This window comes from Eublepharis macularius, chromosome 1 (genome assembly GCF_028583425.1).
Source record: "Eublepharis macularius isolate TG4126 chromosome 1, MPM_Emac_v1.0, whole genome shotgun sequence".
NCBI classification, from domain to species: domain Eukaryota; kingdom Metazoa; phylum Chordata; class Lepidosauria; order Squamata; family Eublepharidae; genus Eublepharis; species Eublepharis macularius.
The window spans coordinates 254816554-255101811 of NC_072790.1; the positions used below are offsets into that span (position 1 = coordinate 254816554).

The 285258-nt window shown below is 50.4% G+C and overlaps 3 protein-coding genes across 5 annotated transcripts; 1 reads left to right on the forward strand and 2 right to left on the reverse strand.

Moving 5' to 3' along the window:
• Positions 1–13799: 13799 nt before the first annotated feature.
• INSRR (insulin receptor related receptor) lies at positions 13800–88433 on the forward strand. Its single transcript, XM_054973791.1, has 22 exons — positions 13800–14346; positions 43060–43372; positions 56140–56282; positions 58524–58668; positions 61269–61483; positions 61938–62064; positions 62983–63221; positions 64496–64663; positions 64776–64959; positions 67251–67292; positions 68854–69152; positions 70176–70312; positions 70406–70571; positions 72060–72168; positions 76787–76857; positions 78028–78257; positions 78776–78886; positions 79408–79567; positions 85111–85240; positions 86931–87065; positions 87265–87510; positions 87755–88433. Exons 1-22 carry the CDS (start codon positions 13800–13802, stop codon positions 87912–87914), a joined length of 4077 nt encoding a protein of 1358 aa, XP_054829766.1. The 3' UTR covers positions 87915–88433.
• Positions 88434–89830: 1397 nt separating this feature from the next.
• Positions 89831–175788, reverse strand: PEAR1 (platelet endothelial aggregation receptor 1). 2 transcript variants are annotated; one of them, XM_054999439.1, is made up of 22 exons: positions 175777–175788; positions 122441–122536; positions 119784–119888; positions 119075–119175; positions 118273–118365; positions 112632–112878; positions 110566–110689; positions 110010–110146; positions 107421–107633; positions 105982–106156; positions 105405–105528; positions 105096–105259; positions 104483–104585; positions 103439–103585; positions 102388–102516; positions 100294–100422; positions 99522–99746; positions 98695–98807; positions 95126–95267; positions 94524–94586; positions 93560–93766; positions 89831–91049 (listed from the first exon to the last, which is right to left on the reverse strand). In XM_054999439.1, exons 2-22 carry the CDS (start codon positions 122533–122535, stop codon positions 90889–90891), a joined length of 2997 nt encoding a protein of 998 aa, XP_054855414.1. In that variant the 5' UTR covers position 122536; positions 175777–175788; the 3' UTR covers positions 89831–90888. The 2 variants fall into 2 exon arrangements, with proteins under 2 accessions (XP_054855414.1, XP_054855405.1); XM_054999430.1 differs by lacking the exon at positions 175777–175788 and adding an exon at positions 175268–175499.
• A 28065-nt stretch (positions 175789–203853) lies between these two features.
• Positions 203854–237303, reverse strand: NTRK1 (neurotrophic receptor tyrosine kinase 1). Of its 2 annotated transcripts, none has more exons than XM_054999467.1 (17): positions 237013–237303; positions 230744–230818; positions 229903–229974; positions 227989–228057; positions 224939–225093; positions 223825–223973; positions 223405–223531; positions 222308–222640; positions 221713–221730; positions 221321–221379; positions 220491–220593; positions 215199–215339; positions 214597–214727; positions 214030–214202; positions 212171–212411; positions 205871–206029; positions 203854–204783 (listed from the first exon to the last, which is right to left on the reverse strand). In XM_054999467.1, the coding sequence occupies exons 1-17, from the start codon at positions 237186–237188 to the stop codon at positions 204598–204600; spliced, it is 2367 nt and encodes a 788-aa protein (XP_054855442.1). In that variant the 5' UTR covers positions 237189–237303; the 3' UTR covers positions 203854–204597. The 2 variants fall into 2 exon arrangements, with proteins under 2 accessions (XP_054855442.1, XP_054855434.1); XM_054999459.1 differs by having other exon boundaries at positions 203855–204783; positions 215193–215339; positions 237013–237302.
• Between the last annotated feature and the right edge of the window lie 47955 nt (positions 237304–285258).

The following is a 285258-nucleotide window of genomic DNA, read 5'->3' on the forward strand; positions in this document are numbered from 1 at the left end:
GGTGGAGCCAGGAGGGCTGGGAGCTTCAACCAAGGAGGACAGTTCTAAGGCTGGCCTTGCTGGCTCTGTCATGGTTTGTGGTTAAGTGGCTGGGCTGTGAATCAGCACCAGTGCGCCCCTCCTCTTGGCCCCAGCCCCCCAGCTGTATTTTGGGATAATGAGAACACCCGACTGTGTTCACTGCTCTGACTGGGACACTACTCTGTCTAGAACAGCAGGGTGTGAAAGCACAGTTGTTAATAGTTGCCAGGAGCTCAGCAGGGGGCCTTGGGTCAGCCACCCCTCTCGGCTCCAACTGCCCTGGGTGGTGTAATCATAACACTGACTTTGTTCGCTGCTCTGAGTGGGCACTGATCTGTCTAGAAGAGCAGCGGGCAGGGTCGGTGTGGTGGGCAGTGGGCAGGGCCAGAGAACCCCAGCTGTGTCCACCGCTCTGACTGGGACTCTAATCTGCCTAGAAGAACAGTGTATAAGCACAACTGTTACTGTCGCCATCATTATTACTGCCGTGGGTTCAGCGGGTGGCCTTGGGTCGGCCCCTCCTCTCAGCCCAGCTCCCCTCCTGCGTTGTGGGCAAAAGGACTCTTGACTTGCTGCACGGCTCTGACCAGGGCACTCGTCTGTCCAGAAGAGCCGTTGTAGGAACGCCGTTGTTACGATTTCTAAATGTTGCTCCTCAGGGCAGATATTTTGGTGTCCTGGAAATCCAGACAAGAAACTGGGGAACAGGCCCAGGAGCCCCCGGGAGTGACGGGAGGTGGTACGGGCCTGCTCTGGAGCTGGCGTAGGTGAGGTGGCCCCAGAGAGGAGGAGGCTGCTGTTAGCCACATGCAGGCATCGTTCCCGTGACTCCCGAGTAAGTGTGGCCCAGCTCAACGCAAGGTAGCCAGCACTGGGGCTTTAGTCATTTGGAGATTCACCCCTGATGTGGTGGGATGTCCGGGGGAGGGAGGCCTTCCTCCGAGGCTTTACGAAATAAGGCAACTGCACGCGATTCCCTTTCTGGGTCAAGTGGGGCAGAAGGTGCTGGGCCCTCAGGCCCTCTTCACACAGTGGCATTCCTCCCACCCCCCACCCCCTTTGCCTGCCTTTCCCTGCCATGGGCTAGACTTGAGGCCGCCCCTCACAATGCTGCCTGAGGTCTGAGGCCGACCGTCAGCCTCCCTCTTTCCTGCAAGCTCCGGTCTCGTTGCTGAGTCCCAACTGCAGGACCGGACACTTGGCGGTCCTTCTGTCTTGTAAAACAGTAAAGAGTCCAGTAGCACCTTTAAGACTATCCAACTTTATTGTAGCTTAAGCTTTCGAGAACCACAGCTCTCTCTGTCAGATGCATGCATGAAGAGAGCTGCGGCTCCTGAAAGCTTATGCCTCAATAAAGTTGGTTAGTCTTAAAGGTGCTACTGGACTCTTTACTATTTTGCAAGGACAGACTAACCTGGCTAACTCCTCCGGATCTTTCTGTCTTGTAGGCTCCCTTAGAAGCACACCAAGATTTTTCTCGGCCCCCTCCCCCCTCCCTTATTTCCCCAACAAGGAATGAAGCCAGTTCCTCCAGCTGACCCCGTCTTGTTTCAGTTGTCAGGCTAAATATTTTGAATGTAACATTTGTCAACAGTGGCAGGCACCAGTCCAGCTCCCCAGCCCTCGAGGAGGGAGCCCCGTGGCACCTTTTCTCCCCCCCCCCCGTGCCGCTTTTTATCTGTGGCAGGGGTGGCGGGACTGTTGGCTCCACCCCTGAGTTCCTGCTCCACCTGGGGCCAGGACAGACACAGGCAGGGGGTGTCTGTGCGCTCTCCTTCACCTGCACAGGTGCCCTGCTCCAGGGAGGCCAGGGGCTGCTAGCTGAGGATGGCCACTGGCAGGATGCAAGCGGGGAGGCTGCAGCTCTGATCACCTGCCCCACAGAGGACCCCTTTTTCTGACCTGGCAATGAGAAAGGAGCCCTGGGGGGGGCTTCTGGCTGAGCACAGCAACCACCAGCCCCCTCCCCACGCCTGATCACTGGAGGTTTTCTGCCCGGGGCGCTCTCCCCTTCTCCGGATAATCTGCCCTCATGGAGCTGAAAGGGCAGCTGGGCCCCTCGGCCTCGGGCTTCCTGCGCCTTCGGCAAGCTCTCCTGATCCTCACCATCTTCTGCCTGGCCCTGGCACCGCTGGCCGCACCAGAAAGTAAGTCTCCCCCGATGCAAGGGGCTGGGCTGGGGATCCCACCGGCCTTTGTGCCTGGGAAGGGGTGGAGTGGCTCAGGGACCCGCCTCGCCACAACGGCACCCCAGTGTCTGTCTGGGCCAACAAAGACTCCAGCCCTGGCAGAAAATAGAGGCCTAGCCTGGTGCGGGTCCCAAGTCCTTGCTGCCTAGGCCAGCATTTCGATCTCCAAGGATGCCTCGGAAGAGACCCTGGGGGCCAAAGGGGGTAGCAGCAGTCAGCAGAAGCATGACACGAGAGGCCATGAAAAGACAGCCAAGCCCTTGAGCCACGGAAAGTAGCAGGAAAAGACTAGGATGGGAGAGAAGGGGTGGGTGGGTGGGAATTCCTCTGCTCAGTTTGGGCGGCACATGCCAATGCCTTCCCTATTTGCAGCATGCCAACGAGGGGCACTTCGGGGCTAGAAAGGGCTGTTCCGAGGCCCTGAGCTCCCCTTGAGAAGCAGGAAGGCAGCAGCCGACATGCAGACCTGGCTAGAGCTTCCAGGTGGAAACCAAGACCACTGCCCCCGAGAGAGACCGATGAGAATATGGGGGGCGGGAGGGGGCTTGAAACTCACTGGGGGAACGGGCCACAAAGGAGGAGCCTCTGGTGGTGGTGGTGGTGGTGGTTTTAAAGAGAAGGCGATGTCCAAATGGGTCCAGGGATACGCTCCTCTGCTGATTCATTCCCCGCTTGTTACGTGTGAGTCAGGAATGGGTGATCTGGAGGTATCTGTTGATGCTTGCAGTGACTTATGACCGGCCCTTGAATCGTTAGTTGTGTGTTCTTTTTCTTTTTCTTTGGAAAATGCCCTTGCCAGGGCAGCTGGTCTGTGGGAGAGAGCGCTTGTTGCAGCGTGTGTGTGTGTGTGTGTGTTGCTTTCTTGCTGCAGAATTTGGGCACCTGCCTGCTTGTTGCTGCTGCAGGGACCTTGCTAGCATATGGGGGGGGGAAACAAACTCTAGGGTTCCCCCCGCACCTGTGCACCTTTCCTCTGCCTGCTGTTGAGCTCTCCCACTGCCCACGGGCACAGCTGCCTGCAAGCCCCTTCCTCGGTGGCCCTGGGCGGTGTGTGCAGCTGGGAGTGCGGCTGCTGTGACTGACCAGACTGCCATTTGCACCTCCGCACACTCTTCCCTGGTGGTGCTGAGTAGCCAGGGGCACAAAAGGCAGAGTGCTTGCATGCAAGTGGGCAAGAGGACTGTGTGAAGGCAGGTAGCAGAGGAAGTGGGTGTGTGAGGGTCAGTTGGCCAGTGGACCCTGGCAGAAGCCCCCCCCCCCACCGGTCTGCTGTTGCTGGCTATGCGTGAGTGCGCCCTGCTCTCTTTCCCTGGCAAAGCTCTACGTTTGGCTGCAAACATGTCACGAGCAGCTATTGTGAGTATTGATGTGGTGGTGAGGGACACACAACACACACACACGCCCTCCTTTTTACACAGCTGAGAAAGCTCAGCCCGGTCCTGAAGAGCATCCTCTAAGATCCCACCAAGGCCAGGGGCCCCCAGGCACATTTACTTGGAAGCGCAAAGTCAGTTCCACTGGGCTGGGGCAGGGGGTGGTTCTGAAGAGGGGCATCCCTGGGCAAAAGCTGGCTGCCAAAGCAGAAAGGCGCGCTGAGGAGGCCTCTTCCCTGAGCAGAGGGGCTGCTACCCTATGCAAGGGCTTTGGCTGGCCCATGGGGGGTAGGGTTGCCAGCCTCCAGGTGATGGCTGGAGATCTCCTGGAATGACAGCTGGTCCCCAGGCCGTAGAGATCTGTTCCCCTGGAGAAAACGGCTGCTTTGGAGGGAGGACTCTATGGAATTATTTCACACTGGGGTCTTGTCCTTCCCAAAGCCTGCCTTATCCAGGCCTTATCCCTCACGTGACCAGGAATTTCCTAACCTGGAGCTGGCAACCGGGGGGAGGCAGATGGGCACGGCCGTGGGGAGCCCTCGCTGCAGGTCCCTTTTCTGCCCGGCTCACTGGCTCGCCGAGGTGGCCCCTCCTGCTGGGCTCCTTCGCCTGCCTGCTGCCTGCGCTGGGAGGACTTTGCCTGCTGTGAGGTGGAGTGTTTGGGGTTCACACTCGGTTTACAGAGCTTATCCGTGGTGTTTATAGTAAATGGCACTTTGGGCCTCAGGCAGGCCTACAAATTGCTCTCCAGCTGATAATTTGGCTTCAGGTTTCAGTCCCGTGTGCCACGAGAGAGGAACGTGAACAGGACCAGCCAGCAAATGCGCTCTGTGTGTGTGTGTGTGTGTGTGTGTGTGTGTGTGTGTGTGTGTGTGTGTGTCGGGGGGGGGGTGCGGAAGAGCTGCTTAACTTCCAGGAAGATGGATGGAGCCAGATTGCTTGTGACAGTTTCACAAGGGAACACGCAGTGCCATTCAGTTGCAGTGGCTTGGATTTTAGGCGGGGTGATGATCTCAGAATAGGAATCTCCTGTCCTTTCGGCGAGCTGTTTGAGGAGCAGGTTATCTCTGGGCACGTGCTAAGTGCCTGTCCATTTCCACTTGAAAAGCACAGCTGCCACCATCCTTGGCCTTTGTGCTTAGGGCTTCTAGACCCACATCAGGCACATTAAGCCCCGAAGTAGTAGAGCTTGTGCTGCCCATGGATCAGGGTGCCAGTTTATGGGGAGGGGGTGCTCCTGGCTGCGATCCTTGTGGATGTCCTATCCCTTGCTGCCCCCCCTCTCTTTGGGCAATGTCCCAGGAGGATTTGGGTTTTACAGAGAGGAGCCCACCAGGTCTAGACTCGACCCCTGCCCATCATGCCTGTTGGTCTCAAGCCAGGCTGGGTCGGTTGAGGGACTCCAGGAGGTAAGAAAAGGCCTCTCTGAGGGAGGGGGGCGTTCTGTTGCCCGTGAAAGGGGCGGAGATGGCGTCCCTGGCCCCAGAGACCTGAGCAGCTTCTGCCCAGGGATCAGCGTTGCTGTTTGGGCAAGGTGCTTGAGCGTGCAGAGGCTGTGCAGCTGCAGGCAGTCTGGGAGGAGGTGGATCACCGAGACCCGTTTCCATCCGGAATCAGGCCTGGGCAGGGGTGGAAAGAGCCTTGGATGGCCTGGCTGGTGATCTTTGCGGGGAGACTGACGGCGAGGGCGCCCCTGTGGTTGCTCCTGGACCTTGGTGGCTTTCTGTACCATCAACCACAGCATCCTTCGGACGAGGCTGGCTGGGTTGGGTTGGGTTGGGCTGGCTGGATTTTTAAGAAGATAAACAAGTAGGGGGTACCATGCCACAGGGGTTCTGCCCCACAGCTGCTCGGCCTGGTGGCATGTCTGCTGTGGCCTCCAGCGCTTCTCCATCTTGTCCCCCCCCCCCCGGTGTTTAGTGAAACCTCTGGGAGGGCTCAGCCGGGGATTTGGAGCGAGGCATCGCCACTGTGTGGATGGCACTCAGCTCGTTTTCTTCTCATCAGCTGAGTTAGGTGTGTCTGTGGAACTCCCAAACACATGCCTGGAGAAGGTAATGAAACGGATGAGGGCCAATAAACTGATGCTCCGTCCAGACAGGGCTGAGGTGCCGTTGGGCAGGGGGAGGCTTCTTGGGGACAGAGCAGTTAGAGGAGCCTGCCCTGGGGGGGGAGGGTGGCACTCCCCCCTCTGAAGGAGCAGGTCATAGGTGGGAAGTGCTGCCGGATCCCGGCGCACAAGTACAACAAGGGAACAAGTCCACGGGAAGCAAACTGCAGTACTCAGCAATAAATTTACAAAAGGTATATTCAAAGTGCAAGTGCTATAAATAGTGAAAATTCATACACATTGTGAATTCATACCCATACATTCATTCCATAGTCATCACAGATTTACAAGGGAAAATACATCCATACACATTGAACAGTAGGGCTATAACTCCATAGGTCTTTTCATGAATTCTTATATGAGGTATTGTACAAAGACAAACAGGCCTGAGTCCTTCCAGATCAATTAGGAGCGACACAGTTGGAAATGTAAGGCAAAGTTCCAAACCACGCCCAATCTGGGGCCGGCTCCAGGACACAGCACATCTGACGGCGGCCGCATCTGTAATTACCCGTGCGGATATACGGTACAGAGACTCCATGTCAGAACTACCGCAGGGTAATTACAGATGCGGCCGCTGTCAGATGTGCTGTGTCCTTTGGGAGGGTAGAGAAATAGTACTGAGAGGACAGAGTTTGCGCTTTACCCACTTTGCCACCTGTCAGAATGCTGCAGTGATTTACGCTATTGAGTGTCCCTGTTCACTCCTGTATATAGGATGTACAATAAGACCTATTAAGGTGCGTATCATGGAGCATATATCCCGCATTCGGAATTGTGTTCAGGATGCGCCCAACACAACATTTTAATGATAAAGCACATAAGGAGAATGCCATTAGGGTGATCGTACTGGAAGTTTTACACAGACAGAATCATGCCAACACTCAAACATTACTGCTCCGTTGAGAGGCTTATTGGATCCACAAGCTGGACACTGTCCATCCAGGTGGACTTAATCATGACCTCTCCCTCGGGTGTTTCCTTTGAAATTAGCTTTAGAGATAGGGTTAAGGGGACTGCTGAGCCCTCAGTAAAAGTGACTGTGTTGAGAATCTGGGTGAGTGAGCAGGGTTAGGGTTAGGGTTAGGGGTTGTGTGGTGTCAGCCAGGATAGTGTGTAATGGGTAATTGTTGAATGGTTTGGCTGCGCAAGAGAACAAGCACAGCCGCCGTGTTATGGGCTTTCAAGAGTGTTGGTGATGAAATAACGTTGGATTGTGCTCTGTCCTGACCTGATGGAGGTATATTTTTATTTTGTTATAATCCGTGGCACAAGAATAATTATTCTGGATATGAAAGCAGTTTTGAACTTTGTATTTTAGTGAACTGCACGCTCCTGACGAAGGAATTACGAAATCTGCAGCGTGAAGCCGGCCCCAGATTGGGCGTGGTTTGGAACTTTGCCTTACATTTCCAACTGTGTCGCTCCTAATTGATCTGGAAGGACTCAGGCCTGTTGTCTTTGTACAATACCTCATATAAGAATTCATGAAAAGACCTATGGAGTTATAGCCCTACTGTTCAATGTGTATGGATGTATTTTCCCTTGTAAATCTGTGATGACTATGGAATGAATGTATGGGTATGAATTCACAATGTGTATGAATTTTCACTATTTATAGCACTTGCACTTTGAATATACCTTTTGTAAATTTATTGCTGAGTATTGCAGTTTGCTTCCTGTGGACTTGTTCCCTTGTTGTACTTGTAATTGTAGGGGAGTAGCCATCTGTTTTTCCTTTGCAACTTCTTTATGGATCCCGGCCCACAGCTCATGTGTTCTGTGTGGCACCCCATGTTTTTTATCACTTTCAGCGGATACGCTAGCTTCCGGCCACCATAATCCTCGCTCTGATTGCATCTAGGTTAGATTACTGCCATGTGCTCTGCATGGGGCTGCCTTTGGAAACAGTTTGGAAACTTCAGCTCGTCCACAGTGCAGCAGCGTCGTGTCACCCTCTCCCCAGAGATCTGCAACAACTGCCTTTTTGTTTCAGGGCACAATCCAAAGTGCTGTTTTTTGCCCCGAGGCCCTAAACACCTGGGGGCCCAAGGGCTCGCCTCCTCCCAGCTGTTCAGGCTTCTGGTTAACATCTGCCTCTCCAGCCCTGCTCTCCCTGCCCCTGCCCCTGCCTTCAGAGAGTTGAGGTGGGTGGCAACCAGAGGCAAGGCTTTTCCCAGCAGTGGCACCTCACCCATGCAGTGCCCTTCCCCTTGAGTCTTGCCTGGCACCTTCGCTGCTCTCTTTTAGGTGCCAGTCCGAAACGTTATATTTACCCAGGCCTTCAATTAGCTGGCTTATCTTTTAACACCATTTTTATAGTTTGCTTGTAGCCTGAAAAGGGCTACATTAATTTTAGGCTGCTCAATGATTAATTTTTGTAAATGCTGGCTTTTAATTAACAACTTTTAAAAGTTTATTTTGTAAGCCACTGTGGGCAGGCTCCCTGGAGAGTTGTCATAGAAATGCTCTAAATAAATAATAGAGAGGCGGACAGTTCCAGGGGAAGAAGACGACTCTCAGGGCACAGCCAGTGTGTCGGGGGAGGCAAGAGCACCCCTGGGGTGGGAGTTGTGCAGCCGGCCTGAAGCTCTGCAGTCCTGGGTGCATGCGTGAGACAGAGCAAGCCAGCACCGGCATGGTGCTGCTGAACTGCTCCTTCTCTCTCGAGGTCCGTCTTTCCAAGCCCGGGGGGAGGGCACCCCCCGTTTCCTTTGCTGCTGCAGCAGGTGACCGGGCAGGATCCTCCTCCTCCTCCTCCTCCCGTGCACCTGCTTGTTGAACTTAGCAAACACTGAGCTATAAAAGCCCTGAGCAAATATTTCCCGCGACCATGCAGATCACAGGAACAGACCTGGCACTGTTTAAACAGGTGGCCCAGCAGCCCTTTTCTCTGGCCTCGCTGGCTGGCGCAGCGGGTTTCGCTCCAGCCTGGGGGGTTCGGCTCCCTGAAGAGAGTCCCAGGTCTGCTCTGGAGAAGAGAGCGCTGTTGGAGTGGGGGGGGGGGCTCCTCTTGCACCTTCCCCAGGCTAGTTGCCTTTGATCCTTCTAGATTTAAACACAAAAGCAGATTCCAGCAGTCATCTCTGCTAATATTTATTTATTTATTTGATTTATACCTCGCCCTCCCCACAGATGGGCTCAGGGTGGCTAACAACATTCAGAAAATACATTAAAAGTCACAAAAACATAAAATCAATAATTTTTAAAAAGTCATTAAAATAGTCCAGGGACAGGCTATTGAAACAAATATTGGGAGTCCATATACGGGCATAGCAGATGGCCGAGGGCAGCCCCAGGAGAAGTGGTGGTCTTAGATGGAAGAAGGAGGACACCCGCTGGCACTCAGCCAAAATTCATAATATTTATGAAGGGAGGTTTTTTTTGTTACAGATAGAATCCTAGAGCTGGAAGGGGCCTTTGAGGCCGTCTAGTCCAACCTCCTATGCCCATGCAAGAAACCCAGACCTTGCGCAATCCCTGGCAAATGGCTGTGGAGCCTCCATTTGGAGACTTCTGGGGAGGGAGCGCCCTCCGCCCCCCCCCCAGCAAGGGGCTCCATGACCACAGTGCTCAGAAGGACGGGAAGCTCCTCCTGCTGTTCAACCCCAGCCTAATTTCTACTCATTTGATCAACCAAATAATAATAATAACAACATTCAATGTATATACCGCCCTTCAGGATGACTTAACACCCACTCAGAGTGGTTTACAAAGTATGTCATTATTATCCCCACAATAACAATCACCCTGTGAGGTGGGTGGGGCTGAGAGCGCTATGAGGGAGCTGTGACTGACCCAAGGTCACCCAGCTGGCTTCAAGTGGAGAAGGGGGAATCAAACCCAGTTCTCCAGATTAGAGTCAGGGCAGGCGTGCTCATTGAGGCCAGGTAGGCGGTGGCTTCAGGGCACGGGATGCCGGAGGGGGCGCCGGAGGAGGTGTGGGGGATGTCATCACGCAGGCTGGCATGTGTGTGCGTGCGTGCAGGCGCCCGGCCCGCTGGCTGGCCGTGGGCACCAAAAACCCTGGCGCCACTGCTGATTAGAGTCCTGCACTCTTAACCACGACACCAAACTGAATCTTGCCCACTGGAGCAGTTGAGAGGGAGTCGTCATGGCCCTCTTCCATGTGTCAGCCCTTCAGGTGGCTGAAGAATGCCCTGTGTCCTGTGGGCTACTGCCTTAAAATAACCACAAGTCTCTCCCCTCCCACAGCGTATAGTGAGCCATGGAAGCAGGCCAGGCCTGACACAGAGAAGAGAGGCCAAGACAGCAATCTTGGCAGCAGAAACAAGAGGGGGGAGAACGAGGAGGAGATACGTGAGGTCTGCCTTCCCTTTGGGCTGGGGGGCCTGGCTTCTCCACCCCCTCCACAGTGCATACGCTGTGCTCTCTGAGAAGCCACAGTTTGCAGCCCGCTGTGTCCCCAAGTTGCTTTGCTGTCCCCCAGCACCGCAGGGATTGCAATGGGAACTACCTCCCACCACCTGTGTCAATTCCAGCCTCCTGGGCGAAGGATTAGAGATGGGCGGGCAGGACTGCTGAGCTGCTGCCAGGTGGAGCCTTCAGACCCATTCTGTGGAAAGGACGGCAGGTGCCGCGGCTGAGTGTGCAGAGAACGGAAAGGCCAAGGCTCGGCCGTTTGCTCTCTTTCCCATAAGCCTCAGGGAACAGCTGGGCTCCCCACACAACAGACTCCCCCCCCCAGCTCTCAGCCAGCCTCTCTGGCGGTAACTGCCCCAAGCCCTGCTGGGGAGAAAATGGGGTGCTGGGATGGAAGGGGGCAAGAGCAGAACACCGGCAAAACCATGCGTGGTGCCTCCAGTTCCCACTAATTCCTCAGTTTCCTAAAAGGATCTGGGGAGCTCTAGTCAGTCGCTGGGGGGGGGGGTGTCCCCAGAACCAGCAATCTGGCCTAAACGGAGCTTAATTTGTACTGGGGTGGGGGAGAGGGGGGCTTTAATGCTAGAATTCATTCCTGGATGATTTCAGGTAAGAATAGATGAAAACGGGCTCCCTCCGAGCAGTACCCACCCACCGCAGGAGTTAATGCACAGCGGTCTTTCAGGCCAGAGGGAGGCATTGCCTGGCAGAACCGAACCGCTGAGTCCCCTTTCCTGGAAATGAGCCCCCTGAGAACAGACGAGGAGCCCTGCAGGATGAGGCCAGTACAGGTGCAGCCTCCTGCTCCCCACCCCCAGTTACTCCAGAGGTCACAGAGGCCGAGGCCCTCCCTAATGACGCCCCCCCCTCCCCACTTGCTCACTTTGACATTTACAGTCTGCCTTTCTCACTGAGACTCAAGGTGGATTATGAAGGCCTGGGAAGTCCAGGGAACAATGGGATAGCACTGGGAACAGCAGAGTAATTTGAGAAACAAGCATAAATCTGACTGAGAGCTAAAACAATGTTGAAGCAAAGCATAAGCAATTTAACATGCCATACTGCATGACGCAGAATTACCTAGCAGAAGCACGCTTACAGCAACACAGAGCACGCAGCAGTACGGCCTACAGTCCCTGTCACTTTACCAGCGCATCTGCATGGACATTTCCTTACAGCACAGCCCTCTGGCCTGGGTAAGAAAGACCTCCTGAATAATTTAGTTTGGCACAGTTTGTGGAAAGCCAGGAGAGCTTTCCTGACCTCCTCAGGCAGATCGTTCCATAGGGCTGGGGCCACCACAGAGATCGCTCGTGTATGGGCAGCCATTGCTCTGGCCCATGTGCAAAGGTGGCCCCTGCAGAAGGCCCTGCTCAGATGAGCGAAGCTGCCACACAGGAGTATAGGGAGACAAGCAGTCCCACAGATACAGGGGGAGGGGGGGCCAAGGCCATGAAGGCCAAGATCTTAAATTGAGCCAGGTAACTGATGGGGGCCGCCAGGGGAGTGGCTGCAGAAGGGGAGTGAGATGCAGTGCTGGCTCCTGATAACAGCCACGTTGAGGCGTCCTGCATCAACTGGAGCCTCTGAGGTGACTTCGCGGGAAGACCTATGCAGAGTGCATGGCAGTAGTCTAGTCTCGATGTTGCCATGGCAAGGATCCCGCTGACTAGATCAGCAGCGTCAAGGCAGAGAAGCATCTTCCAGCTACACTGAGTTGGAAGAAGCCCATTTTTGCAACTGCATCAGCTTGCTTCTCTAGGAGAAGTATTGGATCCAGAATAGCCCCCAGGCTCTGAACCAAGTCGGTAAGACTCAATTTAACCCCATCAGAAATGGGGAGCATGACGTCACGCAGGAGTTCCCCTCTAGGCCAGCTTGCCCTGTGTGAGGAAACGGACTCGCAAGCCCCATTCCGTCAGGCCCCAGGAGCTTGAAGAAGCCCAGTAGTTGTCCCAGGCCCTTGTCTGGTGCTGCCATGCCTCTCCTCTACTTCTGGGGGGTCACCAGCATCCCTCTGGGTGGTAACCATGGCACCAACAAATCTGAAGAAGTTTCTCCTGCTGGGCAGATACTTTGAGCTCGCTTATCAGCATTGCCATTTGATGGCTTTGGCTTGGAGTTGCCGTGCCTCTCCCTTCACTCCTCCTAGCTAGTGTGTGGATGATTTATCATAGATGCAGAGAAGTTAGCCGTGTTAGTCTGTGGTAGCAAAATCAAAAAGAGTCCAGTAGCACCTTTAAGACTAACCAATTTTATTTTAGCATAAGCTTTCGAGAATCAAGTTCTCTTCATCAGATGCCTGATACAGAGACCTGATACAGAGTCTCTGTATCAGGCATCTGATGAAGAGAACTTGATTCTCGAAAGCTTATGCTAAAATAAAATTGGTTAGTCTTAAAGGTGCTACTGGACTCTTGATGATTTATCAGACTTTCATGCTTTAGGGGTGGAGATCTCTTCTCCGTTGCCATTCCTTGGAAAGGTGTGGTGTTTACTAAGCTCAGGCATCAAGCATTCAAAACATACATTTACTAAACAAAAGTAGAGAATACAAGGCCTGTTCAAGCACCAGGCTGAGCAAGAACACAAAGAAAAGGTGAAAGGTACAACCCCGACGTGGCAATGGGCGGCTTCAGGAGCTTGGTCCTGTTTCTGGCAATTCCTGCGGCCACCAACTGTCACTTCTGGGTTGTGCCCGGAAGGGACCAAGTGATGCCGCTGACGGGCCAAGGGAGGCCTTCAGGAGCTGAAGGTACAGTGCAGCGGACTGGAGCAGAAATTAGTGCCTGTAGTGAGATAGGAATCCCAAATCTCTGTTCAGCCCCATTGTGCTGAATTGGCGAGTAAACTCCGTTTCAGCAATCTCACGTGGTGCTCTCCCCTTGAAGTTTCTCTGTTTGAGGGCAGCCATTTTGGGCTTCATCCAAGCACTCAGAACAAAACCTTCTGCCAGCAGAAGGGGACTTTCCTCTGGAGCAGGGCTCCTGGTGTGCCACCCCGGGCTGGGCAGAGCGGCCGGCTGCAACTCCTAAAGGTGAACGCGGCCTGCTTTTGAAAGCGGAGGGAAAAGGAGGGCCTGGGAACGGCAGGGCAGTGTTGCAGTGGCTGGTCTGAAAGCCGACAGAGAGAAAGGCCTCCTCCTCCTCCTCCTCCTCCTCCTCCTCCTCCTCCTGGCTACGGGAGAAAGAAGCCGCAGTGGTTCCCCCGTTGTGCCTGACACTCACTAAACTCTGACAGATCAAGTGGGTTGGGGGCCAATACCGGGATGAAGAAAGTGATTGGATGGGAGCAAACCTTGTCTGGATTGTAACAATAACCGAGTGAACTAAGCATTACGATACTCTGTGTGTGGGGGGGTGGGGGGTGGGGGGGTCGGGGTGGGGGGAGGTAATTCTCTCATCAGCGGTCCTGCTACTTTCATTTGGAGATTTTTCTGGAGGGGCTACTGGGAGAGGCACCCCTCCCCCAAACCAAATGCACGAGGGTGCAACCCTTTCCCCACAGAAAGGCGTGGTGGGTCTTGCCTGTGCGGAGGATCCCCCATGGGAAAGGGGGCACCCACTCTGCTTCGGGGAGGGGGAATTCGCATGAACAGCCAGGGCAGGAGGTGTGGGGGTGTGTGTGGGGGGGCTTTTCTTCACTCCTCTTCTTTTGGGACCATCAACAGACCCCCCTGACTCATCTTTCCAACTCTTTCCGATGCCTGCAGTCTGCGAGAGCATGGACATCCGCATGGACGTCTCCCAGCTGCAGAAGCTGGAGAACTGCACCATCATCGAGGGCAACCTGCAGCTCCTTCTCATGTTCACCACCAGTGGCGAGCACTTCCGGCGCCTCCGTTTCCCCCGCCTGGTCATGATCACCGAGTACCTGCTGCTCTTCCGGGTCTATGGGCTCGAGAGCTTGCGCGACCTGTTCCCCAACCTCTCCGTCATCCGTGGGACCAGCCTCTTCTTCAACTATGCCCTGGTGATCTTCGAAATGCCGCACCTGCGTGACATTGGCCTCCACAGCCTGACAGACATCTTGAATGGGTCTGTGCGCATCGAACGCAACCAGGAGCTCTGCCACATCTCCACCATCGACTGGGGGCTGCTGCAGCCGCATTCGTTGGAGCAGAACATCATCTTGCACAACAAACCTGTGGAGGAATGCGCCGACGTCTGCCCGGGGATTCTGGACGTGGAGAAGCCCTGCGTCCAGACCCAGACGAGCCTCAGCGGCCGGATGGAGTACCGCTGTTGGACGTCCAGCAACTGCCAGAAAGGTCAGTTGTGAGTCCTGCAGCTATTACTTTGTTCACATGGGAAGGGGCGTTTTCAGATGCGTTTGAATGCTGGTGTGTTGCAAAGGGAATTCCTGGCGAATCCTCTCTCTCTCTCACACACACACACACACACACCTTGCTGCATGCCGGTTGCAGCGGACAGTGGCTCCAGGGTCCTCCTTGTGTGGGCAGGCATGTTCCAATCTCATCCCTGGGATCCTTACCCAAGTGCCCTCCCTGCCCCCATCAGGGTCTCCTCTGCCTGCCGTGCCTTGGATTCCATGGGGGGGGGGGGGTCCGGTTCTGGCTTCAGAAGAGGGCGCCTCCTTTCTCTGCTCATCTCAGAGTGGCATCTCTGGCCCGCTGTGACGGAAGCATATTCCACAATGTGGCCAGTGAAGGGGGAGGCGGATGGAAGGGAAACTGGGGACTTGGGCAGCTGAGGGGGGAAATCCGCTTAGCCTCAATATGGGTTTGAACAGGCGATTTGAAAGCAAAGGAGGTGTTCATTCTTCTGGTTAAGGATATATCGGAAGAAAGAATAATTGTGCTGAAGTTCAGAGTCCCCTTAAAGACTAATACAATTCAGTACAGCATACACGTCTCTGAGTAGCAGCTCACTTCATCTGATGCACGGAGTATACCTCTGGAGCACATAAATATATAGTTCAAGCTATTGATAGATGAACAGATAGGAGTAACGTAAAGGTAAGCAGATACAGATAAGGAAAATAAAACATGGTAGAGGCTGTGTGTGTTACTTATAGCAACCTTATGAATGAATGACTTCCAAAATGTCCTGTCATTGATAGCTTTGCACACGTCTTGTAAACCGATGGCCAACAATCCTTATGGACTAACAACATTTATGTCAATATGAGCTTTCTTGGGTCATAGCCCCTAGTCAGCCTAGGGCAGGAGTCACTGGGGGGAATTGGGGGGAGGAGTGTGAATTTCCTGCCTTGTGCAGGGGGTTGGACTGGATGACCCTAGGAGTTCCTTCCAGTTCTATGTTTCTAGATATGTGAAGGCAAATGGTATTGAGGATTTTTTATGGAATGGGCTGTGGTGGTGGGGAGACACACTGCGTGTTATGACAGAGGTCTTTCAAGAGTAAATCTCAATGTAAGGGGAAGAAGGAAGAGTTGGCGTAGAGAAGCTAGATGTGAGTCCCGTCAGAATTAGGCCAAAGTAGACATGAATTAGGCGTCCGCGTAGCTGCCATTTTGAAGTCATTTTAAAATGCTCTGAGGGATTGAGGCGTTCTTGTCCCCCCGGCCCCACACCTTATCAGGTACTGAAATGGTCCTCCCTCATGGCTATTTCAGTGCTTTAAGATGGGTGGGGGAAAAAGAGTGCCCCACGTTGGGCATGACAGGATCAGACCTTCCCTGCATTTTAAGGTTAATATTAAATGGCAGGGGCATCCTTCTGGCAGCCACAAGCACGCAGGTCGTAACTAGTTTGGCCCTTGGAAAAGAGCCAGAGTCCAGCAGCACCTACAAGACTCACAGAATTTGTGGTAGGTGGTGAGCTTTTGTGAGCCACAGCTCACTTCTTCAGTAGGAAAGAGCAAGAGTCCAGGAGCCCCTGTAAGACTAACAACATTTGTGGTAGATGAGCTTTCGTGAGCCACAGCTCACTTCTTCAGATACAGCTTGAATGTGAGTCCATCTGTCCTTATATCCTGGGAGTAACTTCAGATGCTGAATGATAGTAGCTGATGAATGACAAAGGCAGGCGTGATTAAATAGTGTGGGGTATGCAAAGGGGTAATGGGGGGTGAAGAAACCAGTATTGGTAATGAGACAGGAAGCCTTTGTCTCAATTCAGTCCAGGGGGACGCATTGTCTTGAGCTTCATTCTCAGTTGCAATTCAGCAGTCTCTCTTTCTAATCCCCCTTTGAAATTCCTCTGCAGGAGAACTGCTACTTGGCCTTTAGCAGTTACACATACTGATGGTGAACATCAGCATTTCAAACAGATAAGCAAATAATTTAAGCAAAAATTCCAGGGCTTTTTTTGAGGGGGAATGCTCTGGAACGCTGTTCCGGAAGCTCTAGAATCTGCCCACGTGATTCCTTCCTCCTTCAGCCCTGCAGGCTTCTGCAGAGGACGCTTAGCTGCTTTGAATTCATTCTGCCTTTTCCCCACTCCTCTGTGAGAGAGAGAGAGTGAGAGAGCAAGCTGGGGCCTGGCAGGGCTCTGCAGAGGAGGGTAAGCTGCTTTGAGTTCATTCTGCTTTTTTCTTTCGTGAGTGAGAGAGAGAGAGTATAAGCAGAGCTGCTGGGTGTCAGGATCTAATATGTTCTGTGGTTCCTTGGTCAGAGTTACGCCATGTTTAATACTGTAGTCGTTAGCCTTTCTCTCCCTCCAGGTCCAGGTGTTATTTTGACCGCGCTTTCCATGGGAGAGGATACTCTTATCTGTTTCTACAGCCAACGACCTTGACAGGCTGAGCCTTCCCACAGCAAAGTTCTCATTGCTATGGAAGATGGGGGGGAGGCTGGGAGTGAAAGATCAGATGTACCACATGTTGTGCTTCCCTTTTTCATTCTCAACAATGACTGTGTTCAGCCAAGATCCTTTCTAGGCCTTGGAATATGAATACTTGTGTCAGAGCCTAGTCTTGCAATAAACCTTTTGAAACCAAGAATTTGTGCTTCTTGCAGAAGGGGGGAGACGAACTCTAGATAACAGGGATTCCATAGTCTGACATTTTGTTGAGAATCCTACTTTTACTCCCCCGACCCCTCACCCAGGGAGGATGGATACCAGCGGGAACCTGACTGATCCGTCTGTGCCTGGACAGGAGGGTGCCGGGACTACAGAACTGTCTGCCGGTGGTACCGGGCAGGACCGAGCGACTCTTGAGGGAGCTCGACCTAGAATGAGCGGGATTCGTGGACATGAACAGCTGATATCGTTACCAACTCCTTGGCAGTGGGGCTCCAGACCCCAGGAAACCAGGGAGAGGTGAGCTGGCACCATGTTTTCCCGCTCGATGATCGATCTAAGTCGGACCGTCGGGTCGATGGAGCAGGGAGCAACGGGAGGACCTGTTTGGGAAACGGGTCGCCTATCCACGCTTTTGGCGGGCGCTACTCGGACCAGCCCCCAACAGTGGTTTAAATGGGATGCGGAGGCCAGGTGCCTGGTGGAGGATGTCCAACGGGGGGAGGCCAGTGGGCCTCAGAACTGGGAGACTGCGCGTAATGAACTTTTAAGTTGGGATTACACCGATGTGGGCTGAACTGGAACTTGGGACACTGGCGCAGGAGCCCCAGCCGCAGACCCACGTTGGAACCGATTACAACATCAAGCTCATGTGGTGCAGTATGGAATACTGGCCGTTACGGGAATGGCAAAGGGCTGGATGGCTAGTGCTGCGGAAGAGCAGGAATGCCCAAGGGAAACCTCGGAGGTGACCTCAGCCGGTGAAGATTGGGTACCGGGGATTTCAGGTGACGCTGTGGAAGAAGCGGATAGACAGCAGCGCGACTGGGAAGAGACCCTGCTCCGGCTGGATCAGACTGTGCCAGCCGAGGGGGAGGAGGTGGATTACGGCACTCCTGCCCATTACCGGCGGCTGGAAGGCCACCTGGATGCTATGGAAGGAGACCTGGCGCAAGCTGTCTATCTAATCGGCCTGCTGATGAAGGGTGAGGGCTCCACCCGGCCGGTTTCTCAAGCCCGGGAGGCAGGAGGGGCGCACGCTCGAGCTCAGCCACCCCCTGCGCTGCCTGCTCCAGGACCCCAGTCACCGGTTCAAGCCCAGCCTGGGCCTCAACAACCGGTGCCGCCACCAGCTACTCAAGTTCTGCAACCACAGCAACTGCCGCCACCACCTCCGGCCCTGATCCCGCAACCACTGCCTTAGTAGCTGCCGGTGCAACCTGCGCCAGCCCCTCAACCTTTGCTGCTGCCGCCGCTGGTGCAACCCGTGCCAGCCCCACTACCTGTGCCGCCACCACCACCGGTGCAACCCGCGCCAGCCCCGCAGCCTCTGCCGCTGCCACAGTTACCCGCCCCGGGCCCACTACTGCAACCGCCAGCAGGACAAGTAGGGCCTCCAAGTAGACTGGCTAGACCAGGCGGGCAGGCGCCGGGGGGACCAGCGGGACCAGCACCTAGACCTCAGCAGGTCCCAGGTCGAGTGCCGGCTCCCCTCTGACCACAGCCGCAACAACCGCCGCAGTTTGGCCCTCCACCACTAGCCCAGGGACGGCAAGGTGGTGCGGAGTTACCTATGGGGTGGATTAAGTTGGAGGCCATCTTTGACGGAGATACCCACAAACTGGGATTTTTCGTGGTATAAGCCCTCCAGTTTTTCAATCAATGGGGCTATCTGTTCCCGGACGAGGAGAGCCGGGTCACCCATTTAGCGTCCAGACCAAAAGGCAGAGCAGCAGAATGGTACATGACTCGGGGGCTCCGGAACTGAACACCTTACAGGACTTTATTGCCGCACTTAGAGTCCAATATGAAGATCCCTTAGAGGAGGAGAGAGCACGTACCGAGCTGCAAACCCTCAGACAAGGGTCTCAACCCGCAAGAGAATATGCAGCCAAGTTTCGTCAACTTGCAGAAGGGGGAGATGAACTCTAGATAACAGGGATTCCATAGTCTGACACTGGGGTGGGTTTTGCAGAGGAGGCTTTAGCTGCTTTGAGTTCATTCTGCTTTTTTCATTCATGAGTGAGAGAGAGAACGAGAGAGAGAACAAGTGTAAGCAGAACTGCTGGGGTCGGCTTTGCAGAGGAGGCTTTAGCTGCTTTAAGTTCATTCTGCTTTTTTCATTCGTGTGTGTGTGAGAGAGAGAGAGTGTAAGCAGAGCTGCTGGGGTCGGCTTTGCAGAGGAGGTTTAGCTGCTTTAAGTTCATTCTGCTTTTTTCATTCGTGAGTGAGAGAGAGAGAGTGTAAGCAGAGCTGCTGGGGTCGGCTTTGCAGAGGAGGTTTAGCTGCTTTGAATTCATTCTGCTTTCCATTTCATTCAGGGGTTTCTGTGTGTGTGTGTGCTGCTTTGAGTTCATTCTGCTTTCTTTTCTTGGGGGTGTGTGAGGATGTGTGTGCTGCTTTCATTTTTTTTTTTTAAAGAATTTTTATTGGATGGGTCAATATATATAAATCACCATACATACTTCTTAACAACCATCACATTATACTATTCCCACCCATTTCCCGCCCCCTTTTCAGTTGACTTCCAACAGTTTTCCATTCCCTTCATTTATACTATATTATCATTTATACTAAATCACTATCTCCTACTATGTAAACTTAATATTTTTACATAATAATATATACTATATAATATAACATAACCTAACCTCTAATATAATATAACCATAGTATACTCATCTCTATCTATCATATTCCAAATATATCTCTAATATTTATTTCAATATTACTGTATTCTTCTTAACATATACTACCATATTTCCATCACTAATTACAAACCAGTAAAGATCTATTCTCCCCTTCTAACAATTATCCAAAGACCACATTTTTCCTTTCATGTCCCACTTTTTTTACACATAATTCCTAAATTTCTCCCAATTTGTAACATAGTCCAAAGTATCTTGTTCTTTTACCTTCCTTGTTAACTTGTCCATTTCTGCCATATTCATTACTTTCAAAATCCAGTCTTCCACTGATGGTATTTCCTGAGTCTTCCATAGTTGTGCATAACACATTCTAGCTGCAGTAGTCATATAGAACACCATTATTCTGTCCATCTTATCAAATTCTTCTAGGTTCATACACAATAGCATCAATTCTGGGGATTTATTCACAACTTTCTGTAAAATATCTGACATAACTTCTATTATTTCTCCCCAGAACTGTTTCGCTTTCTCACACATGTCCACCACATATGGTAAAATGAACCTTCATATTTCTTACATTTCCAACATTTATCTGACATTTGATTATTTCCGTTGGCTAGCTTCTTTGGTGTTAAATACCATCTATACATCATTTTATATACATTCTCTCTTACAGTGGTACATGCTGAAATTTTGACTGTATTTTTCCATGACTTCTCCCAAGCTTCCATTGGTATATCTTTGTTACAATTTATTGCCCATTTTACCATTTGAACTTTAACAACTTCCTCTTCTGTAAACCATTTCAACAAAATCTTATATACTTTAGATATCATTCCCCCCCCCCCGGAGTAAACATTCTTCTAATTCCGAATTTACCATCCTAAAACCTACTTTTCTACGATCTACATCATACAAATCTTTTATTTGTCTATATTGAAACCAACCATACTGAAATGGCAATTCTTCATTATTTTAAAGAGTATATACATTCTGATTAACCTCTAAAATTTCTTTATACATCAGCCACTCCTCCCCAGCACATTCCATCTTTGGATTTACAGCTTCTGCAGGTATAATCCACCTTGGTGTTTTCTCTTCCAGGTATTTCTTATATTTTGTCCATACCATGAATAAACTTCGTCTTACAAAATGATGCAAAAACATGGCATCTGCTTTCACCTTATCATACCATAAATAAGCATGCCATCCAAAAAGCTTGTTATATCCCTCTAGAGCCAAAAGCTTATAGTTTTTCAGCACCATCCATTCCTTCAACCAGACCAAACATATAGCTTCGTGATATAATTTTAAGTTTGGTAATTGTAATCCACCTCTTTCTTTAGCATCATATAGTACCTTCATTTTCACTCTAGCTTTTTTCCCGGCCCACACAAACTTCAAAATCTTTCTTTGCCATTTTTCAAATTGCTTATTATCTTTAACAACTGGTATTGTTTGTAGTAGAAACATTATCCTTGGAAGTATATTCATCTTAATTACTGCAATACGCCCTAACCATGAAAGATTCAACTTATTCCATTTCACCATGTCTTTATCTATTTGTTGCCATAATTTATCATAGTTACTCTTAAATATATCAATATTTTTAGCTGTCAGTTCAATACCTAAATATTTAACTTTGTGGACCACTTCACACTTTGTCTTCTCCATCAATTCTTGCTGTTGTTATTTTGTCTTATTTTTACATAGTATCTTGGATTTATCTTTATTTATATAAAATCCTGCTAGATCTCCAAATTCTTTTATTTTTTCCATTAATTTTAACATAATCTGAGTTGGATCTTCTACTATAACCATCACATTGTCTGCAAAAGCTCTCACTTTATATGAAAATCCTCCCGTCTTCAATCCTTTTATCATATCCTCTTCTTGTATTTGTCTAAGTAGAACTTCCAAAACCATTACAAATAATAGTGGGGAGAGTGGACATCCCTGTCTCGTTCCTTTTCTTATTTCCAATTTTTTCGTTGTCTCAGAATTAACAACTATCGTTGCAAATTGATTTTTATATATTGCTTTAATTACTTGCATAAATTTCTCTCCCATCTTCATTCTTTCCATCGTAGCAAACATGAAACCCCAATTCAAATTATCAAACGCTTTTTTGGCATCTACAAAGAAAAAACCAACCTGTTTACCTGGATTCTTATCATAATATTCAATGGCATTAAGTACTATTCTCAAATTGTCTTTTATTTGTCTATCAGGTAAAAAGCCAGCTTGTTTGTCTGCTATAAATTCCATCAACCACACTCTGAGTCTTTCCGCTAATATCTTTGCAAAAATCTTATAGTCATTATTGGTTAATGATATCGGTCTGTAATTTTTTACATTACTTAAATCTAAAACTTCTTTTGGTAACAATGTAATATTTGCTTCATTCCATGTTTCCGGTATCTCCTGTCTTTCCAATATTGCATTCATTACTTTCTGCATCAATTGTTTTAAATCTTTAGCCATTACCTTGTAAAATTTAGCTGTAAGTCCATCTGGTCCTGGCGCCTTTCCCACCTTTGTGGTCTGTATCGCTTCCAAAATTTCCATTGTTGTAATTTCAGCATTTAATTTCTCGTTCAATTTTATAGACACAGCTGGCATATTCAATTTGTCAAAGTACTCTTTTATTGATTTATGTGTGAGGATGTGTGTGTTGCTTTCATTCTTTTGTTGACTGAAGATGACATTGTTATGGTTCCCACAGCTTTTGAAAGCAGATTGGTTCTATGTTAGTTAAATATGTCAGTTATGGTTATTTGTATTAGTTAAAATATCAGTTATGGTTATTCCAGTTTTATGCTAGGAATGGATAGCTGTGTCCAAGTCACAGAAGGCTTTCATCAGTATATTCATCGGCATATAGGTGTTCTTATGTCTTAATAGCTGTAACTCAAATGGTTCTCCCCACCCTCAGCTGATTAACATCACTGAAATTGCAGTTGACATACGGGTGTTAAGGAAGTTTTTATGAATATTGTTTGTCTGGGACATTGGAATATTTATGATCATTTCACAATGTCACAACAGCTTAGCCATTGGTAAGATAGAGTTGGCAGGCAACCAAAAAAAAGCCATTTTAAACTAAGTACAACTCTAATGCAGCTAAAGTTGAGTATCTAATTTTGAATTGCTCCAGTAAAGCAAAACCCTCCCTGAAAAATTGAAAATTCAATATTCATTAGATTAGGAATTTCAGACTCTGTGAAATTTTGAGAAAGAATTTTGGATTTTTTTTCTATGCTGGCAGAGAGAATCTGTTAGAATTCAGATTTGTGAGATGAGGTTTGGATTTTTAGAGGCCCCCTTCTTCTTGCATATTTTAAAATATGATTCCAAAGAAATGAAATGTTTGGGAAAGGGAATGGAAGATTTCACTTTTTGTAGAGGATACAGAAAAGAAAAGCCCCTACCTATCTCATAATAGTGTAATTTTCCAAGCCTCACTAACATTTATCTTGTCATAATGCATTGTGCTGGGTTCCAGGAAGTGACAGCACTTCCGGGAGTGATGTCACTTCCAGGAGTGACATCATCATGCATTTCTGGGAGTGCGCACGTGCTTTGCGCGCGCACATGTGATAATAGAGAATTCCACCACCTCTTTTCCCAGAAAAAAAGCCCTGAAAAATTCTATTGGTATACCATGTTCTAATCTAATAAAACATGTTAAGAACAAACAACTAAAATGACTAAGACGTGGGCCCTGTAGAACTGAAAAGATTGCCGTGACAGAGGAAAGCGAACTCTCTGTTTAAGCCTAGGTGACATGTATTGTTGAATATTTTCATAATTCTAATTCAACATGTTAATGGTGTTTAGCCCTTTGGAAGATTTTTTGATAGAACAATAGCTCTTAGATCCGTTATGGTATGTCCAGAGAGATTAAAAATATTCCCCTCTGGTCTCTGAATGTTGTGGTTTCATAGGTCTGACTTGTGTTCATTGATTCCCTCAGACAGACATGTTTGTCCCATGTAGACAGCAGGAGGGCATCGCTGGCATGTAACGGCGTCTATTAAATTGGATAATGTGTGACTGGGTGAGCCCCGGATGGTGCCACTGATGTTATTAGTTGGCATCCAGGCCTGTTGCAGGGTTTGTGTCTCTGTGGAGTGGTCTGTGGTTGTTGATGAGAAGCTGTTTTATGTTGGGGGGATGCTCGTAAGCCAGGCATCGCTTGCTGCCCAGGCCAGGGGAAGGGAAATATCCTTCTCCAGGAGCAGCTGTAGGCCATTGATTATGCACTGAAGTGGCTTAAGTTGTGAGTTGTGGGTGACAACCAGGGTTGTTGTTCTCCTGCTGCTTTCTTGGGGTCTGTCTTGCAGCCGGCGGGCTCTGGGCACCACTCTGGCTTGGTCGATCTCCTTTACTTTACTGGGTGTGCACTGTCAACTAAAAACAGGTTTTGCAGATCTTCCATGTGAGATCCGCTGTCTGAGGGATCGGAACAAAAGTGGTTGCTGCTTAACTGGAGACTCTGGATTGTTTGTGCCTTGGATGGCAGCAGGAGGAGTGAAGCTGTGTGTGTGACGGCCAGTGGATTTTCCATATGTGTGGTGCACAGCCCCAAAGAGGTCTCCAGAGTCTATATATAGTCGAGTGGGCAGAGTGTCAGACTAGGATGGAAAATAGTAAAGAGTCCAGTAGCACCTTTAAGACTAACCAACGTTATTGTAGCATAAGCTTTTGAGAGCCACAGCTCTCTTCGTCAGGTGCATAAAACTCGGATGGGGGGATCCAGATTCGAATCCCCGCTCTGCCATGGAAGCTCACTGGGTGACCTGGGACCAGTCACACTCTCTTAGCCTAGCCTACCTCACAGGGTTGTTTTTGTGAGGATAAAATGGAGGAGAACAATGTAAGCCAGTTTGGGTCCCCATGGAGAAGAAAAGTGGGGCATATCTGATGTAAACAAAATAAATAAATAAAAGTGGTGCCCAGGAAATATTCTTGTTTGTGTGGACTGTAGTTGTGTGGTCCTAAGGGGAAGACGTTCGTTCTAGGCAGAATTGGGTTATCATGTCCTGTGGTGCTCAAACTGAGGAATGGGTGGGGGTGCACCCGTAAGGATTTACCTTCATGAGCATAAGCAAGTGCTCTGGAGCACATGGGAGCACAGTGCGGGGCTCCTGGGCCCATTCCCTGTGCCTTCCCCCCCCCCCTCCGGCCAGACTGGGAGCGGGGGATCTCCCACTTCCACTGGGGGAATGGGATCTCTAAGACAGAACGCTGAAGGACAGGGACCATCCGAGCAAGGCCTTCTGCAGATCCCACCCTGCAAAGGGGCAGCATCAACAGCCACCCGCACATGGGCCTTCTCTGTGGTGGCCCCTGCCTTATGGAACAGCCTGCCTGAGGAGGCCAGGGGGCTCCCTAACCATAAACTGTGCAAAACTGAAGCATTCAGGAGAGCTTTATAACTCAGGCCGTAGGGCCGTGCTGGAAGGCAATGGCGCAGTGAAATGCTTTGGTAAAGGGACAGGGATTGCAGACTGTACTTCTGGGTACTGGCTGTAGATATAATTCTACTGGATAGTTTCTACATTAAATTTGAATTTTATGGTTCTTTCCCAATTTCTGCTATGCATATCCTATTCTGTCATATTCCTGAATTTGAATTTTATGGTTTTCTCCAAATTTCTGCAAACCATACATTAGTATTATTTATTGAATATCCCAGCTGTTGATCATGTGGACATAGACTGTGTAATCCACCCTGAGTCTCAGTGAGAAAGGTGGACTATAAATATAATAAATAAGTCAGTAATAAAGCTGCTACCTAGGAATCATAGAAACATAAAGCTGGCAGGTACCCCAAAGCTGGAAGGTACCACAGGGCAGGAATTCACAGCTACCTCCCCCCCGGCCCCTCTCCCAGTGACACCCCTCTCTGCTCAATGCCCAGAGACAGGCAACCCCCGCCCCCCAGGACCCCTGGCCAACCTGGCCTGGAGGAACATTCCTTCCTGACCCCAAAGTGGCCATCGGCATCATCCTGGGTGTGTAAGAAAGGGCCCCGAGAGCCCAGCACTGGCTCTTTCCTTCCTGCCCTCCTGCTCACGATCTGCCCCAATTCATACTGATTCAGAGAATCATCATATCTGTCAGACGGCCATCTTGCTTCTTCTTAAAAACCTCCAAGGAAGGAGAGCCCACCACCTCCCGAGGAAGCCTGTTCCACTGAGGGACCGCTCTCAGTGTCAGGAAGTTCTTCCTAATGTTTAGCTGAAAACTCTTTTGCCTTAATTTAAACCCGTTGTTTCTGGTCCAACCAGCTGGGGCAACAGAAAACAACCCCATCTTCTATGTGACAGCCCTTCACATCCTTGAAGAGGGCTCTCATATCCCCTCTCAGTCGCCTCCTCTTCAGGCTAAACATACCCAGTGCCCTTCAACCTTTCCTCAGAGGACTTGGGTCCAGAGACCCCTCACTATATTCAGTGCCCCAAACTGAACACATCACTCTTGGTGAGGTCTAACCAGAGCGGAGTAGAGCAATGCCATCACTTCTCGTGATCTGGACACTGTGCTTCGGTTGATACAGCCCCAAACCACACTTGCCTTTTTAGCTACCACATCACACGGCTGACTCATGTTCAATGTATGTTCTACTAAGGCCCCGAGATCGTTTTCACACATAACTGCTGCCAAGACAAATCTCCCCCACCCTATAATTATGCGTTTGATTTTTCTTACACCTGCCGATGTTAATTAGTTCAGGTCTACACCTGTAATATTCTAATTGGATCTGCTGTTTGTGTTTCATCCTGTATCTTCCTAGATCCAATTTTACGTTAATCTTCCTTCGCCTCTCAAGTGCTGGGACAGGCTCTTACCACTTTGGGTGTGTGTGTGTGTGGGGGGGTGCCCTGGCGACTCTTTTCACGGGGTCTTCCTTTCAGTGGGCCTCTCGGTGTAACATCTCTTCTGTGCCCCTGACCTTTCTGCTGCTTGCGACCTTTCCAGATGTGTGCTTCCTTCGTATATAGGGTTGCGGCTGAGCCCTGGGTGAGTTTCCGGCTGGTCTCCTGCCGGGGGGGGTGTGTGTGTGTGTGAAACCCCCACTCTGGTTTTCCATTGGTGACCCACTGCTGTTTTTCACCTCCCACCCTGTGGAAATGTTTTACTGGGGCTGGGGGAAATGGGCTGCCATCTAGAATCGTTTTCATGACTGACCTATTACTTACTGTGGTTTTAATGTTACAATTTTAATGTAAATGTCATTTTTGATGTTATCTGCTCTGAGCCCGTTTGTGGGGAGAGCGGGCTTCAAATGTAATTAATCAGTCAAAAGTCAATCAATCAATCTGATGAAGCGATCTCTGACTCATGCGTTGCTTATGCTGGAATGAATGTTGCTGGTCTTTACGTAGCCGCTGGACTCCTGATTTATTTTGCTGCTATAGACTAACACAGCAGCCCACCTGGAACGACCAGATACTGCTAAGAAGTTGCTGATCTTTTCTTTCCCAGCGCTGGAAGGAAGCTCCCTCAGGCAGCTGGGAAGAGGCTGTCCCTGGCTTTCGGTCTGCTGCCTTCCATCAGCTGGCAAGCAAAAAGGGTCTTTTAGTGTAACTTGTGGAAAGACCCACCTTGGGGGGGGGGGGTGAGGCTAGCTTGCAGCAGAGCAGCTGTCCAAATTAGCGTGCCCCCACCAAAAGAACTGCTACCCTGCACTCAGTTTTTCTAACTTTCCTGCCTCTACATCCCTATGTGTCATTCAGACAACTGAAGGGAAAAGTAGAGTGGGACCCCCCCCTTTTCTTCCCATTCACTGCGTCTGTTCTTGACAGTTTCCTGGAGGAAATGCTCCCATGGGCGTGTCCTGTGGGCAGGTGATGGCCTTCCTCGGTCAGATGGGGTGGGCAGGGAGAAGTGAGGTCTGTGTGGGGTGAATGTCAGATCTGTGGCTAAATAATAATTGTAATCCAGACTACTGTCTGCAATCAGACAAGAGTCCGTTGTTTTCAAAAGATTTACTGAAAAAAGCAACCATTATAGTCCACTGGCCCAGATGCAATATCTGGGCTGGTACACGTGTATTGTTACGAATGATAGTCAAAGAACAAGGTACAGAGTATCAAACCCCAGCAGGCCCAACTGCCCCCCATAGTTCTCAAAACAAGCTGCTTGAAGCTGAGAAAGCGAAAGTTTCCCAAGGCTGGAAAAGCTGTAGTCAAAACATTCCTCTTCTGTGAGATAGCTGCTAGGGAACGTCTTGGCACCTGTGAATAAAGCACTTAGAATACTAAAGAATTAAAATGGAGTCTCTTTGGTTATACATAGAGAGAAACATTCTGAACCTGACATTTCTGCCCCCTCTAAAATGCTCCTCCCCCTGGTTTATGCGGATAACGGGTATGGAATGTTTTAACTAATCTAGGAGCATGAACATGTACAGAGTGCACCCACTCATCAAACCCAGAGTCAAAGTCCTTCCACCTGATAAGATAAAATAGCTGATTTCTTTTAAGTTTAGAGTCCAAAATCTGTTGCACTTCATAATGGGTCTGATCATCAATCAAAGTTGGGATAGGAGGGGCATGGGTGTGCCATTGATTTGCTGGGGGAACTTTTTTCAAGAGGCTGACATGGAATGTATCATGTATATGGCGCAGATTTTTTGGTAAATCCAGGGCTACAGTCACTTTATTGATCACTTTACGAACAGGAAAAGGTCCTAGAAATTTCAATGCCAATTTTCGGCTGGTTTGAGTAACTTTCAAATTTTTGTAGATAGATAAACGAGGTCTCCAGGTGTCCTATTCGGCCACACGATGGCGATCAGCGTATTTTTTGTAATCCTGTTTGGCTTTGTTGAGATGTTTTTTAATTAAAGTCTACTGTTGAGCTGCTTCCCCCCACCATTCTGAAACATCTCTGGAGGCTGAAGTAGGAGGGGGGAGCGCTTCAAACGGGAAGGGTTTAAAGTGGAAGCCATATACTACTTTGAAGGGGGTTTCTCCAGTGGAGTCATGCACGCTGTTATTATACGAGAATTCCGCTAAGGGTAGTAAATCAATCCAGTTGTCTTGTTGAAAGTTGATATAACAGCGGAGGAATTGTTCTAATATTTGATTAGTTTTTTCGGACTGCCCGTCGGTTTGAGGATGATGACTGGAACTTAAACCTTGCTCAATTCCCATAATTTGTAGAAGCTCCCGCCAGAAGTTGGCAACAAATTGTCCGCTGCAGTCCGAAATCACCTTTGACGGAAAAGAATGCAGTTTAACAATGTGTTTTAGGAAGATATCTGCTAGTTTTCGGGCCGAAGGTATAGTGGTGCAGGGTATGAAATGAGCTTGTTTGGAGAACAGATCCACTACGACCAGAATGCAAGTGTGGCCCTTGGAGGGGGGAAGGTCTGTGATAAAATCCATGGATATGGTTTCCCATGGTCTGCTTGGCGTTTCTAAAGGTTGTAAAAGTCTGGGTGGCTTGCCGTTGCGTGACTTGGCACTAAGACAAATGGGGCATGACACTATATATTGTGAAATGTCCTTGCGCATGCCTGGCCACCAAAACTGCCGTTGCACTAGATGGAGTGTTTTTAAGTACCCGTAGTGGCCAGCCGTGGGGGCGTCATGACAACGTTGTAACACTTCTTTTCTTAAACTGTTGGGTACATAAAAGCGGTCCCCCCAAAGCCACTCTCCTTGTTCGGATTGTTGCAATTTTTCCTTGGGTACATTCCCCCCCTCCTTTTCCACTTCAGCTTTTAGTTTTAGTCTCCACCCTTGGTCTGGTTGAGGAGGTTGGGCTGCGCGACTGCGCATTGTAACCACTCCCCCCAATTGCGTAGGTGAAAAGACAGTGTCTATTGTCTCCTCCCGTTTGCTTTTATGTTGAGGCATGCGCGATAGAGCGTCGGCAAGGAAGTTAGTTTTGCCGGGCAAAAAGTTTAAAGTGAAATTGAATTTAGAAAAGTATTCTGCCCATCGAAGCTGTTTGGCATTCAACCTTCTGGGGCTGCGTAAAGCTTCTAAATTTTTGTGATCCGTCCATACTTCAAACGGATGGTGGGCTCCCTCTAACCAATGTCTCCAGGTGGAGAGTGCCGCCTTTACAGCAAAAGCCTCCTTTTCCCAAACGTTCCAATTTCTTCCCGGCTCAGAAAATTTTCGGGACAGGAAGGCATAGGGTTTAAGCACACCGTCCTCCGCACGTTGCAAGAGGACGCCTCCAATCACAGTATCGCTGGCGTCCACTTGTACTACAAATGGGCGATTTTCGTCAGGGTGTTGCAGTACTGGTTCTGAAATAAATTGGTTTTTAGGTTGATCGAATGCTGCTTGGCACTGGGGCGTCCATGACAATTTAGCGCTTGGTTTTTTAGCTTGTTCCCCTTTGTCTTTGGTTTTTAACAGTTCAGTCAGGGGAAGTGTTATTTGAGCAAAGTTCGCTATAAATTCTCTATAAAAGTTGGCAAACCCCAGAAAGGATTGTAGCTCTTTACGAGTAGTGGGCATTTGCCATTCATGAACAGCTTGCACTTTGCCCGGGTCCATTTTTAAGCCATCTTTGGAGATGCAATATCCTAAATAAGTGAGTTCTGTCTTATGAAATTCACATTTACAGTTTAATGGGCAGTTTGTTACACATCAGAGTAGTTAAGACTTTTTTCACAAGATCTATGTGTTCCTCCTCAGATTCTGAGTAAATTAGGACATCATCCAGATACACCACTACTCCTTTGTACAAAAAGTCATGCAATACTTCATTGATCATGGACATGAAAACTGAAGGTGCCCCGGCCAGGCCAAAAGGCATAACTAAGTATTCGTACTGGCCGAGGGGCGTATTGAATGCAGTTTTCCATTCATCGCCTTCCCTTATACGAACGTGGAAGTAAGCATCTTTTAAATCCAATTTTGTAAAGATCTTACCTTGTGCCACGACGTTGAGTAGATCCCGGATGAGTGGGATGGGGTAGGCGTTGCTGGAGGAGACTGCATTGAGTCCTCTAAAGTCTGTGCAGAGTCTCAATCCCCCATCCTTTTTTTTGACAAATAACACTGGAGCAGCATGCGGGCTATTTGCGGGTCGGATTAATCCTCTTTGAAGATTAGTGTCAATGAATTTGCGGAGCTCCTCCCGTTCGTTTGGGCTCATGGGATACAGTCTGCCCTTGGGTAAAGATGAACCCAGTAAAATTTCCACGGCACAGTCCGTCCTCCGGTGGGGAGGTAAGGAGTTGGCTTCTTCTTCGGTGAAGGCTTGGACATAGGCTCTGTACTGTTTAGGTATTTGGTTAAGTTCCTCTTGAGTTAACAGGGCTTGCTCAACGAGGGTAGGGTTGTTACCCCAATTCTGGTTCCAACGATGATTTTTACATTTATCATGGGAAAAGGTAATGCTTCCTACCGTTCAGTCTATATATGGGTTGTGATCCCACAACCATCTGCTTCCCAAGATTAACGGGTATTTGGCTGTAGTACTAATTACGAACGATCTCGTCTCCCAATGTTGTCCCATACCTGTGATGACAGGCATCGTTTCGGTAGTGACTGGATTCATATTGGTACCATCCATTTGTTCAAAAATGACTGGAGTTTCCAGTTCTTTTATAGGGAGTACTAATCCATTCACTAGGGCTGGTGCTATAATGTCTCCAGAGCACCCAGAGTCTATGAGGGCTTGCACCCGGATATGTGTTTTTCTTTCTGGATTGACTAACGTTACTGGTATGAATAGTATGGACCTATGAGGTCTTTCCGGAATTGGAACTGACTGATTTTTGATCTGCCGCTTGGGTCCTTTTACGACAGATCCATCTCGTTTCCCGAGGCAGGACTTTCAGGGTTTTCCTCACTGATTAGAGCTGTTGAATCATAGTCCATAATTTCTTCTAGCTCTAAGCCTTTCTCGGGAGGATTTCTGCGGAAGGTCCCTCTGCCTCTCGTCGCTCTGGGAGCGGGTGTTGGGCGGGCTGGCATGGGCTGAGAGGTGGGGGCTGGACGCCTTGGTAGGAACGGATTTCTTTGCACAGGCCGGAACGGACATTGTGCCGCAAAGTGACCACCTTGGCCACACTGTAGACACAATCCTTGTTGCCATCTAGCATCTCTCACTCCTCTAGTTGCATATCCAGCACCCCTGCTCCCTCTCACAAGTACAGATGAGTGCCGGTGCCCAGCGGTTTGTTGCTGTTCGACCAAGCGTACTTCTTGCATACGATTTTCCACTTCACAAGCTAATTGAATACACCCCAAAAGTGTGTGTGGGGGGGTTATCTTGCATAAGGGCCGTGTCCAATAGTCTGGGATTCATGCCCTGTTTGAACAGAATTATTTTGGTGGACTCCTCACACCTTGGACATGATTCGTAACAAAATGTCAGACCTGTGGCTAAATAATAATTGTAATCCAGACTACCTTCTGCAATCAGACAAGAGTCCGTTGTTTTCAAAAGATTTACTGAAAAAAGCAATCATTATAGTCCACTGGCCCAGATGCAATATCTGAGCTGGTACACGTGTATTGTTACGAATGAGAGGCAAAGAATACAGTACAAAGTATCAAGACTCAGTAGGCCCAGCCTCCCCCCACAATTCTCAAAACAATCCCTTTGAAGCTGAGACAGTGAAAGTTTCCCAGGACTGGAAAGGCTGTAGCCAAAACATTCCTCTTCTGAGAGATAGCTGCTCGGGAACATCTTGGCACCTGTGAAGAAAGCACTTAGAATACTAAAGAATTAAAATGGAGTCTCTTTGGTTATAACATAAAGGAAAGCATTCTGAACCTGACAGTGGGATGCCTTGTGCCTGGCTACACAGCAGATGGAAGACCCAGAGAGCAAGAGAGAGACTCTGTGGCCCCTAGAAGAGGAGCTGGGTCCAGAATCAGCTCGGGGATCCTGGTTGCAGGGAAGAAGAGGGTCTCTTTTGTATCGTTCTTAGAGGAGGGAAGCCCCTGCCCCCGTAACGGTATCCTTCCTGGCTGCCTCTCACTCTTCCGAAATGCTCATAAATGCATGTGGGTCCCTCCTGGCCTCGTTTGCTGTAGACAGGAGGAGGCCTGCTAAAGAAATATACACTGCAAACATGCAGATCCTTATCGCAAGTGCCCCCCCCCACAAACTTTGTTCCCAGACTGGTCATCTATCTACTGCACACTGGGCCGGGTGACCCGTTGACCTTAACAGTTGCATAGCCGGGTACCTTTTCTCACTCCCGCACAGCAACCTGCCAAGATTTCATTTTCTATGCCACTGTGCGAATGCAGAAGTGCCTGGTCTCCACAGCCCCAGGTGTTCCCACGCAGATGCTCCTGCAGGATGGAGCCACACCGGCATTTGTCTCGGTGCTGCCGTCCCCCCAGTCGTGGCAGAGGATCCTCCACTGTCAGCTTCTTGCTGCTGCTTGGCTGGCTGGCGGGGGTGGGGGGGAGGTGGAAGGCTCGCAGGGGGGGGAGGACAGGTGGCATCTCGATGCACTGGTGGGACTCCTCGCTGTGTGCCCGGAAGGGATGTCAGCGCGTTGCTGGCAAGCAAGAGCCTCCCCTGATTGCCAGGCCTTGACCAGTCACTTTAATATATCTCTGCCTTGTGGGGCGTGGCCTTGGCATCATGTCTGGCAGGAGAACGAGGAGCAGGGGCCGAGGGAACGAAGTTGTACCAACAGTGTGACATGAGGGCGATTATCCAGTAGTGACACCACCGCACCAGTGTAACACTTTAGGACACACACCTCCTCTGGTTTTACCTAGATTTTTTGGGTGAATCCTATAACGGCGAACTTATATCGTGATGTCACTTCCAGGTTTTCTCTGGAAATGATATTACACCATTGGCAGGACGATGTGGTCCCTTCCCATTTTACCCCCCTCACCCTGCCAAGTGGCCGTGTGGACAGTGGGCAGATCGTGGGAGACCCACTAAGCCTGGCTCCATGTGTGCTCCATGGGGCTCTATGCTTGCAAGGCAAGGAATGTTCTGTGTGTTTGGGTGGCAGTGTTGTGAGATCATGGACCTTTGCCTGCCCTCTGGGCTCCCACACATGTTGGGGGGTGGGGGGCTCAGCATCCTGGGATATGGTTGGGGGTTGACACTGGGGTCCCCTGGGGCATGGTAGCCGCAGCCTGCATGGGCTAGGGGGCTTTTTTGTCCATTTTTTGGTCCAGTGTGCTGGACTGGGGGGTGGCCTGGGCGGGGCTTCTGTACAAAGCTTTGCTAGGCAAATGGGATGGCCATGTTTGTTCTCAGCTGCCTGTGCTATGTAGACCGCCCCACGTAGTGATGGGGTTGCTAGACGGGGTCCAGAGGAATATCAGATCCCGAGACGAGTGGGGGGGGCACTCACCTTTTTTTTAAAAAAGAGCAACATGCATGCAAAAAGCACCTGAGCTCCCGCCCCTGGCGTGCCGATGTCACCACCAGAGGGGCCTCCTCAGGCTGCTCCCTCCCGAGGTGTGAGAGACTTGATCTCTGCTGCGTAAGACAGATTGGCAAAGCACCTGAGCTCAGTGTCCAGGCTGGGGTTTATGTGGGGCAGAGGGGACCGGGGTTAGGTCTGGGGTGACTGCTGGGACCGGTTCCTTTAGTTGGCCAACCCAAGCAACGCTGGTTGGGGACTTTGTTTTTCTAATTGCATAGGTCTCGGATTTCGGTCTCATAAGGTTTCAGTGGCACTGTGGGGGGACCCACCACATTTGGAGACCTGGAAGTGGTCCAGCTTCCGCCAGGCTCCCAGTATATGCCGCAGCTCTGCCTGCTTCTCCGTTGCCATAACATCTCTCCTGGCAGCATCACTTGGGACGCAGCATCGTAGCGTGGTCCGCTTATTTTGCACTTTTACCTTGGCCCTTAGAACACTGGTATCCAGATATGGAGGACAGGCCTGTCAGTTTTTGGAGAAGAGACCATCAGTGGCTACTAGACGTGGTGATTAAGGGGAGCCTTCATATCCAGAGGCAGCCAACCTCTGAAAACCTGTGCGGGGAGGGGGGCAGCATGGGGGAAGCCCTGGGCCTCTGTGCCCTGTTTGTTTGTGCCTCCAGGGCGCACCTGGCTGGCTGCTACATGCAACAAAATGCTGGACTAGATGGGCCCTCTCTGGCCTGATCCCGCAGGGCTGGCGTTCCCAGGTGTCCGTCCCCCCCCCCCCCCGTGGTGGTTTGTCCTTTTGGCCGGCAGTTGCTGGCAATCTCAGGGAGGTGACAAACCGCCCCGCAATTGCCCGCCACTCTCAGGCCTGCTGGATCAGCCTAACCAGGGCCTATGAGGGCCCCAAACACTTCTGAAAGTGTCAGTCAGTCAATACCTTTATTGGCATAAAACATAATTAAACAAATCTGTATTTAAATCTACAAAATACAAGCGGAACTCATATCCTGTAGTCCCTAATTCTCATAGTCAATCATATTTGGATATAATATTTGTGTTGGAGCAAAATAGGAACAATTGATTCTGCCATCGTGTGTCAGCCAGGAGCACGTGCGTGCGCGGGGGGAAACACATGGCGAGCCCTGTCCCCCTCCTGCGGGCTGCCAGGGTCAGCCCAAGTCGCAGGGCTCTTTTGTTTTTGTTCTCAAATCCCTTATGCATGTTGCTAAGGTATGACCATTTCTGTACAAACAATACACTTCCTTTTCTTTGCTATGTTTCCCCCCTAATTTCAACTTCTATTTTCCTCTACATCTCAGACGGCAGAAGCTGAGATATATACGCTACAGAATCATGGGATGCAGCAATTTGCAGCTCTCTCTCAAGTACATTTGTAATTTTGCATGTAGAAAAGTGAGGCAATTCCACAAATGTGCCAATTAATTATGCCAACTAAGTTATAAATAATGCATTTTATGTTGGTAAAAAAGTAAATAGGCTCTGAGCAGCACTGGGAGAAAAATAAATAAAAGTAGGGCTTTACAAAAATAAGACTTTGGCACGGCAGCCCTAGATAACAAAGTACATATAGCACGTATTTCTAATTTTCCCCAAATTTTCTTTCCCCAGCCTGGAAAAAAAAACCAGAAATTTCCCCTCTGTGACTTCAAAGTGGCTAGAATTTTTTCATCTGTAATCTTGCCCCCATAAATTTGTCTAACCCACACAATGAATTTGTCTAGGGGTCACCGATACCTTGTGCTGCAGTGAATTCCACTTGTTAACTACTCTTTGAAAGAGTTCTAGCATTACAGAAGGGAAGAAAAAAGTCCTCTCTGCCCATCTGCTCCGCCCCAGGCATAGTTTCATAAGCGCCTGTCGTGTGCTCCCCTTAGTCGTCTTTTTCTGAACTTAAATGCCCCAAACTCAATCACCTTTCTCCACAGGGAACGTGCTTTGCCCTTTTCTAGCACTGCAATATCCACCGTGAGAAGCGGTGTCCACCACAACTGCTTGCTGCCTCAGCATTGGGCAAGACAGAGGATTAGCCGGCCAGACTTCTGGTATTCAGTCCCTTTCCGACTAATCCCTAGCATAGATTTTTTCCACTGCTACTGCACATTGAGTTGACAGTTTCATTGAGCTCTCTACTGCCATGACTATTCCCTGGACTTCAGCGTATATGTAAAATTGATATTCTGTGCTGCAACGTGTATCACTTTACCATTATTCACAACTAGCAAGAAAACCCGTTGTGAGAAAAAATTCAATGGACTCTAGAAAACTGGGGCTGGGGGGGGCTGTCAGATGGGGTGGAGGGCATGGAAGGGCTGGCAGGCAGGGTGGCATGGAAGGGCTGACTGGCAGAGGGGGCATGGAAGGTCTGGCAGACAGAGGGGGCATGGAAGGGCTGGCAGGCAGGGGGGGCTTGGAAGGGCTGGAAGACAGAGGGGGCATGGAAGGGCTGGAAGACAGAGGGGGCATGGAAGGGCTGGCAGGCAGGGGGGGCTTGGAAGGGCTGGAAGACAGAGGGGCCATGGAAGGGCTGGCAGGCAGGGTGGCATGGAAGGGCTGACTGGCAGAGGGGGCATAGAAGGGCTGGCAGGCAGAGGGGGCATGGAAGGGCTGGCAGGCAGGGTGGCATGGAAGGGCTGGCAGGCAGAGGGGGCATAGAAGGGCTGGCAGGCAGAGGGAGCATGGAAGGGCTGGCAGGCAGAGGGGGCATAGAAGGGCTGGCAGGCAGAGGGGGCATAGAAGGGCTGGCAGGCAGGGTGGCATGGAAGGGCTGGCAGGCAGAGGGGGCATAGAAGGGCTGGCAGGCAGGGTGGCATGGAAGGGCTGGCAGGCAGAGGGGGCATGGAAGGCAGAGGGGGCATGGAAGGGCTGCCAGGCAGGGGGGCTGGGGAAAGCTGGCAGGAGGGCATGAAAGGGCTGACAGGCAGAAGGGCCATGGAAGGGCTGGCAGGCAGGGTGGCATGGAAGGGCTGGCTGGCAGAGGGGGCATAGAAGGGCTGGCAGGCAGGGTGGCATGGAAGGGCTGGCTGGCAGAGGGGGCATAGAAGGGCTGGCAGGCAGAGGGGGCATGGAAGGGCTGGCAGGCAGAGGGGGCATGGAAGGGCTGGCTGGCAGAGGGAGCATGGGAGGGCTGGCAGGCAGGGTGGCATGGAAGGGCTGGCTGGCAGAGGGGGCATAGAAGGGCTGGCAGGTAGGGTGGCATGGAAGGGCTGGCAGGCAGAGGGGGCATGGAAGGCAGAGGGGGCATGGAAGGGCTGCCAGGCAGGGGGGCTGGGGAAAGCTGGCAGGAGGGCATGAAAGGGCTGACAGGCAGAAGGGCCATGGAAGGGCTGGCAGGCAGGGTGGCATGGAAGGGCTGGCTGGCAGAGGGGGCATGGAAGGGCTGGCAGGCAGAGGGGGCATGGAAGGGCTGGCAGGCAGAGGGGGCTTGGAAGGGCTGGCAGGCAGGGTGGCATGGAAGGGCTGGCAGGCAGAGGGGGCATGGAAGGGCTGGCAGGCAGAGGGGGCATGGAAGGGCTGGCAGGCAGAGGGGGCTTGGAAGGGCTGGCAGGCAGAGGGGGCATAGAAGGGCTGGCAGGCAGAGGGGGCATGGAAGGGCTGGCAGGCAGAGGGGGCATGGAAGGGCTGGCAGGCAGAGGGGGCATGGAAGGGCTGGCTGGCAGAGGGGGCATGGAAGGGCTGGCAGGCAGAGGGGGCATGGAAGGGCTGGCAGGCAGAGGGGGCATGGAAGGGCTGGCTGGCAGAGGGGGCATGGAAGGGCTGGCTGGCAGAGGGGGCATGGAAGGGCTGGCAGGCAGAGGGGGCATGGAAGGGCTGGCAGGCAGAGGGGGCATGGAAGGGCTGGCAGGCAGAGGGGGCATGGAAGGGCTGGCTGGCAGAGGGAGCATGGGAGGGCTGGCAGGCAGGGTGGCATGGAAGGGCTGGCTGGCAGAGGGGGCATAGAAGGGCTGGCTGGCAGAGGGGGCATGGAAGGGCTGGCAGGCAGGGTGGCATGGAAGGGCTGGCAGGCAGGATGGCATGGAAGGGCTGGCAGGCAGGGGGGCATGGAAGGGCTGGCAGGCAGGGTGGCATGGAAGGGCTGGCAGGCAGAGGGGGCATGGAAGGGCTGACAGGCAGAAGGGCCATGGAAGGGCTGGCAGGCAGGGTGGCATGGAAGGGCTGGCTGGCAGAGGGGGCATGGAAGGGCTGCCAGACAGAGGGGCTGGGGAAAGCTGGCAGGAGGGCTCACCTGCCTTCTCCTTTCCCTGGCTCAAACAGGGCTTTGGAGGACAGCGGGCGGCTCGCCCTTGCCTCTCTGGCCCCAGCTCAAGCGGGGCTTGGGAGGATTGGCAGGTGGAGGGGCAAGGGGGGGTCTGAGGAGGGCTGAAACGCAGGGGGCGACGTGCCTGTAACTCTCTCAGCCCCGCTGGAGTCGGCAGGGCTCAGAGGGCAATGGGCACTTTGCCGCCCCCCCCGGCCCCTGGCTCCGTGGAGAGTAGCGTGCCTGGCTCCAGCAGGGCCCAGAGGGCAGCAGGCGCTTTGACCCCCACCCCCGCCCCACCGGCACTTGCAGGCACGCCGCTCTCCTCCTCCTCCCGCTGGGTAGAGCCTGGGCAACGGGGCAGGGGGATGAAGTGCCCTGCGAGTTCCGCCGGAGCTGGGCCGCATTGCTCCCATCACCCCGGCTCCGCGGAGTGCGGCTCAGCTCCGCCCCAGCCCTGTCTCCCTGGCTCTGTGAAAGTGGCGTGGCTCGGTTCTGGGGGGGGGGGTTGGAGAGTGGTGGGTGCTTTGCCCCTGCCCCACCGGGGCTTGCAGGCCCGCCGCCTGCCGCCCTCCTCCTCCTCCAACTGGGCTAAATAGGCGGCGTTCCATGGCTCCCTTTTTATCCTGGTGCACCCGCGCAGGTGCACCAGGATCAATGTGCATCGTCAGAAAGACGCTAAGGGAATTATTTAGTAGGATGAACCCTGTATGCTATTCCTGTTTGCTCCCACTCACTGCTTCCTCTTGTGTCACCGCTTCCTAATCCACAAACAAAATAGTAAAGAGTAGACATGGGCACGAACAGAAAAGAAACCGAACATGGTGTTCATTGTTCATTGCCATCCATGAACAACGAACAACGAACATTGACGAACATGACCTGTTCACGAACATGTTCGTTTTTCGTTGTTCGTGTGGGCCAGCAGGCTCTCCTCCAGCCATCAAGATCCCTACCACACCACTCCCAGAAACCTTACCTGAGCAGGCAGCAGGAAATGTACCAATAATAAATAATAGGCCCCAGAGCCTGGCAGCAGCCCTGGAACTTGAAGACGTAGATCCCTATCTCACCACACACAAAGAAAATTGAAGCTCCAATGCACTCTCCCTCTCTCTCTCAAAATGCCAACAGCAACTGTCTCTCCCTCACTGTCTGCAAAACCAGAGCTGGGAGCCCCACTCACCCCTGCTTTTTGCTTCCTTGTAACAAATTTGGAGCTCCAGCTTTATCTGTTGTTGGACGGACGGCCTGGATTGACCCCTGATGTCGTGGAGCGTGTTTTTGAGGCTGTGGCTGGTTGGTTGAGGCAAAGTCGGCTGAAATTGAATCCTACGAAGATGGAGATCCTGTACTTGAGCCGTGGGGAGATGGCTTCGGGACCCCGGCTTCCTACACTTGATGGGGCAGTACTTACACTGGCCCCGAGAGTTAGGAGTCTGGGAGTGATTCTGGATTCCTCCTTGAAGATGGAGGACAAGATCGCTGCAGTTGCCAGGTCTTCCTTTTATTATCTTCGGCAGACCAGGCAGCTTGCCCCTTATTTGTCCCCCCCGCGACCTGACTACAGTGGTCCAAGCAATGGTCACCTCTAGGCTGGACTACTGTAACACGCTCTACGCTGGGCTTCCCACTGGCCTGATCCAGCGGTTACAGCTGGTACAGAATGCAGCAGCGCGGGTTATTACTGGAGCACCTGTGTGGGAGCATATGACGCCGGTGTTACGCCAGCTGCATTGGTTACCAGTGGAGTACCGAATCAGGTTCAAGGTTTTGGTGTTAACCTATAAAGCCCTACGCGGACTGGGACCGACGTATCTGTTGGACCATCTCTCACCGTATGAGCCCCAGAGGACTCTTCGATCAGGTGGAAAACATCTTTTAAGGGTCCCTGGCCCTAGGGAGGCCCGCCTGGCGTCGACCAGGGCCAGGGCCTTTTCAGTCCTGGCCCCGGCCTGGTGGAATGCTCTGCCTTACGAGATTAGGGCCCAGCAAGATTTTCTTGCATTCCGCCAGGCCTGTAAGACGGAGCTATTCCGCCAGGCATATGGCTGAAGCTGGGCAGTGCATTCCCCCCCACAGTGGAGGGGGGTTAATCCATTGCCCCTATGTGAATTCAGATGCTGTTGCCCACACCTACTCTGCACTACTACATGTATTTGCTCTGGAAGAACCGCTGTGTAGAATATCAAATTTATATTATGTGTTGCTTTTAATTATTTATATGTAAGTATATGATATTTTTATATTTGCATAGTTGTAAGTTAATTGATTAGATGTAGTGTTTTTAAATGTTTTAAATGGTATGTGATGTTTGTATTTCTGTTATCCGCCCTGAACCTGCGAAAGAGGGGAGAGCGGAATACAAATGTAATAAATTAAATTAAATAAAATCCACACTTGAAGGGAAGACCTGCCTATCAAGCTAAATTGAGCTTAGATTGGGGTATCCAGAACAACAGCAGGAGTTCAGACAGAGTTCAGGCAGTCCCTGCCTCTGGTTGCCAAGGGAATTGATTGCAGGTGCCAGATTGTCTGGCTTGATGAGGCTTGCAATGACCATCTGTTTGTTTAGAAGGGGGCCTCAGGAACAGCTTGTTCGCAAACAGCTGATTGGGCTGTTCCTGGCTTTTTTTAGTTCGTATTGCTGTTCGTGCCCATCTCTAGTAAAGAGTCCAGTAGCACCTTTAAGACTAATCAACTTTACTGTAGCATAAGCTTTCGAGAACCACAGCTCTCTTTGTCAGATGCATCTGATGAAGAGAACTGTGGTTCTTAAAAGCTTATGCTATGGTAAAGTTGGTTATTCTTAAAGGTGCTACTGGACTTTTTACTATTTTCCTACTGCAGACTAACACGGCTAACTCCTCTGGATCTAATCCACAAGAGCACCCATCCTCCCATCCCCTGACTTACTAAGTTTATGCTGGGCTTTTGGTGAGGCATTTTGTTAAAAAGCTTTGGGGGAGTTCAAGTACATAACGTCTACCGGAGAACCCTGGTCCCTGGCGAGATCTGCCCAGGCAGCCTTGTCAGATAAGGATCGAGGAGATCCCAAGTTCACATTTCCAGTCTGTTCCGGGAGACATTGAGCCACAGACCCTCTGGCCTGGAGCCCACCCTGGACGTGCGTCGCTGTGGCAAGGCCCAGAGAATGCCCGCCCCACCCATGCTGCCCCTGTTGTGCCCCCAGTGCTGGTGCTGCCAAGGGCAGGAGCAGCCTCCTGCAATCCCCCTCCCATCCACGCCGCCCTGCCCGTTCAGGGAAGACCAGACTCTCTCTCTCTCTCTCTCTCTCTCTCTCTCTCTCTCTCTCTCTCTCACACACACACACACACACACACACATTTTCCTCCCCTCTCCCTGTCATGGCTGCAGGGGCACACAGCTGTCTATAGAACTCTGTCACTGACTTGGGTGAAACCAGACTGTCGAAAAGCAGAATGTGGGTGTTTAGGGCCACCTGCAGGCTGATTGAGTGGAATGAGGACGGGAGAGAGAAAGAGCACCCAAAACTAGGGCTCCGCTTGGGCTGCGTGAGAAGAGGCACGTGTGAAATGCCGCTGATTCCACCAAATGGAACTGGTTGAAGAACCTGTTGAAAAGGGTGGAGCTGCTCATAAATAGATTAATTGCGTGATGAAAAATTGGCTCCCTATTTGAGACCGATGGACAGAATGTGAGCCAAACTGGTGGAACTACAAAGCACCCCTGCTTTTGTCTATTTCCTCCTCTCCACGGGGACTCTGAAAGTACCCCTGTGCCCCCAGCAATCAGAATGGGACGGAGCTTTCCAGCAATGGCCAGAGTCCCTCTCCAGTTATAGCCAGAAGAAAGGATCCTAGCCAGCCAGCCATCCTCCAGGAAGCCAGAGGTCCATAAGTGCAAGAGTGCTGCTTTCTTGGCCGTGAGCCAGTCCCCTTCTCATTATTAAAAGAAAAACAATACAATAAAATCATAAAAAGGACAACATAAGATGAACAACAAAATATTCAGCAGTCTGAAATGATATTCCAAAACAGTTATCTGGCTAGAAACTAGCCACCCACCCGCCTCCAGCTTAAAAAACACTTAGATAAGATAAATATTTTGGCCTGGCACCAAAAGGAGAGTAAAGCACATGCCAGGCGCACCTCAAGGGGAAGTCTGGTCCAGTGATGACGTGCCAACACTGGAAAAAACCCTGTCTCTGGTTGCCACCTTCTTCACTCCTGCAGGCTGGGCACAGAGAGCAGAGCTTGAGAAGAGGGTCTTAACTGGCAGGCGGACAGTACAGGGGGGGGGGCTTTAAATACTCCCGCCTGGAGCTGTCCAGGGCCTTCAAGGCTTCCTCTGGGCGTAGAGCAGGGGGTCACCTGCCGCCTCTTGCTTGTACCTGCACTAGGGAAAAAGGCAGCCTTGGCAAAGCTCCCCCTGGAATTGATCTTTAGCTGCCAACAGTAACTGAGCAAGTGGCAATTCACTGGCGGCATTTGCACAGAAAAGCTCGGCTTAGGATTGACACCCCGGTGCCCCTAGAGCCAAGAGCGTGACTTTCTAGGTCACTGTATGCCAAGGGGTGTTGGCTCTCCAGCCGGGGGACGGCTTGGTGGGAAGGGCCCTGCCTCCCAACGTACGAGGACTCGCGTGCCTTTTCCTGCAGGGAGCAAAATGGGGCCACCCAAGAGCAGCCAGCGGTAGTGATTCTGCACGTGTGAATGCCTGCTTGGGGGCGGGGAGGTGACAACTGCCACCTGGTGGCCCCGGGGGAGGCCTCTTTCACCCACCGTCTCCTCCTTCCCTCTTCTCTAGTGTGCCCCTGCAAAGGAGCAGCCGCCTGCACCAGCTCCGGGGAGTGCTGCCACCCAGAGTGCCTGGGTGGCTGCAGCCGTCCCTGGGACAACCAGGCCTGCGTCGCCTGCCGCCACTTCTACTTCAACGGGCTTTGCCTGCGCTCCTGCCCAGACCTCACCTACCAGTACGAAGGGTGGCGCTGCGTGACTGCCGAGCACTGTGCCAGCCTGCGCAAGGTGTCGGAGAATCCACGGGAAGCCTCCAAGTTTGTCATCCACCAGAAGCAATGCTTGTCGGAGTGCCCCTTTGGTTACCAGAGGAATGAGAGCAGGTAAGCACCCTACCTGCCTCGTGGCGTGGAGCAGTGTAAGCCCGCCAGTCGCCACTGCCCTTGACCACACCTTCCAGAGCATTCCAAGAGCCCATTTTGTGCATCTTGGAAAATACAGTCCCTCGTCCCTCCCCCATGCCTTATCTCAGGTTTCATAGAATCCTAGGGTTGGAAGGGACTTCTACGGTCATCTAGTCCAACCCCCCCCCCCGCACAATGCAGGAAATTCACAACTACAGGTGCGTATTTTCACCTGTTGTGAGTGCCTTTTGGATACCTTGCCACACAACCCGAGATGAACTTTCAAACAGTCCCCCCAAACCTACATGATTGTATGAACATACATTTTCTTTCCAGATGTGGGAGGGGCATCCCCCAGGCCAAGAATGGCATTTCATCCCCCTCCCCCCTGCAAAACTTCATTTGGAGTCTTTCCGAGTGCTGCCTTGTGAATTCTCCTAGTTGGGGGCGGGGGGGGGGGGGGAGAGAAGGAATTAGCTGGTCTTAGCACAAGGAAGCTGAGCTTGAATCTCACAGGAGGGTTTTAATTCTCTTTTTAGTCAAACATGGATGTGTGTGTGGGGGGGGGATAAAAATGACTGCAGCGGCCATTGAAGGGTTTGGGGGGAGGACCTGAAGAGAATCCTGGCAATGTGAAACGAGAGGAAAGGACTGATGGTTGATGCTCCAGCGCAAAGCGCCCTCAGGCACGCCCCCTCCCTCGGCTCCCCCCCCAAGGAAATCTCCTGCAGCCCAGGGCTTGTGAATCTGGCAGAGAAGCTCTTTGGCTCCCTTGACCGGCATTCTCAGCATATTCAAGACAATCTTCCATGGCCAGGTGAGCTCGAGAAATGTGACTGGCAACCTTTTAGCCAACCGGTGACAGTGGTTTTAGGTGAACCTCAGTGCATGAACAGAGTGCAGTTCAAACATTTAGATTTCAAAGTTGAAATTTCTACACAGATGACTGTGGGTGGAGAGTCATTTCCCCACGTAGGTAATTTAAGACTTTTTAGAGAAGAATCAGCACTCCGAATTGTGCCAGACAAAAACGGGCAGCAGCTGAGAAGCACCAGTGCAAGATCCGCCTCCCATCTATGCTGGCAGGCAGTTTTGCTTTCCAGGTTTTACGCAAAGCGGAGGGTCTTCTAAGCCAAGTCCCCCCTCCCCCCCATCCCTTGGGAAGGGGCAAATTCAGTGGAGGAGTGCAGATGGATGGCGGCGGCGTACCAGTGACATTTGCCACCTGCCTTGGAGAGCTTCTCCCAGCGTTTTCCCATAGATGCCGAACAGCACGTGCTCTGTGGCACCCACAACAAGCAAAGATGCCCAGCAGCTCAACAAGACAAGAAGGACCTGGAGGACCTGCAGCCGTGAGTGCAAATCCTGACATTCCTAACTGCTGTCTCGGAAACCTTGCTGGAGCGGTGGCTGCAAGAGCAACATGGCAGGGCCTGTTTCCAGTGCCAGAGAGACCCTGGTGGGGAGGTAGCGGAAAGCCCTCTGTGTCTTTTCAAGGCTGCCAGATGCACGTTTTTAAGAAATGCTGAGTGCTTCTGACGCAGAACTTCCTCCAGCTCTTTAGCAATCTGAGAGCCAAGCTACAAGTGACGATTAAGGACACCTGCCTGGCAAGTGAACAGACTCACCTGCATTCCTCCCTGTTCACTTGCCATTCACTTGCACTTCACCTTGATCAAGTGGAGAGAAAGCGAATGGCGAGTGAACAGGGAGGGATGCACGTGAGTGTGTTCACTTGCCAGGCGGGTGTCCTTAATCGTCACTTGTAGCCTGGCTCTCAGGACCTGCAAATCCGGAAGCGTCACTTCGAAGCGGGCTGTACGGACAGCAAGGCTCTGAATGCCCAAGGACAGGCTCCCAAGGCAGCCACAGCCTTCCCAGTGCCGAAGGAGCACGTGAGCAGCAGCAACTGAACAGCCTTCCGGACTTCAGGCCTCAGTGGAAAGAAGTTCAGGAAGGAACAAGACGAAGCAGAGACCATCACAGGCAGCCACTCAAAGAGGCCAATCTCCAGGCGGGGCCTGGAGTTCTTTCAGAATGACAACTGGTCTGCAGACGACAAAGATCAGTTCCTCTGGAGGAAACCGCACTTCATCTGTGCTGAGCTCCCTCTCCTCCCCAACCCCTCCTCCCCCCAGGCACTGCCCACCTTCCTCATTTCCCTCTAGCACACGGAAGGAAAAGGCATCACAAGGAGCTCAGAAACCTGCCTGGGCAGGCACCAGTTTCCAAAGCAAGGAGGAATGAAAGGATGTGGGCGGGGGGGGGGGCTGCATCTGGTGCTGTTGAGATCCCAGAGATTCAGCTGCCTTTGAGAGCAGCAGCTGCTTCTGAATCCAATCCCCAGGTCCTTCCAGCAGACAGAAGCTTCTCGTGCAAGCAAGGGACTTCTGGGCTGTCCCTGAGGCTCGTCCCTCCAAGCTCTCTAAGGCAGCTGAATATCTGGGACCCCCAAGCCGGGTTCTATGCAAGCACGGCAACTGCTGGATCCTACTTGAAGAAACTTGCACAGACCTAAAAAGACACAAAGTGGGAGCTTCTGCCTTGACTCAGCTGGCCATGTGGATCCACACTCTGGTTAGACTATTGTAATGCACTCCACATGGGTCTTCCCTTGAAGGCAATTCAGAAACTCCAGCTGTTACAGAATGCTGCAACCCAGTTACTATCAGAATCTAGATGGAGCACGCCTGTCAGACCCATACTGCAGTGACTCCGTTGGCTACCCATCAGTTACTGGGTTTAAATTCAAAGTTCTAGCTCCCCCCTTCATAGACTTTCATGGCCTTGTGCACCCCATGCCTGCCGGACTGCCGCTCCTGCTATGCTCTGGCACGGCAGCTTCCCTTATCTGAGCAAAGCCTTCTGAAGGGGCCATCCTGCACATGGGTAAGACCTACAGTGGCCCATGGGTCCACCTTCTCAGTGGCGGCTCCCGCCTTGTTGAATAGGAGGTGAGGAAGGCCCCCACACCTCTGTCGTTCTGTGCAATGAACAAAGCAGAAATGCTCAGGAGGACATTTTAAAAAGGGGATTGGGCTGTAGTGAAATGGAAGAGCCCAAGAGAGTCCTGTAGAAAAGAAGAGGATTGTAATGTGCTGCAACGATTGTTCTAGGCGTCACCTGGCTTTTACTGCATTGTCTTCACCTTGTAATCACTGCTGGCGCCAGGGTCTCTGGCGCCTGTGGCAACCCACCCCACGTGCCGCGCACTGAACGCGCGCGCCACGGACTGCACGATGACGTCATCGTGCGATGATGTCATCGTGCAGCGCAAGCTGGGGCATTTGCCGGCGGATGGCTGGGGTGGCGGGCGGAGGCTGCTCCACGCTCTGCACACCAGCCCGGCAGTGGCTCATGGCTGCTGCGCCCAGCTGGGGGCATGTGGCGGTGGCGGCGGTGGCAGCGGCAGCGGCACGGGGCTGGCTGGCTGCAGCAGCTGCGGGCCAGCCACGCCAGCTCCGGAGCACGCCTCCGCCCCCGACACCCCCTCTGGCGCCTCTCCAGGGCTCTCGCGCCTGAGGCCACCGCCTACCTGGCCTCTATGGGCGCACCGGCCCTGCTTGTAATGCTCCTTCGGTATGGTTAATAGTAGACCTTTGCCTTACCTAGGTTACTGTCTGCCTAGTTTTCTAATTCTGTACACTTAGTCCTGTCACGTTGTCCGTTGGCTGTTTGATGCTGTCCGATCGCACTGTTTTATGTTTGGCAGCATAAAGATGCTGATGGCTGACTTAGAGCCAAGCTTCCTCACCTCCTGCCCGTTAACACGGGTCCTGTGCTTAAGAGTTATGGATGACCTTTTCATCATTGGGACGCGTGAAAAGAAAGCTCTCCAAAAATCCCACCAGGACGTCAACCATTTTCACCCAACATCAGCCTCAGCAGAGCCTAGGCTACACAGGTCCCTTTCCTGAAACAACGGCAAGGTGATGGATGCAGGAACGCCCCCTTGTGTCAACCACCCACCTCCCACTTACCACTTAGACCCCCTTCAGCACATCATCAGTGACCCACAGCTCCCCTCCCACATAAGGCCCTTGCACTTCTTTTACTGGGTGAAAAGCCTTGGGTGGCTGGCTTTTCCTCACTTACAGGAGCCCCCCCCCCAGTCTTGGTTAAGAGCCTAGGGGTTATACTGGATCCAGCACTACTACTAGAAAAACAAGTTAAGGCAGCTGCAAAAAGTGCTTACTAGAATCTCACTCTAGCCTGGAAGATGGCTTCTTACCTCGACACGGCCAACCTGGCCACCTGGATCCATGCTATGGTAACATCAAGGCTTGACTATTGTAATGCTCTATACATCGGTCTCCCATCTAAGTTAACTAGGAGGCTCCAATTGGTGCAAAATGCTGCGGCTGGACTATTATCAGGAGCGAGCAGGAGCTTGAACATCACTCCCATCCTACAGTCACTCCATTGGCTGCCTATCAGCTACTGTGCTCAATTGAAGGTACTGGTTATTACATACAAAGCCCTTCATGGCGTTGGCCCGACATACCTACAGGACTGCCTCCCTCCCTATGTCCCTCCATGGCAGCTTCACTCATCTGAACAGGGTCTCTTGCAGGTGCCAGCCTGCACATGGGCGAAATCAGCAGCAGCCCGTACAGGGGGTTTCTCTGTGGTGGCCCCTACCCTATGGAACAGCGTGCCTGAGGAGGTCAGGGGAGCCCCCACCCTCCTGGCTTTCTACAAATGGTGCAAACCCAAATTATTCACAAAGACTTTTTCTCAGATAGGAGGGTGGTATTGTAGGAAAGGGATCCCAGATGTTTCACTAATGAGTTAGAAACCATAGATTTCACCATTATGTTGCCTGACATATTATCTGTTGCTTTAAATACGTACTCCTGTATACCACCTGTACTTCATGTTGTTTAATGTAAATCCTAGCATTGATTATGTTCTGTTTCAGCAGTTCTTCAACCCCGTATTGGATCCCTGCTAAACTTGTATTCACTTACCTTATGACATTATTTTATGGAAATGTCCTTGACAGTGTATGGAAATGCCTGCCCTTGTCCTTGCTACTGATTGTACTGATCTCACACTATGTAATTCGCCTTGAGTCTCAGTGAGAAAGGCAGACCATAAATGACATAAATAAGTAAACAAACAAACAAACAAACAAACAAACAAACAAACAAACAAAACAACTTCTGAGTAACAGCCACAGACCACCCAACAAAGAGACATAAGAACATAAGAACATAAGCAAAGCCATGTTGGATCAGGCCAGTGGCCCATCCAGTCCAACATTCTGTCACACACAGTGGCTAGAAATCCAGCGCCATCTAAAGGACTGTCAGTGAGGCCAGGACACCAGAAGCCCTCCCACTGCCTTCCTTCCAGCACCAAGACAACAGAGCACCACCTCCCCACAAAGAGAATACCATCTATCTCCTGTGGCTAATAGCCACTGATGGACCTCTGCTCCATATATTTGTCCAGTCCCCTCTTGAAGCTGGCAATGCTTGTAGCTGCCACCACCTCCTGTGGCAACGAATTCCATGTGTTTATCACCCTTTGTGTAAAGTAGTATTTTCTTCTATCTGTTCTAACCCGACTGCTCAATAATTTCATAGAGTGCCCACGAGTTCTTGTATTGTGAGAAAGGGAGAAAAACACATCTTTCTCTACCTTCTCTAACCCGTGCATTATCTTGTAAACCTCTATCATGTCTCCCCTCAGTCGTCTTTTCTCCAGGCTAAAGAGCCCCAAGCGCCTCAATCTTTCCTCATAGGGAAAGTGTTCCAACCCTTTAATCATTTTAGTTGCCCTTCTCTGTACTTTTTCCAGTGCTATGATATCTTTTTTAAGGTGTGGCGACCAGAACTGTACACAGTACTCCAAATGAGGCCTCACCATCGATTTATACAGAGGCATTATGATACCGGCTGATTTGTTTTCAATCCCTTTCCTAATAACCCCTAGCATAGCATTAGCTTTTTTTATGGCAGTCGCACACTGTGCTGACGTTTTTAGTGAGTTATCTATCATGACTCCAAGATCTCTCTCTTGGTCAGTCTCCGCCAGTTCAGACCCCATCAACTTGTATTTATATTTTGGATTTTTGGTTCCAATGTGCATTACTTTGCACTTGGCTACATTGAACCTCATTTGCCACATGGATGCCCACTCTTCTAGCCTCGACAGATCCCTTTGGAGTGCCTCACAATCCTCTCTGGCTTTCACCACCCTGAACAATTTCGTGTCATCTGCAAATTTAGCCACTTCACTGCTTAATCCCAATTCCAAATCATTAATAAACAAGTTAAAAAGCATTGGACCCAATACCGACCCCTGTGGCACCCCACTGCTCACCACCCTCCACTGTGAGAAGTGCCCGTTTATACTCACTCTCTGTTTCCTATTAATTAGCCAGTTTTCGATCCACAAGAGGACTTGGCCCTTTATCCCATAGCTACTGAGCTTACTTAGGAGCCTTTGATGAGGAACTTTGTCAAAAGCTTTCTGGAAGTCAAGATAAACAATATCTATCGGGTCTCCCTTGTCCACTTGTTTGTTCACTCCCTCAAAGAACTCTAACAGATTGGTGAGACAAGATCTCCCCTTACAGAACCCATGCTGAGTTTTCCTCATCAGCTTTTGGTCATCAATGTGCCCACTAATTTTATTTTTGATAATAGTTTCCACCAACTTACCCGGTATTGACGTCAGGCTGACTGGCCTGTAATTTCCCGGATCTCCCCTGGAACCTTTTTTAAAGATGGGGACAACATTAGCTACCTTCCAGTCCTCAGGAACAGATGCAGAGTTTAATGACAGATTACATATTTTTGTGAGGAGATCTACAAGTTCACACTTGAGTTCTTTCAGAACTCTTGGATGTATGCCATCTGGGCCCGGTGATTTATCAGTTTTTAAATTATCTAGCAGTCGCATAACCTCCTCTCTCGTCACCTCAATGTGACTCAGGTCTTTCAAAACCCCTCCCAAAGTCAGTGCTTCCGGAGTGGGCATGCACTTCTTATCTTCCACAGTGAAGACCGAAGCAAAGAACGCATTCAGCTTCTCGGCCATTTCCCTATCACCCTTTAGTAATCCTTTTACGCCTTGGTCATCCAAGGGCCCCACTGCCTCCCTAGCTGGTTTCCTACTTCTAATATATTTAAAGAATTGTTTATTGTTTTTCTTTATGTTCTTTGCAATATGCTCCTCATATTCCCTTTTTGCCTGTCTGATCACAGACTTGCACTTTTTTTGCCACAGCTTATGCTCCTTTTTATCAACCTCACTCCGACTAGTTTTCCACTGCCTAAAAGAATCCTTTTTACCTTTTACAGCTTCTATTACATTGCTTGTTAACCATGCTGGCCTTTTCCTAAACCTATTTGTGCCTTTCCTAACCAGCGGTATATATTTAATTTGAGCTTCCAGGATTGTAGTTTTAAATAGTCTCCAAGATTCCCCAAGTGTTTTGACCTTTTTTACTTTCCCTTTCAGTTTCTTCTTCACGTACCCCCTCATCTCAGAAAAGTTACCCCTTTTGAAGTTAAACATGGCTGTGTTGGTCTTATTTGGCAATTTCCTATTTATACATATGTTGTACTCAATAACATTATGGTCACTGTTCCCAAGTGGTGCAATCACATTTACATCTCTCACCAGGTCTTCAGCATTACTGAGGACCAAATCCAGGATCACCTCTCCCCTAGTAGGTTCTGTAACCATCTGTTCCATAGCACAGTCATTGAGACAGTCTAGAAACTCACTTTCTCTCCCCCGATTCGAACAACCATTGGCCCAGTCAATGGGTGGGTAGTTAAAATCACCCATTACAACACAGTTTTTTTGTTTAGCAGCCATCTTTAATCCTGTCATCATTTTATAATCCTCCTCTATTTTCTGATCTGGAGGGCGATAACAAACTCCCACAGTTAAGTTTCCATTTGGGCCCGTAATTTCAACCCATAGCATTTCCAGAAGCGAATCTAATTCAGTTACCTTCTCAATCTTACTGGAATGTATACCTTCTCTGACATATAGAGCCACCCCACCACCAACCCTTCCCTCCCTATCCTTCCGATATAATTTATATCCAGGAATCACCGTGTCCCACTGATTTTCCTCATCCCACCAAGTTTCTGTTATGCCCACAATGTCTATGGATTCGCCCAACACTAAACATTCCAGCTCCCCAATTTTACCTCGGACACTTCTAGCATTTGTATATAAACACCTGTAACTTCCCCGGCACACTTTGCCTCGAGACGTAGTTAGGTCATCTGCACTGTTTGTCTCCATCTCAGTTGACAACTCTAATCTATCTCCCTGTAGAAGTGTTATACCTAGCCCTTCATCTCTCTGAGATGAACCATCCTGAACCAGAGACACTTTATCTCTTGTCGGCTTTCCCCTAGCATTTAGTTTAAAAACTGCTCTGCCACCTTTTTGATTTTAAGTGCCAGCAGCCGGGTTCCTTCTCGGGACAAGTGGAGACCGTCTCTCTTGTACAGCTCCCGCTTGTCCCAAAAAGAATCCCAGTGCCTAACAAACTTGAACCCTTCCTCCCTACACCATCGTCTCATCCACGCATTGAGACTCCTGATCTGCGTTTGTCTCTCTGGCCCTGCGCGTGGAACAGGTAGCACTTCTGAGAAGGCTACCTTGGAGGTCCTGGCCTTGAGTCTCCTGCCTAACAGCCTAAATTTTTGTTCCAAGACCTCACGACTGCATTTCCCAACATCGTTGGTTCCAACATGGACCACGACCGCTGACTCTTCCCCAGCACTATCTACCAGCCTATCTATAACACGCGTAATGTCCGCTACCTTCGCACCAGGCAGGCAAGTCACCATACGGTCAGAACGCGGTTGTGCCACCCAGCTATCTACTTGTCTAAGGATCGAATCACCAACTACCAAGAGCCTCCCTCCCGCCCCACCCAGGGATGGTTCCTTGATGCGGAAGGAAACCTGCTCACCAACTGAAGAAGAGGTCCCTTCTGAGGGCATGTTCCCCTTATCCTCAGTACGGTGCCCTGATTCCACAAGATCCTCATTCTCCTTGACAACAAGAACGCTGCCATTTTTAGAGTGGGACACATCTATCCTGTCCCTGAGAATCTTGTCCTCGTGCCTATCTAACTGTCTCCGCTTCTCCAGGTCAGCCACCTTGGCCTCAAGGGTACGTACTCGTTCCCTGAGAACCAGGAGCTCCTTGCAGCGAGCACACATCCAGGACTTCTGACCAGAAGGCAGATAGTCATACATGTGACACTCAGTGCAATACACTGGAAAGCCCCCAACCCCCTGCTGGCATTCTGACTTCATTATTCTGTTTTAGGAATAACACACTAAGAGGAAAGAAAACGGCTATGATCCCCCGGCCAAGAGCCCTTTAGCTCTCACCCTTCGGCTCGCGCCAAAGGCTCGCGCCCCTGCCCAGCAGTTGCCTTTTCAATGCAAAAGGTCACTTCCTGCTAAGCACAGGAGGTGAGCACAAAGGGGGTGTGTGGCGTGTACTCCAGCAACCCCCAGCAGCCTTACAAACACACTCACCCTCAAACACAATCAAGCCCAAACACACTCAGCCTCAAAACTACACTCAAATCAACACAAAACTACACACAAAAAGCCCCAAAGCTAGAGAGGACCACCCTTAGCTTCTCAGCTTAACCCACCACAGCCAAGAAAGGCAAAAAGCCCTTACCTCCTCTAGCAGCTGCAGACCATGTGCTCCTGAGCCCAGGTGACTCTGCTCTGCCCTGCCCCTGCCCAGCAGTTGCCTTTTTCCTCACAACAATCACCCTGTGAGGTGGGTGGGGCTGAGAGAGCTCCGAGAGAGCTGTGACTGACCCAAGGTCACCCAGCTGGCTTCAAGCGGAGGGTGGGGAATCAAATCCGGCTCTCCAGATTAGAGTCCCGGCACTCTTAACCATTATAACCAAACTGGTTAGATGTTACAGTCTGAGACCCAAGGTGGGTGACATCAAGAAACATTGTACAAAGCATAAATCTTAAAAACAGAAAAATTAAAATTAGACTGAGACCACCAACAGTTAAACAAAACCTAAGAGTAATGACCTTGTAGACAGGCTCTCTGAAAGTCCAAGGGAGTCAACTCCTCTAGTCCCCTTGGCTTTTATAACTAACTTCTGTGACATGGGATGGATTCCCTGGATACGTTGCATAATTCTTACGGAACATGCAACATTTTCCACAATGGTAAACAGTTTCCTGCCACACACTTGTGTGGTACGTGACAAGGATCAGAACCAGAAGGAAAATACAACAGCCAGAGTGGAAGGTCTCCGGAGAGGCAGCGTGTAAACTTCCAACATACATGAATGTGCCTCTCCTTTGGCCCAGCCAAACTGATCCTGGCTGAGGTCCTTTATGGAATTCTGTGAGAAGGCAAATTTAAGGGGCCAAACTAAATCTTTCTCAGATAGGTTCAAATCTATTCACATAAATCAAATGGATGCTTTGGGGATTTACATTCCAAACAACATCAGTTTAAAAGCCAAAAGAAAGAACGGAAGGGTTTTTTTTTTTTAAAGTACCAACTAAACATTCCTGGAAGATTACCATACCAACCCCTGGCCCTCCAGCTAGACATATGAAGGTTGGGGGAGGGGGGGGGGATAATGCTTTTTCTTCCAAATAATACCGTTTTAACTAAGTTTTAAAAGATGCATTTGATGCTGTTAAAGCAATAAAATTAGGTTTGATAGGGAGGTACTGCTTAGATTTCAGTTTTTGCAAAATTTGTTTTCCCCCATGGCTTTGACATTTCCAGGAATTCTCCATCTCTACCCCAAGCAGCCACCTGGGTGATCAGAAAGGGGGCTCACGCTGGCGGCCTCCAGCTCCTGTTCCAACCTGCCCAAGCCACGATGAGCCGGGAGCTGGGCTGCTCGCCTCTTCTGCCTGTGTTTTAGGGTTGCCGAATCCACCCGGTAATTCTGAGTTGCTTAAAAACAAATACTTTACTTCCTTTACTTCCACGAAGCTATAGAAACAAAAGAGGCCGTCGCAGGAGGAATGGTGTTTTCAGTTTCTTTACAAAGTAACAGCATCCTAGGGCTGCAGGATCATGGTAAAGAAAGAAAGAAAACAATTTCCCGTTCCAGGAGAAAGTCGTTCAGAGCCTGGACCCAGCTGGTCAACTCAGTCCCAGCTGCCCTGGCTTCCCAGCCCCAACTAGCCAAAGCTCCTGGAGCGGCTTACAGGCGCAGCGCATTGGCAGACGGACGCCTGATCCGACGCAGGCAGCAGCGCTGCTCCAAGCCCGCTGGTTTCGCGGTCCGCGCGGTCCGACCGGAGCTTACCTGATTCAAACCGGGAGTCCCGCCAAGAGCCCTCCGCCGCCCGGGAATGTGTCCCACCAGCTCTTCCAGGTGCTTCTCGCACGAGAAGGGAGAACGCGCTTGACCAGGGCAGGGCAGCGAAGTGCAAGGGAGAGAAAACGGGCCCCAAGGGCCGGCTCTGCGCGCCTCTCCAGAATTAAGGGGGCGAAATGCCGTCCCCGGCGTCCTCCGGCGCAGACCCTCGTCTTCCCAGTTTCGGCTGGGAGGCTGCGGCTGAAGCGGGGGCCAGAGACAATTAAGCGTGAGATATGAGGAGAGGAAGGAGGGGGAGGCAGGAAGGGGCCGGGACCTGCGGATGGCCCTCGGGAAGTTCGGACGCAGAAACTTTGCAGAGCCCTTTCAGGCATCTAGACAAACCAAGGGACCAAACCCTGCGACGGACTGAGATGCCAACCGACCTCCACTGAGGCAAAACTGTCACAGGACCTAATTACCTCAGCAATACCATCTCGGGCTCATGCGCCCGCACACCATCCGATTTAATGTAGGCCTTCGTGTGCCAGCGATGCCCTTCTACTGTCTACATTGCATAAATGTGAGGGAATCAAACACAAGAAGTCTTGTCACCCCGGGCCTCCCTCTGCTCCGACCCCTCTTCTCCCACCCCATGGTTTTCTTATAAAAATCTCCAAAATGGTTTCCTTCCCATGGTATCTGAAGAAGTGAGCCATCCCTTGGGGGAGCTCAAGCCGGGCCAAATGTGGGCCTTTAAGATGCCACCAGACTACTTGTCTGTTTTATTTTGCCTGAAAGAGGCAGATTTGCCTGTACAGCTGGTTTGTGTGATCAAAAGCCTCTGAATTAATTAGCAGGGCTGTCTGACCGAGATGCCCCTGAGAGGCTGTCCCACTGCCGCAGAGCACAGCCCGTGGGACTCGGGCCTCCGGGGGTCAATAGCGCTGCGATCACAAGGCAGCGCAGCAGCCTCGCTGTTCTTCTGAAGCAGGGAATGAGGTCAGGCTGGCGAGGCAGCTGCAAAAGAGCCCTTTGCCCCACGGAAGCTCTGATGGATGGGGGCAGCCTCTGCCCCCCCCACCCCCCCGCAACCCTCTAGCATTGCCGAGCCAGACTGGGGAGACCGCAGGGGCTACTTTATAATCGCTGGTGCTGGAAAGGCCTGCTTCAGTGCCACTGGCCTGGCTCTTAGAGGACTGACTGGGTAGACAGGTTGCTTTGGACACACACTTGAGCCTCTACATCAGGGTGCCTCCCCGAGGCCCAAATGACTCACTCCACAGCTGCCCACCAGCGAGCCTGTTACTAGTCTGACCCCAAATCCACGTTCTGCTGTGAGTCGTATTGTGGTCTGAAAAGTCCATCTGCACGGGCCCCCCCTGGCTTGCCCCCTCTCCCAGTCCGCCGAGCTCCTCATTCTCTCCCCCACCCCTCTCTCCCTCGTCTTCAGCATCATCTGCCACGAGTGCGAGGGCCTGTGTCCAAAGGAGTGCAAAGTTGGCACCAAGACGGTGGACTCTGTGAGGGCAGCGAAGGACTTATCCGGCTGCACGCTGATCGAAGGCAACCTGATCATTAACATCCGCCGGGGCGGTGAGTCTCTCGACCACAGGCTGGTGCCCACCATGTCCCCTTCTCACAAGGGCCGCTTTTTGATGTGCCGGTGTAGCTTAAGGAAGGTCGGCTTGCTTTCTTTCCTCACCTGACACAAGCCACAGCCTACTAAAATCCTAGGCTGGGGTAAAAGGGCCCCTCAGTCTCTTTGTCTTTACCGTGCAGAGTGAGGGAGATCCTCAGCAGGCCGCGGCCCCTTCCAGCCATTCCCTTTGCCCTCTGCTGCCCCCAGCAGGCCATTAATAGAACTGCTGTCATCAGATCCCCCGTGGGGTCCCCAACCTCTTTCAGCCTGTGGGCGCCTTTGGAATTCGGATGCCGGGTGGTGGGCGCAACAACAATGGCCGCTGCAGAGGCAGAGCCAGCCAGAGAATGCCAGGGAGTGAGGTCGCGCATAACTCTCATAGTCATAACGCTTTGACATTTCAGGCAGAAGCTCTGTTTAACAGAATGCCTTTTGAAATGAACATATTTTCCTGCATGCACAAAGCTCACCTTCTGTCACACAGGCAAGATCCCTGTGTGGTGGTGGCAGCTGCTGCCTAAACATCTTTGGAAAAATCTCCAACCCAATGGCCAATGAGAAGCCCTGCTGGGCAGAAGCTCAGCCTGCTCCCTCGTCCACTTTCTAAAAACACTTGGCGAGTGCCAGGAAAGGAGCTGGTGGGCACCCTAATCCAGTCAATGTGGAGGCAGGGGGAGATTCTTGCCAACCCCCTTGTCAGAGAGATTCTTAACTAAGCAGGTTTCCCTGCCTGCCTTATACTTTTATAAAAAGGAGCCGAGCCATGAGGCGTTTTTAGGCATACAGAAACCAAATGACGTTCATTGCTGAAAAAGAAGCATTTATTTATAAGCATAAAAGCGATCCATAGAACTGAAGACTTTTTCGTTTTGTTTGGCATACCCCCAGTAAACTCTTATTGGCCCTACTCCTTAGTTGTGTGTGTGTTGGTTGTTTATGTGTCTACATTTTTGTTGTATTTATATATGCATTTTAAATATTATTTTAATGTTTTCAGCCATTGTTCACTGCCTTGGGGACCCTATTTTGGGTGGAAAGGCAGCATATAAATGATTTAAATAAATAGATAAAAACAAAAGTAAAAGAGTACAGCTGAATCAAAAAGAGTCCAGTAGCACCTTTAAGACTAACCAATTTTATTGTAGCATAAGCTTTCGAGAATCAAGTTCTCTTCGTCAGATGCATAGTACAGAAACTGGTCAAATATAGAAGAGGAGGGGAGGAGAGAGACGATGCAGTTAGGGGGAGAGAGAGGGAGGGTGCAACCAAAACATTCCTTTGCTAGTAAATGTAAACATCTCCTTTTGGTGTCCTTTTGGGGTCAGTTGGCTTGGGTGAGGCTTCAAGGGAGTTTGCCCTGTTAGTTTTCAGCAAACTGTTAGTTTGCCCTGTTAGTTTACTGCTGCATCTGACGAAGAGAACTTGATTCTCGAAAGCTTATGCTACAATAAAATAGGTTAGTCTTAAAGGTGCTACTGGACTCTTTTTGATTTTGCTACTACAGACTAACACGGCTCACTCCTCTGGATCTATAGAGTACAGCTGAACAGCAACTACAACTTCTAAGCAACAAAAAATCAAATAAGGGTAAACGCACAATCCTCGTTCCTTAAATATAAATATAACTCTGTGATGTTAAGGAGACAGGTAGACACTTGAGCGTAGCTCCTGAGAATCCACAGAGTGTAAGCACAGTGGAAAATCCCTACACAGATTCCTGGGCAAAGAGTCGGTCCATCACAGGCCTCCCATCAGCTCTGCTCACAAGCATCAGCCATACAGTGAGAACGAGAGCTTACCCTCCCTTTAATAATCTCTCTCCCCCTTTAGAGGTGCACGGCAGCAAGGTCCTTCAGAGCCAAACTACAAGTGACGTCTTACACAGGTTGGACACTAGTCGGCTTCCCTCAAGTTTTGATGGGAAATGTAGGCATCCTGGTCTTGCAGCTGTAATGGAGAGCCAAGCTGCAAGACCAGGACACCTACATTTCCCGTCAAAACTTGAGGGAAGCTGACTAGTGTCCAACCTGTGTCAGGCATCACTTGTAGTTTGGCTCAAAGTGTGTCAAAGAGAATTGCCTTCGTATTCCCCTCGCCCAGGTGGCCGTGGCACACGTGTCCTGGTAGCTGGCAAGAGCATGTCCAATACTCTCGCTGTTCAGCTAGGCTCACGGGCTGCTCCTCCCTTCTTGCAGATAACCTGGCCTCTGAACTGCCGGGCAGCCTAGGACTCATCGAAACCATCACGGGCTTCCTGAAGATCAAGCACTCCTTTGCCCTCATCTCCTTGTCATTCTTCAAGAACCTCAAGCTGATCCGGGGGGACTCCATGGTGGACGGGTGAGACGGCCGCAAGAAGGCTAGGCGGGCGGGGGAAGGAGGGCCACTGATGTGCCCTCTTTGGCCAGCGGGTCGAGAGGAACCGGCAGTGGTGAAGGAGGTGGGAAAAGCTATCTGTGTTGCCCTTGCCGTAGGGTCCGGTTGGATTTCGCAACACAACAGAGTCAAAGCCTAGACCTTGGCCGTGCGAGTTTTGCGCGACGTCACACGACGTCACGCAAAACTCGTGTGAGAAAACGCGATATTTCGCGTTTCCCCCGCAACATGGCGCGACGTTCCGGAGGCAGGTAAGCCGTCTGGAAACGGCCCTTGTAAGTACGAAAGGCAGAATAACCAGAAACCATATTTGGACTATGTAACACCACGGAATGATGAGATACATTATACGAGTGTAAAATTAGCCAAGTATACTTTCAAAAGCAAGACGTGCTATCCACTGACAATATGAACAGTACAAAATAACAAGTGGTACAATCAGTAATTCCACAACTGAAAATACACATAAAGAACACGCAGACCATATTCATACAGTCCTAATTTGAAAACCGATTTCCTCATGGTAACTCCGGAAAGTAGAGAAACTAGCAAGTAAGTCATAATAGTCCTGGATAGGAAAGAAGTATATGGATCTGAAATATCCATTATAATAACATTACAAAAATTATAATTTATTGTAATAAAAACCAGCTATAAAGACATTCATTTCCTTTACGCTGAAAGTCTGGAAGTAGACAGCAGTAAGTAAGACATGAAAATGTCAGCACGGTTCCATCTTCCGATTGTGAATGCGTTCTGCCACCCAAGGACAAGAAAATAAAACTACGGGCTTGGTGAGACTCCTTGGGAAACACACGTGCGAAGCAGGCAGGTCTGGAACCAGATTCTCCCAGCACGTTGATGCAGTTAAGAGACTGTGCTGAAGTCCCAACTGGATCAGGGCGGGGGGTGGGGGGGGAGAAGGGGAGGCTAACGAGTGGAACAGACCTTCCAGCCCTTTGCTGTTAGCCCTCAAAAAAAGAAGAAGAAGAAGAAATGCCCACCTGCCCTTTCCCCACAACGACAGTCTCTGCCCCTCGGCATGCATGCGCCTGCCGCAGATGGCTCCCGGCATCTCAGACTTTCCCAGATGGGACCCACTTCTGAACTTGCTCCATATTTTGGGACCCAGTGCTGCAGACTGTGGGCAGCCAACATGTGTCCGAGAAGCTTCGAGCACCCTTCTGGGCAGAACAGTGCCCCACGCAGAATGGGGGCACAAAGCCTTTGTCACTATTGCCCCCACAGTGCAGCTGGGGCTGCGAGGAGGGGCTGAGCCACAGCCACCTGCTGAGCTCAGGGCAGGGGCGGGAGTCGAACCAGTGGAATGCCCAGCCACTTAACCGCTGAGCTCCAGCAGCGCTCCCGTCCTGCCTGCTAAGCAGTGGTGTAAGCTACACCCGGTTCTGATGCCTGGGAGCAAGCTCAGCCTCTGGGACTGAATGGGGCACTGAGCAGAGGAGGGCAGAAGGGGTGGGGGGCCCTGCCTTCTCTTCCTTGCCCCGGCCTCTGGGAGGAGGGGCCAAGCATGGCCAGAGTGCCAAGGCTGGAGTTCCCAGCTTCTCCCAAAGAGCCCTTCTCCAGCCAGCAGGAGGAGGGATTCTGAGAGGGACAGCGGTGTAAAGGGAAGGCGTTTGTCCCTCCCACATTCTCTGGTCCGAAAGGACCTGGGCCAGGGGTGGGGTGCTGTTGGCCCGGCTGGGACATTCCCTGGGGTACAGTTGTCTCTACCCAAAGGGTCTTGAGGCCAGGAAAATGGTAGGACGGAAGACGTAAATTGGAATCTGGGCTCTGCTTGTCAGATCATCATTCATCATTCCCTGGGGACGGATGGCGGTTTCCCACAGGCTGGTTTGGCTAGGGATCCTGGGGGTGTTGCACCATCTTCAGGGCATGGAGCAGGGGTCCCTGGGGCAGTTGTGAATGTCCTGCGTTGTGCAGGGGGGTGGGCTAGATGACCCTGGAGGTCCCTTCCAACCCTAGGATTCTCTGGTTCCAAATGGCAGAACTCCCAGGGTCCCGCTGTCTGGCCTTGAGCCTTATGCCTGTGGTTGCACCCCTCACCTGGCAGCCCCAAGGACCAGAAGGGACATCACTCTGGTATGAGATGCTGGGATTTCCCTGAGAGTTATGCTCCAAGAAACAACGTGGTGACTTCACGGGGATGCCATTCTGGGCCCCACACTTTCCCTGCAAGGGCAGGCAATGGGGGGGGGGCAGGAGTTCTCCCACCTCCAGGGGGTAAATGGCAACCCTGCTCATGACCCACCAGTGCGAGGATCCTATGCTGCTCTAGAGTGAGGAACCAGAGTTTGGCAGCAGTGTCATAGAGCATAATACATAGACGTGTGTCCCAAAGTCAGACCTCATTGTGATCTGCAGGACAACTGGGCTACCCGGTGCTTACTAAAAGAACCCCAGGGGAGCTTGGTCTGCACAGCTGGGCGTGACGTTCCTCCAGTCTCCTCCTTGGGTCTCTCCTCTGGGTTTGCCCTCGGAATCTGGCCTCATCCTGTTCCTCTCTGCGGAGAAGTGGTGACGTTTCCCCTCGGCTTTGTTCCCAGGAATTACACTCTCTACGTTCTGGACAACCCCAATCTGCAGCAGTTGTGGGACTGGAACCACCACACCCTCTTCATCCCTGTGGGCAAGATGTACTTTGCTTTCAACCCCAAGCTCTGCCTCTCAGAAATTTATCGCATGGAAGAGATCACAGGGACGAAGGGCCGGCAGAACAAAGCGGAGATCAATCCCCGGACCAATGGCGACCGGGCATCCTGTGAGTTCCAAGGGAGCCAGCCCCCCTTCCCCAATCTGTAGCTGGCTTAGCAGGGACCTTGCCGGGGTCTCCAGTGCTTGCTAGGAGTAACTGAACCCCTCTCCAGACTGGAGTTTCTTTCTGGGGATTGCCCTGAGAGCAGCGGCACCACCTATGCCACAGAGCAGAGGCCGGAAGAGATGGCCCACAGCTCTGCAGATTTATTCAAATGGGCCTCAGTTTGCTCAGCAAAACTTAAACCAGTTAAAAGAGGAGCGACTATAACATACCATGTCCTTCCAAAGTCTTCTCCTCTCACTGAACATGTTCTTGTATGTATTTTGAGCTCTCATAAAAATGGCAAGGACAATTCTTTCCCCCCCGTGTCCTCTGCAGCTGCTGTCTCTTCCCTAGTTCCCCGCCCCCCCCCCCCATGTCTGGTTTTGACACCGCTGTCCTCCTCCACCTCTTCCAGGTAAAACCCAAATGCTGCGCTTCGTGTCCAACATCACTGAGTCAGACCGCATCATCCTAAAATGGGAGCGATACCAGCCCCCGGAGTACCGAGATCTCCTGAGCTTCATCGTTTACTACAAGGAATCGTAAGTCCTCGGACGTCTTCTCAGAGGAGCAGAAGGCTGTCTCAGCCCCCCCCTCCCCACCATCACTGTTCTTTGGGGTGCCCGTCTTGACAGGGGCAATACTTATTTCGTTTTCACTTAAGATGCTTTTATGCCGTTTTCCCTGCAAACTCGAAGTGGCACCTCCATATACAGAGGCAGCGAACCTCCAAATCTCAGTGTTGGGAAGCAGAGTCAGGGGAGAGTCTCAGCCTCTGGGCCTCATTTGTTTGGCCTCCAGGGCAACAGTTTAGCCCAAGGGTGGGGTTGGCAGCAGCAGCTGCCACGCCGGCTGGAGAATTTGGGAAGCAGGGACAAGATCTTCAGCATTGCACCAGCGCTCAATGCCACTTCCAGTGCAAAACTGTAACAGACACCATGGCATCAGGGGATGCTCTAGGATTCACCCAAAACTCTATGGTTAAACTCTAGGGTTCTCAGTGGAAGTGACGTTGCATGTTAGTGCAACACTGAAGAGCCCTCCCTTCCACTGGCTTGTTGAGCAGCAGTAGGGAACGGGGGGCATAGGCCAGAAGGGGTCCCGCTATAGCAAGCCCCTTTACCCCTGCATAAAACAGGGTCCTGGACTAGATGGTCCATTGGACTGATCCAGCAGGCTGCATTTATGTTCTTAAGTGGTGTACAAATAAAATCAATCCAGCACTTGAACCCAGAGCAGCACCAAACGCTAATCCAAAACCAGGGCTTCTAGCCCTCTTTGCCATTCCTCAGCAGTGGGTCTGTCACAGAGAAAGCCCTGGGTGGGCTGAAACTGTCCACCCCTCCTTCAAGGAAAGGACAGACAGCAAACGGGCGCAAGCTCAGTCTCTCGGGTTGCTGTGCTCTAGGCAGCTAAGAAAGTGAGCCTGACCTCCAAGCCAGGTCCCTTTTTCCAACTAGGCCTTTCCAGAACGTGACAGAATACGTTGGGCAAGAGGCCTGCGGGGCCAACAGCTGGAACGTGGTGGACGTCGACCTTCCGCTGAACAATGACCAAGAGCCAGGGGTGGTGCTGCAGAATCTCAAGCCCTGGACTCAGTATGCCGCCTTTGTGCGGGCCATCACCCTCACCACAGCCGAGGAGGGGCGCAACTACGGGGCACAGAGCGAGGTGGTGTACATACGCACCATGCCTGCAGGTAGTGTGGGTGGCCAGTGTGCCCCATAGCCCTGGGCTCCCCAAGCACTTGCGTGAGGCAGTCTAATGGCGGGAGAGGCAGCCGGCTATGGTGCCTGAAGGGGAAAGCAGTCAGACCTCCCCCCCCCCAGGCAGACTTAGCAATGCCGCGACCCCAGGACCCCTCCAGCTCCTGCAAGGATGCCTGTTGGGAACGGAGTGGGCTTCCCTCTCGCCCCTTTCCTGCCTGCTTGTTCATGGCTCCAGTTGTGCTTTTTCCTCGTGTGCCTTTGCTCTTCCAAGGCCCTTGAGATTGGCCAGGGGGCATTTGGGCAGCAAAAACATGACAGTGACTGTCCAGGGTGCCCAGAAGAAAAGAAGGCTCCTGGGTGTGCGTGTGCCTGTGTGGGGTGGGCTATCACAGCTGCGCACAGTAGCTGTATCTACCTATGAAAATTATTGGACGATAATATCAGTGTGCTTATATCCTGCTCTTCAAGAGGGATTGGTGCCCCCCTCAGAGCGGTCGGTATTATTATCCCCACGAACTGGCAGAGTGCTGATTCTCAGCCCAGCCTCTTAAACCCTGTGCTGCAGCCTGCAGAAGTTCTTCTGTACACCCCACCTCTCCTGCGCCCTCTTTCTCCCGCTCCCTCCCTCGGGGACAGCGAGTTCCCTCTTAGCCAGGGGAGAAGGTGCTTCAGCCGAGAAGAGCGAGGGAGCTGCGGCCAGCAGAAGTGCCAACAGAATAAAATCCAGCTAGCAACAGTTAACGTAAGACGCCAGCCAAAGAATCGCAAAACAACTCAGAGCAGCACAAAAGAATGCTAAGGAATAAAATAACACCTTAGCCATAAAGATTTCCACAAACACAAGGCCACAAAACCACAACCAACCCCAAATTATATCTAGGCCTCAAACAGCCGGTACTCCACAATGGCTAAATCATGAAAGAGCAGAACTCCATTAAAATCCTGGGCAAGCAAAATGTCTTCCCCGGCTGCCAGGCAACGAAAAGGTCCCAGGGCGGGGGGGGGGGGGGGAGAGAACAATCCACAGGCGGGGTGCCTCTGTGTGTGTGGGGGGGGGGCGGGCACGGGGTCCAGCTGGGGAAGAAGATCGTAGCTGGCGGGCAGGATGATAAGGAGGGGCTGGTTCTCCTGTGGTGACCGTCACCCAGGCAAGGCGCTTGATGGAGGAAAACTATTTTGGGGAGGCTGGAAGTCTGGAAGGAGGATGGGTGCGGCGTCTGCTGATTCTCTCCCTTTCCCCCTGTGTCTGTCCGCCACTTGCCAGCCCCAACTGTGCCACGGCACGTCATCTCCATGTCCAACTCATCTTCTCACCTCATTGTGCGGTGGAAGCCGCCCACCCAGCCCAACGGCAACATCACTTACTACCTCGTTTTGTGGCAGCAGTTGGCAGAAGACGCAGAGCTGTACATCAACGACTATTGCCACAAGGGTAAGGGTGCCTCCTCGGGAGTCTTCGGGGCCTCCCTCCTGGAGGCCGGACTGGAGGCTCAGACTGGAGCTGGCCCACTCTCAGGCTCTTTCTCCCCCCTGCCCCGGCACAGGCCTCCGGTTGCCTACCAGCAGCGCCGATACCCGCTTTGACACGGCCGACGGTGAGGGCCTCGAGGACTCTGAAGAAGAGCACTGCTGCCCCTGCCACAGCCCTGTCGGGCAGCCCCCCCTGAGGCCGGAGTCCTTCCAGAAGAGGTTTGAGAACTTCCTGCACAACTCCATCATCATGCCCAGGTAAGAGGGCTTGGGGCGGGTTTGGCTGAGGGGCCGGGGAGAAGAGCTGAGCTCTTGTTCGAAAGGTCAGCCATGATACAGTCTTGTGCCCACGCCGGCTCTTTTTAGAGGAGATCCCCACCCGACTGGCCAAACCCAAACCAGAACTTATCCATCCACGGGATCGTCACTGGAGGCCCCTCTCTGCCTGTTTGGAAATGCTTCCGCTTGGGGATACGCCACTTGCAAAAACCAGCTCAATTCTTGGCGTAAAATTAAAAGAACTGATACTTTTAACTGTATGAACACAGGAAAGGTTTTAATTTAAGCCAAGGCTTGTCCCAGGACAAATGTTTAATGCTGGGGCCAATCCCAGAACCCCAAAGGAATTAAGTCCGAGGCTGTGCTGAGTGCAAAGTGACCACAGAAGAATATCTGAAGGGCCTTGTTGGGTCAGAGCAAGGTGGGTCGGTCCATCCGGCTCTGCATTGTGGATCCCACAGGGGTATGCTCCCTGACCAAGTCATGGTGGTACGTAGCCTCTGTATATGGAGGCTCTAGTCATATCAATCGAACCCAACCACCCTCCATAAATCAGGGATCGGGGGAGTCAGTCACTGTGCCAGCCAGCCAGTCTCAGAGAGGCGGGGCCCTTCGGGCCCCTCCTGCGCCCGACAGTTTCGGGGTGAGGGTCACTGCAGTTAAGGAGCCACCCTGCCTCTGCCTTTTTTCTTCAGCTCCGCTCCACTCAGTGCTGCAAGCAAACAAGCCCCCCTTGCAAAGACAGAGGCAGAGCACCCCCCCCCCACGTTAAGCCAGGCACGCCCACACCAAAAGGGGTATGCGGAGGCCAGGGAGACCTGGCTGCCAGTTGTGTGTGTGATGTGTTGTCAAGTTGCCTCCAACCTCTGGCGATCCTATGAATGAAAGACCTCCAGAACGTCCTATCATTAACAGACTTGCTCAGATCCTGCCAACTGGAGGACGTGGCTTCTTTTATGGAGTCCGGCCATCTCATTTTGGGTCTTCCTGTTTTCCTGCTGCTTTCCACTTTTCCTAGCATTATTGACTTTTCTAGAGAATCTTGTCTTCTCATGATGTGACCAAAGTGCGATAGCTTTAGTCTTGTTATTTCAGCTTCTAAGGAGAATTCAGGCTTGCTTTGATCTAGTACCCACTTATTTGTCTTTTTGGCTGTCCAGGGTATCCGCAAAACTCTCCTCCAGCCCCACATTTCAAATAAATTTTCTTCCTGTCAGCTTTCTTCACTGTCCCGCTTTCACATCCATACATAGTAATGGGGAATACCATAGTTTGCATCGTCTTGATCTTGGTCCCCAGAGAGACATTTTTATCTTCAAGGATCTTCTCTAGCTCCCTCACAGCTGCTCTTCCAAGTCTCAATCTTAATAACAATAATAACAACAACATTCGATTTATATACCGCCCTTCAGGAGGACTTTAACACCCGCTCAGAGCAGTTTACAAAGTATGTCATTATTATCTCCACAACAAAACACCCTGTGGGGTGGGTGGGGCTGTGAGAGCTCTGAGAGAGCTGTGACTGACTCAAGGCCACCCAGCTGGCTTCAAGCAGAGGAGTGGGGAATCAAACCCGGCTCTCCAGATTAGAGTCCCGCCACTCTTAACCACGACACCAAACTGGCTCTCCTTCTCCACCCAAACTGGCTCTCCTTCTGATGTCTTCATTGCAGCCTCCCTTTTGTGTCTGCCCGCTTTAGAAAAGCCCTGGCAAATCCTTCTCGAAACACACATTCAGGAAAGGCAGGTGTGATTGAGCACGCAGGGTGGTTGGCATCCTCTTGGCAAGCAGCGGTGGCGATCGGGCAGGTGGGGCTGGCTCGCTTTGTCTAGGGCTTATTGTAATCTGGCAAGACCCACCCCACCAACCAGGCACGGAGAACCTGTATGCCTCACCACCCCCATCGCCACCTGTGCTAGGGAAGGTGGAGCCCCTCCCCAGAAGGAGGCTTCTTCGAGGAAGCTTAAACACAAGCCCTTTGACTCAGTAAATCCCATGAACTATGTGAGGCCGACGTGCCTGTCAGTAAACGACTGCAGCTTTACGGAGCAATTGGCAAGAATGCTGTTGGCACATTTTTGCTGGTATGTAATGATGAGGGCCAGAGGGTGCCTTTTCAAATAAAATGACCGCTGATATCCTGGGCAAGGAGACTGGACCCCACCAGGCCTCATCAGTAGCTGTGGAGGCTCAGGTGAGGAGGTGGGGTCTGGAGGCAAGGCTCGGCAGGAGGAGGAGCAGAACTTTAACCTGTCCCGTCTTTCCCCAGGCCTCCCTGGAAAGTGACCTCTGTGAATAAGATCTCTTACAGGTAAGCTGCTCTTGCAACCTGCTGCAGGTGAGGGGCCGTCTGCAGCATCCCTCCACTCCATCTGGCACCTGAGCCTCAGTTCCTACATCCCAAGCCTTTTATTTCTACTCCTCTTTCTAGCCAGAGGACTAGAAACCTGCGTATCACTAGGGCCAAAAATGCTCTTGGCAGGGCAGGCTGCTCATCCTTTGGATACTGAAGCCTCCCCCACACTGCCCAAGCTGTTTCTCCAGGAATAGGAACCATAGGGGTGAGCACAAGCCCTCAAAGGAGGAGGGTTGACTGGGCTGAGAGCAGTGGGTAGGAAGGCTTCTCTGCTGTAGCTCCCCCAGTTAAAAAATGACCAGGAGACGTGACACTTCAAAGGCAAACGTGTTTTCATCCACAGGGGAGGGGGAGGGGGGGAGAAGGTCCCAAGGGGCCAGATCTGCTTCCTGGGTGCATGAGGGGCACCTTCAGTTCAGTATCTCGTTAGCCAATCCTTCCGACTCAGCACTCTCGATGCTGAACTGTTGCTTCACAAGGACGATCTGGGTGATTCTGGGGCTCTCGGTGAAGGTCCAGGATGGGGCCCTGGATTCAGTGCCACTTTCCCCCACAAAGGGGCCACCCAACAAGCCCCCCAGGATCAAGCAAGCCCCAGAGGGGGGTGAGAGTGTTGCCCAAATGGAGGGGCTTCCTTGTGAGTCGGAGGGGATTAGCATACAAGGAGAAGCAGTGGAAGGAGGGGTAACTAAGGATCTTCTCCACATGACCAAGCAGGGGTTTAAAGAACGGTTTTTATTAAAAGGGCATCAAAAGCAATCATGCAAGAACATAATACCAGACATACACAGAGTTTCCTAGGAAAAGCAGCAAGGAGGTTGGATAGAGTTTCATGGTTCTGGGTTTGTAGCTATCAGTCTAGAAGGGGAGCAGCTCCTGCACCCAGCACTTCATGGCAAGAAGAGAGGGGGGCTCAGACATGCAGTCCGAGGGTGCATGGGTGGGAGGTCCCAGGACACACCCAGCACGTGGCAGGACAGCTTAATTATAGAGCAAAACGTATCCTGGGGCAAAACTGACATCTTGCTCCCAAAGACAATAGCTTGATGGGTGTCTCTAGAGGTGAGACAAAGAACTGGAAAGCTATTTCTGGGGTGAGACAAAGAAACTAAGAAGGCCTGATTAAGCCTTGCTGGGAATTACTAAAGTTATCAGTGATGATTGATGATCCATGATGGCTGGACAAAGACAAGCAGGGAGGGGTCATGAGATTAATTCAGGAACTCCTGGAAGACCCCATTTTCTTAGGTTTTGCCATCTTCTGGGCATGGAGCGCGGGGGGGGGGGTCCACTGGGGGTGTAGGGGGGAGGTAGTTGTGAGCTTCCTGCCTTATACAGGGGTTTGGACTAGATAACCCTGGAGGTCCCTTCCAGCTCTAGGATTCTATGATGATTATCCCTAAACTTGTTTTCCAGCTTTGGAAATATAAAGAGCAAACTTGGCCCCCGACCACGCTTCTGCTCGGTTGTTTTGACCTCACTGCCCTTCTTCCTTTCTTCAACCTGGCCTGTACAGGATCCCAAAGAGGCGCAGGGACACCTTGGCAGTGGCATTCACCACTGGTCATGTCTTCACCAACACGTCCTCTCCAGAGACTGTCGGGAACGCGGCCAGCCTGAACCGCACGGGGACCGACTCTAAAGCTGAGATGGATTTTCGCATCTTTGAAGATAAAGTGGTCCGGGATCGGACAGTCATTTCTCACCTGCGCCATTTCACAGAGTACCGCATTGATATCCATGCCTGCAACCATGCTGCGCAGACCGTGGGCTGCAGCGCCGCAACCTTTGTCTTTGCCAGGACCATGCCAGAACGTAAGCACCAGTGGCCAGAGGCTTGGGCAGCCTGCCATTTCTCCCAAAGCTGTTGAGATGATCCCCCCCTACACACACACACAATCCTTGGGGCGCATCATTAGGGCTTTGCCCCAGAAATAATAGTGCGGCCCCTCCCACCTCCACTAGTGAACAAGCAGCCTTGGGGGGTTCCTTGTGGTGGAATCACAGGGCTGCCCAGCAACCAAGTAGCCCCGCCCCCGCAGCAGCCCATCTTCCCTGCAGAACTGTGCTGCTCTGCCTCAAGAGCAGAGGCAGGAGGCCGTGCCCACTGCTTCCCTGCCCAGCTGGGCTCCTCGGAGCAAGGACTTCTGCAGGCGCCACCCTGCGAAGGACACTGCCTGTGCGTGCACGGTCTCTGTGGTGGCTCCCGCATTATGGAACAGCCCGCCTGAGGCTGTTAGGGAGACCCCCAATGCTTGTATCCTTTTCCAAAATGTGCAGCAAAACAGAGTTGTCCAGGAGGGCATTCTTGGCCAGGGAGCAGAGCTGCGGCGTACAGGATTTCCTACCTGTAAGAGAGAACGAGCCATGCAGCATGCAGGTTACAGCAGTTTGCCGCTCCCTCTCAAGCACTGTGCACTTGCCATTGGCTTTTAGAAAGCTTAAGATATTTGTAATTTTAAATTTCATAAATATGCCAAACAATGCAGTTTTATATGCCAAGTTATAAATTAAGCATTTTTGTTAAAGCAGTAAAATAAGTTTAGGACTGACAAGACAGCAGGTCGTGCAATTTTTGCATATAGGGCAATTTTTCCCAAATGGGGAGGGAGGGACCTATTTTGTTCCTCAATGTCTTCAAAATTTCTGGAAATTTTACATTTCTAGTTTATTTTATTATTTATAAATTAAAACATTTTTGCCTTGCCTTTCCTGCTGGCGCAAGTCCAGAGGAACGTGGTGTAGGTGTCTGCCCTGCCTCGAGCGGACCCTGAAATGGAGGCCCTTCGGAATCCTACGTGAGCCGCGCTGAAACCCCCTCCTCTTTGCTGTCCACAGCTCAAGCAGACAATATTCCAGGCAACATGACCTGGGAGCCAGCCAGCAAGAACAGCATCCACCTGAGATGGGAGGAACCCAAGAACCCCAATGGCCTCATCCTGAAATATGAGATCAAATACAGCCGAGAGAACGAGGTGAGAACACTCCGGAGGTGCGGCGTGAAAACGGGAGAGCTTCTTTCACCTACAAAGTCATTAGCCCAGGTCCCCCTCCTCGTCTTCATGCAGGACGTCACCACGGTCGTGTGCGTCTCCCGCCACCGCTATTCAAGATACGGAGGCTACCACCTTGCTCTGCTCCAGCCAGGGAACTATTCTGCCAAGGTCCGAGCCACTTCCTTGGCGGGGAACGGCTCGTGGACTGGACTCATCAAGTTTTACATTCCTGGCCCAGGTAGGTGCTTGTAAAGAGGTGGCTCAGCCAGTGGGGTTAGAAGATCTCACTCTGCTCAGGATGAGGCTGTTAAACTCCTAAGAAAAGCCCTTCTGGGTCCAGCCGTCCAGTCCAGCTCCCCGCCTCACACAGCGGCTAACAGTCCGGGCACAGACGCCAAGGCCTTCCCTTGATGCTGCCCTGCAACTCCAGTTCGAGGTATTCCTGTATGGAGCCTGTGGGGGGTGGGTGGGGGGGCGGCATCTGGGGAGGGATGGGAGGCCACAGAGTCCACAGCCCTCCAGAGCTGCCATGTCCTCCCGGAGGACGGGGTAGCTGGGAGATCAGCTGTAACTCCAGGAGAGCGTTGGGCCCCACTCCCAGGTTGGTAGCCCGAACTGGGGGTTTTGCACAGAAGGGATGGGACAGCAGGAGTTAAAATAGGCGGCAGCTGGGGAGGCCCTGTGGCACCCCCATAGATTTGTTTGGGTGCAGGAGACAGAGCCTCGCTGGGTAGCCATTTATATTTGAGGTCAGAGAGAGCTATTTTTAAAAGGTGGGGAAATGCCCAAGGTGAGCAGAAGAAGAGCAGGTGTGTGAGGCTTCTTTGTCCACACACATGGGCAGGAGAGAACAGAAGTGTTGTAAGAGAGATCATACTTCCTATAGAGAGGAGGCAACAAAAATGTAGGTGAACATTAAGTGAGCAGAAATAAGAAAACAGCCACAGGACAGCTTTGGCAGACTGCACAGATATGCTAAGAAACAACGTTAAACTACAAAGAGGGATGAAACAAGGAAAGAAATGCCATGAAAACACATGAAAACTTCTGAGAGTTTCGCCGAACTTAAAAAACCAAGTTGTGAGAAAGCACATATGGGTGGAGAGAGATAGTTGAGGCTATTTCCCCCAACTTACATCCTTCCCCATAAGGATATGAGAGCTGGTGTGATGCAGTGGTTAGGGTGTTGGGCTAGAATCTGGGAGATCCAGGTTCGAATCCCACCTTTACTCTAGAAGCTTGCCATGTGGCCCTGGGCCCTTCACCATCTCTCAGCGTAACCGACTTTAAAAGGTTGTTATTGTGAGGATTATGTGGGAAGAAGGATGTGAAAAGAGGCTTTGGGTAAAAAAATAAATGAATATAAATAAAAGGAAAACATCAATAAAAATAAAAAGGAATATAAATAAATCAGACCTTATCTAGCTCTGAGCGGGACCCTCCCCGTAGGCATCTTTTGCTTTTAACTGGTGCTCAGCGGCCCTCCAGATTCCGCGTCTCTCAGGGGCTAAGGAGGTGTGTAGTCCTGAACCGCAATCCAGGGCAAAGTGACTGAAATGTGCGGGGAAAGTAAAACTGTGTGAGACGGACAATGTCTACCATCGGCTGAAGTGATTTGCCCGAGAACTCGGGACCCTGGACTGAGGGGAGCAGCGGAGAGACCGCCGGGGGCTTCTGCCTCGGCGCCGTGATGGGTTATGCCTTCCTTTCTCCCCCCTGCAAGTAGAGGAAGAGGAACCAGGCAACTTCTACGTCCTCCTGACCCTCATGCCCGTCATGTTGATGGTAGCCATTACCTGCCTGGCCGTCTTTGTCTTCCTGTACAACAAGAAAAGGTAAGGGGTCTCCTGACGCGGCGGCTGGTGGGAATGGGGAGGGGGGTGCAGACTCTGTTAACTTCATAGAAACTGGCAGAAAATAACATTTCTATCACCTTCATGTTAAGATCTGGCCACTGGCAATTGATCCTTTGAGCTGGCAAAACAAATTGAGGAAGGGAAGCCAAAGCTTTGCCCCCCACCCACATCCCATAAGAAGAGCTCTCATAGAATCATAGAATCACAGAGTGGGAAGGGGCCATACAGACCATCTAGTCCAACCCCCTGCCCAGTGCAGGATCAGCCTAAAGCATCTCTGACAAATATTCATCCAGCCTCTTCTTGAAAACTGCCAGTGAGGGGGAGCTCACCACCTCCCTAGGCAGCTGATTCCACCTTTAAACTACTCTGACCGTGAAAATATTCTTCCTAATATCCAGCCGGTACCTTTGTGCATGTAGTTTTAGCCCATTGTTTTGGGTTGTACCCTCTGCTGCCAACTGAAATAGCTCCCTGCCATCCTCCAAATGACAGCCTTTCAAACATTTAAAGAGAGCAATCATGTCCCCCCTCAACCTCCTCTTCTCCAAACTAAACATTCCCAAGGCCCTCAGCCTTTCCACGTAGGGCTCAGTCTCCAGACCCCTGATCATCCTCATCTCTCTCTTCTGCACCCTCCTGATTTTGGCCACATCCTTTTTGAAGTGAGGCCTCCAGAACTGCACACAATACTCCAGAAGGCAGTATAGAGAGGGGCTATGACTTTCTGCGATTTCAAGTTTGGCCCCTTTGATACAACCCAAAATTGAATTTTGCCACCGCATCACACTGACTGCTCATATTTAGTTTACAGTCCACTCTTACCCCAAGATCCCTTTCACATATACTACTGCCCAGAAGTGTATCCCCCATCCAGTATTTGTGCTTCCCATTTTTGTGGCCCAGATGTAATACTGTGCACTTGTCTTTGTTGAATTGCATCCTATTCACAGCTGCCCACTTCTCCAGAGTATTCAGGTCTTGTTGAATTTTAATTCTATCTCCTTGGGTGTTTGCCACTCCTCCCAATTTGGTATCATGAGCAAATTTAATGAGCAGCCCTTCCACTCCTTCATCCAGATAATTGATAAAAATATTGAAAAGTACCGGGCCCAAAACCAAGCCCGGCGGCACCCCACTGGACACCTCCCTCCAATCTGATGAAACACCATTGACCACCACTCTTTGGTTGTGGTCCTCTAACCAGTTCCCTATCCACCGAACTGTCCTATAGCCCAGTCTACAGTCTTCCAGTTTACCCATTAGAATGTCACGGGGGACCTTATCAAAAGCTTTACTGAAATCCAAGTAAATCACGTCGACAAAGTTCCCACGATCCAGTAAGCTCATCACACGATCAAAGAAGGAAACTAGGTTGGTCTGTCAAGATCTGTTGCGGACAAAACCATGTTGACTTCCCCGGATCACTAAGTGGTCCTTCAGATGCTTACAGATCGATCCCTTTAAAATCTGCTCTAGTATCTTCCCAGAAGTCAGACTGACCGGCCTGTAGTTTCCCGGGTCATCCTTCTTCCCTTTCTCAAAGATTGGGATAACATTCGCTCTTCTCCAATCTTGTGGCACATCCCCAGTCCTTCAGGAGGCCTTGAAGATGATGGACAGGGGTTCTGCAAGTTCTCTAGAAGGTTCTTTCAGCACTCTTGGGTGCACCTCATCTGGCCCAGGGGATTTGTATTCATCCAGTGCAGCCAGGTGCCTCTCCACAACCTCTCTGTCAATGTCAATTAGCCACTCAGGTGTCCTGCCACATTTTCTACTATCTCTAGATGTGCCTGAGTTCTTCAGGGAGAAAACAGAGGCAAAAAAGTCATTAAGCCTGTCTGCTGTTTCTCTATCCTTCATCAGAGTTTTTCCTTCCAACAGTGGTCCAATTGCCTCTTTTACCTTGCGTTTGCTTCTCACATATCTGTAGAAGTTTTTCTTATTGTAGCGAGCCCTCCTGGCCAGACCCAGCTCATACTGAGCTTTGGCCTCTCTGATGGCTGATCTGCGGTGCCTAGTAACCCTCATATACTCCTCTTTAGAGGTCTGTCCTTCTCTCCATTTCCTGAAAATTTCCTTTTTCTCCCTTAGCTTATTCTGGAGCTCTCTGTTCATCTACATTGGTTTCTTGGAGCTGTCTTGCTGGAATAGTGAGGGCTTGAGCTTGTAAAAGCTCGTGTTTGAGAAGAGCCCACCCTTCATTCGCTCCTTTCCCTTCCAGCACACTCCCCCACGGAATGACTCTCATCAAGCCTCTTGAGTTCATTGAAGTCAGCCCTACAAAAATCTAACCTAGGAGTCTGGCTAGAACTTCCTTGCCCCCCACAGCAACTAGAATTCAAGGAGGACATGGGCACGTCCCTTTAACTCCAGGGGGTTTGCATCCTTGCCCGCTGATCTGGCAGCGATCCACTGGAGGTGGCAAGCAAAGGTCCCACATGCCAGTGCGTCTCCTTCAAAGTCTTCATGAAGCATGTCTCTGTGTGTCTCGAGCATGGCTTCCCCACATCCAAGAATGGCTGCCCCTCTCCTGTCCTTCCCACAAGTCCTCAAAACCACCCCCCTCTAAATCCCCCAGGGAAGGAAGGGCAGCATTTGGTCCCTGGGAGACTGGAAGGCTCCCATGGCTTCTCAAGAGCAGGCCTGGGCTGCTGTGTGGAATTCAGAAGGAAGTGAAAGGTGGGAGGGCAGTTCTTTCTTTTGACAAAACTTCCTGCCAGGACCATTTTTGAGTGCAGAAGGGTTAATCCTAGAGTGTAAATTCCACATTCACAAAGCAAAGTGGAAAATTTTGACATCGATACTTGGGTGAAGCACCCTTAGCATCACACAGGACATTTTATCACCAGATAGTTGGCAATCTTAGTTGTGGCACCCATTAGCACAGAAGCATAGGGTTGGAAGGTTCCTCAAGGGTCATCTAGTCCAACCCCCTGCACAATGCAGGAAATTCACAACTACCTCCCCCCTGACTGCCCCAGTGACCCCTGCTCCATGCCCAGAAGATGGCAAAATAGCTCCAGGATCCCTAGCCAAACTGGCCTCTGGAAAATTGCTACCTGACCCCAAGGTGGCAATTGGCCTTATCCTGGGCATGTAAGAAGGGGCCACGAGAAGTTCTTCCTAATGTTTAGCCGAAAGCCCTTTTGATTTAATTTCAAACTGTTGGTTCTGGTCTGACCTTCCGGGGCAGCGGAAAACAACTCTGCACCATCCTCTATATATGACAGCCCTTCAAGTACTTGGAGATGGTTATCCTATCACCTCTCGGTCGTCTCCTCTCTAGGCTAAACATTCTGAGCTCCTTCAACCTTTCCTCGTAGGACTTGGTCTCTATACCCCTCCCCATCTTCATGGCCCTCCTCTGGACACCTTCCAGCTTCTCTATATCCTTCTCAAATTGTGGTGCCCCAAACTGAACACAATACTCTAGGTGAGATCTAACTAGAGCAAAGTGGAGCGATACCATCACTTCTCGTGTTGATACAGCCCAAAACCGCATTTGCCTTTTTGGCTATCACATCACACTGCTGGCTCATGTTCAGTGCACGGTCTACTGAGACCCCGAGATCCTTTTCGCACATACTGTTGCCAAGACAAGTCTCCCCCATCCTATAATTATGCATTTGATTTTTCCTTCCGAAATGCAGAACTTTGCATTTATCTCTGTTGAAATCCATTTTATTTGTTTTAGTCCAGTTTTCCAGCCTGTCAAGATCATGCTGTATCCTGACTCTGTCTTCGGCCGTAATTGCCACCCCTCCCAATTTAGTGTCATCTGCAAATTTAATAAGCATTCCCTCTGTTCCTTCATCCAAATCATTTATAAAAATGTTGAACAGAACAGCTCCCAGGACTGATCCCTGAGGAACTCCACTTGTCACTCTTCTCCCAGAGGATCGAGGAACTATTAACTAGCACTCTTGAGGTGCCATCTGTCAACCAGTTACAGATCCACCTAATAGTAATAGGATCCAAACCACATTTTACCAACTTGTCGTCAAGGATATTACGTGGGACCTCATCAAAAGCCTCACTGAAATCGAGATAAACTATGTCCACAGCATTCCCCTGATCCAGCAAGGGAGTAACTTTCTCAAACCGCCCCCCCCCCCTCTGCCAAGGCGTTATAATCCCTTGCAATGAAGGAACCGGCAGGATGTTCTTCTTTTTTGAAAGCGCAAGTGCAAGGGAAGCAGACGGCCAAGGGCCGGGCCGGGGTGCAGGTCAGTTGCTGGCAGTCCTGTGCCTTGGATCTGCTGGGCCTCGCCCTTTGTGATCAGGGACACCGGCACGGCCACGCTCACGTTTAACTCCTCAGTCCAGCCCACTTTCTCTCCGCCCATTCACACAAATGGTTTATCCCTCCTAGCTGGGAAGCGCCACAAACTAAGTTCTGAGCTGTGCAACCCTTTTGGGCCTGTGGCTCCTCCAGCCTCCTTTGGGCTGCAACCCATGGCTCAGATCAACAATGAAGTCCAGCCCACTTTCACTGTCCCTCGTCGTCCCACCAAGATCTAACCTCGGACCGCTGCGAGAGAAGCACAGGCTGTAAGTGAGCACTGCAGGACTGCCTTCTTGACTTCCCTTCCAGGGGCAGTGAGGGGTACCCCAGCGGCACGCTGTACGCCTCAGTCAATCCCGAGTACTTCAGCACCTCAAACAGTGAGTGTTAAAAAGAGCCTGTTTTCTAACTGGTTTTGCCTTCAGGACACCACCCGGTGGGCGTGGCCGGGCCTGCTCAGGTGGTGTAAGAACACCAGGAGATCCCTGCTGCGTCAGGCCAGGGAGGGTCCGTCTAGTCCAGCCTTCTATCTCACAGTTTCCCGGAGGGCCAAACAAAAAGGGCGCAGAGGCCAGGTCCCTTTCCTGATGACGCCTGCTGGCCCTGGTATCCAGATAAGGCGCGTGCCTCGGAAGACGGAGGTTCCCTTGACTCTCCCTGCCTGGTAGCAAGGGAGGGGCATCTCCAGGAGTCTGCCTGAGGCTTTGTGGGGGGTAGAGACTCAGCTGTGGCTGGCATGTTCATTGTTGTGTGTTGTGCTCCTGAGGATGAGGGAATCCCAGTGTCAGCCACGGCAGGCCTGCTCTGTGCCCTCCCCCCCCCCATATCAGGTGAGTGGCTACCTGAGCCAGGGCTTTCTCGGGGGTGGCACCTCACTTACGGAACACCCCCTCCACAGAAGTTCACTTTTCCTTTTGGCACTAGGCAAGAACATCTGTTTGCCTGGGCTTTTTGTTAGCATTGAAAATTTTGTTACAGACTTCGTTAGGAAATCTTTTTAACACAGATGCTGCGTTATACCCTGTTGTGCACATTTACAAGACCTGCTGCTCTGTGTTATGAATTGATGCTGATATTTTATGCTACTTCTTACTTACAGTTCTATATTTTTACACTGCGGCTGCTATACACAGATGGTATTCTATTTTATGCTACTTTTGATTTGTGGTGTGTTAGTCATCATGTTATCTGTTTTATTGATACTTATTGTGAGCTGCTTCCAAGGGGAGAAGTGGCCAATGAAGCATTTAAATAAATGAAAATGCTTCAGCAGTCAGTCCTCGCTGTCTAGGGGCCCAGGCAGGGCGTTCTTCTGGCTCTCTGGAGCTGGGCCACATGGCTAGGCTCTGGCAGGGCTCCTGTCCACGTTGGTGGGATTTGCACAGAAGACCTCCCTCTGGGGCGGGGCTCCCCTCTGGTGGCACCCATCCAGCTCACTCATTGCCGCTCTCAATAGTGCCCCACGCCCGCCGCCTCCAGCTAGGCTGCTACGCGGAGAGGGCCGCCCCCGAGTGCCATGCCCCTCTTTCCCTGTGGCTTTCCTTTGCTAGTGTACATTCCAGATGAATGGGAGGTGCCCCGGGAGAAGATCGTGGTGCTGCGGGAGCTGGGCCAGGGGTCCTTCGGGATGGTCTACGAAGGGATCGCCAAGGACATTGAGCAAGAGGGCGAGGAGACCAGAGTCGCTCTGAAGACCGTCAATGAACTGGCATCTCTGAGGGAGCGCATCGAGTTCCTCAACGAGGCATCCGTCATGAAGGCGTTCAGGTGCCACCATGTGGTGCGTATGAAGAGGTTTGGGGGTCTTGTGGGGAGTGTGGGGTTTCAACCACCAGTACACCTGAGAAGAAAACAGGGCTGGGAATGGGGGGTTTTGTAAAAAAATCTGTAAAAAACAAAGAACTGTCAGCCAATCACCTGTCAGTGCAGAATGGGTCTGGAAACTCCCGAGTTCAAGAAGGCTTCAGACGAGCCCTAGCAGCCCCCCTCCCGGTGAGGACAGAAGGGGCCTGCCAGACAGGACTGGTGTCTGGGACACAGAGATGCAGTGTATGGAGCTAGAGCCATGGTGGGGGGGGGGGCGTGTGGTTGGGGTCAGGCTGGCATTGTGATTTGCTTCCCCTTGGGGCGTGGGTTGGGTCTGGATGGGATCCGCCCAGGGCATCTTTGAGTGGGGGCTCCAAATGGCCTGTGGCAGCCCTGGGAGTCTGTCTTGAGGCACGCTGAAGAAGTCTGTGTATGCCAAGTACGGGCTTTGCTCTCCGTGGTGATGTTTTCGGTGCCCTGGCTGTTTCTCAGGTCCGTCTCCTCGGCGTGGTGTCCCAAGGGCAGCCAGCGCTGGTCATCATGGAACTGATGACACGGGGAGATTTGAAGAGTTACCTCCGTTCTCTCCGGCCAGAAGCAGAGGTGGGTGACTCGCCTGGGATTTCCCCCACACCTCAAGGGAAGATTTGGGGACTAAATCCAGCATTTCGGGAGACTTGAAATCTGTTGTTTGTTATTGTAGCTGTTCCTTTGTTTTTAAACTCCTCTTTTAAAACAAAAATATGAATAATGGATACATTCCAACCTGAAGATTACTTCTTCTACAGTCTCTACCACATCCCATCCCAGGTGGGCGGGCGGGCGGGTGGGCGGGGTGTGCCAGCAGTTTCAAGCCGCTTGAGGCCTCTGCCCTCTCCCAACCAGCTATCTGGGCCAGCCCTGAGACTTTCTCCTGGAATGGCTGAGACCCTCCTTTTGGGAAACGGCTCTGGAGCAGCCTTGCCCCAGGGGAGGCAGCGAACCTGCCAGCTGCAGACACTGAGAAATGTGGGGCCCTTGGCCGTGGCCTTGTTCTGTGGCAGGTCACACGGCCTTTTCTAAGACGCCTCACGCTTGGTGCTGATGGTGGGCCCCCTCTTTCCTCCCCGCCTATTTTCTGCTAGAATAACCCCGGCCTGCCTCCCCCGTCACTGAAGGACACGATCCAGATGGCCGGTGAGATCGCTGATGGCATGGCCTACCTGAACGCCAAGAAGTTCGTTCACCGGGACCTTGCTGCCCGCAACTGCATGGTGTCTGAGGACTTCACTGTGAAGATCGGAGGTGGGATATGGGGAGGAGTGGGAAGAAGCCCACAGGATCAGTGGCGTCGTGGTCTAAGAAGCTGTAGAAGGGGCTCCAAGCATCTCCCATTAGCTGAGAGGCCAGCCCCAGCCACAGATGCAGCAGCCCTCACAGCTGTGCAAATTTATCCTCCAGTTGTGATCACTTACGTAATACGAACGAGGGTCCCGGAGGAAACTCTGAGACACAAAGGGTTGCTGGATGAGGCCATTTTCTGCTCTCTTGAGGGTTTCTTTCAGCCCATTCTCCTGGGCCCACAAAGCAGGCGGATGCCCAGAGAGCGGGAGGGAAAAACTGCCGTCTCCGTACTGTGAACAGTTTTGCAGTTTATTTATTGAGAAAAACGTTATGCTGCCTCTGTAGGGTACCTGCCTGAGGCAGTTTACAGAATCAAACAGAATAAATACATTAAAAAGCTATTAATTAAAATTCCGAAGGGCATATCAATGAAAGAGATTTTAGTATTTTAAAGGTATATTCCAAATAATAATTATTATAAATATATAAGGTGCATTTTGCTACAAAGTCGTAAATAAGACCGTGTACAATAGTTTCAATATCCTTCTAAATATGAATATAAAAGATACCAGAATACAAAATATTCAAGAAACAGCGGCTATCATACAGTACAATTACAATCTGCTATAATTTTCCATTGCAGGTGCCGTTGTAAATCAAAGAAAGATGACGGGACATTAACATTTCAATAATATAGGTAAGTATTTAAGAATTATAAATCTTCAGTTATCTAAATATGTTCTTTTTCTTTCCACAGGTGCTATTTTTGGGGTTACAAGAAACCCGCGACTCTACAAGGAGCCAGCTAATAACTTGTTTCGTTAATCCTTCCTCAGGAGTTGCACCAGCAAGTGATAACTCAGCATTTTGCCCCACAGGTTTTAAAGTCTTTAAACGACGAATCCAGAACAATTCCTTACGAGCAAGTTCTTTGCGCCTCCTTTCAGGATCTTTCTCTTGAGACGCGTGTAAGACAGAGAAGTGAAACTGTCTCTCCTTGGAATGATGGTGACAAAAATGTTCAATTAAAGGAGCCTCCATAACGTGGTTGCGTATTTGCGACATATGTTCTAAAATATGAACTCGTAGGCGTCGACAGGTGTTGCCAACATACATCTTATTACAATAACAAATAATAATATAGACAACACCCTAAGTTTTACATGGTGAAAAGGCATTCAGGGAAACAGTCAAACCTCCATTTTCCAAAACAATTTCTGTGCTGAGTTATCGCTTGCGTGTTTCCTGCAATGTGTAGTTATAACCTTTTTCATCTGACTGCCAGTTTAACTTTTTAGGGTTTGTTATATACGTTTGGGGTAGTGTTGCTTTAAGACTGACTTTTCTATTCACTGTTCCTGATGGGCATCTTTTGCGGTGTGTGATGTACCACCAGAGAGTTTCAAGGTGGTCTTCTCTTTGTAAGTGGTTATATATGCTTTATTTGAACTTGTGATGTAAGGCAAGAAGAAATACTATTGTTCATTTGTATTTTTATTTCTTATTTTTTTAGCATAGGTGTAATTGTTGGTGCGACTCCTAAGGAAGGATTAATGAAATAAGTTATTAGCTGGCTCCTTGTAGAGTCGCGGGTTTCTTGTAACCCCAAAAATAGCACCTGTGGAAAGAAAAAGAACATATTTAGATAACTGAATATTTATAATTCTTAAATACTTACCTATATTGTTGAAATGTTGATGTCCCGTCATCTTTCTTTGATTTACAACGGCACCTGCAATGGAAAATTATAGCAGATTGTAATTGTACTGTATGATAGCCACTGTTTCTTGAATATTTTGTATTCTGGTATCATTTATATTCATATTTAGAAGGATATTGAAACTATTGTACACTTTGTAGCAAAATGCACCTTATATATTTATAATAATGATTATTTGGAATATAAATACTAAATCTCTTTCTTTGGTATTCCCCTCTGCATATTGCTTCTTCGGTTTTCCTATTTGAGGGCTGCTCCTTTTGTTGTTATATTAATTAAAATTCAGCATTAAAAACCCAGGCCAGCATAAAAAGCAGAGACCTTAAAAACATTCACCACTGAGCAGGCTGAAAGGACAGTTTTCAGACTAGAAGCACATTAAAAAGGTGTTAAAAGGTGGTCAAATCCTTTCCCTATCATTTTTGTCCTTTCCAGTGACGCTTTTCTTCTCATGATGTGACTGCAGTGTGTAGCCTCAGTTTTGTCAGTTAAGTTTTGCAGGGAGAACTCAGGCTTGGTGTAATCTAGAACCCGCTTATCTGTTGTTTTAATAGTCCAGAGTAGCCGTAAAACTCTCCTCCGTCACCACGTATCAAATGAATCAATTTTCTTCTTGCCATCTTTCTTCATCTTCCAACTTTCACATCTATACACAGTAATGGGGGATACCATGGTATTAATTTTTAAATTTTATTTACATCATGTATAGTCCACCTTTCTCACCGAGATTCAAGGCAGATTGCACAGAGGAAGCCAATACAATCAGTTGCCAGGACTTCCAATAAACCACGCAATAGTGTCTGGACTGCGGAAATGGAGAACAAGCAGAAGTCAGACACAGGATTTCTTGATCTTGGTCCCAGTGACACACTTAAGGATCTTTTCTGAGTCCTTCATGGCTGCCCTTCTAAGCTTCCATCTCCTTCAGATTTCTCAGTTGCCGTCTCTGTCAGTCTATGGAAAGCAGGATGCTCTGATTTCATCTCCCACCCCTCGCAGCAAGAAATCCAAGGTCTCTTGAGTCAAAGGTTGTTTATTGAGAGAATATATATATTCAGAAAGTACAAGTGTCCATAGGTAATCCAAAGGCTAAAAGAAGCTTTGGCTGTACACAGATCTCTTGTTGAGAATGACGTGTTGAATGCTTGCAACAGTACATCAAACCCTGTAGGCCAGCCCCCCACCCTCGGTGTCTACCCGGTTAGTACGGAAGGTGGGAAAGCGAAAGGAGTTGTCTCTCAAGGTCTCTGTGGTGAGCCATCCTAGGTAAGGCTGTCTCGGGAACCAGGCTGCTCCTGTGAACATAAACGGTACTGGAAAAATACATCAGGCAAGCAATATGGAAGAGCTGTGGGTAACAGACCTGATAGTCTCCCTTTTTGTTTGACAATTGAGCCAACAAATAGAAAATCTGTAACAATTTCTGTTTCTTGTGACATTCCTCAATGGTCTTTTGCCTTCTTGATGTTTAGCTGTCATCCTGCTTTGGCACTTTCTCTTTTAACCTCTTCAGTAATTTCAAGGCTTCACTATATTCTGCCAGTAACGTGGTGTCATCTGCATTTTTCAGTTTGCTAAAGTTCCTTCCACCAATTTTCATTCCACCTTCTTCTAGATCTAATCCAGCTTTCCTTATGAAATGTTCTGCTTATAGAACAGATAGGGAGATAATATGCATCCTTGTGTGACACCTCTGCCAATTGGAATCCACTCTGTTTCCCCATGTTCTGTCCTGACAGTAGCCTCTTGTCCAGAGTACAGGTTGCATATTAACACAATCTAATGTTGTGGCACACCCATTTCTTTTAAAAGTGTCCATAGCTTTTCATAGTCCACACAACTGAAAGCTTTGCTGTAATCTCCAAAACTCAGACTAACTTCCTTATGAAATTCTCAGATATGCTCCAGTTTCCAGCCTGAAATTGCAATAGTTCTCCTGAAACGAGTACTTACCCGATCTGCCTAACTTCATACTGAATCATAGAATCAGCGTTGCTGTCAGGCCCCAGGAAATGTTTGGAGAACTCACACACCTACTAGTTCCTGTAAGATGATGCCCGAGGAATTCCAGTAGTTTCTTTGATGAGGTTCTGGCACCCCATAGCAGAAATGGGGGGCAAGACTGTCCACCAGTAATAGGGCTCTAGATGAAGAGCTGCAGTCCAGGAGCAGCTGCGACACTGGCGGCTTGCGACTAGGCAGGCTGCTGCTAGCGGAAAGGCCACGGGAGAGGCAGAGGTGTCTGAGCCAGAGAAAATCTAAGGGTAGCGTACAGAAGACAGAGTCAGGACACAGGATGATCTGGACAGGCTGGAAAACTGGGCTAAAACTAATAAAATGAATTTCAACAGAGATAAATGCAAAGTTCTGCTTTTAGGAAGGAAAAATCAAATGCATAATTATTGGACAGGGAGACTTGCCTTGGCAGTACTATGTGTGAAAAGGATCTCGGGGTCTTAGTAGACCATACACTGAACATGAGTCAGCAGTGTGATGTGGCAGCTAGAAAGGCAAATGCGGTTTTGGGCTGCATCAACAGAAGCATAGTGTCCAGATCACGAGAAGTGATGGTATTGCTCTACTCTGCTCTGGTTAGACCTCACCTAGAGTATTGTGTTCAGCTTTGGGCACCACAATTTAAGAAGGGGTCTGGAGAACAAGCCCTATGAGGAAAGGCTGAAGGAGCTCGGTATGTTTAGCCTGGAGAGGAGACAACTGAGAGGTGATAGGATAACCATCTCCAAGTATTTGAAGGGCTGCTATATAGAGGATGGCACAGAGTTGTTTTCCGCTGCCCCAGAAGGTCGGACCAGAACCAACGGGTTGAAATTAAATCAAAAGGGCTTTCGGCCAAACATTAGGAAGGACTTCCTGGCAGTGAGAGCGGTCCCTGAGTGGTGGGACAGGCCTCCTCGGGGAGGTGGTGGGCTCGCCTTCCTTGGAGGTACTTAAGAAGAGGCTAGAGGGCCACCTGACAGCAGTGCTGATTCTCTGACTTAATATGAATGTACACAATTCAGGAGAGGGAGGGCAGGAAGGGACGAGCCAGTGCTTGGCTTTTGTGGCCCTTTCTGGTATGCCTGGAATAATGCCAATTCCTGACTCTGGAGTCAGGAAGGAGTTTTCCTGCCAGCTAGATTGGCCAGGGATCCTGGAGGTTTTTTGCCTTCCTCTGGGCATTGAGCAGCGGTCGCTGGGGGCAGTCGCGGGGGGGGGGGGGAGGTAGCTGTGGATTTCCTGCATTGTGCAAGGGGTTGGTCTAGATGACTACTGGGGTTCCTTCCCGTTCTATGATTCTAAGTCAAGCCCAGAGTCTTGATCCTGAGCGAAGTGGTCACAAGGCACCTGTGATTAGTCCCTTCTCTGTGTGTGTGTGTGTGTGTGTGTGTGTGCCACCCAGCATCATTTGCCCAGTCACCAGCCTGGCACCAAACTCACACCTCTGGCATGGATTTCAGCCAAGGAAGCCCAGAATGATTCCTTGCTCTGTGGGGAGAGCGGACGGCTGAGCCCCTCCCGCTCTTCCTCTGGCGAGCAATCCCTTGCCACGTGAGGCCCACGCTCAAGGGCTGCATCCCAGGAGAGCAGCCATGAAAACGGCCAAGATCGCCGTGGCACCCCAAAGGCTCGCATGTCCTATTCGAAGGCTTCTACCCCCAGATCCTGTGTTGCTCAGGTGTTCATAAGCTAGTGAGTAGAGCACCCACTTCCCATCTGGCTGTCAAGGGAGTCTTCCTCCTGCCCGCCACGTAACCCTTTTCTTCTTGGTGCTTCCTTTTGAAAGATTTTGGCATGACCAGAGACATCTACGAGACAGACTATTACCGCAAAGGTGGGAAGGGTTTGCTGCCTGTCCGCTGGATGTCCCCCGAGTCCCTGAAGGATGGGATCTTCAACACACACTCAGACATCTGGTAGGTGTTTTGGAGTGGAAGGAGCGGGCTGGCCTGCTTATGTCCTTCCACACACACTCAGACATCTGGTAGGTGTTTTGGAGTGGAAGGAGCGGGCTGGCCGGCTTATGTCCTTCAACACACACTCAGACATCTGGTAGGTGTTTTGGAGTGGAAGGAGCGGGCTGGCCTGCTTATGTCCTTCAACACACACTCAGACATCTGGTAGGTGTTTTGGAGTGGAAGGAGCGGGCTGGCCGGCTTATGTCCTTCAACACACACTCAGACATCTGGTAGGTGTTTTGGAGTGGAAGGAGCGGGCTGGCCTGCTTATGTCCTTCCACACAGGAAGCACCAGCGTAGGTGGCCCGTCTGCTCCCCCAGGGAGAAGCCAGTTCCAGCGTACCTCTGGCCTCCATGCTAGCAATTTCATGTCACTTTCACTCCAGGAACAGCATGACGATGGAACTGGTCACCCATCTGATCTTTCAAAGGGTGAAGAAGATGTGCACATGATGCCATTCCTGAGCCCATACCTTCCCTTAAAAAATCCATGGGGGTGGGCAGCCCTGGCCAGAAGGCTGCATGGGAAAAGTTGGGAAGCTGTGGATGTCTTGGTGGTCCAATCTTTGCCTTTTTGTCTTCCCCACAACCCCATATTGTGCGCAAGATTAGAGCCTCCTTGTGTACACAGGGTTACCGAGAAGTCCGGGAGGAAGGGGAAGCCAAATAGAACCCTTCCTGGCAAAAAAATCCCACTCTGCTGTGTTGGCGGCTATTTCTCTTCCTTTTAGCCAGTGGGGAAGAGTGTGTGTGCACGTGCACATGCCTGGGGGGTATGCTACCCTGTGAAGCTTGAGTCTGGAGTGCTATAACAGAGAATATTGGCTCACACTCAAAGCACTCCACAGGCTGCCAGGACTCAAGTCCACAGTGTTAGGTCTTGAACTGGCAGCTGCGTGGCTGTTTGGTGGACATTCAGAACTCATACAAAGTCTCCAAGCCAGACACGCGGACTGCCAACTTGTGTGGTCTGGGAGTTCCATGCTGAGAACTCAGTGCCCAGGGGCCCCGCTGAGATCCCGTGACATGCAGGAAGAAGAGAATCCACCTCCTGCCCCCCCCCCCTGCTGGTTTTCTCACCTGGAAGGACCCCACTGGGAAAAACTTGTAAGTAGCCATTAGGGCAGGTCAGTTTCCCCAACGAGGCCACTCACAGCTCCCTGATGCTGCTGCAGATTGGGAAGCGGGGAATCACGACCCGCTCCCGCTGTGTGTTGTGGTCCTTACCCGAATGGGATCCCTGTGTGCCTGGGAATGGATCGTGAGTGCTCATGGTGGCCCCATGTCCGTCGTGCAGACTTTGAATGCGTGAATCTGCACTCGGTGTGCACCAACATCCAGCTTAGCGAACAGAGGCCGAGGCAGGCACGCCTCCCCTCGGGCTGCTCCCCCACTTGCCGGCGAAGCTTCTTCGTAGCTCTGCACAACCAGCAAAGTTGTGCCTGCTGGCTGCAACTGATCTAGGGAGAGTCTGGGTAGGGCAGGCACCCCCCCCCCAAACAAAACCCCAGACGAGCCACACCCGAGTTTCAAACAGCTCCATGGAACTGGGAAAAGCCCCGGCTGCAAACTGGCTCCCCAGCTGATCAGGTGACCTCTGAACTGAGAGAGACCCTGACAAGTGAGCAGGATGCCCACTCTCTTGCAGGTCATTCGGGGTGGTGCTGTGGGAGATTGCCACGCTTGCAGAGCAGCCATACCAGGGCATGTCCAACGAGCAAGTGCTGCGCTTCGTGATGGACACGGGTGTGCTGGAAAAACCAGAGAACTGTCCCGAGAAACTGTGAGTAGCTCCCTCCTTCCTGCCCTCCCTGAATTGGCAATACCAGGGGCAAGGGGGGGGGCTAGCACCCGGGGCAGCATGGCTGTGCTGTGGTCCTTCCCAGGTCAGCCAGAGTGGCTGAAGTGATGGCCAAGGCAGAACTGCTCGAGGCCCCCACGTCCCCTCCAGTCACAGGGCTGTTCCTTCCCTTTGCTTCCAGCCACGAGCTCATGACTTGGTGCTGGCAGCAGAACCCCCGCCTCCGCCCATCCTTCACCCAGATCCTGGAGCGCATCAAGGATGACATGAGCACCAGCTTCCACAAGCACGCCTTCTTCTACAGCGTGGAGAACAAACGCCGCGGCTCCTGGGAGACTTCAGAGACTGAGACGGAGCGGCTGCTGGAGGCAGAGCTGCTGCCACCCCTAGACTCCCTCCCCATGGGTAGCCCCCCACTCGCTCTTGGGCCCTGCAGAGAACAGGGACAGCCTACAAACTGCTGCCACACCCTCGGAATGCCCCCCCTCTGAAGCTGGGCTCTTGCCCTGTCCAACACCACAGGGTGATGCTTTTCCCCGTCTCAGGTCCACTCACAGGGCGTCAGGGTAGCTCCAGGATGCCCCCCACCCTTTTGCCCCCCTTCTGCTCCTTTGGCATACTGGCAGCTGTCTCCTCCCCACCCACCCCCCAACCCTCACGTGCTGGAACAGGAAAAGGACTCGTCTCAACAGGCAGATCAGCAGGAAAATGTCTCTTGAGGCCAGGGACTGTTTCAGGCTCCACGGAGCTCGGCACCTCTTCCACCGGCTGCTGCCCTCTGGGCCAGGCCAGATGATTTGGGCACTGACAGCTACTCGGACCATACAGTAGGGGGCCTGTGGGGAAAAGGCAGCAGGCGCACCAGGAGAAAGCCTGCTGTGTCCAGCAGCAGCCAGGGGGGTTGTCTGAGTGCCTTATGGGTGGAGAAGCCCCTTCCCTTCTGCTGGCCCGCCCCCAAGTCCACCCCCCCTCCAGCCCACCACTGGCAATGAAGCTCTAGGGTGCCCCTGCTTCAAAGGATGGCAAACAGCCTGTCGACAGCAGGACCACAACTGCTGCAGGGAGCCCAATCCTGGGGAGGTTCTTGCACACAAGAAGTCCCACTGAAATCAAGAGAGAGCAAGTGAGACTCAACTCACCTCGGTGCCATTGAAGGGAGGGGGATGCGACCTGCCTGCCTGCCTGACCCTGGGAATGCAGCAGAGAAGTGGACAGTCAAAGTCCTCTCGCTTGCCTCTTCCAGAGTCATAGGTGCCGCTCTACACAGCCTGTTTCCTTTGGAAGGATTTGGCAGGAGCCTCTTGTGGGTCATGCACAGCCACTGAGTGTCTGAGAGCTAAACCACATGAGATGAATCACACGAGGACACTCAAGTGAAGGAAGACGCAATGTTAGCCGGCAATTGTGGTTTGAGTTTCACCTCTCTTTGCCTCTCCGAAGGCTCTGTCAGTTATTAACAAACCCTCTGAGGAACGATTTTTGCGGCTCTGGAGAAAGAGGTGAAATTCAAACTACGATTCTTGGCTAACATTGCGGCATCTCCCTTCACTTGAGCGCCCTCGTGTGGTTCGTTTCGTGTGGTTTGGCTCTGAGGTATAAGAAGGAGCTGGACAGCAACCGTCCTTGGGGAGGGTTCTCTCACCGGGATCTTTTGCAAGGGTGATTTTTATGGCCAGCAACTGTCTTTCTTCCATTGAGCCCAGGAAGCCAGAGCCAAGCAACCGCAAGCTTTGCAGCAAGGTTCCTGTGATGACAGAGGCCTACATCGCAGGGGAGCTGGCAGCTCTGCTTCGGCAGCTTGGGCCAGATGGGGTGGGGTGCTACAGACAGCACAGGCACGGCTCTTCCCCTGCTTCGGTGGTGGTGGGGCGGGGGGGCTGGATCTGGAAGCTCTGGTGTTTGTGGCCAATTGCGCATGTCCAAATGTGCAATACAGTGACCAGTGAGCGCTGCAAATGCTCAGGAATCGTGACTCAACTTCCAGACCCGCTAAAATTGACTTTTGGGATTAGTGCCAAAACGCCTCTGTCCACAGGCTGCCCTCCAATGCCAGTCCTGGAATGTGGCTCTGTTTGGACTTTGTGCAGCTGAGAATTCTAGACCAGAGACTTGTACAGTGGCAGTGGGAAGTGCCACTCAAAGCTCAGGTGCTGTCTCCTCGAAATGCCCCCGGGCCTGCCTTCCCATCGGCAGGCAGGAGCTCTCCCCCCACATCCAGTGCTTTTGTAGGCTAAGAAAATAGCAAGAAAAGTATGTTTGGGGGGTGGGGGGGGTACTAACAGCATGCTCTGTCTCGTGCAGCACGAAGAGCAGATGAAATTCTGTTGTCAGGGCTCTTAACCCAACTTGCACCATTACTGAAGACAGACCACGGCCCTACCTGTATAGCTCTGTGGTTGCAGCTTGCACAAGTGCAGATGGGAGAGAGCCCTGGACCGCCCTCCTCTTTTAATGTAAGAATGGAGTCCTCTGCACACAGAATAAATGTATAATTCTCCTCTCCTGTTTTGGTTTCTCACAAGAGTGCCGACTTTGGCCAAGTTTAAGTTTTGATGAGGACAGAGGTGAACAGCCAATGCCGGGTGCAAAGACGGCTTTTTACAAGCCTGCATTTGTCTTTTAGTCGTTTCAACAGACAACGCAACATGTGTGCTTCATACCTCTTTTCCCTCCTCCCCATACTGTGAAGGCCGTTTCTATCCAAGAGGCTTAGAAGAGTTAGAGGCACAGAATCAACAGCACTGATCTTTACTTGCGTAGCTGCAGTTTCCAGAAATCAAGCAAGGCACAGACGCAGCCAGAATACCACCAAGGACTGGGACATCTGGTCACATTGCAAAATGCCCACTACTGATGCCCACAAGCTAAAGACCCAGTCCCATTTTGGGAAGGTAAACTGCAAGTTGGCTCTGCTATAGCTGGCAAGCACTGGCAGGCAGCAGGGGAAAGATTCTGGGCATACACAGCAGTGCGGGCAGGGGGAGGCACGGCTCAGTTACAGACACAAAGCAGGACCTGCTTTGCTGGCCAACGTTCAGTCCCAACATCTCCTGGCAAAAGCGGCAGGCAGGAGGTGATCTGAAAGGCTGTTCTCTGCCTGTGACCAAATCAGAGTAGACTGGACAGGCCTTCACAGCAGCAGCCCAACCCCGTCTAAGGCAGCTTCCAGTTCCCTCTGTTCTCGATGAAAGGAGAACCTTTCTTCCACATCGATTGTGTAATGGTCCAGATATCTCAAGGGACCTGTTAAACGTCCTCGGAAAGAAGGTGCAAGACAGGGAAATGGCCCCCTTGTTAGCGTGGAAGAACCATTTCTGGATGTGGCGCACCCCTGCCTAACACCGGCACTCCACTGCTGGCAGCTCCTCCCTGAGGCAGAAGAGCCCGAGAAGCCGTGGCCAGCGCAAGGCCCCCCTCCACCTGTGACACGGGATTGCCCTACAGCTGTCGGCCGGCTGTCTTGGCACAGAAGCACTTTGAAGTTCCAGCTTCGGTTTTGAAACCAGGTGTCTCCCTCTTGAGTCGAAGAGGAGATTCCCAAAGGCGCAGGGCTGGACTTGTGCAGGGAGTGTGTGCGAGGGTGTCAGCGACAGGGAAGTCATGGCTAATTGCCACATTCGCCGTGACTGTGAGGAGGAAAGCAGGCGCCCGGGAGAGAGGCTGCTGCACGTCACTTGCTCCGACGTTGTAAACGAGGTGCACAGCCCCCGCGGCCCATGGAGCGCAGCACCTTTTCCTGTCCCTGTGTGGGGGGTGACAAGTCCTTCCCTGAGCAGGGCAGTGGCCTGCAGCCCCGGGGCCGGCCTCATCTGTCTTGCCTCCGGCGTGGCGGTGAAGGTGAATAGTGGCGAACGGGCGGCACGTCGTAGTGGCTGGGGATGTGGCTGTTCTTCGGGGAATCGTAGTGATTTGGGGGAATGGCAGGAGTTGCCTGCGCGATGCCTTCTGCCCCGTGCAAGCAGTTTTCTGGAAAGGATAGAACAGAAGGAAGAGGAGGATAAGCACATGCCCTGGAGCACGGCCACAGCAAGCTCATCGGGACGCAAGGCAGCGTCCAGCTGTGGCTTCTTGAGGGTCATGTGGAAAGCGGCCACTTTCTTCCCCTGCCTATTTTGTGGTGCTGTCCAGAAGAACCTCTGCACGAACTGCCCTGCTGTCTGGCTTCGTGAGCCAGGATACAGCCAGCAGCCACGCCTACGACGGGGAGACTGGAGAAATGCTCCAGGGCTAGCAGGCGTGGCCGCTGGTCCCTGCTGACTGCATGCGTCGTGGCCTTGTTAGCTATGGAAATGCTTGCGGGGTCAGCGCTGGATTGCCCATCTCTGCCATCTTGCAGAGCCTATGCCGAACAGCCCTTCCCCATTGTCTGCAATGGCCTTGGGGGCAGCCCCCCCCTCAGTTCTGCCTACTTAGCTGCCTTCCTCTGCTGGGCTCTCCTGAGAGGTGGGGGCTTGCCCGAGCCCTGCGGGGGAGGGGGAGGAGAAAATCTCTGGAAAGGAAGGAAGAGCGTCCTTGCAGGAAGTGCTCCTTTGAATCTTCCCGGTGGCTGCCGTCTTCCATCCTGATCCTATGCCCGTTCCCCTGCCATTGAAGCTCGCTGATGTCAACAGTGTGAATTGGAGGCCATCCTTACAGTTCAAGCCTAGCGGGCAAGCCAAGGTGGGGTGTGAGTAGGGGCTGGCAGATCCAGGTTGGGAAATTCTTGGGAGATTTGGGGGATGGAGCCTGGAGAGGGTGGGGTTTGGAGAGGGGAGGGGCCTCAGCTGGGTCTCATGCCATAGACGCCCCCCTCCAATGTAGCCATGTCCTCCAAGGGAACAGATCTCTATACAGCCTGGAGATCAGTTGTAATTCCGGGAGATCTCCAGCTACCCCCTGGAGATCAGCAACCCTAGCTGTGAAGTGCTCTAAGGGAATTTCTCTAATTTAGGTGAGCAGGCAACCATATGGCAAAGAAGTTCAGTGTAGGTAAGTGCAAGGTGATGCCGACTGGAATGGAAAACTCCTAACTTTAAACATATGCAAGTCTTGTCTGAACTGGCTGAGAATGAGGGTGACCTTGGGGCTGTAGTGGAAAACTCGATGAAATGTTGACTTGGTGTGTGGCAGTAGTGAGAAAGACAACCTCCATGCTAGGAATTATTAGGCAAGGGACTGAAAATAAAACAGCCAGCATTATAATGCCCCTGTATAGAGCTATGGCGTGGCCTTGCTTGGGATAACGTGCACCTCTCAAAGAGTGGAGAAGAGGGCACCCGGGGTGACCCAGTGGGTGGGGCACCTTTCCTCTGAGGAAAGGCTGAAGGGAGGGGCCGGGGCTTTTCCGTTTATGAAAAAGACAGCTAACAGGGGACAGGGCAGAGGTTTTACACACCTGTGCAGGGGGCGCGGGGGGTGGTGGTGGTGGTGGAGAGAGGGCTTTTTCTCCATCTCCCATAATTTAAGAACTCAGGGACATCCAATGAAGTTGATGGGTGGTAATAGGTTCAGGACAGACTCAAGAGAGTACTGCTTTACTCAATCAGTAATTCAACGGTGGGACTCATTGCCACCGCATGCAGTGACACCACAAGCATAGATGGCTTTAAGAGAGGATTAAAGAGATTGCTGGAGAAATGGTTCGTGAGTGGCTTCGAGTCACGGTGGAACCTCTGAACCCCCGTGCCAGGAGGCAGCCTCAGGGAAGGCCTGGCCCTCTGCGCCTCCTTGTTGGCCCTCCCGGGCAGCTGGTCGGCTACTGCGGGAAACAGGATCGCGGCATGTGAGCAAGAACCAGCAGCTGCCCCCCTTGTCTGCCAGAGCGCCGGCAACAAAGTCAGGGGTTGCCTTTGCAAATCTGGACGGGCCTTCCTGAATGCCTCGTATCTCTGCTTGCACCTTACTGGGAAAGTTGTGCTGCACCTTGTCTCTGTCCCCAACACCACAATTATGGTCTAGTAAAGCAGACATGATTAATAAAGTTGAGTGGCATCCACAAAAAATAAAAATAAAGTATGTGTCTTGTGGCTCTCAAAAATCTGCAGATTACCACCTGTGGCTCAGTGGCTTTGGCCACCCTGGAGATAACGCCTTGCCTAATTTACTCCTTTGAAAGCACAACACAGGACCCCATGAAGAAAAACTACTAACAGTACAGTGTAGTGGTTAGTGCTGGACTAGGCTCTGGGAGACCAGGTTCAACTCCTCCTCCTGCCATGATGTTTCAGCTAGCCACTCCCACATAGTCTAATTGTGCTCACGAGACTGTTGTGAGGATCACACAGGGAAGAGAGAGCCACGTGCCCCGCTCTGAGCTGCTCAGAGGAAGGGCAGGATAAAGAAGCACCAGGCAGAGAGAGAGAGAGAGGAGAGAAAAGTGTCACACTCTCTCTGGCTCCCTCTGGGCAGTAGTGAGGTACAGAACTCTGAAGGTCGGAAATTTTAAAAACTTTGTGGCCTAAAGTCAGGGACCCCAAAATTCCAGGCAACCCGAGTACCTTCTTCCTCTTCCAGGCTCCGGGCTGATTCTCCGAAGAGACCTATCTCTGCGTAGGACGTCTCCCGCGTTGCCGGAGACCTCATCTCCATGTAGCTGCCCTCGGACGGCTTGCCGGCCAGGACGGGCAAGTCCTTGATGGTGGCATAAGGGCTCTCGCTGCTCAGAGAGCTGTCACTGCGGCACACGGGCTCTTCCTTGGCACGGCCTGCAGGAGGAGGAGGGCAGCAGGGCAGCAACCAGGTTGCGGGAGGGTGTGGGCAGCAGGCAGCACCACGCTTTCAAGGCCACGGGCAGCAAAAGGCTGCAACCACCGCCCCACTGAAGACCCCACGGCAACTGCCCCCCACACCCCACACTGTTGCATGTTGCAAGGTGTTGCATGCACACCTGTAGGGAGTTAATCAACCTGCAGTTCTGCTTCTTTAAGTGAACAGAAAGTTGTCCATCTGGCTGGCTGGGATAACCTGAGGTCCTGGGAGGTGGGGGAGGTAAGGGCCAGAGATCCTCCTCCTCTCTCTCTCTCTCTCGGTAGGGCCAGAGGCCAGAGGGAAGCAGGGCAAGAAGGCGCCCTTTCAAAATTTCCCATCGCTCAAGGCTGCATGCTGTGGGGGGAGGGGGAGGGGGAGGGGGACTAAGGAAGATGGTCAGGAGAGAAGAGGAGCCACAGGAAGCTGCTGCTTGGTTGAGACCCTGCCCGGGGAATCGTGTGCCAGCTGCACGGCTTGGATTCTCTACTGCAGACATTGCAACTTGGCATCCCCACTGGACAATGAACAACAAAAAGCAGGGTGTGTGTGTGTGTGTGTGCGTGTGTGAGCATACTGATTCAAGTTCCCTCCCCCATGGTTCAGCACCACAGGAGGCCAAGAGGAGAAGCTGGAATCCAATTTCCGCTTGGCCAAGGGCAACTGGTCAAGACTCAGGGGGAAGGGAGGGGCAGTTTGTTCGTCCCCCCCAATTACCTTGGTGCGGGTACTTTCCTAGTCCATTGGTATAGCTGTAGCTGCGATCCATCTGGCTTCCTCCTATGGAAAAGGAAGCAGGCAATCTGATGGTTAAATAGTTTGGCTACGAATCAGCGCTCTGCTGGTTCGACTCCCACTCCTGCCGTGAGCTCAGCCTTGGGTCAGCCACTCCTCTCAGCCCAGCTCCCCAGCTGTATTGTGGGTATAATAGTAACACTAACTTGTTCACCGCTCTGGGTGAGGCACTAATCTGTCTACAAAAGCAGTATAGTTGTTATTTAAGAGCATCCCACGCCTTTCACACGTGAGCAGCAGAAATCATGAAGGGCCCCCCTGTGAGGGGTTTCCCTTCCCACCACAAGTCACAAGGACTAGTAGAGCGGAGCTGGTTTGTGCGCTCTGGAAGCAGAAGAGTCTGAGCACCTCTACCCCCCCCCCACTCACCCCCAAGGCTCCCAGCCAGCCTGCCATTAAGAAGAGAAAATGTGCCTTTTGGCTGTCCCGATGTCGCTCGCCTTGAGCAACCGATGCCAGGCTCCAAACTGCGCACATTGAATACTTCCTTTACAGACTCCACGCTAGGAAGTCCGGGCCCTGACCTTGCCTCCGGTGGCCCAACGCTGGGCTGCTCCCCTGGTGCCTCCAGTCCGCAGGGAGGGTGGCGTTCAAGTCTGCCCCGTAGACCCCTGACCGATCCCGCTCTGTGCTCTTGCTGCTGCAGAAATGCTGGCTGCTGGTCAGCTGAAGTGAAACAGGACGGGAGGGTGGAAACAGAGACTGTCAATCCGCAAGAGCCCCGGCATCCTTCAGGGTTTTGAGGGTCCCACAGAGCCCATGCTAGGAAGCGTCTCCTCCATCTGGGCAACAAAGGAATACAAAATTCTGCAGGTGTTCAGGACAAAAACCTCTGGATGCAGCTTTTGTGTACCTCATTACTGCTACAACGGTAATTAATCACAATCCACAGGGAAATGCCTGCGCACTCTCTCTTGATTAAAACTACCTGGGATCTTTATGAAGGTTATAGAATCAGAGGAACTGCTAGGCAGCTGTCAGGTCAAACGCCTCTAACAAGCGGGGTGGAGTGTGTGTAGGAGACATGGGTGCTCATGTTATTTATTTACTTCATTTCTGGTTGCAGGGACTCAAGGTGGATGGCAGAGTTATAAAAGACAAGGCAAAACCAATGTACTTCACTGAACAAACCAATAAAACTAGTGAATGATTAAGTAATGACATTATAATACATCCCACAAAGATTGCAGTGTAATTTTTATATTATTATTAACCCCATTACAAAAACGTAGAAATGTTAAAGATCTTGAACAAATTTGGTATCCTTTAATTACGTGGATAGACACAAATCTTGTTTAAAGCTTAATGTAAAGGATTATTTAAATTTTCTGGTGTTAATACATTGTAAAGTTCAAGTTAATGAAAATAAAATTTAAAAGAATAAATAAACAAGTTAACAAACGTACACTGAAGTATACAGGAACTGGGGGGGGGGCGGGGAGAGCAACCACCTAAAAATTTCACAGGCAATCCAAACCTTATTTCCTACCTGTATAGAAATGTCCCTTTCCTGCAGAATCCCATTTTACTACATGGTTACTCCCTTTATGAAAATTCCCTCTCGAGCAGTCCTGTTTTCCATACTTGGAACATTTTGAGATAAGTGGCTCCTAGGCCAGGAAGGGTTTTGTAGGGAATGACCAGCACCTTGGGAATCAAGTGATAACCAGTGGAGCACCTGAAGAAGGGTGCAATCGGCAGAGCCCACCTTGCTCCCAACGTCTTACCTGACTGAAAGAGAAATGGTGACAGGAGGGAAGAGTGGATATGATGCGAACCGAGGCAGATCATGAGAGGAAGTGCATGCCCAGGGTAAGGCCGATTGTCACAGTGGGGTCAGGAAACAATTTGGCTAGGGATCCTGACGGTGTTGTGCCATCTTCTGGGCATGGAGCAGGGGGTCACTGGGGCAGTTGGGGGGGGAAGTATTTGTGAATTTCCTGCATTGTGCAGGGGGTTGGACTAGATGACCCTAGAGGTTCCTTCCAAACCTATGATTCTATAGGTTTGCAAGGTGCAAAACAGAAAAGGGGCACCGAAAGTTATTATTACTACTGAAGAAGCACGTTAAAGCAGCTCCAAGAAATGCTCTCTCCCATCTTGATTTAGCCCAGAAGAAAGCTCTCTGCCTTAGCACAGCCAATAAAAACTTAAGTGGAGCCTGCTGCATGAGACCAGTGGTCCATCTAGTCAGGCACGCAGCTTTTCAAGGGGCGGGGCGGGTAACCAGTTGCCCTGGAAGGCCAAACCGATGGCCCCCCAAAGCCAAAGCCCTCCCCAGATGCTGCCCCATAGCCTTGCTGCCCCGAGGCTTGCTGCCTCGGCCCCCTTTACACCCCACGGATGGACTGATCCTCCATGAATCTGTCGCTGCCCCGTGAAGAAATGGACTCGCAAGCCCTGCTCTCTCGGGTGCCAGCGGACGTCAGTCCCTTGTCTCAGCTTGATGTCCCCCAACCCCATTTGGCCATCATAGCTAATGGCCACACATGGACCTGCCCACCTCCATGCATCCATCTAATCCCTCTTTAAAGTCTTCCAAACCAGTGGATGTTACCTCGAATAGCAGTTTAGTCGATGCACTGATAAACAAATGTATATTCTTTTTTGTAAGTATCAAAGCAGCTTACCCAAGAAACTCGGTTGCTGCTTGTAACTGGGGACAGAGGACACTTTCAAGCGATGTTGTGTCCTCCTGCAATTCAAGTATTTCTTCTGCTTGGAGGATTGTTTGGATTAGCCAAATGGGGGCCCGTCTTGCTCTCCGCCTGAGCAGAAGCCTTTGGAGTGATGCTCTGCCCTCCCATTCTTATGGGCCACCCATCCCTCTTTCCCCCAGTGGGAGCTGCAGCAGCATAGTGCTTAAGTGGTTGGGCTGCAAATCAGCACTCTAACAACAACAACAACAACATTCAATTTATATCCCGCCCTTCAGGACAACTTAACACCCACTCAGAGCGGTTTACAAAGTGTGTTATTATTATCCCCACCACAATCACCCTGTGAGGTGGGTGGGGCTGAGAGGGCTCTGAGAGAGCTGTGACTGACCCAAGATCACCCAGCTGGCTTCAAGTGGAGGAGTGGGGAGTCCTGTTGCTCTTAACCACTACACCAAACTGGGGCCGTTTCCACACAGCTTACCTTTTGCCGGAACACAGCGTGTTCTCGTGCGAAATCATGCAATAACAGCGTGATAACAGCGTCTTCCTGGCGTGATTTTGCGCATGAAGACGCTGTGTTCTGGCAAAGGGTAAGCCATGTGGAAACGGCCTGGCTCTCTGCTGGTTCAACTCTCACCCCTGCCATGAGCTCCAGAGGCAGCCTTGGGTAAGCCCCTACTCTCAGCGCTGGCAGCATTGTGGGGATAATAAAGACACTGACGTTGTTCACTGCTTTGTGTGTGGCTCTAATCTGTCCAGAAGGGTGATATATAAAAACACAGTTGTTATTATTATTATTTATAACCCAGTTCAGTACCAGCTCATCTGCCAGGTCACGAAGTTGCGATAAAGATTTAGGGGGGGGTCGTCTTTCACTGGGTGTTTAGTTCCCCGAAGAGGTGGAAATAAAATTGATTCCGCTCATCCAATTCCTCAAGCTTCTTAAAGGAATCGATTTCCGCTCTCTCCAACCATTTGTTACGATTAGACTCCAACTTGGCCCCGAACTCTTGGTAAGATTTCCCCTGCTGAGGCCAGGTGGATTTCTGTTGCTTGCGATAGCGGGCAGGGGCCAGCCAGCCCAGAACCTTCCAAGGAAGGTCTCTGAAACTGACGCAGTGTGCGCTGCTTTGCTTGTATTCCATTGCTCTCTCATTCTGAAATCCGGTGTCATTGTGTATATTATGGTGTTTGTATTCCACTAAGCTTAAGCAGGTAAGGACGGCTATAAATGAAGTCAATAAATAATAAAGAAAGAGGGCATGCCTGCTGAATGCGACGGCCGGCACCTCCAGCCCCCTTCTGTAAGGGGGTTGCCCACCCCAGGCACAGACTCTGCTCTTCGCAAAGCTTCCTTGTTGGAGGGGGAACAAGTTGCAGAGGGAGCGAAAGAATGGCTGAGGAGCCGAGTAACTCGTTCATGGTGGTCTTACCTTGCTCGGAGCAGGCTGCTCTGGGACACTAGGTGGGGGAAGACTTGGAGAGCACGGCGACAGGGTGTGGTAACTCGGGTTGGAGTAGTAATGGGCGTAACTGGGAGGGATGTCTAGGCAGGGGGGGAAAGAGAGAGAAAGAGAGGGAGAGCAACCTTGGTGTGTTGCCCTTGAGGGGGCTCCCAACAACCAGTTTCATTAAAAAAGATAATTAACAAACAGCAAAACATCAGTGCTGCCACCAGCTAAAAGACCCACTGCATTCATCTACACTACAGCAGCAGTAAGAACTCACAGCCAGTGCCAGGAAGAAAGAAGGAGCCGTGCAAAAGAGATGGGGCAGGGGCAGGCGGGTCAACAAAAGACATCTTTCACCTGCAGTAGGCATGCCCAGGAGTGCCAGGTGCTCTGACGTGCCACAGGAGTCCCGCCCCCTCTTGCCTCAGTGACGTGGTCCTGTCCCAATTGCCCACCACCTCACACAGCACAGTCCAGCCTTTTGCAGCCGCTGAGTCTTTCGACTAATCTTTGAAGACAGCCTGACCCAGCGGGCCCTGCAAGAATCCAGCACAGGTGTGACCCCATGCACCGGTGGCCAACTCAGTCCTCTCCACTGTCTTTGAGGAAACAAAATAATCCCATTTGCTGCCAACAGAGAGGGGAAATCTGGATGGGGGCCGAATGCTTGCGTGGGGGGGGGGTGCTGAGGCAGGGGCCATGCCTTCCCACTGTGCGTTGGGTCTTTTCCTGCTCCTAGACTGCTACAACCCGCTTATGGGAGTCTGCAGATGTTGGTGGCACAAACAGCCCCCCCACAGTCATCTCACCTGGCACAGCATACTCCGAACTATCTGTCCGCCCTGTGGTGTAGGCCACAGATAGGTGCCGGTTCTCCTTGCCCTTCTGCCAGTGCCGGTAATAGAGGAAGAGTGCCAACAAGACCACCAGCAAGACAGCCATAACGATGATGCCAATCACAGTGCCCAGGCTGCTGCTGTGGCCAGCGGGCATCGCAGGAACCACAGCAAAAGGACGGTCAGAGTTTTCGACTCCTTGGGGAAGAAAAAGGCATTACAGCATCCAGCCAGGAACAGGACCAACCCCTCGAAGCGGGACAAAGATGGGAGCATTCGGGGCTTCTCCGACCAGCTTTGCAGAAGCACGTGATCCCGCCCCGCTCCCACAGCTCACCCCCCCGCCCCCGCACACCTTATGCATTGGAGAGTGATGCCGCTACGTGGTTTAGCAGAGGCCACACGTCCCCCGTCGCGCCTATGGCAAGGGAATGTGTGTGCGTAGTAAGGGCTGTGTGCATGTGTGTGTGAGTGTGTGGACACGTTCTGTTCTGCGGGAACTTTAAACCATGCCGGGAGGAAGAAGGAGACATGGACGACGTCTTAATCCTGCCCTGGTTTGTACCCAGGCCTGAGTCAGCCACGCCACTGCACCCAGCAGCTCTTGCACCCAGGTTCTGCTCACAGCCGGGGTCTGAACCATAGATTTCTGTCAGGGGAGGGGATTTGAGCCTCCCTGCTTGGGATCGTATCAAAGAAAAATCATCAAGGGAGGGAGAGAAACTGGGACACCTGGGATACTTACTGGTTTCACAGTGGGCACCGGTGAAGCCCGAGGGACACAAGCACCGCCCTGTTTCTGGATGGCACAAGGCTTCATTCCAGCACTGGCACAGGTGGGTACAGTTCTCTCCAAAGAACCCGGCCGGGCAGCCTGGACAGAAACCAGCTGGGTAAGCTTTGAGATGGCGAAGCCTCCCCCAGGCACGGGCAGTCCTCCTGCAGGGTCACGGCTGCCACCGCCCGCCTGGCCAAAGGGGTCAGAGAGCACAGCCTGCCCACAAGCCCACCCTGCCAGTCCTCTGGGCGCCAGCAGGGCCAACCGTCACCTCTGAGTCTCCCACTGTGGGCACGCCCAGTCCTAATGTCCCCTGGCAACACTGCAAGTGTGTTTGTGAGAGTGTGCATCCTGGGACTCAAACCAAGGGAGGCTTCGGCCACGCTTGTACACTGAACTGAGGAGAGACGCAGGAAAGCGCGCCTGCGTTATACAGATGCTTCTTTTTGTTTCATCTCCTCTGGCCAGATACGGCGAGAGGAACTCTCCAAACTCATTCAGGCACTACCTGGACAAACACCCTTGAACCACCGGGAAACGGAGCTCCTTTCGAGCATTGAGCTAAACTGTGCTGGAGAAAGAGATTCGGGGCTGGCTGACTCCCAGCCCTCTTTCAGCGCCAGCCCCCTCCCACCTAGGAACCCGGCACAAAATTGGGGCCAGGCGGGCAGGGTGGGGATTGTGGGGCGTGGCTCCCTCAGACCCTTCTTCAGACCTCCTCAGCCAGGACGCCTGCAAGGAAATCTTGGGCTAGCCGGCCTCCCGCAGTAGAACCCGCCTTGCAAGGTGGTTGCGAGGACAAGGGACGTGATAGGGGAAAGGAGATCCCCGGGCGCCACCCTGAGCTCCCTGGAGAAGGGGTGGGATAGAAACATGACAGGTGGCGCATGGGGAGCATGGAAAGGCTGCCATTGTGGGGGCAGAAGAGGAGAACCGCAACAAGGAAGGGATTCGGGCACCTTTCCTGTGAGGACAAGCTAAAGAGTCTGGGACTTTTCAGCTGAGGAGAAAACAAAGACAACAGCTAAGGGGGGCATGAGAGAGGTTTAGAAAATTGTGCATTAAGCAGAACCAGCAGACAAGCTTTTCCTCTCCGCCCTATAATGCCAGAACTCGGGGGCATCCAATGGCGTTGAGGGGCAACAGAGGAACGGGGAAACCTCTTTACTCAAAGAGCAATTCAGCCGGGGCTCTAGTGGTGGCCGTCAGCAGAGATGGCTTTGGAAGGAAGATTCATGCAGGTCACCAGACATGGCGAGTAAAGGGAACCTCCCCGTGCAGAGGCAGTCAACCCCTGAACCCCACTGCCCGGAGGCAGCCACGGAGGAGAGGCCTCAGCCGCTGGGCCTCCTTTGTTTGGCCCTCCCGACTACCTGGTCGGCCACTGTGTGAGGCAGGATGCTGGGCTAGATGGACCGTCGGTCGGATCCAGCCAGGCTCTTCTGTGGTGCTGAGCTGCAACGGCTGCGGCCTGTAACTCTCATCCTGACTGGGGCAAAGTGACACCCTCCTGGATTGCCTCCACTGAAGCCCCAGAGGGACTGCCAGGGCTTGGCTCATGTTGTGTCCACCCCCAGAGGGCTTTTCCGGGTGGGGGTGGGGGTTACAGAAACAGCCCGGAGAGGGAAGCGAGCGCTTCACCAGCTGCTCCTTCCATAAACGGCAGTTTATGCCCGCCACGGTGTATCCTGATGTCTGAAGGCAACCGGCCTCTATAATCCGACCGTGGTTTCTACCGCCAGCTCCTCTCCAATCGGCACAGGGGACTCCTGGCACGCCCCCTGAAGGAGCACCGCCACTTGCGTCTCAGAGCGTCACAGGTCTCCATTCAGCAGAAGCCCAAGAGCTCCAGCTCATTCATTCTCTGCGCTGCCCCCTTCCCCGCCCCCAGCTGCTTTCGTTCCAAACTTTTATTCTATTCCAGGGATTCCTCAGATAACTTGGGACTGAATAATTATAAAGTCAAAGTTTTTAGGATATTTCCTTAGGAATGGCACATCAAGTTAGGGAACCCCCTGCCCCCCTGCCCCCCCCAGTCATCTGTAGTGGTGTAAAACTCACGCCTGGAGCAGTCACTGCCTGTCCACCCCGGAGAACAATCGCAGGAGCCATCCACGGGGTGGCAAATGGAATGGTTGGCACACTTGCACGGCATAGAGCACTTCTTGCCGTAACGCCCCAGCTGGCAGGCTGCAGAGGATGGGAAGGGAAAGAAGCTGGAGAGCTCAGGAAGGAACGGGTGGCCTTCTTCAATCGGACGTTCTTATTCTCTTGGAACATACACAAGGTTGTTACTCTGCCACGGCAATACTGAGTAGCCCAGTAGAATGTGTAAATGCAAACAGAGAGATCTATTACACTTTTTGTACAGTGATCTATCATTAGTATTAAGTATCTTTACATAATCAATAAAATTACTCATGGCAGTTTTGGACATACCAGTTTTAGCATGTCCTCTTTTGCTACTTTGTCGTCTATGCAGGTGTGAGATTCCTGTTGTAAGGCCACAAATATATTAAAAGCATATTGTTTAAAATGTTGCTGTTTTAAAATGGATTCCTGCCCCAGAGTCTTTATATATGAAAGGGAGGCTGCCTCTCTTGTTTATCGTATCAACTTTAATAGAAAATGGGAGGGGGATTTCTCCAGGGAAAACAGCACCGATTCTTTTTTTAATGAAAAATTCACAGAAATCTCATCAAGAGAGGCTGGCCAGCTGCTGAGACGTTTCTGTGTGTGCCTGTGAATGATACCGGCTGGCACTCGGGGGGCGTGGCAGAGGCTGCCCCCTGCAGGTGGCACGAGGCAAGCCAGGCTTCCATTTCCTCTGCTCCCTCATTGATCATACGCCAGGGTATACAGGGAAAAGATTTGCCCTGATGCCTCGCAGGCCCAAAAGGAGAGCCACTGCACGTGTAGAAAATCAGACCACCCCACCCCCCACCCCCAGGCCTGGAAACCAAATGCCAGAAGAACCAAAGAAGGTTTGCTAATATGACCAACTGTGGTTCTGTTTCCAACTGAGATCATAGTGAAAATCAAGGAGTCTTTGGTTTTGATGAGGCAGACTTCATCCCTGCCACACCCCTCGCAGGTCTGGAAGTTCACTTACGGCGCTGGCAGGTGGGACCCCGGAAGCCTGGGGTGCAATCACAGCTCCCATCCACAGCTGAACAGGCGGCACCATTCTTGCAGGCACAAGACTGGCGGCACTGCTGCCCCCACAGGCCGGCGGCACACGCGTGGCTGCAAGAGAGGCCTGCGGGAAACAGGAAGTGAGAGGCAGGAGCTCAAGAAACCTGCTCAGCTGAATGGCAGGGTCACAGGTCATTGTCCCACAACAGGCGGCTTTGGTCAGGCCCCACCTGGCTTACTGTGTGCTGTTCTGGTGGCCCCACTTCAAAAGGGATGCGGACAAACTGGCCCGGGAGCAGAGGAGAGCAGCCAGGAGGATCAGGGGGGGGGGCCGGGGGGCCAAGCCCTAGGCGGGAAGTGCTGAGGGACTTGGTAGTGTTCGGTTTGGAGAAGAGGAGGCGGACGGGAGACGTGGTGGCTCTCGTGAAGTATTTGAAAGGCTGTCCCTTAGAGGAGGGGAGGGAGCTGTCGCTGCAGGCAGCAGAGGACAGGACTCCAAACAGTGGATTTAAACTGCAGGAGGGGAGGCGCCGGCTGGAGATCTGGAAGAACTTCGAGTTAAGAGTAATCCAGCAGTAGAATTGGCTGCCTGCGGGTGTGAAGGCTTCCCTCTCACTGGCCGTCTTCAAGGAGCAGCTGGATGAATATTTGTTGGGAATGCTTTAAGTTGCTCCCGCTTTGGGCAGGGGGTTGGACTAGATGGTCTGTAAGGCCCCTCCCAACTCTGTGATTCTTTGATAATATTTTCTAATGATATTCTTATGAATCCCTTTGAAGAAGTGGCTGCAAAATGGATAGGGGCAGTATATCTGAATGAAACAAACTCCTTTCCCCATTGTCCCTTCTTTTTTTGTTCTTTGGTCTTACAGAGGTGGCCTGGGCTGGCACATCCACCACAGCAAATGTTGCAGGGCTGGCCTGCCTGGAAACCCCATTGGCTCCAAAGATGGGGCCCTGGGCAGCCCTGGGCAGCCCTGGGCGCGGTGCTCTCTCCACTACTGACCGGTTGCCATCCCCTTACCTGTCCATCCAGGTAGGCAACGGCACTGCCCTGTCACAGGATCACAGCTGTCTGCATTTGGGCAGGTGCACTTTCTGCTACAACCGACGCCATAGAACCAATTCTGAGGGGGTAAAAAGGTAGAAAGTTCTTTGATCAGCAGCAATGACAATGCTAGGAAGAAACGTTCTGTAACCTTCGTGTTAATAAGAAAACCAACAATCCACTCCCCACCCCCCACCCTGCCGCTTTCTAGTCCCTCCAGTTGCCAAGGCTGGAGATCACCCAGCCGGATTCTGCCGAGAGGTGCTGTGCACTCTGGCCATGTGACCAGGCCATGCGGGGACCGCCCTGCTCTTCATTTCCATAGGAGAGCCAAAAGGTAGCCCGAGGGGTCTGCCTGCACGGCCACTCTGTTGCCCCCTGGGAAGTTCTCACCAGGCCCATGTTCAAAGACGGACTGTTGCGTATTATTCTCTCTCCATGACCTGAGGAGTGTGCACAGCACATGGAAAGAGGAGAGCAAACAGAAGCCTGTCGACAGTTCTTTAACTGAAATGGAATCCGGTCGCTCGGGAGCATGCCTAGAAGGAGTTCAGTGCTTTTTAATCTTTCTTTTTAACCAGCAACTTACCGGGCACGGTTCCTCACACCGGCTGCCATGCCATCCTGAGGCGCATGAGCACACCCCACTGACAGGGCTGCAGGCAGCACCGTTGGCACACCGGCAGGTCCCATTGCACCCAGCGCCCCAGGTGCCCGTGGGGCAGGGGACAGAACAGTCCACTCCATGCCACCCTGGAGGAGGAGGAGGAGGAGGAGGAGGCACAGATCAGCAGGGAAGGGGCATTCCAATTAACACCCAGCATCCAGTTTTTGGGACACAGTATCATGTCCCAGCATGCGCTCTGTACCCAAAGACCACCGCGGCATTATCTTCTACCTTCTTTGCAGACACAGGTCCCATCGATGGGGGAGCAGGCAAAGGCATGTTTCTGGCAGGTGCATCGCATGGAACAGTTCGCACCATAAGTATGGGTCGGGCACTGGCTGGAGCAGTGGTCACCCTGTGAAGCAGAGCAAGGCAGGAGATGAGGAGGAGCTGCAGCTCAGGCCCAGCCGGGGAGGTGGTTCTCTTGGGAGGAGGTGGTAAAGCAGTCCCCCGAGAATTCTCCCAAGCAGGGGGCATCCATCTCACTGAGGCAGGACTGACCAAGCCTGCACAGAAATCCTGTCGCACACTTTCTACCTGCTCTATCTTGTACGGACGCAGCAGCGGCAACGAGGGGACAGAATAATGGCTCCCTGAGCCAATTCTGCTTGCCGAAAGTTGCCACACATGCAACACAGGGAAATCCAAGAGCAGTGTGGGGTGCAGCTCCCCTTCCGAGGCAGCCAGCTCCCAGCATGTGGAACGTGTATCTCTAGCCACAAGGCCGGCACTCCCCCAACAGGTATGTGTCCTAACGTTGTGACAGAGGGGCCCCAAGGAACATCCAGAGCCCTGAGCATTGACATACCACGTAGCCTGCTGCACAAACGCACAGCCCAGTCTCGCTGTCACATGTCCCCCCATTCAGACACAAACAGGGATCCCGGCAACTGACTCCGTGATATCCGTGGGGGCAGGTCTCGTTGCACGAAAGCCCGGCCCAGCCTGGTTTGCAGGTGCATTCTCCCGTTAGCGGGTGGCAGCTGGAGAGGGGAGCAAAGAGACACACCACAAGCTGCTTAGGATGGCTCTCACAGACCACTGGACGGAGGCCTGCCAAGAGGCTGCTGCTGCCCAAGGCAAAGGGCAAAACCAAATCAAGCCAAGCTCCTTCGTGTTTTGCCGGCGGCTGCTCTTCTCGATGCGCCACCTCTTCTTCACAGCACCTGCCAATGCTCCAGCCTTTGAAAGGTGAGGCCCCATCCAGTCGCATCACCAGTTTCCTCCGTGCCTCTGATGAAGCGGACGCCAGCCCACCACACTTGCCCGGTAACTGGGACACAGCAGTTCCTGCAAACAGCCTTTCCCCACAAGTGGCCCAAGGCTATTGACAAGTCATGCTGCATTACGGACATTAAAAACTTGCAGTTACAGTCAGATGTGAGGTGGAACATGCCTGTCACATCCGGTCTACAGTCATCACTCCATCAGTTACCTGTGAGCTCCCAGCTTCAGTCCAAGGCTCCTGTTTATCACCCACAAAGCCCTTCATGGCCTTGGACCCCCTAACCCACGTGGCCACTTTTTCTGCTGTGCTGGAACGTCCTGCCTGAGGAAGGACACTTGCAGATTGTGCAAAACAGACATGTTCAGGAGGCAGGGATCCCAGGTCCCCCGATGGGGGTGGGGGATCCCCTGCTCGCACCTTCCACCCTCACCCCCACTCACCTGGCCAGTGCAGGTGGGGGGTAAGGTGGGGGAAACTGGCCTCCGGGCACGATCCTGAGGATGCGCAACAACAGCACTCCCGGGAGTGACGTCATCGTGCAGGGTCCGAAAGCGCTCCTGTGCTTTGCGGTGGGCCGATTTGGGCCCTAAATCAGCCCACTGCAAAGCACCTTGCGCAGCGGCATCACGTCGTGGAAGAATAAGCTGAGTGCTGGGTCCCCTCCTCCTGCCCTGTCAGGCAGGCCTTCTGTCTAACGTGAGTGAGGCTACAGCAGAGTGGAGCAGGTCAGGAAGACTCTTTTTGAAAACAACTGGACTGCAATCCATTGCAATGTTTACTGTATGCACCTCATTGCTTTCTCTGCACATCTTCTGCCTTCGCCACCTACTTTCCTCATTATGGTACTCTGTATCTTAGACAGTTTTTTATATGCATGGTTTCCAGTTCTGCAATCCTGGGCCTATTGCATTGGATACTGAATGCCTTGTGCTACTTGACTGAATTGAGTTCTACAGTTTGTTTCTTTGTAGATGGGCTACAAAGACAGTCAATAAAAGAAGACGCCCAGGCCGACCCACCTCTGTGTGTGCTGAGGATCACAGAGGCACGGCAAATTGCAAGCAAGGCCATAGAGGCCTGCCAAGCACTTGCGCTCCTCGCAGCGGCTGCCGTAGTAACCGGCTTCACACAGACAGGCGCCGTTGATGTGGAAGCAGTGGCCGCCATTAGTGCAGTCACAGGTCTGGCTGCAATCCTGCCCGTACTTGCCAATGGGACACTCCTCGCGGCATCTTTGTGGGTAGAGAGGGAAGAAAGAAGTAAAAGCCGATGAGACTGGATCGATAAGATTTGGGTTTCAGCAGCAATGGCTGTTTCTTAAAAAAAAAACAGCCATAAAAGGAAAGGTGGATTTAATCCTGTGGAGAAATGCCCTCCTCCCCGGAACAGCCTTTGGCTCGGCCTCCTGCCATTTTGGGTTGGTGCTCACCACCCCATCTCAAAACCCCAAAGGGGCCCCAGGCTGAATGAGGTTGAAGATGGCTGCTCTTGGTTATGCTCCTGAGTTTGGCGAAGTAGGATGTTGGCTACCTACCCCCCAGCCTGCTGCCAGCTCGCCCCCAAAAGGGACAGAAGCTGCTAAGAGCTGCAGGGCTAGAAAGTAAACTCTTCCTTTGGGGGCAGGAAGATCTAAATAACCTTCTAGGTGGGGTGGACTCCCCAAGGTAGATTATAAATTTTCAGGACCCAAGGATAAAGCTCTCTTCCGTTTGGGGGAAGCCCTCTGGGTGGGCACACACCATGGTGGGCTAAGCATTTACCCAGGGGCTCCATGCTGTTCACCCAGCAAGGACGATAGAGAGAAGTCCCAACCAGCAGATAATGATGAACTTTCAGCCGCCGGAGCTCCAGGTAAAGCTAGCCTGTCCTCTTTAAACCTCATTAGGCATAGAACCACTGTAGGGTAGGGAAGGGGAATTGAGCATTTTCTCTTTTTCTTTGTAAACTTGTAAACTTGTTTATGTTTTGAACTAGAGGTTGCCAGCCCTGTGCCTCGCCACATTTGTGATATTTAACAGTAGTACGAAGACTGAATGAGCAGTCCTGCCTCCAGCCAAGAGCTGCTGCAAGAGCAAGGGCAGCCACCCCTCTTTGACAACCTGCAGCCAAAATTAGGTTTCTAACAAATGTCACACCCAGCCTTTTCCTCCAGCCTTCTGAAGCGGGTCTCCCCGGGAGGGGGTGTAGCTGGCCCAAGGTCACCGTGGCAGAGGTTGGGTTTCACCTGGGCCTGCAAGAGCTAGACAGACACTGTAACCACTACGCCCACTAGCTGCGATAGCTCAGGGAGGTCCTTAAATCCCCCTCGTTTTGGAAAGAAGGGGACACGTGCCACCCTCTCTTTGTGCTGCCTTTGTCTGCAATAGGAACCACAGAGTGGTGCACAGCCTTCTCCTCTCCTCCACAACAACCCTGTGAGATGGGCCTGGCCCACTTCCTTTGTTTCTTCAGCTGGGGCTCCTCCTGAACATCTTTTATGGCATTTATGTGACCCAGGAGCAGAGATCTGGGTAAGAGAACTCCCTCCGGCATAGTTAGGAGGAGGGAGACACGGAGAGCCCATAGGGGTACCCAGTGACCCGGCTGGGGACTGAACCAGGGATCTTCTGCGTGCAGCAGAGCTCCAGAATTTCTAGGCTGGCTTCTCCCAGATGGTATCATCACCGTCATCATCAATATATCTAATTCTCAACGTGGCCAAAGCTGAGGATACTTAGATCAGGCAATAGGAGCCATGAATGGACAGGACAGATCTTCATGAAGACCTGAAAAAAGCTCAAATCTAAAATCTAAACATGTTTTTTTGAGGAAAGGGGGAGGGGCAGGGCCCTTTCCAGGGCTGTTTTGGCCTTTGAGTGAGGACTCTTCGGGACGAGGCCCAGCCAGCAGCAGCCACTGGATGACCATGTGGCCATGTGGGTAGAGGGTCCAAGGCCACTTGCAGGCCCGAGTGGGGCAAATGCTGTTCGACAGCGGTTTCCCCACAAACGCCAGTGTGGTGCAGTGGAGAGAGGTCCAGACCAGGCTCTGGGGACCCCACTCTGCCATGAAGGCTCACTGGTGATGGGTGACCTTGGGCCAGTTATACACCCTCGGCCTAACTGACCTCACAAGCAGGGGCAGACTGGCCAATAAGAGCACTGGGGGGCCTTCCGGAGAGCCAGCGGCCTCCCTCCACCCTGCGAAGGTCTTGATTGGCAAATCCTTCCAGTTAGAGGGGGGGGTGTTGCTCTCTCAATCTGTTCATCCATATTCGAAGCAAACGACCAACCGCCTTGGGGAGAAGGCTCTGATGTGGGCTTGCCGGGAAGAGGCCGTGGGGGGTCACTCAGTGGTACGGTAATCCGCCGGTGGCAGAAGGTGGGAATCAGCCGGGCCAGGAGATGCTTGTGAGGCTTCTGTCCATTCTCAGAAGTGGCTGGATCCAACCCTCTCTCCTCCCGGGAGCCTCCCTCTCGCCTCTGTGCTGGAGGAGGCCTTCTTAGGACGAAGAGACCCTTTCAGCTCTGCTGGGTGGGTGGAGGAAGGCTTCCAAATGGACAACGGGGCACACTTCTCCAGCAGCTCGCCCAACGAGACCACCCCCCTTTCCCATGGCTTCTACTCACCGTTCTCCAATGTAGCCTGGTGCGCACTGGCACTGCCCGCTGACGGGGTCACATCGGCCCCCATTGTGGCAGTGGCACTCCCCTTGGCAGCTAGAGCCAAAGTGCCTTGCAGGGCATGGGATGGAGCAGATGGCACCCTGTGGGCAAAAGGAAGACACGCAGGGCTTTCCGGGGCCTGTCACCCAAATCCCAGTCAGAATCCTGCCCCACTCCACGACCATCTTTCATACCCACTTTTCCACTCCACCTTAGACAACCCTTTTAAATTCAGTGGACTTCCCCAGCCTTAGACAAATGGAAATGGGCCCAGGAGGGGCCAATTTGCAGATGAACACAGCTGCAGAACTGATTCTGGGAGGCTGGACTTTTTCTGGGAGCTTAAAAACTTCAGGAATCCCGCAGTGCACGCCATCATGCAATAGCCGTCCCGCTGTTGACCTGAAGACACCAGCAGGCCATGGAATGCCCTTGGGGTGTAGATTGAGGTGTGTGTGTGAGTGCGTGCGAGTGGCCCTAGAGTCTGCAGCGGGGGGGGGGATTTGGGCACCAAACGTACCATCCATCCAGGAGGGCAGGCACAGCTGCTGGAGTTTGGGGGGTGGCAGATGCCCCCATTCTGGCAAAGGCAGTGAGCTGGGCACTGAAATCCACCAGTGTCATTGAGGCAAGGAACTTCACAACTGGAAGAGATGGGAAATGGACCATCAGTTGTCGCGCACCGAGACAAGGACAGGCTCAAGCCCCGCTGCCCCATTCCATCGCTCGGTGTGAGCTTCCTTCCCTGAAGGATGACCCCTCACCAATCCAAGGCCCAAAGCAGGATCAAATAAGGCATCCTGCATCGAGGGGCCTTCGGAAACCCAGGCTGAAACTGGCACCCGGGATTTATCGAGCCCTGCTCTCGCAAGCTAGAGTTTCAAGGCTTCCTCTGCACCGGCACCTCTGTACGGCTTGAAGCAGATGCCCGCCACTTAACTCGAGTGAAGTTCCTTCAAAAGACAAGGGAAGTCTGGGTCCAGGTGCCCGTGCTGGGGCGACAGCAGGATCGCTCTCTCTCGCACACTCAACCCCGCCCTTCCTCCAAGGATGCCCGATGTGGCACACATAGAGCTCCCTTTTCCATTTCTCTCAGCAGATCAGCCAGGGAGATTATAACTGGCTCCTTCACACGCAGCAAGTTCTGAGGCAGAGTGGGAAGCTGAACCTTGGCCTCCGGATCTAAGTCCAACACTGTAACCACTATCCCCCTCAGGCACACACGGTCAAGAGCATCCCTCTCGTGACAACACCTGTGCCCGGGGGGGGGGGGTTCTGGGGAAAGAGGTGGCGGAACTCTCAAGAGGGAAGAAACACACGGGACTCTTTGAAATAATATTATTTTCACGCACTACTGCTGAGTATTTTCAAGAGGTGCCAGAACTCTGTTCCACTGCATTCCCGCTGAAAAAAAAAAGCCCGGCATGTGCCTGACGGGACCTATCTGGGTTCCACAGGAAACGCAAGACGGAATTGTTTCAACAGGTTTTTAACCAGCCCTGATATATCATGGAATCTTTGCCACCTGGTTGTAGTTGCAGGACCCCTTAATTGTAGTGTTTGTTTTTAATTAATATATAATATTTATTGTTATTTAAAATTGTTTTTAATGTTGTAAACTGCTTCGGGCTTCATTTGAGGGTATAAATGAAGTAAATAAATAAAATGAAACACTAAATACTTCAAAAGGAACAGAACGAATGCCAAGTATGGATCATAAAAGGTACATTTGACTTTCAGGGTCTGCTTTTCAGTCATTTTGTTAGTTTTTGAAAATGCTGGAGAAATGGAGAAACAACCGCATTTGTCCCCTCCACGGGAACCTGATTTTATAAACATTCTATAGGAACTTGATGGTTCTGAACCCAAGACAATCCAGCCTTTTCCATCTGCAGTGGAAGTGCTCACCTACCCCAAAGTTTTGGGAAATGACGGCTAATATAAAGTTCAGGCATACATCTGCTGTACACACTAGAAGTATTTCTCCTTCATTATATATTAGAGTTCCAAATGGTTTGGGGGTTCTTCTATTGAACGTTCGCCTGCAGCTTGTTTGATCTTTGCCAGCACCCTCACTCTCCAGAGAGGGAACGGATTGATAACGCAACTGAACCGCACAAATTCACCAGGCTTATGGCTTTTCAGAAATTTAAGGGTATGTATCAAATAGATGAACGTTGGAACTCTATGATTCAACATATGGAATGTTGTATGAAAATTTGTTTCTTTAATATGTCTGTTATGATTGCATTTATTTATTACATTTTTTAAAAAAACCGGTACGTTCCATTGACTTGTTACTACTATGTACACCCTCCAAATCAGCCTGTTTTTCCCAGCCTGGATCAGAATCAGCATAGATCCCTAAGAAGAAAAAGTCTTGTGTTGTGCCCAATTTCGGCCTCAGTTGAATGAAGCCACATGATACAGTGGGCTGGTACCAGATGGCGACCACCTGGAATCCCCACAGGTGCCCCTTTGAGATTTTGGAGGAATGCCAGAAAGCCCCCCCCTCCAGAGAAGCCAGTCCCCTGCCCCCCAAATGCCCCCTTCCCAATGGCTTTGTTCACCCTTTCCTCTACTCACTGCGGCCCAGTGAATCCCAGGGGGCACAGGCAGGCCCCTGTAATCCGGTCGCAGGATGCAGAATTCTCACAGTGGCAGCCTAGCGAGCAGGCTTGGCCGTATGTTCCGGGGGCACAGGCTTCTTGGCACAGAGGGTCCCTGTACCCTGGTGGGCAAATGCAGGCTCCAGTCACAGGGTCACAAGTGCCTCCATTCACACATGCACAGGAGTTCTTGCAATCAGGCCCCCAAAAGAGGTTATTACACTCTGGATATATGAGAGAGAGAACATGAACGCGCAGAGGTTAGAAAGCGCAGGATGCCTGTAGCATCTGCTTGTCATAGCAGCACTAGCGACTCCCATGGAGGTGGGAACTTTTGAGCTGTTGCATATCACAGGTTTTAATATGGGGCAGGGGTACCCTTGTCAGGGCCATTTCCCTGCAGCTGCCACTGCTGAGATTCTGGTTCTGCTCCGAGCTCCGAAAGGCGATGGCTTCAGCCACATGACTGCCCAGGGGAGGCAGCTCAGGGACTCAGCTGCTGCCCAATGCGAAGCAGTTGGCCAGAGACCCGGCCTGCACACTCCCCCTCCGAGTGCGTTCTGCGTCAGGCTGCAGGCACACAGCAGACAGCGGTTGGGCAAGGGACTGTTGGAAGGGCGCGCCCAGGTTACTGCCTTGCTATGACACTTCACCTAAGTTAGCTATGCAAGAGTTTTCCAATTTGCGTGGTGAATATTGGGTTTTACACTCTGTGAATACTGGTAGCCTGCTCAAAAGGGAGGCAGTTTCCCTTTTGAATCAGAATCAAAGACTACATACTATACTCTTAATCAAGCTCAACTATATAGTTCTACTTATTTCTAAAAAGACCCTTAATTCTAAGTATATGAGCCACATAGAGTTCTTTATAACACAACAGTGCTATAAAAACATGGGTCAAATCTAAATATAAGACAATATTTCTTAAATATCTAAATATAAGACAATATTTCTAAATATATTTCAGTCTGTTAGACTTCAGGTTTCGAGCTTGCATGCCTGAAAATCTCCACATAAGAAACTGCCATGACCCTCGTCGTCATGTGGCGATGGTCTGGGCAGAAACCCCAGAGATTCCAGAATGCTTCTTGACAGCCCAAGCAGGGATCCCGGGGTGCTGTGACCGGGGGGGGGGGGGAGGCAGTGGACGACTTACCTTTTGTGCACGTGCAAAGTACGCATTGTTTGCACACCCTCTTGTCACGTTGTAAGACAACATCATTTTCCAGCATGACGGGAGAGCAGTGGGTTGCCCTAAAACCCAATTCATTTAAAAATCATCTCCAAACGGATGACTGTTAATGAATTGGGCCTCAGCATGACCCAGAGCGTTCCTGTTGTGCCAGAAAATAATGTCACTTTCCTGATGGATGTGTGTGTGTGTCTCACATGTGGGGACAGAGGAACCCCTGCCTTAGATAGGGGGCTGGCAAGCCTAGTTCTGACAGTCAGAAGACAGAGAACAACAACTAAAACAGCATAGTAGACCACACACTGAACATGAGTCAGCAGTGTGATGTGGTAGCTAAAAAGGCAAATGCGGTTTGGGGCTGTATCAACAGAAGCATGGTGTCCACCTCATGAGAAGTGATGGTATCGCTCTACTCTGCTCTGGTTAGACCTCACCTAGAGTATTGTGTTCATTTTTGGGCACCACAATTTCAGAAGGCTATAGAGAAGCTGGAACGTGTCCAGAGGAGGGCAACGAAGATGGGGAGGGGTCTGGAGACCAAGTCCTATGAGGAAAGGCTGAAGGAGCTGGGTATGTTTAGCCTGAAGGAGCTGGGTATGTCTAGCTTGGAAAGGAGGCAACTGAGGGGCAATATGATAGCCCTCTTCAACTATCTGAAGGGATGGACAGTAGGATTTGAGTCCTGTGGACCCTGAGAGACCAACTAGATTTTCAGAGTGTAAGCTTTTGAGAGTCAGAGCTCCCTTCTTTCGACTTCAACTCTGAAAACCTTGTTGGTCTCTAAGGTGCCCCGGGACTCAAGTCCTGCTGTTCTACTACAGACCAACATGGCTCCCACCTACACTGTCCTCATAGAGGATGGGGCGGAGTTGTTTTCCGTTGCTTCAGAGATGTTTTCTGTTGCTTTAACCAATGGGTTAAAATTAAATCAAAAGAGTTTTTGGCTAAACATTAGGAGGAATTCCTGAATAGACTGCTTCCTCAGTGGACAGGCTTCCTTGGGAGGTGGTGGGGGGTCTCCTTTGGAGGTTTCTAAGCAGAGGCCGGAGGGTCACCTGACAGCAAGGCTGATTCTGTGACTCAGTATGACCCTAGGCAGATCATGAAGGATGAGCTCGGGCTTGCCTCTCACAGCCCTTTCTTTGTGCCCAGGGTAAAGCCAATGACCACTTTGGGGTCAGGAAGGAATTTTCCTCCTAGCCAGATTGGCCAGAGATCCTGGAGGTTTTTGGCCTTCCTCTGGGCACAGAACAGGAGTCATCGAAGCGGGGATAGGTGTGAATTTTTTGCATTGTGCAGGGGCCGGACTAGATGACCCGTGGGGTCCTTCCAGCTCTGTTTCTATTTGAAACCCTTTTATGGATGCTTATGTGTGGATTTCTCAAAACTGTTGTTATATTTTTATTTCTCTTTTGTATAAGGCTTGGTTTAATTTTTTCTCCTTTTTTCCTTTTCAAATTAAGAAAAGTTAAAAGCCCCTCAGTGTGTGCAAGAGCTCTTTCCCTCAGCGTGCAGCGTGGCCTGTCCTCTCCTGCTTCTGTCCTGGACTGAGGGTGAGTGACCCCCCCTGCCCCCTCCTTCCCAGCAGCAATGACGGGGGGGGGCTGAAGTTTTCCCAGGCACCACCACTTAGTCGGCGGGGGTGGGGGGTGGGGCGGGGGGGAGCTGAGTCTTCTTTAAAGGGACTTCTCTGCCATCGGTTTTCTGTCCCCGTTTGAGCTTCGCTTTCCACTGCTGGCTGCCAAGTCCTTCAGCTCTGCTGCTCGCTCCCCTTTGGACTGCTCTTTCCCATCCCTCCCATCAGGCCCCTTCGCCCTTTGGCTCTTCACAGCAACGTTTCTGTTGGTGTATAGGGATGAGAGAACGCATAACTGTCACAGGACAGCGCTGGAGCTACTATCAGGCAAACTAAAAATAAACACTTTTGCAGTTGCTCATCCAACTTCCTGCTGCTTGCATTCCACTTCTTAGTAGCCAGGAAAGCAGACCCCACTCTTCTCTCCCAATCCCACTTGAATGGCTTAAATTAGGAGGGATTCCCACCGTTCAGCAGCCCCCAGCGACAGCTCTTGCAAGAATGCTCTTGAGTGGCTCCCGGGTGGTCTTGGGCTCCACAAAACAGATGAACTTAGAAGGCCTCCCATCTTCCCGGCATCCCCCTTTTGGGTACTCAGACGAAATAAGCTTCTTTGCAGCCCAGCTGAGGCAGCCGGCCCTCTGCCCCCGGAAGTGCTTCTTCCCAGCTAGCGACCCTCCTGCCTGGGTGGGAGGGTGTGAAAACCTGACACCTCCTCCTGACCTTGTGAACTGGGGAGGAGGGAGGAGGGGGGTCGGCCAGGGGCATGAAACCTGCCAGATCTCTCAGTGGCCCCAGGGAAAGCCAAAGGAGTGACCAGGCAGTCAGCAAACTGAACCCTGGTGGAGGCGTCCTCCATTCTGCTCCAAGCAAATGGAGCAGAAAGGCTGGGAAAGCCCCCCCCCCCGAAACCAAGGAAGCCGCAGTCTTACAGCTCTCACACCAGGCCTGTTTGCAGGGTGGAGCATTTGGAGTCATTTGTGGAACCAAACTAGTGCCAGTATGGTGAGGGAGAGAGAGACTGAGGTCGGGGAGACGCACGTGCCGATCCCCATGCAGCCATGAGGCCCGGTGGGCGATCCTGGACTGTCACTCTTTCTCAGGCACCTCACAGGGTTGTTGTGGAGGGCAAAACAAAGGAGAGCACCCAAACTGAAGGGTGGGAGGAAACTGGGATAGACGGAGCGCGGAGGGTCAGAGCACACGAGACAAACTCCACATGAAGGGCACCCGACTGGTCCCGCAATCATTGCTGGGAATGGTAGTCCCACAACACCCCCCACCCCACCCCAGCGAAGTGGATTTTCTTGCCAAGAACAGCCGCTCAACTGAAGAGATTGTCTTTCAAAGAGATTCTCCCAAAGAGGGACTGGTTCCCTTTCAAAAACCCAGTCATCTGGTTTCCCTTCAGCTCAGAGACGGAGGTGTGGGGTGGGGTGGGGAATCCGAGCTGCGATTTCCTGCTGGGAGAATAAGAATGGGAGGGAGGGACTGGATTTCTCTCGCGCTCGCAAAACATCTCGGCTTTTTTCCTGTCTCTTGTTACATCGTTCCCCATCCCCCCACCCCAATCCCAAGTTTTTGAAAGAGAAAGAGTGTGTGCGTGTGTGTGAAACTCCCCCTTCCCTCACCAGCTGAGAATCACGTTGAGCGGATGGTTGTTTTTTTAACTACAATTCCCAGGGATGATTGCAGGATCTGACACTTGTCCTTGCATCTCATGTGGGCAAAACGAGTTCTAAGTTCAGCAGCCTCAACCCTGGAACAGGGTTAGGGTCTTTGCAAACCCTCAGAGCCCCTCCGTCAACCCCGCAGGGTTCTCGAAAGGAGTCCCGAGGCAACTAAGAACAGAAGCAGCAGCCTCAAAACAGCTGCAGTGGGTTCATTTTACAGCTTCCTTTGGGGGTCAGTTGTGGGAAGGAATACAACATAACGCAGCGGGAGGACTGGAGGAGGAATGGTCGGGGGGGAGGGGTCTTCTCCGCCCTGGAATATGCTGCCCTCGTGGATGCTGAGCTGGGTAAGAGGCAGCATCCATGCCGACAAAACTGCTTCTTTCTTTTTCATGCAAGGCTCGGATCTCTGCCGTGTTTTAGAAGAAAACGTGTGCCCCTCCATGCTCACAAAGTCACCCAAGCAGATCCTGCCCCTCCCCTCCCCCCATTTATGGCATATCTGGAGGCATCTCTCATTGCTTGCAGTGCCTGTACAGCTGGATCTGCCAGGTCAGTCCTGCCTGTGGGGCACGGTTGCCAGGTCCCCAACCCCCTGGGTGGGAGGTCGGAGGCCTGACACTTACTGTGTGTTGTGTCTGTCATGCGCACATGTGCTCCCCGGCCTGTGCAATGACGGCTCTTCTGGGAAGTGATGTCATCGCGCAGGGCACATGCCGCTCTAGGAGCATCCCTGCACTCTGCTGGATTTTACCATTCCACCCCCCCCCTTTGTGTCATATCTGGAGGCATCTCTCATTGCTTGCAGCACCAGTACAGCCGGATCTGCCAGGTCAGTCCTGCCTGTGGCCGTGGGGCCTTCTGGCTTTGCCCTTGCAGACTCCGGGGGGACTGGATGATTCCCTGATAGGCGGCAGGGCGACGTCAGGCAGCAGTTGTATGGGAGATTCTCCTACTGCAAAGGCCCTTGGAAGCTGTGACCATTTTCTTTATCAGGAGGTGATGATGAGTTCATGCACTTTACATGGGGGGGAGGGGCACAGGTGAGGCTACTGATATTTCCATACATACATACACAAAGAAAAGTAGAATGAGCTCTTTCGGGTGCGACAGAAGACTATCATGCAGTCTCTCAGAGCATGCGCACCAAAGCCGAGGCGAGAGACGAGGAACTCACCGCTGGAGCAATCTGCACCTCTCCACCCTTGCTCACATTGGCACTGGTCTGGGGCCACACACCTCCCGTGCACGCACTCCTGGGTACAGCGAGCTGGAGGCCAGAGAGGAAGAAGGGGAGAAGACGTCACAGGACAGCTGAGAAATCCTCTGGGCGGCACCTGCTTCCCAAAGAGCAGCCCGAGAAAGGCAGGCAGGCAGACAGGCAGGCAGCAGAGCAGCCCTCCCTTGGATCACAAAGTCTTCTGGAGGTGTTGAGGGGGCACGTGGCCAAGGAGGAACCGAGTGGGCTCCAGTCAGCTTTACAAAAGTTCATGAGAGCTAAGGAGAGGTCTGGAAATAATGAGTGGAGTCTGGGAGCGGCACAAAGCAAGTGGCTGAAAGGGGGAGGCCCACGGCCCTCGGAGGTATCAGGGGAACCAGAGCTAAGAAGACGTAAAAGTGGTGGCTGCTGCCTCGGGCTCATGGCACCCTCCTTCGCCAGCCCCTTCTCCATGAAGCCACCAGCAGAGCCCAAGTTTGGGTCCTTTCCTGATCTCGTGGTGCTGGAGTGCTGGCCATCCTCCAAGTCGCCTCCCCTCGCCCCCGGCTTCTGCTGGCCTCCTCACTTATCGCTGAGGGCTTTCTCAGAGGGTTGTGTGGCATCACCCTCCCTTCACATCAGTCTTTTCTCATGGAACAGGCAGGCCCACAAGCGGGGGGGGGGGAGGGATCGGGCCCACAAACTCCTGCAGCCCAAGTGCTGCTTCCTACAAGGGCAGCCCAGAGCTGGCCGGCCCTTGGTGCCCCAGGGGCGGACTTACGGACACAGACGTCGGCGCTCTCGTAATAGCCTCGGCAGCAGCGGTGCCTTCTCCGGTACTCAACCTTCACGCCTTGGCGATAGGCAGCTTTGTAGAGGATCCTGAGGGAAAGCAAAGGGAAACGTGAAGCAGGCAGGGCGTTGCCATCAGGGCAGCGGGGCGAGGCATCTGCCAGCTGCCCAGAGGATTCTGCTTAAGGCACATTTGTGGGCCGGGTCACACAGCCACGAAATGGATTAAAGCCAGAAACATCCTGATGCTAACCTGGGCCTCGGGGGCGGGCATGGCGGAGTTGTGCCAAACGCCCTGTAGAAAAAGGCTGTTGCGGCTGAACGGGGGTCAGGGAGGGGGGAAGTCATTGGGGAAGTAGTTGAGCTAGGAGCTCACACCTCCATCTCCCAAGGGTGCCTCAGACAAAGCCCCAGGGGAATGGGGCGGGGGGGGGGGAGAGCCCTGGACCAACAGGGCCCCCCAGGCTCCTCCTTAGCGGCTTCTGCATTGGAGTCCAGAGTCCTTTCAGCTGGGCCAAGACAGCCGCCGCCCCAGAACACTTAGTAATTATTTGAAATATTTATGTTCCACCTTATTTCCTTAGACTCAAGGCAGCTCGGTGGTGCTCCAAGTGTTTGTAATGCTGCTGAGAGGTCTAGGCTGTTCAATGGCTCAGGCCCAGTTTGCCATCTTCTTTGGTTTAAAGCATGCCTCTTACCGGTGCTGAGTGCAGATCTTGGCAAAGGGCCACGTCCCCTCGCAGGGTTCCACGAAGACCTGGGCAATCGGCTGTATATACGACTCTTTGGAAGGTGTTGTAAAACTGGCAAAGATCAAACTCGTTTGTATTACTCTTACATCATAATTACTGTATATCATAATTACTATATCTAATTCCCAACATAGCTCGAGCTGTGGATCCCTAAATCCATGGATCAGGGCCATGTACAGAGAAAGGAGATTTTCTACACATATCAGGGGTGTTTAAAAACCCTAAATCAGGTAAGTGATATTTGCACTTGTGCAGAAATTGCAACTCAAACAGGCTTCAATTGGCACAAGCCAGCTTGGCGTTCTCTCTCCCTGGCACAAGCCAGCTTGGCGTTCTCTCTCCCTGGCACATGGCAGCGACCGCAGGAGTGGCAAGGAAGGGCGGAGAGACAGAGAGGTGGCACATCCGAGGCTGGGCTGCAGATGCTGCCTTGGGCCTTTGAATGGCCCCATTTGGCACTAGCCCAGCAGCAGCGGGAGGGGGGAGGCAACCAGCTGAGGCTGCCGAAGGGAAGGGACGGGTGAGAAGGCTGGGCCCCACACTCTAGGCCTCATGCAGGCATCGCTCCCCCACCACCTGAGAGGGTAAACTCCACCACGGCCAGGCTGGCTGGCATCACGACGAGGCACCTGCTGGCTCTCTTCCCTTCCCCACCAGCCAGTCCGTCTGCAGATGCACAGCAGAGGGGGCGAGGGGGAGAGCAGGTGCTGCCCCTGCCCCCCCTTCCTGGTCACATTAGCCAGGTGGGCAGAAGCAGCAGTGCTGCAGGTGGACAGGAGAGGGCGAGACCGGGAGCTGCTGCCCACCACCCCTGGAGCAGCCAGGGCCGGCTGGCAAGAAAGTGGACAGCCCAGGGGAACAGAGAGGGGGATCCAGAAGGGATGCGATTCCACCCACCCACCCACTCACCCACCTCGGGAGAGCTGAGGGTCCCCTGCTTGTTTTCTTTAATAGAGAACTGCTTGGCTTGTGCAAATGATAAGAGCAGCAAAACCAGGCCGCCGGCCAAGAAGGTCAGAGTTCCTGTTTACTGGGGGGGGGGGGGGATGTTCAATTATGTAGGGAAAAGATTACTTTCTGAAGGAACCACAAAGGGGACCAGCCCAGATGGGCTGATGAGGACTGAAGGGTCTGGAAAGCACAGGATTGTGTTTTCCACACAGGGAGAGGCCCGTCTCTTTCCCCCGTTTCCACTCTGCGTGTTGATACTCCACAGAGGCAATGGGGCTTCCACACAGCAGGCTTCCGCCAGCTTCCCTGCTCTGGTCCCCGGGCAGCAGCCCCCCCCCCCCACCACCACAGGTTTTACAAAGTTGTTTTTTACTAATCCGCAATTTCATATCATTATATTAATATATCATTATAACAATCTGTGCAACAGGTTCTCTGAATACCCAGCTTTCATTTTTAAAACTCTGCAGATATATGCCTTTCCCCTTATACCTCTGCAACGGAAGGGGCTAGAGCCTTTAAAAAAACAAACCCTGGGAATTCAGAAAACCTCTTAACATACATTGTTCTAGTGTTATATCGCTATTATGATATTCAATTGCCAGCTTTTTAAAAAGCCCTTGATGGGGGTGGGGGGTGGGGACAACTGCTGTGGAGAAAGTGGCTGACAGGTGGACGGGACTGAAAAAATCCAAACTTTCCTGCCCACAGAGCAGCCATCTAGGCTTCGCTGTGATCTTCCCAAACCTTTGTAGCAAAGCTAGTTTGGGAAAGTTCAGGAGAAAGCCAGGGAAACCCCAGAAGGTGCATGAATTCATAGAATCATAGAGTTGGAAGGGGCCATACAGACCATCTAGTCCAACCCCCTGGCATCAGTATGGTGTTGAGTAGCAGGAACCACCCCCCTCTTTCTAAGAACATTGAACCCAGGGCAAAGAACTTGTGTGGAAACGGCAGCTGAGAGGCATTGGGGGTGGGGGGCAAACTGGCCTGCTGAAGCAAAGGGTTTATAGCATCCCAGGAAAGGAAATTTGGGTTACTAGGTAAGCGGGAATTTCTAGACAGCTTCTCGTCCCCTGGCCTCATTGGCCCCAGCTTGGTTGCTGCAGTTCACCAAGAACTCCGAGAGTGCGCAGGAACACGTAATACAGGATCTCAGGCAAAACTGTATCTCTTGATCATATGGCACAAAACAGCAAACATGCACACACCAAAACCTCTGACTCTTTTGGAGAGGGAAATATCACCCCCAGCTGGCTGAAGATGGAGCTAGAAGAGGAACTGCAACAATTAAGGCCACGGGAAGCAAAATTAATTCTAGGCCAGGCTATCTCCACCTTCAGTGGGCTTTGGTGAAACTGACTACCGTCCTGTAGGCAGGTAAGATGGTTTCTTTGATGGGCCATTTATAACTGGGCTTAAGAAGTTCTCCACTTCAGAAGATGGTTTCAGGTTACGTACCCTGAGTCTCGAGATTCATGCCCTGCTGGAAATCTAATTGGTCTCCTAGGTGCTACTGGACCCAAATCTTGCTCTTCCTTTTCACAAGCATACACCAGATGTTTGAAAAGGCAATATTTTGGCTACAACGATCCTCTTCAACCTACCTCTGCTTCAGACCTGTCATTGGTCATCTCCCCCCAGCCTCTTACCTCTCCCAATAGCTGCAGACATTGGGGTCGTTGGGACTGAGCGACGCACCCCAGTCCAGCTGCATCCACAGCAAGAGAATTGCGCACCTGTTCATCCTGGTGAGAAGAAGAAGGCCGTGTTGACCGTAAGGCAGGAGATGCAGAGGAGGAGGAGGAGAGGGCTCGGCGCTGATTGCAATCACCATGGCTACATTTGGCTGAGAAAACCCGTGTCCTAGACACGTGGGCATGTGTGAATGGAGACCACTTTCCAAGGCAAAAACCCTTCTACCTCTCATTCCTATTTATCTCTAATTCAATATTTGTGTGTGTTATGTTCCGTTAAGTCATCTGAGACATGTGGAGATCCTATTATTGAAAGACCTCCAAAACATCCTATCACTAACAGACTTAGATTCTGCAAGAGTTTGGATCTTCCTCTTTTCCGACTACCGCTTTTCCTAGTATTATCCACTTTTCCTGAGAGTCTTGTCTTCTCATGATGTGATCAAAGTATTTATAAACCTGCCTTTCTCCTGATAATTCGGGGCCCTGAGGGATGATAGACATAATTGTAAGTAAGGGATAATTTGGCAACGTAACAAGGGTCTTAAACACATCTGGAAGAAGCACTAAGATCTAAAATGTGACAAAATCAGAGAACGCTTTAATGCAAAGAATAGCTCACACTTTTAAACAGTCATGACAATATCAAACACACAGTAATGATTCTCAGCACTAGAATGTCCATGTTAAACAGCAATGTTTGTGAGTGCACTTGCACACACACACACACAGAGTGTAACATGTATTGCTCCAGAAGTGGAGACAAGAGGCCAAAGAAATAAAGCCACAGGGGAAACCAAAGATTTCTAGTTGAGCAGACTTTTGCACACCAATCCCAAATCCTTGGATGGGGTCTGGTGAACCAGCAAGCCAAGGGGAAGGCAAGATCCGCACGAGGCCACGGGCGGGGGGGATTAAGTCGCGGCACCAACTGTGGTGGGTTTCGAGCACATCTTAGCTGACAAGTCTTGGGTCATATGAGGGAAACTAATGAGAAAAGCTTAAATCAGACAAGATAATGTGTGGCTAGCACTTTTGTTGGATATTTAGCAGAGTAAATAAAACTCAGCTGAATAATGCAGCACAGACATGTGCGTGTTTAATTTCTAAGGAAAGGTTTACTTCAAAAATGAGGGAAAAGATTACATGAAAAGAAAACAACAGTCTAACTTATCTTTCTAGTTCTGATACACTCCATCTCGCCTCTTTGCTCCCTCTTTCTTTCTGCGTATGTGCAGAATAGCATGAACTATCCCCAATATATTGATCAGCCAATAGTCAATCTTAGGGTCACTTCACTGAGAATAAAGCCTCCCCCTTTCCGGCCAGAAGAGTCTCCTCTACACCTAATTGGCTCTGTGTGCTAAACTTGCTATCACCAGTTTACAGAAACTTCAGCTTTACCCTTTCTTGACGGAAGGGGTGGCACTTGCAAAACCCAACAAGTTTTTACAAGGCTTGAGTGGTGTGGTGATCACATCCTTTATACTAAACGTACAGCTGAGTGGGGGGGGGGGTTCTGATTTATTATTAACTTCAAATGTGGCCAGGCAATTGGCAGAAGTGACAATTCAAACAAAGGCAGAACTAAATATAGGGAAACTTCCCGCCCTCCCGGGTCCGTTGGCATTCTGGCGCGAAAACCCAAAGAGGTTGTGTGGGAACTGATTAGTTTAGTCTAAATGAAGTACAAAGGAAAATATCCCAGTCTCTGGGAACAGGTACAATGTTCCCTGCTAGCAGCTCGCTTTCAAGGACACGTGCTGGAAAAGTGCATATTTTCAACAGATAATGGAGAGGCCCCACTGGCTCTCCTGCATTTTATTTATTTATTTATTTTATTTTTTCAATTTATATACCGCCCATCCCCAGGGGCTCTGGGCGGTGAACAGTTAAAATCGATAAAAACAAGAACTAAAATCAATATACAAATAATAAAACAAATTAACAAAGTGCAGTGGTGGGGAGAATCCTCCCCCACCCCAAAGGTGGGAGGCCGACATGGCACCGCCCCCTTCAATCACCGAACGCCTGGCGGAACAGCTCTGTCTTACAGGCCCGGCGGAACGATAATATGTCCCGCTGGGCCCGGGTTTCCATTGACAGAGCGTTCCACCAGGCTGGGGCCAGGACTGAAAAGGCCCTGGCCCTGGTTGAAGCGAGGCGGGCTTCCTTAGGGCCGGGGACCACAAGTAAATATTTATTCGCTGATCGAAGCGATCTCCAGGGAACGTACAGGGAGAGGCGGTCCCGAAAATATGCCGGTCCCAACCCGCTCAGGGCTTGAAAGGTAAGAACCAACACCTTGAACCTGATTCGGAATTCAACCGGAAGCCAGTGCAGCTGGTGCAGGACAGGTGTGATGTGTGACTGGTAAGGTATACCAGTCAGGACCCGTGCCACCGCATTCTGGACCAGTTGTAGTTTCCGGATCAGGCCCAGGGGTAGCCCAGCATAGAGTGAGTTACAGTAATCTAGCCTGGAGGTGACCATTGCATGGATCACTGTAGCCAGGTCCTGGGGCGTCAGGTAGGGGGTAAGTTGCCTGATCTGACGAAGATGGAAAAATGCAGACTTTGCAACCGCCGTGACCTGGGCCTCCATCGATAGGGAGTCATCCAGGAGCACGCCCAGACTCTTCAGCACTGGCAAGGTTGCCAGTGGTGTCCCATCCAGGGAAGGGAGCTGGGTCCCACCGTCTGGCAGCCCCCTGTCCCAGCTGCAGGACCTCCGTCTTCACCGGGTTCAGTTTCAGCCTGCTCTGTTTCAACCATGCCGTCACAGCCTCCAAAGCTCTGGCCAGATTGTCTGGGGCCGTGTCTGGCTGGCCGTCCATCAACAGAAAAAGTTGGGTGTCATCCACGTATTGATGACAACCCAGCCCAAACCTCTGCACCAACTGGGTGAGGAGGCGCATATAGATGTTAAATAACATCGGGGAGAGTATCGCCCCTTGGGGAACCCCGCACACCAAAGGGTGACGGGGCGATAGATCTCCCCCGAGCGCCACCCTCTGTCCCTGACCCTGGAGAAAGGAGACCAGCCACTGTAAGGCTGTCCCCCTAATCCCCACGTCGGCAAGGCGGCTGGCCAACAAATCATAGTCAACCGTGTCAAACGCTGCTGTGAGATCAAGTAACACAAGCAGCGCTGACCCGCCTCGATCCAGATGCCTGCGAAGGTCGTCTTTGAGGGCAACCAACGCTGTCTCCGTCCCATGGCCAGGACAGAAGCCAGACTGGAATGGGTCCAGGACTAGAGCATCATTCAGGAATTCCTGCAGTTGTACCGCCACCGCCCGCTCAATCACCTTGCCCAGGAATGGGAGGTTCGACACTGGGCAGTAACTGGACAGGTTGGTGGGGTCCAAAGATGGTTTTTTCAGGAGGGACCGCACTACCGCCTCCTTTAACGCTCCTGGAAAATCCCCAGAGCTCAGGGAGATGTTAACAATGGCCTCCAAATGGTCCCGTAGCCCCTCTGAGCTGGCCTTCACCAGCCAGGATGGGCAGGGGTCCAGAGGACAGGTGGTTGGCCTCATCCCCTGCAGGATCCTGTCAACATCGTCCTGAGAGAGCAGCCTGAAATGGTCTAATACGGACCCAGAAGATGGCCAAGGGGTCTCCAGTTCCCTTACTGTATCAACAGTGGGTGGCAGGCCACGGCGAAGGGACAAGATTTTACCCGCAAAATAGCTCGCAAAAGCCTCGCAGCTGATAGTCGAATTAAGAATTTGGTGGCCTCCCTGAGAGAGGGAGACCAAGGACCGAACTGTTCGAAATAATTAAGCCAGGCGTGAGCTAGCGGACGCAATGGAAGCAGCAAAGAAATCCCTCTTTGCTGCTTTCACTGCCACCTCATAGGCTTTCATAAACGTCCTATAAGATGTTCTTGCCTCTTTGTCATGCCCCTGCCTCCACACTCGCTCTAGTCGTCTCAGAGACCGCTTCATCTGGCGAAGCTCCTCGGTAAACCAAGGAGCTACCCGTTTGCGGGCTCGGAGAGGACGGCAGGGGGCAATAGCATCGATGGCTTCGGAAAGACGGCCATGCCAATCATGGTACATATTTTCAACAGATAATGGAGAGGCCCCACTGGCTCTCCTGCATTTTATGTTAGCAGTTAAGACACTCTCAGATGAGTTATACAGTAAACAGAATATAACTTTGGCAAACAATAGCGACCAGTACAAAATACAGAATGCAATCATGGGAGGTATGCTGGCACACATGGCAGGTTGATTGCCTCTGTAAGGGTCTGCCAGGTGACCCTCAAAAAGACTTCACTGCATGGGTTAAAGAACTTTATTGATAAGCTACCAGGCTCTTACCCCGTTTTTCACAGAAATGACGTTTCTCTACAGGCACAGAACATATATAGGATTCTATATGTGGGTGAATTCCCAAATCCTCACCCCCTTAAGGTAACGGTCAGCTAAGTTCAAAGGGAAGTACCTAGGCGGGGGGAAACAGAGTTATTATAGGCAAAGTCTCAAGGCCGTGCGTGTCCGGGCAAGCATCTCTCCCCAGACTAAGGAGAGAGGAGTTTAGGAGGCATACAGATAACAGCAGATACAGCCCCTCCCCTTGCATACTTTCACATAGGAGTCAGAAATTAGCTTCAGCCGTATTATTAGAGCACAAACATTACACAGGATTTCGTTGGGAATGACAGGCGAGGCACCACAGGTGATGCACCTGATAGACCTGTTCTCTATGACTCGGTCTGGTCCCCTTTTAAAACTGTTTATGCCTTTGGCCATCACTACATCCAGCTCTTGTTGGGTGAAGAAGTCTTTCCTCTTGCTGTCCTGAATCTACTGCACCTCACTTTCTTAGGATGCCCCCGAGTGCTAGTATTTGGGGAGAGGGAGAAAGAGACCTGTCTGCCGACCCTCTCTACCCCACGCATATTTTGATAAACCTCCATCACATCCCCCCTTAGGCATGTCTTTACTAAACTGAGAAGTCCCAGGCTCTTCAGCCTTTCCTTAAAGGAAATGTTCCCCAATCTCTTAATCGTGCCCAGGGTAATGCCGATCTCCACTTTGGGGCCAGGGAGGAATTTTCCTCCAGGCCAAATGGGGTTTTTACCTTCCTCCGGGCATAGAGCAGGGGTCGGGGGGGAGAGGATGGGGAAGGGGGCAATAGCTGTGAATGTCCTGCATTGCATTGTGTAGGGGGCTGCACTAGATGAACCTTGGGTCCCTTCCAGTTCTAAGTTTCTACACTTCATCATGGTTGCCTTCTTCTGTACTTTTTCCAGCTTTGCAATGTCTTTTTTGTGATATGGGGACAAGAACTGCACACAGCATTCCAAATGAGGATAAACCACACAGGGGCAGTATAATATTGGCCGTTTTCTTTTCCTTTCTTAATAATCCCTGGCACCGAGTCTCCCCTTTTTACCACTGCCTCACGTTGTGTTGACATTTTCATTGAGCTGTCTCAGGGACCCCCAGGCCTCTTTCCCTCTCAGTCTCAGCAAGTTCAGACCCCGTTAGCGTATCCTTGAAGCTGGGTTTTTTTTGTTCCAGTCTGCATCGTCTTGCACTTGCCGCTTCATTTGCCCCCCTGCCAACCACCCACGTGGGCAGATCAGCCAAATCAAGGCAGGGGACCCACTTGCAAGCTAAGTGAAGTGAACAGAATGCTTTATCTGCAGCTGCATCACTTGTCTCTCCAGTAATAAAGCTGAATGTAGCGTCACCTCTAGGCTCTTGTCAGCTGGACCCCATCAAATGCAGGAAGTGCTTCGGCCGTCAGGATCTCGGCCTTCCCAGCCAACATTACCTCCATCTTGCCAGGATTCCATGTACAGAGCTCAGCCTTAAGCATCTTGCAGTTGCACACCGGAAACCAGACCTTACCAAGATTCAGTTTCAGCTTGTTTACCCTTAGCCCACCCACGGGGAGAGGGGACTATAAATCTAATAAATAACAACAACAACAACGTTCGATTTATATACCGCCCTTCAGGATGACTTAATACTCACTCAGAGTGGTTTACAAAGTATGTTGTTATTATCCCCACAACAATAATCACCCTGTGAGGTGGGTGGGGCTGAGCTGTGCCAAACCCAAAGTCAACCAGCTGGCTTCAAGCGGAGGAGTGGGGAATCAGACCTGGTTCTCCAGATTAGAGTCCCGCACTCTTAACCACTACACCAAACTTCCACTTAAATAGCCACTTAACTACAGCTAGGAAAACAAAGAAAACTACACCGCGATTAACTTACTAAGAATACTATATTAAGTGCCTCTACTAGGTATATTTTGTACAGAATAAACGATTTCAACAGAAAGTGTGTTAATTTCTCATGAAACATACAGAACCATACAATTTAAAGGTAACTGGTCTAAAGGAAGATAGGCAAATAGGTACTTCAAAAATATCAGTACATATGATCCGTACAAGAACAATATAATTGTAAAGTAACAAGTGCTTGTAAATAATTTCTCAAGATTCTAAAGTGCTAATAATGCCTGTTAAAGTGATTGCGCTACACAAATAGAGAAACCAGGTGAACGCGATTCAATACAATTCCATAGACCATTCAAATTACAACACAACCTTCAGTAGCATATAATTATAAACAGAGCACAGGAAGTCGTGTCTTCACCAGAATTCCAAAAGCCAAGGCCATTCTAACTGCAACGCACGAGGCAGCCGAGAGCCTCTCTCGTTTCAGAACAACTCCTTCCTCGTGGCAGTTACAGGAAAAATTCACAACAGTTCCTACAAAATCGCAGCGTTCTCCAGCCACTCATTCTGGGCGTGTGGTGGGGCCAGCTTGTGTGTGATCTCAGGAAAGCCAGGAAAGCAAAGGCTCTCGCCAAGACCTGCTGGGCCTTATCAGAAAGGGCATGTGGACTCACAGGAGAACAGCCTCTTCTTGCGGTTGGTTGATCTCCCGGCACACAGACAGGGCGGACCCAGCCGGAGCGGCCTGTCATGGTCATCCTGACACATCAATATGCTGGTTGATCTCATCCTGCAGCCACAAGCAAACTCTAAATGGCCCCGGCAACAATGCACCCACGCAGCAGGGTGGCGGTCAGCCCCTGCCAGGCAGATCCCCGGGTACTTCACTGTAGACACGCCAAGAGTCCAGTTAAAGTTTTCTTTTATTAGAGATCCATCAGTACCAGTGCAGCCAGACAGCAGCATTGGCAGAAGTGACGAAAAGGGGGAAAGCAACATCAGTTATAGGGCAAGGTTCCCGCCCTGGGGTAAGGACCGTTAGAATTTAGGCACGCAGGGCCTAGAAGACTGGATGGAGTAGGGGGGATAGGAAGAGGAGGATGAGCTCATTCCATGTTTCAGGGAGATACGGCTCCAACCGGCACTTCGAGGACACTTTCCCATGCCAGCCAAGAAAGTGAAAGTAGCCACCTGCAAGATAAGCGATTCACAGCTACACAGTTACCCAACTACACAGATACTCCCACACATTCTCAGAGGCCCAGAGTATAACACAGAGTGCAATAGACATACATGGCAAATAAGCAGGGCGCATCTGGCAGTGGCTTAGCATGTCCGATGGAAACTGCTCACACCTCTTGACCAAAGCCATTTGTCACAGAGCTGGCGGCTCTGGAGTGGGAAGAATCAGGCACAGAGGCCCCGCCTTTGGCAGCGTGTGCCCCCAGCCCCTGTCTGCTTCCTTCCCACCTGCCCTGCTCTACCCTCAGGAAGGTGGGAATTTAGTTACCCACTGCGACCCAGCAGGTTTTGGCCTGTGTTTAAGAGGTGCCTGGGTCACCTCTCCTCCCCCCTTGAATTCTGCTGGCTGTGTCCATTTCTTGCAAGGAAGAGTTGCCTGGATCAGCTTCCAAGTCTGAGATGCACAAGATACCCCAGCAAGGTTTTTAAAAAGGTTTCATTAAAATATTTCATTCAGAAGAGGAAACGTCAAAAGGTACAAGAAGCTGCTAGAGACTTTTCTCATGAAAAGTTTGTTTGACCCTTGCAGACCCTTGCGAGGGACCAGCTTGCTGGATCGGGGGAACTCTGTCGACGTGATTTATCTGGATTTCAGTAAAGCTTTTGATAAGGTCCCCCATGACATTCTGATGGGCAAACTGGAAGACTGTGGAGTGGACTACAGGACAGTTCGGTGGATAGGGAACTGGTTGGAGGACCGCACCCAAAGAGTGGTGGCCGACGGCGTTTCATCAGATTGGAGGGAGGTGTCCAGTGGGGTGCCGCAGGGCTCGGTTTTGGGCCCGGTACTTTTCAGTATTTTTATCAATGATCTGGATGAAGGAGTGGAGGGGCTGCTCATTAAATTTGCTGATGATACCAAATTGGGAGGGGTAGCAAACACCCAAGAAGATAGAATTAAAATTCAACAAGACCTGAATACTCCGGAGAAGTGGGCAGCTGTGAATAGGATGCAATTCAACAAAGACAAGTGCACAGTATTACATCTGGGCCACAAAAATTGGAAGCACAAATACTGGGTGGGGGATACACTTCTGGGCAGTAGTATATGTGAAAGGGATCTTGGGGTAGAGTGGACTGTAAACTGAATATGAGCAGTCAGTGTGATGCGGTGGCAAAAAAGGCTAATTCAATCCTGGGTTGTATCAAAGGGTCCATAGCGTCGAAATCGCAGGAGGTCATAGCCCCTCTCTATACTGCCTTGGTCAGGCCACACCTGGAGTATTGTGTGCAGTTCTGGAGGCCTGACTTCAAAAGGATGTGGCCAAAATCGAGAGGGTGCAGAGGAGAGTGATGAGGATGATCAGGCGTCTGGAGACTGAGCCCTATGTGGAAAGGCTGAGGGCCTTGGGAAAGTTTAGTTTGGAGAAGAGGAGGTTGAGGGGGGACATGATTGCTCTCTTTAAATGTTTGAAAGGCTGTCATTTGGAGGAGGGCAAAGAGCTGTTCCAGTTGGCAGCAGAGGGTAGGACGCGAAGCAATGGGCTAAAACTACATGCACAAAGGTACCGACTGGATATTAGGAAAAACTTTTTCACCGTCAGAGTAGTTCAAAAGTGGAATCAGCTGCCTAGGGAGGTGGTGAGCTCCCCCTCACTGGCAGTTTTCAAGAAGAGGCTGGAGGAATCTTTGTCAGGGCTGCTTTAGGCTGATCCTGCACTGGGCAGGGGGTTGGACTAGATGGTCTGTATGGCCCCTTCCAACTCTATGATTCTATGACTCCTTAAGAGCCTAGGGGTTATACTGGATCCAGCTCTACTGCTAGAAAAGCAAGTTAAGGCAGATCCAAAACCTCACTCTAGCCTGGAAGGCGGTACCTACCTCAACACGGCTAATCTGGCCACCTGGATCCACGCCATGGTGACGTCGAGACTAGACGACTCTAATGCATTGTCCATCGGTCTTCCTTCTAAGTTAACTCGTAGACTCCAGTTGGTGCAGAATGGGGCAGGTCATTTATTATCAGGAGCTAAGAGGAGCATGACTATGACCCCCATTCCGCAGTCATTCCACCGGCTGCCTCTCAGCTACTGGGCCCAATTCAAGGTATTGGATGTCACGTACAAAGCAATTTGTGGCCCTGGTCCGGCATCTCTATGGGACCACCTGTCCACCTATGTTCTGCCATGGCAGCTTCGCTCACCTGAGCAGGGCCTTCTGCAAATGGACAAAATCAACAGCTGCCCGAACACGGGCCTTCTCTGTGGTGGCCCCCACCTTATGGAACGGCCTGCCTGAGGAGGTCAGGAAAGCTCCAGCTCTCCCGGCCTTCTGCAACCAACGCTACACTGAATTATTCAGAGGGCTTTTTTCTCAGACAGGAGGGCTGCGCTGTAAGGAAGTGGTCTCAGAAGGATGTGTCAGCAGAGGGACGTGGGCCACGGCATTACTCCTGTGTGCTCCCTGTTGCCTTGGGCACGCTCCTCCTACCAGGTAGTTCTGTGTTGCTTGATGTCATTTTGTGTGTCAGGCTTAGAATTTCTGGTGCTCGGTTTCAGCAGTTCTTCAACTAAGCCCCCACTCCCCTGGCTGTCTGCAAACTATGCAAGGCTGAATTATTCAGGAGGGCCTTCGACTCAGATGGCAGGATTGTGTCACAAGATACAGCTCAAAGAGATACCTTGATAAGGGACAGGGACTATAGACTAGGTTACTGGGTACAGTCTGAGGATGTAGATACAATCCTACCGGGTAGTTTGCCATTGCTAAAGATGTCATGTTAATAAATTATATTTTAAATCAGAAAAGTTTCACCTCTGTGTTCAGCTTAATGCTGGTTTTCAAATTTGCTGCTACCATTATTATTATTATTATTATTATTATTATTATTATTATTATTATTATTATTTAGATTTATAGTCTGCCCTCCCTGCGAACGGGGGGACCATATGCTGTTGTATCTGTTTTCCACTGAGGCCCCTTTCGCACTTACAGTTTAAAGCACCATTTCTCAGCAGTCATGGTGATCGCAGTGGCTTCCCAGCAGTTTCTATTTGGCCTCTTGTGATTCCTTTCAGACCTGCCTCGAAGCCACTGTTCAGTTTCGGGCTTTGGGGGCATTGCAGTGCACGTCACTATTTTTTAAAAAAATTTTCAGCATGTGTAGTAACGTTTCTAGGTTACTACATCTTCTGACTGACAAGGCACCCCTCCATGCCCACCATTCAACCACCCACCCCCGCCCCACTGTTCTCGGGGGTAAGGCAGGACTTCCCTCCCCATGGGGTAAGGCATGGTTGTGGGGAGCAGACTCGTACCCACCCCCAGCTCAGATGAGACCTGCTGAGCTGCGGCTTGGCTGAGGCACCTGCTCTCCTGCTCTGCAGCCAGGCTGCAGCACAGGAGAGTGGGTGCCCAGCCAAGCCATGGCTCAGTGCGCCTCATCTGAGCATGCAGCGAGCTGGGGCTTGGCTGGGGCGGCTCTCCTGCTCGCAGCTAGGCTGCAGACTGGGAGAGCAGGCGCCCCAGCTGAGCTGCTGTGAGCCTGCTCTGCTTGCATGGGAGGGCTGCAGAGTGGCCAAAAAAAATGGCGGAAAAGGGGTTCAGAGAGCTGACTTTGGTAGGTGTGGTTAATTCCATACAAACCAATCAGCTCCCAGAAAAAAGGAGGCAGAGAAGCGCTGCAGAATGTTGACACTGGCATTAATTGGATGAGCCCCGACTGGGCAGCTGATTAAAAATTAACTTCGCCATATGTCCGCAGGGAGAAAAATCAGGGAAATGGGGGGAAAGAGCGGCACCGCGTCCCATGACTAGCTTGCAAGTGTGAAACCCCTGCAAACATGGGACACAGAACAGGTACGGACACACTTTAAAATCCGGATGTGAAAAGTACCTGAACGTGCCAACTGTTGATCACATTCAATTTTGCTCAGTGGATGCCCCAGCTATCAATTATATTGTATTCACTTGCAGTGTGTAATCCACTCTAGATCTCAGCGAGGAAGGCGGCCAATAAATGAATCTGCTGGCTTCACATCTTTGCAGATTTGCATTCATACACCTTATTAAGTTGTTTATTGGAGTGTCCTTGAAACCGACTGTACTATCTAGTACTATCTAACCCATCTCAAGTCACAGTAATGTAAATACATACATACATAAGAAAGGCATCCCAAATGGGAGGTTTTGTTGAAAAAGCATGCACACGCCTAAGCATTCTTAAAAGTTCAGTATTGCCAGGCAAAGAAAAGTTCCCTAATGCATCAGAACAGGGCTTATTCCCTGATGCAGCTCACATGCTGCTTAGTCCTTCTCTAAAACGGAAGGCCCGGCTTTGTCAACATGAGGCCATGCACCCCGTGGGCACCAATCACCCTGCCCAGGGATCCCAGAGAAATGCAGTCAGAGCTTCGGAAAGGGAGGGGTTTTATCAACTCCCCCCCACTCAGTATTGGTTACCATTTCTCCTCCAAAACAGGTACTAGCCAGTCCTAAAATCCTTGGACCTCTACACAGAATCCTAGGGTTGGAAGGGACCTCCAGGGTCATCTAGTCCAACCCCCTGCACAATGCAGGAAATTCAAAAATGCCTCCCCCCCACACCCCCAGTGACCCCTGCTTCATGCCCAGAAGATGGCAAAACACCTCCAGGATCCCTGGCCAAACTGGGGAAGAGAAGGAAGAGAAGTAATAGTTCCTCCCATCATTGGCAAAATTCCTCTGTGAGAACCATGCTCTAAGCAAGTACTGAAAAAGGCCATCCCGAGGGCTAGTAAGGAGCAGGAAACCTAACAAAACAGGGGAAAGGATCGTGGCCAGGTGGCCTCTAACCCCACTGTTCATTCTAGCACAGAACTGCTCCTCCAGAGAGAACCTCTGTAGGCTTCACAGGGTTCCGTAAGTGCAGATCGACTGTATCAAAGCCAGCTGAAAGGTCCCACAGAATCACCTGCCTCTGTAGCCCCCGAGTGTCCCTTAGTGTGATGAACGCCAACTCCATCCCCATAACCAGGTCTGGAGCTCGAACGAAGTGAGCAGATGGGTCATTCAGAAATAGCTGGGGTTGTTCTTGTGACCACCTGCTCGATCATCTTGTCCCCAAACTTTGCTTTCCGTGCAAATAAGGAGTGCTATTTGAAGGGTGAGAGAGCGATTGGGAGAGAGGTCGGGTGGTATTCAATGAAGTCAGCTCTGGCAAAAGGTGCCTCTGACAGAACTCTGAACTCTTTACGCCACACAGCTTTTGGAATATCCTCCCAGCCTGCATCTTATCAGAGTTTTTTGTAAGTGTTCGGACTCCAAGCTTTTAATCCCACCTGACAGTGGAAAGCTCTCCCTACCCCCACCCCCCATCCCCGCTGCAAGATATCTTTCCAGCTAGGACAGAAAAACAGGAAACTCTGTGTGAACAAAGGAAGTCAGCTGAGCAGAGAAGGCTTTCCTGCTTCATCCCAGGTGGTGGCTTCTCCAGACAGCCCAGCAGCAAAGCGAGCTCTGGACAAAAGGCAGCAGAACAGATCCACTCCGCGCCTTGCCTGAGCCACTCCCACCCCCAGCCAGCCATACAAGGGTCCCCCCAGGATGCAAAAAAGGGCGAGACCAAACAGCTCTTGCTCAGAATGACAAATAAATCGTATGTCGGCCCCAGAAACCTAATTAAAGCATTCCATGTTTGGGCCATTAGCAGAGTTTATCGTTTAGCAGAGGAAGCGTGATTATAGGTGGTTGTGTGTGCTGGCTGGTGTGTGTGCAGGAGAGACAATCACAAAGCACACACCTGCTTATACTGAGAAAGGAAATAAGAGTTTCTCTGTCTTTCTAACTCTTTGGTTTGTCCCCCTCTGAAGCCTGAGGAAAGGGACGGCGCTGAATCTTCCTTTTCCAACACAGAAAATGACATTCTGAATCCCCGGGCATTTCTTCAGCAAAGGCCCTCAGGCGGTGGGAGTCACTCTGGGGGTCACCGAGAGGCATGCTGGCAACCCCCCCCCCCAACCCAAAGAGCCACATGACTGCTGTACGCCAACCGCCCCAAGTGTTCAGCCGCAGCACGCTGCATTCCAGCACCGCATTCAGCTGCACACGGCCCAGCCTCATGCACAGAACCCTCTGATACAATCGCCATGGACAAGTTGTGCTACGTTGAGAAGAAAAATTGTGTTCTTATACAGGCACATCCACTCCCACGTAAACTGCAGAACTCCCCCATTCAGACAGAACTTCAAATGTACATCTTTGAGTTCGTTGACCTTTTCAAAAAAACATTTGTCACGTTGTTGAAAATTGTAGTCCTCACAAATGAACTCCAAATTAGCATAATGCACCCATCCCTTCATGCTAAGAGTTTCCCATCTACACCGTGTTTCTGATAAGAACGATGATCTGTAGCATACATGACCAAACCTTCAGCCATTTGTATCCCTAATGGTATTATGGGGTACACATGACATAATGTTCAGTTCGATATACTGTGAGAACAAATGCTACCACTTCAGATTGAAAAGGATTGTATGAAAAATTCACCAGCTTCTACCAATCAACTAAACCACTTTCTTCTGGAGTTACATTGTTCCAAAGCAAGGATTTAATTTCCATAGGCAAGTTCCCCAATAACCCTTCCCGAATAATTTGCATCACTACCAATTGGCTGAGATCCTGGGCTTGTGGACACGCCGACGCCAAGGCGCTACTGACCTGTAACGAAGCAATGCCTTCCACCACGGCTTCTTCATCCCCTTGTTCCACTTTCTGCCAAAAGGGCAGGATACTAGCTATCACCCTTTGCCCAGCTCCCACTTGAGCTAATGCTGAAGTTATTGGGGCTCCCATTTTCTGAATGTCTGCAGTAGTGTAGCTAATTTTATTAGCTAGCACCTCTACACTCATTGCATTCAATGCTCCAGTAGCCAAACCTGATGCCCCTCGTATGGTATCCAACCCTCTGGCAAATCGATTCTTTGCCAACTGAGCTCTATACCATAAACCCACCCAACTTTTCCATCCCTCATGACTAGTAGTAACATACAGTGCACATTCAGATACCGCTTGTGACACTTTCTCCTTTAATGAAAGCGGAGGTCTCGTGAAACTGTCTCTAAGAAACAGCTAAAATCCTCAAGATAAAATCACAGGAGTTACGAACACTATAATTTCTCAGACCAAATAGTAATGATGAAATTATTCCAGTTTCTAAAGAAATGGTCCCCATGTGGCATGTCAAAGAAGCACATGTGCCTCCTGTGTCACTGAGTGAGTATCTCTGTTTTAAGGCCAACTACAGCGATTTTACATTTATTTATTTACAACTTTTATATGCCAGCTTTCCACCCAGGGCCGTGACCAATCACCACAGAAATAGAAAAGAGAGTCGGATTAAGTCTTCAGCCACTGGTGGAATGATCGAGCAGGGCAAACAAACCTCTCTGGGGAGGGAATCCCGTCATTTGGGGGACACCACTGAAAATGCCCCTTCTCAGGTTGCCACCTATCTAGCCTCAGACATCAAGGGCACCCAAAGAAGGGCCTCGGACCAAAGTAGTTGGGTGGGTTGGTACAGGAGTTGGTGGTCCCTAGGGCATGCTAGTCCCGAGCTCTCTAGGGCTTTAAAGGCCAATACCAGCACCTTGAATTGGGCTTGGAATCCGACTGGGAGCCAGTATAAGTGGAACAACACTGGGGTGGTATGGGTCCTACAGACCACTGCAGTCTGCATTCCGGCTGTGGCATTCTGTACTGGATGTAGCATTTTCAAGCGCAGCTCTATGCTCAGCACATTGCTGCAGTTTAATGGAACATGCACCTCAGATCTTTTTTTGCCAAGTCGAGGCTGCCGATGGCTCACCAGCTGACACTGTGCCTTTGATATCGTCCACCACGGCATCTTTCTGAACTGCCTTTCAGGGCTGGACTGGGAGGCCGTGTCCTGCGGTGGTCTTTCCTGCCTCTAAGGCGGATCTCAGAGTGAGGTACGGGGGGGGGGGGGACTCCTGCTCCACTCCAGGGCCTTTGGCTCACAAAGTCCCACAAGGTTCCATCTTGTCCCACATGCTTTTCAACATGCATGTAAAGTTGGTGGGAGTGGTCGTCCAGAGATCTGGGCTTGCTTGTCACCAATCGGCAGATGGCGCTCAACTCTATCTTGCACTTCCTTTTTTTTTTTTTTTTTTTTTTGAAAAATTTTTATTGGGTTAGAATCCATTATTTCCACATTTACATTCAATTTTCCCCAATTTTTTCATCTCTAACCCCCTCCCTTTCCCCCCCTTTTTGTTGACTTCCAACAGCTTTCCAACCCTTTGTCCCCTTTCCCTTACTTTTATTAGCTTCCTCTATCTAAAACAAATATATATTCTCCATTATTCTAAGCAGTACATCCTTAACTATTTTTAACATTATATGCCCAAACTGTAAGCCTTTGTTTCCATCTTAGATAAACAATTTATCCCAATTTTTCAATTTCAGGTATTTCTATATATCATAAACCATATAGATCATACATTCGTTTATATCAAACAATTTGACTTATTCTCTATATATATTACTCATTCTATCTTTTTATAATAGTTCTATATATCTCTCCTCACGTAGTCAATCAATTTGACCCATCTATATCTTCAGACATTCAGTTTGGTACAAAACTTGTCAGAAAAAAAAAGAAAATATTGTTAGTTAATCGCTCCTTATATTTAGTCCTTATAATTAATTATTTTCTCTATGTTCTGTTTGTTAACCTATATATATCTATATATATGTCAATCTATTAATCTGACTGCTTATTAATTCACATTTATCTCTTCTCCCCCCGGTAAAGTCTCCCCCCTCTACTTCAATACTTCAGTAGTTCTCAAACTGCCACAGTTTTCCTCCCACCTCCCATTTCTTCTCCAGGTATTGTTTCAGCTTCTCCCAGTCTGTGTTGAACTGCCCTGAGTCCAGATCTCTCAATTTTCTTGTCATCTTGTCCATTTCAGCCATATACAGCAATTTATAAGTCCAATCTTCAATAGTTGGCACTTCTTGTACTTTCCATTTTTGCGCATACAAAAGTCTAGCTGCTGCTGTCATATAAAATATCAACGTCCTGTGTTGGGCTGGAATTCCCTCCATTCCCAAGTTCAGTAGCAGGAGTTCTGGGTTCTTATTAATTTGAAATTGTAAAATTTCACTCATTTCTCTTATTATTTCCCCCCAGTACTGCCTGGCTACCTCACACGACCACCACATATGATAGAGGGAGCCCTCATGCTTCTTACATTTCCAGCATTTATTAGAAGTATTCGAATTCCCTAGCGCAATCTTCTTTGGTGTCATGTACCAACGATAGATCATTTTATAAATGTTCTCTTTGATATTAATACATGTCGTTGTCTTCATTGTAGTTTTCCACAAGTATTCCCATGCCTCCATTGTTATTTCTTTATTAAAGTTTATAGCCCATTTCACCATTTGTGTTTTAACTATCTCATCCTCGGTATACCACTTCAACAGTACTTGGTATACCTTGGATATTCTTTTCTTATCTTCTTTAAGAAGGGTCTGCTCTAGTTCCGAATTCTCTATTCGTATACCTCCCTTTACAGAGTCCGAATTATATAAGTCTCTGATCTGTCTATACTGGAACCAATCGTAGTTAGGTGATAGTTCCTCTTGTGTCTTTATTCTAAGTTTGGATGCTTCAGTTTTAGTTATTTCTTTATACGTTAAACATTGTTGTTCATTATCAACAGCTCTCGGGTCTATCACCTCATATGGAACCACCCACAAAGGGGTTCCTTCTTGTAGATAAATTCTGTACTTCTTCCAGATTATGTATAGACTTCTCCGAACAAAGTGATGCAGGAACATCGAGTTGACCTTTACTTTGTCATGCCATAAATATGCGTGCCATCCAAATATTTTTTTATATCCCTCCAGGGCTAATAGTTTCTTGTTCTTTAATGTCATCCATTCTTTCAACCAAACTAGGCAGATTGCATCATGATAAAGTCTCAGATTGGGCAGTTGCATTCCGCCTCTTTCCTTTGCATCTTGTAAAACTTTCACTTTCACTCGAGGCTTCTTGCCTGCCCAAACAAAATCTGATATTTTCCTCTGCCATTTTTCAAATTGTTTGGAGTCTCTGATGATTGGTATTGTCTGTAGCAAAAACATTACTCTTGGTAACACATTCATCTTAACTGCTGCAATCCTGCCCAACCATGACAAATTCAATCTATTCCATTTAATCAAGTCTCTCTCTATCTGAGTCCATAGTTTTTCATAATTGTTTTTGAATAGATCTATGTTCTTTGCAGTTAATTCGACTCCCAAATATTTCACTTTACTTGTTACTTCACAATCCGTTGTTTCCATTAACAATTGTTGTTTCTGCTTAGTCATATTTTTGCATAATATCTTTGACTTCTTTTTGTTAATGAAGAAACCTGCCAAGTCTCCAAACTCCTTGATCTTATCTATCACTCTTGGCATGTTCTCCAATGGGTCCTCTACAATTAACATTATGTCATCCGCAAATGCTCTGACCTTGTATGAATAGTCCTTTATTTTTATTCCACGAATTTCATCATCTTGACGTATTTGTATCATCAGAATCTCCAATACTAAAATGAACAACAATGGAGATAACGGGCAACCTTGTCTTGTTCCTTTACTTATCGTCAATTTCTTGGTCAATTCATCATTCACCACAATTGCTGCAGTCTGGTCTCTATAAATTTCCTTAATTGCTCTGATGAATCTTTCTCCCAATTGTAGCTTTTCCATAGTGGCAAACATAAAGTCCCAGTTTAAATTGTCAAACGCTTTTTCAGCGTCAACAAAGAAGAAACCAACCTCTTTGTCACAACGCTTGTCATAATATTCAATAGCATTGATCACTATCCTTAAGTTGTCTCTTATTTGTCTGTCTGGCAAAAAGCCTGCTTGTTCCTCCTCTATGACTTCCGAGAGCCACCCCTTCAATCTCTCCGCCAATATCTTCGCAAAAATTTTGTAGTCATTGTTGAGTAGCGATATAGGTCTATAATTTTTCACATTAGTCAGGTCTTGGCCCTCTTTTGGGATCAATGATATATTCGCTTCACTCCAAGTTTCTGGAATCCTTTGATCCCTTAAAACCCCATTCATCACCTCTTTTAGGAATGGTGCCAGTTCATTAGCCATTGTCTTATAGAATTTAGCCGTAAGTCCATCTGGCCCTGGCGCCTTTCCTAGATTTGCAGATTGTATTGCCTTACTTATTTCCTCGTCAGTTACTTCACTATTCAACTTATTTCTCCAAGCTTCCGAGATTTCTGGAAGTTTGGTTTTCTCCAAATATGACGCTATTGATTCTTTGTTTACTTCTTTTTTATTATACAGCTTAGCGTAAAATTTATAAAAGGCTCTACTAATGGTAGCCTGCTCCAAATACGTTTTGTTATCTTCGCAAATTTTATTTATTATCTTCTTTTCCCTTTTCTTCTTCAATTGCCATGCCAGGTACTTCCCAGGTTTATTAGCACCCTCAAACGCTTTTTGATTCAGTCTTTTGAGATTCCACTCCAATTCTTTATTGCTCATTGCTGTTAGCTGTTCTTGAAGTATTTTAATTTCCTGATATACCTTCTTTTTCCCTGGTCTCTTTTTTAGCTGTATTTCTTTGGCTTTTATTTTCTCCTCAATCTCTTGTCTTTTCTCCTCTTTCTTCTTTCTTGCTCTACCATTTAAGTCCATTAGTATGCCCCTTACAACCGCCTTGTAAGCATCCCAAACTTTATTGGTTGGTACTTCTTTATTCACGTTGTATTGTATAAAAAACTTTGTCTCTCTTCTCAGTATTTCCATATTCTCTCTTTCCTGTAACAAGTCCTCATTTATTCTCCATGCTTTCCTTTTTCTCTTTTTTCCAAATTTCCACATAATTGGGTTGTGATCTGAGCCTACCATAGGCATTATTTCTACCTCCTTAGTCCATAATGCTAAGTCTTTTGAGGCCCAGATCATATCAATTCTTGATAATGTAGAATGCCTTGCAGAATAAAAGGTAAACTGTCTGCTTTTAGGATATTCTCTCCTCCATACATCTTCAAAAGTCTCTTGTTGAATCAACTCAAAAAAAAGCTTTGGTAATAGTCCTCTTTTCTTTTGTGCCGTTGTAGTCTTTTTGTCTAGTTCCAAGTCTGTCACTCCATTGAAGTCTCCAGCAAGAATTATCTGGTCGTATGCAAGATCGTCTAAATGCTTCCTTAAATCCTCAAAGAAGCTTTCTTTTGCACCGTTAGGTGCATAAAGTCCGACTACCAACACTCTCTTTAAATTCCAAATACATTCCACTGCTACAAATCTAGCTTCCACATCTCTCATAACAAATTTTGGCTGTAGCTCCTCTTTTATGTACAACACCACTCCTCTTTTTTTCTTGTTGGAGGCCGCTACATATTCTTTGCCCAATTTTCCAGATTTTAAATATTTTACATCCTGCTTTCTGATATGGGTCTCTTGCAAACAAACAATATCACATTTTTGTTTTAGTAGCCAGTGAAAAGTATTTTTCCTCTTATTCGGTGAGTTTAGTCCATTTACATTCCAAGATAATACTTTACACTCCATACTCATGATCTTGTTGGTAAGTCTTTTTCATTGTCCTTAATAAATCGCTCCATCTCTCGCTCAGATCTGATGCGTTTTTTGGCCCCTCCAAACTCAAAGGACACTCCTTCCGGTAACTCCCATCTGTACCTGATTTTCATGTCCTTCAAAATCTGAATTAGCACTTTATATTTTTTCCGGTCCAGTAACACTGATCTGGGCAGTTCCTTCATTATAATAATCGTCTTGCCATCAATCTCCAATGGATCTTGAAACTGTTTTGTCACAATCCTCTCTTTCATATTTCGTGTTGTAAACTGCACAATCACATCTCTTGGTAGTTTCCTCTGGGTTGCTATTCTCGAATTCACACGGTATGCCACATCTAGGATAGCCACAACTTCCTCCTCCTCCTTCCCCAGGTACTCAGCCAACACCTCAGTCATCTGTTCTTGCGCTGACTTTCCTTCCACTTCTGGCAAGCCACGAAAACGTAGCTGCTTCTCCATATGTTTAGTTTCTGCAACTGACATTCTCCCCTTCACCAATCTCATCTCTGTTTGTTGCGTGTCTGCTAAATTCTCCATCGCGTCTTCTACTGTTTTAACTCTCTGCTGCGTTCCTTGTAATTCATTTCGTATTGTTTCCATACCTTTTTTCACTTCTGACAGCTCCGATTTTACTGTCTGTGTAACCTCTTTAACCTCTTTTATCAGCTCCAATTTCGTGTCCTTAAGTTCTTTAATCATATCTAAAAGTTTTTTGTCCAGGTTTTTATCCAGGTTTTCTATTGCCGATTGCCACTCTTTTTTTGACATCGTGGGGCTTGCTTTAGCTCGCTCCCACGAATCCGCTCTCTTCCTTAACTCCGTGGCGTAAAATTTAACGTTTTTCTATTTTAAATGTCCCGGTCTTCTTATAGAAATTAAGTTTTAAAGAGTCCAAAATGTCGGGCGTCTTTTCTCTATGGTTTCTCTATGATTTTGTAATCCAAGATGGCCTACTTCCTCTTCCGCTGAAGCCGCGACCCTTCCCCTTTCAAAAATGGCGATTCCCTACTTCCTGCCCTCCAGCAAGGGCCGCTTCTCTCCAGCCACTCTATTGTTATTACGCACTTCCTGTCTCCCGTCTTCCCACAGCAGATCTCGCGATGGTGTCTTTTTCTCACAGCTCCAAAGCCACAGGTATTCAAAACAATAGTCCCATTTCTTTAATAACTTCTTTAAACTTAGTCTCTTTTTAAATTCGATTCCTGCCGAGTCTTCCCCTCCTTTTCACTAGTCTGTTGCAGTTTAAAAATCTACTTTTTTTCCTCTCTGTTTTTATCAATCTGTCCCGTCTCAGAAGATAATGATCTTTACCTTCTCTTCACTTTTCTCGGGTTGTAATCGCTGTTTCGATTTTAAGTTCTCCTCTCAGCTTCTTCCCCCAATCGATGCTTGGGTATGTAGGTCTTATGCCAGCCGAATTGGCCCCAAAACTGCCGCAGAGATTATAGCCGACCCGTCGCAAGGTGGGACCTCAAGGATCGGGGGGAGACTCGTTGTGTAAAGCCCCCCCTCGTCCGAGATCTAGCTCACCCTAGGGTCTTGAGCGTTCTTTGCCTGCTCCCCGCCTGAGAGCAGTCGGCCGTGGGCTATTTTCACCCCGCCGGCCGGTTAAAACGGCAGTCCGGTCAGCTCCGCAAGTGGAGCTGCGTTAGACCTCCATGGATCCCAAACAGGAAGTCTCTATCTTGCACTTCCAACTGATCCCAGGGAGGCTGTGGAAACCACGAACACGGAAGCAGTTTCGGAATGCATGAGGGCTAAGAAACTGAAACTGAATCCCAACAAAACGGAGGCGCTAGTGTTGGGGAAAAGGTTTGACCCAGGAAACGGACTAGCTCCTGTTCCAGATGGGGCTGCACTCTCTCTAAAGGAGCAGGCTTGTAGCCTGGGGGTGCTGCTGGACCCAGGCCTCCGGCTGGGTAAACCGATGCCAGCGGTGGTTTTCCGTTAGCTTCTGGGGCCAATTCAAGGTGTTGGTACTGACCTTTAAAGCACGGTATGGCGTGGGGCTAGCATACCTTAAGGGCAGCCTTCTCCCATATGAACTTACCCATCCACTCCGGTCATCTTGAAGGGCTGTCATATAAAGGATGGTGTGGAGTTTGGTATGTTTAGCCTGAAGAGGAAACGACTGAGAGGTGATATGATAACCATCTTCCAGTACTTGAAGGGCTGCCATATGGAGGATGGCACAGAGTTGTTTTCTGCTGCCCCAGAAAGTTGGACCAGAACCAACGGGTTGAAATTAAGAGGAAAGAGTTTTCAGCTAAACATTAGGAAGAACTTCCTGACAGAGCAGCTCCTCAGTGGAACAGGCTTCCTCGGGAGGTGGTGGGCTCTCCTTCTTTGGAAGTTTATAAGCAGAGGCCAGATGGCCACCTGACAGCAATGCTGATTCTGTGAACCTGGGCAGATCATGAGAGGGAGGGCAGGAAGGGTTAAGTCTGTGCTTAGATCTCGTGGCCCCTTCTTACACGCCCAGGGTAAGGCCGATCGCCACTTTCAGCTCAGGAAGTAATTTTCCCCAGACCAGTTTGGCTAGAGATCCTGACAGTGTTTTACAAGGGGTTGGGCTAGATGACTCTGGAGGTCCCTTCCAACACTATGATTCGATGTTCTTAGGAGGCCGTACTTTGGGTGTTGCCACCCTATGAGGACAGATGGATGGCAAAACCTGAGAAAGGGCCTTCTCGGTCCTGGTACTGAAACTTTGGACCTTCATCCCCAGGGACATGGGTCTTTCTCTAGAACTGTCTTCCACCAGGGGGTGAAAGTATTTTTTAAAGTTTGGCATACCCTCAATGACTTGATATTGGCCCTCCTCCCTGGTTTTGATGTTGTGAGTTTATGTGTTTATATTCTTTTACTGAATTATTTTATATATTATTTTAAATCCTGTTTTAATGTTCATTTAAAAATATTTTTATGTTCACTGCCCTATTTGGGAGGAAAGGCAACATAAAAATGTTTTACGTTTCCTGGGCCATTTCCTGGGCCAATCCTTTTGCCCATTAGTACCACCTCAGTTTTTTCCGGATTAAGTTTTAGCTAATGTTGCCAACTCTGTGCTGGGAAATCCCTGGAGATCTGGGGGTGGAGCCTGGGGGAAGGCGTATCATGACACAGAGTCCAACCTACAAAGCAGCCATTGTCTCCAGGAAAACTGACCCCCCTGTGTGGAGGTTCCCTGTAATTCTAGGAGATCTCCAGGCCCTAACTGGAGGATATTGTCACAAGCTTTTTACTTTCAAGGAAGTTTTAAAGCAAATATTGTAATCGACTTTGTGGTCCCAGCCAGCAACCGTGACTGCATAGCCAGGGAGAATCAGGCTGCATATCCCTTGACCATACATTCACACTGTATCTGAGGCTTATTTAAATATGCTTTCAAGGGGAGAGGCTGCACATTTCATGATGAATGTGTTCTACAGCCAAACATTTGATTGTCCCAAACATGGGGTGAGCTGATCCCCCGAACTGTTCAGCTCCCAAAGAACAACTTGAATGGCTGCTGAACAGAAACTGCCCCCAGACTTCTTGCTGACTCCACTAATTACAGGGACCTCGGGAGCAGTCCGTAGGTGGCGATCAAAAGCCAACTCTCAGCTGAGCTCAGTCTGTTCTCCACCACCCAAGCAAGGCTGAAACACAAGGAGAAGCTCGGGGTGGGGGGAGCAGGAGAGGGGGAGACCGGCTTCTTTTCCTATCCACAAACTGTCATCTTGGATTGCCGAGAAGAGGGGCAGAGTGTTGCTCTTGTTCTCTGCTGCTCAAGTAGTTTCTGATAGCAAAGCAAGTGCTCAGTATACAGTTTAGTTATTTTGGAACTAACATTGCTGGGTATACAGTTAAACATCCCAGCTACACGCATGGTGGGAGGAAGGAGAAAAGAGAAGGGTAAGAAGCAGGAAGTAACAACAACAACAACAACGTTCGATTTATATACCACCCTTCAGGGCAACTTAACGCCCACTCAGAGCATTTACAAAGTATGTTATTATTATCCCCATAACAATAATCACCCTGTGAGGTGGGTGGGACTGAGAGAGCTCCAGAGAGCCGTGGCTAGAGATGGGCACGAACAGGGGGGGGAAACAAACATGATGTTCGTCGTTCATTGCCATCCACAAACAGGGACTCACGACCAACCACGAACATGGCCCTGTTCATGAACATGTTCATGGTTGGTTGTTCGTGGGGGCCAGCAGGCTCTCCTCCAGCCATCATCCAAGTCAAGATCCCTACTGCACCACTCCCAGAAACCTGACCTGAGCAGGCACCAGGAAAAGTACCAATAATCAGGGGTCATTTCCTAGAAAAAGAACTGCAGGAACTCATTAGCATAACTCATTAGCACATCTCATTAACATATGCCACACACCCTGACATCACCGGAAGTGTGTCAGAAGGCACCATCCACCCCTCAGGCCCCTTTCCGCAAAAATCTCCAGGTATTTCCTTAAAGCAGAATGAACTCAAAGCAGCTTACCTTCCTCTGGAGAGCCAGCCCTGCTTGCACCCACACACTCACTCTCTCTCACAAGTCACAAATGAAAATAAAGCAGCATGAATTCCAAGCAGCTTATGTTCCTTTGGAGCCCAGCACCACTCGGCTTGCACCCATTCACTCATTTTCTCTCTCTCTCTACCCCCCCCCCCACGAGTCACAAATGAAAGTAAAGCAGCAGAGCAGAATGAATCCAAGCAGCTTACGTTCCTTTGGAGCCCAGCCCCACTCGGCTTGCACCCATTCACTCATTTTCTCTCTCTCTCTACCCCCCCCCCACGAGTCACAAATGAAAGTAAAGCAGCAGAGCAGAATGAATCCAAGCAGCTTACGTTCCTTTGGAGCCCAGCACCATTCGGCTTGTGCTCGGAGGAAAAGGAATCATGTGGGCAGGGCCAAAACCCACGTGACCTCTTTTCAGATCTACCGGAACGCCGTTCCTGTGCGTTCCGCCTACAAATGAGTCCTGCCAATAATAAATAATAGCTTGGCCCCAGAGCCTGGCAGCAGCCCTGGATCTTAACGGGGTAGATCCCTATCCCACCACACACAAAGAAAATTCAAGCTCCAACACACACTCTCTATCAAAATGCCAACAGCAACTGTCTCTCCACTGTCTGCAAAGTCAGAACTGGGAGCCCTCTTCCCCCCTGGTCTTTGCTCCCTTGTTGTAACAGATTTGGAGCTCCACACTTGAAAGGAAGACCTGCCTGTCAAGCTAAATTGGGCTTAGATTGGGGTTTCCAGGGCCAACAGCAGGAGTTCAGACAGAGTTCAGACAATCCCTGCCTAAGTTGCCAAGGGAATTGATTGCAGGTGCCAGGCTGTCTGGCTTGACGAACAGCAACGAATGAGGCTTGCAACGACCACCTGTTCGTTTAGAATGTGGCCTCACGAACAGCTTGTTCACAAACAGCAGATTGGGCTGTTAGTGGCTTTTTTTTTTGTTCGTATTGCTGTTTGTGCCCATCTCTAGCCATGACTAGCCCAAGGTCACCCAGCTGGCTTCAAGTGGAGGAGTGGGGAATCAAACCCGGCTCTCCAGATTAGAGTCCTGCGCTCTTAACCACTACACCAATCTGGCTCTCAAGCTCTCCAGGAAGCCTAAGAGTTGCATTCTAGGGACAAACAAGGAAACAACCTTTAGCAGAGGGAAGAAGGTCATGAGAAGAAGACCGGGGCCCCCAGCTGACTGGATCTTCTTACATGCTGTTCCCTGAAGGAGCTCTTCCCTTTGAGCACTAGACATTGCATAGCTCAACTGTTTCTCATTTTGTAGCGGGGGAAAGAAACAGTTTCTCCCCACAACAAGCTGCTAGCTGGGGCTTCACAAAATGAGTCAGCAGTGAGATGTGGTAGCTAAAAAGGCAAATGTGGTTTTGGGCTGTATCAACAGAAGTATTGTGTCCAGATCACGGGAAGTGATGGCATCGCTCTACTTTGTTCTGGCTAGACCTCACCTAGAGTATTGGAACATGTCCAGAGGAGGGCAACAAAGATGGTGAGGGGTTTGGAGATCGCCCTGTGAAGAAAGGTTAAAGGAGTTTGGTATGTTTAGCCTGGAGAGGAGGCAACTGAGAGGTGATAGGATAACCATCTTCCAGTACTTGAAGGGCTGTCATGTAGAGGATGGTGTGGAGTTGTTTTCCGCTGCCCCAGAAGGTCAGGCCAGAACCAACAGCTTGAAATTAAATTAAAAGAGTTTTCGGCTAAACATTAGGAAGAACTTCATGACAGTTCGAGCAATCCCTCAGTGGGACAGGCTTCCTCGGGAGGTGGTGGGCTCTCCTTCTTTGGAGGTTTTTAAGCAGAGGCTAGAAGTCCATTTGACAGCAATGCTGATTCTGTGAACCTGGGCAGATCATGAGAGGGAAAGGGCAGGAAGGGCTGCATCAGTACTTAGTTCTTGTGGCCCCTTCTTACACGCCCAAGATAAGGCTGATTGCCACCTTGGGGTCAGGTAGCAATTTCCCCCAGGCCAGTTTGGCTAGGGATTCTGATGGTGTTTTGCCATCTTTTGGGTATGGAGCAGGGGTCACTGGGTGTGTGTGGAGGGGAGATAGTTATGAATTTCCTGCATTGTACAGGTGGTCGGACTAGATGACCGTAGAGGTCCCTTCCAACCCTATGATTCTCTGATTCTATGAAAATAGGAGCATATCACTCCAGTTCTCTTCCGCCATTCTGCCAGGTTTGGGTGGAGAGAACAAAGCAATTTCATTTCCGCTCCAAACTGGCAGAATGAGCTGACAGGCCTGGACTGCAGGGTAACAGGAGCAAACTGCTTCTGTCCTCTGCCACACAAGTTGACAGATACAGGTGAGGGGAGAGAAGCTATTCCCCCTCCCCCCCCAAAAAAATCTGGGGTCTGGGGTTGCAGAGAATGGGAAAGTGGATAGAAGGAGCTTTTTCTCTCACTCTTGTAATACTAGAACTTGGGGGCATTCAGTGAAATTGTTGAGCAATAGGTTCCGGACAGCAGGATTTGAGTCCTGTGGCACCTTAGAGACAAACAAGAGTTTCAGAGTTCCAGAGGAGTTGGCCGTGTTAGTCTGTAGTAGCAAAATCGAAAAGAGTCCAGTAGTACCTTTAAGAACTCCCTTCTTCAGACACAAGGATGGATTTCCACTCCATGTGGATCATGTCTGAAGAAGGGAGCTGTCACTCTTGAAAGCTTACATCCTGAAACTCCTGTGGGTCTCGAAGGTGCCACAGGACTCAAATCCTACTGTTCCGCTGCAGACCAAGAAAAGGTTCTCTCTGTCCGCTGTGTGCATCTTTACCCTTTCTTCCCGCCCAACTAAGTTCAGGACAGACAACAGAAATACTTTTTTACTTGAGGAGCGAGTAAGCTGGAGAGTTCCTGTCCAGACGATGTATTGATGGCCATGAGCACAGATGGCTTGAAGAGGGGGCTGGACAGACGGAGGAGAGCTTCGTGGCAGGTGGCTGAAGGGAGACACCATGACATGAGCCCTCGACGAAGCTCTCCTCCATGAATCTGTCCGGCCCCCTCTTCAAGCTTCGTTGAGGGCTACTAGGCAGGTGGCTGAAGGGAGACGCCACATTCAGAGGCAAGAAACCTCTCGGTCTCACTGCTAGGAGGCAACCACGGGGGAACGCCTCGGCCTCTGGGCCCAGTTTATTTGGCTCTCTGCAGCAACTAACTGGCCGCTGTGTGAGGCAGGATGCTGGGCTAGATGGCCCCTGACTAGTCTGATCCAGCTGCTGGGCTCTTGTGATGTTGTCATAGGAGCCAGAAGGCAGGAATGCTGCAAACATCCCCGGTGGGGAGACCCTTCGGCTGATTCGTGAGGTCGGCTGAGAGTCAGCTTCTGGCCCCCTCCACGAAAGTACTTTGCCGGGTACACAGCAAAATTTCCCCACCAGGAGATCAGAAGAGCTTCCCGCTCATCCCTCATCAGCTGGTGGCCGTAGAATCACTGGGCTGGAAGGTGTCTTAAAGACCATCTAGCCCAACCCCTACGGAACAGGCAAACAGCCTGTCAGTTAATCAGCGGCCTGATTGCCACTGCTAAATGGACGGTGAACTAAACTGGCAGGTGTTTGAGCATTGCTACTCTCAACACTTTTCCTTTCAAGGCAGCTCCCAACAATACTAACTAAAACAGGAAAACAATAACCAATAAGAACAAGCAAGGGGGAAAATCCCAGCAATCAACAATATCAAATCAACAACAAATCCTATAGCACCTAACCTCACATCTGTAATAATAAAATCTACAATCAAAACTCAATGTTTGATGAAAAGAGCAAAACTACTCAAACAAGGGTCCAAAGGGGGAAGTGACAGGACAATCACCGTCGTTTTTTGAGGGGGGGGGGAGTATATACAGCTTGCCAATATTGGGGCCCCAGGGTAGTTGCTGTGAAGGAATTTCACAGCTGAGGCACAAGAGAGAAGGCCTCACGTCAAGAAAACTGTTAAGAGTATATTCTGGTGCGTAAAACATAATTGCAGAAAAAATTAAGAGCTCATACTCCTTCTTTGTTTGTTTGTTTATGTCATTTATAGTCATCCTTTCTCACTGAGACTTAAGGCAGATTACATAGTATGAAGTTAGTACAATCAATATCAAGGACATTTCCATAAACAATGCCACAGGGTAAATAAATGCAAGTTTACAAAGACAGAGCAGGAGCAAGAGTCCAATACAGAGGTGAAGAAGTGCTAAAACAGGGCACAAGCAATCCTGGGATTGACATTAGACAACATAGAACTTCCCAGCTGGGTCATGCTTAAAGCAGATAAGAATTTGTTGCAAACACAAAAACGGGGAAATTATTCCTGCAATCACCCTGACCTGGATGGCCCAGGTGAGCCTGATCTCATCAGACCTCAGAAGCTAAGCAGGGTCACCCTTGGTTAGTAATCGGATGGGAGACCTCCAGTGAAGACCAGGGTTTCAGAGGCAGGCACTGGCAAACCACCTCTGTTAGCCTCTTGCCATGGAAACCCCATCAGGGGTTGTCATAAGTCAGCTATGACTTGAGGGCACTCTCCACCACCATTCCTGCAATATTGCAAGATAGAACAACCACGATCCAGCCAAAGTTAACTGTTTTCAAGCACCATTGATTTCAATGGGGGAGCGCTTGCAGGAATAATACAAAGACTGGTGTGCAAGCTGTTTAGGACAGGCAGATGGAAACAATTAGATCTGAAAGATTGCTCTTCCTGCCTGCTCCTTTTTGCTCACAGACAACCACTGCTCCTACCCACCCACCCACCCACCCTCAATGTTACACGGACCACCCATGTGCCTAGAACATGAGTAGGAAGAGAAATCTTACACCAAGAATGCATCTTCCCCTCTAGACTCTGTGAGATGAGACGCAGGTATTGGGGAGGGGGTGGGTGAGCCCTCCCCAGAGTTAGGCAGAACGTTCATGCGCCGACTGCAGCCGGCCCTGCCGTTCTGCTTGGTCCAACATTCCCTCCTCCAGGGTGTGTCCCGCCTCCGGAGGGACAGCCGCACATCCTACGTGTTGCGATCTGCCCTGATCTCCTCTAACGTGCATCAGAGGAAGAAGAGGGCCCCGACTCAAGGGAGCTCATGCGGGAATAAGAGTGGGTCTTGAAGAGCTCCACTGGGCTTCTGTTTTATTTGACCAACTCTTGTTAAGATATTGGGTCGTTTAAGTTACTTGAACATGGGTAGACTCCTTGGGATGTCCTGACCTGGGTGACCGAAGCTAGCATGATCTCACCAGATCTCGGAAGCTAAACAGGGTCAGCCCTGGTTAGGACTGTGATGGAGACCCTCAAGGAAGACCGGAATCCACATGCAGAGGCAGCCAATGGCAAACCACCTCCGAACATCTCTTGCCTTGAAAACCCCATTTAGGTTTGCCAGGAGTTGGTTGTGACCTGATGGCACTTTACACACACTTTCTAAGTTTGATAATATTGTGGTTATTCACCCATCCCAAGATTGGCATCTTGAATGATGTATATTCAAGCATAAGCGTGTGTGAGTCAGAATGGAATATATATTTTAGAGAGTTTACAAGCAAAATCTCAGAGGGAGGTGGTGGAAGAGGAAGAACGGCATTCATTCGAGTCCCTGAAAGAGGGACTGAAAGAAGCATGACGTTTTTACTTTGTCAGTAATGGGATGGGTGGGGTCCTCTGGGATGCAAGAACAGAGGGGAAGAGAAAGCCTAATCCAGGGAAGCCTGGTTTTCTCCTTGGGCAGGGATTGCAGGGGCAGGAGAGGACGGAAGGGCCCCGTTTTAATTACTGTCTGTATTGCATTGTGTTTTAACTTAACGTGATCGGCTCTGAGCCTACTTGCAGGGAGAGCGGACTACAAATCAAATCAATAAATAAAAGACGGCCATCCACTCCAGAGACGGGCCTCTCTCAGAGAGCACAGCAATTTCTCCGCATCTCACCCATGACTTCTCAGGAAGCCAGAGTCAGACGGCCTTCTTGGTCCAATGCCCCAGCCATCCCCACAAAGTGACCCTCTTCTGCACCCGCTGGCTTGCTGAGCGTTGCCTCGCACAGAGGAGTCAACCACTGCAGTGCAACCTCTGGAAATAACATTTTGGGATGGACCTCTGGGCAGCCATAAAGGTGACTTCTGCTTGGCTCAGGCCATTGTTGCCACTGGATATACAGCTGGGCTTTGCAGTTGAAGTTTTTGCGTTAATGTGATTTTGTTTTTATGAAGGGATAGACTTGCCAGCCCTTTCTTTTCCTTTTGGTTGGCCCCTGGAAGGCTGGAAAATCTCCACAGCCGTCTCAACTTTCCACTCTGTGACTCTGCCCCTTCTGAGAGTATCTCCTGCTAAACGGAGTCACCCCCTAGCACCCTGTACCTCCATTGCAGGTTAGAGGCTCCATCTAGTTTCTGCACCTGCCTCCTTTGGTCCTACAGACTAGCACAGGGGGCAATCGGCCCCAACTCCAAATTGAATGAGTAATCCCTTCACACCCTCGTCCAGATCATTCATAAAAATATTGAAAGCACTGGGCCCAGGACGGAGCCCTGTGGCACTCCACTGGACACCTCCTTCCAATCAGTCACCGTGATGCCATTGACAACTACTCTTTGGGTGTGGTTATCCAGCCAGTTCCCTGTCCCTGTAACCATCCTAGTCCACAGTTCTCTAGTTGATGACTGGAGTGGACAGCGAAGTTCATATGGGCGTAGGTGGTCATTAAGGTATGCTTGCCTCAAACTGTATTTGGCTTCAAAGGTCAATAGCAGAGTATATCATAAGGAAAGCTGGACTGGATCTAGAAGAAGGTGGAGTGAAAATTGGTGGAAGGAACATTAACAATTGTAGATATGCAGATGACACCACATTACTGGCAGAAAACAGTGAAGACTTGAAACGACTCCTGATGAAGGTTAAAGGACAAAGCGCCCAAGCAGGATTACAGCTGAACATCAAGAAGACAAAAGTAATGACTACCGAGGAATTGCACAATTTTAAAGTTGACAATGAGGAAATGTATTGATCTGAAAGTTGGATAGTGAAGAAAGCTGACTGGAAGAAAATTCATTCATTTGAAATGTGGTGCTGGAGGAAAGTTTTGCGGATACCGTGGACAGCCAAAAAGACAAATAAGGGGTATTAGATCAAATCAAGCCTGAATTCTCCCTAGAAGCTACAATGACAAAACTTAGGCTATCATACTTTGGTCACATCATGAGAAGACAAGATTCTCTGGAAAAGTCCTCCTTCCCCCCTTCCCCCCCATCTCCTCCTCTATATTTGGCCAGTTTCCTTCTGCCCTCCATGCATCTGACGAAGAGAACGTGATTCTCGAAAGCTTATGCTACAATAAAATTGGTTAGTCTTAAAGGTGCTACTGGACTCTTTTTGATTTTGCTACTACAGACTAACACGGCTAACTCCTCTGGAGCTAGGAAAAGTGGAAGGCAGCAGGAAAAGAGGAAGACCCCAAATGAGATGGCTTGACTGAATAAGAGAAGCCACGTCCTCCATTTTGCAGGATCTGAGCAAGTCTGTTTATGAGAGGATGTTTGGGCGGTCTCTCATTCACAGGGTTGCCATAGGTTGGAGGTGACTTAACGGCACATAATGCACACAGCAGTGCCTTGAACTGGGCCTGGAAGCCAATTGGGAGCCAGTGCGGATGGACCAAGACTTGTGTGATACGGTCCCTACGTCCCACTACAGTCAACACTCTGGCTGCTGCGTTCTGTACCAACTGCATCTTCCAGACTGTCTTCAAGGACAAGCCTATAAAGAGTGCACTGCAGTAATCTAATCAAGATGTTGCCAGAGCATCCACCACAGTGGCAAGATTAAATTATGTTTAATTGGGATAGGATATCTTCAAAATTGCAGTAGTTGAAAGTAACCTTGGTTGTCTGGTCTGGGTCTTCTCCCCATTGTCTGTGGCCATGTGGACAAGATGGAGTCCCTAGATAAAAGCACAGTCGTGTAGGCTTCCCATGACCCTGCCTCCACCCGCAGCAACCCAGCCCCACTCATCTGGCTGGGGGGGGGGGAGCACAGGGGTGGGAAGAACAGACTGCTCACGCTCCCCCTCCACAGAAGAACCCTGTTGGGAAATGAGGGTGACGGAGGAGGGAGTTGTGTTCATTTTCCAAGGAGACAAAGGAAGGAGCCACAGTGCATGTGGGAAGTGAAAACTGCCTCCCAAGAGATGGTTTTCACCTGGTGTGCATCGGGATTCCTCTGCCGAGGGGGGAGTACCTGCACACAGGAGGCAAGTACCCTGCTCTCCCCCCACCCCAACCCCTGCACCCCCACTTAGGCCTCTCAGACCCTTGGCAACCCTAGTCATGATGTGTGGCCTGTGGCTCCCTGGTCAGAAGCAATAGAAGAGAGTAAGAGAACTTCTTCTCTGTGTTTGTAGGTAGAATGTATTATCTAACTGGGGAGAACCTCTCCCCCTGCCATTCAGCCCTCTCTGTCCCAGGAGGAAGAGGGCACTTCCTCCCAACTTGGCTGCTTCCCGCTCTGTCCCGAGTGTCACCTTCCCACAAGGTGTGGGGTAGCAAGCCCTTGTCCTGCTGCAGCCTGGGTCATTGGCGTACCCCAGAGCTGGAGTGCTGTGACCTTGGAGTGAGAAGGCGCCTTCCCCCAACCCAACTCCTCCCTGCCAGTTATGAGTTTGCAGTTGGGTTCCTGCTCATGGACAGAGTGAAGGCCCAATGACTGGACTACCGGGGTGGAGGGCATTCCTCCAGAGGTCTCACTTTAATTGTGGATTTTGTAGTCATTTTATAAGCCACCTCAGAAGCCATGCCTTGACAGTTTATGAAGAATGTAATTTTGAAAATGAGTTTCTTCACTGATGGTGAGGCTGCAGCGGTGAGGGGGCAGAGCCTTGCCCTCCGGGGCCACACAGGGGCTGTGAGGGAGCCTTCCGGCGGTCAATCCTGGCTTTCTGCCGCTGCTCTGCACCTTCCAGGTATGGGGAAAGGAGAGGAGGAAGTGCTCTCATTTGGCCCTGGGGGAACGAGTGGAGGGGGAGTTGTCAGCACCCCAGAACAACACAGACACGGCGTCTGCCCCAGTGAGCGTCAACTGGATGGTTCAGGTCCAGCACTTTATGGCACACATGTGCACACATCTGGACTGCATCAGCGTCCAGTATGGATCCTTCCTAGCTATTGAATAAACCTCTCCGTTAAAATTCTGATCTGTGCTTCTGTGAGTTTTTGTAACTGGCTGAAAACCGGAAACAACCCCTGGAGTTTCCCATTACTAACAGCTGGAGGCTGTGTGGGAAAGCATTCTTCCCCTCTCCACCACCTTCCTCCATCCAAGCCTTGGATAAGATTCCAGAATTTGTTCCAGTTGTGAATCCCAGCGAAGGTGGTCAGCAAAAGGGCTAATCTCGACACACAGGAATGCGAGCACACACACACGCACACGCACACCCTCCCCAGGAGAGCAGGAAAAACTGTGCTTCTAAGGCTCTTCCTTCAGCTCCTCTGATCTTGCTGCAATGGCTTGTGCCGCTCCACCCCTGTATCGGCGTTCCCTGCAAACTTGGCCTTTGTATGTCCTACTGCAAAGTCCCTACTGTTGACTGTATCAACTTGCAATACCAATGCACACAAGAACACTAACAACAACAACAGTCAATTTATATACTGCTTTTCAAGACAACTTAACACCCACTCAGAGCAGTTTACAAAATATGTTATTATTATCCCCACAACAATCACTCTGTGAGGTGGGGCTGAGAGAGCTCTGAGAGAGCTGTGACTGACCCAAGATCACCCAGCTGGCTTCAAGTGGAGGAGTGGGGAATCAAACCTGGCTCTCCAGATTAGAGTCCCGGCACTGTAAACCATGGTCCTTTTTGCACTGGGACTTTAAAGCATTTCTGTATCTGTTCTGATTCCCATGTTTGCAGGAGTTCCACACAGTGCCAATGTTTGTCCATGGTATCCCCCATTCCGCCCCCCCCCTGAGGACATACTGCAATTTTATTTTGAAGTTGCTGCTTATTCCCTGCTGGCGTTAAAAGCCAGGAAAGGGTTAAACAGCTGTTTTTCCCTCCCGGTGTCCGCCCCCACCCCCCCTGCACAGCCCTTTGCAAAACAAAGTGGCAGCTAGGAGGGGATGAAGCAGCAGCGTTTTAACCCTTTCCTGGATTGGCTTAAAAAAACCGAGAGTGAAACAAACACAGAAAGTACCTTTTCCCCTCCAGGACTCCGCCACCAATCGCCTCTCCAATGGGCACGGGACAGCCCAATCAGCAAATACAGGGCGGGGGGGATGGGTTCCGACATTGCAACGTGCTTGCTCAAAGTTTTTTTTTTTAAAGTGTGACATGAATTGCAAAGCCCTGAAAGCCCAAAACTGCACCCAAGGCTTCAAAAATGAAAGGCAAGATGCCAAATCGAAACGGCCTCAAACAGTGTGGAACGTGGGAGGGCCTTGCCGAGGCCACTGCGATCACGGCGAATGCTCATAAATGGTGGTCGAACTGTAAGTGCGAAAAGGGCCCACGACACCAAACTGGCTCTCCTAGTCCGACACTCTTAACTACTGTGATGCACTGACCCCCACAAGCTGTGGGGGACTGTCTTCCCAACCTTCCTGGCTCCCTGGGTAAGCAACTGCATCAGTTGATGGTTTAACATTTAGACTGGCTAACGAGCACTAGGCTTGCTCTCATATTAGCAACATTTTGCTTCAAGTGTATCGTCTAGTTCATCTCTATGCCTTGTGTGTCCTCGACTGGGGACTTTTTAAAAACTATATTGTTTTATTTGTTATGCCTTCCATATTATTTACTGTAGCCGTATCCATATACCATTTCTAATGGTTTTGTATCCATGCCTTTTCATAAGCATTTGACTCAGTTTGCAGTTTGCTTTCGTAGTTCTGTACTCCACAGTAGCGCCTTCCAATAAACAGCTTAATTCACACCAGGAACATATTGAGCTCTGTGTCTAGTTCCGACTGACAGTCACGTATCCAGTGCAGCGCTAAGAACCTGTAGGAATGGAGGCCTGCTCAAGGGGACCAAATTAACAGGTCAGATACTATTTGTTTGATTAGAAAATGGCAACTGTCTTGAGAACCTGCTTGAGGAGGATTATGAAGTAAAATGTGCTGCAAGCTAATTACAGGCAGCCCGACATGGTGTGCATTACAGTAGTCAACCCTGGACATGATCAGAGCAAACATCGTGCTCTTTGAGGAATGGGGCTGCCACGCGAACGTGATTGGCACAGCGCCCACCTGAGGGGCTGAGTCCCCAGAAGCCAAAGGGGTCTGCAGAAGGCAAGAGAGCTGCAGGAAGCCAGTGGCAGCTGCTGGTTCTCAGCCCGACCACAAGCCGGCAAGCCGGCATGGGAGCGCAGCTTCCAGCTCCTGTGACGGTGGCTGGATGGCTTCCCACTGCCTGCGCAGCCCAAGCCCCAGCACTGTCCTAGGGCCGTGGGCGAGGGTGCCCGGCTGGCCACAAAAAGGTTGCCTGGAGGAAGCTGAGCTGGGGGCCAGAACAGGACAAGCATATGAAAAACCTGGGGCTGGAGAAGCAGGACTGAAGGAGTGGCACGAGTGAGAGGAGAATGAGAAGGAAGACCGGAATCGCCTTGGCTAAGGGCAGAAGGAAAGGGAAAGGCACCAACCATGAAGAGAAGAGGCAGGGAGCAGCCAGCGGCGCCAGGAAGGCAAGTAAAAGAGTGTGTGTGGGGGGGGGAGGCTGACCCCTGCCCAGGAGGAGCAGAGATAGGTCAGTGGGAGGAGACCAGGAAGCGTCAGGAACTCCTGGTGTTTTGCACCAATAAACTGGCTAACGTTTGACATTTCTGGCTGACAATTGCTTTGTCAGAGTTTGGATAGTGCCCTCAGTGTACCCCTCCCACTGGGTACGTCGCTGATAAAAGGCACTTATGTGTGTGACATCCTAGAGGCCGTTTTGTCTGCAGACTTGGAATTTTTGTGTGAAAATAACATGTACAGATTGCCTTTGGAGCTGATACTCCCAGGGGACAGCCCAATCCATCCAGAATGTATCAGGAAAAAGGGAAAGAGAGGGGATATTTGAGACGACCCCCCCCCCCCCCGGGTACCCTCTGAATGGACTTGGGAGCTCCATGGACAATTCAACATGGTTGGCAGCCAAAGAAGCAGGTGAACTGTTCCGTTTCCCCCAGCAGCGCACACATGAGCAGAAGGGAAGACTTAACACATGACAGCGACCCTTGCTGAATAAAACGCCTCCCCACACACTCCACCCCAGCCTGAGGTCTCCACTGCCTCCCGCATCCCAAATCTCTGCCGCCTTCTAAGTGCCAGATTCCAGCTAAGGGGGGGGGGGGCCTCAGGCATTTCGTGGCCTTCTTCTGGGACAGCCACGTGCAGTTACAAAGCCTGGATTGCTGGGCACTCAACAGAGCAGCTGACATGATGGGCAATCTGCTTCCCTCTGCCTGCCTGTCCTCTGCCAACAACAGGAAAGCATTTTTTAATCCAGTGTGGGGTTTTGCAAGGCCCCGAGCTCTTAATATTGGGATGCAGCCCAAATCATAGTGCGTTTCTTCACACTAACAATAGGGTCACTCTGGTGCTTGCCATAGCTGTTACTGGGAGAGCAAAACTCTTGAGAGCAGGAGAAAATCGGCCGATGGGGAAGAAGGAAAAATGCGAGAGGCTGCTTTCAATTAAGTCTGGAGCCCTGAGGCATCCCCCTGCGTGGGAAACAGACAAACTGCCAAGAGTACATGCCTCCCCACCCCCACCCACTGGCTTGTTTGTTTAGGGTGGATCTTATTTAGGGAACATTTTTCAAGCCTGCAGAGATCTCGTGAATGCTTATAGACTGCCAGGGTATCAGCTGACCCGTTTCCTTAGCAGGGACCTCCAGCGATTGCAGCGGAATTCCTTGGTGACGTATAGAGGCAGCCAGAAATCGCCAATGGATAAATGAAGAGGCGGACTGGCACTGGGGAAATCAAAGGGGTCAAGAACACACAAAGCCCCCACCTCGGTTTTAAGAACAGTGGTTCCCAGTAAGCATCATGGGCATGAAACCCAAAGGACGTTGGTTTCACACCACCTGCTCCTCAGTCAGATCTGATGTTACATTCCACTCACTTTGTCTGTCTGTCAAGAGTTGGGACTAGTCTTCACCCATGCTCAGCACAGTGATTCGTGTTTTGACTGGACCTTGTTTTAAACTGGCCACACTTCATAACGTCAGCCCCCCACCCCCTTGCCTTTCAGCGGTCTGCAGCCGCTAACATAAATGCATCCGAGGAAGTGAGTTTGGGTAGACTTTAAGCAGCCACTGGACTCCCATTTAATTTTGCTATGAGTGACTAACAACGACAACAACATTCGATTTATACACCGCCCTGCAGGACGACTTAACACCCACTCAGAGCAGTTTACAAAGGATGTCATTATTATCCTCACAACCGCAAACACCCTGTGAGGTGGGTGGAACTGAGAGGGCTCTGAGAGAGCTGTGTCTGACCCAAGGTCACCCAGCTGACTTCAAGTGGAGGAGTCGGGAATCAAACCTGACTCTCCAGATTAGAGTCCTGCCGCTCGTAACCATTACACCAAACTGACTGAGCCACCTCCCCTCTCCACTCTGCCATACAAGCTTGCTGGGTGACTCAGGCGCACATGCGCTATCTCGCCTACTCGACAGGGCCATTAAGAGAACATGTCATCTGAACCATTTCTGTCTCAGGAAAGGACAATTAGCTGTGATAATGCTGCAAAGTTCTTTGCTGACAAAATAGCACGAATACGCAGTGGTCTGGATGTTGAGCGAAATTTAGGCGAGGTGGAAGAACTACCCATTACACTCTCTGCTCTGCTTATGGACCACTTTGACCCAGGTACTGTGGTGGATACGGACCGGATCCTGTCATCTGAGAAGGCCACCACTTGACCCTTGCTTGGCTGTTAAAATCATGGTCCTTGAGGTCCATCATAGATCAGCCACTAACTCAAGGCACCTTTCCCTACCCCTGAAAGGAGCGCTTATCTACCCACTATTTAAAAAAGTAACCCTAGACAAAAATGATGTGGCCCAATTATCACCCAGGAACAGACCCAATGACATGTCATTATTCCCAAATGAATTGTTGTCACTCTTTTCAAACGTATAGCATGAGAAAGTCTGGAGACTCCCAATTTTTCCAGTGGGAAACTTTGGAGACCCCCTGACAGAAAAATTTAGTTTAAAATGTACACATATATATTAATATATATAATATATATGTGTACATTTTAAACATTTTCAAGAACGTTTTTGTTTAAATGACAATAGTTTGGGCAACAATTAATATGCTGTAATATGTTTAATGATAATGCATGATTAAAAAGTTCAGTGTTTTCAATGTTATAAAGTGCAGCTTAATAAATATCCAAAGATGCTAGCAGACCTGTCTATTGTGATTCTATGATAGTGTTCCTGTTCAAATACTACATTTCAGGTCAAGTTAGCCTTTATTGGCATATAGCAGCAATTCAAGTTATCCACTTAAAACATTTGCTTTTGCTCACTGCACAATTTGATTTTTTTTTTACCTTCAGCTCGGACTGATTTAAGTTGCTGTTGGAGACCAGCTACCTTCAGAGTGGGAATTATCTTGCGGGATATCTCCTATGTTATTCATCCTCTATGTAAAGCCTTTAGGAGAAATCATTTGTAGCTATGGAACTGGATAATAGTAATAATAATAATACTTGATTTATATACCTCCTTTCTGGACAACTTAATGCCCATTCAGAGTGGTTTGCAAAGTATGTTATTATTATCCCCACAACAGACTCCCTGTGAGGTGGGTGAGCCTGAGAGAGCTCTAAGAGATGGTTGTTGTGGGTTTTCCGGGCTGTATTGCCGTGGTCTTGGCATTGTAGTTCCTGACGTTTCGCCAGCAGCTGTGGCTGGCATCTACAGAGGTGTAGCACCAAAAGACAGAGATCTCTCAGTGTCACAGTGTGGACAAGATGTTGGCAGGTCATTTATATCTACTCAGGAGGGGTGGGGTTGAGCTGAGTCATCCTGTAAGAGTTTCCCAGGGTGTGGAATGCTAATGGCGGGAGGCTTCACTGTATCCTGAGGAGGTTCTTTTGCATAGGGATTGGGGCTTGATGTGCTAATCTTCTCTGCAGGGCTATTGTCGGGGATAGAATGTTTTGTTAGCCTGGTGTTTTTCAGAACTGGAAACCATGCTCTGTTCATTCTTAAGGTTTCTTCTTTCCTGTTGAAGTTTTGCTTATGCTTGTGAATTTCAATGGCTTCCCTGTGCAGTCTGACAAAGTAGTTGGAAGTGTTGTCCAGTATTTTGGTGTCCTGGAATAGGATACTGTGCCCTGTTTGAGTTAGGCTATGTTCAGCCACTGCTGATTTTTCAGGTTGTCCAAGTCTGCAGTGTCTTTCATGTTCTTTTATTCTTGTCTGGATGCTACGCTTTGTGGTCCCGATGTAAACTTGTCCACAGCTGCAGGGTATACGGTATACTCCTGCAGAGGTGAGGGGGTCTCTACTGTCTTTTGCTGATCGTAGCATCTGTTGTATTTTTCGAGTGGGTCTGAATACTGCTTGAAGGTTATGCTTTTTCATAAGCTTTCCCATCTGATCAGTAATTCCTTTGATATATGGCAAAAACACTTTTCCTGTAGGAGACTGTTTTTCCTTGGTTGTTTGATTCATCCTGGGTTTGATTGCTCTTTGGATTTCATTTCTGGAGTAGCCATTTGCCTGAAGTGCGTGGTTTAGATGATTAATTTCCTCATTGAGAAAGTGCGGCTCACATATCCGTCTTGCACGATCCACTAATGTTTTCATTATGCCTCTTTTCTGTCGGGGGTGGTGATTGGAGTTTTTGTGTAAGTACCGATCAGTGTGAGTTGGTTTCCTGTAGACCTTGTGACCTAACTGAAAGTTTGCTTTGCGGATGACCAAGGTATCCAGAAATGGGAGTTTTCCCTCGATTTCTTTCTCCATTGTGAATTGTATGTTCAGGTGGATGTTGTTGAGATGATTCAAAAACCCCATCAATTCTTCCTCCCCATGGCTCCAAATGATAAATGTATCATCCACAAACCGGAACCATACACTAGGTTTGTGGGGTGCTGATTCTAGAGCTGTTTTTTCATAATGTTCCATGTAGAAGTTTGCTATAACTGGGCTGAGAGGGCTCCCCATGGCCACCCCATCCATCTGTTCATAGAATTCGTTATCCCATTGGAAGTAACTGGTTGTCAGACAATGATAGAAAACTATGCAAGACAGAAGCACAGCCACCCAGACTATATGGACTCCCTAAAATACATAAGGATTCAGTCCCACTCCGACCCATTGTGAGTGCCATTGGTTCACCGACATATGAATTAGCTAGACATCTGGCCGATCTCCTGCAGGACCACATCGGGAAAACCTCGTCTTACATCAAAGATTCAGCAGATTTCATCAACAAAATCAGTTATCTGAAACTCAATCCACAAGACATACTTGTCAGTTTTGATGTTGTATCCCTGTTTACCAAGGTTCCAGTAAAAGACACTATTGCACTTATTAATCAGATTTTCCCAGAGGATGTAACAGCCTTATTCCATCATTGTCTGACAACCAGTTACTTCCAATGGGACAACGAATTCTATGAACAGATGGATGGGGTGGCCATGGGGAGCCCTCTCAGCCCAATCACCACCCCCGACAGAAAAGAGGCATAATGAAAACATTAGTGGATCGTGCAAGACGGATATGTGAGCCGCACTTTCTCAATGAGGAAATTAATCATCTAAACCACGCACTTCAGGCAAATGGCTACTCCAGAAATGAAATCCAAAGAGCAATCAAACCCAGGATGAATCAAACAACCAAGGAAAAACAGTCTCCTACAGGAAAAGTGTTTTTGCCATATATCAAAGGAATTACTGATCAGATGGGAAAGCTTATGAAAAAGCATAACCTTCAAGCAGTATTCAGACCCACTCGAAAAATACAACAGATGCTACGATCAGCAAAAGACAGTAGAGACCCCCTCACCTCTGCAGGAGTATACCGTATACCCTGCAGCTGTGGACAAGTTTACATCGGGACCACAAAGCGTAGCATCCAGACAAGAATAAAAGAACATGAAAGACACTGCAGACTTGGACAACCTGAAAAATCAGCAGTGGTTGAACATAGCCTAACTCAAACAGGGCACAGTATCCTATTCCAGGACACCAAAATACTGGACAACACTTCCAACTACTTTGTCAGACTGCACAGGGAAGCCATTGAAATTCACAAGCATAAGCAAAACTTCAACAGGAAAGAAGAAACCTTAAGAATGAACAGAGCATGGTTTCTAGTTCTGAAAAACACCAGGCTAACGAAACACTCTATCCCCGAAAATAGCCCTGCAGAGAAGATTAGCACATCAAGCCCCAATCCATATGCAAAAGAACCTCCTCAGGATACAGTGAAGCCTCCCGCCATTAGCATTCCACACCCTGGGAAACTCTTACAGGATGACTCAGCTCAACCCCACCCCTCCTGAGTAGATATAAATGACCTGCCAACATCTTGTCCACACTGTGACACTGAGAGATCTCTGTCTTTTGGTGCTACACCTCTGAAGATGCCAGCCACAGCTGCTGGCGAAACGTCAGGAACTACAATGCCAAGACCACGGCAATACAGCCCGGAAAACCCACAACAACCATCGTTCTCCGGCCGTGAAAGCCTTCGACAATACAGCTCTAAGAGAGCTGTGTCTGACCCAAGGTCACCCAGCTGGCTTCAAGTGGAGGAGTGGGGAATCAAACCTGACTCTCCAGATTAGAGTCCTGCGCTCTTAACCACTACACCAAACTGGCTCTTGTTGTCCATATGTCATCTATATGCGGATGACACCCACCTCTGTATCTCAATATCCAAATCCTCTGGTGATGCAGTAGAGGTTTTAAATTGCTGCCTCACAGCTGTGGTCAGTTGTCTGAAAGTGAACAAATCGAAACTGAACCTAGACAGGATGGAAACGAGGCTGGCTGGGAAGGTGAAGATCTTGAAGGACGCTGTGCTCCCTGCTTCCAGGAGGGTTCAGCTACCCCTGCAGACCGGGCTAAGAGCCCAGGGGTTGTACTGGGTCCCGCACCGCTGCAAGAGAAGCTTCTTAATGCAGTTGCAAAAAGTGCCTTCCACAAACTCAGTCTAGCCCCAAAGATGGCTCTCTACCTTGACACACCCAGTCTGGCCACCTGGATCCACACCTTGGTAACAGCAGGATTTGACTACTGTAATGCACACTACCGAGGTCTCCCCTCAAAGTCAGCTAGGAGACCCCAGCTGGTGCAGAACACAACAGCTCGATGATTAACAGCAGCTAGGCAAAGCGTGCGTATTACTCCCATTTTGCAGTCACTCCATTTTGCATTGCCCATCAGTTGCCAGGTTTCAATTCAAGGTTTGGGCTACCCTATAAAAAGCTGTTCATGGTTTTGATCCCTCAAATCTATATAAGCAAATCTCTTCCGATGCTCCACCATGGCAGTTTCACTCATCTGAGCAGGGCCTTCGGCGGGTGCCACCCTGCAAATGGACAACATCAACAGCTGCCCGAACACGGGCCTTCTCTGTGGTGGCCCCCACCTTATGGAACGGCCTGCCTAAGGAGATCAGGAAAGCCCCCCCCCCCTCCTGGCTTTCCATAAATGATGCAAAACTGAATTATTCAGGAGGGCTTTTTTTACACAGGCAATATGGCTATGCTGTAAGGACGCTTGGATAAAGAGATAGGGACTGTATACTATACTGCTACGCACTGTCTGTTACTGCCCTTTATTGTGCCATGTCAAATTGCTTATGCTTTATTTCAACGCTGTTTCAGCTCTATATCAGATTTCTGCTTGTTTTCAAATTTCTGCCATCTATACCCTGTTGCATTATTTATTGAATGTCCCAGCTGTTGATTATAGTGAATTATGCTGCGTAATCTGCCTTGAGTCTCAGTGAGAAAGACAGACTATAACCAACGATAACTAACTAACTAACTAACTAACTAAATAAATAAATAAATTTCATTTAAGTTTGGAGCCCTGAGGTATCACTGGGGAATAAAGCTGTGATATGGATGAAATAAATACAATAAAATCCAAAGTATGTTTGGGAGGTTTGTTACAAACGACAGCACTTGACTCGGGTCACCTTGCAGCAGTTTCTCCACATGCTTGCTAGATTTAGACCTTCAAAGCACAACAAACGCTGGGAGGACCCTCCGGAGCACCTTAAGCAAAGGCAGTGGCAGAGCCAAGAGGCCGGCAGCAACGCCCCGAACACGAGCAGCGCATTCCTTTCGGAAGCAGTTGCAAGACACCCCCCAGGTAAAACTCTCCGCCTTGCTGAATCAGACCCAAAATCTGCCTGGTCCAGCACTCTGTCTCCAACTATGATTAGCAAATGGGCCTGAGGAGCAATTAGACAGGGCCGAATCAGCTCCTCCAGCACCTGTTCTTCTGTGCAGGGTTTGAGTGGCGGGATAAGAGTCTAACTGGCAGACCGGCTTTGGAAGCCCTACCAACTGATGGGCCAGGCAGCAGATTCATATCAGGACTGTGAAGCATCGGGCCGCCTTTGTCCTCAAGATGCAAAATTCCAGCACCAGCATGAAGATTAACCGGTTCAGCACAACCCACTTTGATATATCACACACAGCTATTTTAATGCTACATGCAAAGCAACCCTCTCCAGGACACGGAAATAGCTGTTGCCACTCTAGAGAGTTCTAGTGAAATACTTGTCTCCTCTGAAATTCTGACGATATCAAAAATGGCTCAGGGATATCCCTTCTGCTCCCAACACTGCCCACTTCTGCCAGTTTCATTGTTCCCACAAGCTGCACCTGCTTGTTCTTACATGGGCATGCCAACTGAATTAGCCAACTGTTTACTCATTGTGCACCCAGTGGGTTGTGGTTCTAGAACATGACTGTACAGATATCATCCTTATCGCCTTGACAGCCCGAGAGAAACAATTGTAGAAGCTGGAACGGAGGCAAGACAAGATGCAACTCTCTTTGGTACATAGGAGTGAAGGCAGAGAGAGAGAGAGAGAGAAATGGCAGAAGCAATGAGGCCTCCTCTAATCCTTTGGAGATTTCGGCCCAGTTTCTTAGCAAGTGGTGCCAGGGGTTTCATGACCTCCAATTGCTCTGCTCCTCACCTGCTGCTATTTACAGTACTTACATCTCTCCCCCCCCCCGCCCTCGCTTCTACTCAAGACTGTTTGCTGTTATGGGGCTCACGGCACTGCCTGCAGGAGGCCACATTTGTTGATCACTATGACCGCATACAGGAAAAGACTGTCTTGGGGACAGACCACATCCAGGAAACGTGTGTAGGAGGCTGAATGTCCAGGATGAATCACTTGCCAAGGACACCAGAAGGTGCTGGTGGGGACTCCTATGAGACGCAGACCATATACAGACAGGCACTATAGAGAAGTTGGTTTCAACTTCCCGCAGTTGTGTCATGTGGAATTTGCTCAACCTAATTCTCCATACGTCTGCTAAGTGACACACCCCATCCCATATTAAAACTTTAAATCATCTAAGGATTAGGGTTAGAGAATGTAAAATTTCCACAAATTCTGAAGCCGTGATGAGAAAGGTTTTTTTCCATCCCTCCCTCCTCCCCAGAAAAAACAGAAGTCGGGGGGGGGGGAATTGAAATATACACACTACTTATGTATATACACACCAAAGCCCCGCCTGTCCCCCCCCCCCCCCGCCCAGAGCTCTGAATGAAGCCTTGTGGTTTTGGCCTCAAGCAACCCCAAGCGCTTCCCCCATCAGACCTCCTGGGGCTCCTTAGGGTGGGAGGGGTGAGCTAGCCTGTAAGGTAAGTAGCTCTCAGTGACTTCACTGCATGAGTCCAGGAACTGCAAGAGTTAAAGCAATTTTATTAAGCACATAAGAACATAAGAGAAGCCATGTTGGATCAGGCCAATGGCCCATCCAGTCCAACACTCTGTGTTACACAGTGGCCAAAACCCAGGTGTCCTCAGGAGGTCTGCCACTGGGGAAGGGACACTAGAAGCCCTCCCACTGATTGCCCCCCCCCCGCAAACACCAAGCAGACCGAGCCTCACTGCCCTAGACAGAGAGTTCCATCTCTACCTTGTGGCTAATAGCTACTAATGGACCTCTGCTCCAAATGTTGATCCAATCCCCTCCTGAAGCTGTCTATGCTTGAAGCTTGAATATTGATAAGCTACTAGTATCATTCCCTACAACATTCCTTGTCAGGAATGGTGTTTCACTACAAGCACATAACATATATAGGACTCTAAACACAGCCTAATCCCCAGAGTCCCCACCTTAGCTAGGAAACAGCTAGCTACGTTCAAGAGAGGAGCAGCAGGACGAAGCAGAGATGATGTGTTAGATGCTCCACGGCCAGGAGGCCCAGCTTCCCAGGTGAAAAAGAAACAGCAGATAACAGCACCCCCCACCCGCACCGGGGGATTGGTAACCCTCCTTTCAGCGAGCCTTAAATGCTGACCGAGCCCGACTGGAGAAAAGGCATCCAGTCTCCCCTCAGTGTTTGTGGGGTTTGTATAGGTTAACTGAGGCTCAGTTTTGTCACGTTCTCTCCCACTGGCAGGGCCAGATCGAGGGGGGACAAGGGGGTAGCCTGCCCCTGGTGCTGCCAAAGAGGGGGCGCTGGGCGCGGCTGCCGGCTGCCAGGAGCGCACCGTGGCTTGCCGCGTGGGAGGCTGAGCATGGGGTTGGGAGGCCCTCACCTGCCCCGCCAATGAGGCGGCTGGCTTGCCGCGTGTGCCGGACCTCCCAGCCCTGCGCTCAGCCACCTCTGCAGCAAGCCAGCCACCCCAGCGCATGCCACCACCAGCTCCGCAGCGCACTGTGCGCTGGGGCAGCTGGCTTGCCGCGTGGGCGGCACGGGGCAGCGGGGCAGGCGAACCGCGCAGAGGGCCTCCTAGCCCTGTGCACAGCTGCCTGTGCAGCAAACCGGCCTCCCCAGTGCATGCCCGCACCACCGCCGCCAGCTCCTTGGCGCACTGGATGCTTGGGCGGGCGGCTTGCTGTGCGGGTGGCATGCCTCCCGCCCTGAGTGATGATGTCACCGAACTGCCGTCCTCACATAGCGCCAGGAGTGCGCGCGTGCTGTGCCTGCACAGAGGGCCGCACAAAGGTTGCGCCGGGCACCAGCAACCCTAGATCCGGGCCTGCCCACTGGGGAAATTTGTAATCTCTGGGAGTGAAGTTGAGAGCCCGTTGTCCATTCCATACTGAAGTGATTCCACAAAAACTTTTGCCGTGTTACACAGCTTTTTTTCTGTAAATTAAATCTTTGTTGATCATCACCATCTGTGTCTTGTCTGTCTGGTCAAATAACTGTGAAAAGGGGTTTATACTTACCTCACAGTTAAGTGTCTTATTTTAGTAAGCTCCCAGATGAGACCCCTTTAGAGGCCACAAAGCTGACACGCTACTAACCAGTTAATCAATGCTTGTGTCCCCCTTTTTACTGACAGTGGCGAAACAAAAGGAGGGCCCAGAGAGTGTGGGAGGGACCAGCCAGGCATAAGACCAGGGGACACTTTGCCCCGGGAGCCCCCCTCGCCTGCCGCCCTCCTCTCTCATTCCCCCAGCCCCTTGTTAGCCACCACGACTGACTTTACTTTGTTTTACTGACTGAACAACATAAAATACATAATTTATAACTTAGTTAGCATAGGAGAAACTGTGGGCTAGAAGGCAGCAGCAACGCTGCACCCCGTTCCGGAAGGCAATTCCAAGCCCCGGGCCAACTGCCGGATAGGCCCTCCTCGTCACAGCTGACTGCCGTTCTTACCTCGCAGAGAAGGGCCATCCTGTCGAACTTGGGCTTGCCGACTGGTGTGAAGAAAAACACCCTGCTCCTTCAAAAGAGATTTAATGTTTGGAAGTGGGCCACTGAAGCTTTTGTGACACGGAAGTAAATAAAATCACTTGAAAAATAACATCCCATTAACCCGCTATTAAAAGGACAGGGTTTTTTCCTCCAGACCAGTTGCCAATCCTGTTTATGGCCCAGTGGCAACATTAAATGTGCTCAACATTACAGAGAAAAAAAATTCATACTGATGAGCCCTGGGCTCTTTAATTAGGAGGGTGGTTCCTAGGTCCAAAGAAAAGGCCTAAATAGGAAGCAACGAATTATCTCCGTCTATTGCATGCCTACAACCACACAGAAATGATATGTGCTTCAAGGACTCTGGAGTAGAACTTTTTCCCCCAGTGGTGAAATTACGGTTGCCTTCCACGATGCTCTCTTGCTGTCACGGAGAGTCCGTTGCTCTCTCTGGTCTTCTTATTTCCCATCGCCCACGCACGCTGATAGGAAACTGCCATTTACACCCAAAGCTCTCATCAACTCATTTCCACTTTCCTGTTTATAGGAAATGAGCAACTGGATGATGATCCATTGAGCATATCAGTCAAGACTGGGAGGAGACATTTCACCCAAAAACGACTCCATCTGTAGCATAGTGGTTACGTGGTTGGGTTGTGAATCAGCCCTCTGCTGGTTTGAGCTCAGCAGGCGGCCTTGGGTCAGCCACTTCTCTCAGCCCAGCTGCCCTGCTCTGAGTGGAGCACTAATCTGTCTAGAAGAGCGGAATATAAGTGCAGTTATTATTATCTCTCTCAGACACTTACACAGCTATATACATCCATCTCCCAAATTCACCCTACAGTCATGCTGTAACTATCAAAGAATTAGAAGACTCGGAGTTTATCTGGGGAGGGGGCAGATTCTAGAATAATTGCTAGCAATATGGATGCAGACCAGGAGTGATGAAGCTCTTCCCACTGGCTCTTTGACATAATGAGACTGCAGTTGTCCAACCCCTGTGCAGATGAGGGGTGGAGCCATCAGGAAATCCTCCCCCGCTAATGTGGTCCTACAGAAAGTGTTATCTCAGCCCTTTGCTTTAGTGCTGAGGTTGGTTCCTCCCTCTCCAAATGCACTGAACCTAAGTCAGGATGATGCCAGGAGAGATCTGTCGAAACCATGACAGCCTGCAGGGGAGAAACAGCTTCCTGATGATGGTTTTCCAAAGCCAGTGTTGAGAATGTGGCTTCTCTTGAAAAGAACGGTGTTAGACATATGCCTAGGGAGCATGTGGTTAAAAAAACAGAGCTTTCCCCCAGCCCCCCGGTGCCAGCTTGGCAGCAGGGCTAAGAGGCAGCCATGGTGTGGGGGTTAGAGGACGGAGCAGCAGAAGTTAGGCTTGCGAGGTGTCCAGTTTTCACCCAGGCAGTCTGGTATTTTCTTGACCTGCCCAGCTGAAACAGAATAAAAATATCAGACCCCTGGCCCCTTCCTTGCAATGATCTGAGGGGGCAGAGGAGGGGCAGAAGAAATGGAAGAAATGCAGACAGTTTTTAAAGACCTGAGCAGCTGGGGACCTAATCAAGTACAAGAAAGTAATTTACAAGCTCCAGAGCAGTTGCTAGGCAACCAGCTCTCTGTAATGACTCAACCTTGGGCAAAGCATAACTCAGCCAGTGCAAAGCATAGCTCAGCTCAGCTCAGCCCAGCAAGCTGAATTACAACCTGTGCAAGCAAGGAGCTCAGAGCTGCAAGAGAGGCCTGTGCAGAAGAGGAGTTTGACTTCTACAGGTACCTGAGCAAGCCAAGGCTTTTCTACTTTATTTCCAGGAAGGGGGAAGGAGTATGGCAGCTGTCTGCAGTTTGAATTGGCTGGGAGTGCTCTTTGCTCCTCCCCTGCAAGGCTTTGATTGGAAGGGACAAATGCCATTTCAAGGAAATAATACAGAGGGCAAATGTGCCGTGTTGCTTGGCTGGTCAGCATCCTGGATCGTTTTGGGGGAGGGGGGCTTCCTTATTGCAAGCATCTTGAATTTATGTTATGTTCCAGATAACCCAGGAAACGATTCATAACAGCTATTTCTGTGTATATTTTCGGCTCAGGTGCTTCACTTCGCACACCTCTACTGGTGTTGCCTTCTGGGAGTTGTAGTTCAGGGAGTGAGAACGTTACATCTTATGGACTTTAATATAGTAAAGTGGCTTCCCTTCTCACCAGCTGAGCTCTAGAGTTTTATTTTTTATTAAAGCATTTGTATAGAATTGACCTGAAGATCCACCACCACCACCTCACGTCCCACCATCCCAGTTAAATTTCTTACACTTCAAGATTCTCCGCCCGCAAAACAAGCCCCTTTTAAATGCCCGCAGGTCAGAGGCAGCCAGGCTGCCACTTTCCTCCATTTCTCCCCAGCAGGGCCTGAAGCCTCTCTCACCCTCGCCATGCCTGCCTCTCCTCTTTGCAACAGCTTTATGAGGGCGGAGAGGCACAGAGTGTGGGACCAGCCCGGTCACCCAGGGAGCTGCTTGCTGGCCAGGTCAAAGGCTCTGTTGAGCCCTCATGGCGGCATCCCTAGACGTAGCTTTGGAAGTGGAGTGTGGGAGGGCCTCCTCCTGCCTCCTTTCCCTGCCCCCCTGAGCTTCCAACCCATGGAGAACCCCACCCAACGGCGTCAATAGCTGCTGGTGGCATGATCACATCACTTCCAGAAGACATGGCGTCACGCCAGGGCTTTGCGTGTGCACAAAGATCATTCTTCATATGAGTACTGCCCCCTCCTTCCCCCTGTGTCCAGTATTTTAGCAGAGATCATCTGGCAACCCTAGCAAAATTAGAAGGAAGCGCTATCACAAGGGAGGTGGGAGGAATGGTAAGAAGCAACAGTTATAGAAATGGAAAGGGATGCGGCTTCTGTTCCCCACCCCCACCCTTGAGCCTCACCAAATTCAGCAGCTGAGGAACTGACACACAACACAACTACCCTACAAACAGGGAATGGGAAGAGATAGCATTGTGGTTCATGAAAAGAACTTTTTGGCTTGATGCGTAAGCTGAAAATGCAGCTTCCTGAGGAGCCACTCCCCTCGCTCTTTCTTGTCCTGGCTTGCTGAGTAAAGCAGAAGAATGGCTGGGCTGTCTTGACCCTCAGACTTCCAAGAGGCTGCCAGGCTTTGCCCACAGGTGGGGACATACTTCCTTTGCTGATCTGGCAGAGGAGGACGAGGGAACAGCTAAAGGCTCCTGTTCCTGCCCTGTCACACAATGTAATGTACAGCCGGACATCTCCATTTGACAGGCAGGCCACACAATGCAATGTACAGCCGGACATCTCCATTTGACAGGCAGGCCACACAATGCAATGTACAGCCGGACATCTCCATTTGACAGGCAGGCCACACAATGCAATGTACAGCTGGACATCTCCATTTGACAGGCAGGCCACACAATACAATGTACAGCCGGACATCTCCTTTTGACAGGCAGGCCATGCATGGATTGGGAGAGTCAATCTGGAATGAGGAGGGGGCGGGGAGGAAAGAGGACTGCTGGGCATGCAGACGGTCTGTTTACCATGACTCTTATGTAAGGTGCGTTACCTTTTTGAAAGCTACCTTGTGGTCTACTTCTAGTTTGAGGACTGTGTCAGTTTTTTGATGACCATGGCTTGTTTCTAATATCAATCATTTCACAGTGAATTGATTTATTTAAAACATTTACAAGCTCAACTTTTTCCTAAATAACAGCAACAACAATAACAACATTCGATTTATATACCGCCCTTCAAGACAACGTCCACTCTGAGCGGTTTACAAAGAGTGCTAATATCATCCTCACAACAAAACACCCTGTGAGGTGGGGTGGGGCTGAGAGAGCTCCGAGAGAGCCGTGACTGACCCAAGGTCACCCCCAGCTGGCTTCAGGCGGAGGAGGGGTGGGGAGTCAAGCCCAGGTCTCTCCAGGTCAGAGTCCCGGCCGCTCTTCTTGACCATTACAACCAAACTGGTTAGATGTTACGGTCTGAGACCCAAGGTGGGTGGCATCAAGAAACATTGTGCAAAGCATAAATCTTGAAAACAGGAAAATTAAAATTAGACTGAGACCACCGACAGTTAAACAAAACCTAAGAGTAATGACCTTGTAGACAGGCTCTCTGAAAGTCCGAGGGAGTCACAACTCCTCTAGTCCCCTTGGCTTTTATAACAACTAACTTCTGTGACGTGGGATGGATTCCCTGGATACGTTGCATAATTCTTACGGAACATGCAACATTTTCCACAATGGTAAACAGTTTCCTGCCACACACTTGTGTGGTACGTGACAAGGATCAGAACCAGAAGGAAAATACAACAGCCGGAGTGGAAGGTCTCCGGAGAGGCAGCGTGTAAACTTCCGACATACATGAATGTGCCTCTCCTTTGGCCCAGCCAAACTGATCCTGGCTGAGGTCCTTTATGGAATTCTGTCAGAAGGCAAATTTAAGGGGCCAAACTAAATCTTTCTCAGATAGGTTCAAATCTATTCACATAAATCAAATGGATGCTTTGGGGATTTACATTCCAAACAACATCAGTTTAAAAGCCAAAAGAAAGAACGGAAGGGTTTTTTTTTTTTAAAGTACCAACTAAACATTCCTGGAAGATTACCATACCAACCCCTGGCCCTCCAGCTAGACATATGAAGGTTGGGGGAGGGGGGGATAATGCTTTTTCTTCCAAATAATACCATTTTAACTAAGTTTTAAAAGATGCATTTGATGCTGTTAAAGCAATAAAATTAGGTTTGATAGGGAGGTACTGCTTAGATTTCAGTTTTTGCAAAATTTGCAAAAAACCCCATGGCTTTGCAAAATTTGCAAATTTTGCAAAAAACCCCATGGCTTTGACATTTCCAGGAATTCTCCATCTCTACCCCAAGCAGCCACCTGGGTGATCAGAAAGGGGGCTCACGCTGGCGGCCTCCAGCTCCTGTTCCAACCTGCCCAAGCCACGATGAGCTGGGAGCTGGGCTGCTCGCCTCTTCTGCCTGTGTTTTAGGGTTGCCGAATCCACCCGGTAATTCTGAGTTGCTTAAAAACAAATACTTTACTTCCTTTACTTCCACGAAGCTATAGAAACAAAAGAGGCCATCGCAGGAGGAATGGTGTTTTCAGTTTCTTTACAAAGTAACAGCATCCTAGGGCTGCAGGATCATGGTAAAGAAAGAAAGAAAACAATTTCCCGTTCCAGGAGAAAGTCGTTCAGAGCCTGGACCCAGCTGGTCAACTCAGTCCCAGCTGCCCTGGCTTCCCAGCCCCAACTAGCCAAAGCTCCTGGAGCGGCTTACAGGCGCAGCGCATTGGCAGACGGACGCCTGATCCGACGTAGGCAGCAGCGCTGCTCCAAGCCCGCTGGTTTCTCGGTCCGCGCGGTCCGACCGGAGCTTACCTGATTCAAACCGGGAGTCCCGCCAAGAGCCCCCCGCCGCCCGGGAATGTGTCCCACCAGCTCTTCCAGGTGCTTCTCGCACGAGAAGGGAGAACGCGCTTGACCAGGGCAGGGCAGCGAAGTGCAAGGGAGAGAAAACGGGCCCCAAGGGCCGGCTCTGCGCGCCTCTCCAGAATTAAGGGGGCGAGATGCCGTCCCCGGCGTCCTCCGGCGCGGACCCTCGTCTTCCCAGTTTCGGCTGGGAGGCTGCGGCTGAAGCGGGGGCCAGAGACAATTAAGCGTGAGATATGAGGAGAGGAAGGAGGGGGAGGCAGGAAGGGGCCGGGACCTGCGGATGGCCCTCGGGAAGTTCGGACGCAGAAACTTTGCAGAGCCCTTTCAGGCATCTAGTTAGGAAGGGGTTTCCCCCCTCGACAACAGGAAGCATAAAACGAGCGAAATGCTCAAAAAAAAAATGGCTCTGCAGAAAAGAGAGAAAACCAAAGCCCCCCCCCCCCAAGCTAGTATACCTTGCCCGGAGTGCTCCAAATCTACGTCGGGGTGCGGCAGAGCAGTTTTAACCCTGATCCCGCCTCATCGGCTCTCCCTTGTCTCCAGTCTGTGGGACGCAGGTACTGCCACCGTATTGGGTGCAATCTGATTTGGGTGCTGGGCTTCTGCATTCAGGAGGAGAGTGTCCCCAAAAAACAGGCAGGCCGCCGGTGAGATGAGCACAGTTTCTTTTGGGGTGCAGAGTGCTCCACTTGGCCAAGCCCCGCCTGGAGTTCTGTGTGCAGTTCCAGAGGCCCCGCTTCAGTCAGGATGTGGACCAACTGGAGCAGGTGCAGAGGAGAGCAACCAGGAGGATAAGGGGGGGGGGGCTGGAGACCGAGCCCTACGGGGAAAGGCCGAGGGACCCGGAAACGTTCAGTCTGGAGACGAGGGGAGACGTGATTGCTCCCTTTAGGTATTTAAAAGGCTGTCGCTTCGTGGAGGGGAAGGAGCTGTTCCTGCGGGCAACAGAGGAGGGGTTTAAAGGACAGGAAGGCAAACACCACCTGGACACGAGGAAAAACGTCTCCATGTTAAGAGTATTCAGCAGTAGAATTGGCTGCCTGGGGGTGTGGTGGGTCCCCCCCCCCCCCGCCAGGGCAGTCTTCAGGGAGCAGCTGGATGAATACTTGTCTCTTTCCTCCACCGTCAGGGACAGAGGGTGGCGCTGGGGGAGAGACTGTCCACATGCCACCCTTCGGAGTGCTTCGTTCCACAGCGGGCGATACTCTCTCCCCTGTTGTTCAGTCTTTATATGCGCCCCCTTGCCCAGTTGGTGTGGCATTTTGGACTGGGTTTTCATCAATAAGCAGATGACACCCAGTTGTATCTGTTGATCGGCGGTCGACCTGACTCTGCGCCTGACACCCTCTTGAGAGCTCTGGAGGCCACGTCTGGGTGGGTAGAACAGAGTAGGCTGAAGTTGAATCCCGTGAAGACGGAGATCCTGTACTTGGGCCGTGGGCTGTCAGAGGCAGGGATCCTTCTCCCAACCTTTGGAGGGGGCACCACTTGTGCCCATACCATCGGTTAGGAATTTGGGCGTGATTCTGGATTCCTCCTTGTTTATGGAGGGCCAGATCATGGCTGTGGCTTGGGTGGCCTTTTTCCACCTTCGGCAGGCCCGGCAACTGGCACCCTACCTCTCGGCCCAGGACCTAACAACAGTGATCCATGCAATGGTCACCTCCAGGTTGGACTACTGTAACTCGGTCTATGCAGGGCTGCCCTTGGGCTTGACCCTCTCTGGATCAAGCCCACTCTTTTGGAGTGCCTCACTGGTGCAGCACCACAGAAAGGGGCAGTGCCCATTCCTCTCCCGGACTAAGAATCATAGAATCATAGAGTTGGAAGGGGCCATACAGACCATCTAGTCCAACCCCCTGCCCAGTGTAGGATCAGCCTAAAGCATCTCTGACAAGTATTCATCCAGCCTCTTCTTGAAAACTGCCAGTGAAGGGGAGCTCACCACCTCCCTAGGCAGCTGATTCCACTTTTGAACTACTCTGACTGTGAAAAAGTTTTTCCTAATATCCAGCCGGTACCTTTGTGCATGTAGTTTTAGCCCATTGCTTCGCGTCCTACCCTCTGCTGCCAACTAGAACAGCTCTTTGCCCTCCTCCAAATGACAGCCTTTCAAATATTTAAAGAGAGCAATCATGTCCCCCCTCAACCTCCTCTTCTCCAAACTAAACATTCCCAAGGCCCTCAGCCTTTCCTCGTAGGGCTCAGTCTCCAGACCCCTGATCATTCTTGTCGCTCTCCTCTGCACCCTCTCGATTTTGTCCACATCCTTTTTGAAGTGAGGCCTCCAGAACTGCACACAATACTCCAGGTGTGGCCTGACCAAGGCAGTATAGAGAGGGGCTATGACCTCCTGCGATTTCGATGCTATGGCCCCTTTGATACAACCCAGGATTGAATTAGCCTTTTTTGCCACCGCATCACACTGACTGCTCATATTTAGTTTACAGTCCACTCTTACCCCAAGATCTCTTTCACATCTACTACTGCCCAGAAGTGTATCCCCCATCCAGTATTTGTGCTTCCCATTTTTGTGGCCCAGATGTAATACTGTGTACTTGTCTTTGTTGAATTACATCCTATTCACAGCTGCCCACTTCTCAAGAGTATTCAGGTCAAGCTAGACGGTCAGGTTTTTTAAGAGTTGGATCTGGCCTCCCCTGGCCCAACTTGGGCTCCCTGTAACCACACAGCAGTTTTGAAGAATAGCTGTTAAAAAATAAAGGAGAGCTCAAACAGCCTCAGAGAGGGGGGATTCTTTCTCCTTCCCGTTGATTCAGAAGCCCTTGGAATGCAGCAAGGTGTTTCTCTCCTTTCCGAATGTCTACATATCTATGCAGCATCTGCTAGCGTAGAAGCCGCTCTGTCCCATTTCTATGGTCAGGAGGGGGGGACGACTACTTATTCATTTATAATATTCTGTGCATTTGGAGCAAAGAAAACAGCGGGGAAACCCCCCCCCCCATGCTATTTTGACACAGGAAAGTGTGTTGAGGAGGAAGGGAGGAACTCCCCCCCCACCCCCACCCCAGGGATTCTGAGGCTGTTTGAGCTCTCTCCTGTTTGAGCTCTCCAGAAGGTGTGAGGGATATTGTGAATTTGAGTATCTGGGAGCTAGCTACAATATATGTTGTAATTAGCTTGATAAAGCCTGGATGCAAAGTGCTGAAAATTACCTTCTGTAATATGAGAAAAATCCAATGTCTTGATTCAGTCCTGGAGGAGACCGGGTCTATTGTTTCAAATTTGCAAATAAACTCAGTTTCAGCAGCCTTGCATTGTAATCTTCCTTTGAAGTTGCTCTGCTTGAGAACTGCTACTTATGGGTCAGTGACAGAACGTCCCGGCAGATTGAAATATTCTCCCAATGGCTTTTGAATGTTGTGTTTTTTGATCTTGGATTTATGTCCACTCATTCCTTTATGAAGGGACTGGCTCGTTTGTCCAATACAGAGAGAGCTGAAGGGCATGGCTGTTGCTTGATGACATCTATACCACCGGGAGATGAACAAGTGAATGAGCCTGAGATGGTACGGCTGGTGGTGTTGGGTCCACTGATTGTGCTGTTGGGGATCAGAGTTGGCATTTTGGGTTTTTTAAAGCCCTGGTCCCAGAGTTCATGTCCATGTTGGGAAGTGCATTGTTGTGTGTTAAGGAAAAAAATTCCTAAAGGTACTCTGCATTCAGGTTATTTTCCCCAACAGCCATTGCCCACCTTAATTAAGACACCAAAAATCAGTGATCCATAAAGATAATGAGTTTTATTATAACAAAACCCAGATGCAATGCCAGGTTCTGACATAGGCATAAAAATAGTCACAGCAGAGAGTCTTTTATACTTTTTACAGCTAATTGTTTATGGAATAAAAGATCAAAGGTTAACACAGGGTTTAAACAAACAATTCTTTGGAAATGCTGTCTTTTAGCAATTATGGCACCTGATGGGTCTGGATGACAAGACAGTAAAGACTTCTTGATAAAAACATGTTAAAAGGTTTGGTGCCTTCTCCTACAATGTGGATCTTACAAACTGCATTCCAAAGCTATATTTTGATTAGAGAAAAGGAAAATAAAAAAGATGTTGACATTCTTATAGCTACAGTGAGGTTACATTGAGAGCCAGTTTGGTGTAGTGGTTAAGAGCGCGGGACTCTAATCTGGAGAGCTGGGTTTGATTCCCCACTCCTCCGTTTGAAGCCTGTTGGGTGACCCTTGGGCTAGTCATGGCTCTCTCGAGCTCTCTCAGCCCCACCCACCTCACAGCGTGTTTGTTGTTGTGGGGATAATAATAGCATCCTTTGTAAACCACTTTGAGTGGGCATTACCTTGTCCGGAAGGGAGGTATATAAATCGAATGTTATTACTATTATTATCAGGGGTCATTTCGTAGAAAAAGAGCCGGAGGAACTAATTAGCATAACTCATTAGCATAACTCATTAGCATATGCCATGCCCCTTGACATCACCTATCCTGGCTGTTTTAGACCCAATCCTGGCTATACAAGGCCAAAATTGGGGCCAAAATGGCAAAAAGGGGCTGAAAATGGCTGAAAAGGGGCCCCAAATGGTCAGGATCGGGCTGCTGCTGAGCAGGAGAATGATCCAGCACCCGACAGAGGCCTGATTTGGGTCATTTTGGCCCCAATCCAGGCCAAAATGGGCCCAAAATGGCTGAGAGTCAGGTGGGCGGGGCCATTTGTCATGTGACCTCTTTGGGGAACTACCGGAACTGCATTCCTCTGCGTTCCCCCGCAAAATGCATCCCTGATTATTATTATTATTACTTCTTAACTATGATATGATAATACTGCTTAGCTAATTAAGAATATTTTCCAAGTGTGGGCGCAGGCCTACTTCAGTAGCACTCACAGGGCCGGATCTACATATTTTTTGAGGGGGGGCAAAAGTGAAAAATGGCTCCCCCTTATATTATGATCAATGTTTTAATATCGATATATAATAAACAACTCTTAAACCACAGAATAAATTGCGCTGACTTCTATGAATTGTTAATAATAACAACTTTACATTATCTTATCCATCATTAGCTAAGCATTCCTCCTAGAATTCCTTTTGTTGTAGGGAGCCAAGGGAGTTCATAGGCAGACATGCATGTTAGATATTAGGAAGACAGAGTTTAAGGACGAGAGTCATTCCATGGCAAAAAATACTGGAAGGGAGAGGAGCAAGCGAAGGGTGGGCTCTCCTAAAACAAGAGCTATTGCGAGCTCAAGCTGTCAATGTTCCAGTAAAACAAATGTGGTAGGGAACTCACAGTGACAGGGGAAATTTAAACTCCAACAATGGAAGCCCACTGCCCAAATAAAGAAAATAGATTCAAATTCTTAATTCTAGAAAAATAACATTTATTGGTTAGCCAAGGCAAGTTTCTGACACCCAAAAGAATCCTCAGCAGATGCAAAGTAGAGATATATGAAAAGTAAACTCTCTTGCTAGGGCATCATGTCCTTAGGAGAAAATGCAGATAACTACTTAACTTCAACTAAAAGTGAACTTTTCTGGCTTTTTTTCCTGCAAAACTTCTCACAGCATCATCATAATTTATGGTATTTGCCACACCACTTTCAATAGACAATATAGCCAGTCTCGACAAACACTCCTGATACATTGCTGACCTGAGGTAATCTCTTTTGGCTGGAGATCAGATCTAATTCTGGGAGATTTCCAGCCTGGAAGCTGGCAACCACCATACCCATAAGGCTGGATGCTAAGGACTGTTCTTACTAGTGGTGTAAAATTTCCACAAGTTTTGAAGCCATAGGAAAAAGGTCCCCCCTCCTTTTTTTTTTTTGCTACATAACCTGGGAAATTTGGAGGGAAATTGATATGTATGCAATTCATTAACTTACTTTCCTGACAAATCATGTCTTATTTTATTGATTTAACAACTTAGCATATAGAAGTGTGCTATGTAGAATAATTAAATTTAAAAGTATAAAGTATATTAGTATTAGTATCCCACGCCCCTCCCTTCCTGCCTTGGTTTGATCATCTCCCTCTGTGCTGATCTCTGAGCAAATACAGCAAATAGAATGGTGCCTGCCAGCTGGTGGGGTGATGGAGGAGCCCCCCCTCCCCCTCCCATGCGCACCTTTTGGCGCGGTGGCACTTCAAGCTCTTCTCATCCCAGGCAGCAGCGCACACATGCAGAGACAGGAAAAAAGCAAGTGAGCCAGGCACAAGCGCCTATTTGCTGGGAAGAGAGGCGAATGCAGATCCCCCTCCTTGCCGGCGCACAGGCCGCTCTCTCTTTGATGGAGCAAATGGAGGCACCTGCTGGCTGCCGGGGCCTGGGGGGGGGCGGCAGTGGAACCCTTCCCCTTCCCCTCCCCCTTCACACACACATGCCTTCTGCTGGCTGTCCCACCGTTTGGTGTGCTTTGCTCTTGAGAGTTGAGGCAGAAAAAAAAACAAGAGGGAGAGCTGGGCATGAGCGGCTGTTTGCTGGGGAGGAGAACTCGGATTCTTCTCTTTGCCCATTTGCCGCCCCCTCTTTGATGGCACCCGGGGCAGGCAACCCCCCTGCCCCCCCCCAAGATCCGGCCTTGAGCACTCATAATGGTGGAAGGTTATAAAATTCCCTAACATTATGATTGAGGAGTTGTTCAAAGTTGGGGGTGGGGTGGGGGCTGTCTATGGGCAAGAAAAATTCGCCTCCCAATGCCTGTAAGAGAGCAGTATCATCGGCATAGTTTGCAGGTTGCTGATGTGTTGAATTGGTTTGAACTGGGAGCTGTATGTGACCTAGCAGTGTGCTGTTGTTGTACCCCGGAAATGTAGGTGTTCGTTAAGTTGCGACTGGACCCGTATCTTGCTCTTCTATTACAGACCAATATGTCTACCCACCTAAAATTACGAAGTGTTTTACTCTGAAAATGACAAACTCAGAAGAAACCGTGTGGTTCTAATAGTGAGGTGAGACATAGCACAAGCGATCCAGATCTGTAATGCAAAGTCTGACTGAATAATATCAGACTTCATGGAAGGCCTGTCAATATAACCTCCCTTCAAGTTTACAGCCCACCTAGAGATGCTAAAGGGGAAGAAACTGAACGCTGTTGTACAAGTGTCCAGGAAGAAACCGATCATACCCTTAAATATCACCGTGAGCAGGTGATTCTATAACCACTTCTGGGTGCAGTTGCACCTCTGACTGTTTGAGTTGGTTTTGCATTGATTCTTGTTGCTGGTCTGTGTTCTGACGCTTTAACTGGAATAATTGTTTTTAAGATCTGCACTGGAGGCTGTGCTGAAGAACACTAGCAAACCTACTGAAGTCTGTTCCTTAACAAGTGTGTCGCAGTATCTGAAATTGAACCATGGCTTACACTGGGGAGGTCTACTATGCCCCCAGTCTCCAAGGAGCAGCTGGACGAACACTGGTTCGGGGGTGCTTTAGGTTGTTCCTGCCTTGGGTAGGGGGTTGGACTATATGGTCTGTAAGGCCTCTTCTGACTCTAGGATTCGATGATTCATTTAGCCTGCCCCCCCCCTCCCTTTTGGCGTTTCTGTTTAACATCCAGCAGGAAGTAGCGTCCGAACCTGCTCCCTGGCGGTGTTGCAACATCCATTGGCCCTGAGGAGATCCTTTGCCTTGTGATGCGAAAGGGGAAATGGAGCTGAAGGCCTGTTCTTCTAAACAGACCAAGTCATTTTAAAACTTTGATTTTCTGGCCTTTTCTATTACAAACTTGTATGTGAGTTCCCAAAACTTACCTTGAAAGTTCATGCTCAATAGGTAGCTTTGAGAGTTTTCTGTCTGCCCTCACACTGTTGCTTATTAGCTCCAGAAAATCTCATAAGAGTGGGGCGCCCCACATGGGTACCTGTGATAGGTGCCAGGGCATCAGTTTCCATAAATATCCTCAAAGCACCCTCAATTTAGCCTCCCTCAGTTCCCCCCCCCCCTCATGGTCACAGAGTTGAGTCGCTGCCTGGCTGGACCCCTCGATGGAGAGAAAGTGCACTGATGTGCATTTCCCACCAGATGGCGCCACACCACTGTGCAGAGGATCCAGAAAGACGGGCGGCGGCTGACTTTAAGGACCCTGCCAAGATATTTTACAAAAAACGCAGCTGGTTGGTTTCATGAAGATTTATTATAAAAACCCAGTTCAAGGCATAACGAAGACTTTGTTAGGAGTGACACATTATCACAAACGGTAGTATATGTAGTTCAAAGTACTAGTGCCCCCCCCCCTTTCTGGGGGTTGGACGTTCGGCCTGTGAGAACCTGGGCACTCAAGGTCGACTTGTCAGCCGAGTGCTCCTGGCTAAACATCCTCCGAAGGGGAAAAGAAACTGCAGCTGACTCGTCCCCTTGGAAGGCGGGGGTGTGGGGCGGGGGTGTCGGAAGGTAGATGCCAACCTCCTGACACTGTCTCACTCCGGAGTGCACAATCACGCTGGCCGTGGGCCCAGAAATGTGCAAGAAATTTGAACTAAATTGTGTGGAAACTGGGCACACCTGCTGTGTAGGCCGCTTGTTTTCTGGTCGTACAGGTAAGGCCAGGGATTGGCGTGACTTGGCAGGCTCACTCTGCCAAGATCCGCGAGAACTGAGCAGGGGGTGACTTTGGAGTCTCACCTCCACAATAAGCACAGGTGGACACTGGCCAGTGCTTCCCTGCAAAGCTTCTGACATCATCCTTGCTCCCTGCTCTCCTGGAATTTATTTATGTAGATCTATTTCTCTTATATTCTGCCTTTATTCACTGAGACTCCAGGTAGATTACATAGAGCAAGTCAAATACAATCTACAGGATAGGACATTCAATAAACTGTGCAACAGGGCTTGGATTGCCGAAATCTGAAACAGAGCTGAAACAAACTTGAAACAGGGCATAAGCATTTAACATTTAAACAACACAGAAATTACATAGCAGGAGAATGGGGTTGCTGGTTCCCTTACCCTCCCGGTGCGAGGGGGGGTGAGCACTCACTTGTCTTTTTTTTCCTGCGTGCCCTCAAAGTGCACACATGCTCCAAGCACCAATGTGATGACAACATTGCTTCCAGAAGGGATGTCATCACGCTGGCCGTGGGAGCACTCCTGCAGCCAGCTCAATGACATCACATCCGGAAGTGACGTTGTTGTGTCTGCTGGGAGTGCACATGCTGCACCTGTTCCTGGGGCGCCTGCCAGTGGCAGGTGATCTCCAGGTGGCTGGAGACCTCCCACCAGTTGCCAGAGTCTGGCAAACAATCAGGTAAGCTGCCCAGAGATTGCCGCCACTGGCAGGCACCTGGGATCCCTAGAGGAGCACGCTCACAACAACAGGTAGTACATGGTGGGCTCTCCTTCTTTGGAGGTTTGTAAGCAGAGGCCAGAGGGCCACCTGACAGCAGTGCTGATTCTGTGAACCTGGGCAGACCGTGAGGGGGAGGGCAGGAAGGGCTGCGTCAGCGCTTAGTTCTCGTGGCCCCTTCTTACATGCCCAGGGTAAGGCCGATTGCCACTTTGGGGTCAGGAGTCCTGGAGGTGTTTTGCCATCTCCTGGGCATGGAGCAGGCATCTCGAGGTGTGTGAAGGGGAACTAATTTCCTGCATCGTGTGGGGGTTGGATTAGATTTCACAAGAAAATCAGCCTGTGTTTTATAGATTACAGCAATTTTATAGATTACATTTATATTACAGTAATTTTATAGATTACTGTGTAGATCATGACATGCTATGGAGAGTCTTGAAAGAAATGGGGGTGCCACATCATCTGATTGTTTTGATGCACAATTCAAATCTCAGCAAAAGGCTACTGTCAGAAAGAATATGGGGACACAGAATGGTTTCCAATTGGCAAAGGTGTCAGACAAAGATGCATATTATCTCCCTATCTGTTCAACCGCTATGCAGAGTATATCATAAGGAAAGCTGGATTAGATCTAGAAGAAGGTGGAGTGAAAATTGGTAGAAGGAACATTAACAATTTGAGATATGTTGATGACACCACATTACTGAATGCAAAAAGCCGGGAATCCACCAGTTAACCAAATCTCACCATTTGAATATAAGTGCAAAGTGCAAGTGCAAACAGTGTAAAGAGTGTACAATAGCAATAAACGAATATAAATATGAATACAGTTTCAATTCATCAATGTCCGTATACAAAATCCATAAATAATCCACAATGGGAGATCCGGAGGTAGGAGAAAAGTGTGCCAGCGTACCAGGTAAGTACCAGGTAAGTAGACCACAGTCCACGCAAGGGTAGAGGATGAATGTGCCGACGGGCAGATGCGTGCATAGATTTCCCAGTTCCCGTTTCGTGTCAAAAACACTTCTTGGGCACAATGAACATGGACTGTAATAAATTAATTATAAAATTTTTAAAAGCCTCTAAAAATCACAATGGTCAGTGTACAATAGTGAAGACTTGAAATGACTACTGATGAAGGTTAAAGGAGAAAAGTATAAGTTGACAACGAGGAAATTGAAATTGTTTCTCTTCCTTGGCTCAATCATCAACCAAAAGGGAGACTGCAATGAAGAAATCAGAAGGAGATTGAGAATTGGAAGAGCAGCTGTGAGGGAGCTAGAAAAGATCCTTAAAGATGATAATAGATGCAGAGAAGTTAGCCGTGTTAGTCTGTGGTAGCAAAATCAAAAAGAGTCCAGTAGCACCTTTAAGACTAACCAATTTTATTTTAGCATAAGCTTTCGAGAATCAAGTTCTCTTCGTCAGATGCTTGATCAAGCATCTGACGAAGAGAACTTGATTCTCGAAAGCTTATGCTAAAATAAAATTGGTTAGTCTTAAAGGTGCTACTGGACTCTTTTTGATTAAAGATGATAAAGATGTCTCTCTGGGAAACAAGATCAAGATGATCCAAATGATGGTATTTCCCATTAGAATCACAGAAACAGAATCATAGAGTTGGAGGGGATATCTAGGGTCATCTAGTCCAACCCCCTGCACAATGAAGGAAAGTCACAACTACCTCCCCTCCCCACACACCCCGTGACCCCTGCCCCATGCCAAGAAGATGGCAAAACACCGTCTATGTGTGGATTTGAAAGTTGGATAGTATGGATGGTAAAACATTACTATGTATGGATGTGAAAGTTGGACGGTGAAGAAAGCTGACAGGAAGGGGATGGATTCATTTGAAATGTGGCGCTGGAGGAGAGTTTTGCAGATACCACGGACAGTCGAAAAGACAAATAAGCGAGTACTGGATCAAATCAAGCCTGAATTCTCCCTGGAAGCTAAAATGACAGAACTGAGGCTATTGTACTTCGGTCATGTCATGAGAAGACAAGATTCTCTGGGAAAGTCAATAGTACTGGGAAAGGTGGAAGGCAGTGGGTGGAGGCCCTAAGGCAACATGGCTGGACTCAATAAAAGAAGCCACGTCCTCCAGTTTGCAGGATCTGAGCGGGTCTGTTGATGGTGGGACATTTTGGAAGTCTTTCAGTCATAGGGTCGCCATGGGTTGGAGGTGGCTTGATGGATCAGGACTTTGGCTGTGGCTGTAAAGAAGCCCAGCTTCCTTCCTGAGAAAGTGTCAGTAATCTCAATGATGCTTGATTGTGAGGAGTGACGGGAAAGCTGAACTGGGTAGGGCCCTTTTTGTCTCTTTTCCTCAGTGCAAAGCTGTTGCCTGTGCGTTATTTGGAACTGCGAACAGCTACAATCTCTGCCTACACCTGACCACCAGAGGGCGCCAGAGGTCTGGTAAGACTCCAAGTGTGTGTATGAAGCTTGCGTAGTGTCACCATTCGCAACGGGTGCAGTTCTGGATAAGTGTGGCAATGCCAGCAGTCCTTGCTGAGGCGCTAGAATCCCTGGCAGTCTTACCAAAATCTTTGACAGGCAGGAAAATGTGAGAATTTCATTCCCCCAGCAGCGCTGTTCATTCTACGTTCACATTTTCTCCAACGCTGACTTTTGCACCACATTAAGCAATCCCTTATTAGGTGTGTCCCATTTTACATCTTGCCATAGAGTACAGCCACTGAGATGCAGCAGAAGGCGTGTTCAGCTTGGGGCCAAGCGGCCACATGGAGTTTGGGGCCAGTCACCCTCTTGCAGCTTGTCCGGGGGCCACTCCCAGCGCCCCGCAGACTCCACTGCGCCGCCTCCCAAGCACCCCTCGGAGACCCACCTGAGGCGACGCCTCGCTGAGCCTCGCAGGTGGGACCTGTCACACCAAAGTGCTGGAGCTCAGCAATGGCCCCACCCTCTCTGAGGCCCGGGGGGAGCCCTCAAACTGCCCGATAGGGTGTTGGCTGGGCTGAAGAGGCAGCCCCAAGGACAGGAGGGGCAGGGCAGACCCGCCTGAGAATGCAAAATCTGCACCCCGGCACCGAGCACCGGGGGTGACTCAGCTGAACCTACCTCGCAGGGACATTCTGAGGCCCATTTAGGCCTCTTGGAGAAGGGCTGGGATTGAGGGCCTCAAGCGTTGGAGTTCGGGCACCCTCAGGCCAGGGTGGGGTGCGGCTTCAGTCTCTGGGTTTCCAAGGCATGAGGCCCCTCTGACCTGCCTGCTCCCCAGGTGTGGCCAAGCCCCTCCTCCTCTCTGCACAGGAGGGTGTCGAGCAGCCCGGAGACCAGCAGCCACGGGGCAGCAGCTGCAGCAGGCGGGAAGCGGCCTGGCCAAGCCCAGCCGTCTGCTGTGCTGGAACTTGGGTCCAGAGCCATTTCAAGCTGCCCTCAGTGGACGTCAAGCCAACATTAATTGCCTCTTTTTCTTACACTAATAACTCTAATCGCTGGTAATGATTTTCACATTCCGGCGTGACCTCCCCCACCCATCTCCCACCAGAGATTCATTGAAAACGATCCTGCTCTAGGCAGCCCCCTCCCCTCCCCCCACTGCCGTCATTAGTTACAATTACCCAGAGAAGCAGGCAGAAGGTCGTCGGGGGAACAAGAGCTGTGGTCGCTTTGGAGGGGGAGCCAGGGGGGAGAGGGGAGGGAGTGGGCTCTTCCTGCCTGTGCATGGGGCAAGAGCCCCTGCCTTCTGAAGGGCCGGGCTCGCCTCAGGGGGCATTTCAAGAGAGGGCTCCCACGGACACGCGCATGACGGCCATGGCTCCTGCCCTGCCAGCCCCATCTTCCTGCCCCTGTGCCAGAAGGGAGCCTGCCAGCGGATTTAGCCTTGAGCTCTATCCCCTTTTGGATCTTTTCTAGCCATTAAAACAGGAAGGTCCCCTGTCTAATGCACCTGGAAGCCAATGGCCACCGTTTCGTATCCCTCTTCCCCCACTTGCTAACAAGCAGATTAGCAGTACTGCTGCTGGTCGCAATGCCAGCCCCCCTCTTGACAGGATGTTTGGGTGTATACACACACTCGCGCACGTGTGTGTGTGTGTGTGTGGCTTGTTTGTCCTCTAGGACTGACGGCCGTGGCAGCCAAGGGCCGCTGCTCTCCCGCAAAGGCCCCTGCTGGGCCACAGAAGCCTTCAGGCGGCAAGACCTCCCAGAGCCGGGGCTCCAAGTGGAAAGCCTCTGAAATGGAAACAATCATCAGTCTTGGCCCGGGGCTTGTGGCTGGCCGGACGGACGGCTGACCTCCCTCCCTCCCTCCTTCCCTCAGGAATTGGCATTGACTTGACAATCGATAACTTTCCCCCACCCATCATATTTGGAGGCATTAATAATTTCATCTCTTGGCCTCCACGCTGAGTACATTAGCCTTATCCATAGGGTATGGCGTGGGGGGGGCATACAAAGAGCCACAGCATGAGATTGACGTGAGACCAGCTGGCGAGGGAAGGGATTAACGCTTAGAGGGCTGCTGGGAAACGCCTGTGGATTGCCAACCCACAAAACAGGAATGAAGGGCCGTGCTAAGGCGGTGGGATCCCCATCTCACCCAAACCCTTGCTAAATAACTCAGTGAATAACTAAATAAATGTATTTAATTAATTTATCTGCTTCCTTTCCAAACATACTTCACCCGGGCAGCTCATGGCTAAAAGAGCAAAAAATGCCAACAAGCATAAAAACCTAAAACCATAAGAATCAAACAACCAGTTGAACCACAACAGCAAAGCATCACCAAGGGATAAAAGCCCAGCCCAGGCATAAACCCATTTTCTTCAAGGCCTTCTGGACTCACGGGGTTTCCCGTTGCCTTTAGAAGGCAGTGGGAAGAGGGTTCGACGGTGCCAGAGCAGAGGGGGCCCTGCCTGACTCAGCCTAGGGTTGCCAGCCTCCAGGTAGTGGCTGGAGATCTCCCGGAATCACAGCTGGCCTCCAGGCCACAGAGATCAGTTCACCTGGAGAAAATGGCTACTTTGCGGGGTGGGCTCTATGGAATTATGCCATGCCAAGATCCTTTCCCTCCCCAAACCCCACTTTCTCCAGGTTTCTCCTGGTTTCACCTCCCAGATCTCCAGGAATTTCCCAACTTGGAGCTGGCAACCCTAACTCAGCCTGACCCACCCAGGGAAGGGTGAGGGTTCCAGCCCAGGGCCCCCTTTGCAAGGGCAGGAATCCTTCGGGTATTTGAAAGGTCAAAACCGGCACTTTGAATGGAGCCTCCCCAGGAAGTGGGACTGGGTTACCCAGAGAGGCTAAAACAGAGACCGACCGATCTCATCGTAGAATCACAGAGCTGGGAGGGTCCATACAGAGACCATCTAGTCCAACCCCCTGCCCAGTGCAGGGTCAGCCTAAAGCATCTCTGTTTGTTTCTAGTGGGGGCACGTGAGTGCATAGCTGCGAATCCTGGGAACTGCCCAGCATCACCGTGGGGAGCAGAAAGCAGCAGCAGCCCAAATCTGCAAACACTGATCTTAGCAAGATGACAACGCCCCCTGGAAAGGCTGTGAGGGGGGCGCCGGTCCTGGCAGGGCTTTTGTGCGTGTGTGTGTGTGATGGTACGTGCCAATGATAATGCATATCAGCACCCGGAGGAGCATCTTAGACCTGCCCATCGCCCGGGCATCTGTTCCTGCCCCCTTCCTTGGTTCTGCCCCCCGGCATCTTCCAGAACCCAGGCCTTCTCTTGAGGTGCCATGTGGCCGGCTCAAGCATGGCCCTCTCTTAGAAAGACTTGCAAGGCTTTGCTTTTTGCCAAGTAGTAAAGAGCCCAGTAGCACCTTTAAGACTAACCAATGTTATTGTAGCAGAAGCTTTCGAGAACCACAGCTCTCTTCATCAGAGGCGAAGGGCTGTCTGTTGGCATCTGGGATAAGTGAGGGGAGGTCCCTTGTTTAATGGAGCTGGTTATAGTATTATTGTAGAGAGTGGGAAATGTTGGGGGACGGGTTGGCTTAATATGGGGTTGACTTTTTATTTTACAGTAATTGTTTGGATTGTTTTATTAATTATTTTGTTGGCAGTCGTTAGTCTTTTGGGAATAGGCAGAGTCTGAATATTTGAAAAGAAATCCTCCCTTGCTCATATCCTTCTCTTTTAAGCCAGGACAAGTGCAGACGCAGAGCTGGTCCTGTGTGTGTGTGTGTGTGCGCGTGCGCGTGCGCCCTGCTCTTCCTGGATCGGAGAGGCTCCAGTTTGCTCCTGGCTTCATTAATAAAAGCACCTCATCAAGCAGGGCATTTGTTCAAAGTAAGCAAAGCTATTTAATAGGGGTGGGGGCTGCTAAGGCATATTAAAGGCGCCTCTGGAGTAGCGATGTTTATTGCCCTGATTAATACTGCATGAATTGCAAACAGGGTCTTATTTATGAGTAGATCAGGAGAAGAAAGAGAAGGAGAAGCACCATTCTGGAGACTCTCCACCCATCCTGGTAATTGAACCAGCGCTTTGGCATGGGAGCAGCGGAGGGGTGGAGATGCCAGTTTGCATTAATAATATTAAGAGAAATTGTGTGGGGAATGCCCAGTACACAGAAGTAAGTATTCACCGCCTTAGGAGCTCATTGCAGGCACGGCCGTCTTGCTGACCCGGGGTCAGTTGCAAAAGAATGGAAGCTGGGAAATTCAAAGGCCAACGAATCCCACCTGGCACACCGGAGCCTTCCTTTTGGCCCCCGTCAGCTGCCTGAAAAGGCCACTCCCAGTCACTCCGTAGCACCCCTTACCTGGGACGAGATTGTGGCTTTGGGGGAAGAGGCGGTTCTGCGCACAAGAGAAGCGTTTGGCACGGGGGACTCAATCCACATGGATACAGGCTGTGTTTGACACGGGGGGGGGGCAGGCTGTCAAGTAACGGTGGCCAGATTGCACCTGAGACCCCAACAAAAGTGTTATTAAGGAAGCCAAGGTCAAGGGTATCGAAATGTTGTATCAACAGCGTCTCTCCCGCCCCCCCCCAATCTCCTGCCATAAGGGCAGTTCCTGTCCCATTTCCAGGTCTGAAGCCAGGCTTGGAGGTGATACAGGGCTGGAAACTCAGGAGTTTTTCAATTGGCCCTTTTCAGACTGTTACTTCAGCACGCCACGTCCTCTCTCTTTGTACAGCGGCTATTCAATTGCTACCAGCACAGGAACTGCCTCAGAAATTTTTATGCTAGATTGTTGAATTTGTCACAGTTTGCTGCTACTGAGTGAGTGTGCGGCATTAGAAGAACAAGAGGAGGACTCGGGGTTCCTTCCTATTTAGGGATCCAGACTTATAGAGCAGAAACGGCATGCCTGAAGGGACTTCAGCTGCTTGCCTTGTGGCCAGAAATCACAGGGCTGCAACGCTCCCGTCCCACCCTACCCCGTGCACAGCAGCGGCTGTCAAAGTTAAGTTTCTGACCTGTACCTCAGACCCATTTTCTCTTGTCCTGCCTTTTGCCCCCTCTACGGATTTCTGATCCCAGTAGCACAACAAGTATTATGGCCACCATTTTACCGCGGCGTTCTCGCTGTATTGAGCCTGCAAGCGACTGGGCGGTGCAGGAGAAGATGGGAGCGGAATAGGGGCTGGAGTGTCTGCCTAGGATCTGGGAGACTCAGGTTCAAAATCCCTACCCTGCCAGAGAAGCTGGCTGATGACCTTGGGCTAGTCACACACTCATCAGCCTAACCTACCTCACAGGGCTGTTGTGAGGATAAAATGAAGTCAGGGAGAACTATCACCAACTGCTCCACCACTAAAGTAGCACAAGAAAATCCAGGAGGTTAGATCTTTGGTACATTTGTTGTTGAGTTCTGCTTTTATAGGCCAGATTTGTTCCCAGGGAAAATAGCCCTACCGACAGGCCCCGCCAGCATGCTGCCCTAGGCAATCAGTCCCCTGGGGCACCAGAAGTGGAGGAGGTGCCAACCAGTCCTGCCTGCCTGCCTGCAGCATTGAGGCCTGGCCCCAGTGGGTGGCCGCGACGGGCATGCTCCCTCCTTCCACAGGCCTCTCCCCCTCCCCTCTGCCTCGGCTTGCCCGGGTGTGTGGAAGGCAGGCAGTGGCTCCCTTGAAGCAGGGCACACCTTGCCTTGCCATCACACCTGGCCTTGCCGCTGCAGTGCAGGTGGATGAGGAAGGTGCGTGCGGCTTCCTGCCGCTGGAGAGGGTGGGTGGTGGCATCCCACCACATGTGAGCGCAGGGCTGAGGGTGAGCAGTTAATTCCATGTGGCATGGGGTGGCGCAGAAACTTTGCCACCTGAGATGGCCAAAGCCCTTAGGGCAGCCCTGCGTACCTATTTGGGGCACCTTGCCCTAGACGTTATTCACGGGCACTTAACGCCTGGCTATTAAACAAGCGGCGAACCCCTCCCGGCCAAAACAGCTGCTCTGTACTGGCAGGTGAAAGCGTTTCTTATGCCTGCAGTGCGCAGATTCCCCCCCCCCCCCCGGGGAGCAACCGTCTAGTGGGAGGCAAGGCAGTTAAGCCAAGCGTGATGAAGGTGCTGGTTCAGAAAGGGGGGGGAGGGAGGGAGGTGTTGGCTCTGAGCCTGAGATGCTCCTTGTGCCTGAGAGCCAAGAAGAGGGGGGGGGAAGACAGCGAGACTCCCCCACAAAGGCAGACTAATGATGATGCAGGTTTATTTCCACGCGTTCTCTCTCTCTCCATGGCTCTTGGCCCATGATAGCATCTGACTTCTCTAACCCTTAAATTGCAAACTGGAATATCCATTACTGGAGACTGGGCCAGAAGCTTTTCTAGCTTGAAGCAGAGAAAGGTTGCCAGGAGCCACGTTGCTCTACAGACAAATGACCAAAACAAGCCCAAGCAACAGCTTTTATTAGGACTGGCCAAAATGTCACAAAATAGTAGGCAATCTTGTGAGTTCTCTAGAACCCTCCAAGAGGCTGGATGGGCATCAGGCCGGACAGAATGAGCCACGAAACTCAGCTCATCTCACCGGACGGGCAGCCTCTGAAACCACCCCTGGCAGGCAGGGAGGAACGGAACCTTCCCTGTCACTCCAGGCGGTCCCCTCCCCTAAAACTGAGGAGGAGGAGGAGGAGGAGGAGGAGGAGGAGGCCTGGACTGGGTTTACATTCCAAGCAGCGTCTCTTCATGTTTGTGATATTGACAGATGACACACCACAACCCGAGAGGCTGCCGGAGCAGCGGAGAGGGCAGCTGAAGACGCCCAAAGGGATCCAGAGGAAATGGAACTCAGCAGCCCCCTTGAGCCACATCAGAGCCGACAGCGAGTGGGAGGGGCGGGGGAGGTAATCTGGCACATCGTGGATATTTATGGGGTGAGGCAGCCAGAGATGAGTGCTAAGGGACCCCGGAGAATAGAGGTGGGGGTGGGATGCAGAGCAGCCAACGGGGTGCCCTTTAGTTTTCAGACACCTAGAAGGATACGTTGAATGATGAAGACATTACTATTATGAAAATTAGGAGTTTATGTCAAGTTGTAGTGTAGTGGTTTGGTGTAGTGGTTAAGAGTGCGGGACTCTAATATGGAGAGCCGAGTTTGATTCCTGACTCCTCCGCTTGAAGCCAGCTGGGTGACCTCAGGTCAGTCACAGCTTCTAGGAGCTCTCTCAGCCCCACCCACCTCACAGGAGCCGTTTCCACACGACTTGCCTTCCTCCGGAACATCGCGAAAAACACATGGAAGATAGCGTCTTCTTGCGCGAAATCATGCCAGGAAGATGTGATCATCTGGGAGTTTTGTGCAACATCGCGTCTTCCTGTCGCGATTTCACACGAGAAGACGCTATCTTCCGCGTGTTTTTCGCAATGTTCTGCAACGTTCTGGAGGAAGGTAAGTCGTGTGGAAACGGCCAGGGTGTTTTGTAGTGGGGATAGTAATAGCATACGTTGTAAACCATTCTGAGTGGGCATTAAGTTGTCCTGAAGGGTGGTATATAAATCGAATGTTATTATTATTTCATTGGAAAATTAGAAGACTGGAAAGTGAAATTCTGCTAATTACATGCCACCTTTGCTGCTCTGATGAAGCATGTTGAAAATCATTCCTGGAAAGGAGTAAAAGAAGATTTTAAACCACGTTAGTCCATCATCACTGAAGAAGGCCACGCAGGTAAGCCTGAGTGCGCCACCTTTACCTGCATCAAGAGACCTGGCTCCATGCCCCCCCAGCCCAAGCGAGAATATCAAAGGGATGCAGGCAGGTTATATCTCACCCCTATCCAATACATGTACCCAATGTCAGAACTGTGGCTAGATAATGTCCTTACTCCAGACTACCTTCTGCAATCAGACAACAGTCCATTGTTTCCAAAAGGCTTTTACTGGAAAATAGTTCATTATAGTCCACTAGCCTGAATGCAATATTCAGGATGGTACATATGCATTGTTACCAATGACTGGCAAAGCATGAGGTACAAAGTAACAGATCCCAGCAGGCCCAACCTCCCCCCATAGTTCTCAAAACAACCCCTTTGAAGCTAGGAAAGCGAAAGTCTTTCAAGGCCGGTTCTTGGTGGAACAGCAGTAGCCAAAACAATCCTTCTCTGTGAGATAGCTGCCTGGGAACCTTGGCACCTGTGAAGAAAGCACTTAAACACTGAAAGGATTAAAGATGGAGTCAGTTAAGCGAAGCAGCACAACACAGCATTCTGAACCTGACACCCATCATGGGGAGAGGGTAATATTCCCAATTGTCCCCTCAGCCCCGTGTAAATGTGGGTCCCTGGCAGCCAAGTGTGCTGTGGAATCCCCAAGTGAGCAGACCCTCGGCAGAAGACCCCTCAGCTGTAAAACGTGCTGGATCATGGCGCTCAGTGGTCCCTTTGCCTCCCCTTTCTTCATGTGGCCTCCCCGCCCATGATCACTAGAATTGCTCACTGGATTCCCAGAATGAAAAAGGCTATGAACGAACCAGATGAAGAAGGAGAGGTGCTCAGCAGCAGCAGCCGTGTATGCCAGGATGCCTGCTCTCGCTATGCGAAGCCTGGCCCCAGAGGGAGAGGGCTGCATTGCCACCTTAATGCTGATGTTTTGCTTTAGTTCTGTCTCAGGTTTCTGGCTGGTTCCAGATCTTTAAAATCCAGATCCTGTTGCTTATTGGATGTCCCGTCCTGTTGATTGTATGGCTTTATTCTGTGTGATCAGCCTTGAGTCCCAGCGAGAGACTGAAGCCATGACCACGCCAGGCTCCCAGTATTTTAGCTTCCCTCTCTCTCCCTCCCCTCTCTGTTACACACAGCACACAACACACACACACACACCCCTTCATATGCATAAAAGCACACATCATCGGGCTTGGTTTTAATCTCTTCTGCTTCGCTTGAAGTTCGGCCTGGGTCTACGTGGTTTGCAGAATGGTGGGCAAGTCTCCCATCTGTCCTAAAGACACCCCACTTCTTATTTATGTTTTAATTAAAATATCTGTACCCTGCCTAATCCTTTTTGCTCAAGGTGGGTGTGCTTATGCAAGTCCCGTTTCTGCTCGTAAAATAATTTGCCCCAGTGCAGGGGGGTCTACCCAGTCATTGTGACTTCAGTGTTGCAGCCCTGATGAATGAAAGAGTGCACTCACCATGAGTTAGTCGTTTAAAACATTTATATGCCACTTTGCCACCCAAATACTGTCCCCAAGGCAGCGGGTGACACATATATATAAATATAAATATTTATCTATAAAATAGAAACATACAGACACAACCAGTGAGGAGGGCCAATGAAAGCTTATTGGGGGTACGTAAAAAAAAAAAACCACCCAGAAAAGCCTTCGCCCTCTGATGGAAGACGATGGCAGTGGGAGGGAGGCCAGTGGCCCTGGGCAGAGTTCCAAAATGCCAGTGCCAGGCCCACGAAGGCGGTTTCTGGGGTTACTGCCGATGTAGCCTCACATGACAGGGGCACCTGAAGCAGGTCTGCAAAGATGACGGGAGTGGATGGGAGAAGGGAGAAGATGTAAGGGGTGGGGGGTGGGGGGTGGGGGGAGGTGACCATGCTGGTCCAAAGCTGTACAGGGCTTTCAAGGTTAACGACAGCATGTTGAATTGGGCCCAGAAGCAAGCGGGGAGCCAGCGCAGATGGGAGGGACCCGGTCCCCCCGAGACCCTCTCCAGTCCATATTCTGTCTGCAGCAGCCTGTGCCAACTGTCGCCTCCAGACAATCTCCAAGGGCCACACCCCACACTGCAGTAATCTGACCGAGATGCTACGGGGGGCATGCACTACAGCAGCAACATCTTTCCTGCCCAGCAAGGGCTGCAGCTGGTCCCTCAGCCAAACCTGGTGAAAGGCACCCCTGGCCATCGCCGCCCCTTACTTATCCCACCGGAGGCCTGGCTCCAGCAGCACTCGCAAGCCAGGAAGTGTCTCCTTTGGTGGGAGTGCAGCCCCATCTGGAACAGGAGCTGGTCCGTTTCCTGGGTCGAACCTTTCCCCCAACACTAGCGCCTCCGTTTTGTTGGGATTCAGTTTCAGTTTCTTAGCCCTCATGCATTCCGAAACTGCTTCCGTGTTCGTGGTTTCCACAGCCTCCCTGGGATCAGTTGGAAGTGCAAGATAGAGTTGAGCGCCATCTGCCGATTGGTGACAAGCAAGCCCAGATCTCTGGATGACCACTCCCACCAACTTTACATGCATGTTGAAAAGCCTGTGGGACAAGATGGAACCTTAATAACAACAACATTTGATTTATATACTGCCCCTTAGGACAACTTAACACCCACTCTGAGTGGTTTACAAAGTATGTCATTATTATTATCCCCATAACAACAAACATCCTGTGAGGTGGGTGGGGCTGAGAGAGCTCTGAGAGAGCTGTGACTGAGCCAAGGTCACCCAGCTGGCTTCAAGTGGAGGAGTGGGGAATCAAACCCGGCTCTCCAGATTAGAGTCCCACGCTCATAACCGCTACACCAAACTGGCTCTAAGCCAAAGGCCCTGGAGTGGAGCAGGAGTCCCCCCCCCCTCACTCTGAGATCTGCCTTTGAGGCAGAACAGGTCTTCCCAGTCCAGCCCTGAAAGGCGGCTCAGAGTGATGTCAGGATGGACGGTATCAAAGGCTGCCAAGAGGTCCAGGGAAATTAACAGCGTCACACACCCCTTGCCCATTTCCTGGCACAGGCCATCCACCAGAGCGACCAAGGCCATTTTAGTCCCTGAAACCAGACTGGAACAGATCCAAACCATCCCTGCTCCATTCAAGAATCCCAGGAGCTGGCCAGCCTCCACCCAGTCAGTCAGCTCAGGAACGGCACGTTTGGGACTGGATGGTAGCTGTTCAACTCTCCTGGGTCCGAAGCAGGTTTCTGTAGGAGTGGCACACCCCTGCCCGTTTCGAGGCCAGGGGGGGTCACCCCCTCTTTCAGATCTGCCCGTCTCCCTCCCTTGGCAGGTTGAAGCAGCCAGGAGGAGGGGCCGGGGCCACAAGCAGGAGGTGGGCCTCACACCTCCGAGAATCCAGTCCCTATCCTCAGAGAGGACAAGCTGGACGGCGTGCCACACAACGGCACAAATCAGCAGGCTGGGACTATCTGCTCCCGCCCCTGCCAATGCAGAGTCCCAGTGGCCCTCTCAGCACAGGTGGTTGGTGGATACTGCTTCGTGTGGATAGGGCAATGTGTGTCATTTCTAGCCTTTGTCTGCATGAACAATACTCTTACAAGTCTGGGTTTCCAAGCGCATGCACAAAAGCTAGAAAAATTTCATGTTGCCCTATTCATATAACATGGCAACTGTGCATAGCAAGAAGATTGTGTATAATGCAATCTCCCCTGATGCATGGTTGGCTTGCCACAATTGTAGCCAATAAGCAGGGTTTTACTGACCATGTTAGCTCCACCACACAGCAGAGGTCAAGGGAGCCAGTAGTCCAGTTCCACTGCACCATGCCAAAGGCAAACGCCCGACCCTCTCCTTCTAAGCTTTGTACCTCTACTGTGTGTCTCTTTGCCAAGAACTGGCCTCCAGTTCTGCCTTTTCTGTAGATTCCCTGTAGATAACTTTTCTTTCCCTTATTTCTCTGTGCCTCAGTTTCTCCTGTGCTGCACAGGCATGTGTGTGGGGGGGTACCATGATGCTACCAGATGGTAAGTTCTTGGAAATCATGATTGTGCTCGTGTACTGGTATTCCCTTTTTGTACAGATAGGATGTTTTGGAGGTCATTAAATCATTGGTTGGCCCGAGTCAGAAGCTGTTTGACAGCACAGAACACCCACCCCCAGCTGAGGCCAGGAGAGAGCCCCCCCCATGCCAATCCTCCCCTCCAGTGCAGGCTGAGCAGAGATCTGGAGTGGTCCAAGTCCTTCCTGCCTTCCAGAATGGTTGTTGTGGGTCTTTGGACAAGCAGGGAGAGTCACTGTAGGGCTGCAGTCCACCATCTTTGCCAATTCACTGGGAAGAGGGCTGCCCCTTCTCCAAGCACAAAGCCACCCCGTGCTGCCCTGCCTGTTGTCCCTCACGTGGTTACTGGTGGCCAGCAGCCAAGACAGAATGACAACCCATTTATTATTACCCAGATGGAATCAATTCAGTCCCATTACAGCCCGGCCCTGCGCCTAACATTAGCACAGCCGTAGGAGAGCTGCCCCCTGGCCCCCCCCAGTTGCCCTGCAGATGTGATTACAGGGGATTGGATAAGCCGGTGATTAGATGAAGGTGTCAGGGAGGGCTTGATGCTTCCCGTGCCTCTCCGGACCGACAAACCTAATCCTGTCGATCACTCATCCCTGTCAGCCTGAGCAGCTTTTAAAGGTGAAGAGGAGGGCCTGTTTATGATACGGTTTTCAAATGTGATTGAAGGACTCGGACACAGCGATGACTGAGCCTCCAAAGCTCTTGTGCGAGGAGATTGCGAGTAATCATGTTACGCTATTGTGAAGCAGAAGAGCTTTTATTGAGAACGATGGTCTGCTGTCTGGCCTGGCCGAGGAACAAGGCCCATTCCACTTGACACAACACCCCAGACGATCAAGCAGACGCAAAGGAGAATTGCGGGGGGGGGGGCGGGGGCGAGCTCAGGACAGCCTCTGTTGCAGGCCAGGAACAGTTCGGGCCCCAGGGGCTTGGGGGAATTTCTGCAGTGACCGGGACCCAAATCACCAGCTCTTCCTCCTAGCCCAGCTTCTCGGGCTCCTCGTAGCCTATGTATCTTCCTTCATGGCAGTACTTCTGCTACCAGGATGATGTGCACTGGTTCGTGTCTAGGGGAAGTGGTGCTCTCTGCCAGTTTGCTGGGTGATGCTGGAGGGTCACAGGATGGTCAGGGGAAAGCACTCGGCCTTATTTGGGCCAGACAAGCAACCCTGCTCTCCTGAACGTGCCCCCCCCCCACACACACCACACACAGTTTGGGGAATTTAAATGGTTAGTGTGTGCACATGCATCCACAGCCACCAATCATTTTGTTTCAAAAAAGCGGCACTGTGAACAGCAGCAATGCTGCCTGGCAGCTTTCGGAACCCTCGTTTTGTAATTCTTGCAATGAAATGTCCTTTGGAGGCTGACCTCCCCTGTGGGGGTGCAGATTTATTCTGGGTTCTATATGTTTAAAAAGAGACAACACGACTCCTGTCTGCAGTAGCAAGACCACACACATGGCCGGGATCTCATGCTCTCAGAACTGAAAGGGGACCTGCTGGGGAGACGTTGAGGGTGCCTTTTAGTTGTTTGGTCCCCTCTGCCATATCTTCCTGCTCCATGGCACAGAGAAGCAGGGGCTGACTGGCCCATGCTGGGCCGTAGGGTTGCCAGGCCCCCAGACCCTCCCAGCAGGCGGGGCGGGGGGGGGGGGTGACTTGGCACTTACCTCATGCTCTTTGGATGTCGCTTTTCACGCTTGTGCAAAGCATGTGCACTTCCAGCGCTTGTGTGGTCATCACTTCAGCCACAAACATGCTCCTGTGCTTTGTGTGGGGCAAATTCAGCCCGTTTGGGGCCAAAATTGGCCCCAGCGAAGCATGAGCCCACGGCCGGCGTGACAATGCTCTGCCCCTCCCGAAGCGTGCCCAGTATGAACTTTCCCAGGTTGCCTGCTAGTGGTAGCCAATCTCCAGGGGGCTTGCACAGTAGGCAACTTTTCCCTGACCGTCTATCCTCTTGTGGGATAAGGAAAAATGGCTCTGCCACGGCAGCCTGGAGAAAATTACATTTTGTGGCCTTGCTGCAGAATTTTGCTTCCAGCAGACTGTCTCGTGCAAACAGTGTGGTGGATGAGGCAGGAGAACCATAGGCAGCTGAGCAGGCCATGTTCACCTGAGGCCTACAGTCTAGGCTGATCTGGACCCCCTCGAGGCCACCCCATGCGTTGGACTCTCTTCCCGGCTGGGTGCTTCAGTCGGAAGATGCCCGCTGCGAGGCTGTCCCTGGCAGGGCTCCTGGCAGCAAGCAAATGGCAGTAAAGGAACTGCAGACCAGTCTGTCTCTGGGGCTTGAGTGGATGAGGCAGTAGGTGTTGTTTTATTATTCCACACCATTCTTGCCAAAATTTGCTTAAAAGCCATACAGATGTTCTTCATCTACCAAGAGCTCTGGCAGTACGTGATGCAACAGCCCTCTTCTGGCAAGACGGGTGTTTCTCCTTCCGGTGTGGCTTTAGACTGGCACAAATGGGAGGGAAACCCCCCAGTCCCGGAGTCCCTGACCCCGCCCCCCCACACACACACCCGGCGCATGAACCATGTAAGGCAATCACAATATTATTGTGTATTGATGGTTGTTGTGGGTTTTCCGGGCTGTATTGCCATGGTCTTGGCATTGTAGTTCCTGACGTTTCGCCAGCAGCTGTGGCTGGCATCTTCAGAGGTGTAGCACCAAAAGATAGAGATCTCTCAGTGTCACAGTGTGGAAAAGATGTGGCAGGTCATTTTTTATCTACTCAGGAGGGGTGGGACTGAGCTGAATCATCCTGTAAGAGTTTCCCAGGGTGTGGAATGCTAATGGCGGGAGGCTTCACTGTATCCTGAGGAGCTTCTTTTGCATATGGATTGGTGCTTGATGTGCTAATCTTCTCTGCAGGGCTATTGTCGGGTGTGGAGTGTTTTGTTAGCCTGGTGTTTTTCAGAACTGGAAACCATGCTCTGTTCATTCTTAAGGTTTCTTCTTTCCTGTTGAAGTTTTGCTTATGCTTGTGAATTTCAATGGCTTCCCTGTGCAGTCTGACAAAGTAGTTGGAAGTGTTGTCCAGTATTTTCGTGTCCTGGAATAGGATACTGTGCCCTGTTTGAGTTAGGCTATGTTCAGCCACTGCTGATTTTTCCGGTTGTCCAAGTCTGCAGTGTCTTTCATGTTCTTTTATTCTTGTCTGGATGCTACGCTTTGTGGTCCCGATGTAAACTTGTCCACAGCTGCAGGGTATACGGTATGCTCCTGCAGAGGTGAGGGGGTCACTACAATGCCAAGACCACGGCAATACAGCCCGGAAAACCCACAACAACCATCGTTCTCCGGCCGTGAAAGCCTTCGACAATACATTGTGTATTGAGTTTCAGAATGAAGGGCTAGAGGCAGCCGTATCCTTCTGAGGGGCACCTAGTCTAAAAGTCTGGCTGGTGGAAGGATCCGTGATATGCAGCTGACGGTCGCCAAGTCCAGGTTCCCACTCAGTGCCTGGCAAGGACTGGAGTGCCTGACCTGCTGACCGGCTCAGGAACCGTCGCTCTGCTCGAGGCCGGCTGCTGCTATCCTCCCCAGGTGGCTGGCATCTTCAGAGGTGTGGCACCAAAAGACAGGGATCTCTCAGTGTCACAGTGTGGAGAAGATGTTGGCCTGAGTAGATATAAATGACCTGCCAACATCTTCTCCACACTGTGACACGGAGAGATCCCTGTCTTTTGGTGCCACACCTCTGAAGATGCCAGTCACAGCTGCTGGCGAAACGTCAGGAACTACAATGCCAAGACCACAGCAATACAGCCTGGAAAATCCACAACAACCAATAATGACACACTTTGTAAACCACTCTGAGTGGGCGTTAAGTTGTCCTGAAGGGCGGTATATAAATAGAATGCTGTTGTTATCATTATTATTAAAGCAGACGTGTTGCCCCCGGCTCATCCTTGAAGGGGTGAATTGCCTGCAAAGACAGTGACCTATCAGCCAAGGTCAGCTTCTGGCACTTCGCCAAGGCAAACAGGGCTCTGGAACCGGGAGGTAAAATCAGGATCCCAAATGTTCTGGACTGGCTGGAGCGCCCGGCTGTGGCGCCCAGAATCCATTTCTGCAGGGGAAAACAGGAAGCCGCCTGTCCAGAGAGGAAGAAAGCCAAGGCAAGCCTACTGGAGTGGAGCAGCTGGCTGGGCAGCAGCACATGTGAGCCAGGCCCAGGTACCTTGCAGTGCCACCCCCAGCGGAGCTATTCCCTTCTAAGCCCACGGACCTCAAGGGTGTCCACCGCTGCGATGAGGCTTTGCACCATTAGTCACTCACAAACTGGACATAAGGGGGTGAGGGGATGCCCGCGCTTAAAAAGTGCAAGCAATCTTGGGATGCGCTTATGGAAGCACAGTGTTGGATCTTCAGGGGCTGATCCTGCAGGGCAGCAGCATTTCCACTTTTTGCCAGCCCCTCCCCCCATTCTTCAGGGTCCCATGACCCACGGGAGTGTCCAGTTCTGAGCACCACGTCTTACGAAGGATGTTGGCAAAGTAGAATAGGATGGCTAAGGGTCTAGAAACCCTTAGGGAAAGGTTGAAATATCAAGGCCTGCTTACTGCAGAGAAGAGAAGATTATGGAGGCACGGGACCAACGTCTTCAGGTATCTGAAGGGCTGTCATGGAGAAGACGGGTTCTCTCTTGCTCCAGAGAGCAGGACTAGACAAAAATGGGTGCAGGTGACACAGAAGCCGAGTGCAGCATGGTAAGAGGAGAAATTTCCTAAGGGCGAGAGGTTGTCAGCTGTGGAAGAGGCGGCCTCAGGAGGCTGCGGGCTCTCCTCCGCTGGAGGCCTTGAAGGAGAGGCTGGGCAGCCGCCTCTTGGGGGTGCTGGAGTTGTGCATTCCTGCAGTGAGCAGGGGTGGGTGGGTGGACTAGATGGCCTCCAGGAGTACTTTCCACTCCACACTTGCTTCTGAGGAAAAGGGTTCTGCTTGGTTTGAGGCACACCTGAGTTCATCCCCCCCTGATCTGTTTTCTTTAGAGCTGGTGTGTGTGTGTGTGTGTGTGTTGGGGGGGGGCGTATAGTAGAAAGAACAGATGAGAATGCTGTCCTAGGCCCTCCCCGGAGCCAGGACACCTGATCATGCAGCTGATGTGGCACAATAAAGCTTTTGCCTAGGCTGGAGCAACTGCCAGATGACTTAGAATTTATACGAAGAAGAAACTCACAAGCAGAACTTTGGTTTAGTAGTTCGAGTCACATTCGCTCAATCGCCCCATGACGCAAAAGCTACTTCCCACCCCGTGGAAGAGTCCTACGCACACACGCACACATCCTCTCCCCACCCCACCCGGGCTTGGACTGCCAATGCAGCCCACTTCATGAACGCTTTCCCATCCCGCCAGAAGCTATTGTTATAATATACATCGAAAGCTTAGAACAATAAATAATCCCCGATTTCTCAGTCGCAAGACAGCTTGGGGCCCTGGCCACCTCCATGGGGCAAGGTTGGTGCTTTGTGCCCCCACATACAGTGCCCGAGACACACGCAGGGCATGGAAGCAGCCCCCTTCCTCCAATGAGCACCGATGCTGAGGACACAGGCTGGCCAGAGGCAGCCCCCCACCCACCCCCACCCCTCGAGTGTGCCTGTTGGACTGAAAAGGGGGAAGCAGTCCTTGGGTGAGAATCTTGCCTCCGCAGGTGTTCAAGTCTCTTCAGGCAAAGGGAACACTATCCCGCAAAGCTGTCTCTCACACACACTCACACACCCCGCCCCCAGTCCCAGATGCAAATGAGGGCAACCTCGGGTAGAGTTTCAGTGGCTCTGGGCCCAGGTGGGGTCTCGGGTGTTTACACGGCACACCCCCTCTTCGGAGCTGAGGTCTTCAGTCCTGGCTGGGTGGGGAACCTGCTGGGTGGGCGCCTCCATTTCTCACCCTTAGCTGAGGATATCCAGGTAGACAGGGGGCGCCTTGACCAGGGCTTGCAGCCGGCTGTGGATGTTCTTCATGGTCTGCCTCTGCTGCGGTTCTCTCTGCCAGCAGCTCTGCATGATGTCATAGACCTCCGAGGGGCAGGTCCGGGGTCTCTCCAGCTCTCGGCCCTGGGTGATGCACTCAATGGCCTGGGGGCAGAGAAGAAGGAGGCAGCTGAAGCGGGCAGCTCCTGAGGCTCAGAGCTTCAGACACAAAGAAGCTCCTTTGGCAGGCCCTGAGCCTCACAGCTAGGACGGCCGGCATGTCTGGAGATAAACGGTCCGTCCCTTTAACAAGCAGCAAGGGGAAATTGAAGTCAGCTCGCCCAACAAATGCGGAGCAGGTGTAGACGCTACTGCTGCCTGCCAGGCCACTCAGCTGCCCTAGCAAGGGCTGCACTAAGCAGCCCTCCCGGAGCCCATCTCGTCCCGCATTCTGCTTCAAACAGCGGCCAGCCTGAACCCAGAGGGAGGCCCACAGGCAGGGCCCACTGCCCCAGCCCTGGCCTGCAGTGTGCTCCCCACCCCCACCCCCGACACTTTATCTCCAGGCAGCTGGCAACCACGGGAGAGGAAATGGCAGCAGGCAAGGGCTGCAAGTTGAAAGGCATCTGCCCTCTTGGCACCGACCTGCTCCTTCCATTCATGTTGGCGGAAGGCCAGGGGCGTCTAGTCCTACGGCCCATGCTGAAGCTCCCCTTCAAGAGAAACGGGCCATTTTGAGTGTTTTTGGCTCAATTGTTCAGGAAGTGAGACTACATCAGAAACTTAAAATGTATTTGTTCATTCATGTACAGCCCACCTTTCTCAGTGAGACAAGGTGAGTTAGAGAGTCACGAAAGAGGAGAAATGCAGCCAGACAGCATAAGGCATCCAAGGAACAATGCAGCAGGCGGAGGGACACACAATTCAGGGACTGCGCAACCTGAGTTGCCAACCGCAAACGGCCTTGGGCATGGCAGGAATGAAAGTCTGGGACTGGGCACAGGCCTCCCTGTGGCCTTTGCCCTCTCTGGAGGAAAAAAGGAGGCCGGTGTCTCAGGCCTGTGACTGGAACGTCACTGGGTAAGGTTGCCAGTTGCCCGGGAACAAAGTGTTCTGTTCCTTCCATAGAAGCTTAATAGGACGTTATTTACCAGGGGGCGTTATTGGCCCCCACCTCATGCAAAGCTTCCGCTCCGTTTTCCCATTCACGAAGCCTCTGTTAGTTTCCAGTGCCACCCTCTCCATCTCTTACCTCGGTGTTGGAGAGCTGGTACCACGGCTGCTTCCCATAGGTGAAAATCTCCCAAAGCACCACTCCGAAGCTCCAAATGTCACTCTCTGTGGTGAACTTCCGGTACAGGATGCTTTCGGGGGGCATCCATCGGATGGGCAGCATCGTCCGACCCCCGACCTGCAAGGAAGTGAGGAATATGGATCTGAAGAAAGGGATTTTATATACCATTTCTCTGCCTTCCAGTATTATATATACCGGTATTATATATACCATTTCAGTACTATATGCCTTGCACCTTTTCTATGCTCAGGAGCCACTGTAGTATTTGTAATGCAACCTGCAATAATATGACACTTGAAATAAGAAGATCAAAGAAGAATGTGTGTTAAAACATGTTAAAACTCTGTAAGAACTGAGGGCTAAACAATATATTGCTTGTAGAGAGGCACCTGTAGAAATGTCACACAAATGCTTTTTGAAGAAACTGAGTAATGTAGCAAGCTAGGTCAGCCACCTGTGGCATTCTCTCTCTCAAGGCTGCAAAAAGGGGAGAGAGTGCAGAAGTGGGGGAACATTCCTTTCTGTCCACGGACCTCAGTTATCTGAAGGCCCCCCCCAAGGCTGCCAAGATGAGACTTCACGGCGCCGTCGAAGGTAACATTAGCAAAAGGGAGGTGGGCAGGAGGAGGCAGGTGTCCTTCCATGGGGAACAAGCACAAGGACAAGATAAGGAGATGCAAATCTTGGAATTCCCCCAATTAAGTAGCTGACCTAAACTTGCTCTTCCAATCAAATTAACCCTAGACACCTGTGTCAAAGACTGCAAGCCAATAAGATAACAAATAAAAAACTTTTTCACAGTCAGAGTAGTTCAAAGGTGGAATCAGCTGCCTAGGGAGGTGGTGAGCTCCCCTTCACTGGCAGTTTTCAAGAGGCTGGATGAATACTTGTCAGAGATGCTTTAGGCTGATCCTGCACTGGGCAGGGGGTTGGACTAGATGGTCTGTACGGCCCCTTCCAACTCTATGATTCTATGATTCTATTAGAATATTGTGATATTATTATAATTAACCTGAGGGTATAAATTGCTTCGCACTTCTATTGTAGCTTTGATGAGCTTTGGACACAAGGAGACCACCTACTCCTGTGTAAAAGGGCTCCTCCATTGTTTAAATTAAACAATCATATATTGCTTCATTCTACAGGACTCCGTGGTGTGTGTGTCTCTTATTGTGATTGGCGAGAGGGACACCTAAGGCACAAGTTTGTGCATCACAGAAGGGGGCAGAAGGTGGGCAGCGGAAAGGGAGAGGAGGAGGAAGCACCTCCTGGTCAGGCAACCCTGAGCAGTGTCCATTGGATCAGAACTCACAGAACCTTTAGCCAGGCGTGACACAATTGCCTTCTGTCATTGGTGCAGAGACTCCCTGGGGGTGTGGGGGGGTGTGGGGGGGTGCTTTTTCACATCAGCCAGATCAGAGGACACGGTGTATGTTGGGGGGGGGGGGCGTTTGTACTCCTGGGGTCTCAGGGGACCCAACCTGGTACCAACAAGGGCTAGGCACTCAGTCATGGGGGATGGGGGAGCCACCTCTCAAGAATACCAAGTCTGTGCCAGCCCACAGTTCAGGGTTGCCAACAGGCCTGGAGAAAAAAAGTTCACAGAATCACCGAGTTGGAAGGGGCCGTACAGACCATCTAGTCCAACCCCCTGCCCGGTGCAGGATCAGCCTAAAGCATCTCCGACAAATATTCATCCAGCCTCTTCTTGAAAACTGCCAGTGAGGGGGAGCTCACCACCTCCCTAGGCAGCTGATTCCACTTTTGAACTACTCTGACCGCGAAAAAGTTTTTCCTAATATCCAGCCGGTACCTTTGTGCATGTAATTTAAGTCCATTGCTTCGGGTCCTACCCTCTGCTGCCAACTGGAACAGCTCCTTGCCCTCCTCCAAATGACAGCCTTTCAAATATTTAAAGAGAGCAATCATGTCCCCCCTCAACCTCCTCTTCTCCAAACTAAACATTCTCAAGGCCCTCAGCCTTTCCTTGTAGGGCTCAGTCTCCAGGCCTCTGATCATCCTCGTTGCTCTCTTCTGCACCCTCTCGATTTTGTCCACATCCTTTTTGAAGTGGGGCCTCCAGAACTGCACACAATAAATACTCCAGGTGCGGCCTGACCAAGGCAGTATAGAGAGGGGCTATGACCTCCTGCGATTTTGATGCCATCGCAGGAGGTTCTGTTCCTTTAGTAGAAGTGTAATGCTTGGACATGGGCAGCTGAAGCTTTTCACGGCATGGAGGTAAAAAACTTCACTTGGTAAATAACATCCCTGTCTGGCTTCCCTGACTGACGTTGACAAGGTTCTGGGGAGTGGGGCGGCTCTTGGGCTGGATTCAAGGGGAGCCGGGTTCAAGTCCAGTAGCCCTTAAAAGACCAACAAGATGCCCAGGGTATCTCCTTCCACGAGTCAGGCTCCCTTCACCAAAGCGGGACTTGAATCTTGCCCTTCTACCGCAGGCGAACGCGGCCACCCAGCTGAAAATCCAACGGATGGAACCGGAAAAGAGTTCCCTTCTGCCCTTCTTGTTTCATAAAATCCTGCATGGGAGGGGCACAGGGCCCTCAAAGGACTGCAAGCACCTTTTCCCCACAGCCCTGAAACAGGCAGTTGTCATACCCTTACTCAAGAAGGTGTTCTAGGCAAGCAGGTCCTGTTTGGGGGACAGGCAGTGGTGCAGCGGCTCCAGAGATACCTGGATGAGATGGTCTGCCCTCAATCCTTTAAAGTGTGGCTCTAGTGGCCCTTCTGGAGGAGCTCCGCCTTCAGGTGGACAAAGGGAGTCCCTCGCTCTTGCTGCCAGATCTGCTCTGCGGCGCAGAGCTGAGCAGCTCCTGGCGTTTCCTATCAGACTGCTCAGAGTGGGTTGCCATGGGAGGGTCTGAATCACGCCCCCCCCACCCCCCACCCTGGGGAGCTGGCACTGGGGGGAGGGGCACGAGCCTCTGTGTTGTCTCCTTTGTTGTATAATATTTATGTGAGACTGCCTCCCACAGTGAGAGAGAGAGAGAGCAGGAGGTTGTCTCCTCAGGATTCTGGTGACGCCCAGCTAGAGGTGACTCCGAACAAGCCACCGGCTGCTGTCTCTGTCCTTGATGCAGAGTCTCAAAGTGGTGGCCGCGTTGCCAAGGGAGGGCAAACGGAAGCTCAGTCCAGATAAAGTGGGTGTGATGCTGGCAGGAAGGGCCACTGCTTCGAACAGGACATGGGGCTCCTCCTGGATCCACGTCTCTTGATGGAGAAATGGGTGTCCAGGAAAGAGGAAAATGCTTCTTTCCCACGACATCCAGTTAGGAAGCTGGACCCCAGTTTGCAGGTGCTTGATCTGGCTACGCCAATCCACACTTCAGTAAACCCCAGACTAGTTTACTGTAACACACCCTACGTGGGGCAGCCCTTGAAGAAGATCTGGGAACTGTTGGTGGTACAAAACGTGGCGGCCCATTTGCTTGCTGGGGCGAGCTGGGGGGACCCTGCTGTTCATATTCGGAGGTCGCTTTACTGGTTGCCTATTTCTTTCAAGGTCCAATTCAAGGCACGGGCACTTACCTTTCAACCCCTTTCTGTTCCTGGGCCCCCATATTAGAAGGGCCTCCCCTCCCCGCCTGCTCCTGCGCAGCAGATTTGTTCATCCCGGCAAGGCCTGTTCTCAGCAGTCCCCTTGTCTCAGGCACGTTCTGCCACAGTCAGGCTCGAGCCTCTTCAGCGGCTGCCCCAGGCCTCTGGAACAGCTCCTACTCGCCCGAGTTTTTTTTTTTTATTTATTTATTTATTTATTTATTTATTTATTTATTTATTTATTTATTTATTTATTTATTTCTGATTTTTATTCTGCCCTCCCCACATTTCCAGCAGGCTCAGGGCAGATTACAAGTTACATAAAGGTTAAAATATATAAAACTATTATAATTAACGATTCTAAAAACATCTCATTTACACAGTTAAAATACAATTATAAATATCAGCATAGCGGCACAGAGAGGCTGCAAACAGGGCTGTCCCAGAGAAGTTTGGGGGCATAGGGCGTTTTTAGACTAGTTTTTCACGGTTTTATAGTCACTGTTTTAATATTTGTTTTATCAACTTGTTTCTATGTTATTGTTATGCACCTGCAGCCTTCAGAGACTTGGGAGAAAAGTAGGCATATCGATGTTTTAAATACATCAATAAATAAAGGGACAGGACGTTTTACCTCTAAGGAGCTGGCAGACTCCCACGGTGCTGCACAGTGACAGAACTGTCTACTGCAGTGCCTGTCTGGAGAGAAATTTATCTCACAGGTTCACCATCTAGCCAAGGGCATCAAGAGACATGAAAGGGTTCTCCAGAGCCAATTAACCCAGATCGCAAGACCTGACTGGGAGAGGGTGCCTGGGTAGGACTAGACCCAGGAAGACCTGAATTCAAATCTCATCCCACAATGAAATTAATTGGGTAGCCTCAGGCCAATCATAACCTCTCAGCCTAACCTACCACACACGGTTGTTGTTGGGATATAGCAGAGGAGGGGAGAACCACCTATCCTGCCTGCAGCTCCTTGGAGCCTGATTTAAAAAGACGCAGATAAAACGTAATCAGCAGAGAGGTTTGGAAGCCAAGCAGCCTTCGGGACCACAAGGGCACCAGGGAAGGGTGCCATTTCCTGCCAGGGATGGGCAGGCAGGAGAGCTCACCCAGCTGCTTTGGCATCCTTCCGTAGTTTGCGCGGCTGGAAGATTCACTTTGCCTTTTCGCTGCTCTGCCAGCTGCCGGGTAATATTGGACAACCTGAAGTGCTGTTGTTTGGAGAAAGACCTCCATATAACTTCTCCCCCCGCCTCTGCTCCCCTTGCATTTTCACACGTCGTGCCAGGTCTCCTGCCTCTCCCAAGCAAGGGGGACTGTCCGAGGGCCAGCGAGTGAGTCCCTTGGAGCACAAGGGCGGCAGCAGGCTCCTTCGGCCCCTGAGAAGCCGGGAACTTCCCTGGCTCCATCCGCCTCAGACTTTCCCCACTTTCCGCTTCTCTCCCCCGTTTAATTAACCATTTAATGGAAACTCCCCGGCCCCCTCGCCACTAGGCCTCCCTTGTTTCCACTGCCTAAGTGCTTATAGGTTTTTCCACCACAGGCCCCATTAAATATGAATACGGGTCCAGGGCAAAAGCTAAAAGGGAAAAAGCTCAGCCGGAGTGGCCCCTGTGGATTCCCTGCCTGCCACAGAGGCAAATCCCTTCAGAGCCCTTGAGGGGAAACGGGGGGGTGGGGGGCACGGGAGGCCTTGATGGGCCCTCAGCTCCGCTGCAGCCGGCGGCTTCCTCAGGCCCAGCAGCTGGCAGCCCCGGCTTCACAGGGCAGAGCAGTCGGGTCCCCAGGGAGCCACTTGCCGCTGAGCGGGGAGACGCATTCCTTCACCCTCCTCTAGAGGACTAACCCACCTGCCAGGAGCAGATGGCTCCTGCTGCCCGCTACTCTGGACAAAATCCAAGGCATCCCACTGCTGGGTCTGGTGTGCGTGTGCGGAGGGGGTCTTTTTCAGAGAGGCCTTTACTGACTCTTTCTTTGGCTTCCTCAAGCAGGTCTCTGGGGAAGCAGCTATAAATTCTGCCAGGCTATAAGTTCCGCCATACACCAGGCGAATAGTTGATGCTGGGCAGGGCCCCGGCCAGCCAAACAGGGTAGAACGGGGCCCTTCCTATCAGAACATCCACCTCCAAGTGACGGCTGGAAACGGACTAAAGGGAACTATTTGTGCTGCTTTGTATTTGTATTTTAAATATTTATATTGTATTTATTGTGATTTTAAATGGTGGAATGCAAATTTTAATGTGCATCAATGTAATCCGACCTGAGCCTGCCAGCGTGGGGAGGGCGGAATGGAAACTGATACAAACCAACGAATAAATAAATAAATAAATCTCCTACAATCAATCACGGCTCATCGATGTTCTCCAGACCTTTGACAGACAGAAAAAGGGGCCATGAGCCCCTACCGGGCTGGGGCCTGCAAGGTGCGGCACGGCAGAGGCTGGCAAAGGAGCCCTTCTGTGGAAAGCAGGCAGGCAGGAGAGGGGGGAGCTTCAGCAAGGGGAAGCCAATCAGAGGAGAGGCGGGGAGTGAAATGCCCCGTCCAGGCCGGGCCCCTGCAGCAGGGGAGCAAAGCGGCCACTGGGGTCCTTGGCTGGAAGAGGCGGGCCAGACCGCTAGTGGCAAGTGGCCTCCTTCGGGGACAGGGGAGGCCTTCCAGGCCAGAGAGTGGGTTTCCTTGTGACCACTACTTACCCGGTAATAGTCGGTGCTGTAGATGTCTCGGGACATGCCAAAGTCCCCGATCTTCACTACCAGGCTGTGACCGACGAGGCAGTTCCGAGTTGCCAGATCCCGGTGGACAAAGTGCAGGGAGGCCAGGTAGACCATCCCCGAGGCAATCTGGGTGGCGATCTGCAACATCTGGCTGAGGTTCAGCTGACCGGAGGACTGGCCGCTCCCGTTGTCCAGTATCTTTGCATCTGGCCCGTGGGACCTGCAGGGGAGGGAGGAGTGGCCTGGTGTCACCGCTAAACTGGCGCATGAGGCAGTGTGGCAGGACAGCCCCTTTGTGAGTCTGAATTGCTTCTGTGGCAATTCTGCAGCAAAGCTACAGTCTTTGCTCCAGGTTCTGTCCGAGGGGTTTCCTGGGCAGTTAAAACTAACAAGTTTGTTTGTGTCTGAAGTTTACAGCCAAGCCTGCTACTGAGGTGGGGTAGAGATCTGAAGTAGGAGTGATACGACCCAAGTAACTGTGTGGCAATGAAAGAGAGACGCAGAGCAGGCCACTGCGCTGTGGCTAGGGGAGCTGCCTGCACAAGCAGGGCCACTGATGCCAGGGAACGACCGGAGGTATGCATGGGGATATGTGAAGGGGGACAGAAGAAGACAGCTGCCGGGTGGTGGGCGGGCACCTGTTCTGTGCCCCTTCCACGGTCCCTCTTGCCACCCTTCTGTCAGTGGGACATGGGAGAGGGTGGGGAACAGGAAGGACCCTTGGCTTCTTCTTCCAGTTCCTTGCACTTCTCCTGGGAAAACAGGAGCGGAGCAGGGCTTCTCCAAATGGGTTCACTCCCCGTTTCTGCTGCTCTCTCTCTCTCTCTCTCTCTCTCTCTCTCTTAGGTAGCCTCTCCTGCCCTCATCGGGGCCCCGCTTGACACAAAGCGTGGCTGACAGTGGCAGATGAAGCACCCGGGTCTCCAGTAAAGCACAGCCATTAATGCCACGTCTTATAACAATAATCATCAAAGCTGTGCTGTGGAGCGCATCCCAGAGATGCTCAGCAGGGCCGTTGGCAGCTCCTGGCTATTGGCAATACCTGGGGGGCCAATCGAAAGAGCCTCTGCTTATTCCAGCTGATGGCCAATCTCCCTCAATTTGAGCCTCTCAGACAGTTAATCTAATCAATATTGCAAGGGAAGATTGCATTAGTGGGGGGTGGGGGAATGGCTGCTGCCATAATGGAGCAAAGGAGGGGGAAGGCGGCACTTGGGGGGGCAGGCTGTGAGAAGCTCAGGCGGGGGCAGTTCTGTGCACCAAGAACCTCAGGAAGCAAACAGGGCCATGCCACACCTTCACACTGCTGTTTGGCGGGGGGGGGGGGGATCAGGGGCCCTTGGCAATGCCAGCACATCGTCTGGTGCTCCCCTCAGATGCACCCAAATGTACATGCGCCTGAGTCCGGGCGGCCTCTGTGTAACAGCGGGACAGCATGGCACGGCAACCCGTATGTGTCAACTGCCATGTTTCTCAGGGCAGGGGGTAGGATTTGCTCTTCTGCACAGAGCAGCCTGGCTTTCTCTCTTGGCCAGGAAGAGGGTGGGCCGCAGTGCTTGAAAGAGAGGCAGGCAGGGCAAGCATCTCCCAGGAGTCGAGCACAGCCATTCCTCCTCCTCCTCCTCCTCTTCTGTAGACCATGGGGCCCAGATCCAGCCACTCTCACAGCTGCTGCTCTCTGCATGGGCAGGACAGCCGCTGTGCACTGTGCCCAGGCGAAAATGCCTCGTGCCCTCTGCCTCTCTGTCCACCCCCCCTGCTTTGCACGACACCCCCCCCCACCGCCGCCCCTTTTGCCCCCCTCATACGCTTGGTGCAGGCAGGGCCCAGGCACTGACCGGAGGAAGCGATTGAGGTCTCCGTGCTTCATGTACTCAAAGACCATGATGAGCGGCTCCCCCTCTGTGCAGACTCCATAGAACTTGACGATGTGCTCGTGTTGCAGCACCGTCAGCAGCTCGGCCTCCCGTTGGAAGTCCAGGCGGGCATTCTCAGTTGCTTCTTTCAGAGTCTTCGGAAGGAAGGAAGACGGTTCTGATGAGGCACGCAGGTGACAGACACCCCGCTGGCCCCAGGCAGCAGTAGGAAGCAGCGCGGAGACGGGAGGGATGGCCAGGGCTGGTCAGCCTCCTAATCGCCTATTGGGGTCTCGGCTTGGCCCCCATTCCCGCTGAAGGGGGAAGGGAGCAACCAGCCCGGCTGGAGCGTCTTGGAGAAGAGGCTGCCTGGGAAAATTTGCCCCCCTTTTTTCTGAAGAAAGCTCAGTTTTGCATGTAAAGCACTTTGGAACAGGATCTGTCACATTCACACGCAGTAAGAGAGAGAGAGAGAGAGAGAGAGAGAGAGAGAGAGAGAGACCCAACGGGCCGAGGGGGGAAGGTGCCTCGTTTCGGGGGATTCCTCACCTTGACAGCCACCAGCATCTTCTCCTGGGCAGGACTAAGGTTGTAGCACTCTGCTAGGAAGACTTTGCCAAACGCCCCCTCCCCCAGCTCCCACTTCAGGACGATGTCCCGGCGCTTGATGTGGCGGACACCTGTAGGGAGACAGGGGTCTCTTTGCCCATGCGCTCCTCCTAAGCAGCCAGGCACTCTGGTTTCAGGAAAGGAGGAGAAGCCAGAGTGCCTTAGGATGGCCGAGGCCTCCCGGGCTCTGCCGCAGGAGACAATAGAGCCGCAGGGGGCAGCTGGGCAAGAAACCTCAACAGGCTCCAGATCCAGAGAAGTCCTGCAAGATGCCTGAGACTTGGCTGACATCACTTTCACTGGCAGCTGCCCTCCCTCCAAGCAGCCTTTTGTGGCAGGATGGGGGGGGGGGCTTCTCCTGTAGCTCCTTGCAGTCGTCTCCAAGACTCAGGGCGGACCCTCTCCTCTCCCCATGCTACAGTGAAGCCCATCCCTGTCTTACAGCCCTACTTAGTTTGCAACATTCACTCTTTAAAATGCAGAAAATATACAAGAAAAGCAGGATAGCGTGTTTTGACCCCTGCCTGGGCACTCACACGTACTGCAGAAGTATTGGGGGTTCTCTATGAAGTTGGTCTTCAGGGCGTCCAGTTTGCTCTCTGCTGAGGAGGGGGGGCTGGTGCCCAAGTTCATGAACTGCAGGGACAAGGCCAGGTCATCCTCCTGTGCCAGCACAGCCGACCCTGCAGGGGCAAGCAAGGAATCAGCGCCCCGTGGCTGCCATGGGGGAGCTGGCATGGTCTGGGAGGTCAGGGCTCAGACCCCATGCCGACGGGAGGCAGCCTGGGACAAAGTCATACGTGTGGAAAAACAAGGAGGGACCGGGGGGGGGGTCAGGCTCTTGCCCTGGAAATGCTGTCCGAATCATGACACACCATCCCACCAGCTACCCCTCTCCCGCTCTTCTGGAACTCAGATCCCCCCCTGAATGGGCAGAAGAGTCCAGGCGGACAAAGGGCGGTACAGGTTCATACAACAGGTACGTGGCTTGTGGGGCACACTGTGGAGGGGGCCGCTGGCTTAAATGGATATGGAAAGGGGTTCAGCAGGTCCACACAGGAGAAATCTATTGTTTGCTGTGAGCCACAAACAGGCCCTCCGGGTTTAGAGGCTGAGTGCCTCTATGACAGTCAGATGCTGGGGGGGGGGGTCATGCTTCATGGGAGGGCGGGGCAGTGGGCCTTGCTGCTGGGCTTCCCTGGGGCAACTGACTGACCACAGCTGGACACAGGTGTTGAACCAGACGGGCTAGATGTGGACAAATACCTCCTTAGAAAGTGTTACGTATTCTGTAAAGGTGTATTTTCCAAGTGGCAAAGAAGGGGAGAGCTCGGATGAGGGTGGATATACCTGCACATGCCACTGACTCTCAGGGAGGACCAGGTCCCCCCGTCGTTTTCTAGCCTGCAATGTTTCAGAATGGTTCTTGAGGCAACCTCTTGGGACCGCTGGGTCCAGGAAGGGTGGTTTCACCAGGCACTCCTGGGTGGGTGGTGCTTGGCCATTGGTGCCTTGGGAGCTTTCGGGGGAGGAGCAAGGCCATGCCTTGGCTGGCACCCATGTCCACTGGCTAGTGGCCCACGGCACCTGGCTGTGCAGGCTCCCTGTTCCTGGGCCTTCCTGGCCTGTGCGGCAGGCTGGTCAGCGGAGGGGGCAGGGGCTGCTGGCCTTCTTGCAATGCGAAGATTTTGTGGCCTCTGAAATGTAAGACCGGCATCCTTGTAAGTGGCAAAGAGTGCAGGGCTCCCCCCCCCCGCCCCTCTGTGTGGGAGGTATTGGCAAGGGACCACTAAGCCAAGCATTTAAGCCTCCAGTAATTACCATAAGAGGGTCCATAACCAGCGAGCCTTCCCCATGCATCTTCATCAACGTCACCGCAAGGCTGCAGGGCTGCAGCGGCAGCCTGCTGGGTGGAGATAATGGTTCCCAAGCCACAGGGGGCAGGGCGGGAAGCCCGGAGCAGGACAAAGCTCCAGCCCTGGCCGACAAGGAGCGCAGCTCCTCTAGGAGGGGAAGACGCTGCCCTCCGCTCTTCGCAGGCCAGGAGCTACAACTAGCAGCCGCTCGGGCCTTGGCATGCAGCCACCGTCCCAGTGTGGTTCCTGAGAATGTCTCTTCTCAGTTCAAGCGTGGCAAGTACGTCTGACCCATGTGTAAGCAAAATGCAACGATGACTCTTTCTGAAGAGGAAACGGTGAGGGGCTCCTCTGCCCAATGCAACAGTTGCTCAGTTATTTGTAGAAACGTTTCTATCCCATTTTCCATTTAAAATGCTCTGCCGTGGCTGTTGCATGGGGAAAAGGGAAAGAAGCCCTTCTGCTTTACAAGGGGCCACGATCTGGCACCCAAAGGAGCGAGCCCAGCACCCCCTTCGGCAGCTCCAGCTCTTCCACAACGGCAATTTCCCTAAAAGCCCCGTCTTTGGAGAGGCTCGAGAAACCCAAGGCTCAGGAGGTCAAAGCTTCAAATCCACACTGGTGTGAGCTTTTCACCGTGCGCATGTGTGCGTGCGCACACGCATGCACGTGCACACACACACACACACACACACAGTCCCACGAAGGTTGCCTGCTATGGTTATTGCTATGCACAGCCCCAGGTGTCTTCCACAACTCTTGTTGCCACAGCCTGGGCCAGGCAGATGCTCAAGCCACCCAAAGGGAATCCCATCTCTCAGTCGTTTCATTTAGTGACACTTTCAAGGGGTTCTTGAGCATGGCAAAATGGTTTAATTATTTATTTACTTCATTTATGTCTTGCCTTTCTTCTCAATGGGGACCCAAAACAGCTTACATCATTCTCCTCTCATCCACTGTATCCTCACAACAACCCTACAAGGTAGATTAGGCTGAGAGTGGGCGACTGCCATAAAGGCATCTAAAGAGCTTCCATGGAAGAGCAGGGATTCAAACCTGGGTCTCCCAGAGCCTAGTCTGACACTCCAACCACTACTCTACACTGTCTCAAATGTACCCTTGGATTCTGACCTCAGGCCATCATTCGCATACATGGGAAAGTCCATCCCAGCAACTGCCGGGAAAGGTATTATGCAGTATCGCGGGGACGTGGGATCCCCCAAAGAGATGGAAATCCCTGCTCCTCTGCATGCAGCTGGAGGCAGGTGCCTTGGTCTGTTTACTGCTGCGAACGGCCTCTGCAACTTCCTCCACTGTTCAGGTCATGGATACCTTTTCGAAGAGAGCCTCAAGAGCACTTCTTTCCAAGTGGCCAGGAGGACTGTGCCCTCCCTCAGGGAGGCCTTTTTCACCTCCTGGCATGGCTGGATGCTACCAGCCACACGGGGCGAGCCTAGGCACGGGAGGCTGCCTGCTTATAATTAGCACGTCCACTTTTTCAGGCCTCAGCAATGGAAAGTCATCCTTAGAAGTAGAACCAGACAGGGCTCCATCACCTTCCCCAGACAAACCGAACCAACCACAGCCTCTCGAACAGGCTTCTCCTTCCTGTATTTTATGGCCCTTGGACTGTGCTTTGACAATTTCTTCGAAAGGGCTCGCTCTCCCAATCTGCCCCAGTGCAGCCATTGCATAGGGGGGGGTCACCTTGCAGACCCCTCCCTCTCGAGAACAGCAACTGTTCCCACCTGGGCCTTTCTGTGGCTACTGTTCTGCTGTGGGCGATGGAGGCACCACCCTCGGGGTTTCCTTTCTGGGAAGCAAGCACCGCGGAGTCACCCCTGAGAGCTTATGGGACAGCTTGCAAATCTCATGGTTTTAATAAATAATTATGTCTGTAATTTATTACTGTAAGTTGCCTTGAGTTATATAAATACCCTAAACAACCATTTTCTTCCTAACCTTGAAAATAAATATCTATCTAATGATAACTCACCACCTGCACCTCATAAAGTGAGCTCCAGTCCACAAAAACTTGCGCTAGCTGGAACACAAGGGAGTTTGCCTTTCCGATGGCACAATTTGATCAGAAATAGCTGGGCACTCACTCTAGCTTGTCTCAAACCGTTGGCCCTGTTTACCTGGGCCTTGATCTGGTGGTAGGACGCCTCCTGAATCCCCAAGGACTTCCCGTGTCCTGCCCCTTGGCAGCGTGGCTGACGAATCGCCGTGGCTTATAAGCTGCCAGAGGAAGAGAGAGGCTTGTCCACCGCCCACACGCCAAGGGGTAGGCTGTCCGTGGGTAGGCTGAGGAGAGGGAAGGGGGCCTTAATGCTCTCCCCGGGAGAAGCTCTCAGGTTTGTTATGCCCTCCCATAAGATGTATTGTCGAAGGCTTTCACGGCCGGAGAACGATGGCTGTTGTGGGTTTTCCGGGCTGTATTGCCGTGGTCTTGGCATTGTAGTTCCTGACGTTTCGCCAGCAGCTGTGGCTGGCATCTTCAGAGGTGTAGCACCAAAAGACAGAGAGGTGCTACACCTCTGAAGATGTCTTTTGGTGCCACACCTCTGAAGATGCCAGCCACAGCTGCTGGCGAAACGTCAGGAACTACAATGCCAAGACCACGGCAATACAGCCCGGAAAACCCACAACAGCCATCCCTCCCATAAGGTTCGGCTGAAGCAAAACTGGAGGTGGGGATGGAACACGCGGGAATTTGCACTCCACTTCTGGATTTGCATCCCCCACCCGTCCCGCCCGCTCAACTTCTGGTGCTCCCTCTCTGACTTAGGGAATCTCATTTCTCTCAGACTGTTAGAGGAAGAGTTTAAGGTCTCACTACACACAGCAACTGGAGAGCCCCCATGACGACCCCCCCCCCAGCATTGTTCATCTGCTTTTTTGAAATGTTGCTTTAGTTGGGGGATTTGTGGTGAAGGGGATGGTCTTTTAGCCTGGCCTCGGAGCAGCTCTTGGGGACAGACTGGAATACATCAGCCTGGCCTGATTTCTGTGTGGCTGACGACGCAGCTCCCAGGAGCCGGGCAGCTGTTGCTGGCAACGGCTTCAGCGCCAGTGGGAGGCCGGCTACAAGTGGCTGCTCCTCTCCCTCCCCATCCCTGGCCACCTGGGGGTGATCCAGGCAGATCAAAACCCATTTACAGCCTGAATCAATTCCAGCAGTGAATTAGCAGCTGCTGTCTGCTTAAAGGAGAAGGAAGAGCAACATTAATGAAATGGTGAGGGGGGGGGAGATAAGGAGCTGTCTCACTTCTCCACACCTCCCCATTCCATCTTCCATTCATGGTAGATATACTGGGGGGAGGGCGTAATTTGGTCCTTTGTTATTATACCAGGGAGCACAATCACTGCAGTTAATTTCTGGAAAGGGAATCATAAAAATGCTTCCCCTTACAGAAATGACCATGGCCTCTGTCCTCATATGAATTGGGTTGCTCTTCTTCCTCGGTTCTGGGGATCAGGTGCTGCCATAACTCATGAGAGACCAATGGCAGCTGCAGATGGCTCTAAAAGGGGGTTAGCCACATTTATGGAGGAGGAGATGTCGATCAGCAGCTATTAGCACCATTAGCCAAATGGAGCCTCCATGCGCAGAGGAAGTTTATCTTCAAACACTAGGAAGTGACAACATGGGAGGGCGGCTGTCTTCGGACCTCATCTGTGGGCTTTCCTTTTGTAGTACAGTACTGACGCTACCATACACTGACTCCTCCTTGGGAAGCCAGGAAAGCGTTGTGCCTGAATCTGGTGTGGCACTTCACTTTCGCCTCCTGATCAGTCAAGCAGGTAAGAAGAAAACATGCCCCCAAGGAAGTTTCCCCAGGCAGCTGGAAGAGCCCTTTGTCTGGGTGGAGATCAAGCCCCAGCCTCCCCTCAGGTAGCTAGCAGGTGGGAGGGGGACCTTGCAGCCCTGAAGAGGGGCCACCCGCATCCCCGGGGGGGGGGGGTCTTACGTACGGTTAATTCCAAACTTCGAGTGCTGGCCACACTTGTTGAGGACGATGAGCATGATGGACAGGAAGATGCAGGCACAGACAGCCAACACCACCGCCACCGAGATCTGGGAGGGGGCAAAGAAACCAGGCTGAGGCTCGGGGCTGGAAGCCAGCGGGCCGGCGGAGCAGAAGGTCTGTTGCTGCCACTGCTCTGGCCACAGCGCCCGGGCTGCGGGGAGGAGCCCGGGCAGCTCCCGGGGATCTTTGAGACCTGGCTTCCTGCAGCAGGGTGTGCGGAGGGGGTAGGGGGCTCAGAACCACTTCAGGCTGCCCTGTGGCGTGTGTGTGTGTGTGGTGCCCTCAAGTCAGAGCTGACTTACAGCAACCCCCGGGGGGGTGGGGGGGGTTTCACGGCAAGAGACTATCAGAGGGGGGTGTGCCATTGCCTGCCTCTGCAGCCCTGGTCCTTGCTGCAGGTTACTAACCATCCAGTTACTAACCAAGACCGACCCTGCTTAGCTTCTGAGATCTGACAAGATCAGGCTCACCTGGGCTATCCAGGTCAGGGCTGCAGTGGGGTGTGTGTGTGTCTCATTTTAGAGAAAATCAGCACAACAGATGAAGAGCTGGAAAAGAACTGTTTTTCTTGCCACGGTGCTTTTCTCCTTGAAGGGGCATTTTTGTATGTGGGCGGAATGCAAAACCAGAACCCACCACCGGACGTTTGAAAGGGGGCAGCCCACTTGCAGCAGGAGCCAGTCGAGCCAGAGGCCCTGTCGTGAGACCCTGCCCCTGTCGTGAGACCCATCTGTTGCCCTGGGTGCCCGGAGCCTGCTTTGTGCCAGCCCTCACCCCAAAGGTGTGTTCCTCGGGCGTCTCCACGGGTCCACCTGAAGTGCTATTCCTGTCACCTGTGTGACAAAGAAAGAGAAAAGGATCACCATCTCCTTTCAAGCTATGACGAGGCTCCCAAAGGAGAGCACAGAGGGCAGCAACGTCTCCCTGTGGCTGGGGCTGGGGTCTGCCTCTTGCAACATACAGCGCTCTGGCCAAGAGCCACGCCCTGAGGCACGGGCAAATGTGGCTTCATCCGAGTTGCAAGAGCCAGAAATGACACGAAAGCCCTTCTGGGCTTGATCTTCTCACCGTGAAAGAGTGGCACCCCCTATCCCCCCAACCCATGGCGTGGCCCTGCCCCCCTTCCCCTCTCTGGCCAGCCTGCATATTCTGCTCAAAATACTCACTGGTCGGAGGCAGCGACACTGGCAGGGCAGCAGGAGGGAAAAAGAGACAGAGATCTGTTAACCCAGGAGGGAAGGGGGGGCACCCTCTCACGCAGCCCTCCTTGAACTGGAATTGCTGTTTCGTGAGCCCGAGTCATCAATCCCCACCCACAATGCAGGCCTAAGGCAGGCTGGATCATGGGCCAAGGGAAAAGCCGCTGCAGCAGGGCCTCTGCCTCCAATGGGACTGAGGGGAAGCCAGCCGGGACCTGCCCCCTAGACCAGCCTCGTGGAGAGAACTGGCCATGGGCGTGGCTCCTCTAGGCCAGCCACGGCCTCCCCTTCCTCCTCTACCATTGAGTTCTTCCTCCCCTTTTGCCCTCCAGTCCCTGAAAGAAAGAGGGGGCAGGGTTTTTTAAAGAATGGTCCCCCCTGACCCCGCCTGCACGCACACACATTGCAGGGGACCTGTTGCCAAGGGCTTTGCACGGCCTTTTCCTGTTCCAGCTAGACCTGGAGTGAGGTAGACTTCGGTGGCCTGCAGCAAGCACCCAGGCAGCTGTTTTAGAAACAACCTTGGAAGCGGTTGCAAGCCGGCAAAACAGAGATGGCTGACCCATGATGGGGTCCTCGGGGATGAAGCTCTCTGGAACGTCCATGAAGTGTTGGTAGACGGTCAGCGAATCGGTGCCCAGTGGGTTGCGCACGAGCAGTGTGTAGTTTCCGTTCCAGATATGGGTTGGCCTGTTGAGGCTCAGACAGCCGTGCACTGTTGTGGAGTTCTGATACGGGTCTTGGATAAAAGTGGTGTGAACGTAGTCCGTCTCGTTCAGGTTGCTGTTGTCGAACTGCCAGCAGATGCTTGGGGTGGGGTTGCCGTCCACCGAGAAAGGGATGCACCAGTGGTGGTAATCGACAGCTGGGCCCAGATACCGGATCACAGCAGGGACTGTGGGTGGAGAGAGCACCAGCGGTCCTGAGAGTGCTCCGGCCAGGCCGGGAAAGGCTCGGCCACTCTCTTTCAAGGTGGCAGATCAGCAGGGCCTCTCTCTCAAAACCAGTCACCGTGTGCGTGCCACACCTTTCCATTCCCCGCCATTGGCCAAGACCAAACGCCTGGTTCTAAAGCGAAGCCAGCGCACCACAAGGTCATGCATGAGCCAAACACCTCCTCGCATGGGGGAGTCTGCCTCCCCCTCTTCCCCAGTCCCCTCCATAATTCTGAGACCCCAATTCAGCCTGAACTTCTCGTTTGGAAAGGGAAGACTTCTCTTCTGCATTCTGGTTTCTGCTCTTCCCCCAGCCAACCTGAGCCATGACAGCTAGATAAGCAAATCTCTGGGGCACCGAAAGAGATGTTTTACCAGTGCTAGACTGGGCGTGCAAGCCTCAGCCTTGCTCTCTCTTATTGATCTCACAAGAGCAAGGGGCAGGAGCAAAAGCAGATGCAGATAAGTGGGCAATTCACACTCAGTCCCTGAGATATGCCTCTCGGTACTAATGCCCCCCTAAAGGTGTGCCTGTCCAACAGAATCCCAGGTAGGAACTGTACCCCACCCCACCTCGGGGTGCTGGCGGCAGCAACATGGCTTTATCCAGAACCGCCCCCCGCCCTTCCATCACCAACTGCCTAAAAGGGCAACTCGGGATGGGCAACAGAAAACCACAAAGGAGCCCAAAGATGTCCCACAGGAGGCCAAGAGCTTCCCTTACACCTCACGTTCAGCTGTGCCACGTCCTTGCCAAGACCTGCTTCATTCTCTGCTTGGCATATGATGTCTTTGAGATTGAAGTCGGAAGAGACATTCAGGATCCACAGCACAAGTTCTGACTCTGACTTCTGTGTGGGCAGAAAGCACAAGGCACCCCCGCATGACCAGCCGGCAACCCAGGCCCGGCATTCCCTGACTAAGGCCACCCGCTGTGTCCCGGTTCACGGGCACAGTCCTATGCCCAGCTTCAAAGTCGGAGCCTTTGCCAGAACAGCTGACAAGTGACATTCAAGAAACCATCTCTCCAAAGGTCCAGAGTGGGTTCAGGGCATGTCCCCATGTCCTCTCTTCCTCACTGACTCATGGCAAACACCCCTCCCTGGCCCCCCTACGAATCTTTCTAGGGGGATCTGGTGCTTGCCTCGGTGATGAGAGGAGGATTGGGCCCAACATCTGGCACCTGCCACTGCACCACTGGCCTCGGCTGCCCTGAGAAGCGGCACGTCAGGTTGATGCTCTCGCCCTGTTCCACGGAGGCATTGTGGTGGTCGATCCAAACCCTGGGGAAGTCTGCCAAAGAAGAGGGAAAGGAAACATTCTCTGAGGCCAGTTTTAGGCGGGTAGCTGGGTCGATCTGTAGTAGAACAGCAGGATTTGAGTCCCGTGGCCCCTTAGAGGTGGACAAGATTTTCAGGGCGTAAGCGTTCGAGAGTCAGAGTTCCCTTCTTCAGATACCTGTCTCCACCTCTCTGGTTTCCTACCACAACTGCAGCTCCCTTCTTCAGATATCTGAAGAAGGAAGCCCTGACTCTTGAAAGCTTACACCCTGAAAATCTTGTTGGTCTCAAAGGTGCCACTGGACTCAAATCCCTGTGTTCTCTGAGTCCTGCTCCTTGGGCCACCCAAATCATACCCCAGTCCGACACGCAGCAAGGGCTGTGCACCGTCTACAATGGAGGCCTCTCAGGGTAGAGATAGGGACAGCATAAAACATTTGGAAGATACCATGGAGAGGCCAGGCAGAAGTAATTGGCAGGGTCGTATTAACTCATGAACTCATTACCTTTAGGCTTTCAGGTATTTCGGGCCCCCTCTGGCACTTCAGTCTTTTACTACAACTGACAGCCTAACTCTGGTACGGTAGGTACCAGACTGCAGTACATAGCACTATATCCATATTGAGGGTCTATTCTATTCTATTCTATTCTATTCTATTCTATTCTATTCTATTCTATTCTATTCTATTCATATATACTTATGCGAATATATATATGGATAAATATATATGTACATGTACTGCTACGGCGCAGAGTGTAAAGTGCCTTTAACCATTGGAGCCCTAGGGGGCAGGAAACACTACCTCAGCAAAAAAATGGATGGATCCCTAGGCCCTGTGGGACCCCTCGGCTTCTGCCTAGTCAGCCTTCTGAAGAATATGGCCCTGGTCACTGGGGATGCCCCAGCCACAGAACTGGGGTGACCATCAAGGGGGCTGGGCATGGCGTTTCGGACAACCCGCCTCCTTTCCTACTCACCGCAGCCCTCTATGACCATATTGGCCAAGGGGATTTCCGTCTTGCCCTCCACACAGTTCAGAGACTGGTTGCCCAACTCCACCTGTCTTGTTTCCTGCCACAGCTGCAGCCACCGGAGCCCACATCCACATTTGAGAGGGTTCCCAACAAGGACCCTAAGCAGAAAACAGCAAAGCCAATGTGAGTGTCAGGCCTCAGAGGGCCGAATGGAACAGGCTGCCTGGGGGAGGTGGTGGGTCCCCCCTCACCGGCCGTCTTCAAGGAGCGGCTGCACGAATCCTGGCCAGAGATGCTTGAGGCTGTTCCTGCGCTGGGCGCTGGGGGTTGGGCTAGGTGGTCTGTGAGGCCCCTTCCCACCCTGGGATTCGAGGATTCTACGCCTCCCGCTCTTAACGAATGAGTCCCACTCACAAGGGTCATGCAGGCGATCTTTCTAGCCCCTGTGCTCCTGACGAAAGAACAGCGTCCTGTCCTGCGCGGCATCTGCTGGTGATATGGGACCCTCCACTCCAATCCCCCTGCCGCATTCTTTCAGCAAGGATTTGTTCTGAAATTTTAATCTCTGTTCTTAGCGCATAAAGAACAAGGGGATGGGGGGGGGCGTAATTCTGAAGGAATTAATACAGACTGAAGAGCAGTTGCTACTTTGGGGGCTCAGCCGACTCTGTTGGAGAGAGCCACTGGTAGGCAGCTCTTCTGGCCATCTTCCTTAATGGCTGCGTAAGAGGAGAGAGCTGCAAATGTTCCCGGTATTAAACACTTGGGCTTGCTTGGCAAATGCACCACCAACCATCAAGTCGCATTGAAAGGGGAGTGCGCAGAAAGCACGTCTATCAGGGGTTACGCCCAGGAAGCAGAGAACGGACGTAAAACTCAGGATCGGGATTTCATTAAAGTGTTGTGTTGTGGGACAGGGAATCCTCTTGGGGCTGGTTCCCTGCAGAAGGTACTCACGCGCACAAGCGCGCACATGCCCCCCCCCCCAGTTTGCTCCAGCCTAGCTTCTCCCTGGTGTTCAGGCACTGGTTAAAGGTGCCATGGGCAAGGGCAACTTAACTAAGCTTCAGGGATCCTTGTGGAAGCCTCCCCCCCCCCCCCCCGCGCCACATTCAAATGAGCTTCCCCAGAGCGCTTCCCTTTGAACAAACTACGGGCCAAAACAGAACCCCCTCATTTCCACATGCATATCCTTGCAGGCAAAGTGCGTTTGGCTCCTTCGCTTGGCTGCTCTCCGGACCCGGGCTCTGGAGCAAAGCGGCCCGGGTGCCCTGGCCTCCGCAGCCCGGCTCCTGCCTTCTCGCATGCCCGTTCTCACACTGCGCCTCACCCCACGGCTAAAGGTGGCAGCTTCCCAGCCAGCCAGAGGGAAAGCACCAAACAGCATCGAAACGACAAACTTCCCCGCAAGCCATTCAATGTAACTTGGTGCTACCTTCCGGCCCCTGCCCCAGCTTTCTAAAGCGGTTCTAGTCCCGGGATGCTGGAGCCCAACCAGCTCCGTCTCTCTCTCCCCCCCCCCTCCGCTCCCCTCCCGTCCTGTTGCTACCTCCTTAAAGGGGAAAAAACCAGTCAGGAGAGCAGGGGCGGCTGCAGATGGACAGCGGTCAAAGCACCCTGGGAAGGATTGCCGGAGAGGCGCCCCAGCAGGCTGAAGGAAGGCAGGGATCCTCGGGAGATCGAAGGGCACAGAACGGATCCGTGCTTTGGGGAGCAATCGTAAGCAGGGAGCCTAGAAGTAAATCCCGTTTTATTCAACGGGGCTTACCCCCGGTTTTCTGCTTCCCTTCCACATGAGCTTTTAAAAGTATAATATATAATATCATATATATTTGAGTTATCATAACTTATCAGCAGGCATTTCAATGGGAATTACAACTGCTTTTCTGCCCTACAAACAAACTTTCCCCCCTACAATCTGCAGACTGAGAATGAATGCATTTAATGAAATAGATTCTAACCATAAAAGCTGTAACAATACATTTTATTTTTTTAATGGGGGCACAAAATTCCTTTTCGGTTTAGCCACAACAGACTAATATGTTTACCCTTCTAGAATCTGTCTTTTCTAATTACTCAGTTTTTGCCAAGATCTTACTAGGACCTAACTTAAAGAGTTTGTTTTCAGCATGGGCGAAGTTCTGTAAGAAAAAAACTTCTGGTCACAACTTCTGCACAAAAACTTCTGCACAAAATGCCTTTGCAGCAACATTAAAAAATTTCAAGTCTCTTCCCACATAATTCAGAAGCATTCTTAAAGATGCAGAGGAAGCAATGGGATTACTGAATAATATTTCTAAACCTCTGTGTAAAAATTGGGATAGGATAACTATTTGCCTTGTATCTTTCAGAACAGCAGAAGTTTTGCTGGAACACACTAGACATTTTTCTAGTCCAATGTCCCTTTTCCCTCACTAGCCCACCAGATTTGTATGGGAATCCCACCCAGCAAGGAAGAAAAGCAACAGTCACCCCAAACAGTTGCCCCCCCCCCAAAAAAACTGGCATTCAAGAGTGTACTGCCCCTGAACATGGTAATCTACCCGGTTTGCAAAGCCTCTGCCTCTCAATGTTTCTCTCTAGGCCCTTGTGTTCAAGTTTGTAATTTTGTATTTACAGACACATATACATGTCTACCAATACAGGAACAGGACGCACTTCTAGTTCTAACTTCTCATTCCAGACTTCACATGCGCTTTAACTAAATCTAAAACAAAATGTATTTTAAAACCACAACAAATGTTTTTTTTAAAAAAAATACAAATTACAGCCATATATTTAATCTAGAGCATTGTTTTCTTTAATATAACAGATAGATCACAACACATGTAGGGGTGCCTGGGAGTGAACAACGGCCTGGCCTGATTGCTGCCCCTTTGGAAGGGTTGGTGGGACAGAGCGGCTGCTTGGACCGTGACATACACGTGAAAATGAGCTTGCAATTTCCCTGCAGCTCCCACACCCCGGTTCCCTCCATCTCGTGGCCAAAAAGCGACACCCCCCTCCCCCCCCGCCCCCAAGAAAGAGCTGCTGGGCAGTGAGAGGCCACTTACAACTCCTGGAGGCGGAGATGGCGGAAGACGGTCCAGGGCAAGAGCTGCAGCTGGTTGAAGGCAAGGTTCCTGTGGGGGCAGGAGAAGGAGATCAGAGGCGGGCACACCCGAAGCAGCTTCCTGCTGGGCCCCCCTTTGGCCCGTCAACGGCAGTGTTGTCAACTCAGGTTGGCAGCGGGGCTCCAGGGCATCAGGGGAAGGAGGTCTCTCACCTCACCTCCACTTAGGATTGCCGGGTGCCTTTACTGTCCCAGCGGGGGGGGGGGAGGGGAGGGGAGGGGAGGGGGGCTGGTGCTCACTGGAGTGCTGCAGTGAAATCACTTCCTGAAGTGACATCACCCCGTTTCTCTCAAAGGTTCTGACCCTGGCAACGGTCAGCGTTGCCTTGGCCGGGCTGTTCAGTTCTGTTCTGGTAGCTGACCTGACAGACGCAAACAGTGACAGTCCAAAGGGCAGCAGGCTAGCTGCCCCCGCCCCCGCCCCCAAGATCCCAGCCCTGGATTTGGGTAGGAAAAGGAGGGGCTGGCTGGCAAGGCTACGCGGGTGCAAATCGATCCTGCCATATCTCACTAACCAGGATGAGCAGTTTCTCAGCCAGGGACCCAAAACACTTCAGTCAATTTGCAGGTGCAGACGTCAGAGTGGAGGTAAACTTGTGGAAAGTTTGTGCAAAACGCTTCCACTTTTCACTGGTCTGTTGAAGTTTGCCCTTCTTGCACCCCGTGCAAGCCACTCCTGCCCCCAAAGCATTACGCTCGCTGGGGGGTGCTGGTCGGGGCCTCCTCTGCTCCCTTGACTCTCGCTGTCTTCTGACAGGGAGGTGATAGCCTGGGCCGCATTGAAGGAATGCCCATCTTCTCCTTCGCCGATGAGCTTCTGTTCCCCTCACCTGTGGCATCGGCTGCGGGAAGAGGCCCAGCTCCCTGCCATAGGCTCGGCTCAGTGCCAAGACTGGTTCCTGTCCCGTCACCGCAGAGCTGCTATTTACACAGTCCCTCACGGATGGACAGTCCTGGCCTGCCCACTCAGACAGCCACACAGTCAACATCCTCAGGGTGTCGCAAGGAGGGCTGAAGTGCAGGGCTCAGGAGTGGGCCCCAAGCAGCTGCGACTCAAAAGAGGGCAGGCTTTGCTGAGGCCTCCAGCTGCACAGGGGGTTCTCCGAAGAGCTCGCACACCCGCTGCAGCCCCTCCTGAGGAATGCCAGAAAAGCTCCCTGTGTCCCTTGTGCCCCTCCAGACCACCTGGATGGACTGTGGATTTCTCCTTTCCCCCAACCTGTACAGCCAAAGGGCCTGGGCTGAGGTGCGGGTACAGGGAGATGTGGTTGTGGGTAGCGGCACTCGCTGTGTGTGTTGCAGGAGAAGAAAGAGCGGCTGTCCAGTGGACGTGGGATGAGGAAGGGGGTGGGCAATTCAAAACGGCTGTAGGGCAGCACAGGAAACCAAGCGCATCCTCTCTGACTAAGGGTGTCCCACTCAGCACGCAGCAAGGTTCGCCTTGGGAAAGCTCTCGTTGTTGCTGGGGTCGGGGGATTTCTGCTGCCTGCATCAATTCCACTGCAAGGCACACCTGCTGCCAATCAATCCCTTCATGGAACAAACCGCCCAGCCCGCAGCCTGCACACCACGACCGGAAGATCTTGCTTGCCAGGCCAAGACAGCAAAAGAAAGGAATGGGGAGGCCAGAAAAGGCTCGTCTTGTGAGTCTCCTCATTTTGTTCAGTCTATGGCTCCTTGTTCCCTCTCAAGGCATTTGATTACTGTTATTTATCCACCCTCCCATTTTACAGACAGGAGACTGAGGCCCAAGGAAGAGATCACCAAGGACAGGACATTCCGCACCTTGCTTGACTGGAGGTTTCAATCCATCCCAAGTACAATGAAGCGGCTTGTAGCTGCTGCTGTTACTCACATGTATATCAGGTTTGGGCTGGTTTGGAAGGCATCTGGTGAGATGAACTGTAGCTGTGTCTTCGAAATGGTCCTGCAACAACAAACAAAATCAGCTCCTACTAGGATGGAGTGCTACTAAACACTGTTCCTGGGAGACCGCCTGTTTGCACCACCCATGCAGGACCACGGAGAGTGGTTGGATTGACATGTTGCCTCTTTTGCGCTCCAGAAGGCCTTCCTTTTACACACTGACCTGTACGGAGAACCGAAATGTGAGCACCATGCCTTGCTTAGTATGGTGCTATAGTCCCCTTAAAAATCCTTGAAGGCAAGATCCAAGGAACACATTCAGGAATACCAGGACTAATTAATTAAGCACTGTGGGCGGGGGGGGGGGGGTGCTTTTCTTTTCTGGATGTGCTCAAGCATTCCCGAATGTATCCCTTAACCAGTTCCTTCCTCCTTGGAAGTCTGAAAGAAGAACCATGGTAAGAATCCTGGGACAGAGTCCAGTCCTTGGGATCGTTCAGTTATGGGCAGCTCATACTGCAATTGCAATTTGAACAGAGAAAGTCACAAATCTTGTATGAAGAAAGAAAAACAGCTTAGACAAAGCCAGAGTCCAGTAGGTTGACTCCAGCCCCTCTAGCTGCTTGGTAACAAGAGTATCTGACGAAGGGAGTTTTCTCTCGAAAGCTCACACCCTGGAAACTACTTGAGCGCTAAGGTGCTACTGGCCCTGAATCTTGCTTTCCTACTGCAGAACAACACGGCTACAAACTACAAATCCTACAAACTACATACTATAGTCTACTGCTCCTGTGCCCGTGTTCCCTCAGGAAACCAGCCCAGATACTCACAGGTTCTTCAGCTCTCGGGGTTTTTTGATGTCCTCCAGGGTCAGGTTGGTCAGGCTCATCTGGTTTTCAACGACCCTGTCAAGGAGAGGAACATGTTGGACCAGAGTGATATTTTGACCAGAGTGGTGTTTTGCATCTCCAAATCGATATTGAGCAAATGCCCCAAAGTTCCTCTTCCTGCCACACCCGCCAGAGCCAACGCACTGCTCGGGCTAAGATTTCCTCCCTTCCCAGGATAAAAGGGAGCTATTCCTAAGAGCAGAAGGATGTCTTTGCCAGGCTGTGCCAAGGTCCATGGCTAGGCCAGCATACTGGTGCTGCCCACAAGGGAGGTTCACAGCACAGATCATGCTGGTCATCCTCAGCGCTGCGCCAAGAAGTCTGGTCTGGGGTGACTTTCTGTTTTTACATGGCGACTGCTGCCCGAGTCCTCCGAGCATGAGAGCAATTCACGGTGAGGCAAAGACCATTCAGCTCCTTTAGGCCAGCAAGCACAGGCCGATTCAGGGAGGGGACTGTAGCCAGGAGTGTTGCCAACCCCCAGGTGGGGCCTGGGGAGCTCCCAGAATTGCAACGGATTTCCAGGTGACCGAGACCAGTTCCCCTGGAGAAAACGGCTGCTTTGGAAGGTGGACTCCATGGCTTTATTCCCTGCACAGGTCCACCCCCTTCCCAAATCCACCCGCCTCAGGCCCCATTTCCAGGAATTTCCCAACACAGAGTTGGCAACCTTAATAGCCATGAAAATTAATGTGAAAGGAGGGCAGACATTGACTACCATGTCTGCATGCTCCCAACGTTTTATTGCCTGTTTCCTTTGAGTTAAAAAAAGAAAGGCTTTGGGCAGGGCTTTTTTTCTGGGAAAAGAGGTGGTGGAACTCCGCGGTGGAACTCAGGACCGCACAATGACGTCACTTTGGGTCAGCTGAAATGAGGCGGGAGTTTTTTATTGCCCTAGGCGAAAATGGTCACATGGCCGGTGGCCCCGCCCCCTGATCTCCAGACAGAGGGGAGTTTAGATTGCCCTCGGTGTCACTCCAGTGGCACAGAGGGCAATCTGAACTCCCCTCTGCCTGGAGATCAGGGGGCGGGGCCACCGGCCATGTGACCATTTTTAAGAGGTGCCGGAACTCCGTTCCACTGCGTTCCTGCTGAAAAAAAGCCCTGGCTTTGGGGGTGAAAAGTTTCAGATGCTCCAAAGGCAGCAGTTCATTCCCCTTCCACCTCTCCATGGTGGACATCCTGCCTTCATTGCAGAGACACTTTGGAGGCCAAGGCAGAGCTTCAGCCTCAGGCAGCCCAGACCAGCTCATACAATTAGGATCATCAATTTGGCTCCCAGGGAAAGTGGTATGATTTTTGCTTTCTCTTTGTGGACTGTTTATCTCTTGCTTCAAGAAAATTAAGGTCCATTTTTGTCCTCTTGCAACCTTTTTACTAAAACTAAATAACAATGGTCAAAGCAAAGTGCACTGGGAGTGACCCCCTTTGCAGCTCTCCCCCAAATGGCTTCGAAGCTTCCTAAGGAGCCTTTTTCTTGGCTGCCATCAGGGCCGTCTGTTGAAGTCAATTCCCAACACAGTCAACAGGAAGCTGCTGCAGTGGGAAGGGAGCCATCGGCAGGGAGACACTGAACACCGAAATGCAGGGGAGAAAGGTATGGGGGTGGTGTTGGACAGAAGCCCTCTGCTGTGTTTGATAGAAGCTTTTCAAGGGCCCAGGACAGATTTGGAGTTCATTCTCTTCCTCTGTCTCTCTCTCTCTGTGTCTCGGTCTCTGTCTCCCCCTCCCTCTCCCTCTCTGCCCCACAATGTTGTAATGCTGGAGAAACAGATGTGTGTGAACCATCAGACGGACGACACCACCACCGGCAGTTTTCCACTGCAAGGTACAAGAGTGGCCCATGAGTAGAACCGAATCCCAGGGCATAACCTACAAGGGCGACAGTCTTTCCAAAGTTCTCCTCTTGCAAAGGGAGCCAATATATACAGCTGAGCAAGCATTGCGTATCTGATTTTCCATCTAGGCATTTTCCTTTGCTTCTGTTGTGGAAGAGCACTGCCTTACCAGTGAGCCTGGGGAAGCAGCCCGGGAGACTCAAAAGCTAGCTTGCTTGTTATTTTTATTTGGGTCTAATGAAGATGTCACAAACAATACCATCATCCCAGAGAAAGAGGTTTTCAGGCAAGAAACAGTGTAACCCCCGTTTTGTATTCGGTCCTACTTCTAGCATGCCCCAAGCCCTCTTAAACGAGCGGATACCCTGCTTTCTCTTGTCGCCACCTAAAGATGGCCAGAGCAGGTTGAGGCCCATTTTGGTCATAACACAGTCAGCTCTTGGGTACAAAAGGCCTCCTTGATTCCAGTTTATTCAGATGTATTGGAAAGCAGCAACCTCCAAATCCCTGTATGTTCACAGGGGAACAAGGCAGGGATTGCCAAAAGAAAATCCAAACGGGTTACTTCTCACTGCTCAGAGCTCCACTCCCTCAGGTCACAGCAGGCTGCCCAGCGGCCTCCGTGCAAGGGGGGGAGGGGAGAAAACCCACCCCCCACACTCTCCTCCTGTGCTCCAGCTGAATCAGTTCCCAGGAGTTATTCAGGGAACTTTTCTTCCTGCTGCACCAGGATAATTGGTAGAACCCTCTTGTGCAGGAGGGGAGAGCTCCGTCCATAATGGCCCTTTAGCTGCTCTCCATTTATAGCTCTGAAGAATCAGAAGTGCTGTTAGCAGAAGCCCTGGCAAGGAAGTGGGAGCATCAGGTGCTGGTAAGCTGCGGTAGCACCATCATGTCCCGAAGCGGTCAAGAAATGTACGTCTTCTTCAAAACAGTTGCTGCGTTCCTGGGTCTAGCAAAGGACTGTTTTAATTAACTCTGTCAAATGCATTTCATACTTTTCTTGCCGTCACATGATTTATAAAGTTTTATTTCACGTTATTATAGCCCACCTTTCTCACTGTATGTTTCTATAGGGGTGTCTTTAAGTAAACCACAATCCTGTAAATGTAGGCGTAGTTCCGCTTTCCTTTCAAAACAGACTGATGGCTGAGCGGCAACATGTATTGTTGTTTGTCTACAGATCAAGTATGAATGTGTGAACCAGCCGGGCACAGAGAGTGTCAAATATGGCATCTCATCACCACAGTAGTGATGTTTCCAGCAGACCACGCCTGAGTCATCCACCACTTCACACAACACGCTTTCCACACCAGCAAATGTGCAAGGGGGGATGGGCTTTCTCAAAGGGGCAATATCTAGTGTATCAACCAGACACTCCATGATTGTGGGACTGCGAAAGAGGCCTGGAACTGTGTGACCAGTTTAGGCAGAAGCCTAAGGGGAAACAAGGTGCCCACGGAAGGCTTGCAACAACCATTGGGGACTTCTGAGCAGTTTCTACTAGTAAGAATGCTAAGTGTGCCATGCAGGATCAGGCCAAGAGTTCGGCCTTTTCCCATCAGCGCATGCCAGAGGGCTCGGAGGGCTGCGAGCCCTGTCTGAAGGCAAGCAATGTGCATACGTGCTCTGTTAGTCTCCAGCATATCAGCACATCTGAGGTGGCGCCTGAGAGAGGAGGTCGCCTTTTGGTGTGCATTTGGGAGTGGAGTCAATCAGCACTTCTTTTTGTCTGACTTGGCTCTTTTGCCAATCGGTGGCCCCAAGTGCTAATCTTAGAGAGAGGGGAAATGGAGATACAAAGAAAGAGTCTTGGGGCACCTTTAAAACCTTCCTCCTTTTATATCTTTTCCAGCTCTGCAGACGCTTCTTGTGAAAGGGCAACTTGAGCGCGGTACAAAATTCCAAAGGCAGCTGCACGATAGATTCATTTCCAGCCCCTTTCTTAGTCATTTCTAACACTGAACTTTCTTTTGCCCCATTATACGGAGTTGATGTTTTCGGCGATCCCTTTCCTGGGAGTCACCAGCCTGTCCGGAGGCAGCATCTTCCAAAATGTCAGCTTAAAATGTTTAATAGGAGGTAAGCTGGGAGAGGGTGCGCCTGGCAGGGCCTGAGGCAACGGGCAATGAGGAGCTGGAAGATCCCTCTGAGGGATCTTTTGGCTTCCTCCCCCTGGGAACTCTGGAGCTTTGCTTCGCCCCACCCCCACCCCTTTTGCTCCCTACCATTACAGGATGAACCCTCTTCCACGGGTGGCTTTTCTCGCAAACCAGCTGCCTTCCAGTAGCTCCACAGGCGGGGCTGACACACAGCTCCTGTACTGGTAAAGGGATTGGACCATAACACCCAGGGGAGTCGGGCTGGCATATGCCTGCTGAGCAAATTCGCCAGTTCCTGGAGATGAACTTGTTTCCATAAAAATGCCCCGAGGAGAAATATCAGCGGCTTCGTAGCCCAAGTCATGCCTTCACCAGCTGGTTCAGGGGGCCTAGCAGAAATTACCGGGTGGGGGTGGGGAGATGCTATTCAGATCTGTTGAGCATTCATGGAAAGCACGGCAAAAACAATCTAATTGAGGGATATTGTTTATCCCAAAATTGTCATGGGGTGATTACAATCTTCGGGCACGTCAGCTCAGCTGCCCCGCCGTTGCAAACTGTCCCAGTGCCAGGAAAACTGGCTGCCTGGTCTGTTTCGGCTGTTGTTATTCTGAATAGTTCTGGGCTGTCTTCTGGAGACTTGACCACTTCCTGCTACCCTCCAGCTCCAGATAATGTAGGTATAAAACTCAAACGACTAGGAATCCCTTCCCCGCAACTTGCGCTCACGGGCGGGTTTGCCACCTGCCAGTACGCCCTTCCTTACCCACCAATGAGCCACTCCTTACGAGCAGCACAGCCATGCGTCCTTTGGCTGCTGCCTTTTCAGGAGCCCACACGCCATAGCTAACGCATCTTCCAAGTTGTCCTCCGCAAATGTTGATGTCGGCAAGGCGTGCTTGGCCTGCGTCCTCCATCCTCCGGACGGCACGCTCATCCCTGCGCTTAACAAGGTGTAGCCTCAAAAGCTCTTTGTGCCAGTTTACGTAGGACAACAGTCTGGCCTGCAGATTATTGCATGGCCATTGACACAACATTTGCCACTTGAGCCATATTGCGAAGGAAGCTGGTTTTAATGACTGAATGATACCCTGAGACACAGGCACAATTTCCCCTTTTTTGGTGAATAAGATTCAGTCCCAGTTACGTGCTACAGGATACGTTCAGTCACTCAACTGATCTAAAGCTTCTGCCAGGCCAGCTGACCACTGGCTGGGGCTGGACAGAGGGCACCACCGCAGAGGGTCCTCCTGGATCATGTGGCTTCTGGAGCCCTCCCTCCCCCCATCGTGCCCACTCTTTCTTTCTCTCTGGATCACCAGAACTCTTGCACCCCGGGCAGTGCTGCCACGGAGGAAATAGGCTGCAACACACACAGCACAGCCCCGTTTGGCTGTTGACATGCATGCAATTCACTGGGTGTGGGAGACAACTGTGATGTGATGCCTGCTGTTTCATAAAGGCGAGCATTTTCCACACTGGAAAAGTGAGCAGGAAAGGAGTTAAAGGCCTGGTCTTTGTGAAGAAGCTGTGGCTGAGCATAGCCAGGAAATGGGGCAGAAGGGCACTGGCAGCAGGAACCAGGGGCAGGGGCTGGGGCAGGCAGATTATTTCAAATTGTCACCAGATCCTCTTCATTAGGAGTCTGCTGAAACTCGGCTCCTCAATCTGATTTGAAAGCAGTTTATATCCACCTTTCCCCATCAGAATGTGAGTTCGAGAGATAAAGAACTACCCGTGCAGACTATTTGACCTTTTTTCTGATATTTAAGAATGCGGTTTCTATATGACCCTGCCCCGCTGGTTGCTCCTGGGCAGACTCAAACAGACGCCGTCTTCACTTGGGATGGGAGGGCCATCCGGATGACCCCTTGCTTTGGCAGGTTCTGCCCGGGGTAACAGACATCAACCCCCAGCTCAGCCCGAGTGTCAGGCACTGCTCCAGCCTTGCTCTCGCCAACACTTATGCTGCCATTTCAAAAACATTTTGCTTGAGTGTCGCCAGGCAAAAACTGGTTTGGCCCCGTCTTGGTGCCCTGATCACATGCAGTGGGGCTGTGTTTTTGCAGAGCCATATACTACAAAAGCTTGTTTAAGGTTCACGTTTAGCTCTGATTTTCCCCAGTCACCCAGTTTTCCCTTTTACCAAGTTCCCTCCATCCCAGGCCACCTTTGCATGCTCCAGCTGGTCCATCATGGGTGCCACATTTTGGTCCCACTCTCAACCTCCCCCCCCCTGCCCCCCTTGCATCCTCAGCATGATACTCACACTTCGGTGAAGTTCTCTAGGCTCCGCAGCTGTGACAGGCTCTGGATGCTGTTAGGTTCCAGGCAGAGCAAAGTGTTCATATAACACCTGCACTGTTCCAGGCAAGGGGATGCAGAACTCGGAGGCAGGAGCAGCCATGCAAGGCAGAAGACCAGTCGGGTGAGCCCGTGGAGCATCCTTCCTCCAAGGGGCTGCAGCAGTTGCTCAGAGGCTCCAGCAGTCTCCCATATGCCCCCACCCAACAGCCCAGCCCAGCCCGGTGCCTTTCCTCTCTGCCTGTGTCTCTCTGTGCACCTCTTTTCTTATCAGTCAGGGGACATGTGCATGCAAACATCTGTTCAAAGGGCAGGGGGCAGCTCTCAAGCTTGAAGAGGCGGGGTTTGCTTCCACGCCTCCTCCCCAAAGGCATAATCCCTCCCTTTTCAAGATGCTGTCTCAATGGATGTTCTTGCTTGCACACACACACACAGAGGGAAATGGGCTGCCGAGGCACCAAGCCTCCATCCATAGAGCTGCCTTGGCAGAAGGCACAGGGTCGTCCCAGCAGCACCACCGGCCGAGGCACTTGGGCCTGAAGCAGAGGGTCAGAAGCAGAGGGCTGAACTGGCAGGCCTGAGGGGCTCCGCGGGCCTCCATTGAAACTGAGACAGCAGCACCCCTGGCCTGCTTCACACAGGGTTGTCATCATCACTTCGGACACAACCACCGGTCTTGTGTATTTATTGGGTTTCAAGTATGGTTCCAGCCCGCTTTTCTTCCAAACGGTCCCCTGAAAAGCCAGCTGTGTGGCAGCGGCGTGGAGTACATCTCTGGTTATGCAAAGACCCTGTTCACAGGAGGCACAGAGACACCATTAATGGTATCAGAAGCTGTAGAGCAGAAATCTGAGCAGGCAGAAGGGAGAGCATGCATGGACTGGATCTCCTCCCACATCGCCCCAACAGTAGGCCAGCATCGTGGTGATAGGCAGGCAGGCCATTTCCCTGAATCCTGGTAGCATTTGGTGCTGGGTCACGCGCACGAGCCAGGTCCCTGGAAGGGAGTTTCCTCAGGCAGCGGCTGAAAAGCTGCAGCTCCAGAGATCAGCAGATGGAGGGACACAGGCTGCAGTAATCTGAGAAAAGGAATGTCTGGGAGGGGTGAGGGGGAAGGGGACACTGGGCGTAGCCTACCGGGTGGGGGCTGCAATGGGGCATGGGAGAGGCAGAGCATGGGGAAGTGGAGTGGAAGAGAGCGCGGAGGGCGAGGAATCAGATCGAGCCCCCAGTGACTCCTGCCTCATCTCTGGCCCTCCTCTATGGGCCCTGCCTTCAGCAGTGAGGGGGCAGCCATGAGGGAAGGGCTTTTGGGGGGCTCCCCCACCGTTCTATCTGTGGGACGCCCTGCCCTGGCACGCGGCACCTTCGCTTAACGTTTATGGTTGCCAGGCAAAGGCTTCTTGGTTTCAGTATACTTTGGACTGATTTGTGCCTCGTTGGTTGGTTTTATTTGCTGTTTCATGTTTTTGAATTGGGAAGATTCAGGTCCTTAAAGACCAACTAGATTTCCATGATATGAGCCTTTGAGAGGTGGAACTGCCTTAGTCAGATACGAGGGTGGTGTTGTCCAAGTCGGTCTTTAAACACTGGGTTTTTGTGCTTGTGTTGGGTGCTGGTTTGCTTGCATTGATGCAGATGGAGGCCCTCCCAGGACTCCCTTGTTATTATGAACGGCCACCTTTTGGGACACAGATAACGTCTGCCGCTTATCTGCGGGGCCAGCACACACCCCGTGTCACCTTCTGCCTCCTTTATGGCTGCCAATAATTAGCCAATCAACTGATTACTCATTTAAAAGTTGAACAGTTAAGAAATCAATCACCTACATTTAAATGCATTTACATAATGCAAAAACCTTATCCATTTGAGTAGCCAAATTCTCTCTGCGGGCATGAAATGCATTTCCAATTTACAGCCAACCAGCCCCTCTTTCCACGATGTTAGCAGGGGAGAGGAGCCTCCATGGCTTGCAATTTTCAACGTGGACTATTCCCTGTTCCAGAAAGATTGCATCTTGTGTTTGGATTTGTGTTTTCAAATTTCTCTCACCATGTCCTATCGTATCTGTTCACTGGAAGTCCTTGCTGTGGCTTATGTTGTTAGACTTGGGCTGTGTAATATGCCTCGGGTCTCAGTGAGAAAGGCAGACCTTTAATTATTGTTGTTGTTCTTGTTGTTGTTCTTGTTATTATTATTCCACCTTTCTCACTGAGATCTAAGGCAGATTACATAGTACAAGTGAAAAAAACAACATAAGCCATCGCTGGGACATTCACTGAGCCAAATACAATGATGGAAATGGCTTGGAAAGTCACTGAAAGAGAGACAACAGGGGACGGTAGCAGAAAATTCAAAAACAAGCATAAAGCCAAGCACAGAGATGAAAGCGCGACTAATTTACACGGCATGTTTTGCAACACGGAAGCTTCCTAGCAGGTGCATGTCTGCATCAGCACCTACAGTACCTACAGCATAGCATACACTCCCTGTCCCTACCAAGGCCTCTCTCTGAGCCCTTTCTTATGGCACAGTCCTATAATCTGGGTGGAAAGCTCCCCCACCCCGAATAATTCAGTCTTGCATAGTTTGCAGAAAGCCAGGAGAGAGGGAGCATAAATAAACAAATAAAGTAAATTAATAAAAGTAACACTCTGCGGGCAAACATTTAAAAAAATGTTCAAATCCATCAATAGTAAACAAGGCCCAGATTTTAAAGGCATTTTCAACTAAATGAAATGAAGTGCCAAATCTCCCCCCTGATTTCTTCCCCACCCCCCACCCCCCAATAACAAAAGCCTGAAAAACAGCAGGAAAGAGGGCAGCCTCCCCCCTGGAGCAGGTTCAAAGGGGGCCATCGGGGCTCATTCCAGGTTTTGAGCCACCCTGCCGAGAAAGTGCCCGCTACGGCCCCTCCGCCTTCTGCTCACCACCACCAGCCTCCAGCGTACTGTTTTTTGACCCGTCGTTTTTTCTTTTGTGATCTGTGCCAGGATGGTACAGTTCTCTTCATATTGGGCACTGGAAGTCTCACAGTCATCCTAGGGCTGGTAGCCAATTTTGAGACATTTCTGGTGAGTTACGCCTGCCCCCCCCCCACTTCCAAAACACCCACGGCCAATCCGGAGGCGACGAGATTTATTTTCTGATGAAATGTGACTGTCACAGACATGACCCAAGCTTCCATTGCAAATAGCATTGAAGGACTTCTGCACATAACTGTTAAACACAAACATCTGTTGAAGGTCCCTGGCCCCAGGGGGGCCCGCCTGGCGTTGACCAGGGCCAGGGCCTTCTCGGTCCTGGCCCCAGCCTGGTGGAACGCTCTGTCCCATGAGACCAGGGCCCGGCAGGATTTGTTATCTTCCTGCTGGGCCTGCAAGACGGAGCTGTTCCGCCAGGCGTATGGTGGAGGCTGAGCGGAGCCCCCTGTCCGGTTCAGTATAGGACGTGCCCTCCCCACTAGTGGCACCCTCTGTCTATTGGATATTTCCCGTTACGATGCGCTGGAGATGGCTAACGGGTGCCGCCGCTGTGCGTATGTATATTGTATTTTATTGTGCCGCTGTGTATGTATATGCACATGTATTTTAATCTTTGAAATCTTCCCAGGATCAATTGGCTCTCTTCCTTTTTGGCATTGCCACTCCCACCATCAACCCTGCATTTGGTGACCTGTTTTCAAATGCCTGGCTCTGCTTTCCAGTGAGCTGCGCCTCCCGTTGCTCCCAATGCAAAAAAGGGGGCGGGGCGGGGGTGGGGAGCCTGGCGATTACACAGACTGGGATATTCCGGATCCCTCCAAGTTTGGCCATGCAACTCCCTTGGCCATCTCGTAGTCTGTGGCCAACTGGGAGACTCTTCGCTTTGTTTTTTCCAGGAGTCGCATACACCACGGAGGAATGGATCCTTTTTTAAAATTCTCAGTTCAAGCACTAAGTTTGGAAGAGGCTGTGAGCCACTGTTGACTTGGAAAGGGCTTTGGGCTTTGCTCATGTTTTTTGACACCTCCTCCTCTCATAACAATTATCTGAAGTTTTCTTATCTACTCCATGACTACTCGGGGCAAGGTGAGGCCACCGCAAAGAGATCAGCCTTCTGTAACTGAACCAGAGAGGGAAGTAGTGAGCCTCTGCTCTACCAACCACAGAATGATTCCTACATCCCATTGTTTATATGCCCCTTATAGGCACTGAATGCTGGGCAGTTCCTATTCAATAAAACCAAAGAGCAGCCAATTTAGCACCAGTCTGAGGAAGTGCCTTTGCAGCCTTAGGGGTAAGAGGGCCACACATCTCGGCCCCACAGTGAGGGAGACCTGTGTAAGACAGCCACCCTTGCACTGAATGCGACACTGCCGTGGTTGGTTGACACCCCCCCCCCCCTTTTCCTTGGAAGATCTCAGGAACTGACAGTTGCTCATTTGTTTCCGGGTCCAATGCAAGAAGCTGGCCAGGGCTTGCCTTGAAAGCCCTTTGCAGCCAGGGACCCTGGCACCCGAACTCACGGGACACCTTTGTGCCTAAGAACAGGTTCTGCTGCCCTTCCCTTCTGTCACAACATGATTGCCTCTTGGAGCACTTCACACAGGAATGTGGGGGTAGGTCTGAACCACTAGAGATATTGCCCAAGAAGAAGACATGGTACGAAACAGGAATTGGAGAATCGTGCCTGCACCATCCCGTCGGGCAATTCTGCCTCTTGGCATTATATTCACCTAGTGGAGACCAGCGAGTCAGAATTCCACCCCCCTTACGTCCTGGTGCTCTCTGTGATTAAAAAACATTTCAGAACTTTTGAAATTCATTGGACAGACAAACATGAATTGATTTTGCATAGCAATATTTACTGACATATTTATTGATATATTTATTGTATTTATTGAATGTATTGTATTGCACTTTTGCACTTTAACACATTCTAAATATATTAATTGAAGAGTTTTTGACTGGACTTCATATCCCTGCTGTTCTTTAGTCTACCTTGGTTAACAGGGATACCCCCTCGTGTTTTCCCTTCGGTCCTTCCCTTCCAGCAGGAGGCCGCAGCGTGCTCCTGCTCGTGCTCAGTTGTGGTCTTTGAAATGACCTTCTCCCAAGGGTTAAGGAGGCCCCTTCCCTCGTAGCATGCATTTATTTATTCATGCCTTGCTTTCCTCACCAATGGGGACCTAAAGCCACTTACAAAATTAGTCCCCCTTCCTCCATTTTATCAACAACCTTGTAAGGTAGGCTATTCTGAGAGTGACTGGCCCAAAGTCGCCCTGCAAGCTTTCATAGCAGAGTGGGGACTGGAACCAGATCCTGGTCCAATATGACACCCCGTGAGCATGTCTGCAAAACTGAGCCTTTTAAGAATTTCTTGACTGTCCTGTGGGTATAATTTGAATTGTCTCTTGGTCATATGTCAAAGCATGTTTTTAATCTGTTCTGATATCTGCCTTGGAACCCTATATTAGGTAGAAATAAAGACATATAAACATTAACCATTTCTCTATAATAACAAAAGGATACACCTGTCCATCTGTCTGTCCATCTGTGACATGCTTAGCTCAGCAGGAAATGAAGCCGGGAGTCTCAAAACTGGCCACCGGCTTCAGGATGATTGTGGAACTTGCAGGGCCAAAGATGAAATGAATTGGACCCTCCAGGCCCAGGTTATTGCAACAAAGCCCCGACCCCCCCCCTTGCTATCTGCAACGGAGGCTACGGTACTCTGTGTGTGGCAGGCACAGCTCACCAGAAAACAACGCTAGGCATGTGAGGACCGGCCATTGCCTTCAGGGCGATGGTGGGACTTGCAGTGCCAAACATGAAAGGGACCTGGGAGATCGTGGCACGGATGAGCCACAGAACATCCCTCTGCTAGTTCAATGGAGGAAGAGGTTTACTCACGAGAAGCCAGACAGGGAGGGTGGAAAAATATCCCCTCTGTGCCAAAACAAAGGAGGCCCAATCATATCCTTGACCTATTGGAATCTGTCTGGTGTAAAATAGTAGAGTCCAGTAGCACCTTAAAGACTAACCAACTTTACTGTAGCATAAGCTTTCAAGAGCCACAGCTCTCTTTGTCAGATGCATGGAGGGTAAGAAGAAACTGGCCAGAGATATATAAGACGATGTCTGTTTGTATCTGTGCCAGTTCCTGCATGAGGTCGATGGATTTCCTCTCCATTCGGCTGAATGAGGTGCTTTCCGTAGCCATCGATTCGGAGGAGTTAGCTGGGTCTGGTGTAGTCCTTCGGATGTCAGACTAGGGCAAGGACATCCAAGTTCTTCAGATCCCCAGCCAGCCACAGGAGGATGCTGGTGGACTTTGGGCCAGTCACACCCTTCTTTTAGGCGCCAGGGCAAAATATTTCAGGCTTTTAATTAAGGGGTTGAATTTTAAACGCTCTCTCAGCTTGAAAATGGCTGTTTTCAGCTGCCTCTGGTCTGTTTTTGTGGTCTATGTTTTTATGCTGAGCTGTGGCTTTTTTAGTGCTTGAGTTTAATTACTATCTTTTAATCATGTTTAGTTTTTATTATTTTTATTTTGTAAGCTTCTTTGGACAGGTTCCTAGAGACAAGAGCATAAAAATGTTCTAAATTAATAAACAGCACCATCGGGCCGTGCTGCCTGATTGGTGGGTGTGGCCACGGACTTGGGCATGCCTCTGGTGAGTTCTGCTGTGAGGCACCTCCCCTCCGCCCGTGCAAGGTCCATAAGGATCCCACCAACACTGCCACAATTCGGCCACCACTGCCACAGCGGCCCTCAGGATCAATTCACCAAGATTGTACGGCAATAAATCAGTCAGATTGTATGGCAATAAATCAGAATATTAGGGCAGGCGACATCACCTCTATGCCAGTCATCCTGGGCAGTAGTCAGGCTTATTCTTAGTTTCTTTCTGCCCCAAAATAGTTATTGAATAGTTTTCGCTAGTCTTGCAGCTCCCTGTCTTGAATTAGAATTACGACGTTTATGAGGAGCTTATAAATTGTCTTTGGAAGTACTTCATAGTGGAGCAAACAACAAAACATCCACTAACCTTTAACTAGAAAGAGTCCCTATTGTAGGGCAGGTATTGTAGGGCTTGGAAGAACAGATGCAATGACCCTTAACAAAGGGCTTGTCCAATAGGCCCAGGCCTGTCCTGTCTATGAAGGGTTCCTGGTAGGCCCTGTAGTCTCGCAAGCTTCTAGCAGGGAAAGTGAAACTGTCTCTCTCCTGCTGGCACAGAGGTATGTTTTCCAGGTGCCCACTGGTGGCGGGCAAACTCCCAGGGGTGTGCACCCTTGCCCACTGATTCACCAACGATCGGCAGGAGGTGGCAAGTCCCCAGAGGTCGCCTGCCGCTGGCAGGTATCCCAGGACCGTGATGACATCACTCCTGGAAGTGACATCATTGCACCGCCTGTGAGAGAGTTCTCATACTTTGTTTGGGGCCAACCACATCTCCCTTCATCAGATTAACTGTTAACTGGGGAGATACTGATGAGTAAGTCCTTAATTGCCTCCCCACACTTGATTTGACTAGATATGGTACCAAGTAGACTCAAAGGCTTCTTTATTAATCTTTGAAAAATAAAGCCTTTGTCCTGTCTATGTTCAGATATTTTGCTTTTAGCATCAATTCTCCTCCATTTGCCTCTCTGTACTCTGGATTTATGTTCATTTATTTATTTATGTTATTTATAGTCTGCCTTTCTCGCTGGTACTCAAGGTGGATTACACGGTGTAAGTCAATACAATCAACAGGAGGGGGCATTCAGTAAGCAATGTAATAGAATCAGGACTAAGATAATTTCAGGCGGGTAGCTGTGTTGGGCTGCAGTAGATAAGCAGCACCTTACAGACCAATGAAGAGTTTCCAGAAGCTTTCAAGAATCAAGAGTCAAGCTCCATTTGTCAGATACAAGAAGGAATGTAGTCTGAGTCTTTTTGTCCCAGGTAGAAGGTGAGAGGGGTGTTGCAAAGAAATAAGACAGGATGTGGAAGTATAATGTGAAACGTAATTGGTTTGATTAGAGCAGGGGAAGACATGCAGAAAAATAGCATTTGTTGTGAGGGAAGAATCCTATGTCATCTCCCTTTATTCAACGTGCTTGAAATGTAGAGGTTTAGATTAGAGGGAGAACTGTGTTCTGTGCAATTTTGGTGCCGTTAAGTGCAAAAACAGCTTCCCAAGAGCCTCCATTTTGTCCCCCTCCCCTTCCCCATTGAAAAGAATAGCCATGAAAATCATGAAAATGGGGGGGGGGCTGACAATTTTGACCCTGCCCAGGCAGTGCCCCACTGGAAATTACCCGATCATGTTATACATTTCACTGAATAGCCCCAGATACAAAACCACAAAAAAAAAAATTTCTATATGCGCACCTCTACTAACTATCATATGAAGTGGGAGTTTTTAATGCAAGAACCTGAAAACAGTGGTCTGTAAAAAGATCTTTTATTAGAGGAGCAAGGCAAGTTCGGAAAATGAGATACACAGCTGACAAACAGCTGATGTAATGGCAGATGTAACTCACTTGACTGGCTATCTTTCAATCTTAGATCATGAACTCCCAGTTCACTTTTCCTGTTTATCAAATTGTCCGTTTGACTTATCAGCAACCTAACACTTCTTATTCTGACAACCGCTTTTTTCTTAGAAACTTATCAGGACAGAATTTGGATTGCACTTTTTGGTGTCATGCAGAATTCGTGATAAACTCCTAACAAAAAATGTTTTCAGCAAGGCATGTTTTACAGAACAAAGAATATGGTACAGAGAAAGAGAAACTTTAAAATGCCTTGCAATAAAGCTGGCTGCATCACAGATGGTGGAATGCCAAGGTTCTTGGGAACTCCAATAAGCACAAGCACTACATAAGCTTAAAAAACAACACGCTTGCATTGCCATGCTCCAAGGAACTCCTATCCCTCAAGGAGAGCAAGACTGGCTCTCTAAAGGGGAGGAGGAGGGGAAGTTGGAGATGCCTACTGTTCTGGGAACTCCAGCAAGGTTAGAGGAGTTAACAATTCTAATACCTAAAAATCTCCACATTAGTACACTTGATAGGGGTGTGCAAAATGAAAACAAACATGTTAGAAAGACAGCTGGAAATTGCTGTTCCTTTTAGTTAATAGATCCAAAGGAGTTAGCCATGTTAGTCTGTAGTAGCAAAATCAAAAAGAGTCCAGTAGCACCTTTAAGACTAACTAATTTTATTGTAGCATAAGCTTTCGAGAATCAAGTTCTCTTCGTCAGATGCATGGAACAGAAACTGGTCAAATATAGAAGAGGAGGGGGGAGGAGAGGAGGAGAGAGAAGATGCAGTTAGGCGGGGAGAGGGAGGGTTCAACCAAAACATTCCTTTGCCAGTAAATGTAAACATCTCCTTTTGGAGTGGAGATTAATTGGATTGTGTAAGGCTTCAAAGGAGTTTGCCGTGTTGGTTTGTAGCAACAAAACAACCAGATCATCCAATTCCAATGTAGTATAAGCCTTCGATAACCACAGCTCTCCCCTTCAGATGCATCTGACAAAGAGAACTGTGGTCCCCGGAAGCCCACACCAGGTGCCACTGGGCTCCCCCAGACCCCGCCTCTGTAAAGGAAATCTGTTACCTGTGATAATGTGATAACCATTCATAGTCCCTATTCAGTCCCAGCTTGACAGAGTCAAATTTGCATATGAATTCCAATTCAGCAGCCTCCCGTTGGATTTTGTTTTTGAAAGGTTTCTGTTGAACTACAGCGACCTTTAAGTCTTTGATGGAATGTCCTGGTAGATTGAAGTGTTCTCCCACTGGTTTCTGGACATTTCCATTTCTAATGTCAGATTTGTGTCCATTTATTCTTTTGCGCAGAGGCTGGCTGGTTTGTCCAATGTACAGAGCAGAAGGACATTGTTGGCACATGAGGGCATATATCAGATTGGAGGATAAGCAGCTGTAAGAGCCAGAGACAGTGTAGTTGATTCCATTGGGTCCTGTAATTGTATTCCCTGGGTAGATATAGGGGCAGAGCTGGCATCTAGGTTTGTTGCAGGGCCTGGTACCTGTGCTGGTGACTCTGCTGGCTGATTCATGATTGTGGGTGAGAAGTTGTTTAAGGTTGGGGGGCTGTCTGTAGGCAAGGAAAGGTCTTCCACCCAGGGCTTCTGAGAGAGAGGTATCATTTTCCAGGATGGGTTGTAGCTCACTGATGATACGTTGGATGGGTTTGAGCTGGGAGCTATAGGTGACAACCAGTGGTGTCCTCTTGTTAGTTCCTTTAGGTTTGTCCTGGAGCAGACTGTTTCTGGGTACTAGTCTGGCCCTGTTGATTTGTTTCTTCACTTCATTTTCCTTTTAGTTAAAGCAGCTTCCAGAATGGTGAACCAAACCCAGGAAACAAAATTATAATGTGTGCTTTGTTTTGGTTCTAACCTTGCAGTAGCAGCAGCAGCAGGCAGGCACTGGGCCCGCATAGCAGCATCTTGTTTTCCTTAACAGCATTTGCCAACTGGATCCCGCTTTTGGGAAGTGGCGTCATCACGCTTGCCATAGGCATGCTCTTGCGCTTTGCACGGGGCTAATTCTGACCCATTGGGGCCCAAAATCGGCTCCAGTGAAGCATGGGGTCTTGCCCGTGGCTGGCGCAATGATGTCACTTCAGGAAGTGACATTGTTGTGCACAGCTGGGAGTGCACCTAGTGTGTGCTTTCCCAGGTTACCTGTCAGCAGCAGGTGATCTCCAGAGGTCAAACCCTGGGAGATTTCCAGCCACTGGCAGGCAACTGGCGACTCTGATCCCCAGGGGAAAGAGCCTTCCATCATTAATTAACTCTGTTGGCAGGGAGGGGAAACGTGCATGACGCATGGGAGTGCATTTTCCCCCTGTCACTGCCTGGGCAATGGCATTTGCCTCCCTGCCAGTTGAGTCCTATCAATTGATTCCTTGAGTCCTTGTTTAGGTGAGGGGGGTGTCATAGATATGCTGGTCCCAGTCCATTAAGGGCTTTAAAAGTTAAGACTGATCTGGAATTCCAGTGGGATCCAGTGCAGCTGGGGCAGTGCTGGTGTTATATGTGACTGGAATGGAGACCCGGTCAAAACATGCACCACCACATTCTGGACCAGCTGTAACTTCTGGAGCAGGCCCAGGGGTAGCCCAGTGTAGAGCAAGCTACAGTAGTCCAACCTGGGGGTGACCTCGGGTCAAGAGGTAGGGAGAAAGTTGCCGAACTCACCAGAGATGGAAAAATGCCAGTCGGGCAACTGCTGTGACCTGGGCCTGTGACATAAGGAGACACCCTGGACCACACCCAGACTTCTCACTGCTGGCACAGGTGCAAGCCATGCCCCATCAAGGGCTGGGAGCTGGACCCCAGAACCTGACAACCTGCGGCCCAAGTGCAGAACCTCCGCCTTAGTAGAATTCAGTTTCAGTTGGCTCTGCTTTAACCATCCTGTAATAGCCTCCAAAGCCCCGGTCAAGTTACCTGGGATGGCACCTGGCTGGCCATCCATCAAGTGATAAAATTGGGTGTCATCAGCATACTGATGACAGCCCAACCCAAAACTCTGCACCAACTGGGTGAAGGGGCACATATAGATGTTAAAAACATCGGGGAGTATCACCCCTTGGGGCATGCCACACACCAAAGGATGGCGGGGCGACATCTCCTCCCCAAGCACCACTCTCTGTCCCTGACCGTGAAGGAAGGAGATAAGCCCCATGGATCCCCACAGAACACTCCCTCATCGCTGCGAAGCACAAGGAAACATGGCACCAACAGGCAACACCAGAATGCCAAGATAATAATTTATTGGCAACTATAGAAAAAGAAAAAAGTGGCCATAAAGCATGATTGTTTTTAATGCCACTGCTGTCCCACTACCCCTTTGCCAGCCAATTTGCCACCATAATGTACACTCGGTGGCACTCGCCTTTTCCAGGCGTCGCTGTTTGTGTGTGTGTGTGTGTGTTTAGTGTAACAGAAAAAACTCAGTGGATCTATGGTTTAGAGGGAGGACTGTGTCCTGTGTAATCTCAGTGCCATTAAGTGCAAAACCAGCTGTCCCAAAGAGCCTAGAAGCTCTCACTGCAAATAATGAGGCCAGAACTCATAACAAACAAACCCAAACAGATTAGATCCAAGTCAGCAACACACCATTTGGAAAAAGCTAATAACTGTACACAGTCCATTTGGAAATCTCAGATCCCAAGCCAAAACAAAGTTTTTTCCAGTGTAAACCCTAGAACTTCATTCCAGAGCAGACACTGGGAACAGGTGCAATAGAGATTGTGTGCTTTGTTTTTCCTTCTGGTTAAACAGGAGCAACTCACATTTGCGCTGGGCAATACCTATGGCTGTAATGTAGATGACCCGTTTTTTGTTATGGTAGCTCTCAGACAACTCATGGATTATCCTGTGACCCTGGGCAGGGAACTATGATATAGTAACCTTTTAGACAAAAGTGATAGAACTTTTCTTACCTCAAACCAGTCTAGATCAGTCCTACAAGACCATATACTTTACTCAGGTTTGCATGATGCATGGCGCTTACTACATCTATTAGGCATGGGGCTTACTACATCTGTTAAGCAAGGAGTAGATATAACATTTCTCAAACACACAGAGTCCTCTCTTGTCTGGACTATTTTCTTGTCAGTGGCAACCTGCTACCTAAAGTACTTTCTTGCTTTGTTGGTACCTGTGTAATTTCTGGCCACTCCCCTGTTGCACTGACAGTAAATTTAGGAGATGCTGAAAAGAACTAGCCCTTATGGAGATTAAACACATCTCTGCTACCTTTTAAAAGGAAATGCTTCATATTAAAGATTTCCTGCCTACCAATATTATGCCCAAGTTCATTGGGCTCCTTTAGTGGGACACTATTAAAACATACCTATGGAGCTTTATCATTGCTTATGCCTCTAGCAAAAAACATCAACCTGCTGAAAAGCTGAATAAACTAGAAACTAAACTACAGGATGCCACAATCCATTTTAATTCTGCTCCTACTTCTGACAATTATAATAACATGATGAAACTCAGATATGAAATTAACAAATTGCTCTCATTGCAAGCTGAATTTATGTTGGCTTGTATTAAGCAAAATTATTGGGAGTCAGAAGAAAAAGCTGGCAAATTACTGGCTTTTAGCATAAAGCAACTACATTGAAGCAGTTAAAGATAAACAGGGACAGTTTAATGTCATTCCAATTAATGAGTCCAATTCAGAAAGTTTTGTTCTGCTCTTTACCTTGTGTAGATGTACCTTCCAGCTTTGAGCAAGCAACACCAGTTATTTCTGGCAGCTCCTTTAACAGATTCTGAGATTGTAACAACAATCCAAAATATAAAAAGTGGTAAGTCTCTTGGGCCAGATGGGAATCCTGTGGAATAGCATGTGGCCTTCAGCAATGAGTTGGTTCCCCACTTAGTTCAGATTGCAGGAGATGTGCAAGATTCTGGTGTTCTGCCAAAGTTGACGCAGGCAGCATCCATTGTAGTTCTGCCCAAGCCAGGAGAAGACTTGCTTCTCAGGCCAAATCCCTCCTACATGTTGATGAAGAAAATCCTTGCGACAGCATTTGCCGTGTGCCTTAAGCCTACGTTGCTCTACCCAAATCAAGTATGTTTTGCCCTGAGAAGACAAAGTGCCAAAGTGATATTTTATTATTGCTGGTAATGGAACGCAGGTGTGGCTGTTTGCTGGCCTTGTCACTGGAGGCAGAGAAGGCTTTTGACAGCTTGAACTGGAAGTTTCTGTCTTCTGTGATGCAATCTTTGCCGTCCCTTCAGAATTTCTACAAAACTCAGAGGCACCCCCACTACTAGAAACTGTAAACACCAAGTAGAAAACTACACGTGAGGTGCAGAAACAATAATTATTGTAATGAGACACAATAACAAAGGGCACAGTGGCAACAGTTACATCCAAATCAAATATAGTCACATGAGTAAACAATGCCAGAGTGTAGCCTCACTCCGCTGCAGTCAAATGAATAATAAAGGTACGCCCCACAAGTCCAGACCGTCTTGGTTAGGCATAGTTAAAGCCAATTGAAGTCAGAAAGAAGTAAATGCCGTCGGGTTCATAGGACAAGGGGCTAAAGGCGCCCGTGTGGCACACCGGAGAATCCGTCCAACAAACAGGGCCGGCAAATGCTACCTGTTCTTTCGTGGATTCACTTCCTCCGGGACGGTTATCTGCGGTTTCCAATAAACAAACTGTAAAACAGACCAAGAGCATATGGAAAATACAATCTCCAGAGCATAAAGTGGTAAATGTACCCACTGAGTAAAGAACATACTTACAAAGTTTCCACAGTGAAAAAATCTCAATCACATAAGTCCAAGAGTCAACAAATGAATGAAACTGCGAACAGATCAAATACAAACAAGAGCATATGGATAAATTCCATTTCTACAAAATGAAATAAAAGCATACATATAGTAAATGAAATGCATACTTACGAAGTTTCACAAAGCATTCACAGAGTTTACACAGTGAAAATGTTTTTGTCTCAGTCAAACAGTCAACACGTTGTATTGTCGAAGGCTTTCACAGCTGGAGAACGATGGTTGTTGTGGGTTTTCCGGGCTGTATTGCTGTGGTCTTGGCATTGTAGTTCCTGACGTTTCGCCAGCAGCTGTGGCTGGCATCTTCAGAGGTGTAGCACCAAAAGACAGAGATCTCTCAGTGACACAGTGTCACCTCTGAAGATGCCAGCCACAGCTGCTGGCGAAACGTCAGGAACTACAATGCCAAAACCACAGCAATACAGCCCGGAAAACCCACAACAACCATGGTTATCTCATTATCAGAAGTAACTGATTTTCTTAACAGAAGCAAACTGATCTCCATATCAGAAGCAGCTGTTTGCATCTACTCCTCCCTCCCCTCTCCTCCTCTATATCCGACCAGTTTCTTCTTGCCCTCCATGCATCTGACGAAGAGAACTGTGATTCTCAAAAGCTTATGCTACAATAAAGTTGGTTAGTCTTAAAGGTGCTACTGGACTCTTTTTGATTTTGCTACTCCAGACTAACAGGGCTAACTCCTCTGTACCTAGGGAGAGGAAGCTATTCTTAAACATCATACAATAACAGTCAAACACTGCCATCTGCTGCACAAAAATATCACCGCATGTCTTTTCAATAAACAGTGAACCAAATTGGAGCTTTTATTTAAAACTTCTTGTTCCACAAGGGAAGAATTTGTACCCCTTTTTTGTACAATACAATGCAGTAAATACAATACAGTTTATCATATTATAATCTATGGAAAACAGTGATAAGAAATAAGAATAAATAACAAGCATGAAAATTTTGCAAACACAGGAGACAGATTTAACTTGAAAAGGCCTTTTAAGTAGGGTTGCTAACCCCCAGGTGGGACCTGGAGATATCCAGGAATTACAACAGCTCTCCTGATGACAGAGATATCTTTATTCATTTGTTTATACCCCACATTTCGCCCTAATGGAAAGATTTGTGAAGGATTTCCCCAATTGTCAGAGTGCTGTGACATCTGGAATCAGGAAAGAGGCTGAGTTTCCTGCATCATAGCTACAGGCAGAGGGGTACACGGAAAGCATAGTAGGTGAGCCCTCCCCCCTCTACCCACACCTCAGGGAAGAGATCAAAGCCTCTGTAACAGCAGCTACCACAAAGGACAGGCCCCTCTTGTCTTAAAGTACACTTCCCAGGATTCCTGGGGCTTTGTTTCTGTGTCCTCCCCTGTCCTGGAGAACTAATTTTCACAGATGCCTCCTGTCACACGACTTAATCTTTGGAAGATTCAGTTTAACTCAGGATCTTCAGGAGGCAACAACACCCGCTTGCCAGTGGCTTGCTAGTGGCAGGCGAACTCCCAGTGATTTGCCTCTCTGCCCACCGATCACTGGATCTACAGGACCCGTTTGCACTGGAGAGAAGAGATTAAAACCTGATTATTTTTAAATGTACAGGTCAAGCAGGTATCTCGTGATGCAGCGGCAGAATGCAGTCTGTGCCTGATCCCATGACTGCCTCTGTTCAGCTCCGTCCTCACCCCTTTCAACCGGCCCCCTTCATGGGATTACCCTCTCCTAAACCTCTTAGCAACTCCCACTCACCAAGGCCAATACTCCACCCATAGTTCCTGCAGTAAAAATGCGCACGCACACACACACACACACACACACATATATTTTAAAGGCATTTTTTTTTACAAGCTGGTGCAAACTGTGATGTTGCAGCAGCGCCCTCTGGAGTCCAAGGCAGGACAAATCCTCTTCTTCACACCCCTTGATTCAGGGAGGTTTCCAAGCCACATGCGATGTAAGCAGGTCTGTGCATACAGCTAGGGTGAGGGGGAAGGGCTGTGAGATGCAGGCTCAGGGCCAGCTGGGTGCCATACTGCCCAGTAGGTTGGGAGCAAACCAACCCCCCCCCCCTTTCCATTCTTCCTTTGAGAAGTGTTGGATGTTGTCCCCAAGCTTCAAGAAACAAGTGGTCTCCATGGAAGAGGTAGGAGAGCACCGCACACATATCTTTCCTGCACTTCCTCTAAAGAGATAGGGTTGGGATGTGTAGCTCTCTCTGTCTCCCCTGATCTTTTACACCAGCTTTGTGAGGTTGGCCACTAGGATTAATTCTCTATGTTACCTCGCAGCTCTTCGGAGCAGATCAGGTACATGGCGCTCACTCCCTCTCTGGCCTCCCTCCTACCTCGGTACATTTGTGAGTTAACCTAATTCTCTGGACCCTAAGGATTAGTATAGTAAAGAGTCCAGTAGCACCTTTAAGACTAACCAACTGTATTGTAGCATAAGCTTTTGAGAACCACAGGTCTCTTTGCCAGATTTAAGATCTCTGGATCTAAGGATTAGGATGCTCCTGTCTGTGGAGGTGTGTTTTTTGGCAGTTGGATCTTTTAAACAATCCAAAAAACCTATATTTGTGCCATCAAGGACCATCAAGGAATCTCGTAGGCTTCTTGGGATGTGAACTCCGGGTATCTGTGTTTGGGCAAATATTCCTTGTATTTCTGCCCTTTAGGCACCCACAGGCAGAGTTAAGGGGGAAACCTGTTCTTGGTATCCCTTTGATGCGAGTGGCCAGCAGCCTTTCCGAAGCAGAGCAGGTCAGGGTCTGTACTGGAGGGGCAGTCTACACATGTAAATACTTGCAATGGGATACAAGTGCCATTCACACAATGACTGAGGACCTGTGTGTGGAAATAAATGTTCTCCTCAAGCAGAAGAAATAGCTGGCATGACTGCTGTGCTCGCATAGAGCCTTGTCAGATATGTGGCAATATTGCTAGATTATATTTCTTGTAAACAGAACAGAAATACGGATTCTTCTGTTATGGTTATAACAGTCTGTGAACTTACTTTTCAGTCATGAATGACTCTTCCTGTACTGGAAATAAGGTTGCTGTTACGTTTTGATTTGGGGAAAACCTTTCTCTCTCTTTTGGCCAAGGATACCAGCCCAAAGAGAGGGTTTGGTATTGGATGACGCCTTTTAGAGGTGTCTCTATGATCTGGAGCGCTGTTCAATTTTTTATTAGCCTGGGCTGTATTTAACTTGGATTGTTTGGGGTTTTTTTTTTAATTCCACTGTTTGGAACTGTTATATGAGAGATGCTGCTTCATGAATTTATGGTTTTAATTTTACCGTAGCTGTGGTAAGCCACCTTGCATAAATTTCAGTAGAAAGGCTGTGCACACATTGCCTAACAGCTGCCCATACAAGCGCTTCCTCTGTGAGGGCTCCTATCTTATGGAATGTCCTGCCTGAAGAGGTCAAGAAAGCTACCCTCTCATGACTTTGTGCAAACTGTGCAAAACTTCAGTATTCAGGAGGGGGTGTTGTACTCTTGTAATAAGGCTGTGAAGTAAGGAGATGCTTTGATAAAGGGACAGGGTCTGTAGACTATACTTCTGCTTACTGACGGTTGTAAGTATGTGCCTACTGAGTAGTCCCTACATTGTTTAATATGTCATGTTTAGTTGCTTCTAGTTGTTTTGGCAGTTTTTTCAGTTCTGTGCTGTACTTCTGCTTGTTTCCAATTTCCGCACATTTGTATCTGCCTTCCCTATTGCACTGTTTATAGACTGGCTCATCTGTTGTTTGTGTTGACTTAAACCACCTTGTGTCTTAGTGAGGAAGGCGGACTACAAAGAAATATTAAGGAGAAGTAAGAGTGGCTGCCTTGGGAAGTGCCAGGGCAGGCCCATTGTGTGTTTCTCTCAGGAGATGTCTGATTGGCAGCCAGGAGTAGCATTTCCATAGTTTAGTACAGGCTGGAAGAGCAAATATGAGTAGCCAGCAGGAATATCCAAAAGTGCTTCTAAGCATATGCAGAGTGCCTTTCTATGTGTGTTTTGCTTTCTTTTCTGCTCCTAATCCACCCCACTTCATCAGCAGATACATCTCGGAATGGCTTTTGCGGGGGGGGCGGGGTGAGACTGTTTGAGATTCTCATAGGTGTCTGGATAAGCTCCGTTGTAATAAGCCTCTGGGTACAACAGGTAAGTATGGCCCTCCTGGCCACATAAATTACAGATAACCCCAATCGAGCAACGTGTAGAATCGTGTCCCCTCCTTCCACAGGCCGAACACATAAGCGTGGGGCAGTACTGCCAGATATGGCCAAACCCCCCACACTGAAAACAAGCGGGGGGCTGTCTGCTGTACCTAGTTATGCCCCTGTCCCCACCCAGGTAAAAATACTTGGGGATATGTTGTACTTTGCTTCAGTGGTCTCTCTGCAATGATACGACCGCCTTGTACTCGCCTTTCCAAATCCCCCAAGAAATGAGGGCCCTCTGAGGGGGCAACAAAACTTTACAGTATCTCCCCAACCACCAGGGATGTTCGTGGTTCTAAAGGCAACTGTCAAGATCCTCGATTCCCCTCTCAAGAGTGGAATCACATCATAGTCTAGGAAGGGTTTAAAACTCAATTTCAAGATTTCTCTAAGTCTCCCTCAAAACTTCTGATAGGCCCTCTCTATCACAAAACACACACCTGATTCTTAAAGGCCTGGGGGCATGTTAACAGCCAGCATGTCCTGGCGTGGAACTTGCAGGAGCCCTAACAGTACGGTGCCCATCATGTACTCCTCCATAACTTTCCCAGGGTCTGATCCCTTGTACCTAAAGCGGATAATGAACCTCTGCCGCCTAGGGTCGAATTCGTTCTTTTCTTCTTGCAGGAAGATTTACAGGTACACTTACACTAGGTGTATGTTCTTTACTTACAGGAGGCGTAATTAAACAAGAGTCCACTATAGACACTCTCTCCATCGCAGACAGTCCATTCGTATCCTCCCCCTGGGTCTCTTCAAGGATAGGAGGGATGGCAGGTACAATCCGCTTCCATTTCAGTCTCTTCCTGGCAAGGAATTGTCTGAGCCAGTCCTGCTTGCTGCTTCGATGGTTCCTCCGATGTTGTTCCGGACCCTTCTCCCATCCCCTCAGATAGCAAACGGGGTTCGGCGGCAGGAGAAAGAATAGCTATGCCTGAAGGCCCAGTACCTTTCCGACCCATTTCCCCTGAAAGGGGTTGTACATCTATCGACACCCCAACCTCGACTCCTGGTTCCCTTTCCTCCCCTCCATCAGTGCCTCTCTGATCCGTCCCCTCTCTTCCCCCTCCCACAACACCTGAAACGCGAGGACAACTTCCGTTAGAGGATGCCTCTGTGCCCTTCCCTTCCTGCTCCCCTCTGCAACTGAAGTGCTTCAAACAATTGACATTTATTTAATAAATAATCATTAACAGGGAACAACGACTGCAGCCATCTCTAACTGCCATAAATATCTCTTCACAGGCTCTCATAGCTCTGAGGATAACTTGTGGCTCCACCCGCAAAACTGCAGTTGCTCCAACAGTCCAAATACATAAGGCCCCCTTCCCCTTCAGTCATTAGAGTCCAGCAGGTGTCTCATCCGGAATCTGACATGCTGTGACCGACGTGGTTCCTGGGCAAGAGTATCTGGGGCCCCTAGGTTTTGCTCATGTGTAACTACGCCCCCTGGGTCATGCCCTGAGTCTGGTCCAGTCCCACTTGGTTCTTGCTCTGGTCGTGCAGACCCTTCCGAGTCCCTAGATTCTACTGTGGTCCCTGAGCGATTGCATTCATTGTCGGCACTGGCATCAGTAAGAATTGGTCCGGGCAATCGCCTCCTCTCTGGTGTGCTCTCTCTTTGTCCTTAGCATACTTCTTGTCCAGGAGTTTTTCCCCTCCAAGGAAACCTCCCTGGCTCTGCTCTCTCTTGCCTACAGTATGCTGATGATGGCCATTTCCACACGGCTTACCTTTCGTTGGGGTACAGCATGTTCGCGTGTGAAATCGCACCGGGAAGACGCTGTTATCATGTGATTTCGCGCGAGATCATGCTGTTATCGTGCGATTTCACGTGAGATCACGCTGCATCCCAGCAAAAGGTAAGCCGTGTGGAAACGGCCAATGCCTCTGTCTACACTGCAGAGTTGTTGTCAGTATTGCCATTAGTTCAATGTAGTCATTGCACACAGCCATGAAAATCCAGTCAATACCATAGAGAATGCTGAGAAGCATTGGACGATGCCCCAAAGATTGGAGGGAGGTGTCCACTGGGTGCCGCAGGGCTCGGTTTTGGGCCCGGTACTTTTCAATATTTTTATCAATGATCTGGATGAAGGAGTGGAAGGGCTGCTCATTAAATTTGCTGATGATACCAAATTGGGAGGGGTAGCAAACACCCAAGAAGATAGAATTAAAATTCAACAAGACCTGAATACTCTGGAGAAGTGGGCAGCTGTGAATAGGATGCAATTCAACAAAGACAAGTGCACAGTATTACATCTGGGCCACAAAAATGAGAAGCACAAATACTGGATGGGGGATACACTTCTGAGCAGTAGTATATGTGAAAGGGATCTTGGGGTAAGAGTGGACTGTAAACTGAATATGAGCAGTCAGTGTGATGCGGTGGCAAAAAAGGCTAATTCAATCCTGGGTTATATCAAAGGGGCCATAGCATCGAAATCGCAGGAGGTCATAGTCCCTCTCTATACTGCCTTGGTCAGGCCACACCTGGAGTACTGTGTGCAGTTCTGGAGGCCTCACTTCAAAAAGGATGTGGACAAAATCGAGAGGGTGCAGAGGAGAGCGACGAGGATGATCAGGGGTCTGGAGACTAAGCCCTACGAGGAAAGGCTGAGGGCCTTGGGAATGTTTAGTTTGGAGAAGAGGAGGTTGAGGGGGAACATGATTGCTCTCTTTAAATATTTGAAAGGCTGTCATTTGGAGGAGGGTAGGGAGCTGTTCCAGTTGGCAGCAGAGGGTAGGACGCGAAGCAATGGGCTAAAACTACATGCACAAAGGTACCGACTGGATATTAGGAAAAACTTTTTCACCGTCAGAGTAGTTCAAAAGTGGAATCAGCTGCCTAGGGAGGTGGTGAGCTCCCCCTCACTGGCAGTTTTCAAGAAGAGGCTGGATGAATACTGGTCAGGGATGCTTTAGGCTGATCCTGCACTGGGCAGGGGGTTGGACTAGATGGTCTGTATGGCCCCTTCCAACTCTATGATTCTATGATTCTATGATTCTATGATTCTATGAAAGTTAAGATCAGGACTCTCCAACATGGTGTTTATGGGAGCCATGGTGCCCCCCAACTTCTTTCTTGGTTCCCGCAAAGTGTGTTCCGAAAGTGGGTGGGGCCAGATGGGACTTTGGCCAAGCAGGGCTTCTGATTTGTTCTTCAGATTTTAAAAACATCCTTGCTTGGCATCAGCTGCCTCCACGGCACACAGATCGTCACTGTGTGACTGACAGTCAGCTGTGTCTATGCAAGGAAACCCTGTAAAACTGTGGCATTTAAAAACACATCCTGTTAAACAGAACTTCTGCCTGAAATGTTGAACAGTTACTACGAGTGTTATACATAGCCTCCATCCCTGCCATTTTGGGGTCGCTTGGCCTCCTGTGGCAGGTCTTCTTGGATTGTGCCCCCCACCCTGCATTATAAATGATATTCTTGTAAAACGTGTATGAGGGGTGCTGTGGTGGAATTTGGCTTCTTTACTCTCTTGGCCCCTTTTGGCATTGTCTCCTCAGCCACTGAAATTTCTTTCGCTTTTGTTTCCTCTCACTTTGCTCTAGAATGGGAGACTTTTTGCAATGAAGCTCTCTCCAAAGACCCTTTTCCTGTCTCCTGCCTGCCTTGCGTTTCCCAAAGCCAACCCTTGTTCTGGATTGGTCAGTTCAAAGTGGGCCCCTCTCATTCATTGGTGCAGACTTTGTTGCCTCCCCCTCTCCTGTGCCCAGCAGTTGGGCAGCCCAGATGGCTGGTGCCTTTTGCAGAGCCCCCTGCTGGGAGCAGCTGCTGAGGTGTGGCTGGGTGCTCGTTTGCTTGCTTTTTTCCTTCTGCAAGCCAGTGAGGCCTGGAGAGGAGCCTGTGGGTCAGGGCTAGGCTGGGCCCTCTTTTCTGGGCTAGCTGGGTTTCCTCCCTCTCAGCAGTGGCAGTAACAGCAGCCCTGGGAAAATAGATTTTTTGGGGGGGGGGAATAGATTTTTATTTATAAGCAGTGGAAAATCTGCCGGAATATACATGTGGTATGAGCCATCCTTCTGCCTGGAACCGAACTCGTCTGTCCGACGATGACGAGTCGGTCAGCGATCTTTTTGAGTCTGTTGTTAAGCACTCTCGTAAGGATGCGATAGTCTGCATTATTCACGGTAAGAGGCCTCCAATTCCCAATGACGGTGGGATCACCTGCTTTGTACAATAGATTCATGGTACCATCCAAAAAACTCCTTCCCACTTGGGAGCCCTCCAACATCGAGTTAAAGATTTCTGTTAAAATTGGGACAAGGTGTTCTTTGAAGTCTTTATAGAAGCCGTAGGGGAGACAATCTGGTCCTGGCACAGATTTCCTTCGACCGGCTTGGAGAGCTATGATGACTTCCTCTTCTAAGACAGGATCAGAAAGAAAACTAAGATCATCCTTTGGTGTCGATTCTGAATCTAACTGATGTTCCAAATATTGCCTGATGTAAGAGTCACCCGGGGGATGTTCAGGAAGGGCGTAAAAGTCTTTGTAAAATTTAGAGACCTGCTCTGCAATTTCCACCGGATCTCGAATAAGCTCCTCTGTTGAGTCCACCCTCCTTAATATGCATAAAGACTGACCGGCACAAGGGAGGCGATCCTTCTGCCACTCCCTCTTCTCGATAATCGGCCCCAATGCCCTGGCTGCCCGTGATAAATTCCTGCATTGTCATAATGCCAGGTGATAATTTTTAATCACCTCCTGATGTTTTTTGAGCTAGTCGGTATTAACTCCGAGACCTTTAGACATTCTCCATCTACACACAAGCACATTTTGTACGGCTCTGTGATAAGAATACAACTCGTATGTCCCTTGAGTTCTCTTGGCCCACATAGCTGCATGTTTTATAGCGGTTTTAGTCTTCTCCAACCAGTCTAAGATATCCATCTCCGGTTTCAAAAGTTTCTGCCGTTCCAATGCCATCAGGATCTCCGGCTCCGGCTAAAAAATTGATCTCTTCCCTCCAAAATTTCTGTTTGTCCTTCAACCTCTTTCCTTCTTCCTGAGACCCTCCAGATTCCTCCCACTGCCGAACATTCTGAGTCACTCCCTCCAACTTCTCCTTAGTCTCATTACGCCACACCTCAAGTTCCTTCTCACTCATATCCTCCATGGTACGGAAAAGTGACTTCTTTGTCTCAATCTGAGCCTCCCTTTTTGTCTCCCTTTTTGTCTCCCTTCTAGCTTTGGGCCTCACCGTCTAAATCTCACCACCTCCTCCTCCTTCTCCTTGTGACTCAGTCTCCATCTCCTCACACTCTCCCAGTATTCCAAATCTATTTCTGTTATTAGGTGCTAACTTCTGGGTAACAGATTATGTCCCTCTCCTCACCTTACCTCGGGATGATCCTCTCACCTGTGTCCATCCTCCCTCCTCCCCGTCATCCTGCCTCTGTTTTTGCATTGTGCTTTCCTGATTCACAGAGGGTCTCTCCTCCTCAGTAGCTGTATCCCGAGGGGACTTCCATTTATGGACATGGGCCAGCCTAAGTTTTTCGTAAGCCTCAGGGTAAGCCCGGTTATAATAGGCATCTGGACACAGTAAATAAGTATGCCCCTCCCCACCACACAAATTACAGGTAACCTCGTAAGTACAGCGGATTGAATCGTGGCCCCTCCTTCCGCAAGCGGCACACAAAGACGACAGGCAATATTGTCGAATGTGATCAAAACCTCCACACTGGAAACAAGCAGGAGGCTGCCCACTATATCTAGTTACACCTCTGTCACCACCTAAGTAAAGGTACTTTGGAACGTGTCTGATGTTGCTACGGTGGTCCCTCTGTAATGACACGACTGCCTTATACTCCCCTTTCCACACATTCCACGCATTCATGGCTTTCCGGGGGGGTAGCAACACCTAGCAATGTCTCTCTAGCCATCGCTCAACATCCTCCTCCGGAATGCTAGTGGTCCGGAAGGCAACAGTGAGAACTCTCGACTCGCCTCTAAATAGGGGCACCACATCAAAGTCAGAAAAGGGATTTCTCTCAGATTTTTGGAACGCCTTAAGTACTTGCCAGAAATACTGATAAGCCTGCTCAGTCACAAAGCATACGTCTGTTTCTTTCAGACCAGAGGGCCTAAGCACAGCTAGTATGTCCTGGGGGGAAACTTTTAAACATTCTAGCAGAGCATCCATCATGTATTCCTCTGTCAATTTTGTAGGGTCTGTTCCTTTATATCTAAAACGAACCACAAATCTCTGCCAAGCATCAAATTCAGACTCTTCTTGTTCCCTCATATTAAAGTACTCTTCCAGGAATTCCTCATCCTCCAATTTCTCCTTTTCAAAATCTACCCGACGTCTAAGAGGCTCCCCGATATTCTCTCCTCCCCTTGGTCCCGTTGTCCCTTTTTGTTTCCCTGCTGGGCCCTTAAGCATTTGGGCATAAGACGACCCTGAGGCTAACACAGAGCTTCTACCTGATGTGGTTGGAACTGCCTGGGGGTTCAAATCATCTGCAGTAGTCGTAGTTGACCCTATCCTCAATCCCTCCCCGGCCTTTGTGCCTTTTGTAACATTATTAACCTTGGCTGTTGTGTGTTTTCCGGGCTGTTTTGCCGTGGTCTTGGCATTGTAGTTCCTGACATTTCGCCAGCAGCTGTGGCTGGCATCTTCAGAGTATCATCCACACAAATGTATCATCCACATATGAATTAGCTAGACATCTGGCCGATCTCCTGCAGGACCACATCGGGAAAACCTCATCTTACATCAAAGATTCAGCAGATTTCATCAACAAAATCAGTTCTCTGAAACTCAATCCACAAGACATACTTGTCAGTTTTGATGTTGTATCCCTGTTTACCAAGGTTCCAGTAAAAGACACTATTGCACTTATTAATCAGATTTTCCCAGAGGATGTAACAGCCTTATTCCACCATTGTCTGACAACCAGTTACTTCCAATGGGACAACGAATTCTATGAACAGATGGATGGGGTGGCCATGGGGAGCCCACTCATCCCAGTTATAGCAAACTTCTACATGGAACATTTTGAAAAATCAGCTCTAGAATCAGCACCCCACAAACCTAGTGTATGGTTCCGGTTTATGGATGATACATTTATCATTTGGAGCCATGGGGAAGAAGAATTGATGGGGTTTTTGAATCATCTCAACAACATCCACCTGAACATACAATTCACAATGGAGAAAGAAATCGAGGGAAAACTCCCATTTCTGGATACCTTGGTCATCCGCAAAGCAAACTTTCAGTTAGGTCACAAGGTCTACAGGAAACCAACTCACACTGATCGGTACTTACACAAAAACTCCAATCACCACCCCCGACAGAAAAGAGGCATAATGAAAACATTAGTGGATCATGCAAGACGGATATGTGAGCCGCACTTTCTCAATGAGGAAATTAATCATCTAAACCACGCACTTCAGGCAAATGGCAACTCCAGAAATGAAATCCGAAGAGCAATCAAACCCAGGATGAATCAAACTGAAAAACAGTTTCCTACAGGAAGTGTTTTTGCCATATATCAAAGGAATTACTGATCAGATGGGAAAGCTTATGAAAAAGCATAACCTTCAAGCAGTATTCAGACCCACCCGAAAAATACAACAGATGCTACGATCAGCAAAAGACAGTAGAGACCCCCTCACCTCTGCAGGAGTATACCGTATACCCTGCAGCTGTGGACAAGTTTACATCGGGACCACAAAGCGTAGCATCCAGACAAGAATAAAAGAACATGAAAGACACTGCAGACTTGGACAACCTGAAAAATCAGCAGTGGCTGAACATAGCCTAACTCAAACAGGGCACAGTATCCTATTCCAGGACACCAAAATACTGGACAACACTTCCAACTACTTTGTCAGACTGCACAGGGAAGCCATTGAAATTCACAAGCATAAGCAAAACTTCAACAGGAAAGAAGAAACCTTAAGAATGAACAGAGCATGGTTTCCAGTTCTGAAAAACACCAGGCTAACAAAACATTCTATCCCCGACAATAGCCCTGCAGAGAAGATTAGCACATCAAGCCCCAATCCATATGCAAAAGAACCTCCTCAGGATACAGTGAAGCCTCCCGCCATTAGCATTCCACACCCTGGGAAACTCTTACAGGATGACTCAGCTCAACCCCACCCCTCCTGAGTAGATACAAATGACCTACATCTTTTCCACACTGTGACACTGAGAGATCTCTGTCTTTTGGTGCTACACCTCTGAAGATGCCAGCCACAGCTGCTGGCGAAATGTCAGGAACTACAATGCCAAGACCACGGCAATACAGCCCGGAAAACCCACAACAGCCATCGTTCTCCGGCCGTGAAAGCCTTCGACAATACATTATTAACCTTATTCACAGGAGGTTCTTTCTGCAAGGCTCCCAGAGGTCTTGCAGGCAGGTCCACATGGAGTTTACTTAAAGAAAATAATGCAGTAGAACTAATGTCCATTGCTGTTATCTCCCCCGAACCAGTCCCGTGCAGTCCCATCGTATTTGTCCTTTCAACATCTTCCAAAATCAAAGGAGCAAACGTCCCAGAAGCAGCAGTCCCAGGAGCAGCAGTCCCAATAGGAGTAGTCGCAGAGTCAGCAATCATATTTTGGTTCCTCTCATCGTGAGTAGAAATTGCTCCATTTAGTCCCTTTTGGTCAGGAGCCGCTCCATCCAAAATTCTGTTCCCTCCCGCCTCTGTCTGTGACAACCGAGGCTCAACTGTAAGAGAAAAAGCAAAAACGCCCGCAGGCCCAGTATCTTTCCTATCAACTACCCCTCGAGGGGGTTGTGCCTCTGTCAACCCCGGTACCCCCACTTTTTGTATTTCCCTCCTTTCTTCCCTATCACACCCACCTTCTCCTTCATTGTTTTGATTATCTAGTCCTTCTGTGATCTCTGCATACCCTCCCTCAGGAAACTCTTGCACACTTCTTTTCCCAAGGACTAGTCCTTCCACTTCCCAATCTTGTTTCCCTCCCCTTTGTTCATCTTTCAAAGCTGGAATACCCTCTAGTTCCCCATCTGAGGCAGGAGCAGACTCCACCCCTGACAAACCCCCATCATCCTCACTAGTCCCCTCAGCGTCCATTCCACTTCCCCTCCCACCCTGACCTCCCCTGCCCTTTTCTGTAAAAAGCGTCTTGCTGATTCTGGGCAAGGAAACGGCAACTAAAACCTCACCCGTTTCCGGGAGACCCTGTAAACCAGAGTCTCCCTGACTTCCAATCTGGGCCTCTTGTATCTCAGTCATCATGGTCATCTGGGCCTGTGATGGAACGACCACCGGACCATCCGTCTTTACCGCGGCCTTCCCTTCAGATGGTACCTTGTCTCCAGTCTTGTTTCCCGTTCCCGTGGGTTCCATCGCCCGATCCATCCTCCGAAGTCGAACGTCGATCCAGTAGAAAGCCTGCTAGCACCAGGCCGCCCAGTCCTCATAAGTAAGTTCAGAGTTTTCATCATTGGGGCAATCATAAATGCCCGCAAACTCCTCCTGTACGCTTTCCTCCGCATACGTCTGAAAAATCCGCAAAGTATCCTTAAGTCCTTCTTCAGACAGCCAATCGGGATAGGTTTCCGTAGATGTACGACCTTTCCGACCAATAACAAACCTATCAACGACTTTCACAGTCAGAGATTTAGCGTAAGCGGCTTTCTCCAAAGCTTGAGGCTCGGGTTCTATCTTCCCAGTCAAACAGTCCACAAGCACTGTTCTCTGCTTGTCCAGCATACCAATCATAACATCTTTGCTCTTCTTCTTCAACGTCACAGTGTCCACTATAGGCAAAGCAATGTGACCTACCAAAAAGCCCCAAAACTTGACTAGATCTATTTTCTGCATCTCTTTGGGAACTAGGATGTCAAAGGCTTTAGACATCGGTTGCAGCTTTACTTTTTGCCAGGCGTCCAACAGATTCGCCTCCCTCGTATTTTGTGATGCATTTTTAACTTCCCCGTCTCTTTCCATGTCAGTATCTGTTCCCGTTGTAGAGGGTACCGGTGACCCATTTTGCTTGGATGACACTGGAGACTGAGTCATCCGATTTCTCATCCTCTTCTTTTCTGGGTGACCCTCTGGGGATACCCGCATCCTCTTCTGCGCAAGGTATTGAACTGCCTCTTCATGAGCCGCCCTCTCCTCCTGTTGGTCGTATGCTTGCACTAACTGCTTCAGTTCCTCACGACAAGCCACACTCAGTTCGTATGCTAAAGACTTTGTATCTCCATCCATTTGCATCAATGCATCCACCTCCTTCCACTCCTCCATCAGTTCGGCCCACTCATCAGGGTCCGTACATTTCTCCAACTCACCCTCAATATCATCTCGCCTTGAATACAAGTCAAAACTGTATGACGTCTTATCATCACATTCTCTGGACAAACGTTTCTCTTCTTCTTTCATTCTAAGGTATTGTTCTCTCAGTACATTAAGTTTATCCTTTTCTGGTGTAGGTAGCTTAACTATAGCTGTCTTGCTCAGCACAGGAGACTGACAAGTCTTCCTAATATCTCTAGGAGACTTAGCTAGGTCCATATTAGTTTCCAGATATTTCTCAAATTTTCGAGATCGTTCTGCAGCGTCCTCGGAAACGTTAGGATCAGGATCAGGACAATCAGGGTTAGGGTTACTAGGAAAATAAATTTTAGGAAAATAAATTTTTATTTTTTGCAATCCTTTCTACATAGCAACTGCAGGCCTTTACAGTACAAAGTACAAAATTATAAATGTGTAAACTTACAAAGCATTGCAAATTAAAGTTACGTAATAAATTGTCAGCATTCTATAACTGTGAAAGCGATATAACTCTTTAAACATATAAATGTAACTATGAAGTGTCACTATAAAATACTAAGAGTATTAACTATAAAACTTTAAGCATTCAAACATGAATAGCAAATTACATTTTATAAACCTACAATTTATATATACATAGTTTTTAAAAGGCATAACTACAAAAAGCTTAAATTTAGAAACATTAATCACGCAGGGCATACGGAATAGTTTTATCTGTGAACGTGGGGATGGGAAAAGGTTGATCCCTGAGGTACAATGACAAAGTATCTTTCTGTCTCCTCCCTTCATCATAGGGCTCCGTCCTGGTGCTTCGAAAGAGTTCCCAGTACAGCGCTCCAGCGGATGATGGAGGGGCCCGCCTCGTTCCTTCCTTGAACACTGATGCCGGAACGTCATAGAGCTTGATGAGCGTCACCGCTTCTGCCATGAAATCAGGTAGGTCTCTCTTAAGCAATACCGTCAGTCTCTGGATGCTGTTTTCCTCCTCCCACCACATACGGCCCCACTGGGTCTTCAAACACGAGTCAGCGTAGAGGGTCCAGGAAGTCGTGTCTTCTTCGTCCTCACGATGGGATTTGGTGACTACATTCCACTGTCCGCAGTTCAGATGGAGAAACAAAACCAAAAACCATAAACGTATGTCCAAGAGACCCCACCCCCCTTCTCTCAGTTTCCTTTGGGTCACGATCCTAGCCAGAGGGAAGGGGAGACCGTCCAAACCCGCCATCGACGATCGCTTTCCAGCATTTAACGCCTTTCGCACTTCTTCTTCCGTAAAGGGGGCCAGGAGCCGCCGCACCTCATCGTCCTCGAAGTCCGCTCTGGTTATCTGAGCCGTATCCAAGTAGTGTTCAATGTCATTTTGCGAATGCTGGTCGTCCAATGGGTTGTAAAGTTCTCCATAGTAACGAGAAATCACCTCAAAAATGCCCTCCACCTGTTTCTCTTCTGTTTTTCCAGGGTCAGTACGCAGACCAGTGAGACTTTGAGAGGCTCTTAGGAGTCTATCCTTCTGCCACTCTCCTTTTTGTATAATGGGACCCGACGCCCTAGCCATCTTGTTCTTCAGCCTGCGCTGTCTTTGACGTTGCTGGTACTCTCTCACGATCCTCTCATTCTTCTGTAACTTCTCTTGGTCAAAAGGCGCTCCTTTGGCCTGTTTCCATCTGGTCGCTAAAAGGTGTTGGATGGCCCGGTGGTAGTCAGTCAGTTCTCGTGAGGAGTTAAGGCGTTTGGCTCTCCGGCAAGTCCATTTAATGGCCCTTTTAAGGCTTTCCCACCAGGACACCACATCCATCTCTACCTTCAATCGTTTGTGAGCTTCAACGGTGAGAATGATTTCCCGCTCTAAATGGAAAAATTTAAGATCCGGTTCCCTCAGCACCCATCTCGGCTTTGCATTGTTTGAAACACCCTGCTCTCTCGTCAAGGAGAGTTGAAGCATCGCATGGTCTGACCAGGGGTTCACCACAATGAGACAACGTTGGGGGACTAATGTGTTCCCTACCCATACCCTGTCTATTCTGCTAACTGAAAGGGGATGAAAGTAGGTCATGGTGCAACCTTTCGGAAGGTCAAACTTACTTTGAAAAAACTGCCTATGATGGGCAGGCATGTAATCCAACTCATTCGCAGTTTCCAAAGCCTCATCAGTGAGGTTCAATCTTTCATGCAAAAGAGCTCTCAAAGACCGTTCCTCCACCGTCAGAGGCTTGTTTTGATGCCCTCCTTTTTGTCTGAGGTTTAACCTGTCAGTAAGCTCAGACCTGACATTAAAGTCTCCCGCCACTATCAGTTCTCTATTTGTTTGTAAATAGTCCTGGAGCGTCTTCCACAAAGCTTCTCTCTGGTGCTTCCTGACCGGGGCATACAAAGCGCACAGCCTGTATTTCTGAACGGGAGACGTCTCCTCCAGTTGTAGGTCAAAATCCATGATTAGTAAATGACCTGGGGAGGCTTCCACAGTTCTCACTATACGAAGACCTCGCCTGTACTTTGTCAGGATTGCCACTCCTCCAGCTCCCCCTTCCGTTAGGGTCCAAACTGAAGCTCCCCACGTCCATGCCCTTTGAGCGGCACTTCTTTCCTTGGGGTTGGAGATATTTGTCTCCTGGAGGATCAAAAGGTCCATTTTGAGCCTGCTACAGTGATATAGAATATCCTCCCTCCTCGCTGCCTGTCGCAGCCCCTTACAGTTCCATGTCATCAGGGATAAATCCATGAATGTAAATTTTCTGTATGGGAAAAAGGGGACACTTGTTGGCCTTACCAACATCCGACCCCAAAGGTGTCGTATCCATTCCTGGAGAATCAGGGGGTTCTGGCGGCAAAGGCTTTGGAGAATTTGTCTCCTTTTCCTGTTCCTCTATCTCCATCTCTTGCAAATCATCCCGTCTTTCCACTCGGTGGTCTCTTTCACACATCAGGAGGGTCAGTTCGTCCCTTAGGAAAAGCTGCCTGTTCCTCAGACGTCGACGTTTTACGGAAACAGGATCTGCGGGATCTTCAGATTCTCCCTTCGGCATCTCCGTCCAGATCTCCGGGTCGTCGCCAAGCTCCGTCCTTTGCATTTTGATACGTTCGTAGCCCACCTTCTTCTCCTTGATTAATTCTTCCAACTCTTCGATTGTTAAATCCTCCATAGTAGGAAACTTCAATTTCTTGGACTCTTTCTGCTTCTTAGGCTCCGCTTTCGTCTTCTGTTTCCTATCCTCTCTTTTTCCATCTTTCCGCTCCCGCTCACCCAGGGTCGTTCTTCCTTCCTGTGTTGCGACTTCCATGACCTCTTCTGGCTCTTCTTCTTGTTGGCTCAAGAGGCCAAACCTATTGGCTGTGGTTGTTTCCAGTGATCTGTAGATGCCTTGCTGAACTAGCCCTTTAAGTACCCTCCTCTTAACTTTCTCTACAGTTTCCCATCCCTGGTCATGTGCCTTTTCTGACTCCTTTCCCCCTCTAGTCTTGTCTCTCTCCCCCTCTGTTTCTTCCGACCTATCTGTGGGAGAATCCTTGTCCGTACCCCCGTTTCTCTCAGTTGGGCGCTGATGACGTTCCTTTAGTTTTCTGTACACCCTGGGAAAGGTCTTGTTGTAATATGCTTCAGGACAGAGAAGGTACGTATGGCCTTTCTCTTGACACAAGTTACATATGACCCCAACCTTACAGTGAGCAGAAATATGTCCTCTCGCTCCACAGTAAGCACAGAGCGGGGTGGTACAATGTTGTCTTATGTGACCATATCCCCCACAATGAAAACAGGCAGGGGGTTGACCGCTATATCGTGTAATGCCCCTATCGTTTCCCAGAAAGAAATACTTTGGGAGATGCCTGAGATTACTTCTACCATCTCTGAACAAAGAGATAACCGCTTTATACTCTCCACCCCACACTCCCCACTCATTCAGCCTCTTCTGTGGAGGGACAAGAACCTTACAGTATCTGTCCAGCCACCTTTCTACGTCTTGTTCCGGAACATTGGTCGTCCGAAAGGAAAGTGTAAGGACCCTGGATTCTCCTCTGAATAACGGTATAACATCGTATTCTTCCAGCATGCCATGTTCATATTTGTGCGCCTCTCTAATCCGTCCCCATAACGCTTGGTAAGCCCTTTCTGATTTTAAACATACATCTGTTTCCCGAAAACCCGGGGGCATGATCACGGCCAGTAGATCAGATTTAGGGACCTGTAGGAAACCTAACAAAAGCGTCTCTATCATGTATTTCTCTTTTAGTTTTTCCGAGTCCATACCTTTATAACGGAAATGAACAACAAAATGTTGTCTAGGGTCTTGTTCATCTTCCTCCTCCCTCTCCTGGAAAAATTCCTCCAAGAACATTTCATCCACTAACCTCTCCTTTTCATAATCCAAAACCCTGCGAGGCAAATCTCTCTGCGTTTCCTCTGCCCCTTTCTGGGTTCTTTTCTCCCCTTGACCTCCAGCATGATAGTTTTCCCCTCGTAACATCAGTGCATAAGATTTGGTCGGTCGTGGCATCGGGTGACCCCCTGGTGACAAAGGTACCTCTGGTCCCCCCACCACTCCATCCCCAGAGGTGTTTATAGGCTGTGGGTCTGTACGACTATGTGAAGGCAAGTCCCCTCCAGCTTTCATCTCCTCTATCAACATTAAGTCATCTTTGGTCAGCTCATCATGACATATCCCCCTTTCCAAGGCCACACCATCGCTCAGGACTCCCAAGCGTCCTGAGGGAGGGTTTACAGGGCATGGAAGGACAGAAGTTTGACTCACATCTGATTGTTTAAGTCCAATTTCAACTCTTTCGTGAGCAGGCTCCTTCTCTTCCCTTTGACAGTGTCCAGGAAAGTTTGCGGTCTTCTCCTCAGATCGACAGTCTCTAGGGATCAGTACAGTTCGTTGCGATGTTGAAGACTTCAAGTTCTGTCCCTTCTTTCCCCTTTGTGGTTGAGGCAAAGGAGGATCGGTCCCAGAAATCAGCCCCACGTGTTTTCTTTCGATCACTGAGGGAATAAAACGTGGACACGGCAGCACAGGAATCTCTGCACTTTCAGAGGGCTGTCCTCCCCCCTGCCTTTCGCAGACCTTTCCTTTTTTCCCCATGCCTTTTCTATCTCTGACCTGAGACCCCAAGAGTTTTAGTGACCAGCCCGCTTTATGCCCTTCTCCAAACCCTTCCCTGTCACTTTGCTCCTCTGAAGTTTTCTCTAAAAATTCTTCTACTACATCATTGATTTCCTCCTCTAAACTATTCCATTCTGCATCACTAACATCATCTTCCCCGTCAAAAGTCAAGGATTCTATGCCTGATATGTCACTGTTACTTTCCTCCCCTCCATTCCCTTCCTTCTGCACTGAACTTTTTCCTCCTCCTCCTGTCCCCCCAGAAGAGTTCTTCCCCTCTCCCTCCAGCACGATTTGCTTTCGAGGCAACGGATTACGGTCCTCACCGGTTTGCGGGGGACTCTGAAATTCAGGGTCCCCCTGGAGATCAGAAACGGCACTTCTCGTTGAGGTCCCAGCCGAGGTGTTCAATCCGATCGCCGGGGTGTTTTGGCTCCCACAGTCGAGAACGAGCTCATCCAGGTTCACAAAAGTGGGCAGCGTGTTAGTATGGTTTTCAATAGGGACACTTCGCCGCTCAGTCTGGGGAGGGGCTTCCCCTGTCTGAACAGAGTCGCAGATCTTTCTTTGAGTATCGGTCTCTGATCTCAAGTTCTGAGTCCTCACCTTGAGGGCATGGACCGCCTGCCTACACCATTCCTTCCAGGCCTCTGAAGTCATTTCCGTAGGCGGCTCTCCCAAGGAGTCACGCACATCAGTTACATCCACCGACGGCTGGGCTTCCCATACCCATAAGACTTCTCGTAAAAGGGACATCAGCCCCCCTTCCGACAACCAGGAGGGGTAGTTCTCTAAAGACGTTCGAGCTTTCCTCCTGATCACAAAGCGTTCAACAATCTTAACCGACAAGGAGCGAGCATACATCACTTTGTCTATAAAATCCTGAGTGCGTTCTGCTTTCCTGGTCAGGAAATCCATCAAGGTGGGGTGTAACTGGTCCAGCATCTTCAACATACAGTCTTTACTCCGTTTATCTAGGCTGATGGTGGATACATCCGGTAAAGCCACATGGAGCAAGAGGAAACCCCAAAACTTTACTAGATCTAATTTGACACAATTATCAGGGTTTAAAAGACTTAGTCCTCCCGAAATCGGGCCAGTTGCAGTCATTGCCCACGAGTCCAATAGTTTAGTCTCCCTAACACGTCGCGAGCCCTGAGAGTTGTCCCGCGTAGATCTCGATCAAGAATGAGCAGGAGTAGGCTCAGAGGCATTCCCTGAGTTCTCAGCATTGTCCTCTTCTGACAAAACTTCCCTGAGAAGACCTTCTATCTCTTCTCGTGACGTCGGTGACATAGTATGACAGCGAGAGGACATAGATTCTGTGGAAGGCTCACCCTGCAAGGAGTCCTCTTCCACCTCCTGTTTTTTCCGTTTCTGTGGAGGGCCAGATTCAGGAGAGGGCGCCTCCACCAGGTCCCGCAAGCCTCCGGGCGCAGGGGACAAGGTTCCAATCTCTTTCAGTGCTTCAGTCATTGTATCCGTTTCTAGTTGGTCGTTCTCCAACACGGATATCACTTTCTGATAAGAGCAGACATCCGATCTCCAGGTAGTTAGACCCTTTTCCTTAATCCTGTGCAGGGTTTCCAGAATCTTTTGTTTGGCGATGCTCTGTCTGCGATTAAGATCATTTTCTATGTTCCTCAGAAGCGATCCTCTTTTCTTCAACTTTTTAATTTCAGCCTCTCCTTTAGCAAGCTCAAGATCAGCCTGCAGCTGTTGTTGTTTATTTTTGATATCTATATTGTCCTTGTGACCCTGCTGGATCTCTGCAAGATAAGACTCCAAAACGCTCTTGAGGTCTTCTTCATTTTCCTGTTTACCAGTTAATTGGGTTCCTTGTATCCCCTGAGGAGCAGGCACCTCAGTATCATGCGTTTGAAGCTCAGCATTATGAGAATTGTCCATTTGTTTTTCTGCTTCACCATCAGAGAGAGTCTGAGAAGGGGTCTTTCCTTCCCTCCGAACCCTGTCTCCTCCCAAGGCAGTCTTTGAGGATGCAGGAGATTTCCCCAGGCCCATTTGCGTTCTCAGAAAATCTTCATAGGTTTTGGAACGATGGTCACTGCAACGGTCTTCTGTATCCTCTATGTCACTGTCCTATTCCTGAGCCACAACAGGGGCAACAGCCCCCATGAGGATTCTTCATCGAGTCCTACGCACGCTGTGCACCTTAGTGTCCAGACAAGCTCCCTCTTGCGTTTGCTGACAGGCACTCCCTTGGTCAGGGTAGAGTCTTGACTGCTGTATGTCTTCCTGAAATTCGGTGCTGTGGGAGGGGCCCCCTGTCTGTTTAAGGGCCTGTCCTTGTTTCTCCATTTGCACAGCTGCTGTTATCGGAAGTCTATCTCGGCTTTTAATAGATTGCATATCTGGTTCAGCCGTGTCAACATCTGGGTCAGCAAGCAGGTCCATCACATCACAACACACTGGTGAGTCAGAATCAGGAATGGGAGTAGAGGTCTCCTGGGGAGTAAGGACCTGTGTAATAATGTTCTCGGTCTTCTGGGCCTCCTGAGTTATAAAGGTCTCCTCATGAGTAAGAACATGTGTAACTGTCCCCAGTAATCAGGTTTTTTGTAGGAGCAAAGGTGTCCTCGTGAGTAAGGACACATGTAACAGCTTCCCCAGCATTCAAGTCTTGCTTAGAAGCAAAGGTCTCCTCGTGAGTAAGGACACGTGTAACAGTCTCCCCAACATCCAGGTCTTGCATAGGAGCAAAGGTCTCCTCGCGAGTAAGGATGCGTGTAACAGCCTTCCCAGCATTCAGGACTTGCCTAGGAGCAAAGGTCTCCTCATGAGTAAGGACATGTGTAACAACCTCCCCACCATGCAAGTCTCGCTTAGGAGCAAAGGTCTATTTTCCTAAAAAAAAAAAAAAAATCTATTTTCCTAACCCTAACCCTAACCCCACCCACCTTGAATGGCAGACGTGCGATCAAGGAGCTCTCACTTCCTGGTTTGGATTTTCGCTTTTTTTACCTATTATATCTCTGAGAAAAATTTCAAATTTGGTCAGAGTTTGTTCCTAAGAGTACCCCCATCAGGGGGTGCGAATATGGAGCCCTCCCTCCTGGGGGGGACCCCCAAACTGAGATCGAATTTTTGCCTATAGAAGACAATGGAGTTCATGGAGAGCATGCTTCCCAGCATGGCCTACAAGAAAAAGGCTTCGAACTTCATCTGCTGCCATCCACTTTGGGAGTCGCACCTTCTGACGTCACAGATGGTAAGGATGTTCAAGGGCCCCTGGGGAATATACACCGGACCTCCCTTTTGGATTTGGACCCCTCCCAGAAGACCCCTGCTGCTTTAAAGGAGAATCCCTTTTCCCTATTGCTTTCAATGGAACAAGCAACAGCAGAGGCAGCTGTAACCTTAGAGGGGTCTGGGGATGACCTGGCCCTGGACGTGGTGTGTGAGAGTTTGAATGACACCTTTACTCATGAGGAGACCCAGAGCATTCGAAAACCCGTTACACGTGGCCCTACTCTTGAGGAGACCTTTTCTTCTAAGAACGCCCTGGCCTCTGGGAAGGCTGTTACACGCATCCTTACTCGCGAGGAGACTTTTGCTCCTATGCAAGACCTGGATGTTGGGGAGACTGTTACACGTGTCCTTACTCACGAGGAGACCTCTCTCTCCTGAGACCCTCCAGATTCCTCCCACTGCCGAAGCTTCTGAGTCACTCCCTCCAACTTCTCCTTAGTCTCATTACGCCACACCTCGAGTTCCTTCTCACTCATATCCTCCATGGTACGGAAAAGTGACTTCTTTGCCTCAACCTGAGCCTCCCTTTTTGTCTCCCTTTTTGTCTCTCTTCGAGCTTTGGGCCTCACCGTCTGAATCTCACCACCTCCTCCTCCTTCTGCTTGTGACTCAGTCTCCATCTCCTCGCACTCTCCCAGTATTCCAAATCTATTTCTGTTATTAGGTGCTAACTTCTGGGTAACAGAGTATATCCCTCTCCTCACCTTACCTCGGGATGATCCTCTCACCTGTGTCCATCCTCCCTCTTCCCGGTCACCCTGCCTCTGTTTTTGCATTGTGCTTTCCTGATTCACAGAGGGTCTCTCCTCCTCAGTAGCTGTATCCCGAGGGGACTTATGTTTATGGACATGGGCCAGCCTAAGTTTTTCGTAAGCCTCAGGGTAAGCCCGGTTATAATAGGCATCTGGACACAGTAAATAAGTATGTCCCTCCCCACCACACAAATTACAGGTAACCTCGTAAGTACAGCGGATTGAATCGTGGCCCCTCCTTCCGCAAGCGGCACACAAAGACGACGTGCAATCTTGTCGAATGTGATCAAAACCTCCACACTGGAAACAAGCAGGAGGCTGCCCACTATATCTCGTTACACCTCTGTCACCCCCTAAGTAAAAGTACTTTGGAACGTGACTGATGTTGCTACGGTGGTCCCTCTGTAATGACACGACTGCCTTATACTCCCCTTTCCACACATTCCACGCATTCATGGCTTTCCGGGGGGGTAGCAACACCTTGCAATGTCTCTCTAGCCATCGCTCAACATCCTCCTCCGGAATGTTAGTGGTCCGGAAGGCAACAGTGAGAACTCTCGACTCGCCTCTAAATAGGGGCACCACATCAAAGTCAGAAAAGGGATTCCTCTCAGATTTTTGGAACGCCTTAAGTACTTGCCAGAAATATTGATAAGCCCGCTCAGTCACAAAACATACGTCTGTTTCTTTCAGACCAGGGGGCATAAGAACAGCTAGTATGTCCTGGGGGGAAACTTTTAAACATTCTAGCAGAGCATCCATCATGTATTCCTCTGTCAATTTTGTAGGGTCTGTTCCTTTATATCTAAACCGAACCACGAATCTCTGCCTAGGATCAAATTCAGACTCTTCTTGTTCCCTCATATTAAAGAACTCTTCCAGGAATTCCTCATCCTCCAATTTCTCCTTTTCAAAATCTACCCGACGTCTAAGAGGCTCCCCGATATTCTCTCCTCCCCTTGGTCCCGTTGTCCCTTTTTGTTTCCCTGCTGGGCCCTTAAGCATTTGGGCATAAGACGACCCTGAGGCTAACACAGAGCTTCTACCTGACGTGGTTGGAACTGCCTGGGGGTTCAAATCATCTGCAGTAGTCGTAGTTGACCCTATACTCAATCCCTCCCCAGCCTTCGTGCCTTTTGTAACATTATTAACCTTATTCACAGGAGGTTCTTTCTGCAAGGCTCCCAGAGGTCTTGCAGGCAGGTCCACATGGAGTTTACTTACAGAAAATAATGCAGTAGAACTAATGTCCATTGCTGTTATCTCCCCTGAACGAGTCCCGTGCAGTCCCATCGTATTTGTCCTTTCAACATCTTCCAAAATCAAAGGAGCAAACGTCCCAGAAGCAGCAGTCCCAGCAGTCCCAATAGGAGTAGTCACAGAGTCAGCAATCATATTTTGGTTCCTCTCATCGTGAGTAGAAATTGCTCCATTTAGTCCCTTTTGGTCAGGAGCCGCTCCATCCAAAATTCTGTTCCCTCCTGCCTCTGTCTGTGACAACCGAGGCTCAACTGTAAGAGAGAAAGCAAAAACGCCCGCAGGCCCAGTATCTTCCCTATCAACTACCGCTCGAGGGGGTTGTGCCTCTGTCAACCCCGGTACCCCCACTTTTTGTATTTCCCTCCTTTCTTCCCTGTCACACCCACCTTCTCCTTCATTGCTTTGAATATCTAGTCCTTCTGTGCTCTCTGCATACCCTCCCTCAGGAAACTCTTGCACACCTGTCTTCCCAAGGACTAGTCCTTCCACTTCCCAATCTTGTTTCCCTCCCCTTTGTTCATCTTCCAAAGCTGGAATACCCTCCAGTTCCCCATCCGAGGCAGGAGCAGACTCCACCCCTGACAAACCCCCATCATCCTCACTAGTCCCCTCAGCGTCCATTCCACTTCCCCTCCCACCCTGACCTCCCCCGCCCTTTTCTGTAAAAAGCGTCTTGCTGATTCTGGGCAAGGAAACGGCAACTAAAACCTCACCCGTTTCCGGGAGACCCTGTAAACCAGAGTCTCCCTGATTTCCAATCTGGGCCTCTTGTATCTCAGTCATCGTGGTCATTTGGGCTTGTGACGGAACGACCGCCGGACCATCCGTCTTTACCGCGGCCTTCCCTTCAGATGGTCCCTTTTCTCCAGTCTTGTTTCCCGTTCCTGTGGGTTCCATCGCCCGATCCATCCTCCGAAGTCGAACGTCGATCCAGTAAAAAGCCTGCTCGCACCAGGCCGCCCAGTCCTCATAAGTAAGTTCAGAGTTTTCATCATCGGGGCATTCATAAATGCCCGCAAACTCCTCCTGTATGCTTTCCTCCGCATACCTCTGAAAAATCCGCAAAGTATCCTTAAGTCCTTCCTCAGACAGCCAATCGGGATAGGTTTCCGTAGATGTACGACCTTTCCGACCAATAACAAACCTATCAACAACTTTCACAGTCAGAGATTTAGCGTAAGCGGCTTTCTCCAAAGCTGGAGGCACGGGTTCTATCTTCCCGGTCAAACAGTCCACAAGCACTGTCCTCTGCTTGTCCAGCATACCAATCATAACATCTTTGCTCTTCTTCTTCAACGTCACAGTGTCCACTATAGGCAAAGCCATGTGACCTACCAGAAAGGCCCAAAACTTGGCTAGATCTATTTTCTGCATCTCTTTGGGAACTAGGATGTCAAAAGCTTTAGACATCGGTTGCAGCTTTACTTTTTGCCAGGCTTCCAACAGATTCGCCTCCCTCGTATTTCGTGATGCATTTTTAACTTCCCCGTCTGTTTCCATATCAGTATCTGTTCCCGTTGTAGAGGGTACCGGTGACTCATTTTGCTTGGATGGCACTGGAGACTGAGTCATCCGATTTCTCATCCTCTTTTTTTCTGGGTGACCCTCTGGGGATACCCGCATCCTCTTCTGCGCAAGGTATTGAGCTGCCTCTTCATGAGCCGCCCTCTGCTCCTGTCGGTCATATGCTTGCACTAACTGCTTCAGTTCCTCACGACAAGCCACACTCAGTTCGTATGCTAAAGACTTTGTATCTCCATCCATTTGCATCAATGCATCCACCTCCTTCCACTCCTCCATCAGTTCGGCCCGCTCATCAGGGTCCGTAGAATTCTTCAACTCACCCTCAATATCATCTCGCCTTGAATACAAGTCAAAACTGTATGACGTCTTCTCATCACATTCTCTGGCCAAACGTTTCTCTTCTTCTTTCATTCTAAGGTATTGTTCTCTCAATACCTTAAGTTTATCCTTTTCTGGTGTAGGCATCTTAACTATAGCTGTCTTGCTCAACACAGGAGACTGACAAGTCTTCTTAATATCTCTAGGAGACTTAGCTAGGTCCATATTAGTTTCCAGATATTTCTCAAATTTTCGAGATCGTTCTTCAGCGTCCTCAGAAACATTAGGATCAAAATCAGGACAATCAGGGTTAGGGTTAGGGTGACTAGGGTTAGGAAAATAGATTTTTATGTTCTCAGTCTTCTGGGCCTCCTGAGTTATGAAGGTCTCCTCATGAGTAAGAACATGTGTAACAGCGTCCCCAGCATTCAGGTCTCGCTTAGGAGTAAAGGTCTCCTCGTGAGTAAGGACACGTATAACAGCCTTCCCAGCATTCAAGTCTTGCTTAGGAGCAAAGGTCTTCTCGTGAGTAAGGACACGTGTAACAGCCTTCCCAGCATTCAAGTCTTGCTTATCAGCAAAGGTCTCCTCATGAGTAAGGACACGTGTAACAGCCTTTCCACCATTCAGGTCTTGCTTAGGAGCAAAGGTCTCCTCGTGAGTAAGGAAGCGTGTTACAGCCTTCCCAGAGGCCTGGGTGTTGTTAGAAGAAAAGGTCTCCTCAAGAGTAGGGCCACGTGTAACGGGTTTACGAATGCTGTGGGTCTCCTCATGAGTAAAGGTGTCATTCAAGCTCTTACACCCCACGTCCTGGTCCAGATGATCTCCAGGGCCCTCTGAGGAAAATCCTGTCTCTACTGTTGCTTGTTCCATTGAAAGCAATAGGGAAAAGGGTTGCTCCTTAAAAGCGGCAGGGTTCTTCTGGGAGGGGTCAAACCCGAAAATGGAGGTCCGGTCTATATTCCCCAGGGGCCCTTGAACATTCTTACCATGTGTGACGTCAGAAGGCGTGACTCCCCAAGCGGATGGCAGCAGATGAAATTTGAAGCCTTTTTCTTGTAGGCCATGCTGGGAAGCATGCTCTCCATGATCTCCATTGTCTTCTATAGGCAAAAATTCGATCTCCATTTGGGGGTCCCCCCCAAGAAGGGGGGGCTCCATATTCACACCCCCTGATGGGGGTACCCTTAGGAACAAACTCTGACCAAATTTGAAATTTTTCTCAGAGATATAATAGGTAAAAAAAGCGAAAATCCAAACCAGGAAGTGAGAGCTCCTTGATCGCACGTCTGCTATTCAAGGTGGGTGGGGTTAGGGTTAGGGTTAGGGTTAGGGTTAGGGTTAGGAAAATAGAAAATAGATTTTTTTTTTTTTTAGGAAAATAGATTTTTTATTTAATAATAACCATTCTACAACAAACTGTAAGCAACAAATTCCAAGATGCATAATTACGATTGAAACAATAAATACAGTTAATACATACATACATACATACATACATACGTACATATTACATATTAATATAGGCATCTAAATATTTCTAGCATTAAATATCACCATTAAATATTAACATTAAGCATAAAGCATTAAGCATCAAGCATCGACATAAATGTAAGCCATCAATGTATTGTCGAAGGCTTTCACGGCCGGAGAACGATGGTTGTTGGGGGTTTTCCGGGCTGTATTGCCGTGGTCTTGGCATTGTAGTTCCTGACGTTTCGCCAGCAGCTGTGGCTGGCATCTTCCAGATGCCAGCCACAGCTGCTGGCGAAACGTCAGGAACTACAATGCCAAGACCACGGCAATACAGCCCGGAAAACCCCCAACAACCATCGTAAGCCATCAACATTCAGGCTGTTCATGTTTCAAACTTTATTAACTTTATTAACTTTATTAACTTTATTAACTGTATTAACTTTATTAACTTTATTCATTATTCACTATTCACTATGAACTATCAACTATTAACTATCAACTTTTCACTTTATACTAATTAAGGAAATAAAAGAAAAAGAAGAATTAAGTTATACAACAGATGTCTATCCAACTTGAGAGAAGTCAAGGTAGGAAGCAATTATATCTGACTTCAAGGAACTGGCGGGTTGATCTCATGAAACCACCTCCACCTGCTCAGCCACTTCACGCCCTTCATCCTCTTTTCTTCCCACCTTTTAATTTTCGCCAAATAATCTGTTACAGTATGTACCGTTTCAACTAAGGGTACTGCCTTTTTGGAATACACCTCCTCCCTTCTGTTTTTCATCACAGTACTAACAAAGATGAAATTCACTAACCTAACCAGGGCCCAAGGGACCTTAATACCAGCCTTCTCACCCGGACAGCTCCCCTGCTCCCTGGGATTCCCAAACCCTTCTGTCGGCTCCAATCCCGAGACAATCGTTTCCCAGTGTTGTGATATCAGAAAAGGCCATTGCAATGCTCTGGCTACTCCTGCCCACGACCTCCTTACAGCTACACACTCCTTCACAACATGGGGGATGGTCTCAGGAATGTTGGTATGTGGATTCAAAGACCTACAAAGTACCCTGGGGCAACGCTGTTGATCTTCTGTCGCCCCAAACTTTTTACTTCCCACATATAATATCTGATGGTAAGTCCTCCAACGAAGATCCCGTAGGGCATAAGGTATGGTCCGGTCACCGAAGGTGGGGATAGGAAAGATCTGGTTCCTCAAATACGAAGAAAGCGTCTCCTTCTTCCGTCTCTCTTCATCATAGGGTACCAACCGACTTCGGTGCATAACAGTCCAGTACAACTTTCCGGTAACTCCTTTAGTTCCCGGGCTAGTTCCCTTGACTTCTGAGGCTTCGATGCCATGTTTCTGTATCCCCTTTGCTACCTCAACCATAAAGTCAGGAAGCTGTACTTTCATCGAAGCCGTCAAGCGGGTCGGCAGAGAGCCTTCTTTCCACCATCGTTTTGCCCATCTGGTGTCTACCCAACTGTCCATAAAGAACTGTCTGGTGTACATTTCTTGCGTAATCAAGCCCGTCGCATTCTGCTGCCAAGTCCCACAGTTAAAAACTAGAAAGATGGATAGGAACCACAGTCCAATCTCCGGTAACCCAAGACCTCCTTCTCCGTGTCCTCTCTGAACGACTACTCTCGCAAGCGGTAAGTGGAGCGTCCCAAAAATCCACTTAAAAACCGCTCTGGTGATGATGGTTACTGTAGATTCCGGCGGAGGGTAAACTGTCGCTAGGTAATTGCCAGCTGGAATGCAATATATGGCAAAATATTGAACATTTTGTGCGGTGGATAATCTCCATGTCTTCCACTTGTCCAGTCTTTCCAACACTCGCTGTTGCCATACAATCCAATTATCCCTCCAGCCATCAGCTCTCAAAGAAAAGGTGACTCCCAGGATCTTCAGAGACAGCATCCCCGTTCCTGTCCCGCTCGCTCCTTCGTCGTCATGCTGTCTGTTCTCCTTTCCTTCTACCTGTCCTTCCAGCTCCTCATGGTCTTTATGATCCTTCTCCGTAGGCACTATGGGAGTCACTTCCATTCTTCCCGTCCACCCGTCGAGATCGTAAATCTGACTTTTAAGCTCGTTCACCTTTGCTCCAGAAACAATTTTGTAGCGCCGTAAATGTTCTCGCACCTTTAGCAGTTCCCCTGTGTTCCGGAGGATGACGTAACAATCGTCAGCGTGGGCTAGACTGGTGATGCGATACTCCGGACAACCGTGGGGAAAAATTCCTCTGATGAACCGATCTCTCTGCAACGCCCTAAGAAGAGGATCTAGTGTCAAGACGTACAGGAGAGGACTGAGAGGGCATCCTTGTCTAACCCCCGTGGGTACTGGAAATGGCGACCCTCGACACCCTCCGACGTTTGGGGTAACCTGCGCGTTCATGTAAAGTGCCTGTAGGAGCTTGATCAACTGTTCTGGCAATCCATGGAATTTTAAAACAGCCCACATGTAGCCTCTGTCAACCCGGTCAAACGCTTTACTCTGGTCCAGCTGCAATATGCATAGATGTTCCTTTTCTTGCTGTAACCGGTCAAAAATCTGTCTAAAAACACAGGTGGTATGCGCCATTCTCCTTCCGGGTACAGAGCTGGTTTGTCCAACCTGCACTAGTTCATTAGCCAGTTTTTTCAACCTATTATTGAGGACCCTTGCTAGTATCCTGTAATCGGTGTTGTTAACCGTGATGGGTCTCCAGTTGCCTATCAGAGTCGGATCTCCTCCTTTGTACAATAGACTCATTGATCCGTGTAAAAAACTCCGTCCAACCCTCGCCCTACGCAGCATCTCATTAAAAACCTCCGTCAAGATGGGAACTAAGTGATCTTTGAAGTTCTTATAGAACCCATACGGTAACCCATCCGGTCCCGGCTTAGAGTTACGTTTACCAGCCTGAATGGCTCGCTGGATTTCTTCTTGCTCGAAGGGCCGAGATAGTTCGCAAAGATCTTCCTCATTTGGCGGTAACGGTTTCTGCCCAAAGGCACTTTCTAGATAGGACTGAATGTGTACTTCATCAGGAGAGGTTTCCGCAACTGCGTAAAATTCTCTATAAAATCTAGAGACCTCTTCTGCTATCTGGACCGGTTCTTGAAGTAGTCCATCTGACGGACCTCCTTTTAACGCGGACAGAGTCTGGTTGTATCGAGGCAGGCGATCTTTTTGCCATTCTCCCTTCTCAATTAACGGCCCCGATGTTCTAGCCACCCGTGCCATATGACGCCGTCGATGTTGGGTAAGGCGGTAAGTTTTAATAACTTCTTGATTGCATCGAAGCCGTTCATTGTCAACATCAAGGCCCTTGTTCATTCTCTATCTGCATGCAAGTACGTTCTGGATCGCTCTGTGATATTGTGACAGTTCATAACTGCCCTGCACTCTCCTGGCCCGAACCGAAGCATATCGTATGGCATCTTTCGTCCTTTCGCACCAATCGAGGACATCCATTCCAGACTTTATACGCTTCTGGCATTCAAGCGTCAGAACAATTTCCGGTTCCATCCGAAAGGTCCGGAGGTCCGCTTCACTGAGTCGCCAAGCTGGTTTGTGTTTCCTCCTATTGGGTTGTCCTGCAAATAATACTTGAAGAATAGCGTGGTCTGACCACGGCGTCAAAATAATCTTACATCCCGTAAGGGGGAGAGCCGCTGGGGCCCATATTCTGTCCAGCCTGCTTGTCGACAGAGGGTGATAATAAGTCATCTTACACCCTAAAGTTGCTTTGAATTTACATCGGAACGTTGCCCGGTGATGCGTAGGGAGAAAATCTAATTCCCCATCATTCTGTAGCCCCGCATCCATCAAGCCAAGGCGATCTTTAAGAAGGGCTTTCAGTCTTTTTTCCTCCATTGTCAGCTGTTTAAATACAGGGGCAGACGTTCCCATTTGAGCACCGGCTCTCAAATTAATTCTATCCTCTCGCTTGGAGCGAACATTGAAATCTCCCGCCACGAGTAGAGCCCTCTTTGTACCAATATGATCCTCCAATGTTTGCCACAGTTGTCGTCTATGAATTGCCTTCACAGGAGCATAGAGGGCACACAACCTAAACTTGCTGTCTAACGCTTTTGCCGGGTTTTTAAGATTGAAGTCCACTATTATAAGATGACCCGGCATAGCATCGATGGTCCTCACAACTTTAAGATCAGGATTGCATAAGAGAACCGCGACACCTCCCGTTCCTTCCTCTTTTTTCAAAGACCAAATTGAAGGCCCCCAAGTCCAGGAATTCTGCGCTGCACTCCTCTCCCTAGGAGTACTAATATTAGTTTCTTGCAGGACCAAAACATCAGCCTTTAGCCTCCTAATGTGGTAATAAACATCTTCTCTCCTCACCGACTGCCATAGCCCTCTACAATTCCAAGTAAGTATGTTCAACTCCATTGGTATTGTTAATGAATATAAGATAGCAGCAATAGCAATAAAACCATAAGCCATCTTAAATCCAGTTCCATTGAACTTATCGACTGTCATTTTATCTTTGCCTATTCCTATTCTTTTCCTACAAACCTCGCCAGTCTTCCTCCGTGCCTTCCACTACAGTTTCTAAACTCATCGTCTCCACCTCCTCCTGCAGATCAGGAGGCGTGGCCTTACATGGAAATGACGCGCACGGCGTCAAAATGTTTCCCCTTGAGTCGGGTAAGCTAACAGGAGGAGGATACTCGTGCTGTTGAGGAACCTTTTCCTGGTCAGGAGGAGAGTCAGACTGGTCACCTGTCACAGGGTTCTTTTCCACCAATGATATTCCACTTATCCACTCCATCGATTCTGTCTTCCCTCCTTCAAGGTCCTCGCTTATCTCTGCAATTCGCTCTCTAATTTGTTCTTGTCTTTGTCCATCTGTATACATAGGTATCTGTTCCTGGTTCTGTGTGTCTCCCTGGTTCAGCATCGCCTCCTGTTCTGGCGCTTCTTCCACCATCATCATCTGGGAGTCACTTAACGGTTCCTCGGTAAGGTTTGGGTCTCGGTCCCTTCTTCTAGCCAGTTCACGTTGTATGCAGGTAACCTCATCTCTCCAATAATGCTCCTTTTTACTTAAACGTAGTTGTACCTCCTCAGATGCACCTTCAGCAGCGGAAAGTGCTTGGGTCACCTTTTAGATCTTTTCGTTGAGTTCTTCAGAAATTACCTGGAGTTCCTTTTCTGTAACCTTGGGCTCCCTTTTCAACCCTAACCGTGCATACCGATATTTGTGTATCACGTTCCCGCTTTCCGTTTGTCTCTGATGTTACATGATTGGAAGGATCCTCCTGCAAGATCACTGAAGTTCCTGCAGAAGGATTTACATATGTCTCAAATGTCTCATGTATGTTTTCTTTACTCACAGGTCCTGTATTAAGTCGCAGTTCAATCAATTCCGAGTCCGTGTCCATGACGAAGTTCCCTATCGACATATCTTCAGTCGTCACAGGTAAGTTTCCTTGCACGGTGATCAGAAGGGAGTCCTGTTCTGATTGCATGTCTGTCTGCATCGGTAGAACTGTCTCGTTCATAGTCCTAGTCATTGAGGTCAAGCTAACAGCTTCTCCCTTCCCTTCAGATGACAGGCTGGTCTGTGCTGTATCGGGAAGAGAAAGAACACCCGAAGACCCAGTATCCACTTGCGAAACAGTCCCCCGCAGGGGTGCCTTGTCCCTAAAGTTTAATTCCCTGCTCTCCTTCC

Excerpts from the sequence above, each read along its gene's own strand:
- NTRK1 (XM_054999459.1), bottom strand. The coding sequence starts at position 237,188 with ATGCTCCACGGGCTCACCCGACTGGTCTTCTGCCTTGCATGGCTGCTC. Across the intron at positions 215,340-220,490 it reads CTCGAAGTTTGGAATTAACC|GGTCGGCTGTGCTGGCACAG; the intron begins GTACGTAAGACC and ends TTGCCCCTGCAG. Across the intron at positions 214,203-214,596 it reads AGATGCTGGTGGCTGTCAAG|ACTCTGAAAGAAGCAACTGA; the intron begins GTGAGGAATCCC and ends TTCCTTCCGAAG.
- PEAR1 (XM_054999439.1), bottom strand. The coding sequence starts at position 122,535 with ATGAACAGGTGCGCAATTCTCTTGCTGTGGATGCAGCTGGACTGGGGT. Across the intron at positions 119,176-119,783 it reads AAGATCTGCACTCAGCACCG|GATCCTCTACAAAGCTGCCT; the intron begins GTAAGAGGCATG and ends GCTTTCCCTCAG. Across the intron at positions 100,423-102,387 it reads AGGCAGTGACTGCTCCAGGC|GCTGCCCGGCCGGGTTCTTT; the intron begins GTGAGTTTTACA and ends GTTTCTGTCCAG.
- INSRR (XM_054973791.1), top strand. The coding sequence starts at position 13,800 with ATGGACATCCGCATGGACGTCTCCCAGCTGCAGAAGCTGGAGAACTGC. Across the intron at positions 56,283-58,523 it reads CATTAACATCCGCCGGGGCG|ATAACCTGGCCTCTGAACTG; the intron begins GTGAGTCTCTCG and ends CCCTTCTTGCAG. Across the intron at positions 67,293-68,853 it reads GTGAATAAGATCTCTTACAG|GATCCCAAAGAGGCGCAGGG; the intron begins GTAAGCTGCTCT and ends TGGCCTGTACAG.